The sequence below is a fragment of the Panthera tigris genome, chromosome B2 (assembly GCF_018350195.1).
Source record: "Panthera tigris isolate Pti1 chromosome B2, P.tigris_Pti1_mat1.1, whole genome shotgun sequence".
NCBI classification, from domain to species: domain Eukaryota; kingdom Metazoa; phylum Chordata; class Mammalia; order Carnivora; family Felidae; genus Panthera; species Panthera tigris.
Window position 1 is genome coordinate 111,939,898 of NC_056664.1, and position 288,358 is coordinate 112,228,255.

Consider the following 288,358-nt stretch of genomic DNA (forward strand, 5'->3'; position numbering starts at 1 on the left):
TTATTAAACGCATAATAATTATAGCTATTACCCTGGAATCTCTCTTTGGTTCTCTCTCTCTCTCTCTCTCTCTCTCTCTCTTTATTTTTTTAATAGAGCACTCAATTTCTTGGTCCTGATACACAGATATTTAATCCTTGCATTTCTAGAATAACCCAGAGCCATGCAGGCAACAATAGCTTTAGGTCTGAATTTTTTCTAACCTCGTAACTAGTCACTTCATTTTATCATGAAATAAATATCTACTGGACAATGATGAATTTGCTTAAGTCTAGTGGCTCATTCTCTTGCTTCTCCCTTTTTTTTCTGATAAATACACTTATGTATGGAAATTTTTTTCTCACCAGCTATAAGCACATGAATGATAAAAGGAAGAAATTGTGATAAACTTCCAATACTTGTATCAGCATCATTATGGCTGATGTGGATGATTGCTTTTACCACACTACTATACACCATATATAATTAATGTTAAATGTTACATATTCAGTGCATATGAAGAAAAGAAGGAAGAGGTGAAAGGAAAGAATTTATTCTGAGATCTTTGAGAAGTTGTTTGACTTAGTAAAATTGGAGGCTGTGGTTTCAGACAGACTTATCTCTAGCAGTAACTGCCTTACTATGCAATCTTGGGCAAAATTAATCTCTCTAAGCCTCAGTTTCTTCATTTGCAAACAAGGAATGCAATATAACCTAATTCACGGGGTTATTGAAAATCATAACCGAGATGATCTATACCAAAGCCTTAGCATAGCACATGAAACAATGTTAAATTCCAAAGATCCGATCAAAACAAAAAAATAAAACATTGTCATCCAAATTAATCTTATCCATAAAATGGAGATAATAATAGCTCATTTTAAGGGATGTCGTGAGGAATACATGACTTTATGTATGTAAATTGCCTAGCAAAATGCTTAAAACAAACTAGATAATCAAAAAATGATAGCTATTATCCCCACTGGATTTACCATTGAGATGAGGTCATCTTTTACTTGCTTGGGTTTTAAAGTGCTTATGATTTGGAGCCCTCTGGTGCTCATATTGCACACTGCAATTTTGGATCAGTAGGTAAGCAGATTTTGATCAGTATTTCCTCAAAGTATGGCCATTTACATGCTATTTTTCCATATCCAAAAAGCAGTTATTTAGTTAATATTTTTACGTAAAGAAAAATTCATTTCCCAAACCAGTTTTCTAGTAGTCATAAATGGAAAATCAGTAGGTTTTTAACATATATAACTATGTTAAACTTATAATAATTACATAGAAAATTCAATTTCAGGGGGCGCCTGGGTGGCTCAGTGGGTTAAGTGTCTGACTTTGGCTCAGGTCATGATCTCACAGTTCTTGGGTTTGAGCCCCACATCGGGCTCTGCACTGACAGCTCAGAGCCTGCTTCAGATCCTCTCTCTCTCTCTCTGCCCGTCCCCTGCTCACCTGCTTGCTCTCTCTCTCAAAAATAAGTTAACATTTTATAACAAAAAGAAAAGAAAGAAAGAAAGAAAGAAAGGAAGAAAAAAAAAAAGAAAATTTCAATTTCAGTACCAATCAGAATCATATCTCATACAACATTTTGGGGAATTTCATTTTATATCAATAAATTTCATGATATGAAGAGTTAAGGAAAGCTTCACAAAAGGAACAATTTAAAAAAAAAACAGAATCCTAAAGAATTATGAGACATTAGTTTGGTAGGCAACAGGACAAAGGACTTTCCCAGCACAGATTAAAGTACAACTAAAGATACAAAATTGTGGAAATGCTGAGTCATTGGGGAAGCTGCAAGAAGTTACAAATGCACCCAGATGGCAAGTGAGTAATTGGCTGGTGGCGGGTCATACATGAAGAGAGGTGGGTCTGGCCATAGCAGGGAGGGCCTTCTGTGTCCTGCAGAAGTCATCATGGAAGAATAGAGTTCCATGATATTTTACTAAATGTTTTCCCTCATCACCCCCCAAAATATGTATGTGTAAGGGGTGGAGGAGCTTGTGGTGTCAAGTTTGGGAAATGCTGAGCTAAACCAAATTAATCAGTTAAAACTGCAGGAATGGGGACACCTGGGTGGCTCCGTCTGTTAAGCGTCCGACTTCGGCTCAGGTCATGATCTCATGGTCTGGTCTGTGAGTTCCAGCCCCGCATCGGGCTCTGTGCTGACAGCTCAGAGTCTGGAGCCTGCTTCAGATTCTGTGGCTCCCTCTCTCTGCACCTCCCCTGTTAGCACTCTCTCTCTCTCTCTCAAAAATAAATAAAAATTTTTAAAAAAAACCTGCAGGAATCATCACAGCACTATAAAACTCTAAGAGAGAATTATAATATGAAGATTTCCCAGCAATATGCTTAATTTTGGAGTCATTTCTTTAATGTTGACTTATTTGTTTATATTTATTTAGGAACAATGTATACAGTATCAAGCAGAATAAATTTTGAGAAATGCCCCTAAGTTATGGAGGGTTTTTGTTTTGTTTTGTTTTTTTCACAAAGACAGTAATAACATGATTAGATCTGTGCTTTAGAAAGATCACTGGTTACAGTACTCTGGCTGACTTAAAGGGAAAAAAAGAAAAAACTAGAGGCTGGTAAATGAGTGAGATTATGGCTGAATCACCAGTCATCCACATGTAGAAAACATAACACGATCACTACATGTCATGAATTTTAAACTATGAGAGTCAAAAAGAGCTTCAGAGCATCACAAATTTGAAGGCCGTAACTTATGCCATTAAAAAAAAAAAAAAGAACACTCATTAAATAAAGTAGTGGATCTTATTGGAAGAAATGACATAACCTAGGAGACGTAACCAGGCGAGAATTCTCAGAATGATATAGAAAGCAGAAATCAGCACAACAGTCAGTAAATCTAAGTAACAGCAGATAGGGAATCGTGATGATAGAATAAGAGGTATAATAAATACTCAAAGGCAACACACAAATATTAGACAAAATTATTTTCTTTGTATCTGAGTAACTATCTTGTGTACTTCAAACTTCTCTTGCTGGTTTTATTGAAAATGACAGATCGAGGCAGAATAGTTTAGCTTATGAAATAGAGGAAATCAATTGAGAATCTTATTGTGAGTTATCAGAACTAGAATGTGTGTGTGCGTATGTGTGTATGTTAGTGTGGGATCGTGTTTTGGCAAAAGTGGGTTAGAGATAGGGGAGGTAGAACGAAAAAGAATAATAAGTCAGAAAACAAAACTCCTTGAATAGATGAGGAGTAAAAAAGAAAAGGAAATCTTTTTTCTACAGGACATTGAATTATTCAAGCAGTCCAATGAATCCCATTTGCTCTCAAATTAACTTTATGCCCCAGCATTTAGAGTGGCTGCTATATTCATTTGACAGTTATTGGGAATAATTCCACATTTTCCTTACTAAACTTGTTTGAAATGTCACATTGCTTGAGAACTCCTGCAGCCTTGTCAGATTGTGTTAATTTTCCTCATTTTTCTTTCTTGTTTTTTTAAGTTTTTATTTATTTAAGTAATCTTTACACCCAAGTGGGGCTCGAACTCATGATCCCAAGATCAAGAGTCGTATGTTCCAACTACTGAGCCAGGCGGTGCCCCAATCTTCCTCATTGTTCTAGTGAATACTTTAAACTGTTGACCCAGCTCATGAATACAGCACCCCTTTACTTCCTTCTCTGAAAAGTGATTGGTTAAAAGATACCAATCTCTTAGCTACACAGGAAGTGAAGAAGCTTCATGCAGATGTAAAATCAATGTATTTTTTTCTTTTTTTTTAATTCTTCTTATTGACATTATGCAACACTTATTTCAGGTGAAGTTAATCCATTAACTTGGTTTTAATTTATATTGCCACTGAATATTCCCTAATATTATTTACAGAATACACTTTGATAGTAATGTTTTAACTGTCCCAGGAACAGAGAGCCAGAAAATGAGAAATTAAAGGCAGTTTGGTATGTGTGTTAAAATACAGGAATACAGGCTAAGGAATTTAATCTGGATTCATATCCCAGCTCCATTGTTATTAGCTATCTGACCTCAGCCAGTTAAATAATCCAAGACTCGGTTTCTCTGTCTGTAAGTGAGGATAATAATACCAGAAAGAATAGAGGAGAATTTTTTAAGTTTATTTATTTTGAGAGAGAGAGGGAGAGAGAGAATCCCAAGCAGGCTCCACACTGACAGCGGGAGCTCAATCTCACAAACTGTGAGATCATGACCTGAGCCAAAACCAAGAGTAGAATGTTTAACTGACTGAGCTACCCAGGTGCTCTGAATAGAGGAGAATTAATATTCAAAATGATTAATGACTGAGTGTTGTCTGGACTTGATTAAAGAATAGCATAACAAATCCAAGCATAAAAATATAATTAAATCCAAATGTAGACAAATATTGAGAAACTGCAGACCAAAACACCAAAGACACAGAGATCATTTTAAAAGCAGCAGAATGGAAATAGAGGAGACTTACCAAGAAATAAAATTAGTGTGACAGCTAACTTTTCAATTGCAACAATAGAAGGTATAAGACAGTGAAATAATATTTTAACATGTTGAAAGATATCAATTTTCAACCTGGGATTGAAAAAGAAACTTTCTTTCAGAAACCACTGAGTAAGGGATTTCTGAACATTGTACAGGATTGCAGAGGTGAGATCTGAGACGCAAAACAAAACAATAATAATAATAATAATGGAAAAACACAACAAATAAATAAGGATATAGAAAAATAATGTTTAATCATAATAATAATCATAATAATAATGGAAAAACACAACAAATAAATAAGGATATAGAACAATAATAATGTTTAATCTATGAGTTAAAAATAGGGGCGCCTGGGTGGCTCTGTCGGTTAAGCATCCGACTTCGGCTCAGGTCATCATGGTCTTGTGGTTTGTCAGTTTGAGCCCTGCATCGGGCTCTGTGCTGACAGCTCAGAGGCTGGAGCCTGTTTCAGATTCTGTGTCTCCCTCTCTCTGCCCCTCCCCCCACTCACACTCTGTCTCTGTCTCTCTCAAAAATAAATAAACTTAAAAAAAAATTTTTTTTAATAATATGACAGAGGGGAGCCTGGGTGGCTCAGTTGGTTAAGTGTCCAGCTCTTGGTTTTGGCTCAGGTCATGATCTCATGGATTGTGGGTTCAAGCCCTGCCTCAGGCTCTGTGCTGTCAGTGCAGAGCCTGCTTGGATTCTCTCTCTCCCTCTCTCTCTGGCCCTCCCCTGCTTGTACTCTCTCTTGCTCTTTTTCAAAATAAATAAATAAATAAACTAAAAACAAATAATATGGCAGGGGTCCCTTGGTGGCTCAGTGGGTTAAGTGGCCAACTTCAGCTCAGGTCATGATCTCACAGTTTGTGAGTTCGAGCCCCACTTCAGGCTATGTGCTGACAGCTCAGAGCCTGGAGCCTACTTCGGATTCTATGTCTCCCTCCCTCTCTGACCCTCCCCACTCACACTCTGTCTCTTTCTCTCTCTCAAAAACAAATAAACATTAAAAATTTTTTTTTAATTAAAAAAATAATATGACAGAGCTGAAATAATGGAGCCCAATTGTATATAAAGTAGAAAGGTGATCAGTTAAAGCTTTCTAAATTCTCTGTATTATGCAGGAGGATGAATGTATTACCTAATTAGACTTTCTTAAATATACATGTGAAAATATGAAGGATAATCATTAAGAGTCTAGAAGTATTGTGCCTATAGTGAAACAATTACAAGGAAGTAAATGGAATAGAAAGAAACACACAATTCAGAACAAAAATTAGAAAGAATAAAATGTATATAATAAGATGGCAGAAATAAATTAAAACAACATAAATTGTCTCCTGGCTGGCGACAAGAGCATGTGACTCTTGATCTCAGGGTTGTGAGTTCAGGCTCCATGTTGGGTGTAGAGATTACTTTAAAAATAAAAAGTAGGAAAAAAAAAAGAAAGAAAGAAATTAAAACATATGAGTAATTGCAGTCAATATTAAGGGAATAAGTTCTCAGACTATAAAAAAGAAACCATCTTGCAATATATTTTTTCACAAGAGACAACAGAAAAAGGTTGAACTCAGAGTTGGAAAAAGTTATATTGAGTAAATAGAAACCCAAAGAAATGTAGTATAGCTATACTAATATTTATGAAAACAGATTTTTGAGGCAAAATAAAGGACACCATTATATCAAGATAAAAGATTAAATTCACTAGAAGGATGTAACAACTCTAAATAGGAGACATTAACAACTACATCATGATAGTGAAAATATTTAATACACAATTCAGTAATAAATTGTGCAAAAATAATAAGAATATAAGAGATTTTCACTACATATTGAACAAGTTTGATCTAAAGAACATGTAGATATTTATGAATGAGAGTATACACATTCCTTTAAACATATATGGAAAATTTACAAATATTGACTCTACGTTTTTTAGGTGATACGGCACACTACAACAGATTTCAAAGGAGTAATGTCATAAAGACTACATTTGTTAAACATAATATAATTGAATTGGAAAGAGAAAACAAAAAGATAATTTAATAAGACCCAATATATTTAAAAGTTAAAAACATAATTCTGAAAGAATTCCTATGTCAAAAGAGAAATAAAAATTAAAACTTACATTACTTAGAACTGAATCATAATAAAAGTACTGCATGGCAAATTTTGAGCTATCAGTATAGTGAAGTTTAGAAGGAAATACATGGGGAGCCTGGGTGGTTCAGCCGGTTAAGCATCTGACTTCAGCTCAGGTTACGAACTCAAAGTTTGTGGTTCAAGCCCCATGTGGGGCTCTGTGCAGACAGCTTGCAACCTGTTTCCAATTCTGTGTCTCCCTCTCTCTCTGCCCCTCCCCCACTCATACTCTGTCTCTCTCTGCCTCTCAAAAATAAATAAAAATGTTTAGAAACAAAATTTTTAAATAAAAATAAAAAAGGAAAATAGAAAAGCAAACATGAAAGAGCTAATCATCCAAGAAGTCAGAAATATAACAAAGACTAAACCAATGGTGTCGAAGAAAGGTATTAATAACAGTAGTAAGGATTAATGAAAGAGAACACCAAAGAATCACTCTATTTGAATAAAATCCAGTCATGAAAACAAGCATATTGATGAAGTTTGTGCAGATAATTATAAAAACCAATATTGATCATATTCACTCATTCTATTACCTAGGCTTTAGAATCTATAGAGCATTTTTACATGTTGGCAAAGATATGGAGCAAGAATTCTTATACACTGCTAGAGAGTATGCATGGAAGTGGAAACAATTTTTAAAATAATTTGGAGTTGTATCATCAAACTGAATATTTGATATCCTTCTACTCCTAAGTATACACTAACAACAATGTTCCATAATTACGCCAAAATGAGTTTACAAAAATGTGAATAGTCCCCTGGTTTATGATAAGCAAAAAAGAGAAACAGCTCAAATGACATTTGAGTGGAAAATGGATACATAAATTATATTATGTATTTAATTCAACCAGCATGACACCTGTTTCTTTCCTTAATGTAACTTTAAAAATTACATGTTTACTTTATTCATTGAAAAACTAATATGTATTCATTAAAGCATAGCTGGAAAAACACAGAAACCAGATCACTCATAGTCGCATAACACAAACAATCATTGCTAACATGGATTCCTTCAGTTGTTTAACAACATAGGTTCCCTGGCTTTAAACATGGTTGAATTACATTGTTGTTTCTAATTTTTACGTCGGTTTTTTATTTTGAGAACCTCATATCGTATTTTTTCCATGCTACTATACAGTTTTTGTTTTCTTATCTATTCTTTGGAATTATACTTTCAAAGGACAGTTATTGTTCTCTAAGTAAATCTATCAATTTATTTAATAATTATCCCACAATTGGGACTGTCGGGTTTTTGCAAATTTTTGATAATTTTTCATAAATATATTTTTAGGCATATATTTGTTTCTTTTTTTTTTTTTAATTTAGATTCAAGTTAGTTAACATATAGTGTCGTATTGGTTTCGAGAGTAGAATTTATGATTCATCAGTCACATATAACATCCAGTGCTCATTCCAACAAGTGTCCTTGTAATGACCATCACCCATTTAGCCCATGCCCCCACCCAGCACCCTGACAGCAGCCCTCAGTTTGTTCTCCGTATTTAAGAGTCTTTTATGATTTGCCTCCCTCTCGGTTTTTACCTTATTTTATTTTTTCTTCCCTTCCCCTATGTTCATCTATTTTGTTCCTTAAATTCCACAAAAGAGTAAAATCATAGGATGTTTGTCTTTCTCTGACTGACTTATTTTGCTTAGCACAATACACTCTGGTTCCATCCACTGCATAAATTTGTTTCTGGGCTTAGAAGGAATGTTTGGGTAGATTTTCATAAGTGGGTCCTGGGTCAATGTTACTTATTGAAAGGATTATACCAATTTATCTTCTACATTACCCATTTCACTAATGTTGGCATTGGGTTGGCAAGTGGGACCATTCTGTTATAAAACATAAAATTACAGTTTTGATGTTACTTCTAGTCTGTGTGAATGATACCACCCTCCCTCCAGTTGTGCAAGTCTGGAATCCCGCTCATCCCCTGTGCATAACCCAATGACACATCTTACTCCTTTCACCTTCTACATATTTCTCAAATCTCTCTGCTTCTTTCTGCTTCTTTTATTTTTTTCCACAAACAACCCCCTTGTCTCTTCTGATCCATGTTCAATTGCACAATCATCTTTTAAAAACTTTTATTTTATTATGAGATATAAAAATAATAGTGAAAAGCAAAGTATAATATAAACTCTGTGTGCTTACCGACCAGTTCTATCAAATTCTTTCATTTTTACCAGTGTTGTGTCAGATGTTTTTAATGACACATTACAGAAATGACGGAAGCCCTATGCACCTCTACCTGCCCCCATTCCCTCCTCGTCTTCCACGTTATCCTGAATTTTCTACATTTCATTCCTGGGCTTCTTGTAAACCTTTTAAATATGGCTTTATCCATCAATTTTTACAGAGCATCGTTTTGCATATTTCCAAACTAAAGAGAAAAGAGATTACTAGATGTGTGGGCCATCTGGCTGTGACATCTGTCACTCCATTGATCCCCAGGGTTGATTGGATTGATCTGGCTGGTTAGGCGTGATTCCCCTTCCTCCCTCACTGCTCCAAGTCTGTCCCTGACAAAGCTGAGCAAAGACGAGGATGACCTTCCCTGGTAGAGGAGGACCATTCGTCTGTCAAGGATAAACAGGTAGCTATGCACCCCTACTAGAACCGTCAAACAAGCTCTCAAGATCCATTTGTAGGAGATCCTGAGTGGTCAGGTTTCCAAGACTCTAGACACATACAAATGAGGCGCTGCATGGGGCAGTTTGCCTTTTTTTTTTTTTTTTTTTTTTTTTTTAGTCTTCCTTTCTTAAAAAAAAAAAAGAGAGCGAGAGAAGAGATTACGGTACTTACTTGGCAAGTAGCTTTTTTGCTCAGCATTATATTTTTGAGATTTAACCATATTTGTAGTTCCAAATGTTTATATGTATACATAAATATATATATTTGTATGAAACTATATATATATAATATATATTTCTTTGATTACTAGTGAATTTGAATATTTTTATTGGTTTATTGAGCTTTTTATTTCCTCTTCTTGAATTGCCTTTTCATTACCTTTGCTTATTTTTATTTTTCTTAATGTTTATTTATATTTGAGAGAGACAGAGTGCAAGTGGGGGAGGGGCAGAGAGAGAGGGAGACACAGACTCTGAAACAGGCTCCAGGCTCGAAGCTGTCAGCACAGAGCCCAACATGGGACTCGTATTCCAGATGGCGAGATCATGACCAAAGCCGAAGTCAGACGCTTAACCAACTGAGCCACCCAGGTGCCCCAACTCTGTCTATTTTTATTGGGTTAATATCAATTTGTCTGGATTTGTAGGTAGCTAAGTCATTCATCCTTGACGTTTAAAATTCTAATGTTAAATGGTGATTTTCTTCTCTTCCCAGACAACGTAAGAAACTTAGAACATTTAAACTCCTGATATACATGCAGTTGTGCAGTGTTTTAAAATTTCATATGGGGCATCTGGGTGGCTCAGTTGGTTAAGCATCCTACTCTTGATTTTGGCTCAGGTCATGATCTCACAGTTTGTGAGTTTGAGCCCCGCATTGGGCTCTACGTTGACAGTGTGGAGCCTGCTTGGGATTCTCTTTCTGCCCCTACCCCACTTGCTCTCTTTTTCAAAATAAGTAAAAAAAATTTTTTTAATTAAAAAAATTTCATATATATGTTAAACCCTGCAGAACATTGTTTTTATTATATTATACAGTCAATATTTATTGTGCTTTACCACTCTTACTCATCATTTGCTTTTCATTCCATTCTACATTTCTGACCTGCCGTCTTGATTCATTTTCTTTTTTCCTGAATCACATCCTTTCCTATTTCCTGAAAATTTGACAGTCAGCACTCACAAGCCAGTACAAGCTAGCTCCAGTACTCCACTGGTTTCATTATTATATTTTCTGAAGTTCCATGATCTATGGATCCCTGGGATCAATATTGATTGATAAAGTATTATACACACACTTACTACATCATTGAATTTTATTTGTCTTCCTTTTGCTTAGAACTTTTGCACTGATAGTAACAATTTTGCATGATTTTCTTTCCTAAGAGTATGCGGTTGGGTTTTCATATCAAGGTTATAGCTATACAGGTCTTTTAGGGTCTAGAGATTTCATCCCTTTTCCTATTGTCTTTATTGCTAATTTCCAATTTGCTAATTTTTGTTATTTTTGATGGATAGAAGTTTTAATTTTTGAAGCCAAATATATTCATCTTTTTCCTTACAATTAATTTCTTTCACATCTAAATTTTTAAAATTGCAAAAGTTAATGGAATAGTCATTTAAATTTGTTTCTAGTTTTTCTTGGCTTAAAAATATTTGGTATAAAAAGTTTGGTATTTTAATTTCCATGGAATTAATTTTGATGTATGAGGTGAAAAAAAAAATGTATAATTTGAAATTTTCAAGTTCCTAATCAGAACCTTTAAAAAAAGTGATAAAAATTCTTGGATTTTTTTTTTTTTTAATTTTAAGGATGAACTTTTAAAAATGCACTAAAAACTGGGGCTGCTGGATGGCTCAGTCATTTGAGCTTCTGACCTTTTTCTTTTTAATTTTTTTTATGTTTATTTTTGAGAGACGGAAAGATAGAGTGTGAGTGGGGGAGGGTCAGAGAGAGAGGAAGACACAGAATCCGAAGCAGGCTCCAGGCTCTGAGCTGTCAGCACAGAGCCTGAAGTGGGGCTTGAACTCCTAAAGCATGAGATCATGACCTGAGCCAAAGTCGGACACTTAACCAACTGAGTCACCCATGTGCCCCTGAGCTTCTGCCTCTTGATTTAGACTCAGGTCATGATCCCAGGGTAGTGGGATCAAGCCTTTATGTGGGGCTCAGCAGCGTTGAGCCCTGAGCCTGCTTGAGATTCTCTCTCTCCCTCTGCTCTCTCCCTAGCTTGTGTACTCTCACGCTCTCAAGAAAAAAAAAAAAAAGAAATACTAAAAGCTATTTTACAAACTTTCACAATAAAAATAATTATTTTTATACTTAAATATTCTTTAAGGTTTGAAATTTACTGATTATAACATTTTATAGATGAGCAATAAAATAAAATTTACAGGGTTTTAAACATAGAATATGTATTTGACTGGAATTAGTAAATGTAAAATGTAGATAATTCCTGGGTTAGTTATGACAATACTACATAGGATGTGTTTGACTTACTAATTTTTCCCATATGATTTACTTCATCAACTTATTCCAGGACAGTTCTCTAGAGAAATAGATTTCCCCTGACTTGTGTGGAGGACTGACTACCAAAAAACAAGAACTTCTAAGAAAGATCTCATGAAAATCTTTTTCTCTGCACAATTCTATAAGTGCATTTTCCCTGCTAGCTTTCATTTAAAAGTTTAAATATTAGGTGGGATGTCTGGGTGGCTCAGTCGGTTAAGTGTCACACTTTGGCTCAGGCCATGATCTCATGGTTCGTGGGTTTGAGCCCCACAGGGTGTTGTGCACTGACAACTGGAAACCCTGAGACTGCTTTGGATCCCTCTTTCTCTGCCCCTCCCCCATTTGTGCTCTCTTTCTCTCAAAAATAAATAAACATTAAAAAAAAAGAAAGCTTAAATACTAGAATACTAAATATTAAAACATTAGAATATTTGAATAATTGAAGTTTATAGTAATTTTAAGAATTTTTCAGGGGTGCTTGGGTGGCTCAGTCAGTTAAGCGTCTGACTTCAGCTCAGGTCATGATCTCATGGTTCATGAGTTCGAGCCCCGCATCAAGTTCTGTGTTGACAGCTCAGAGCCTGGAGCCTGTTTCAGATTCTGTGTCTCCCTCTTTCTCTGCTCCCCCCCACCCCCACTCACGCTCTGTCTGTGTTTCTCTCTCTCAAAAATAAACACCAAAAAAAAAATAATTTTTCAATTTCAAAATGATCCTTTTTTTGAGAGAGAGAGAGAGAAAGAGCTAAAAAGCATGAGTGGGGGAGAGGCAAAAAGAGAGGGGGACAGAGGATCTGAATTGGGCTCTGCAGTGACAGTGACTGTAGCAAGCCCCATGCAGGGCTTGAACTCACCAACCGTGTATCATGACCTGAGCTGAACCGAAGTCGCTCAACCGACTGAGCCACCCAGGTGCTCCCAAAATAATCCTTTTTTAATAGTTATTAATGATGGGTTTATTTTTCTTCCACAAGTTTGTGGGAATGTTGAGTAATATACCTTTTTTCACATTCAAAATTAAATTTTTTCTTTAATTTTTATAGGTTGCAAAACCAAATGTTAATTTTGTTGATTTATTCACATCCGTAGCAAAGCTTTCTGATTGGGTCTTAACTGAAATAAGCATACTTACCAGGCCAGGTCCTTAAATTTGACATAAGCTGGTGTAACGCAGCTTACGTCAGTAGGCTTTTATTGCCTTACAACACAGTTTTTGTGATCAATTCAGATTGTCTATCATATTTATTTAAGACCCAGTTAAGATTACCTCAGAATGTGAAAGTCACTTTGAAATTTTGGAAAATAGCTGTTATGGCCACCAGTCTTTTGCTTTTTGTAGCATTGCTTGTGATCTATCCCAGGACCATGGACAATAGATATGTGTGCTATCAAATATCACCTAGACTCTGCTCCTGCTCCTTTCACTATCCCTAAGGACCTTACCGATGACCTTTGTGATGTTTCACGTAACCTTTTTCTAATTGTTCGATGTCACCTGTAAACAATGAAGCCAAAAGTGTCTAAAACAGAATTGGGTAACACCTGGCTTTCTGTTTCTGTTTTATGAGAATGGTGTGGTAATATCCATTTATCTAGAGGTCAAACTGACAAGGGCAGCCATTGGAAACACAGACGCTAATCACAAGAGCTCTCTATTCAGCAAGAAGCTGTAAAGAAATTGAACCATTGACTAAATGGTCAAAATTCCTCCAAAGAATGAGAAAACCGAGTAGTGAGGGAATTGACTTCGTGGTAGAGGACTTTGTCCTTTCTTTCTCTCCCTTTGTGCCTCTCTCTTGGAGTTCTCTTGTTTCCATCACCCCTGCCATGACCTGTACTCGTCTAGCCCTACTGACAACACATTCCTTTTTTTTCTTTCCTTAGTGCTACTGAAAAAGTTGAGCATTTTTGAGAGGAAACATAATAAACACTAAACAGAAAAAAAATACCAAAAGATAAACAAAAGAAACGCAAGCAGCCTGAAAAAGCCAATCTTGCAAACTGTAGGTTTTGGAACCTAAGGAAACCAAATGCTAACCATGAAATGACTGGTGCAGGCCTAGGCTTTTTTCCACCATCTCTGATTCCTTGTGTCTGATTGTCTCATTCCAACCTGAAGGCCCATATAAGCAATGTCTTCCCAATCCTCTCTGTTTTCTCTCAGGAAAAGAGTTTGGGCTAAGAACACTGTCACTCTAAGGTCGAGCGTTTCCTTGGGCAGAACTGGTATGGATTGGTTTCACCTCAAAAACAGAAAAAACTTCCAGTACTTTCCTTATGCAGAGTTACAGAGCAAGAGCCACATCATTCATTCTGCCTTTTCTTCCTCTTGCCCTTTCTCTTTAGGAATAAGCTAAGACCCCTCTTAGTCTTTCCTTGGACACTGCATCTGTTTACACAGCATATTAAGAATGACTGATGGATGACATCGAAGGACAATGGAAAAAGACAAGACATTTCTATGTAAAGACATTTTTATGTAGAAATGATGGGCAAAAATCTCATCCCTGGTGAAACTCAGAGGGCATACTGATACTGTGGGCTCGCTCTATTACACAGGGTGATAATTTTTATTCATAATGACTGCATCTCCAAGAGATAGTTAAAACCATGGTTCTCATCTGGAGGTGACTTTGCCCTCCGGAGAAACTTGGCATTGTCTGGAGATGGTTTTGATGGTCACCACTGACAAGTTGCCACTGACATCCAGTGTGGAAAGGGCAAGGGTTCTCCTGTACATCCTACGACACAACAAGGCATTACCAAGTAAAACATGTCAACAGGGCCGAAGTTGAGAAGCCCTGCATTAAGACCTTAAAAAACTAATACATTTTTAATGTATTTTAGAGATTGCTGTTTAAAAATGATTATATATTTCAAGGTTTTAAAGCCTAAAGGAGTAACCTTTAGTATTCATATGTGTAGGAAGTGGAGGGTACAACTAAATAATATGTCCCTTTATAGTAAAACAGAAGTAGCTTTATCTTCTAAGTCCTCTGAACATCCATGAATATTTTATGGATCCTGGGACTATGTCTAGAAATTTTGAAGGAACTTAGGAAAAGCAAAATGTGTCCAATAGGTTTTTTGTGAAGACTTTTATATAGTATAACCAATTTATTGAGGGGTATCAGGTTTTTGAGGGATAAACATGAAATATTTGTACTTTTTTTTAATGTTTATTTTTGAGAGAGAGAGAGAGAGAGACAGACAGACAGACAGACTTGGGGAGGAGCAGAGAGAGAAGGAGACAGAGAATCTCAAGCAGGCTCCACTCTGTCATTGTAAAGCCTGATTCACATCTCAAACCCATGAACCACCCATGAACTGTGAGATCATGACCTGAGCTGAAGTTAGACGTTCAACCTACTGAGTCACCCAGGCTCCCCATGAAATTTTGTACTTTTCTTTTTTTTTAATTAAAAAAAATTTATTTAGCATTTATTCATTTTTGAGAGACAGTGTGAGCCGGGTAAGGGCAGAAAGAGGGAGACACAGAATCCGAAGCAGTCTCAGGCTCTGAGCTGTCAGCACAGAGCCCAACATGAGGCTTGAACTCATAGACCACGAGATCATGACCTGAGCCAAAATCGGATGCTTAACCGACTGAGCCACCCAGCTGCCCCTGTACTTCTCTAATTACTTTTCCCTCAACTAGATTAGAAATGACCCCTTTACAAGCAGTGGTTCTGATTCATTAAGCTCAGTTAGTTGTGGTTGGTTGAACAGTCTTAAGTTGGTATATTATTTAGCCTTCTTCTCAGTCTCAAAGTAAACCTCTTCCCCCTTCTCTTAGCACTGCTTGGAAAACCTATCTCTCCTTCTCTCTCCTCTCTCTCTCTCTTTCTCTCTCCCTCTCTCTCTCTCTTTGTGTGTGTGTGTGTGTGAGAGAGAGAGAGACAGAGACAGAGACAGAGACAGAAAGAGTTGCAGAGAAAAAGCTAGTCTGATTTATTTGCCCTCCTCTCCTTCAGGTACTAGCTCCTCATTGTGGAGTGTGGGGTGGGGATTGAGAAGGACAAGATAAAACCAAATGACTCCATACTTAACTGGATGAGGCTAACAGACATTCAGACTCCCCTAGGCCCTGGTGGCCCCTAGCTGATGGCCTCAGGCTGCACTCCTCTGATTTCACTTCTTGGCTTTCTACTTCAGTGGTCCTGGCAAGACCACAGCCCACTAATCTCCAATGGCTTCCATAGCCAACTCTCTGTCTAGTGGACTTGTATAAGAGCCACATTCCAGTCCTCCTGCAGACTGGGGAGTTTGTGCAGATGGGGAGAAGGCAGTCCTGGTCCCCTCTGTGAGCAATACCTCGCCAAACTCTCTCCATTGCCTCTCCTCTGCTTGGCAGCATGATGTGGGTGATGTTAGCAGTCCTCTGGTAGGGAGAGCTCATACCTAGGCCCCTACTCTTCCTTAGAGCAGTCCTCCTAATTTCCTAAGGGACTTTGCTGCACCACTTCCTTCCTTTGTGAAGTCTCTCTATCTCCAGCCTCCTGGAAATGATGGCTCACTAGCTGGTTCTCTCTCCCCTAAGGTCCGCACCCCACATAGGACTCAAGGGAACTCCTAGATGATTTCCTACACCACCTGAAAGGGTGGGAAATTCAAAGTCACACCCACTCGGTCCCTAACATTTCTCAAAACTATCTGGGCATCGAGTTCCCCATGGGACTGTCAAGGGCAGTCTTGTATGCTGATGAGGGTAGGGAAGGGAAAGGTAAGACAGACCCATACAGACATACCCACATCCATCAAACTTCTCTTCCCTCCCCAATCCCCCTGGAATCAGGGAAAGAAAAAAAAAAAGTCCTTGCTCTGTCCGCTCACATTTCTTTTACCATTTTCTGTTGAACTGGGTGGCAATTTTTTTTAATTTAAAAACTAAGAATTTAGTACCTTTCATCTTTGCTGTGGACATTTTCTAAAACACTCATTCTTAATCTTGGAAGTATATTGATATTATCGAGAAAGTTTTGAAAAAAAATAAGTACCATCAGAATATCTGGGGAGCAAGCAAGGCCCAGGTATCAGAAATGTTTAGGAGCCCCTTGTGTGGCGCTGATGCATAAGAAGGCTGGGAGCCATGCTCTAGAAACACAGGTGGCCACTAGGGTAGGAGGGAAAGAAGATATCAATTAAACCTCATATAGCATCCTGCCACAAAATGCAGAAGCCCAGGCACAGAGAGGCTAAGAAACTTGTAATAGCCAGTAATTTTCAGTGTAAAGATGGAGAGGAGCCCCAAAGCCCATGTTCTTCAATGTATTAGTAAGGTTCAGGAACAAGAGTGACATACTTTATCTGTCTTTTGTTACTCCTTCTTCTTCCACTGCCCAAGGGCACGCTCAGTACCTTACATAACAAGTGATCTGGAACTGGTTTAGACAAGGACTGTTGAATACAGCTTCCCTTTGGACATTTAAGATTTCCACTGCCTCAGCAGAAAGATCAATTCTGGAGGAACAAACTAGGATTCCATCCATTTAATCAAACACCCACCCGTTGTATTCCATGTGGAATAGCCAGGAGAGATGAAGAATAAGAGGGTCTAGGTGGCTGTTTTACTAAGCTTTAAGGAAATTAAGGAAATTCACCATCATAAGTGACCAGGAAAAAGAAAGAAAAATGAAAGTTTCCCTTGGCTAAAACATTATTTAGGGTCTAACACAGCATACCCCGTTAATTCTTTCATCCTTCAAGACTCAGCTGAGGCCAATATCCTCACAGAAACCTTCCTTTATCACCTCAGGGGACTGTTAAGAGAGCTTCCTCTTTGCTTTCATGCTCAACACTTATCACACTACCTCTGGCACAGCACTTACCACACTACATTGCTTTAAAAAGTACCTGTTTATCTTTCCTTCTCACCAGACCATGAACTCCCTGGGTAAGAAGGATCATGTCCTTTACTTGTATCCTTAGCCTCTATCTAGCACAGTCCCTGACACAGAGAATATGTTCAACAAATATTTCTGAATGAATATCAATATTTTATTATTATAAACAATGAAAAAAAGACATTATGGGGGGAGTAGCTTAAAATTTTATAAATCAGAAAAATGAGTCACAACTTAGCTGAAGGTTAGATGACTCAAGCTGGAAAGTCATTAACTATTTTTAGTTCCTTTCAACAGCTAGAAGTCAACCCTAACCTGGTGTTTAATTTCCAGGGTAAAGAGGACCAGAACAACTGAATAGACTCTAAAAGTGATTTAATCAGGGATGCTGAGTAAATTCATTTAATCATTACTTTGTGCATCCATGGTAGCAATCACCAAAAGCTATGTAAAAGCCCTGTGCTTGGTGTTCTGTAGAGTAATTTTTATATTGATGATTATGATCCAGGGACATTTTAACATAACAAAAAACACTAATTAGGCTTATACATGTGTCATGAAATCATGAGTGTACCTTTTTTCAAGCAAAAATGTAAGACCTCATTAATGTTTGTTAGTTTATACTTTGACAGTAACTTGAGTGTGGATAAAACGGAGCCTACTGGTTAGCTGCTTATTCAATAAATCTTTTTTGAGCTATGAATTTGTACAAGGCTTTTTGGTGGGAAATGGGGGGGGGGGGCGGATGTTGATATAGGACACATACTTGACTCTGACAGACTTTAACATCTATTTTAAGGAAAAAAAAAAAACTGAAAAAAAAAAATAATGGCAAACCATTCAAGACCAGATGTAAATAAACACTCTTTCATTTTACAGTCGGAGATTGTGTGGATGTAAAGCGAAAGAGATTTGTAAGGGCTAAAGACCTGAAAAGGTGAACCATGAGCTGCTATTTCTTCCCTGCTGTGCTTTCTAGTCACATTGCCAGGCCAAGCTTGGAACAAAACTGTCAGTTTCTAGTCTTTTCTCTGAAAATGTGACTGCTTCATCAACCTACAGGAATGGTCTATAGGTTTCAAATTACAGAATATGTACACAGTCGATGCATATTATTTGCAGACTCTATATCTGTGAGTTTGCCTTGTTACTAAAATTTGTGACACGAAAATCAATGCAAGGCTTTCATGGTCATTCCAGACATGGGCAGAGCCCCCAAAAACTTGGGCCCAGCAAGCGTGCATACCTTTCCAGTTGAGGTCAAACAAGGCTAAGCTCTACCTTGTTTCAGCTCTCAGACTGTGAACAAGTGCCCTTTCACAGACTACAAATACACCATTTTTGTGCTTTCGGTGTGTGTGGGGAGGTGATTTCGCTATTTAAAATGGCCCCCATGAGGTGTTGTTTAGTTAAATAAGCTTAATAAATTTCACTCAGATATCAGTTATAGTGATGATGGCCCTGAGCTCAAAATTAATGAGTCAACAATACATAAATAAGGTATCTTTAACAGAAACACACATAAAACAAGGTTATATATTGATCGTTTGCCAAAAATGTTGAGTGCAGAGCGTCACAGGATCCAAACTCCCTATTTCCACCAGGAGCTATGGTTCAGTATTGTAAATCCACCCTCCCTCCCCTCTCCCTGGGGATTGGCCCTGGGACAAGGGGCTCCAGGACCCACTCCCGCTGGGTCAGGCATTTATTTGTAGGGCCCGAGCACGCGCCCTGAGCCAGGAGTGGGCGCCGTCGGCGCGATGCGCAGAGCGGCCGGCAGGTGGCGCCCAGCGGTGGGCTCCTTCTCCTCGTGGTCCCGGCCAGGTGGACCGGACGCGGCGGAGCTAACCAGAGCGGCAGTGCGGGCGGCCCCCGGGCCCCCACCCCTTCCACGCAGCGCTCGCTACGGGCGCGCAAGGGGAAGGCGCGGGCGGCGGGGCCAGCTGCGTCCCGGGCTCGGTCACCGCTGTCTGCGTGTCTGGAAGCACCGGGAGCGTCGCGGTGCGCAGTCCGAGGTCGGCCACCATGGAGGCGCAGGCACAAGGTGAGTGGTCGCCCATCGCCCTGAGGGTCGGGTCCTGGCGCGCAGAAAGGCGCTTTCACGGTACCAGGTAACTTTGCTCTCGGACAGATCGGTTGGGTGCCATCTGCACAGGTCCGCGACTCCGCTCCTACCCGCGCCTGCGGGATCATTCCTGCTCCCCAAACTCTGGATTTACTGTGAGGCTGGGGCCAGTGAAAGAGATGCTAAATGGAGAGGTCCCTCCGCTGAAAATGCGCCCACAGAGTGATCGATTTATTTTTCCTAGCCAGTCGCCCCCCACTCCCCCAATTCTCGCGGGTGCCCGAAGGACCTGTTGTGCTGGGTCCGGAATCCGAGAGGCGTTCCCGTAGCCCTCGGGGGAGCAGGGAGGGAGCGCGCCTCCTCTCGCTTGGAGCGGTGGGCTTGCGTCCTGCCCCAACTTCGGGCTGAGGGGCGCGCGCCGGGGTGGTGGCTCCTCTGAGACCCGGGTCTCCCGGCTGCGCCAGGAGCTTGCCGCGCGGGGACTTGCCTTGTGAGGCAGGAGAGCGTTACCCCGCCCGCTGATCTCGATCCGATAGATCCGCGTGTCCGAGTTGCCCGGGTCGGGGAGCGACTTCTGCCTCCCTGGGCGCGCGGGGTGCCTGGCCGCGGTCTGGCGGTCGCTCTCCCTGCCACCGGGGTCACCCGCTGAGAGGAGCCGGGGGCTGCGTCACCTAGGGCAGCCTGGTGCCTTGGGGTCACACTCGGACCAGGGGTAGAGAGCCCGTTTGGAACTGCGCGGGAATGGGAGTTCCTGGAGAAAAGAGCAAAGGAGCAGAGGTGGGCGGACTTGGAGCTCGAGGCGGGCAGGATGGACACTGACTGTGGAGTCTAATTGGGAACGACGCCAAGAAGGGATGGGATGCAGAGTTTAGGTCTCTTCAAGAGCTTTGAAAACAATCATTGCTACCTTTCTTCCACACTGCAGGAAAGTCTGTGCTGCTCATTAAAAAAAGGGGTGGGGGTAAGGAGAAGGAAAGGTTCAGGACCCTAAGCGCTTGCCCTAGTATGGGCAGAAGCGTTCTGGAAGAGAGCCACTTGGTGGGTGCAGGGGCCTGGAGCCACCCAACAGATTTGCTGCCAGCATTACAATTGTCTGAACAGTACGAACCATCCTGGTTTGTTCCATCGGCCAAGAGCCTGCCCATAAAGCTGCTGCTTCCAGTATTTTTCCCCCCATTATCTAAATTGGACAGGAGAATTCAACCAAGGGTGGGAGTTGTTTGTCAAATTCAAAAGCTGCGGTTGGGTTGGAGGCCTTGCTCCTGAAGTGAAGCAGGTGGGAACAACACTGGAGCTTTCCAGCGGGCCTTGCACATTAGAATTATTAGCAGTCTTAAATTCTGGCCGAGTCCAACTCTGTCAAATTGGAATCTTTGGGGCCTGGGTATGGGTGTATTTGAAAGCTTCCCATGTAATTCTGTTATTCACTGGGATTTGGAGAAAAACTACAGCAGGTAGGAAACATTCATCTGAATTCTGAAAGCTAGCTAATCTACAGGTTGGAAGCCCTGGTGTCATTGGTTTGCTTTACCTGTGAGATTTGCTGAAATATTCCAGTGCTTTCCTTTGCCAAGTACTGTGCTTGGGGAGCAAACACACACTTGATTTTTGCTTCATGAAATTAATAGTAGAGGAAGTGACCGACACTGTTTTGATAATTATTTGATAAATGAAATATAAAATTGCTGCCATGTTGATGATATAAAAGAGGGCCACAGAGCGCCAACCGAGAGCCTGAAAGTCTTTAGGCCTAGTAGGTGATCATCAAAATAGGAGAGATCTCTTATTGTGTCCCTGTTTCTTTTCTTTGTGCTTTACAGTTGCTGACTCACTTCCTTGCCACAGTCCCATGAGGTAGTTCTCATTCCCGTTCTCCAGAGAGGAGACCAACAGGGCCTGTAGATTCCTCGTAGCATCAAGCAGGCTGCGAGCAGCAGTGTGTGCAGTGAGTGCCCCATTCCCACTCCAAGCCTGCTGCTTGTAGAGGAAAAATAAAACTGAAGTCCCCATTTGTCTCTCTCCCCTACCCTCTTTGCCACTCTTTCCTTCCCCTCAGGGGTGGGTAGGAAGCCCAAGTTAAAGGGCAGGGGAAGTTGCCCTGGGGAGATTTGGAAGTAGGGTGACTGTCAGCTAGGAGAAGAAAAGTGAACAGATTTAAGAAATGCTCAGGAAGAAAAAAAAAAAAAAAAGCAAGTGACTTGGAATGGATATGTAGGATGGTGGCATCCAGGATGACTCTAACTTCATACTTGTACAACCAGATGGATGACATTTGCCTCTTAAGTCCTCATTTCCCTAGTCCTTCCCGTTCAGGTCATTTAAGCAGCCCACGTATTAAGTTCTTTAAGGATACTTTTCACAAAATGTTTACAGTTTATGTTAATGGGAAAATCTTCTTTCCACTTGACACACGTTTCTAGCCAAATGAATTGCCTCTCAGATTTTAAGAGACTCCTATGGCTTCCTAAGTGCAAGTTTCTCATCAGCACAGTTTGTTTTAGAATTATCTAGAGTGGGGATGGCTTATCTTTTTGCCTCTTGATCTAGAAAGGAGCAAAACTCAGTGAGAGTAAGTAGACCCTGCCGGTGAGATCTTCCCTTGTGCTTTCCAGGAGACCACCAGGTGCTATCAGCATTTGTACACACAACTTAATAAATGCAGCGGCACGTTCTGGAAACTTTTACATAGGTGAAATTCTGCAAATATGTTCTTTGACTTTGTGAAACAATAGATTACTTCCAGGAAAACAAGAAGCCATTGTGAGAAATTGACAGAACCTGAAACATAGAGGTGGGATTATGCACAGAGTGATTCAGTGAGAAGAAACTGGAGAGCAGTGCGAAATGATAAGCCCCAAGGAGGCCAACACCCCAGTTACTTTCCTGGTACTAGAGAATTTTGCATTAAGAACATTGACATATTAGAGACAGGCTTTGGTTAGGAATGTAACGTTTTTGTGAAACATATGGCAGTCCTTTGAAATAAAAATTCCTGATCTTTTTAAACTACAGTTCAATATTTCATTAATCTAAGAAGTAACTTTGTTTTTGTCTTTCCTAGTGTCTGTAAGGTTAAAAAGAGAATTTTCTTTCCACTTAACATTTGTATATATTTAGGTAGATGACTGTATTCGCTTCTGATGACTGCTGTAGCAAATCTCCCCGTTCTGAAGGCTGAAAGTCCAAAATCACTCTCACTGGACCACAATTAAAATGTCAGCAGGGCTTTACTCCCCTGGAGCCTCTAAAAATTGATTACTTGCCTCTTCCAGCTTCTGGTGGCTGCTGGCATTCTTTGGCCACATCACTGCAATCTGCCTTGGGGGGTCACATCGCCTTCTCTCCTGTTGTCGGATCTCCCTCTGTCTTTTATGGGAATGCTTGTGATTTCATTTAGAGCTCACCTGCATAGTCCAGGATACTGTCCACACCCCAGGATCCTTAGGTAGCCACATCTGCAAAGACTCCTTTCCCATATAAAGTAACATTTACAGGTGCCCAGGATCAGGACCTGACACTTTGGGGGGTCATTATTCAGCCTACTACAGTAACTATTTTTTATATTCAGACAGTCGACTCAGTAGGATTCTCAGAAATCTGTGAATGACATAAAGTTATAAACGTCAGACTAATTTTACCTGTTTTCTAATTCCATTAAAGCGAAAATGTCATATATAACTTACATTATCATTATACTTGGCTCACAGGACATTTATTTATACTCCTCTTGCAGTTTATACATGTATAAAAAACACAGCAAGATTATGTAAATTAGCAAGAGATGAAAGAAAAAAGGATAAGAACAGAAAATGAAGCAAGGAATGAAGCTGTAAAAAAAGGAATACAATTATATCCTCTTTCTTAATACTGCATGGAAAACAAAGTCTTGCTTTGTAAACAAAGTATGTTATTTTGTTAGAAAAGAATAAAATAATCCCTCATCTCCATGCCAAATAGCAACAGGTTAAGTCTTTTATATTGTAGGGATCAGATTACTCAAGGAAAAAAATTGTTTTATATATTTCAGAAAATATAAACCTCTAACATGGGAGGTAGGTGTTATATATTTTGATTTATGATTTTTAAAAATATTGAGTGTTCTTACTGCCTTCAAAGCTACCTCCTATAGTTTTATTTTCCCTCTAAATAAAAGTTTTAATTTTTTTTTAACATGTATTCATTGTTGAGAGACAGAGTGCGAGCACGGGAGGGTCAGAGAGAGAGGGAGACACAGAAGCTGAAGCAGACTCCAGGCTCTGAGTTGTCAGCACAGAGCCTGACACTGGGCTAGAACCCACGAACTATGAGATCATGACCTGAGCTGAAGTCAGACGTTCAACCAATTGAGCTACCCAGGAGCCCCTAAAAGTTTTAAAATAGGTAGTGTTGTATTCATTATTAAAGTCAGTCATTTGCAGCAAATCTTATACTTATTTTAATTAAAATTCTTATAAAATTTAATCATACAAATGATAGATATTATGGTATTAGATATTGTTTTGAATTGTCTGCCCTACTATACCTCGTTTTCTTAATTTTTTGGGTAGGCAGAATCTGAGAAGTTGCTTCAAAAAGCTCAAAAGCAAGAGCGTCCATTTCTGTGGCCTGTGACAAGATCTGGTACTTAGTGAGATACAGTAAATAATAAATAAGTGCTTTGGAAAATATTGATTTATTAAATAAATATTTCAACAAGTATTTATAGATTGCTTTAGTAATAGCAAATACTCGACCAGCACTTACTACTGAGAGGCAACAGGGAATAGTGGTTAAGATTCCTTGATTTAAGAATCAAAGTGCCTGAATTTTAATTCTGTCATTGTCACTTACCATTAATATGACCCTGAACAAATTATTTGGTCTCTTTGGGCCTTGATGTTCCCATACATAAAGTTCCCATACATAAAGAATAATAATAGTACCTATATTGTAGAATTGTATTGACGATTTAAGGAGTTAATACTTGCAAAATACTTAAAACAGTTCCTGGCCCATGATAAATACTATATAAATGTTTGCTGTTGCTTTTAGTAGCATATGCTAAGTACTTTGCATGCGTTATCTTCTTGAATTCTTAACAATAACACTATGAGATAGACACCATTACTTTTAAGTCACCTTATAGACAGAAACTAAAGATCAGAAAAATTAGGTGTGGAAGGAGGAACTTAACTCCAGGTCTGTCTGACTCCGGATGAGCTTTGTACACACTGTCCCCACAGTATGTGCTGGTCAACATATGCCAGCGGAAGACAGAGATGAAATCGACATGAGACATCTTTCCAGGGAGGGTAGCAAAGGAGAGTCATCCCCTTGGGTAATGCACTGAGAACTGATGAAATTACATATTTCCACCCCAATGGGATTTTTTGAATACTAGACTGCCCATTAGAACTAATTCACAGTGAGGATGACAATAACAATAATATTTTAGTGTTTTTTTTAATGTCAGTTGCCATGTTATACACTAAAAACATTATGCTATTTAATAAATAAAGCAAAGTCATGATGAAGGTGATGTTATTTTCGTTTTACAAATGAGGATACTGAATGACAGAATAGTTACTCAACTTTCTCTCCAACTCCCACAGCTTGGATATATTGGAGCCTGGATTTGAAATCCGGAAGTTTGACTTTATGCATTGGGATTTTTAATTACGGTTCTGTACCGTCTCCTTAAATTGATATGCATACGCAATCAGTGTGCAGAGTTACATATAATAGACTTTGCTTTGTAGTCATTCAGTCAAGGCATTTTAGATGGGCAGGGATCTCACTGCCCATCCCACATCTGGGCAGGGTCTAGGTCTGAAAGAATATGATCAGAATTCCTGAGGTCTGTAAGAATAAGCTCCATAATATGACAAGCTGGGGTGGCGGGTGGGGGGGGGGGTGGTGTGCTCAAGTATCAATAGCTTGCCGTTTTAGTTCTGTTTTCGAGATGAAGAATTCTGTCAGTTACAAGACATGTGATTCTTAGAACCAGTATAGAATTTTATTACTAGCTGCAAGGAAAAGCCAGTTCAAATGTGGAATGGTTCAAATATGTAATTGCACTTGCTGTTCATTCGTATCAGTAATCTCAGGATGTTAGAATAAATAAAAGACATTAGAATCTGCATGCTCATTTCCAGAAAGTAAGACCTGTACTCTTTAGATGCTGGCTAAAAGGACTAATCTCAACGAGTGCCCAAAAAGGAAAGATTTTCATAGTCTCATGAATATTATAATTACTTGTTAACATGAATACCTTTTATTTATTTAGCTATCTCCCAAGCATATTAGCACAATACCTACTTTAAGAAAAGATGGATAGTGAGAGGATTTGTCCTTAAGCTCTGTAGCAATTTCTGTGTTAAAGTTTTGTGCTCTAAAACAGCAAAGAAAAGAGGGCATCCATCCACCTCCACCATCGCCCTGGCTTGCTCTCCACGTATGCAGACATTTGCTACGACTGTAGGTCTGGATTATACTCAACACTTTGAAGCCACCTCTTAAATTTCCTGAGGCAGGACGCAGTAAAGAACATAGAAGGGATGGTGGCAAACTGTGGATTTTCAAGCCTGTCATTTTACCTTTTGTTGGATGTTTAAGAAAGGCAGTGTAATTTATTTAAAATATATGTATTAAAATTAAGAATCATCCTTAATGCACCAGGGAAGGCAGCAGAACATTTTAAATGAATTTGAGTTGGCAAAAAGAAAGCTTTGGGGTCCTCAAGGAAAGGTAAATTTTAAATAGTTTCTCACAGCATGAGTCCTTTATAAGGGTTACATTTTGATACAGAGGAAGTGAAATTCCCAAAATACAGCCACAAATCTTCAAGAATACCCCTTCATCACCAACACATTGCTTCCTTCTCAAAAGACAAAAATCTGGCACTTTGCTGTTTGTGCTACAGCCAAATAATGTACCACGCACTGAAAATATATGTGTATGTTACACCTCATTTCCAAACTTCCCTATGGTTATTTGTACCTTACACATTGCATCTTCCCTGATGTGTCTGTAAAAGATAAAATCCTCCAACCCCCTTGCAAATTGCAAAATGCGTTTTTCTTATAATTAGACATTTCTTTCATCAATCACTAACAAGCACCTTGTGAAAGATCCTGGAAGTGGAATGGATTCATTCAAAAGAAAAAGACAGCTTGGGTGGTGGGAAGGGATCTCTTCAGATCTCTTGATTTCAGAGTCTCTAGCTGTCAGGTATTTGTTTTTTATCTGATTCCCCCCCCCCCCCGCACACAAATGAGCTGAGAGTAGCAAATAATGAAGCTGAAAAGAAAATTGTCTATATTTGCCAACATTTTAACTTCCAAGATGGGTTCCCTTACTTAAGAGAGTTAGGGCAGGCCAGCAAGAAAGTGCAGTACTTGGCCCCTGGTAGTTCACTCTTGATACCCCAGGGCCTGACTTGAACATTTCAAGGTATCCATGCTTCCTGCAAAAGATTGGAAGGCTCTTACACGTACTCGATTTCTCGTATTTTCCCCAGTCCAGGAAGCGCGTTTCTGGCAAGGAAAATATCTGTCTACTGTGGGCCTACTGTGTATCAGGCAGGGTGCCAGCCATTTCTGACACGCTCCATCAGCTTCCCGTGGCCCACTCTCAACCACACTGTCCCTAAGAGAAAGAAACATATTCTGAGGATTCGGACTTGCATTTTTTCCACTGTGACGGTTTAGCAAATGTGTGGAAATAACACACATTCAGAAATTTCTCGAAATGTGATCTTACTATTTTGAAAAATGTGAGTGCAGAAGACGTGAGGGGAGTTCCAGAAGGTAGGTGGTTACTTCCTGGCAGTACTATACACATACACTTTACAGACTCTCCTGCACCCTGGAGAGAGCTGAGCCCCTCTTGCCAGAAATTGCATTGATATCCACAAGAGAGGAAGGCCTTGTACTTACAAATAAACGATCTAATACATTTGAAAAGCAAGTATTGCATAGGAAAAAAAGGGGGGGGGGAGATGGATTAGGTAACAGTAAACAGATGCAAAACAGACATCTGGAAGAGATTCAAATATACATTTGAAAAGTATTGGAGGGGTGCCTCGGTGGCTCAGTGGGTTAAGCAGCTGACTTCAGCTCAGGTGATGATCTCATGGCTGGTGGGTTCCAGCCCTTTTTTGGGGTCTGTGCTGACAGCTCAGAGTCTAGAACCTGCTTCAGGTTCTGTGTTCTCTCTCTGCCCATCCCCTGCTTGCACTCTCTCTCTCTCTCTCTCTCTCTCTCTCTCTCTCTCTCAAAAATAAATAAACATTAAAAGAAAAAAAAAGTATCGGAGTATACTTTTAAAAGCATTGCCTGACTCTCCCCTACTTAGATTCTTTGAGTTATGGATGCAGGGTCGTTGAGCACAACTGTCAAGAAAGAATTCTTGAGTTTTATGAATTTTATGATGCAAAAGGTGCTTTTATTATAGCACAGAGACAGGACGTGGGCAGAAAGAGCTGCACTGTGATTATGAGGAGTGACTGATTATAGACTTTAAAGTTTGGTGGGGGCTAGAGATAACATAAATCTCTAAAGGGATTTCTACATATTAAGGAAGAGTTATAAGACCCTGGAGGTCTGGCTTTTGTCAAGATAAGGTTGTTTTTAGTCCCTAGCAAAACATCTACATTAAGGCTGCCATGAATTCCTTGACAAATGTCACCCTCTGCATGTCTCAGGTATTTATCAATGGGCTGCAAGTTGTAAGGAAATTTAACTTTGGCTACATTTCTCTTGTCTTTGTTCTCCTCATCAATTATGTTCTGGGGTCGCTGCCTTCCTTCATTAAGAGTTCTGAGCACATAGATCAGTGGTATCCAGCTCGACCATTTTATATCGTAATGGCTCAAATCTTACAATTGGGTACAGATATAACTTTTTTTTTTTTTTTTGAGAGAGAGAGAGAGAGAGGGCACAAGTGAGACAGAGGGCAGAGACAGGGAGGGAGTGAAAGGGAGAGAATCCCTTGAGGGACAGAGAGAGAGAAGTGGGGCTCACCTGATGGTGGAGCTCGAGCTCACCCGAAGTGGGACCTGAACTCACGAACCATGAGATCATGACCTGAGCCCTGAGCTGAAGTCAGATGCTTAACAACTGAGCCACCCAGGCACCCACAGTTACAGATAAAACATTTGATGGCCTTTACTAGTGAAGGGTATTATAAACCAAATTCAACTGAGTAAATTTAAAGCTCTAATTGTCTATTTTCACCAATTTATGAATTGGGCAGTGATGGGGTTTGGGGGTGATGGTGGTTCGGAGCTAACAGCCAAGAAAGAATTCTTGAGGACGTCTTTGGTGCAAAAAGGTGATTTTATTAAAGCATGGGGACAGGACCGGTGGGCAGAAAGAGTTGCACTGGGGTTGTGAAGAGTGACTGGCTATATACCTTGGACATGGGGGAGGTAAAGTCAAAAGGGAAATTTCCAAAGAGATTTTCATATGCTAAAATTCTCACAGATTACTAGAGACCTAGCTATTGTCAAGCTAAGGTTGTTTTTCCCTCTAGCAAAGCATTAACATTAAGACACTGGAGAGTTTCTGGACCTTAGGCTATTGATAAAAGTGCCTTTTTTTTATAATTGTACTAAGATATTTGTAAACTGGTAGAGACTCTTGACAGTTTATCTGTTTTTTGTCCTTTCCTCTGTTCTGGAGCAGCCAGGAGTGTCTGAGGAATGTCACACCCCCCCCACCTTTGGGGTGTGCTAGCTTGTGCTTTGCCCTCGGCTTGCCTTATGCTCCCTCATCAGGCAGCATCCCATATAGCAAGTAGAGAGAGGCTCTGAGGAGCTGTATAAAATGGAAGGCTTTTAGAGACAGAAGGGGATGGGAGGTAAAAAGGAAATTTCTGGGGAAAAAAAGTGAATTGTTCCAGCTGAAGTCACCTTCTCCATCTATGGGGGATGGAAGAGGTCCATCAGGAAGATTCCCTCACTAGTGCTGACCTGCAATTCCAGACTAACTGGTTGAGAGTTACATTGCAGGAAGAGGCTGAAACTATAGCTAGGTTAGGTATTAAATCTTGATTTGCTTATGTGAAGCTTAGCAAAAGGGACTTCATCTGGGCATGTTGTCTCTTTCTCTCTCTCTTTTTTAACAAAAGTAAAAACCCCATGTGTATTTAGCTTCATCTCACATTTCGTGAACTTAGAGTGAAATATGTTTGTTTGCAGTCACCAGGAAATTTACCACATATACAGGTACAAAGACTACCTCCCTGTGGACATTTGACCTCAGGAAAAGAAAGAACTTGGTACCAGTGTTTTGTTTGATTCATGAGGGGCTCAGTGCCCTCTCCTCTCCAATGATGTCCTGTGCCTGTGCCATAGGCAGAGTTGGCCTATGTCCTTCTCAGAATTTTTTTTGATGTTTGTTTATTTATTTTGAGAGAGAGAGAAAGAGAGAGAAAGAGAGAGGGAGGGAGGGAGGGAGGGAGAGAGAGAGGCAGAGAGAGAATCCCAAGCAGGCTACATACTGTAAGTGCAGAGCCCTATGCAGGGCTCAATCTCACCGTTCATGAGTTCATGACCCCAAATCAGGAATTGGGTGCTCAACCAACTGAACCACCCAGGAGCCCCTGTCCTTCTCGGATTTTTTTTCTTGTTCTACTTATCCCTTTTCCAAGGCTAAGCAAAAAGAAACATTTTAGATTAACGTAACAGGACCTGTTATATATGGTGGAGGCATAATGGGCCATCCCATACTAGCTTTGAATTTGGTTCCAGTTGATTTGAGGAAAGAGAAAAATAGCGCTCTCTCTTAAAAACAAAAATTAGTTATCAGTTCTCAGTCCACATCTTAGTTGACCTGCACTCCTTAGCATAGTTGCTCACTACTTCTCCTTGAAGCACTTTGTTCTCTTGATTTCCAGGGCATTGACCTCTTCCCCCCTCCCCTCCTTCTTCACAAGCCTTGTCTCAATCTGCTTTCTATCTGCACTCCCTTTCTTGGGGAGCTCCTCAGGACTCATGCTTTTAAATTCCATCCAGATACTAATTCCCAAATTTCAGATTCCCCTCAATTTGAGACTACCCATTTGATACATGTGCATGAATATGTAGTAAGTATCTTGATTTAACATTGCTAACATTGAACTTCTGATCTCTTTCCTCTAAAATATTCCTAGTTCTCTCAGAGTTATCTATCCCCTTGTCAGTTAACAACAACCCTATTTCAAATGCTGAAGCCCAAACCCTGAGAGGTTTTTCTTTTGGGGGGCTTCCCTTAAATACCCCCATCTCCAGTCAGTCATGCCAGCTCCACTTCCAAAAGATACCTACAGTCGAACAACTTCCCATGCGTCTGTTGACAGTGCCTTGGTCCAGGCCACCATCAGCTCTTACCTGGTTTATGCAAGGGTTTCCTAGCTGGTTCCCCTGCTTTGGTGCTGGCTTATCTTCAGTCTGTTCCCAACATGGTAACCAGAGTGATCCTCTCAAAACATGTAGTACCATGCCACTTCTCCCTTCAAAACCCTGAAGCAACTCCTCATTTCACCCAGAATAAAGGGCAGAGTCCTTACATTGACTGGAAGGATGCTGTGGGATCTATGTTCCCCTTCTCCCCTGTTATGTCCCTGACTGAACGTCTCATTGCCCTCTTGTTATTTCCCTTTGCTTCATCTTCAGCACCTTTTAATTGACTAATCCCTCTGCCTCAAAAACTCTTTCTCAGGTACTTTCCTGGCTTGTGTCCTCATCCTCTTGCCAGCCAGTGTTACCCGGAAGCCTGGCAACCAGACCCCTATGGTCAAGAGACGATTCTCCATAGATCTCTCAAGTTTCTGCACAACTGGTCCTCTGAGCCAAGGCCTTCACAGCTAATTTTCTCTGCCCTATCTTTTCAGCGATGTTTTGCATAGCAGGCAGCCTTGGGAAGTAGAGACTGTCTCCCTCTGGGGCAGATTGATTTACTGTCCAGGATGATAAAGACCAAGTGTCCCTCTGGACCAGGTGTCGGCAGATTTGCTGGCAGCCACCATGTAAAATTGGGGCTTCCTAATCTCAGTGTTACTTTCCTGAAACACACCCCACTGTTTCAACAGGCAACACCTGACCCTCATCATATCCCCCTGTTGGAATTAGGGCTCAAGGGACTGATGCAATGATGTTACTATGGCTACTGCCATTGCTGTGAGTATTTGTCTTTTTTTCTGTAATCCAGGCGTCTTGTGTCTTCTGCCAACATCTGTGAAACTGGCAGGCTAATTTGCTTGCTTGCAAGTAGGGTAAAATCTGAACCCTTCCCAATTCTTGACCCTTCCTGAGCCATTGATTTTAGAGGGCCCCGTTTTAGCCTTCATCTGTCCGAGCCATGTTGAGAATGTCTACAGACCCACCTAGAAACTGTGCCTCCTCTTCTAGACCATGCTCTGGATACCAGAATTCTCTGCCCCCAAAGCCCTCACTGTGTCATCAGACTTGGACGTGCCTTCTATGGGCAGACCATGCTGCCATTATGTATGTCCCTCATCCTGAGGGATGGAGAACTGGCTGTTGTGGGAGGAAGCAGGTGAGTAGCTTGGACATGCAGGCTAGGCTACAGGTTCTTGAAGTGTGATCCCTTGACCAGCACCAGCAGTTTTACCTGGGAATTTGTAAGAAATGCGAATTCCCACCCTAGACCTACTAAATTAGAAACTTGGTGGGTAGGGCATCTGTGTTTTCTTATACCCTTCAGATGATTCTGTTGCACACTACTTTTTAACTCACTGCTGTTGTTAACTCACTGGAAGAGGTTGTCCACATGCGTGTGCATAAAGCCCCTGTTGGTGCTTGTGATGGACAGACGCTCATGTGACCCTGGGGATTTCTGACTTCTGGTATTCACACCCTTGTATAATCCCTCCCCCTTGGTTTTGGACAGGATCTGTGACTTCCTTCTTTTTTTTTTTTTAAGTTTATTTACTTAGAGAGCATGTGAGTATGGGCACGAGCTGGGGAGGGGCAGAGAGAGAGGGACAGAGAGAATCCCAAACAGGCTCCTATGCAGTCAGCACAGAGTCCAATGCAGGGCTCGAACCCACAAACCATGAGGTCATGACCTGAGCCAAAATCAAAAGTTGGACGCTTAACCGGCTGAGCCACTCAGGCACCCCAACTTGCTCCTGCCCAATAGAATATGACAGCCATGATGGGATGTTACTCCCTTGATTATGTTCTCTTAGCCGACTGGAGGCAAGACTCTTCTTGCAGGTGGATGAAACAAGTAGCCGTGTATTAAGCTGCTGTTCCTTGAACCATGTTTGCTCCGATTTCAATGTGGAAAGTTTCCAGTCAAGTTAGGTATTTTTATTTTCAAATGTAAATTCCTAAAATTTTACTCTGGATGCCGGTACTTCGCATTTAGTCAGTGACTAATATACTCATAAGCTATTTCTCTAGGCTGAAGAGAAGACTGTGGTCATGTAGGGGAAGCCAGAAGGAGTACACTAGATGAAAGGAAATGAGAGTTCTGCCGCCTAATGGGGACTCTAGGCGGGTGGTAGGGAGCTTGGACGTAGTCACAAAGTTCAGTCACTAAGAAGTTCAGTCACTTCTTCGGTATGTGGACTTCACCTTACTCACATCTCAGTTAGCTAGCTCATCTACAAAGCAAGGGAAAGTGGTGGTTGCCCGGTGGGTTTTGTGACGACTGAGTGAGACAATGCATGTGAAGTGCTTATAACCACATTTGGGTACTGTTATGACAAGGTGAGATTCATTTATTAATTTCTCCTGAAATCTGCATCGAGCACCCTGCGTGCTGGCTGAGGTGGTAGGGAAACAGGTGAATGAGCCAAAGTCCTTCCTCTGTGAGCTTACCGCCGTGTTTTTGTATAGCAGTTAGGTGTCGGGCTACTATTTTTCTTTTGTGTTTATTTTTTTATTTTTGAGAGAGAGAGAGAAAGAGAGAGAGAGAGGACGTATGCACGCGCACACATGTGTGAGCTGGGGAGGAATAAAAAGAGAGGGGGACAGGGGATCCCAAGCAGGCTCTATGCTGACAGCAGAGAGCCAGATGCCAAACTCACAAACCCTGAGATCCAGCCCTGAGCTGAAGTCAGATGTTTAACCTATGGAACCACCCAGGCACTCCCAAGCTACTCTCTTTAATGCTTTCTTTTATCAGAAAATTCTTTGGATTTCGTATACCACCTACCGCAGAGTTAATAATAGCTTGCTGGAGCTAAGGAAAGATGAGTAGGTTGAAGATAGAAATAAATATATAAGTTAATATAATTTGGACGTCTAGCCCACATGCAAATTTGTTTTCTGAAGCATAAATTTTACCTACTAGAGAGCACTGAAAGAGGGTAAATACTTTAAATGGTTGCTCTTTTGGTCTATCTTTATTTACTTGGACGAAAGCTTAAAGATGTGAATAGCAGACATGCAAAGCAACGTTCGTTGTTTGGACACATTCTGAAGATGCACAGGTTAAATTTTTTGTTTACGTTTCCATTGATTCTCTGATCATAATTTAATATTTATCTTAATAAATAGGATAGCAGATCTTATTTCTGGTCTCTTGGAACTTGGAGGCTGAATATTACAGTGCAGCTGTGCTGAAGGACTGCAAAGCCAAGGGAGCTAGGTGTGCGTTCTTGATGGCCGGACTTTGAAAACCCTCGTGTCTGTTGCTTAGCAGCATGTTTGAGATTTCTCCGTATTCTGAACAGCTTCTAGTGACAACTGTAGATTCTGTTTTTGCCGTTTTAAATGTCAAAAAAGGGCGCCTGGGTGGCTCAGTTGGTTAAGCGACTGACTTCGGCTCAGTTCATGATCTCAGGCTCATGAGTTTGAGCCCCTCGTCAGGCTCTGTGCTGACGGCTCAGAGCCTGGAGCCTGCTTCGGATTCTGTGTCTCTCCCTCTCTCTGTCCCTCCCCTGCTCGTGCTCTGTCTCTCCCTCCTTCAAAAATAAATAAACATTAAAAAAATTAAATGTTAAAAAAAACAAGGCACAAATGAAAACTTTTAGTATGTATGAGTATACACACACACATAACACATGCACATTACACTTATACATGTGACCATCATTAACTGTTCCCTTTATTCTGGCTTATTTTTCTTCATAGTACTGTGGCATTTTATATTATGCATAATTATTTGCTTTCTTTTTGCTAGTGAGCATTAAGCTCCTTGAGGTCAGGGACTTTGGCTGTTGTCTTTATAGCTGTATTACCACTGTCTGGAAAGTGACTGATTAGCACTATGTACATACTTAAGGGGAAATGATGAATGAATAGTATTGGCTAAATGCCATCATATGTGACCCTCGAAGGGTGTAATGGGGGGGAGGGGTAAACATTTCACCTTTTATAAGAAATTAATGTGTTTTTAAAAGTTGTATTATAACTTCTCATGAAAGCTCCCCCAATTAAAGAAGTACTATAATGCTAGTAAGAGCTCTCTGTACTGCTCCACTGTTATTTAGTGTCATTACTGATGTTGAAATCTTAGAGATGATATCAAGGTTAGGAGCTGGGCTTTGTCAGCGTAAATATAGAGGCTGGGATACAACTAAGTTGCTGTTCTTAAGAAAAGGGGAGTGAGGGGGGTCTGGAGAGGGTTGGGGGAACAATGGGAAGTGGGGAGGAAAGGGCCCACAGACACTGAGTCCTGGAGGGACAAAAAAAGAGAATGTGAGAGAGAATGAGATGCTTAGGAGCTGAGGGGGAGAAACTTAGGACAAGAGATGTTTCTAATGATATTTTCCCAGGAAAAGTTCTAAATCACCTCCTAGCTTCCCCCTGTGATATCTTTAGTAAATTCTGTATTGCTCATTCAAATTTTCAGTGGGAATAGAGTTTTGTTGTGGGACAGCTCAAAAGAAAAGACACCTGAAGTATATTTTACAAAGAAATAGGTATTCTCTTTCTCCCAGCCTCTATTGAACAAATATGGAGCCAACACTGAGATTCTCAGCGTGAGGTGTGCAGATGAACGGTGTGCTTTGGGTGCCCACGTTTTCCTGGCTGTCCTGGTGTGCCTGTTCCAACAGGGTGGAGGAGGGATGACAAGAGCTTCAGCCCAATCCTCTGGGGCATGGTTGGCCTAAGCAACCAATTTTCAGTGCAGCTGAAAATCTTGGGTCAGCAGTACCTGTTCAAATTATTTTAACTGGACAGATGAAAGTCTCCTTTGCCGAAATAGCAGCAACAATAGTTTGGTGACATTTTCTTCTATAATGTACATGTGACCTGCACTACTTAGCTAATTTATAAAGATTTATGAGAAAATATGTCTGCATTCTTGTGTTGCTCAAAAGCATTATTCTGCAGGCTGTAAGTAGTTATTGAATGAAACTTGAAAAATGCTTATTTCCTTCCCTGAATGTGCTATTTCCCCCGAAGACCTCATTGATAGCCTGCGAGGGTTTGAAATATTGATGACTGTGAATCCATTCATCTCCAAATTTCACTGGCCTTTCAGTAGAGTATATTTTTAGCTTTGTTGAGAATTTAGGGCAGAGGAAATCTATAGAAATATCGGGTTATGTGGGTATTCTGTCAGTTTCATAGAACTAAAGATGGATTCTGTTAGATGAATATTTGAGTCATCATTAGCCTTACACTAATAAAGTGGGGTAGCTCACTTTCAAGTAAGGTGCCAGGAAATTACTGAGTAATTTAAAAACTTATCCTTCTTGTAAAATCTGATCTGAATACAAATGGATATGATACTTCTGATAACTAATCATTTGTTTAGGTCTTATGTAAATACTGTCAATGTGCTATTGAAATATTTCTGACATCCCAGCAGGCAGGGTAAGGGTTGCTACAAATACATTAGCTTTCTGAGCCATGAGACATATTCATCAGTGTATTGGTGGAGTGCTGTCTTGACCAGACGATGGCTAGCTCAACATTAGACATTTTCCACGGACTTCCCGCTCTCCACTTTCCCACGTGAGAGTGTCCGCTCCTCCAGTGCTCTTTCCCTCCTTTTGAACTGTCAGATCCTCTCCACTGATGAACTCCTGGTTTTCCCTGTGCAAATAGTCCCCTTCTTCTCCACCTCCACAGCATTTTGAGTAAGACACAGTCTTATGTCCTTAAGGAGCAGCATCATAATTGAGGGTTCCAGGAACTTTCGTGCAATCTCATTTTGTAGATGAAAGCGCTCTGAGAGATTAGGGGTGCTTAATCTAAGCGCCCTTAAACTAGCCTAGGCTAGTTTCTTATAAGTGGGAGAACCAGAACAAGAACGTGGATTTTCTGTGACTCCCTCTCTGCACCACACAGCCTTCCACCATCTGTAGCGCACTGTGGTGATTTGTTCCTCTGTCTCCCTCTCTCTGTGCTCCTCCCCTGCTCACACTCTGTCTCTCCCTCTCTCAAAAATAAGTAAACATTTAAGAAATAAATAAATAAAATATCTTTTTGGGGCATTGTTCTAGGCTCCAGGAAAACCTGAGCAAAAAAAAATGAAAATTTCTGCCCTCAGGAAGTCCATATTCCTGGGAAGGGGCAAATAATAAACAACACAAATTAATAGAAGATGTAGTGTCCTGGAGGTTGGTAAATGCTAAGGAAAACAATAAATTGATGAAGGGGGGCTGTGAAGTGTGAGGGTGAGTGGGGCGGTGGTTGTAGGTCATTCTCTGGGATAGATACTCTGCACAAAGATGCTAGGGTTAACTGAACTTACTTTCCAGCAGAGAGAGCTGGCTTTCTGAGTACCTTGAGGAGGCACAAAGGCCAGCGTTTTGTGTTGGGGCATCGCCAGGACTCCCACTGGTGACCCTGGCAGATAATTGCTGAACTTGTAATTGCTGTGTCCAGAACTCCATGACTCCTGAAGGGAAACCTGCAGCCCCCACATTACTTGATCGGGTTTTGTGTTTCTTTGGCTCTCACAAAAACAGAAAGGTTACTTTCCACCTACCTGTAGAGACCTTTGATGTTACCCCCAATTCCTTCATATTCTTGAGACCACTCCATCTTAAGAGACATGTCTGACGGAATTCCAGGCATCCCTCATGGTTTTGTCCCACAGTTTGGACACAACTTCCACAGTCACCTTCCGGATCGATTTGAGCTCCCCAGGAGACAGTGCAATTCCAGCGGAAGAACACTGTGTGCCAGCTCTCTCTTGTTTGTCATCATCATCGCCTGCTGTAGAGCCACCCAAGCAGAAGCTCACCGCGTATTATCCAAGGCGGTGCAGCACAGCCAGAGACACAGGGTTTTCCCCCTCTGCCGCTTGGTCTCCTGCTCAGAGACTGGACTCCTTCAGTGTGAACAGAAATTACAGTCACCCCCGCGGGCCTCCAAGCGTTTGGTCAACTAACACTATACGAATGCAAGTTTTCCTTCAGAGTAGTAGGTGAATACTTATTTGAAAAATCATTTAAGGCATTTTACAAGCATATCGTCCTTTTTCCCTTTCTGTTTCTATTCTTAGCTATTTCCCTTCGTATTTCTTTTTCTATTTCATTATTTACAATAGTGGGAATTTACTACTGTTTTGTTTTTATAGTGCTGATAATGTCACTGGTATGTATTTAAGGCACAAGTGCTTTTTCACAAGATAGCTTCAAGTTAGCAGAATGATCTGTCATTCCTTTCTTTTCACTCTGTGGCACTAACTTCTTTTTTTTCTATTCTTCCAATTTACCCGCTCTGAATACCAGTGATATTTTTATGGACAGAAATGCTGAGAAGGCAGCTCTTATTTGAAGTGAGTCTTTTCTGCTCTCATACACAACACTGTTATTTAAGCATTCTGAGAAAAATTTGGGAATGGTTTTAAAAGGGCTGTGGGGGCGCCTGGGTGGCGCAGTCGGTTAAGCGTCTGACTTCAGCCAGGTCACGATCTCGCGGTCCGTGAGTTCGAGCCCCGCGTCAGGCTCTGGGCTGATGGCTCGGAGCCTGGAGCCTGTTTCCGATTCTGTGTCTCCCTCTCTCTCTGCCCCTCCCCCGTTCATGCTCTGTCTCTCTCTGTCCCAAAAATAAATAAAAAACGTTGAAAAAAAAATAAAAATAAAAGGGCTGTGTTGCTCTGGGGAGCGGTGTCTTCTGGGTGGTTAAGGGAGGATATTTGAAAGCCATTTCAGTAAGGAAAGTCATGTTCTACTCGCTTTGAGTCCACCACTGGACAGAACTCTGATATCATCCTGACCACTACCTTTTTCTTCACCTTGAAGCCATCGCTCTGGCTATGACTCTCCTCAGTTTATGCTCCATCATGTGGGTCACTTACACTCAGAGTCTTTGTGAGTCATCAAATGGCTCAACTTCCTCTGTACAACTCCTACTTTATTTTTATGTAATTATTCATCATATATGATGTCGTAAGCCAATTTGACTCTCTTAGGGAAGGAAGGAGGAAGGGAGGGAAGGAAGGAAAAGGAAGGCAGGCTTGAACTATTACATTTTCAAGGACAGATTTATTTGAAAGTGAGTCTTTTTCCAGAATTACCTACCACCTGCTATGGTTAATTAGATACAGTTAGTGCCAAGCATGGTTTAGAACTTTTTTTAATTGAGCAAAATTTTACTTCAACTTTGAAGGTCCTAAAATTACTGACGCATTAGAATTTGCAAATTAAATGTGGAACATAACTTTTCAGTAAATAAACAACATATATATGGTTATAACCATTCAGTTGTTTCTTGATCAGAGAACAGAAAGGAGAGTGTTCATTACCCACATTCTAGATAATTCCACTTGCAGTTGAAAACACACAGTGAGACTGTTTAACATCTACATAACATACTGTTTCCTGGTCCTCCTAATGATGTAGTCACGTATCAAGAATGTTTTGTATTTCCTTACTCAGAGATTTTTTTTAATAAAGAAACAGAATCCTACCACCTTCCTACTCTGGGGGCTCACAGAATCACAGCCAAATGACTTGCTGTTAGCATAGCCCTTTGTATTAGCTGAATGCTTTTCAGTACATTTACTGGTGAGTTTCACAGTACTTTCTGGTGGTGTGAAGGAGGCTAATGTTGCTCTTGTGCAAATTACAAAGCTAGAACCATAAAAGGGGGAAATGATGGTTTGGAATAATCTGAGAAGTTGGGTTCAAGTCTACAGTTAATTTTTCTCTTGAAGATCTAAAAAGGTGAGGGGGCCCTGGCTGGCTCAGTATGTGGAGCATGAGGCTCTTAATCTCGGGGTTGTAAATACAAGCTGGATGTTGAGATTACTTAAAAATAAAAAAAAAAAATTAATTAAAAATAAAAGATATGAAAAGGTGAGGAATCTGATGGCAGTGAACCAAGTAATGAATATGATGCAATTTTTAATTTATACCCTATAGTAATTAATTGACAAACCTGATAATATTTGACCTAAATGATTAGCAGACATAATTAGGCCAAGATCAAAATTCAAGAAGACTAAGAGATCAGAATACAAGTACCTCTTCTGGAAGACTTAGGAGTAATCAAGAGAACTACATAACACACCTGTCTAAGAGACTCAAGAAACATTTCAGTCAGGATACAACAAAGAACTAAGGCAGTTGGGGAGTTCAGTGATTATGTCGAGGCCAACGAGGCATTCTATCTTATTATGCACATGCTGTCTAATTTCTAGACAAAAAGAGGGAGAGGAAAGCAAACCAAGACTTAATCAGCATCATGGGATTTCAATATTAGACTATAGGCTATAGAATTTGGGTATTTTATACTAGCACTGAGGACAGACCTATGTTATTTTATGAGAATATTTATTTACTGATAAACATTTGGTGATCATCTTCTGTGTGCCACACAACGTATAGATTCTGGGGATACAACGGAGAACTAGAACTGATGCTAAAATGTGTCCACGCAGATAACTATGAGCATCCATCCAGGCCTTATCAATTTACTTTGGCATGATGTGAGACTTAGGTCTTTCCACAGATTCTTTCTTCTCCTAAGTTGTCAAGGTGCAGTATTTTCCAGGAGAACTGGTTGAGTCAGTATTGGATAGTCTACTGATTCCAGGATTGAAGAAGTCTGGGACTTTAAAAAGATTCTGGGGCAGTTGGGCTTCATTTGGAGAGTTGACTTTGGACTGCCCTTCTCCTGGTGACTATTGTCTACATCACCCATTTGGGGCAGTTCTTATGGACAAGGCTGCCTCTACGACACTATTGGCTTTAAGGAGGTACCATTCTGCGCCTCTGTAGCTGTATATTCTAGAAACCAGTTAAGCATAATGACCAGCATCCCTAGGAAGGCAGGTAGGCATAGATGCTGAGTCACTGCCAGGGACCTTTACTTAGCCAGTATTTGCAAATGTGTGTTACTTGGCAGGGCATCGGGCAAACCAATTTAAACAGTAACTGTGCCTTCTCTCAGGCAGATGTGCAAATATCAAAAGCACATAGAGGCATGGGGGAAGTATGTAAGCCCTGACCAAGTGCACAGTGCTGTGTCACTTTTGACCATGTATCAGTCTGCCTTTTTTGGAAGTCGTGAGCTGAAGTCGTGAGCGAAGTGTTGTAGGAGTTGCATTTTTAGAGAGTGAGGTGGAAAGAAGTGGCTGCCTCTGTACTAGTCGGGAGAGGATTGTTGAGGGGGTGGTTTTGGAGAGTTGGTTGAAGGTAGAAAGGGAGGGAACCTGCCATCTGGATGTGTGATGACATTCAGGTGTTGGTATGGCTTCTTAAAGTATCCTTTGCTTTTGAAGTACATTGAAAAGACATTAAATTAATTTGGCTGAGAACAGCTGAGGGACTGAGGATGTTAGGAGCACTGGGTTGGTTGTCAGATATCATCATCCCTACAGTTTCCTCACCTCGGGACCCTGGACAATGGCTAAGTAAGCACTGTCATATAGGATCCCGTTTAATCTTCTCCATACCAAAGCTGTGCAGTTGCTAGCAGTGTCTCTACTTCACAGATGAAGAAATGGGGGCCCCAGAGAGTTTAAGTAACTTGCGCACCAAGGGCTCAGAAATCACCGTATATGCACATGTGTTTATATGGCATATATGAATACACACACATATATATTGTGGGGATTAAGCATACAAGGGATGTTGTTTTTGAATGCTTCATGCCAATCGTTGTGTTAAAAACTATGAGGACAGCCAAAGAGGAAAATTCCCATTTTTTGAGGAATTTCCAGTAGAACTAGCCCTTATACAATGAATAGGAATGGAAAGAAAATAGGAATAAAAAATAGGAGTGAAAAGAATATTTAGGAAGCAGCATTAAAGGTATATGTAGAACATTGGAGCATCCAGAATGTTCAGGATGGCCAGCCTGGGTCAGAACTGTGCAGGAGAACCTCTTGGAGGGGTGAGCTTAGCACCAGGTTTTTGTAGTTAGAAATGATAGGATATAAATATGTGAAAGAAGCAGAGGTGAAGGGTGTCTAGTGAAGGGCCTTGAATGGAGAAGCACATCTTGCTGTTGATATTTCTCTGTATGTCTCCACTGGAAGACCTTTAGGGAAATATCTTTGACAAATACAGTGAAGAAAGCATCACTGAATTTTATGAATAAAATTGGAAAATATTTATAAAATCTGTGACTATAGAACAGCAAGACAGGATTAAGTTTTAGTAGTCTTCTTTTCTGCAAAGCTCACATTCCCTGACAACGTGGTTGACACTCAAATGTTGGTTTAATGTAAACAAATAATTATAGTGATTGGGAATGTTTAATATAAGAGCTAACTAAAGATTATTGATATAGAAGAGAAAAGGGAAACTTCGTATAAAACCAAAAGTACTAAATTATTACCATCTCAGCAAAATTTAGAAGTTCTATTGGGAGAAAGATCCGGGAAGTTTATCACTCAATGTCCAAATGCAGAGGATAGAACATACTCATTTATTTTCAACAGGAAGGAATTTGTTACAGAGCCATGTTAAATGACCACAGAATCATTCTGTGGCTGAAGTAATAAACTCTAGACTGAGCTTTCAGGAACAACTCTCAAAGCTACTTCCCAGAACTGGGGTCCAGTGTTGTTGCTGCCACAGCTCCTATTAAGAAGCAGTTGGGATCAAGAAACCACAGACATCAGGACGTACCTTGTCACCAAGCTGCTGCTCCTGCCTATATATATATACTCCAGAACTATACTACACCTGTCCCCGTCTGTACCAGTAAAATGAATGAGTCACACCTTGAAGTTAGTGGGGAACCCTGGGACCTCAGCCACAGAAAGCCAATAAATGCCTCCAAGACTTTGTTTGCCTTCAGGAACAGCAGGAGTAGCTGAAGAGTGGCCTCTACCTTGCTGTTCTCACAAGTCTCCTGGGAAATTTCCTGACTGACCAAACCAAAGATACATGTGACCCTCTGGCTCTGAGATCATCAGCATTCGGGACATTGCAGTAGAGGCAGGCATAGCCATGCACAGAGGGAGTCAAAGCTGTCGTCTTGCAGGAGCAAAGGGGAAACAATATAGGAATAATATGTGTGGAAGGGAGAAATCATTGGCATTTTGTTTGTGTAAGATAGCAAACATTAGATTTTATCTGATTACTAGTATTAGGCATTTTGTTTTCAGATGATTTTAATACAGGTATCTGTGAAGAGAAGGCAACAACTTACAGAACTAAAAAGTGTAGTAGAACTTTTAAATTAACAAGAGAAAAAAGGAATGAATGGAAACTCTACCAAGCCAGCAAAATAATAAAAAAGTAAAAAAAATAAATAAATGGAAAAATAAACTAAATTGTAAATATAAAATAAGAAAAAAACCCAGGCACACCATTGTTACATTAAAATGTAAAAGGTCTACATACTCTATGTAAAGAGAGGGACTGTTGGGGTAACAATAAAAGCACGGATGAGAGGATAAGAGTTACCATGAGAAACATACTTAAGCAATAACTTTCAAGAGTTGAGGGGGAAAAAAAGGATAAATACATGAGGCAAAATACACAAGGCAAAAAAACAAATAAAAGCATGAGGAACAGTTAATTATATTGGAAAGAAAGCACAAAACAGTAAAAAACAGGCACAATTTATAAAGTCATAAATCATGCCCAAATAGCAGAGCACCTAGAAATACATAATCAAAACTACCACAACTGCAGAGAGAACAGTTTAATAGTTCACTTTTATAGTGGTGCATTTTAATGAGTAGATAGTAGATAATAGGCAAAGACAGAAAGGCCTTGAGCGATCCAATTAAAGTGACTTAACAGGATATATTCTAGGACTGTAGGTTCTTTCCCTAACTCCCTCGGTGCCATGAAACACTTAGAAAATATTAGGAAAGTACTTGGCTCAACGAATAGCTTAAAAAATTAAGAGCTTTAACAGACCACATTTTTTAATTATTGAAATTAGAAATTAGAAATAAAAGTAGAAATAAATAGTAAAACATAATGCCAATTTTTAACAACTTGGAAATTGAGAAACACACTTGGGCCAAAGGTAAAATCAAAATAAAATTCTGATCTAGAAATAGTAAAAAGGAGAACACTCCAAATCTATGAGACACAGAGTAACTAAAATCTATGAGACAAAGAGTAACTACAAATAATGAAAGTTAATAGTTAAAAAGCTAGAGGGGTGCCTGGGTGGCTCAGTCGGTTGAGCATCTGACACTTGATTTCTGCTCAGGTCATGACCTCAGGTTCCTGAGATCAAGCCCCAAACTGGGCTCTGCATTGACAGAGTAGAGCCTGGTTGGGATTCTCTCTCTCTGCCTCTCCCTCTCCCTTTCTCTGCCCCTCCCCTGCTCATGCTTGTATGTGGTTTCTCTCTCTCAAAAAAAAAAAAAAAAAAAAAAACATTTAAAAAAGTAGTTAAGAAGCTAGAAAAAATACATGAAAAGAGAGAATTTTAAAAGATGGAAGCAGAAATTAATGAATTTGAAATGGCAACACCAAAGATAGTAGAAAGGTTAAATAAATCCCAAAGTTAATTTTTAGAAAGATAAAACCTTTTGAGAACCTGTTTGCAGAAAAAGGAGAGCAAAGTTAGAAATGAAAAACAAAACATAATTAAAATATTGAAGATATTTTAGGAGTTGGGAGAATGCCATGTAAAAATTTTTGGAAACTAAATTTTAAGCCCAGAGCAGGATGTGCAGACTTTTTCTATAAAGGGACATATAGCAAATATTTTGGGTTTCTGTCACAACTACTCTAATCACTGTAGCAGAAAAGGAGCCATAGACATCATAAAAACAAGTGGGTATGGCTGTAAACCAATAAAACTTTATTTAAAAAAAGAAGAGTGGGCCAGAAATGGCCTGTGAGCCATAGTTTGCTGTTACCTGAACCAGAGGAAGTATAGCAATATATAAATTACCAAAACCAATCCAAGGAGAATTTAAAGCTTTCAATAGATAAATTAATAGCTGTATTTAACGTAAATCCATTAAAAGTCCCAACAAAGATATTTTGGAATTAGATAAAATGCTCTTATAGTGCCTATAAAGAATAAATGTGAGATTAGACGAGGCATTGTGATAAAGACAATTGGGTGAAGGAGGGAGTTGCCTTATAGACAATTAATATATACCATGAACTCACTCTCATCAAAGCAGCATGATATTTTTTATTTTTTTTTTTAATTTTTTTTGGTGAGAAAGAACATGCGAGTAGGGGAGAGGGGCAAAGGGAGAGAGAGAGAATCTTAGGCAGGCTCCAAGCTCAGTGCTGAGCCTGATGCAGGGCTCAGTCCCATGACTGTGGGATCATGACCTGAGCTAAAATCAAGAGTCAGATGCCTAACTGACTGAGCCACGCAGGCGGCCCAAAGCAGCATGTATTGACACCATAGAGTAGTATCACAAAAGGGAGTCCAGAATGGATCTTACAATATTCTGGAATTTAATATATGCAGTTTCAGTGAGAAATATGCTTTATTTAACAACAAGTACTAGTAATTGACTATTTCAAAACAAAATAAAGCTTCATGCTTATTGTGTGCTTTAAAAAATTAATTTTTTGTAGATGAGAATTTTTTTAATATTTATTTTTGAGAGAGAGAGAGAGAGAGAGAGAGAGAGAGAGAGAGAAACAGGGCACAAGTAGGGGAGGGACAGAGAAAAAAGGAGACACAGAATACTAAGCTGGCTCCAGGCTCCAAGCTGTCAGCACAGAGCCTGACATGGGGCTCCAACTCACAAACCATAAGATCATGACCTGAGCCAAAGTCAGACACTTAACTGACTGAGCCACCCAGGTGCCCCTAGATGAGAATTTTAGTATAAAAATAATATAATGCAAATATTAAAAGAAAAATGAGATGACTGTGCACAATGTAATAACTGGCGAGACTATTTCAACCAAGAGAGAAACCAAAAATGTCAAAAAGAAAAATAACAGACATTTTATCCCATATAAAATTTAAAAATATTTGCATAGGAAAAGATATTATCAAATTCAATAGGCAAACAACAAGTGGGGGAAGAATTTCATCACATATAGCAGTTAATGGATTAATATCAATAAAATATTTAAAAATCTAATAACTTGATATGCCAATAGAAGAAAAAGATAGGGGTGCAGGATGGCTCAGTTAAGCGACTGACTCTTGATTTGGTTCAGGTCATGATCTCATGATTGGTGATATCAAGCCCTGCGTCCCCACTGACCATGTGGAACCTGCTTGGGATTCTGTCTCCCTCTCTCTCTGCCCCTCTCCCGCTTGTGCTATCTCTAAATAAATAAATAAATAAATAGCATTTTTAAAAAAAGAAAAACAGGATAAAATGTAATTTGGATGGGCAACTTATGGAAAAGCAAATCCAATTGGCCAACAGCATGTAACAAGGTGCTGAAATTAATTATGCTAGGGAAATGCAGATGTAAGTAACAGTAGGATGCTGTGTTACATACCTTTGACAGGCAAAAAGTTAAAAGTACAGTAACTGGAATTGCTGAGAAGGATAGCAAAAATGAACACTTTCATGTGTTGCTAGTGGAAATGTGAAATGTTCCAGACTTTTTAGAAAGCAATCAGGCAACAGCTACTAAAATTTAAATTCTTCTCTTGGAATTTTTGGAATTAAAGCTGCATTGCAGCACTGATGATAGTAGACACCTCCCCATCCAGGAAAAAAGTGAAATAAATAAATATCCCTTAAATGGGCAGTGTTTGAATACACACAGTATTTGCTTATAAAATATTCAGCTGTCACTTAAAAGAATGAATTATAACTCTACCATTTGGCACATATATTCATTATGAATTGTTAATTAAGAATATCAAAATGCAGAGGAGTATATAAATACGATGCCATTTTTGTCAAACATTGGCCAAAAAGTTCATGTGTATGTATAATTATATATATGCTTATGTACGCACCTACATAACACAATGCCAAAGAATAACAGAGTCTTGTATTATCTTAAATCCAGAAACTTTTATGTGAACTTTTATTTTATTTTTTTTTTATTTTTTTTTTAAGAGAGAGAGCTTGCAAGTGGAGGAGAGGGGCAGAGGGAGAAAGAGAGAGAATCTTAGGCTCCATGCTCCTCGTGAAGCCGGATGTTGGGGTCAGGGGCTCGATCCCACAATCCTGGGATCATGACCTGAGCCGAAATCAAGAGTCTGAGGCTCTACTGACTGAGCCACCCCAGGCGCCCCAGGTGCACTTTTATTTTTATACCTCCTCATATACCAAGATTTTTTATGGTGTTGAGAAACAGAGGGTTTTAGCTGGGGGTTGGTGGGAAGATTAAAAGGAGCATTTCACATTTAAGAATAATTAATAGATATCTTGTTTGGGAAATTTCTTTTGGGAAAGTGGCCAGGATTCATGGCATCACCTATTGAATAAGGTGTCTCCGAATTATCCAACCATATTGTGCCTTCTGCCTAAGCCCTCACAGCTGGTTAGGTTCTGAAACAAGTTACTACAGCTGACCAAACCAGTGACTCCAGTGGAAACTTTATAGTGCCTCTCTCTGTCAACATATTCATATCATCAATTTGTTATCTAAATGGAAAGGCCCATTTTTATCCTTCAGTGGATCTGTCTTCTCCATGTGGTAAGTGCTGATTTTTCCTTTCACTGCTGTGTTCTGAGTACAGCTATAAGTGGCCTCATTCATCCTGTTTATTCTCACCCTTAACCTTGATGGAAAGAGGGAATTATATTGGTAGCGTGTGAAAATGTGGCTATTATATTAAACAATAGAATTAAATACCCTTAGAAGTGTTTTTCAAACTTTTCAAACCTCGATACAGAGTAACAAATACACTTTATATTGTGTTCAGTTATGTTGGGGTGTGTGTGTGCATATGTATGTGTGTGTGCGTGTGTGTGTGTGTGTGTATAAAATAATGACTATAACTGAAACAAAATTTCATGAAGTATTACTTGCCCTTTTTATATGCATTCCTAATAATTTCCACTCTGTTCTAGTCTATTTTGTTTCTTTTAAAAAATGCTGGCCACAGCCCATTAAGTTGAGTTAGTGACCCACTAAATGGGGTAGGGACCTACAGCTTGAAAAAAAAACTTAAGGGATTCCTACCAAAACTGCATGCATTGCATTCCAGGGTCAGAAGATTTTCACTGGGCTGGTAAGGCAGTTACTCAGTGAAGTCCAATCCATGCCTAGGCAAGTTTTGCTTCATTTTGTATATGCCAATAAGGCCAACTTATGTAGAAGACACTCTGATAGATTCCATAAGGTAGTTTTAAGTCTTAGGTAGAACACTGTGACATGTTCAGAGAATTAGCTTCAAATGCGGACACATACTTTTTTATTACTGTGACAGATGCCTTAGGTAACTGATTTTCTCCCAACAGTTGGGACTGTCATGAGAAGGCTGGTCATCTTATTATAAATAGAAGTCATCTCAGTTGATTTCACCTCTGCTGTAAGCATTCTTGGACTGTCTCTCCCACTTAGAATTTAAAATTATATTCTTAAGCTAGAAAAAGAAGTATTTCCATACCAAACAAAACCAACAATTCATTATATTCTTTAAAGTAATTACCCTCGTCAGACAAACTGCTAAATTAATTCTTCTTAGGACAGTAGAGATCAGAGATCTGCTCTCCGTTCCAGACACAGGATTTATGCGATCATGAACACAGAGGTGGCTTATATGCAAGCATTTTAAAGTGAAAGTATTAAAGTAAAACCCGACTCCTACTGTGACTCCAAAGGAAAATGTTGTGTGTTATATCTATTTGGGTTTGATAACAAAGAATTTCAAAAAGAAGGCAGAAAATGGACTCTGTCTCTGGCATCCTTTACAGTTTACCTAATTTAAGGTGTATATAAAAAGTGTTATTAGATGTTCATTAAGAAAGAAAGGCTGTTATCCATGAAGAGTGCAAGTTTGACTTCTTTGCTGATTTGGATGGCTTTCATTTCTTATTGTTGTCTGATTGCTGAGGCTAGGACTTCCAATACCAAGATGAACAACAGTAGTGAGAGTGGATATCGTGTCGCATTCCTGATCTTAGGGGGAAAGCTCTCAGTTTTTCCCTATTGAGGATAATATTAGCTGTGGGTCTTTCATATATGGTTTTTATGATGTTAAGATATATTCCTTCTGTCCCTACTTTATTGAGGGTTTTTATCAAGAAAGGATGCTATATTTTGTCAAATGCTTTTTCTGCATCTATTGAAAGGATCATATGATTCTTATCTTTTCTTTTATTAATGTGGCTAATAATGCTGATTGATTTGCGAATATTGAACCAACCCTGCAGCCCAGGAATAAATCCCACTGGGTCATGTGGATAATTCTTTTAATGTACTGTTGGGTTCGATTTGCTAGTATCGTGTTGAGAATTTTTGTGTCCAGGTTCATCAGGGATATTGGCCTATAATTCTCCTTTTTAGTGCAGTCTTTGTCTGGTTTTGGTTGCAACAATGTGGATGGAACTAGAGGGTATGCTAAGCAAAGTAAGTCAGTCAGAGAAAGACAGATATCATATAATTTTACTCATGTGGAATTTGAGAAAAATAGCAGTGAACATAGGGAAAGGAAGGAAAAATAATATAAAAGCAGAGAGGGAGGCAAACCATAAGAGACTCTTAAATACAGAGAACAAACTGAGGGTTGGTGGAGGGAAAGTGGGTGGGGGGATGGGTTAAATGAGTGATGGGCATTAAGGAGGGGACTCTTCAGGATGAGCACTGGGTGTCATATGTAAGAGATGAATCACTGGGTTCCTGAAGCCAAGACTACACTGTATATTAACTAACTTGAATTTAAATTAAAAAAAGAAAGAAAGAAAAGAAAGGCTGTTATATCCTGTCTTTAACTTTATTTTTCAGTCTAACTTATTTTTTTCCCTTAGTGATTACCATTGATGCCTTTGATTTTGTGGGTGTTGTCAAAAGATGTTCATCACATGGGGAATGAGCAGAGATGAGGATTGGGAACTTTCCTCTTCTTGGTACTTTTCCATAAGACTCCGTTCACCAATGTCACTGTTATTTCCTTTTTACTCTGAAGTCGTTCCAAATCTGATATTACAGGAACTTGATTTTATTTCCTTACTACATGAGCATTTCAAATGAATTGAGTCAGTTTTGTTCTTAAGTTATTTTAGCATCACAGAAAGAAGAATGTAAAGCAAATGGCGACAATAATTTACGATTGACAAAATACATAACAAAAAGAGTTTGCTGAGATATAGAAAATCTCCCTTCCATTTTCCTTCCCTTGCTAGAACTCTCTACCAACATTGAAATATTGGGGGCTAGGAAGATAGAACTTTCTTCTCCTAAGACACATGTCACTTCTCTCTATAGCTGAAGATAACGTCAAAGTAACTGAAAGTGCCAGACTGGAAATCGTTTCCGTGAACTATGGTGGTCATAATTTCAACTATTTCTACCAGCTGTGATTTTGTAATTGGCAATAATTAATATGCCTTTCTTGGTTTGTCAGGCTGTCAGAAAACAAGTCACCAAACCTCGGAGCAGTTCCAAGTGAGGCAGACTCTTACTGCTTCATCTTCAGAATAAGTCCTAGGCCATTCACTCCAACAACAGCACGGAAGTAGGTGGCATGTGGGGGTCACTGTGACAACCAGATTAATGACAGGAAACCAGTGAGACCAAGAGCCATCAACATTACATCAGCACGCTTTAGGATTTTTATGAGGTACTCAATATATTCTCTTTTGCTGTACCAAGGGAATCATATGGAACCATCCGTTATTGCTGTCTCCATTCTACTTATTGATTACAGGGATTTGTATTATGTTATATGATGTTATATGGAATCTTGATATGATTTTAAATTCAGTTGTCTTCCAAACTGTAATTAACATTTTCTTGAAAATTGAATATTCCTCATTGAGCTTGACATTTTGTTTTGTCCTTGATGTGTGTGTGTGTGTGTGTGTGTGTGTGTGTGTGTGTGTGTTTGGTTATTTTCTCCAAATTATATTTCCTCCATTTCTCCACTAACATTCCTAGTGGATGATTTTGCAGAAGAACAAATTGTCCTTTGACACTTGCATCTCAGCTATTGTCCACTTGCTTTATGTGTTTCCAAGGGCACAGGAGGCAGCTTTTCTAATACTTCTTTTCTAAATGAAGAAGAGAGAAAACAAATGCATGTTTCTAGGTTCCATCAAAATATGGCTTTAATTCTTCTTTAATTAAAAATGGTGAGAAGATAATGATGTATTCCAAATTCGGTGAACCATAGTATTTCTTCTAACCGAAACAGTGTGGAGGATCCTACCTACTATCAAGTTTCACTGGTGAAGGTTCATAGATGCCCATGACAGCAGTGTGTTCCATGTGGCTAGCTATTTTCACATGTTGTTTACCAAAATAGAGAAACAGTGCGCAGACATTCTGTGAGACCAGATGTGCTCTGAGCATGTTTCTCTCCCTGTCATCTGAGGAAAGAGAAAGTCCCAACTGTGGGACATCTCAGTCCTTTGTCGTCTTGAAATATTAGCCACCTGATTTTTCTCCCTCCTTTGGTTCATCAGACACCAACAAGGCTTGTCCTGCTGAACTATTACTATTTTTTTTTTAACAAGGTAAGTTCAAAGGAAAAAAGAACCAACATTCACATAGTATAACACATGGAACTTGCAACTCAAAGGCAGAGTTGAAGTAGAATCATAAAAGATTTAAACCAAATTATGAATGAAGTACTGACATGGCTACTATGTAGGCACAAGCTTTTCCAATGACTTTCGTAGCATGCTGTTGGAAGAGAGAACTATCCTTCATTGTTGTAGGAAAATAGTGTGTATATGTGTGGAGGGGGGAGGTAAGGATGGCTTTGACTCCAAGTGGACATTTTTGTTTTCCTGATGAACTTGGCTAGCCCTGAGGACACCAGACATTTAGCTCCAGGCATGTGACATAGTTATGTTGACATCTGCCCTTAATGCCAAGGGTTTCAGAACCCAGCCGATCCTAGCAGCATGAAGTTCTTTTGGGTTCATCCATAGCAATAATAATTTGGAAAAAAAAAAAGAAAATCCTACTTTCCCTTATCTGGCAGTACCTCAGCAGGATCCCAAGACGTACCGGCTGTTAACAAGAAATATTATCTACTAAGGGGAGGAGAAATGGGCATGCAAATGTGATGTGGCTCATTTGGACTTTGTCCTGGAAATGGAAAAAAAAAAAAAAAAAAACAAACCCTGCTGGCCAGTAGGAGACACGCCACTAGCATTCACGGGGAAGAAGAAAGGGTTGGTGTTTGTGCAGCATCGCCTTACTGTGGGTCTCCCTGCTGCCCATCTTCATTTCTTTTATTTGTAAATTTTTTTAATGTTTATTTATTATTTTTGAGAGAGAAAGACAGAGCATGAGTGGGGGAGAGGCAGAGAGAGAGGGAGACACAGAAACCGAAGCAGGCTCCAGGCTCCGAGCTGTCAGCACAGAGCCCGACGCAGAACCCACGGTCCGCGAGATCATGACCTGAGCTGAAGTCGGATGCTTAACCTCCTGAGCCACCCATGCGCCCCTGCCCATCTTCATTTCTAAGGAAAGAAGTATTAATTTTAACCTCCTTTGTTAACTTGTCAGCTAAGACTGAGTCCACTTTTCTGAGCTTTAATAAGAACCCAGAGAGAAAAGAGACTATTGGTTGTGGTTCCGAACACCAACCAAGCACTTTGCCATGGCCTAATCTGCATTGAGCCCCATGGGACATGCCTCCCTCATGGTCTGCACTCGACACACACATACATGCTTACTGATACAGCTAGGCCCATGTGTGGCCACTCCAGTGAGAGCTGGGTCTGTCACTTCTTGAAAGATTTTAACTAGTATCCACGTTGTCCATGGCAAACATTTAATTACATGGGCACTGACTGTGCAGTTCAGCTCTGCCTGGCTGGTTGTTTACAATAATCATTGCTAACATCTGTTCATTATCCTTAGGTGTTAGACATTGTACCCAACAGTTTACATACTTTAATCTCATTTAATCCTCCAGCCAATTCTTTGCGATAGTTTCTATTATTTTCTGTATTTTACAGATGAGGAAAGTGAAGCTTAGGGCAGCTAAATGAGGTATCCAGGCTTGTTCAGCTAATAATTGTGTTGCTAGGACTAGACTCAGGCTCCTCATACTCCAGAGGCTGTATCCTTAAATTATCCTGGGTGGGGATTGGGGCAAAGGCCTGTCCCCAGTGGTGTATGGGAGAAGGACTTCAGGAGTTTTCTCTAGTTGCTTATGTTTATATTCCCCTTTTCCATCGCCATTTTCCTCCTTCCTCCTCCCCTCCTTTTCCTTATTCTGATAGGCTTTCCTGGGCAGGCAGGGTGCTGGGGAGTGTCTCTTCTCACCACTGAAGGTCACTGCCACACTGAGTCACTGTTACTGAAGGGTGCCATAGCCTTCAGGAGTACTGTGATGGCAAAGTAGCTGAGAACCAGCGGGCTGAGGGAAAAAGTAACTGAGAACCAGTGGCTGGAAGAGGGCTGACAAATCTCCAGACCATTTTTCTGTGACTTCCTGTGTGAGTCGTTCTCTCTGTGATGCCATAACTTCAGGTGGCACGTGTGGCTCCGAAGTGATGTAGAAGGATGGAAGACAGCTCCCCTGGATGTGAAAGGCGTATGTCTATGAAAAATATGAAACATGTATATAAAATGCATATATATGAGGGATGCCTGGGTGGCTCAGTCGGTTAAGCGTCTGACTTCGGCTCAGGTCATGATCTTGGGTTCGTGAGTTTGAGCCCTCCATCGGGCTCTGTGCTTTCAGTGCAAAGCCCGCTTCAGACCCTCTGTCCCCTCTCTCTCTGCCCCTCCCCCCCTTGCACATGCTGTCCCTCTCTCAAAAATAAATAAACATTTAAAAAATTAAAATGCGCATATATGGAAACATACATATACAAAACACATATATGAAAAAATACATATGTGAGAAAATATGTATTAAAAATATATTTATATTAGACTCTAGATATGTATTTCCTCCTCTCCTAGCTCCAGCATCAATGTGAGTAAGGGTGCAAAGCGATTTTACATTCATTATGCAGCAACTCTCCCTAGAGCCTTACAGCGGGATGAAAGCCATGTCCTAGCCTTCAAGGAGCGCACGACCCAAAGGGCTTTTGTTTCTTGAGGATAACATGATTCAGACAGACAGAATTCTGTGGGACAAAAAGCTAACACGAGACTTCATGCTTTTCAGTCCTTAAGAGCTGACTGGAACCACTTTTGGAGTTCAAGGTTATTTACTCAATTATGGGATTAATATTAAGTGTGACTATTTCATTTACCTTGGCAATTTCTAGTTTACCATCAGTTAGAAATGACAGTTAATAGCAGGGAGAGATTTGGAAGAAATACTAACTTTACGTTCTTGGTATTTTGGGGCTTTTTATTTGTTTAAGGGTTCAGAGCCTTATAACTCAGTCTCTGACGTCATCTGTAACTAAATCACTGCACCAGGAAAGTAGTGTTTTGTTTTGTTTTGTTTTTTTCCGTAAGCACGCCTCTTATCCTGTCATTCCCCTGCTCAGAAACCTTCATTGCTTCTCCATTGCTTTCACTCAACTTTACACAGATTTCAAGGTTCTCTTTTATCTGGACCAAACATCCTTTTTGGTGCATCTCCTACCACCTCACCTAGAGCCTTAGCCCCAGCTGGTCAAGCAAGTCTTCATTCTTTTACCATACCTGAGCCTTTTTGGTTCCAATACTGATACTTTGCCCATGTTCTTCTACGGGCTCTCCCTTCTCATCTCTACTTGTCAAATCCTTTTGTTGTGAGAAACTCAATTCAAATAACATTATCTCTGTGAAGACCTTCAGGGGTGGCTATTGGAATTAAACACTTCTTATTTGTGCCAACGGTACATTGTTTAGACCTTGGCTAAAGTGTTTAATACACTCTTTCTTGATTTATAGTTAGCTGGGTACATTGAAGATCTACTCTGTTCTTTGAGGGTAAGAAGCACGTCACACATTTTTTTTTGCCTCATCCTTCAGTGAGAGAAAGATTTTGTATTAAATGAGTCATTTTTAAATAGTTTAACATTAAGTAAACTTTGGATCTGATGAAAAGGCACTTATGGTTGATATTCCCTGATAATCCTAGATTAATCAGCATTGTCGCCTTGAGTTTCTTCTGATCAACACCTGCATTTTTTTTATCCTTTGGTGCAACAAGCATGTTTTAACCTTAGAGCTTTTGAACTGGCCACTCCCTCTCTCAGAAAACTTCTTTTTTTTTTTGGAGTTTTACATGGCAGCTCTTTCTTGGGGCCAGCACAACAGACCCATCTTAGAGAGGCTCTCTCTCACTTCTCAAACCATTGCTGGCCATGTGTTGAGACAGAAACCTTGTTTCTATCACCACACCCCTGTTGTACCCTAGGCACTACCATAACCAGGGAGGTTGCTTATCTGCCATCATGTGTCTCTTAAACTTCATGAGAGTGGAGGATGTGTCCCCTCTGAGAATCATTGGTTTCCAGGACTTACAATGGTGCCAGACTCACAGTGGTACCATTCAGGTCATATTATATTATTTAAAATGAGTGGTTTTCAACATTGGCTGCCCATCAGTGTCACCTGTGGGACTTAAAAACAAAACAAAACAAAACAAAACAAAAAACAAAACACACAGATGTGCAACAACACAGTTGACCTCAAAGATTCTAACTCACTTGGCCTGGAATGATGCCCTTAAATGTGGCTCTAAATGTATGAATCATCAAAGGCCCAGGAAAACAGGGAAAGATAAGCTCTCCATAGCTTCCAAAGCTGTGGTTGTTTTTAAGACTTTCTGCATTTTGTTTTAAATCCTCATCTCCTATCCTTAATCCTTGTGACTGTCACGGAGAGATAATTAGTAGATCAAACATGAACTTACATTAGCCACAGAAACATCTGGGGGCAGTTCCGAAGTTTTAATTATGGTTTCAGTAATGTAAGAGCTTAATTATAGTTTCAGTGTTGAAGCAAGTTTGGGTATGTTGCCCTACAAATAAAGGAAATGTGAATAATTATCACCTGGGCTTTGGTCTCATTGCCTAGACCAACAGTTGCCAGATTATTTTAAAGAAGTATACTACATGTTAAATGGTTATTTTTCTGTTAGCTTATATGAAGTACATTGAATAACTTGAAATAATGCTTACTTTACCTGTAATACGTACTTAGGTGTTTTTCAGGGTCCGTTAAAACTGTACCACTGATTTCCCTGAAAATAGAGTTTTTCTGTTTTTCCTCATATTTGTGTTTTTGATAACAGATTTTATTCTTAGACTCTCCACCTCCCTCATCACCAGAGTATGTAAACAGATTTTAGGACCTGCCGTCCCTCTGATTTTACACACGAGACATGGAGGTGAGCATGAGGAAAACTCGAACTCGGAGCCACAGCCTCAAGTTGGTGGCAGATTCCAGCATTGGAATTCCTCCCTCTTAGTATCAAGGCAGGAACATAAAAACAACAGCCTTAAAACTATTTCTCAGAGAGATCTGGTCAGTCCTGCACTTTTAATCAGAGTAGTCATATGGTGACTCTCCCACCGGGGATCTCCCGAAAAGATTTTCCCAGCGTTTTCCAGACCATGAACAGATAATACATTTGATTTGTAACTTTAAGATAATTTCCTAAAACAAATTCACAGTCCTGCTTGTTGACATTTTAACTCCCTTTTCTTATTGTTTGCTGAGAAAAAAGCTGTTTCTCTTTTCTTTTCAACATGCCTCCTGATGTTGAACAACCTCTAGAAGTGTCCCTTTTCCAGAGTAAAATATGTTTTTATGTGTTGTCACTTTGGACTTCCAAACCCTTGAATCATTTGACTTTTCCGTCTTGGTAGGTCTGTTCTCTTTATAATCTCTAATTACATAGTTATAAACAGCTCATACATTTGCCACTGGATCCATTTCAGTGTAGAACAGTATTAATCAAGTTCACAAGTTCAGAAATACAAGAAATGGACCTTTTCTTATTTTTCTGCATCTCATTTTCCTGTCTCTTTTGAGTTCTTTTTCTACCAGTGAGAGTTTTAGAAAAATGTTTGTCCCCCAAATTGGGAGACACTCACTCCCTCTCTCCCTGCCTGACCTGAAAGTAAAGGGTTTTTTGAGTGTAAGTGTAAGGCTCAAAGCTCTAAGAGGCAGAACAGTGGGAAGGATGTTTTTAAGCAAAGTCTATTTTCTACTCAAAGTAGAAAATCATATAAAGTTCTCATCAGGAATGCACACTTGCTATTTCTAAAATAACAGGTGATTTAATATTTTGTTAAAGTTAGACCATACTTCAGAAGCAAGAGTGCCTTTCAGTGATTACTTCGAACTGAGCTGTACCCCAGAAAATTATAACCACTTGCCACATGGCTTTTCCTTTCATTTTAGTGCTAAGGGTTCTGATGCGTGGCGGGGACTAGGTAAGTGAAAGTGGGTATGATTGGTGAAGTGGAAAAATCCAAAGGGGAGTGAAGCCTCTAAACTTTACGGGCAAGAGTTGTGCCATCCAATTACCAAAGAGTCTAAAAAACACATTTGCTTGAAACAGTACAGTTGTTAGTGTCTCCAGAAAAAAGGAAATAAAAGGGAAAGATAAGGAACGTCACAGCAGGTTATGGTTAACAGGCTGACTGCTGGTGCCCACACTGCTGAGCCTGGCAAGTGCCTGTGCTGCTCTAGGTCACTGTGCGGTGAGCCAAGGGACCAGTTAGCCCAGGGACCTCCGAGTGAGCTCATGGCTCCAGTTCAAGAACTAAGGGTGAGGATCTGGGAAGGTCAACACTGTCAAAGCCCTACCAGGAACTAGGATTATACCCAGGGCTTCAAGCCCAGGCGCTGGCTCTCTGCCTGCTCTGAGTGTGGTCTTGAATTCTGCCTTGCTTCCTGAAGCAAGGAGCCCAAGGTCTGTCTGCCTTCAGGGGCCGAAGATCTGCAGTTAGTTGCCAATGGATCCTGATTACAACAGGGGAAGGGCTTTCAGCCTCTAGGAGGCTCTTTCAGTGCTTTTAATCATTTAAGGCAGTTTGAGGCTTCTGTGTCTACTGTCTTCACAAGCATGTGGTAGAGCATTTGAAACCTGGTGGTGGGTTGGTAAGTGATGTTTCAGCTAGTGATGGGAACATTGCAAAGTTCCCCTCCTTGATGATTATCCATCTCTACTCACTTGCAGTGGCTGCCCCAGTTCTCTCCCTGCACCCACATGCTCGATGCATGGGAGAAGGGAAATCTGTTTACAAACATATGACCAGCTTCCAAACTTGGGAAGTTCAGGGACACACTAAGATGATAGGTTGCCTGAATATGGAAAAAGCAGGGGAACTCAGCTCACAGCTTTCCGTGAACATCAATTTTCTTACCTGTAAATTAGGAACAGTGATGCCTAACCATATGCATCAGCGTACATCAAACCCCTGGCCTAGTGCCTGACACATCATGACCACAAACTCCAGCTCCCTCCCAGCAGCTGTAATTGCAGAGGTTGTCTCTGTGCTCAAACAGATCTTCCTCGGTGGTTCTCAACTGGATGTGGCTTTGCCCTGCAGGGGACATTGGGCAATGTCTGGAGACAGTTTTGATGATCACACCTTGTGGGGAGGGATCCTTACTAGTATGTAGCTGGAAGAGGTTGTATCTACTACTAAACATCGGACAATGCACAGGACAGTCTCCCACAACAAACAATCCTCTGGCCCAAAATGTCAAGTAGTGTCAGGGTTGAGAACCCATCTAGCTGCAAGTCTTAGCAAAAAGGGACGAGGTTGGCTTTATCCTTAGGAAAAAGAATATGTTGACCTACTAACATTACTGACCTCTTCTGGCATCTAGACACAAAGAGCCTGTAGAATCTAGACACTGCTGTGAAACTAAATCTGTTTCTGATGAAGGGAGACTGCTCCTTAATTCTAAGCAGAAAGTAAAGTTTTTGTTTGTTTTTTGTGTTTTTCTTATTTAAAGCAATTTAAGCAATTCTATATCAATAAGCAACTGGTTGATTGAAAGATCTAAGGGTGGGTTTTGTTGATTTTAATTTTTACCAATAATACAACCTACAAAATGTTTTGCTAGATTTGCATGCTTTACTAAATAATTACTGATGTCTGCATGACACCTAGGACCAAAAGTCAAGTGTTAAATTCTATGTTTTAGAGACTTATTTCAACTTTACGGGGAAAAGGTATTAAGTGTATATTGCCTTAAATATGTAAGTAAAATGTGTTGGAATTGAGCATTTATGTCACAAAATATTGGAAACTGGATGTTGGTAAAAATGTTCACCAACATGCATAAAATGACAATGCATAAAAATGCATTGGAGTCATAGGGCAATCTTAAAGCTCAACTTTCATTGTGTTTTTATGTTGTTCTGTTGTTAGGTGAAGCCTGCTTGGTGGGGGGACTGCCACCTAACTGCCTGGTTGGGCTGCCAGGGACACAGGAGAGCCGACAGTCATTGCCATGTGTAACAGCTGCTAGTCTGTGTACCCTTCTGAGGTCACACCTTTCTAGGGGAACATACATTTCAAAGCCACTGATTAATAGTAAAACCCTTTTTCTTTTCAGACTTTGGTTTTTTAGTTTTGCTTGCCAACTGGGATGGATTTTAAAAGGGGACTCGGGGTCCTTCCTGCTTCTATGTTTAGTATGCCATAAATTCCATTAATAAATTCTTAAGAGAGTTTGAGCTTTTGTTTTTTACAAAATAGTCCTAGATTTAGTCATCTGTTAAAAATACGTTGAAAATGGATTACATGTGTACAAAATTATACTTACCACAGGTTTAAATACATATTTTCTTTGAAAACATTCGCATTCAAAATATCAGAAATATTTTCAGAAAATAGAGACGAAAGGTATGTACAGTTTCTCGACATGACATGAGCAATTCAACATGACCTCATTTTTAAATGTTCCTCAGTAATCCTTTTATCTCCAGAGTGAACAAAGGCTGTATGTCTGTGAGGGTAGGACAGTCAAGTTTCAGGTGAATTCTGATTGCAGTGGGGATGTGACCACTGCCTGAGAGACATGGAGGGCAGGAAACTTTAGGACTATGTGTCCCTGCCCAGCTGGTCCCCAAACACACTGTCCCCTGAGCCACTTTCTAAAATCTGGACCCACTTTGCCTGGGTCTGCTCTGCTTGGTTTGCATATGTTAAGATGTCTTTGTTCACGTTCCTTCACCCACTCTGTATCTGAAACAAAATCCTCATTCGTGATCTAGAAGAGTGTACGTTTGTCTCCCATTCATGCCAAAACTGTTTGAAATGAAATGAATTAATGGATGGTTTATACATATATTGTATACATGTTGTCCTTTGGTGGTAACACTGTTAAAAAGACTTCTCTATTCTTTCTACTCTTGTTTATATATAAATCTATCTTTTCTGAGTATGGATTTTTTTTTTAATGGCCTTTGATTTCAATTTTTAGTTGCCATCTATAAGACCGTTTCTCTTCCAAAACTGTGATACTCTTGCTCAGAAAAAACTCACTGATCCAGCAATCCTTCTTGGTTTTGTTGTTGTTGTTGCTGTTGTTGTTGTTTGTTTGTTTGTTTTCTGTATTTGGCTGGGGGGTCCAGTAATTCTCCATGATTCACAGGGCATGGAATTGTACTTCATTTTTATTCAACTGTATATGCCCTTCTTCATCAGATAGGTTTGAGAACGTATTATATGTCACAACTGTGTTAAGTGCTGGAGATTCCAACACAATTAAGATAGTGTCTCTACTCTTGAAGAGTTAGTTCATAGGTGAGGACTAATCAGCACTGAACCCCATTTGGTATGTGCCAGAACCAGCGAGAATAGGTAAGAGACATGAGGAAGCAGTTAATTGAGAGAAGAGCTTCACAATGTAGGAACTATTTGATCTGGGCTTGGAGGATGAAGCCACGTAGGATACATGAAGATACTAGGAAAAGCCATGAATTGCCAAACAGTAGCATGAGGAGAGGAATGGTAGCAGAAAGCTCCCAGTGCTTTGAGAATGGTGAACTGGTGTGGCTGATGAGGAGGCTGCTTGATGGAAAAAGGCTGAAGGGTCCTGTGCAGAGGGGCTGTACCTGATATGGAGGCCCTGCTGAGAGGGCCTGTACCAAGTGAAAATCCCTTTACGGATTTTATAGATTTTATAGATTTTATAGGCTTTACGGATGTTATAGATTAGCTCATGTTTCAGTGGTATAGGTGTGATGTAGGGGCCCCAAGGAACCCAATCTTGAAGGATCTACATTGTTTTTTCTTAGCATATGTTTCCTTTAGAAAATTTGAAGAATACAAGACAGCAGTTAGAAGTTAATGAAAAAAAAAATCACCTATAAATTAATCTGCCAGTTATGTTCATTTTAAAGATTTTTGTGGATTTTCTCCTTGTAGTCTTTTTCTATGCAAAGAAAAATACGCATTTTATGGGCGCCTGGGTGGCTCAGTCAGTGAAGCTTTCGATTCTTGTTTTCAACTCAGGTCCTATCTCATGGTTCATGAGTTCAAGCCCTGCTTCGGGCTCTGCGCTGACAGCATAGAGCCTGCTTGGGATTCTCTCTCTTCCTTTCTCTATCCCTCCTCCCTTGTGTTCTCTCTTTCTCTCTCTCTCTCTCTCTCTCTCTCTCTCTCAAAATAAATGAATAAACACTTTTTTAAAAAAGAAAAATTTGCATTTTATATAATATTTAATACAAAATTTAAAATTACATATTTGTATATTTTTAAATTAACATGATATTTTGAGCTGTTAATGGTTTCATTAACTGTTTTGCTGGAAAATGATTTTTTATGATGCATAATGTTCACTCGTATGGGCTTAGAAAGTATATAAATAATCCTCCCTTTTGGGAAATACCTTTTTTGTTATTGTTTGTCTTCAGTATTTGTCTTCAATGTAGTTTGCTAACTTTCCCAGTTAATATCATTAAAGCATAATAATATGATATTAGTGACATAGTGCATTTGTTTACTAATTAAGCTGGAAAAAAAAGATAGTAATAATTAAATGCTGTTGACCTGAATCAAACAGAGGCATTTGCTTTGATAGTAGTGAGAGTAATTTGAGTTAGATGTTAGGAAGGATTCCCTTACTAGAACAATTGTGAGACAGTATTTGTGACCATGGGACTCTTGAATCTATAGTCTCATGTTCTGGATATTTTTAAAATAAACAGGATTTAAGTACTGTCTTCCTTACCATAATTGACTATGATAGACAGTATATTATGGCTGTCCTTAAGTTTGTAATCCTTTACATTTTTATCTATATTTAAAATTTAATTTAAAATAGAGATTTTGAAAAATTTTAACTGTTACATGCTATCTTAGTTCTTTCAGGCTGCTATAACAAAAATACCATAGGCTGAGTGGCTTAAACAATAGAAATTTATTTCTCACAGTTCTGGAGGCTGGGAAGTCCAAGATCAAGGCACTGGCAGATTCCATGTCTGGTGGGAACACAGTTCTTGTTCGCAGATGGCCTTTTCTCCGTGTCCCTACCTGGCAGAAGGGGCTAGGGAGCTCTGTGGGTTTTCTTGTATAAGAGCATTAATCTCATTCGTGAGGACTCCACCCTCACGACTTAATCACCCCCAAAGGCCCCACCTCCAGATACCATTACATTGGCGTTTTGATTTCAACACATGAATTTTGAGGATACACAAACATTTGGTCCATTGCACACGCACATTGTAACCAATTAAGCACTCTTGGGGTATATAAAACATTTAATTTCCTTTTCTCTATCCAATATCACTCTTTTGCAGCATTAACAATTCAGTATGTATCTTTTCTCACCTTTGTCAGTGCTCATACAACATGTGGACATTCATGGGTATATTGAGCACAGCACTGTGTACTAGTTATTAATCCCAAGGGAGCAGAATACTGTATACTAGTATCAGGGGAAGACTCCAAACACTTCTGCTCTTTGCACCTTGGTATTGGAGTTGCAAGGAAAACAACAAACACAGTCAAGCACCGAGTGGAACACTTTACTTCTATAGAGAAGAGACAGAGTGGGATCTGTTTCAATACGTGCATTGCTCCCTCAAGGCTAGTAGCCCCCGACACTGCCCACTGCAGCTGACTCAGGGTGTTTGGCTTCTGGGCAAGCCTCTGGTTTGTTTCTACCACTATCAACAATAAAGTGAAAAACTCCAACCTCTCTGTGTGGAGTCTATACTGAAAGCTAGGGTGCGCCTGAGGACCATTGACATGCACTCAGGGAGTTTCAGATAGAGAAAGATAATTGCCCACAAGGTGATAAGCCCTGCACAGGCTATGTGGGCTCCTTATCTTTTATTAAGAAAGTGTCCCAAGCTCAAGGCCCATTCTTATGTGGCCAAATGGGGGTCCAAAGACTGCATGCTTGAGACAGCCTTTCCCAGTAGTTTTTCTTGCTCTCCCCAAGTGTAGGATGTGTAAACAAACGTGACTCAGCAACTTGCTTCACACATTTAACAATATACAGTGAACCATTTCTCCTGGTCAATGCATGTCATCCGGTTCATTATTTTTAAGGACTGAAAAATTGTATGCAGTTTGGGTCTCCTGTACTTGTTTCGGTTGTTCCCCTTCTCATGGGCGCCTGCATTTTTTGTAGTTTTCTACCGCTACCAACAAAGCTGCAGTAAGTTTTAAAACCAATCTAGGGGCGCCTGGGTGGCTCAGTCAGTTAAGTGTCTGACTCTTGGTATCGGCTCGGGTCATGATCTCACGGTCTGTGAGTTTGAGCCCCGCATCAGGCTCTGTGCCGACAGCTCAGAGCCCAGAGCCTGTTTCGGATTCTGTGTCTCCCTCTCTCTCTCTCTGCCTCTCCCCCACTTGTATGCTCTCAAAAATGAATAAACGTTTAAAAAAAAAAGAACAACAATCTAATTAGGTGTGCTTTTTTGTCCCTGTAAGATGAGTTCTCAAGAGTGGGATGGTAGGGTCAGAGGCCCTCCCAACCCACTGCACATTCCAGAATTCAACGATGTTTTCGAGGACCTATTTTTTCACAACCTTGCCAACACAGGCTGTTCGGCAACTTCTGCATTTTTGCCGGTCTCTTAGATGACAAATGGTATATCTAAGATTTTAATTTGCATTTTCCTTATTCTCCTTGTTACTAGTAGGTTGTCTTTTCGTATTTTATTTGCCTTACATTTTTCCTAATTCTTGCATATTTTATTTTTGCCGAACATTTCATGATTCAGAAACACATACTTCTGTCTACTTTAGCATTTATTTTTCTACCCAGATTTCAGGAGAAAAGATATTTCCTTGTGGGCATTGTCAGTCACAGCTACTTGAAATGTTAAACATTTGAAAAGTGAAACTGGAGAAATGTGGATGGTACTGAACTGACTGCTTAAAGTAAAGAGGAGACGACCCATACCTCTGACTAGTGCTTTTTAAATGACCAGGCTTGTGAAAAGAATGTACAGTGGGGGGCACCTGGGTGGCCCAGTCGGTTGGGTATCCAACTTTGGCTCAGGTCCTGATCTCGCGGTTCCCAAGTTCGAGTCCCTTATCCAGCTCTCTGCTGTCAGTGTAGAGCCTGCTTCGGATCCTCTGTCTCCCTCTCTCTCTGCTCCTCCCCTGGTTGATTATACACTCTCTCTCTCAAAAATAAATAAACATTTTTTTTAAAAGAATGTACAGTAGGAAACAACAGTCTCTTCAATAAATACTGGGAAAGCTGGACAGCTCCATGCAAAAGAATGAAATCAGACCACTTTCTTACCATATACAATACACAGAAAATAAGCCCAAAATGGTGAAAGACCTAAATGTGAGACCTGAAACCATAAATCTCCCTAAAGAAAACATAGGCAATAATCTCTTAGCAAACTTTTTCTAGATATGTCACCTCAGGCAAAGGAAACAAAAGCAAAAATAAAGTACTTGGATTACACCAAAATCAAAAACTTTTGCACAGCGAAGGAAACCATCAACAAAAGAAAAAGGCAACCTACTGAATGGAAGAAGATATTTGCAAATACTATATCTGGTAAGGGGTTAATATTCAAAATATATGAAGAACTCACTCAACTCAATGCCAAAAAGAACTCTCCAAAAATCTGATTAGAAAATGATCACGGGACCTGAATAGATATTTTTCCAAAGACATATAGATGGCAAACAGACACATGAATAAATGCACATCGTTAAATCATCAGGGAAATGCAAATCAAAACCATGGTGAGATATCACCTTACACCTGTCTGAATAGCTAATATCAAAAAAACAGATAACAAGTATCAGCAAGAATGTGGAAAATAACAAGCCCTTGTGCCCTGTTGGTGGAAATGAAATTGGTACCGCCACTGTGGAAAACAGTATGGAGTTTCCTCAAACAATTAAAAATAGAAATACCATATGATCTAATAATTCTGCTACTGGGTATTAAGCCAAAGGAAATGAAAACACTAATTTGAAAAGATATGTACACACCCATATTTATTGCAATATTGTTTACAATAACCAAGAAACAGAAACATCCCAAGTGTCTACTGATAGATGAATAGGTAAAGAAGATATGGTATATGTGTGTATGTAGGTTTGAACACACACACACACACACACACACACACACACACACACACTGGAATACTACTTGGTCATGAAAAATAATGAGATTTTGCCATTTGTGAGAACAGGAAGAGAGTATTATGCTCAGTGAAATAAGTCAGACAAAGAAAGACAAATACTGTATGATTTCATTTACATGGAATCTAAAAACAAAACAAATGAACAAACAGAATCATAAATACAGAGAACAAACTGGTGGTTGTCAGAGAGGAGGGGGGTAGGTGAAATTGGTGAAGGCGATTAAGAGGTACAGATTAAGAGATTAAGAGGTACAGACTTACAGTTACAAAGTAAATAAGTCACGGGAATGAAAAGTACAGCATGGGGAACATAGTCAATAATACTGTAACAATGTTGTATGGTGACAGATGTAACTTCATTTAGAGTAGTGAGCATAAGCGTCCGACTTCGGCTCAGGTCATGATCTCACGGTCTGTGAGTTCAAGCCCCGCGTCAGGCTCTGTGCTGACTGCTCAGAGCCTGGAGCCTGTTTCAGATTCTGTGTCTTCCTCTCTCTCTGACCCTCCCCCATTCATGCTCTGTCTCTCTCTGTCTCAAAAATAAATAGACGTTAAAAAAAAAAAATCTTTAAAAAAAAAAGGGGCGCCTGGGTGGCTCAGTCGGTTAAGCGTCCGACTTCGGCTCAGGTCATGATCTCACGGTCTGTGAGTTCAAGCCCCGCGTCAGGCTCTGTGCTGACTGCTCAGAGCCTGGAGCCTGTTTCAGATTCTGTGTCTTCCTCTCTCTCTGACCCTCCCCCATTCATGCTCTGTCTCTCTCTGTCTCAAAAATAAATAAACGTTAAAAAAAAAAAAAAAAAAATCTTTAGAGTAGTGAGCATAACTTAATGTATGCAATTGTTAAATCACTAGGTTGTACACCAGAAACCAATATAACATTGTATGTCAACTGTACTTCAATTAAAAAATAATAAATTAAAAATAGATAAGAATAAAAAATAAATGACCAGGCCTCCGAGAATAGCTGAGGTACCAACAGGCAGGGGTCCAGGCTACAGTCTGTCCTCATTCTCTTAACCCTCACCATGACCTTGATGTTGTATAGGGACTAGAGAACTTTAAAAAGCCAAGGCGTGTCTGAGGAAGACTTTCTTACTATCTACTCCTTTCTTTAAATATGCCTTGGGGAGAAAAGTTATATTTTGTCTGCTTCGTGTTCATAGTGGATGTCTTCCATTGCAAAGTAATGGTTTTATTATTTTTCCTGAACTCATCCTAAAAGATGACCCAGTACTTAGCAAAGACCAACAGGCATTCAAGGAATGACTGAAGATGGGACTAGTCTACTCAGCAAAGCAGACCATATGTACAGCTTATGTCTGTCCGTCTCACTCCTTCAAGAGTTGGAAGGGATGAGAAAGTGGTCCCAGAGCTCTGACTGTATCTTAAGTATCTCAGGACAACTCACCAAGTAAGGGAGTCTATTTCTGATGGTGTTAAGAACACAGAGGGAGGAGGAGGGAGAAAAGGAGAAGAGATTTCTTCCTACTTTTTTTTTTTTAACATGAGTGTTACTTTTTGTTAATGAGTTTGAATTCAGAATAATTTATTACCCTGGCGTTTTCTTGTAATATAAATGAGATTGTCTCCCTTGCTCGAGGCAAAAATCTAAGGCTAGCTGTTAAATGTGTAGGTTTATCTTCTGTCCAGCATGGCTTTTCTTTTCCAGGTTCCCTGAGGGGTAAATTGAATATGTGTAAATGGGGTTGCAGGGGGTAAAATGAGGTGGGGATACAGAGAAAAGGGTAATTTAAAGGTTAAGATGGTCTACCAATTTTTGGTTTGTCTGTACACATTCCTGCAGTAGTGTTATTTTTCCTCATGCAATGGAGGAGTGTATTCAAAGAAGGAAGTTCCTAGAGTCTATCCATCAGAAACATTAGCTGTGTTTTGTTTTTTCATGACTATTTGTTTCCTTTTTTTTATTCACAAATATGTGGCTGCTGTGACTTTATTTTTGGGTTGTTTTGGTCTGAGTTCCAGATTTATCCAGTGTGCATCTATTTTGCGTGTGTCAAACTGTGCCTTTCAAGAGTAGCAAATAAAGGTTTGAAATTGGAAGACTATCTCAAATGCCTTAATCTTATACTTGAAATGCAGGTGGCTGGAGAAGCTGAGATTCGTGATAAATATTTTACATCTTTTAATTGAAAATTGGCTTAGTGTTTTTCTCCATAGTTTGTGGAGTGTGGTCATCGAAATGCTCATAGCCAGCAGAAGCCATTGGTGGGGATAAGGCCATGTGACCTCATGTGAGGAATAAAAGCTCAGGTCTGAGTGGCTTCCTCTTTGATTGTGCTTCATGTTGGCTCCACTTGGAGTGAAGTTCAGAAGTAGCCCCTGGAGGGACACATCTGTAAGGAATTTATGCTTCTTTATTTCTGGCTTTTATTTCAGAAAACCTGATGTCTTGTATACTTGTCTTCTTGACCTATTTATAAAACAATTTAAATTTTTTTTTCTACAGTAGTCTCAGTTAACTAAAGTTTTCTTTTACTGATACATTCTAAACAACATAAGTGAACGTGGTGATCGGAAAGTATAACACAACAATGTCCTGGTGACATGAGGAGACACCTTTCTACCACAAATAGTCCCAGGTATATACCAGTTTTCAACTTGTCAGGATGTTGCATAAGATTCTACTGTAAGTGTCTATTACCAAATGCAAGCTACATTCTGGCATCACCCATCATGTATTGAAGATTCTAATTCATCTTTATCTTTTTCATTTAACTCTGCTTTTACAAAGAAGTAGACTTAGAAGCAGATTTCCAAGGCCTTAGGGTTTGTTTCATTTGGGAACATAAAGGTATAAACTCAGGCAGAACATTGATGAAATGAAGGGCAGGCTTTGGCTTAATGTAGTCCTTGAAGGGACTAGATGCAGTAACAAAGTGGAACGATAGTACCAGTACAGTGGATGTGTGCTGATGTCACTTCTCTGCCATATGTTATTTGCTACTCTGTCAAAGGCCATTGCATTGGTAGTAAGTCTTGGTCATTTTATCTTCAACAGTACAAAAAGAGAGATACTCACTTGGCTGAGTATCAGATGTAATTTGCTGGCACTAGAATAGTACATATGTAAGGTCATGATAGCTAGTTAAATTATTCCACAAATATTTGTTGAGCATCTAGTATTAACAGTGCATAAGGTACCTCATGATCTAGAGGAAGAGAAAGACCATGAATCATGCAACTAAAATATATCAAAAATACTGCAATATCTTGAAGTCATCTCTTTTTATTCTTCCCAGTGCTTACCAAGTAATCTGCTATTCATTTGGTTTCTCAAGTAGATTTTGTTCTGAGGAAGTAGAGAGCACCAAATGTGCCATAAAATGTTTGGTCTAGTTGAGCCAATCAATCTCCTAGGAGATTTGTTAGTAGAAGCTCATCCAAGAGGCTGATCACCACAGTGTGAACTGGCGAAATAAAATTTCTGGGCCCAACAAACCACAGATGACAGCTTAGAATACGACATCTCCCAAATGAATGGCTAGCTGATCTTACACAGTAATTGAAGCCCTGTAGCTTAATGCAATGACATTTTCTGTAGTTAGCCCAGTAAAATGATGCCACGAAGCAAGCCACTCCCAGGGCCCTGGATGGTGCCACCATAGCCACAGGACAAGCAGATTCTATCCATTGCCCCAAATTCCTACAGTTCTCAATGCCTTCAGGAGCACCCGAAAGGCATGGGTGGGGCATGAGACCTGGAAAGTCTTGGGTAAATGCGGCCAATTCAGACTCTCTGAGATAAGTAGGCGTCCTTGTCAGACCTTAGCCAATAATTTAGATTTATGTGCATCCCTAAGTGCTTTGAGTTTCTTAAAGATAGTCTGCCCTTCAGGGCCATGCAGTACTTATACTTTCTGCCATCTTTAGTATTCTGTTGAATTTTGGCGACCTCATCAATACACAATAAACCTGAAAATTTTATATCAATAGTGTATTTCCTCTTACTGTCAGAAGATATTCACCTTGTACATATGGATGAATTAAAGATGGAAGGAAATGTTGCCATGTATTCGTTGATCTCTATCTGTAATGGCATGTCACTTCCATCTTTAGCCAAAGTTAGGTTTTGATCAGTCACAAATTTTTCTTTAGTGATTAGAGTAAATTTTAATTAGTATCTAACTATGTGGATTATTAACTAAATAGCATATTAAAAATAAGTGGGAAGATGAAGTATAAGAATTTAAGCTACTACAACCGCAGAAGCATCTTCAGATAAAATACTTAATAAAATGCATAAAGTTTTTCTTTATATTAGTACACTTTCAGGCTGAGCATTACAGATACAACTTCTTTTTTTAGCTGCATTATTAAATGAAACTAAAGCTTTAGAAAACAATGCTATTAATAGTGGTGACTCATATGTTCTTCATATTTTAAGAAGGACAATGAACATTTACAGGACAGTGTCTGAAGGATTTTCTTCACAAAATTGTTTAACTATAATTATGGTAATATATAGTATTATGTGTTTTAATGCCACTTATAATGCAAGTTGTAATGCAGCTTATCTCTATAAAATATTCAGTAGTAATTTATATACAGTAGTGTATATAATGATATATATATAGAAGGCAAAAAACTCAACATTTTAGATCAATTTCAGGCACACAACATGCTATTTGTTCTAGTGTTGCTGGCAACGTGGTAGGATTCTTAGGGGAAACTGAGGAGGAAGGGGCGAGAGGCTTTTGAGGGTGAAGGAATATAGGAATAGGACTGAGTAGAGCATAACTGAGGGACACTGCATATGACAACCTGGCTGGCTTCATGGCCTTAGTGGGAAAATCTTAGCCAGGCTAGTTGGAATCACCACTTGCAGCCAGCCGTGGGTGGTTTTGGATGCTAGCATAAGAATTTTCAAATTTAGGTTGGAAGCAATTCTATCCATTGGATATTTTTTGAACTGAGTTTTGACAAGTTTAAAGTACTGTGTTCAAAATATTAATCTGAGTGTTGTGTAGATTGGGTTGTGTTTAAAGAGCGAAGCAAGGTGATAAAATTTAGCTCGGATTGCAGTAGTCTGAGCATAGAGTGATAAAACCTGAATCACTGTCATAGCAATGAAAGTTAAAAAAGGATAGACAAATATGACATAATGAAAAGGTATGGCAAGGGCATCAAGAGGACTTGATAGTTTGACTTTTCTAGCCCAGGGGATTGATTCAACAAACACTAGTTGAGTAACTCCTGTGTGAGAGGGTTTAGGAGATGAAAACCCACCTTACACTCTTCCCAATGCTCAATAGGGGGGAGGCTGCATATTTTAAAGCTACAGACCTTGGCCTTCAGTAAACCTCAGTCTTGCTGAACAGAGGTTTTATGGAGGATTTTCTGGGATGGGATAGAGAGACATTTTAGTTCCTGTCTGACTTGTGCATGAGGCATTGTGGTCGAGTTGAAAAAGCATGAACTCTGTAACCTGATAGATTTGCATTCAAGTCTTAAGCCCCTAACTCATCAACCATGTGAGACTGGGTAAGTTATTTAACGTTCCAAACCATCATTTCCTACTTTGAAAAATGATGAAATACCACCTGTGAAAGATGCTTCTCCGTAGATCTTGCAAGCAAAGATGCCGATGGCCTTTTTCCTGGACAATCTTTTCAAGGATATTTATGGTGAACAGGCTTGGAAGGTAGACATAGCATCTCTCTCTAGGGCAGAAGTCAGGTTTGCATACTGTCCAGTAGAATAAAGTTAATGTTTCCCTCCACGGCAAAGGTTTGGCAGGTTTGCTAACTGCCTATTATGAATGATTTGGATTCCCTGAGCCCAAAGTTCTGTAGCTGTGATGCAGTCCCACAGTGTGAGCATTTTCCATCCAGACCCTTCCATGTCACCACCCCCTGCCCCCCGTGGGACTTGGGTATAAGTGGCACAAATCTGAACATGATGTTCATGCTGTTCGCTGTGCTGTGCGCTTCTGATCAGGAATCTTGGGTCCTCTGCCAGCATCTAGAAAACTAGCAGGCTAACTTGTTAGATTATGATTTGGATTAAATCTGAGACCTTTTATTTTGCCAGTGTGTTTCTGGAGACAAGATACTGTATGTAACACACCTGGGACATACCATGTGGTTGAAAAGAAAACATTTATTCTACTTCTTCCCTTAATAGAGTAATTGAGCTACTGAGAGAAAGTTCTCACAGTGAAAGCAGCATTTATTCCCTTTTTGATATGGTTTCAGTGTCAGGGCACATCCTTTGTCTGGTCTCGGGATATATTTTGATGAGATTTTGAGAGAGGGATCCCAAAATGTTTGAGAACAGAAGGTTATTCTTCTGCCTGCTTGCACTGGAGAGTCTGGTGTTCTTCACTAACTTCTCAAGGCCAGGAGGTATCACAACGAGAGCAGCTTGATAGCAATTCTGTAGATATTTGGTTAGGATTGAGCTGTGATAAGGAGAGGTAACTGGTTCATCTAAGATGGTTATCTGTGGGAGGAAAAGGGTTGGGGCCTGGGGAAGAGGAGAGAAACTGCTGTCTCTCGAAGAATCTGAAGGAGAAGATGGAAGAAACTGTCCCGTTAAGAAGAACTGTAGTTCCCAAGAGGTATCAGCAGAGGGGAGAGGACTGTCACCCTTGCAGTCCTTTGAGCTTCTGTAGTCACTTTTGCACACGTGACTGTGGCATTCAGGTGATTGATCCTAAGTCACTCTTGAGAGACGTTTTCTCATCAGTGGCTCTAGGCACAGCTAGCACATTTTGGTTTTAGCTGTGGTCCACCCTCACACCATCATGCTAGGAGTGCAGGACTGCCAAGGTGAACGAAGCTGGCTTTCTGCCATTCACTAGTTTACATTCTGGTACAGGAGGTAAGGCATGTCGTGCAATAGACGCAGCACAAGGGGGAAAACAGACACTGATACAGTGCAGTGTGAAGAAGAGGCCAGTGCTGACAGCATTGCTGAGGGAAAGCGTGGGCCCAGAGCCCTCATGGTCTTCAGAGTCCACTCCAGCCTCTCGCTCCAGGCCCTTTAGACTGACCAAAGATGGCACTATGCAGTGCAGAGAGCCTTTATGTCCAGAGGGCAGGAAGGAGTGGGCAGGCCCTTGGCCGTAGCTTAAAGCCAGTAGGAAACTCCTGAGCACTTCTTTAGGCTCTCAGAATCTCCTCTCTACCATGTGTCTTGTCTCTGACACAGCTATTTCCCAAACACAACCTTGAACTTTGAGACTGGACTTTACCTGTGGCAGGCATCTTGGAAAACAACCTAACTTATTTTAGATACTTGGCTTTAGGCTTTTCCTCTGGTAACTCCAACACCCCTCGTGGCCACATAATGCAAAGGAACAGTGGTTCTGACTTGGCCAATGCTGTCAGGAGGCCCTAGTTGTGAAGAGGCAGGCTTGGTGAGTTCAGCCCCAAACACTGGAGTAGAGAACACTCATCTGTCATTTCTCAGGGCAGGTAAAGAGAACACACTCCTAAAGACAAACCCACAGTTGGGGGGTGGATGACTCAGGAACTCTAGGAATCCAGTCTTTTACCCTCACCTCCAGGAAATTACTGGTTGGTCCCTCCAGACACATTCAGTGCAGTCCCAGAAATATCTCTGGCTCTTCTGGTTTAGCCTGGATCCCTGTGCTTTTGTCTATGCATGCACAAGGATGTTTCCAGATAAACTGTGGAAAAGCCAAACTTTAAGGGCCAGATCTGCCTTCAGAATCCAAATAGAGACCCTAGCCCAACAGTTGCCAGTTACAGTTGCACCTGTCTCAGGGAATCCTACTACTTGAGAAGATGCTGCTGGCCTGGTGTGGCTGGGCGACTGCTGTCTCCTCCTTGCCCTCTGAGAGTGATGGGGGCTGGGCTGTGGATTAGCAGAGGTTAGCCTCCCAAACCATTTATATCAGAGAACATCTCAAAGACAGTACAAATGACAAAGTGAATGACTTTAGGTTTAGAGAAAGTTTGGGGCAAAAATGATTTATCAGACTTTTAATTAATTGATTTTGATGTCGTGGCAAATCATTGAAGTCATGGAGTTAAAAATTTGGTAGAGAGTGCATAATCTCTCTTTCCCCTGAATTTGATAATATTATTGTCTCTGTTTAACTCAGAGTTTCTGTGCGTGAAAAAGAGAAAGAGACATTTGGGCTAGCTCAAATGAAAAACGAGGTTTATTTTAAGGATAAAGAGAAATCTCCTGGAAATTCAGAGTCAGAGGAGTTACCTCAGGACAGGCAGGTTTCTATGATCCATGAAAGCAAAGAGCTGCACAGCACTTTATTTCAGTATTTGTTCAGTATTTGTTGAATGAATGATGAATGAATAAACACGTGACCAAAGGCAGCGCTGAGGAAGATTTAGGCCTACTCTCTACTAATTCTGCCGGTACCTGATTTAATCTGATTCTACCAATCCATCCTTTGTCTATTAGTTTAAAGTCTCGAGAGAGAGGAATCCAGAGGCTACTTCTGAGGCAGATGTTCATCCTAGTCCATTAAGCAATGGCCAGAAAGGGTAACGCCACATGAACATAGGCTCCTTCTAGGAAGTGGGCAGGATGAGCAGAGTATGGCGTGAAGATTTAGGTTTCCCTAGGGCATTGGCTTTGTGTGTGATCGTGTACTACCATGTACTGGTGGTGTTACTTAAGGTATATATGTGAGGGGCTTGTCTCTGGAGTGAAATTTTTTTTAACATGTTGAGGACAGAGTAATAACATATATTCTTTCTCTCATAGTGCTTGAATTTTATAACTAATTCTGATCAAGGGAGAATTTCACTCAAGTATGCACCCAACTGGGTGCTAACGTGTGCTGACTGATTATTATTTACCAGACACTGTGCTAGTTATTTTTGCAAAACTCTAACTCCTGACAACCTACTTTTGTGGGCAGACATTATTATCCCCATTTTACATATGAAAAGACCAAGTTTCAAACTATCACAGTCCAGAGTTGAAAGGGGGTGGAGCTGGAATTTTTCCTAAGATTGGTTTGTCCCCAGAAGGGGATTCTTCCCAATATAATATATGTTTGCAATCACCTGATGAATCGTTAATCAGAATACTGGGATGAATTTGCCAAGACGAAGCCTAGTCTCTTCCATAAGCCATGAATTAGTCAGCTAGAGAAAAAGAGGCTAACGGAGCATAAAAACCAGGTAAGTTTGTAGTTGTGGGTTGCATATAGGTTTGGGCAGACCAGCTCTAGATGCATTATGGGATCAGTTGGGGACCTTTGATAGGGTCTGCTTTCAGATGAGATGAAAAAAAGATGAGAAGAGAAAGTTGTCTGAAAACAAAAGTCAAGTTGCAAAATGGTGTGATCTCATTTTTAAATACATAGATATATCTAAATATACACATATATAAGATATATTCAATTTTATATGTATATACCTTTGTATCAGATTTTTCCATAAGATGTTAAAAGTTTTAAGATACCTATTGTTTTATATACTACTAAGAAAAAAAAAAAGACCACTAATTAATTGTAAGACACCATTGATTGTCAGAAGCATCCCAATTTCAGGGATGTTAAGAAATGGGGGGGGTGTATTGCAATATAAGAAGTGATCTAGAAAGATGTGCATGAAGGTTTTATGGTGGTGATCTCTGGAGAAGAGAGCATTATTTGTCTTTAATCATTGCTTGTCTGTATATGCAGATTTCTTATAAACCAGCCCCTCCCTGCTCACTTCACCCTCACTCAAAGGGTGGAGGTGATCCCACCCCAGCAGAACCAGTTTTAAAATCTATTGGCATGTCAGGCACTAGGGTCAAGCCTTGGCTTTAGGATGTGGGGGTGTAAAGTCCCATTTTTCTTCTTAGCATGTGAGGCCACTGCCAGAACTCCAGGACAACAGGGAAAAAATGTGATTCAATAATAGGCTACATACAGGTTGCTGGTAAATAAATGAAAAGGAGTTCCATGATGGAGGTGGATATACTACTTAGGTTTTTGTGGTCGGTTTAGTAAATGTGCAGAAAGGATTCTAATGAAGAAACTTGTTGTATTATGTCTTTAATTTCTACCTTCCTTGAATTAACATGTATTAGTTTTTGTGCACTTAGAGGTAGCCATAAATCCAACAGTGAGATTAACTCAGTAGTTTTTCCCAGAGAGAATAAATGGAGATATTTTAAAGTTTTATGTTAAAAGAATGCCTAAAGTGATTTTTACCAAACATCATGATGAAAGTATAAGTAAGTAATAGACATTACAGGCTTAAATGTATTATTTAGACCAGTGTGGATTTTTATTTATTTTATTGCATTCTTTCTTTTTATTAAGTCCTGGAATAATTTTATGTTCTTTTTGAAAATATGCACTTTTCTTCCTTTGCTTGGTTACATAGCCATATTTATTTGTTAATTCCTTAATACAGGTGCACACACAAATAACATGCAAGATTATTTTACTATTTAAAAGAAATTCTGTAACTTTTATATATTTGCCAACAGTGCAGGATATGGTCACTGATCTGAAATCATGGTTGATAGTCATTTTAACTCCTAGCTGTCTGTGCTGTTGTAATCATGTGCATGAAGCCATGAGCTGATGCACTGGAGTGCTCAACAGGATGCATTAAAAGTATGTTGATGCCAGTGGGTGATTTCATGTCAAGGTTGCAGGAGGCATTTTAATCCAAAGCTCATTTCTTGATTTATACTTGTCATCATTTGTTTACTTTTCTTAATATGGTTGTAGGACAGGGAAGGGCATAGGCCCTGGAGCAGACTAGCCTAACTTAGAAACCAGCAACGTGCAACTGATTCACACCCTGAACTCAGGTTTCATAAATGAGGATCCCCATCAGCAAGGCTGGGACCAGCTCACAGTCACCACTCCATTGGATCTGGTTGGGCATGTTATGTCACTCAACCCTACGTGTAGGACTTACTGAGTCATCATGGCCAGTTGTAGGTATAAAGAAAGCAGGCATATGGTAGCATTTGACGAGTACCTTAAGACCTACCTGCTTCCCAAAGATGGATCTGGCCAATGGAGACACACAATTCCTGCATTATAGTCAGACCTGTGGATATTTGTTACCCTTATTAAAGTGTCGGTATATTGTATTGCATATAAATGAAAGTAAAATGCCATCTTTTGCGCAAAATACTCCTGTAGCAGGATCACAAAGTGTATTCACACTCTGTGTTGTACATATGTATGCTGGCTTATTTATTTACTTGTTTGTTTATTTATTTATTTATGTATTTATTTACCCACATCTACCCAATCTGGGTAGGAGTCCTTGGGCACTGGGTAGTAGAGAGGAAAAATAGGTTTAGTCTATTCCAATGGAATAATTCTTAAAACCCCTTTAAATAATGTTCAGTTCTTCAGTTAAATTGCCCTCTAGCTCAGATTTCTCTTTTTTTTAATCCCCCCCTTTTCTTTTTCCCTGACTTAAGGAGGTATCTGGTATGTGGAAACAGGATAGATCCATGTAGTGTTTTGTATTCTCTGCTGGCCCTTCCACTGGGACTGTGACGTCCTCTTGTGCTGACGTTTTCCGCAGATATTACCCATGAGCTTGTTTGCCTCAGTTGGGTTTTAGCCCAGTAGCCCTTCCAAGCTGATTCAGCCTCACTTTGGTTCTCATTGGTGGCAGGTTTTCTCCTCTTCCTCTATCCAGGCCTCTCTCCAGAGCCAGTAACCCCAGCCCCAGCTGCAGGGGCACCAACCCCTTATCAAGGTGACAAGTTTCTCCCTAAGTACTCTGGGGGGTTCTGGCCCCCATGCATAGTTAACTGACTGCATAAGGTGATTTGAAGAACTAAACCCCAAGGGCTGGTGCCTGGCCTCCAAGCAGATTAAGGTCCGTTTACAAGGATGTGGCTGTGCTCCAGGTTGGTGTGGGATAACCAGAAAAATATATTTTTTAGAGCCCATAAAGGAGATTGGAGCAGGCTTCCTGTAGCAGTCAGGGACCACGAAAGAAGCAGATGGAGGGCATGCTTGAAAGGGGTGCCTCATTCAAGGGGTTTGAGTGAAAGGACTATTCAAAGAATAGGGGAACCAAGAGGGGGGTGTTGAAGCACCTCAGAACAACAGCAGTGGAAAGTCCATACAATCTGTAGGCTGGAGGAGAGCATCCGATTCTAGGAACTTGACAGGCGCTGAACTGTAGAAGAGGACTCCCTATCAGAAATCATAGTCTCTGATAGTGAAAAAGCTGAGGCTGCACAGTGCAGCCTGGCAGGGTGGGAGGCAGTTCCTACCCCTGTCTTCTGCTCTGCAGTGTCCTGCTGGGGCTCCCCACTGGCCAACGTGGAAGGGTTAGGGAATCGTATTGGTGTATTCCTTAGGTCAGTCTTTCAGGGCACAGAACAGAGTGGAGAGGAGGGGATCTGGAGGTGCAAACAGAATCTCCATCATTCTGGGCCAAAGCCCAAAGAGAAAGATTGAACATACACATTTCACTTTCTTCTTCCTTCCTTTTTCCCACCGTCTCCAAGGAATGGAACAGGAGACATGTATGCCCTTAGTAAATTCTAATGCACTCTGTACCTAAGGGAACTCCCTTGCCTGGGTGTCCTGGGCTTGGCTTCTGATGATATATGAAGAGGGAAATAAAAACATGAAGAACATCCTCTCCTTAGGAAATCGCCCATTTTGCCAAGCTTTTGTCTTTCTGGAAAACCCAATTTCAGATGCCAAGAATTTAAATGTGAATCTTTTCCCCATGTTTCTTTTTGCTCCTCTGCCCCACTTCAGACAGGTGGAAGCCTTAGACCAGCTAGGAAAATACTATATTCTTGGGGAAGCAAAAGAGAATATAGCACATTAATATTTTTTTTAAACTATCACCCCCAATTTCACCAATATGCAGCTGTGGTTCATATGGAAATTAAAAACTTCTATAACATTTTCACATGTCTTCTCTTATTTAATATAATTTATTCTTAACAATGATCCCATAAGGTTGTCAGTTTTACAGATGAGAACACTGAGGTCAAGTGTACTCTGTCGTTAGTGGCAAACCCACAGATGGTAGAATTCCAGATCTCCTGACTCCCTGGCAAAGGGGGCCTATGCCAGCCAAGGGGGGCATAGTTTGCACATTTGGAAAGAGAGCCAAATTCATGAAGTTGTCTATATTCATAACGTACTGGTGTCTGCTAAAAATTATGTTTCTTGAGTGATTTTGTCCACTGATAACTGCTTTTATTAAAACTATGCTTTTAATCTCCTCTAAAACCTGCTTCCATAGTAACTAGGTCATTTTATACTCATGCTGCCCTGTCACATTCTCATCTGTCACTTGGTGTCTCTTATCATTTGCTTTTATTTTTCCTCCCCATTCTGACTCACTTCCACTGGTGAATCACTTCTTTATTCAACTCCTCTTTCATCTACTCCTAGATTCTGGAATTATCCTCTGACCTCATAATTTGATTACTGACTTCCTAACCCGGTGAGTTGAGCATATTCTACTGGAAATAGCCGGCCCTGTGCTTCTTTGGTTTGGGTTTGCATGGCTCCCTGTACTGAGCTGTGTGACTCAAGAACACCCATGGGAAGAGGATGCAGCAGGGAAATAGGAGCAGAAGTAGGAAAAGAAGATGGGGACTTGGCATTTAATTTCAAACAAGAGTGAAGAAGGTAACTGGCCTAATTAGACCCGAACCAACAAGGAACGTGGTTGTGAGTTGTCTTGAATGGCTTCGTTCTGGGAGTGAGACTTTGAAGGATCCGTGATGTTGCCGTGGACTGGCACATGTGACAGATCAGAGCTGAAGGCTGGCGCACAGAATCTCACTGCATAAGGTCTATGTTATTTTCCCCTGAAAAGAAGAAGCTACCCCCTGGAAAGCAAATTCCCTCTTTCCCTAAATCCACTGGAAGTTTCCCAGTTCACATATTGTCAATTAAAATGGATTTTGAATTGTGGTTTCTTTCTAGACTGTAAGAAGATACTAAAGATGTTTGATGTCTTGAAAAATCTAAGTACCTGGCAGTACTGTGTGTAACCTGACATGTGTCCTCTCACACTGTCAAGAGAGGGGTAGATTGAGAATTTGTGTACCAGCTAAGTTTAAACAGTAGCTGTTTAGTTCCTGGACCCAGCTGAGTTAGGGAGACAAGAGTGTCTTAGAGGTTCCTACAAGGGCTCTTCTTTAACCCTAACCCCCTGGGCAGGGGGCTGCTTACCTTCTGGGCCCATCTCTTAACTCTGTGCTTGGAATTGCTGCTAGTTCTTGATAAAGGCAGTTCTACAACATTGACTGAAAATACATCGGCCACATCATAAGCATAAGTATTTACTAGTGGGGAGGGAGGCACCTGGTGGCACAGTAGGTTGGATTTCAGCTCAGGTAGTGATCTCACTGTTGGTGAGTTCAAGCCCCACATCCAGCTCCCTGCTGTCAGCACAGAGCCTGCTTCAGATCCTCTGTTCCTATGTCTCTCTGCCTCTCCCCAACTCTCTCTCTCTCTCTCTCTCTTGCCCACGCACACACCCTCTTCTCTCTCTCAAAAATAAATAAATATCTAAAAACTATTTACTAGCAGAAGTGACCATTTCCCCCCTTTCAATGACCTACTTAACATTGCTGTACTAAGAATCTACAGATATTCTCATAGGTTGCTGATGTTTGCATAGAACTGACACAGTCTTTCTGAGAGATAATTAGGCAGTGGTTTTCAAAATCGTCATGCTCTTTGCTTGGGTGGCTTGGTCGGTTAAGCATCCAACCCTTGGTTCTGCTCAGATCATCATCATCTTGCAGTTTCATGAGTTTGAAACCTACGTGGGGTCCTGTGCTGGCAGTGTGAGGCCTACTTGGGGTTTTCTCTCTCCCGCTCTCTTTCTACCCCTCTCCTACTCTCTCTCTCTCTCTCTCCTTCTCTCTCCCCCCTCCCCCACTTGCACTTATCTTTGTCTCTTTCAAAATGAATTAATAAACTTAAAAAAAATGTTCCTGTCCTTTGACTCTGTAATCCAATGTACAGTAAACCATCAAGATTTTGCCCAATGATTGACTAGGAAGATGTTCACTGTAGCTTTCCAGTAAACAGGATGAGTTATCAATCATACATGAGACAAAGTACTAGATAACCGTCAAAAATATATAAGTGTGGGGCTGTGTGTCTTTAGACAGAAAGGATATTCATGATTGCCTATTGAATAAATCAAGTTCACAACAGTAAATGCATATAAATATATACAAGAAAATGTAGACATATGCATAGAAGAAATACCTAGTAAGGATGGACCAAAATGATATTTATTTCTAGGTAACGTGATTAACAGTAATTTTAATTAGTAATGGATAATTTTATTTTTCTATCTTCTACAATGAACACATATTACTAATGAAAAAGAAAATGATTTAACATTGAACCTGGCCTCTAGAGTAGGTAGATGGGACAAGAATCTGATGAACTTGGATCAGCAGTATGCCACCTTCACTGATGTGCGTCGCTGTATCAGCAGTGACACAAGGTGCTGATGGTACCCCGTTGATTCAGACCAAAGGATGTGGGTACAGGAGACTCAAGAGTGGGGTCAGCTTGAGAACTTTGCAGATCGTTTCATATTTTTACTCTCTAACAATTGTTCTAATATTGTAGGATAATTATTTATCTTTCTTTTTTGACTTGAGATCAAATTTTTTTTTTGAGTTTTTATTTTAGAGAGAGAAACAGACAGAACATTAGTGGGGGAGGGGCAGAGAGAGAGAGGGAGACACAGAATCCGAAGAGGCTCAAGGCTCTCAGCTGTCTGCACAGAGCCCGATGCGGGGCTCGAACCCACGAACCGTGAGATCATGACCTGAGCTGAAGTCAGAGGCTCAACTGACTGAGCCACTCAGGTGCCCCCAGATCAAATTTATTTTTAATTGTCTTATCAAGTAATTATTTATTTACAAAATAAATTTAAAGTGTAGAAAATCTTCACACACAGAAACTCAGTGTCCCAGAAATGGAGCATTACCATTAACCCTGTACAGACCCCGTATAAGTTCCCTGCTCCCATTTACACCTACCCTCTCTCAGAGAAAACCCTTTTCCTGAATTATTTTTATCATAATCTTGCTTTTCTTTTCTAAAGAACATTTTATTTAGGTTTGCATGTTTTTGGCCTTCATATGGATGGGAGTATACTTTATTATTCTTTTCCAATTGGTGTTTTTCTCTCAGTATCTTGTTTCTGAGTTTCATCCATGTAGTGTGTAGCTGTAGCTCAGTCATTTTACTGTTGTCATTCGTGCTGGTGTAAATGCACCAGGATATACTTGCGCCTTCTCCTGTTTGTGGACTTTTGCGCGACTCACGGTTCTTGCTACCATTAAAGTTCTTAGTAATGACCTCTGGTGCTCCTATATGAGTGTCTCAGGTATATACATACACAGGTGTAGAACTGATGGATGGTAGGGTATGTGAACTTACCAGATCATGTTAAATTATTTTTCAAGTCTTTTATCTCTCTTTATATTCTTGCCAGCAATGTGTGCGAGTTTCCATCCTTCACATAGTCGTCAACATTCGATAATGTCAGACTTTGAACTTTTACTAAACCAGTGGGTGTGCAGTGATTTCATTTGTATTTCCCTGAACATCAGTGAGGTTGAGCATATTTTCTTGAGTTTGTTAACCATTTGTGATTTCTCCCCATAGCAAATCTCTTTTGGATGTTTTGGCCCTGTTTTTATTGGGTTATTTACATTTTTGAAACTGGTTTGTAGGAATTCTGCTTATTCTGGAAATGCATCTTTTACTAGTTAAACATGCAGGAGAGATCTTCCAACTAGTGGCTTGTCTTTTAATTTTCCATATAGTGTGCTCGATGAAGAGACATTTGTAATTTTATTCATCCTTTTATTCTTTATGTGCCCTTTTTTGTGTCTTAAGAAGACCCTCCTACCTAGAGGTTCATAAATCCTATTGTCTTCTAAACTGTTTATAATTTGATCTCTGTGAATGATGTAAAGGTATCCAATTTTATTTCTTCTACATGGATAACTATCTGCTTCAGGACAGTTTACTAAAAGGCCTTCCTTTCCCCACAGATGTATGTATAAATGTCCTAATGAAACTTCTGTATCCGTGAGGGCCTATTTCCTAGGTCCTCCACAGAACATACGCGTTTAAGTTATCCAGATGCCAAGGGCCTCAACTCGGGAATGCCTTTATTTATTTATTTATTTATTTATTTATTTATTTATTGACGATAAGGCATTTTTCTCACCTAAAAAGTTAGAAGTTGTGCTGTCCTGGGGGTCATTCTGTGGCACGACCATGTCATCAAGAACCCAGACACTTCCTTTTTTCCCTCTGCCAGAATCAGTTTGTCTGTGATGTTTCCTCCCAGCTGCTGCTGCTCCTGGTTTTGTATCCACATATTTCCACATCCAAAGTGGGAAAAAGTTAACAATACTCTCTATTCGAACTTCATTTGGACCACCCACATAGTGTGCATTCAAGCACCCAGCTCACACACAGTCCCACTCGTGGTTATGGATGTCAGGGAGGCATTTATGCCGTCCATTTAATGCTGAGTGTCGAGGCAGGCTACTTGCCTTGCCAGATCCCTGTGGGGAGCAATGGTATTTATTTCCAGTTCACCTTACTCTCAGGGTGCAGCTCTGAGGGGATGCGGACTTATGGACAAGTCTCACCTTAAACCCCTCTCCCTGGGTGGCCCTAGGCTTTGTCCTCTGCCCCCTGCACCCCAGGGGAGAGTGAAAGCCAAAGCTGGAATTCATCTGGGTGGCAAATGTGGAACTAATGAAAACTTCTTTTGTTTACACCTGTGGCTTCCCACTTTCCCTTAGTTCTTTGGCTTCGTATTATTCTTTACTTTCTTGGAAGTTCATCACACATTTAGAAAGATTTTTTTTCTTGGAATATTTAGTTGTTTTTCAGCAGGAGGGTCAGTCAGGGCATCTAGTTCTCCAGACTGAAAACAGAAGTTGGCTAAATTTATATTTTAATTGCATTCTGTTTTTATCAATCTTGCCTAAAGGGTTGTTGGAGACGGAACCATTGCAAGGGCGAGATGAAGACGCAGTAGCCAGTGCGGACTTCTCTAGCATGCTGTCTGAGGAGGAAAAAGAAGAGTTAAAGGCAGAATTAGTTCAGGTATGTTCAGTAATCTTTTTGTTGTTCTATCTCAGTATCTTAAGAGCTATTGTTAGTTTTGTATACATCCCATATTACAATTATGTTGTCTTTCATTTAACAAGATTTTTAAAAAATTAAGTTTATTTATTTTGAGAGAGAGAGAGAGAGAGAGAATGAGAGCGGGAGAAGGGCAGAGAGAGAGAGACAAGAGAGAGAATCCCAAGCAGGCTCCACGCTGTCCGCACGGAGCCCAACCTGGGGCTCAATCTCACAAACTGTGAGATCATGACCTGAGCCAAAATCAAGAGTTGGGCGCTCAACCGACTGAGCCACCCAGGTGCCCCTCATTTAATAACATTTAATAAATGATATATTACAAGGTGATTACTTTTTTCTAAGGTGTTTTTGTAATACCAGTTGTCCATTACACTTTGGTTATAGTAGAAAAAGGAATGATTAAGCAACAATGATGAATAGTTGTAAATATGCACCTCTTATTCTTTTAAACTTCACAATATTATGGGAACAATAATCACTTACTGATGGGTACAGGTGCAAGCTCCTTTTTAAGAGCAGTTCTTGCTTTAGGTCAGCAGCTTAGCTCAACAGATACTTTGAAGTGACTTATTTTTGTAATGCAAAAGCCAGTCATAGAAGCGACTGAATTTGTTGTGTACTCTTTTGCAGAAGAATAAAGCTCTGGGGGCAGAAAGGAAAACTATGATGAATCCAGGTTTCCTTAGCTCCTGCGTAGTTGCTGTGGGCCTCTGGACGTAGAGGTGGGGAGAGTGCCTGGCTCATTGGGGATACAAGTTTTGTTCAAGCCATTTGTTTGCAGCACCCACTAACCCTTCAACGCTTTGCTAAGGAGCATTTACATTGGAGGAGGAAAGCACTGGAGAAAGGGAGCTTCTCAGGTAGAATAAACAACAGGGCAAGAGGGAAGAAGCCCATATTCCTCCCCATTTTGTGTCCCTGCATCATAGGGGAGAAAGCTCCTAGCCTAGCTGGAAGCAGGACTGTGGGCTCTATGCAGGCTGAGGACACAGCTTTGAACTCCACCTTACCCTCACCCAGCTGGGTCTGCTCCAGACTCTTTACGCTCTAATGTTCTGGTGGTGTCTGTTTATGACAGGTTATAATAATATTAAAGACTTTTTAGGTGCTTTCCCAAAACACACTTGACAATGACGTCGTTATAACATGAAAGAGCAGCTTGTTCTTGGTACAGCAGAAATTATTTCCGTAAGCACAGTGCCTCAAATCAAACAGCCTGTTTCTTTAGCTAGGTCTGTCTGTGGCCACTGATCCAGAACAACGCAGTTGACTTCAGATTGGCCACACATGCCAGCATGCACAGACCGAAGTCAGCTGTCACGGAAAATGGACTAGCACCATGTTTTCTTAAAGCCTGGAATTCTGGTTCATGACCTGTTGGCTCATGTCGACTGTGGTGTCCAAAAGTTGTATTTTGCAAACTGGTGTAAGATGACTGATTCTAAACTAAAATAATTCCTGTTATAGTCCATATTTAAGTTTAGACAAAACCACTGTAGCAGACCAACTTTTATAAAAGTTCTGGGACTATGGGGTTATACATACACATCACATATGTCAGTGTATTTTTGTGTGCATTCTTTATTTTCTAAATGTTCAACAGTGAGCATGCATTCTTTTTATAATCAAGAAAAAGCAAGCCTTGGTTCTAAGTGGATGCCCCCGTAATGAAAAAAGCCAACAGTGTTTTCAGAAATTCCTGTCTTATTTGGCCACATTAATAAGCTTGCAGCACATCTCATTCCTAAGACTCTTTGAGCCTGACTTCTGGTAATAACACCAGACTCCTTGTTACTGTGTTCAAGTTACCAGGAGCCATGTTTTCATCCTTTAGAATGCTTCCTGCTTCTTATTTCTGGATTCCTCAGAAATGAAGAAGAACTCCATATTGCCAAAGAGGCATCGTGACTTCCAGAGGCAGGTGGGCACAGCCGTATGCCCCAGGCCCAGTGACAAGCAAAGGAAATGTGTCTTTGCTATTTTTCTTTTCACATCTCCATTTCTTCTGCCTCCACCTCAGACCACCTCTGCTTAATGCTCATCCTTTTAAGTCTTCTTTCCTTGCCCTTCCACAAATGCAATCTGGTGTGTATGTGCGTGTGCCCACTCTTGCTCACGCACATGTGCATGCACACTCACACACCCACCCCAGACCAGGTTCTTTCAGATCACATTCAGATTAGCTCAGAGGCTAGGGGTTAATTACAACAAGAACACGCAAAGAACAATCTCGGCCGTCCCACAACTGGCCCTCCAAAGACCTGAGACCTCTTTCAGACAGCCCAGCTTCCCGGCCTCAGCTCTCCACAGATGTTCTTCCTGGGCCCCTGGTTGAAAGCAATCCCTTTCTGTGTGAGGGACGATCCTACTGGATCCGTTCTCTACTTGGTTAACAGAACATCTTGCAGGGCAGCCTGTTAGATTGCCTTTGAGTAAGGCAGTCATTTGTGGCCAAGACCCAGAGCAAGAGCTTTGTGTAAAAGGACTTCTTATCTCTGACTCTGTTGCTTAAGAGGGGTCTTGGGGATGCCAGGGATTCAGTCTCCTCTTCAATGTGCTCCTCTCCCTAGTGTCCTCAGATTCTGCCACTGTCTTGTGACTGAGCTGGATCCCTCCCCACTGCTTTATCTAGACTGTTTGGTTGTTTATATTCCTATGAGGATGCCTTTATACTTCGGGCAAACTCATAACTCCACTCATCCACACAGCCAGCATATGGTTGTGTGCTTACCAAGTGTAGACAACAGGAAGATCCGTCCTTATGTCGGGAGACATAAAATAAGCCAATATTGTCCAAAAGGCTACATCTTAGATGGAGTCTGCGTTTTGAAAGAGGAATCTGTTGTTAACACAATATAGTCTTTAGTTTATTATTGTCATCATGCAGTACATATGTGTGTTTTTAAAAGTTTCTTCGCTGTGAGGCCAGTATCGCCTCTGATCTTGTGCAGTGGTCTGTGTGTAGAAGACATGCAATTAAGATTTGGAATTAACTTGAATTATTTTGTAGGTTAAAGAAATACTTACATCTTTTAAAGCTTATTATTATTTTTTTAGCAACCTCTACACCAGACATGGGGCTTGAACCCATGACCCCAAGATCAAGATCGCATGCTGTACTGACTAAGCCAGCCAGGCACCCCAAAATATTTACACTTTTTGTTTGTTTATTTTTGAGAGCAAGATAGAGAGAGCCTGCAAGAGTCGGGGGCGGGCAGAGAGAGAGGGGGACAGAGGATCCCAAGCGGGTTCTGCGCTTGAAAGCAGCGCGCGTGACGCAGGGCTTGAACTCACAAACCGTTGAGACCATGACCTGAGCGGAAGTCGGACACTTAACCAACTGAGCCTCCCCGGCACCCCAATATTCACATTTTTAAATGCCAGAAGTTGAATATGCTTTTATACAAACCTAATCAACATATAAGGAAATACTATTTTGTTTCAGCTATTCGTTCTCATAAGCTGCTCCTGGCATCTTTTCTGAGGTCTTTACATATCTATTCTGTGGGGTTTTTTACCTTCCTCTCCCTTTTCGAATAAACGTGCTCAGTATTTCTGTGCCGCTTCCATCCTGCTCTGCCTTCCTATCACCAAGCTGCGTGTTAGGCTTTGTATTCCACAGTGTGACTTGGCTTTTGAAAGGGATGGAGTGTTGGCATTAATAGTGTAAATTTATGACTATATAGCCAGCAAGTACTGCCAGTGTCCTCTAGATAAAATGACTCAAGAAAAATAGGCAGTAATAAGAGTAGGAAAAACACCACACAACATTATCAACTAGGCAAAGCCTATTTTCAAGGCAAAGCCTGTTCGGGCTCCCTTCATCGCGTTAGGCTCTTCTCCCTTCCTTTGGTGTGTGGTTCCTCAAGAAGAACACACGGCACCCTCACACCATCTGGCTTGTAGACTTACAAAGAAGTGCGTTAAGCTCTTGGCCTTTCTCTCTTGGTTCCTTCCTTCAAGACCTTCGTTCTTTCTTTCTGGACTGAGTAGTGAACAACTAAAGTGTTCATCATCGGTAATGTCTTATTGTAATACCTTTCTGTATTAGTCAGAGTCCTCCAGAGAAACAGAGCCAATAGGATGTATATATGTATATGGAAAAAGATTTGTTACAAGGAATTTGCTGATGAGATTATGGAATCTGACAAGTCATAGGATCTACAGTCAACAAGCTAGAGACCTAGGGGAGCAGATGGTGTAGTTCAGTCTCAAGGCTTGAGGCCTAACAAGAGCTGATAAGCCAATATTACAGTTTAAATCTGAAGGAAGAAAAAAAAAAGTCCCATCTTAAATGCAGCCAGGCAAAGAGAATCCCTGTTAACTGAGGGAGGGTCAGCCTTTTTGTTTTATTTAGGCCTTCCACTGATTTGATGAGGCCCACCCACTCTGAGAAGGCAGTCTCCTCTACTCAGTCTACCAGTTCAGTAATTAATCTTATGCAGCAACACCCTCACAGGCACACTCAGCATAATGTTTGACCAAATGTCTGGGCACCCCATGGCCAGTCAAGTTGACATATAAAAATAACCTTTGCACTCTCTCAAGTAGTATCTGGATTTTAATCTTAATTCTTTAAGACCATTAGCCAAAGGCAGGACTGGCCAGGAGAGGAGAGGAGGCTGGCCTTCAAACAGTATATACAAGAGTTCAGAAACTCTTATTCCTAAACATCATACTGATGATTCAGTAGTTTATGAAAATATTTCTTTGTCTCGATGTAAGTTAGATATTTTATGTAATCTAGCAAATAAAATAGGAAGGTAAATTTTCAGTCTTCTAACATAAATTTCATATTGAAGTAATTCATTAGCTAATTCAGATTAATTTATATTTTTTTGCAAATTTTATCGAGGTATAAAATTCACTATTTTAATATAAAATTAACTGTTTTAAAGTGAACAGTTCAATGCATTTAGTATACTTATGATGTTGTGTAACTACCACCTCTGTCTAGTTCCAGGACATTTTTAACACTGCAAAAAAGAAACCCCATGCTCATTAAGCAGTTAATTCCCATTTCCCCATCTGCATTCTATATCTGTGGATTTAATATTCTGTATATTTCATATACCTACTTTGGGTCTGGCTTCTTTCACTTAGCCTAATGTTTCTGAGGTTCACCCATGTTGTAGCATGTGTCAATACTTCATTCCTTTTTATGGCAGAATAATATTCCATTTTTTGTGTGTACTGCAATTTATCTATTCATCCTTTGATGGGTATCTCGGCTGTTTTCATATCTGGCTATTGTGAATGGTGCTATTATGAACAGGTGTATACATGTATTTGTTTATATTATGTTTAACTTTTTAAGATACTACCAGACTGTTTTCCACAGTGGCTGAGCCATTTTACATCCCCACCAGCAACGTAAAGTGTTCCAATTTTGCTACATTCTCACCAACACTTGTTGTGTGCCTGTTAATTCTTAAAGAATCAAGTTTAAATATCTAAGCACAAATATTTGTCCTACAAGGAGATCTTCTAGGAAGTGAAGAAACCAACGAACCAGACTATTAGTTTCTAATAAAAATGATTAATTTAAAATTAAAATTAAAATTAAAATTAATAAGTACTTTAATTAATGATTTACCTGCACTCCACCTCATTCCAAAAGGAATTTGACATGGCTTACAGAGGTACCTATAGGGTTTCCATACTACCTCATCAGAGTATCTGGGAGTGCTTATTAAATAATGCATGTGGGTGTAGCCTGGCCCTACCAAACTGAAGATATCAGGATCTTAGGACATTAAAAGGGGCATACATCTAGAATCTGCATTTTAAATATTCCCTATGAGTGACTTTTATGTAAACTGAAATTGAGAACCATTGGTGTAACTAGACCAAAAAATCTCATTAGTCAAAGGAAGGGTAGAATCTCACCCTGAGCATCATTTAAAATATTTGTGATTAAAGGCTTTGCCGTGGGGCAGAACTCTGCTCTGTGGAAAGAGATGTGGTTCTCATTTTTCATTCTTGCAAGCTAATACAATTTAAGATTATGTATTTTTTTCAATTTCTGGATTTGCTTATAGAGTTTTTGGCATACATTGAATCACTGATAAATATACTGTAAGTTTCAAGCAGTGTGAATCTTAGCATTTTATTGAATATACGAGAATTTCATTAAAGAACCTGAGAGTAGACCTGAGTAACCAAGTTCATGTCTCCATCATTAGGAGTCTCTATCTTACAAATGCCTTTTAATGTGTACTTCCATGTTTAAAATATTAGGCATGGGACTTCATTGTTCTTTCTTTAGGTTGGTGCTTGGTAAATTGGTCACTTCAGTATTTCTCCCTATCCCTTTTTTGGGATCCAGGATTTCAATAGAAAACTATGAATCCCTTACTTCCCTCTCCCAAATAACTAATGAGTCTCCTACTGCCCCCCCCCAATTTTGAATAAATTTCTAGGGTCCCATAGATAGGAGGTTTCTCTACATCTGTCATTTTATTCTGCCGGTTAAAAATTGTCCCATTATTTTTATCACATAGGAAACTATGGTAATACCCAGTGCATCAAAAAAAGCACAAGACTCCCAATAATTTCAGTCATTCAAGACATTATTTATGCAAAAGAAAGCAGGTCTTTTAACAGAATAAAAGACTGACATGAAACCCAGGCATTTTCTATGTAAAGAGAGCTAGAGATACAGCCTTGGGAAATATTAGGCCACAGATTAAATGCAGGAGGATACACTGACAAAAATGACAAAGTAAAATATGACATGATAGCGGAAAAATAGAGGGTTTAATTTTAAAATAACCATATGTTCTCATTTAACGGGAAGACTAAAAGCATGACCCCCTTTTCTGGTCCCTGAGTAGATTCCTTTTGCCGTAATGAGTATATATCTGCATTACTGAAGACCTGCTCATCAAGAAAAGACAGGGTGCTACTGATTATAACATGTTTACAGAATATGTAATTCATTTCAGGAAGATTTCCATGAGCATTAGAAAACTGTTCCGTAAACATAAAAAAACGAATAGTACTGGGTTACTAGGGCATTTGCTAATATTAAAAACTCCAAGAGATTGTTCTTTTCTACTATTGTATTTAAGATGCTTCTTAGAACTTTGCCTATTTTGCTTAAGTGATTACTAGTGTCTAAGAAGCGTCACAACGCTATTCCAGTCTGTCCACTATTGGGGTAAAATCTTCCTTTGCGCACTAGAAAAAAGACTAATATTTGCGAAACTACTTTTCTTTCTTGAGATTCTTTTCTAGCAGCTATGTCTTTGGTAACCCAAGGAACACATTTGCAAGATGACTGATCGTGTCAGTGATGTGGTTTGTGGTCAGAAGCGGAACTATACTTTGAATGTAAATGGGGCACAGCTGCCACATTTTTTCAAAATAAGAAATCTAGTAAAAATGTCAGGCTTTTTAGGACCTATGTACATGTGGGACACTAAGGAAGTACTAATAGTTCTCTTCTGGTTTCACAAAGAAAGTCATAATTATTTATACTTTTCAGAAAACAATGATGTAAATTGAAGCAATATTACCAAGGCAATACATTATAAAATATGACACTGGAATAAAATACGACAATTGGAATCAAAGACTATATGGGGTTTCAAGTTGATTTTCACAGGTTATAGCAACACTGTCTAAAACCTGGGCATTTTAAAAAACTGCTCTGTTAGAAATTACATTTGCAGGAGCAGTTTTTTGTATGTGACTTACGCATTTTATAACTAAGTTTGTACCTTTTGACCTTCTTCACTCATTTCACCCCCCACCCCCTTCACCTATGGCAACTACCAATCTCTTCTCTGTATCAATGAGCTTATTTTTGTTTATTTTTTTAGATTCCTCATATAAATGAGATCATATGGAATTTATCTTTTTCTGTCTGATACATTTCACTTAGCATAATGCCCTCAAGGTCCATCCGTGACACAAATGGCAACATTTCCTTCTTTTTTTTTTTTTTTTTTTTAAAGTTTATTTGTTTATTTTGAGAGAGCAGAGCATGTGCAGAGCCAGGGCAAAGAGAGAGGGAGAGAGAAAATCCCAAATAGGCTTTGTGCTGACAGAGCAGACTCAAACTTCATACCATGAGATCAGAACCTGAGCCAAAATCGAGAGTAGGATGCTTACCCGACTGCACACCGGTATCCCTTTCCTTCTTTTTTATAGCTGAATAATATTCGTGTGTGTGTGTGTGTGTGTGTGTGTGTGTGTGACAATAACATTTTCTTTATCCACTCATCTAGCAGTGGACACTTAGCCTGTTTCCATATCTTGGCTATTGTAAATAATGCTGCAATGAGTGCGTATCTTTTTAAGTTAATGTTTTCATTTTCTTTGGATGAATACCCAGATGTAAAATTGCTGGATCATATGGTAGTTCTATTTTTAATTTTTTGAAGGGTCTCCATATGTTTTACATAGTATACAAGAGCAATTTTATGATGCTGAACAGATTTGCTCTTCTGCTAACACAGGGGAGAGAGGGAATATGTCCATACATAACCTTGTACGTGAATGTTCATAGCAGCTTTATTTGCATTGGCCAAACCCAAATGTCCTTCACCAGGTGAATAAGTAACAAACTGTGGTATATCCATACAATTGAATAGTACTCTTCAATAAAAAGAGAACCATTGATAATGCAGCAACATGGATAAATCTCAAAAATCTCAAGTAATAGATTGAGTGAGTGAACAAAGCCAAAATGAGTATATACTGTGGAGTAAAAGGAAGACTGGTGGCTTCCTGGAGGAGCAGGAAAAAGGGGGAGGGAGAAATTACAAAGAGGACCTAGAAAACTTTTGGCGGTGATGGATATGTTCACAAGAGTAGCACACATGTCAAAACTTACAGACGGGTGCTTTATTATACGTCAATTATATGTCAGTAGATTGTGAAAAAGGAAAAGCAACACAAACATTGTTAAAATGTCTATACTACCCAAAGCAATCTATACATTTAATGCAATCTCTAACAAAATACCACCAAAATTTTTCACAAAGCTAGAGCAAACAGTTCTAAAATATGTATGGAACCACCAAAGACCCAAAATAGCCAAAGCAGTGCTGAAAAACAAGAGCAAAGCTGGAGGCATCACGATTCCAGACTTTAAGCTGTATTACAAAGCTGTAGTTATCAAGACAGCATGGTACTGGCACAAAAAAAAAGACACGTAGATTGATGGAACAGAATAGAAAACCCACAAATGGACCCACAGTTATATGTTCAACAAATCTTCGACAAAACAGGAAAGAATATCCAATGGAAGAAAACTGTCTCCTCAACAAATGGTGCTGGGAAAATTGGACACCGACATTCAGAAGAATGAAACTGGATCACTTTCTTACACCATACAGAAAAATAAATTCAAAACAGATGAAAGACAGGAAACCATCAAAATCCTAGAGGAGAATGCAGGCAGCAACCTCTTTGACCTCAGCCGCAGCAACTTCTTATTAGACATGTCGCTGGAGGCAAGGGAAACAAAAGCAAAAATGAACTATTGGGACTTCATCAAGATAAAACCTTCTGCACAATGTAGGAAACAATTAACAAAGCTAAAAGGCAGCCTAAAGAATGGGAGGACATTTTGCACATGACATATCTGATAAAGGGTTAGTAACCAAAATCTCTAAAGAACTTATCAAACTCAGCACCCAAAAAACAAATAATCCAGTTAAGAAATGGGCAGAAGACATGAATACACACTTTTCCAAAGACATCTAGATGGCTAAGAGACACATGAAAAGATGCTCAACATCACTCATCATCAGGGAAATACAAATCAAAACCGTGATGAGACACCACCTCACACCTGTCAGAATGGCTAAAATTAACAACATAAGAAACAACAGGTATTGGTGAGGATGTGGTTAAAGGGGAACCCTTTTGCACTGCTGGTGGGAACGCAGCCACTCTGGAAAACATTATGGAGTTTCCTCAAAAAGTTAAAAATAGAACTACCTTACAATCCAACAATTGCACTGCTAGGTGTTTACCCAAACGATACAAAAATACAGATTCAAAGGGGTACATGTACCCCGATGTTTATAGCAGCACTATCAACAATAGCCAAAATATGGAAAGAGCCCAAATGTCTATAGACTGATGAATGGATAAAGAAGATGTGATAGGTACGTGTGTGTGTGTGTGTGTGTGTGTGTGTGTGTGTGTGTGTGTGTGATAAAATGGAATATTACTTGGCAATCAAAAAGAATGAAATCTTACCATTTGCAACAACATGAGCAGAACTAGAGTGTATTATACTGAGCGAAATACTCCGTCAGAGAAAGACAAATATATGATTTCACTCATGTGAAATTTAACAAAACAAATGAACATATGGGAAGGGGGAAAAAAGAAAGAGGGAAACAAACCATAAAAGACTTGTAATGATAGAGAACAAACTGAGAGTTGATGGAGGGATGTTGGTGGGGGATGGACTAGATGGGTGATGGGTATTAAAGAGGGCACTTGTTATGAGCACTGGGTGTTGTATATAAGTGATGAATCACTGAATTCTACTCCTGAAGCCAATACTGCACTGTATGTTAACTAACTAGAATTTAAATAAAAATAAAAAATAAATAAAGGGCTGAGATTATCTGAAAAAAATAAAAGACAAATCACTCTCTTACCTACATCCTGTCCTCCCTCGTTCCTCTCTTTCTGAGGCACTAGTTTGGCCAGACCACAATGCCTGTCCAATCTGTGCCTGCACCAATGCAGCTATGTGTAGTTGGCAAAAAATAAACAGAATACTGACTAGTGACAGTTGAAAAGAAGTTGCTTATAAGAAAAAGGCATACAGTACAAAGCCAGTTTTTTGTTCAAAAATTATATCTATGTACAATATTAAAAAAAAAAAAAACATTTGGAAGATGAGAAGCCAATCTACTAAGTGTCAGTTATTTCTTAGTGGATGACAGGTAATTTTTATTTTCTTGTTTATATTTTGCCATACAAATGACTTTTTTACAACTTTTATAATCATTAAAACGAAAAAAATCTATTTCTATTTTAAGATATCTGTCATCTCTACGAGATGTGTTTGGTTCAGACAACATGGGCCTGGTAACAAGAGGGTGCAGAGGGTTGATCTGGAGCATCAAGAGCTTTTGCATGTATATGTTTCAGCTGGTCTCATGTCTTTCCATACCATTTCCCCTGTTACGTATAGCTAGAAGACGAAATTACAACATTACGGCAAGTTTTATCAGCAAAAGAAAGGCATCTGGTTGAAATAAAACAAAAGCTGGGCATGAACCTGATGAATGAATTAAAACAGAACTTCAGCAAAAGCTGGCATGACGTGCAGACCTCTACTGCGTAAGTGTATCAACAGAATTTTTAAGAAATCACTTAGCTTGCTGTTTCTTATCTCTTCTGTTGTTGTTTTTTTTTTCTATGCAGCTGATTTGGTACTTATGACTAGGAAAAATATTTTCTCTAGAAGTAAAATAGATATGAATAATCATTAAATATATTGCATGATGCAGACTCTATAGTTAGCTTCATGAAATTAAACTGTTCACCTAACTCCATTTTTACTCAGATGACTTTTATGGGTTTGTATTTTTCTCTTTATTTTATATATTTTAAGCATTTGTTAAATATATTTTTTTCTTTATGTTTTCTCAAAAAATTCTAAGCGGACAGGTGACTTTTCCCCAGAATATTTGGCATTCACTACAGGTTTTGAGTTTCTGTGACAAATGGTTGGCAGTTTTAGTACAGACTTGTTGCCCATTAATTTAAAAAGAAAAGCTTGTACTTTTCATATTTTAGGGATGTGCTATTCATCTCTACTAACTCTAGGGAAAATTTAGAGGGCTAAGGCCATGTAGAATAATAGAAAAAATATATATATATGCATGTATATAAATATGCATATATATGTATATATATATTTTTATGCATGTATATATATATGCATATATATATGCATATATATACATACATATATATACACACATATATATACATATATATGTATGTATATATATGTATGTATATATATATATGTATGTGTGTGTGTATATATATATATATATATATATATACACATACATATACATACTGCTCTCTGTCCCTGGTTCCTGACACAGGGTCCCCAAATCCCTTGGAATTTCCATGGTGGTAGCAGTATCCTTTGTTCTAATGAGATGACCCCTGGTGGCTCTGGGATAGGGAGCTGGTCACTACAAAGATCAAGCCATGATTAGAGGTTTGGACTTGCAGTGCTATCCGCTATCCACTATCCTCCAGAGAAGGAAGAAGGGGGTGGAAATGGAGTTAATGACTGTATGATGGCGCCTCCATAAAAATCCCCAAAACATAGCATCCAGAGAGCTTCTGGGTTGGTGAACACATGGAGGTTCTGGGAGAGGTGCACCAGGAGAGAGCATGGAAGCCACACATCCCTCCCCATGTACCTTGCCCTGTGTATATCCTTTATCATATCCTCTTATTTTTTTAAGTTTATTTATTTATTTTGAGAGAGAGAGAGCGAGCACGAGTGGGGGAGGGGCAGAGAGAGGGAGAGAGAGAATCCCAAGCAGGTTCCAACTCAGAGCCCGATCTCACCATGAGATCATGACCTGAGCTGAAATCAAGAGTCAGATGCTTAACTGACTGAGCCACCCCGGCCTTCCCCATATCCTTCTATAATAAACCAATAATCTAGTAGGTAAACCATTTTCCTGAATTCTGTAAACCACTCTAGCAAATTAATTCAACTTGAGGTCATGGGAACCTCCGATTTATAGCCCGTCAGTCACAAGCACACAGGTGATATCATGGACTTAGATTCGCATCTCATGGGGGAGTGAGAAGGCAGTGTTGTGACACTGAGCCCTTAACCTGTGGGATCTGACACCATCTTCGGGTAGGTAGTGTCTTAAACTTTAGGACACCCAGCTCTTGTCACAGAATTGCTTGGTGAGGGAAAAACCATGCATCTGGTGTCAGATGTGTTGTGAGTGTGGTGGTCATTGAGAGCAAAGGAGACACACAGGAGAAGTGGGTTTCTCCTGCTGCTAGACCACCAGAAATGTTTTTGGCTTTCCCGTTATCTTTTTGTCTGATATTAGGCAAGATACAGAATAATTTAGGTATTCTACAGCCATGCTTTTTATTGGATTACTTTTAAAATTACATGAAATATCCAACTACTGGGTGCTTTTCTAATGATTTAAAATATTTTGTTTGCCAGGTGTTCTTGAATCAAAGGGAAGTAAGTGCCCACCTCATGATGTAATTTTTCTTCTTTTTGTGAGTTGGGGGTAGAGGCTGGTGGAGACAGTTCTTACCCCTATCCCTAATGTTAGCCCCAAATTTGTGCCTGCATGTAATGCATTTTCTTCCATAGCATTATCCATTGCATGGTAAAGATATTACATTCCTAGTATTTTAGTGGGAATCAATTTTTTTTCTTTGCAGGTACTTTTCTCCTGGACAGAGATAGGCCCTACAGTAGGAAAAGGTACCAGTGATGGACAACAGATACTTCAGTTTTGCTGGGGGCAGCTTTGTCTGCTGGTTACTGAAAACTAAGACCTAAGACCTTAATGCAAGTGCCTTTGTATAAAGAGTTCCATCTAAAAGGAACTTGATGATTCTCCACTTTGCTTCCCCTAGTTTCCATGTAAAGGCAAATGTTTTTTTCCCCTATCACAGCCTAGTATCTACTCCTATGCTCGTGCACCCCAAGGGCTCATCCAGACAGCATCAGGGCACAGCCCAGAGTAGGGCAGGATGGAGCCAGGGAGCCCATCAGGTTATCTCCAGGGGCAAATTAACCTTCCCCAACCCGATGGTGACAATTATGGAAGAAGATAAGAGACCACATATTGGTGCTTATCAATTTAAAATATATATTGCAACACTATATGAACAGTCTCCTGTAAAGGATAGATGGATTTTAGGCACTAAATTAAATGAGCTTCTCTGTCAGTAGTTTTGACTTCCATCTTTGCCCCTCAGTAGCACTATACCAGTTAATGGCCCTGACAGAGTGAGCCTGAACAATCTCCATTTTCCTGATTGTGGGCCCTCTTGTCACACTGATCTGAACTTCCCTCTGGGGTTTAAGACCCAGATAGGATCTTTCTGCTTGGCCTCCCTAACCACGCTGTAGGGTGGGCTAACCTCACGGGGGATGGGACAACTCTGGCCATTCTGTTGCCGAAGGGAGGAATGGAGCCGTGGATATCTGGCCAGAGGGTACATCAAGTCTGCCCTAGTTCTGATGGGGGCAGGGTGGGAATAAATAGTCCGGAGGCATGGAATTAGAGTGAGCAAGTTCAAGGAGGGTGGGTAGCCTCTTCCCACATTGGAGAATATATAGTCTCTAATTTTCTCACGTTTGAAAAACAAATTAGTTTTATACTCAGGCGGTACACTTAGTATCGAGCTTTTTGTTGCATGAATAGATTTATTCCCAAGGATTCTGGAGTTGAAAGACTATCAGGGAAACACAGTTTGGTTTTTGTGTTTGTTTACTTTACAAGTGATTCCAGATAACCAGTTAAACAGTAAGTATGAGAAGCGACATGAAGGAAAAGAGTGTTATGGGGATGTATGGAGCAGGAGTTTGAGCCTTGCCTGGGGACTCAGGAAGGTTTTTCAAGGCAAGAGGTGGATGCTTCAGCAGAGCTCTGAAGGATGAGTGGGAAATTAATCAGGCCGGGAGAGGCAGGAAGAGCTCCTGGGGGAGGCACAGCCTGGTGATGGCCAGAAGGAGAGAAGGCTCCCTCTCCCCTGGGAAAGCAGTCTGGTTAATTAGTGTTGTTGACACAGCAGGGAGAAGTGGCAGAGGGGTGCACAGGGCCTTGTGGTGTCTGTTAATAGAGCTATTCTTATTCCACTGCCACTAGAAAGCCATTAAAGGGGTTGTGACAGTTCATTTACCCAACATGTCTTAACGTGTGCCTGCTATTAGTCATTATTACCCAGGAGCTAATCTAAGCTCTCGGGATGCAGGATTCAACAAGATGGACAAAGTTCCAACCTTCTTAGAGTGTTGAAATGGAAAAGAGCATGAAACCAGCACCAAAGCAAACACAGGAAATGCTGTCAGGAAGTACTATGATGAAAACAGCACAGGGTGATGGGCCAGAGGAGAGGGCAGAAGCACTGTGATTGAGTCCCGGTCAGGGATGTCCTGTCCTGAGAGGTTACTCTGAGCTAATACCTGAATGACTAGAAGAATCTAGTCTTGTGATGATGTAGGGGAGAGCTTTGGGGTTGAGACAAAATTTGCTGCAAAGACCTTGGGGCAAGAAGCGGTTTTGTACATGTCAGGAGCCCAAAGAAAGTGTGGTAGTGAGAGGGGCTGAGGTGGGAATCTCGGGGGCCTCGCAGCCCATGTGGAGAAGGGGGGGATCTTATTGCAAGGTTTTGGATGCCACTGGAGGATTTGAAGCAGCAAGTGATCTGTTCGAATTCACCTTTAAAAAAAAAATCACTCTGGTAACTTTGTGTTATACAGATTGTGGAGACTGGAAAATCATTTCAGAGACTGTTGTAGTAATCCAGGTCAGTGAAGCTAGTGAGCAACAGAAAGGGGACAGAATTGGAGGCCAGGCCAATGGGACTTCTCAGTGGTTTGGGGCTGAGACATGCGGGAGGTAGAGGGATCAAATATGACTGTCAGGTCTTTGACACGGGCAGCTGGTTGAGCATAGGGACTGTTTGCAGCAATGGGCATGTAGCATTGTGGCCAAGCCCGTGGGCTATGGACTCCAATTGCTTGCATTGCAGTCTAGGTCCCCTGCATCCATGAAATGAGATCATATTAGTACCTATCTCATAGGTACTAAGAATTCAAGGAGTTAATATTTGTAAACAGGCAGGACAGTTTCTGATACTTTGTAGGCCTATATGCTGTTCTAGAAAACAAGTCTGAGGGAGGGGGAGACCCAAGAATTTTGTTTTGGTGTGTGCTGACTGAAATACCCAATAGACAAACAAGTGCATACATCTAGAAGGCAACTCAGAGGAAGAGTCAAGGATGGAAATGGACATGCAGAGTCATCTGCATGTTGATGTCATTGAAAGCTGCAGGACTAGATGACAGTTATTTAGAGATTATTTAATAAATCTGGGTGATCATGGATTCCTCACTCTTAGGAATGATATGAACCTTACTTTGTACGGAAGAATCAATCCTTAAGTGGAAGGCATGAGTATATCAGTAACACGATTCCAGGAAAGCACCTTTCTCCTGCCCTCTTTTCTTGGCTGCTGATAGAGGGGGAAAAGTCTTAATCACATGGTGGGGGGGGTGGGGGAGCGGGGGGCGGGGCTTGGTAACAGAATCTATTTTCCCCTTGAATTAATTAAATCCCTGCTGTTAGTGCCATGTTACCCATTCTGGGACAAGATCTACACCTCATAGGATGAAAATTTTGATGTGAGAGAATGAGAAGCTGGGGTAAGGTGAGGTTGAGTAAAATTAAATTTCAAAGCACTAAAGAGAATTTTAGCTGTCAGAGGATTGAAGGTGATTCCCAGAGGCAATACTTTGCATACTGATTAAGCAATCATGACCTATTTAGTTTGATTTATACTGAAAAGAAAATCTATGATATGTTAATGAAGGATCTTGGCATATTTTAGCCTGTGGTAGGATTCAAAGAGGAATAGGACTGAATGATAGAAATAATTATATAGCAGACTGAAATGATCTCCTTTATAGAAAGATAACCATACAGCAGCAAGTAAAAAGATCATCTGTAAACTGGGGTTTGTTGTTGCTGTTGTTTTTGTCATAGTTTGTATGGCTTTGATTTGGAATCTAAGAACATACACCAAAAATTCCCACCACCTCCTTTTGTTGTTGTTGTTGTTGCTGCTGCTGGGGTTTTTGTTGTTGTTTGTTCTCTGCTGCTTTTTTGTGTTGTCTTTAGACTTTAAAGAGGCATGGATGGGAGAGGTGGGTGGCTTTGGAGTGTTAGAGGTAGGGAGGCCACCAGAGGAAAAATTGAATCTCTTCTTAGGTAGAAGGAGTAGGGATTCAGAAATGCGATGTTCTGGTGAGCTATTCAAGCTGATAAGCTTCATGCCAGTGAGTGTTCAGCCTTTGCTAACCCCTGACATTTCCCCACTAATAAACCCTTCTGAGTTGTACCACAGACCAAATGGTGGGGCTGCCAAGAGGAGAAGGTTTGGGGAAGGAAATCCTTTTGGAACAATTAATAACTCCATCCTACATAAAGAGGAGTAAAATTCAGCATTAAGAAAACTTGAATTGAGCATGTGATTTACTTGCTCTTTGATTTTTGTGCTTCTAAGACTTCCAAACCATTATAGTCAATAATGATCATTCCCTCTTTTTTATGAGAAGCTGTTGTAGCACCGTGGAGTTTGGAAGTGCCAGAGAAGATTAAAGACCTCATTTCAAAAGATACACATAGTCAATGTCTTAGACAGCTGTTTATTCTGCTTACCTTTCGGCTTTTATCTTATCACAGAAGGCAGGAAGTAGACTCTTTCAGGTTTAAGTGATAACTATATTTTGGTAGTGTTTAGGGAAACTTCCAAAGAAAATAAGCCTCAAAACTTTGGTGTCTTTGGGGAGACGTGCATGGGCCACTGTTAAAATAATAATCTTTTTAAAATCCCATAACAGAAAGTATACCTGTGCTATAAAATATCTTCTTGTAAAAAGACTGTTGAATTAAAAAAAAAATAATGTTTATTTTTGAGAGAGAGAGAAAGAGAGACAGACAGAGCAGGAGCACGGGAGGGGCAGAGAAAGAGGGAGACACAGAATCTGAAGCTGGCTCCAAGCCCTGAGCTGTCAGCACAGAGCCCAAAGAGGGGCTCGAACTCACGAACTGCGAGATCATGACCTGAGCCAAAGTCGGATGCTTAACCGACTGAGCCACCCAAGCACCCCAAAAGACTGTTGAATTTTTAAAATTTACTTCTATTTGTGTGTAAAAAAATACTTTAAATCAAAACATTGTAGAACACCTGCTTTCTTCTTTTGATTAACACTACTTTCAAATCAGTAAGACATGACAAGATGAACTGTGTGGAAAGTCAGCAGAATCCCTTTTGGCTGGCTTGCAGAGAACCTTACCCCTCACTACTGATAACCTCCTGGTCAGTGCACCAGCCAAACAGTTAAGCTGTCCTGGCATTAACTGCTATCCATTCCTTAAAGAAAATGTGGCATATATACATATACAAAGGAATATCATTCAGCCATGACCAGGAAGGAAATCCTGCCTTGAGACACTACAGACAAACCTTGAGGGCATTATGCTAAGTGAAATAAGTCAGACAGAGAAGGACAGATACTGCATGGTATCAGTTGTACATGGAATCTAAAAAAACATTTTTTTTTTTAAGTCAAATTCTTGGAAGCAGAGAGTGGAAGGGTGGTGGCTAGGCACAATGGTGTGGGGAAAATAGAGAACGTTTGGTAAAAGAACACAGACTTCCAGTTATAAGATGACTAAAATTCTGAGGATCTGATGTATAAAAGAGTGACTCTACTTGATAACTGTATGGTACGACTGAAATTTGCAAAGAGAGTAGGACTTCAATATTCTCACCAAAATATATATATAAACATGTGAGGTGATGGATGTGTTAATTAACTAAGTGGGAGGAATTCTTTCACAATGTGTATGTATATCAAATCATCACGGTGTACGCTTTAAATATCTTACAATTTTATTTGTCAGTTATACCTTAGTAAAGCTGAAAAAAAAAAAAAAAAAAACCTACCCATTCCAGCCAGTCTCTGAAAAGTAAAGCCTGTGTTCCTGTTGACTTTCACTGAGAAATAGAAATTTTACTTGTACACTAAATAAAAAATCTCCCAGTAAGAAGTCTTCGGTGAATTAAAGTGTGAGCTGCTCTGTGCTATCTACACTTTTGTCAAAGAAAGGCTCAGCACTGGACCAGATTCCAGCCTTGTTGGGAACTGCAGGTTCCTATAAGGCTGATGTTTGTCAGAATGGCTTTAGAGCACAGGAGGACACATTTCCCTTCCCGCATCTTAAGGCTTCCAAGTGCCCTCCCCCAGAGTCAAGAGCTTCACAGTGGGAAGTACTGACTCTGCATCTGTAGCTGAAGTCTGGGAATCAGCCTGGACTCTATTTCCTTCCGTTGGCCCCGTGTGGTTCTTGCTCTAGTGTATTCAGGCACTGGGGACACAGCAGTGATGGACAAGATGTGGTCCCTGCCCTCAGGAAGTTCAAGCAAGTCACAGAGACAGATTTCAAAACCAGAATCGCAACATGGTAGAAAAAATGTTCGGAAAGAGCTGTGCGAAGGGGTCGTAGGAACACAGAGGAAGGGCACATAACACAGACTTCTTGGAGCATGTATTCCCAATTTTTCTGCCTCCTGGCACACCATTGACAGCAAGCTGAGGGTACCTTAATATTTTGACTTTTTTTTTAAGTTTATTTATTTTTGAGAGAGAGAGTGCGCACACACACGAGAATATGGGGAAGGGGCAGAGAGAGGGAGAGAGAGAATCCCAAGCAGGTTCCACATTATCAGCCCAATACGGGGTCTATCCCACGAACCATGAGATCATGACCTGAGCCGAAATCAAGAGGAGGACACATAACCAACTGAGCTACTCAGGCGCCCCATTTTGACTTTTATTTAAGGAAAATATATTAGTCTCCTATTTCATCAGTTATGTAACTCAGCAATGTGTAACTTCTATTTAGCTTAAAATAAGAGACATAATCTAAAATGCTAAATACCATTTCCATTTAAATTACAAGGTTGTCAAGTCAATTATAAGGTTGGTGTTTAAGTTGTTTTTCATTATTTGCATATTAGTGAATGTAATTTTATGTGATAGGGTTGAAAATCAGTTTTAAGTATTAGTAGTACAAACTGTGTGCCAAATTCCATGCCACAATAAAGGGAGTAAATTGTAAGTATAACGACATCCTTGGGAGTTTTTAGTGGCCTGACAGGAGGGTCTTTTTTCAAGACGTGGGTGCCTCGCATCTAGATAGGGATGTATATTACTTCATTCAATCTTAAGATGGAGCCCAATCAGGATGCAGTGTAAGGTTACAGGATCTGTGCAGTGCGGAGTTCCGGAGGGACCTTTCTCTTACACTGTGAGTGGTACTTCTTAGAGCTTTTAAGTGCTCTGAGCCCAATGGCCTATTTCTCATGGGGTCCCTGGTTCCTTTGTTCTGGGAAACCACTTCTTCACATAGAACCCTCTGACATTGCCCACCCCCTCTACATTTCTTTCCCTCAATTATTGGTCTCTATGTAATGTATGTGGGATGGCTAGTAATTGTTTTCAAGAAATGTGGTAGTTAGTCTGGGGAGGAGAGGTATAAAAATGTGGGAAAAGAGGCGCATCTTAGAATTCTTGAAATGCATTACCATTTATCTCCACAAATACTGGAGCTGATATAACTCACCTTCGAATGTGTGACGTGTCCAAAGCAAGAAGACATTCTGAAGGAAGGAAGGCGCCCTGGTCCTAGCCTTATCTCTGTCTTTAAAAAGTCACGCAGTTGTTCTGGGCCCTGATCCCATCATCTGTAGTCTGAAGAAATTGGGCTCCAATGCCTTTCAGATTTAACATTATATAATTCTCAGGAATAAAGAGTTAACAGTCTTAAAAATCTCTCTTCAACACTCCTTTGAGCTCTCCATATGTTTGAATTTAAACTGAAATTGCACATAGGTATAGAGTTGCATTTTTTCATGATGAAGACTTAAATGCCACTTGTATTTCACTGAAGTACTCAGATTCCTGTATATACCCACCATATATTTTGCTAGAGAAGTGTTTAAAGCATAAAGTAGCTAGCACTTACTGCTTACTATATGCACTTCTGTCTGACTAGGTCTTTTATGTTTAAAATAAGCCCTCAAATTCACAATATGATACACAAGTGTTCAAAAGTCACCTCATCTCTAAATTCAAAGCATTCTCAAATATATCAAGTTAAACTTCATGGAACAGTTTACAAGAAAATTAAATATTTGCTCTAACTGCAAGAAATTCCTGTGGAAATGCAGAAGCAATGCAAGAAGGAATTCTCTAACTAATACCCAGTCCCAGCCTCATGCAAAGGTCACAGGTCATGCAGGGTATTTCTTTACTTTTCCCTTGTGTCACCTTTCAGGCCTTACAGACTCACAGTCTTCCTAAAGATGCAGGTTTTGGTCCTTTTAATTCTTCAAAGTGGGGCATGTACAATACAACAAAATCCTTTTTCTTGGCAAATTTGATGGGCTCACACGGCAGAGTGGCTGGAGCAGAGGTTTTAAGGCAAGATTTGGCCTGGTAAGTTCAAGGACTGGCGAGGAAGTCAGTGATGGAGCAGAATGAGCAGATAGAAAGAGGACCAGCTTGGGTGCGATCATCGTGAGGCCTGTTGCATGGACTTTGATTTTGACTCTGAGTGCTCGAGGTATCAGTCAAGTGGGAACATAGGCTTATCAGTCAAGTGGGAACATAGGCTTATTATGAACAGATAATTGCAGTATTATATTTCTAAAACTGTTTAGAAAAAGTCACTACAGTATCCTAAGATCATGTGTCCTCCTTATTCCCAGCTATGAGTATTAGAAAAATAAGCTAAATACTAGTTGTATTTTGCCCTTTTCTGATTAATTTTACCCACTTGAACAATAAAAGCTAAGTCTTCACGTTGAAATATACATTTTCTAATTTCTGTGTTATTTTTGGTGGCTAACTGTTTACTTGCAAGGGTCTCTTTTTGCAGAGTTAAAACACACACTTCTTTAAGAATAACTCTGTACTCTCGGAGCACATCTACTGCTTGTGATCACATATCTGATCTGCATATTCAGATCTGTACTTGAATATGAATATTTTTCCTGAATTCAGATTTAATGGTCTGACTTTTCCATTGATAAGTAGCAGCCAACCCATCATCCCCAAACAATGAATAGAATCAGTAACTGCTGTGGATCATCTTCCTAAATCTGTTTAGAAAAGGAGAGTTTCTTCTTCTTTTTTTAAATGTTTATTTATTTATTTTGAGAGAGAGAGAGAGAGAGAGAGTGAGAGCGCGTGCAAATGGCAGGGGGGTGGGAGTGTTGGGGGAGAGAATCCCAGGCAGGCTCAGAGCTGTCAGTGCAAAGCCTGACATGGGGCTCGAACTCACAAACCCTGAAATCATGATCTGAGCCAAGACCAAGAGTCGAATGCCTAACTAACTGAGCCACTCAGGTGCCCCTAGAAAAGGAAAATTTCAAAGTAAGGAAGGAGAAGGATGGTGAATGTTCTGTAGGCGGTCATGACATATAAATTGTATTTCTATTGTTCTGTTTTACTTCTAGCTACAAGAAAACACACGAAACCCTGAGTCACGCAGGGCAGAAGGCAACTGCAGCTTTCAGCAATGTTGGGACGGCCATCAGCAAGAAGTTTGGAGACATGAGGTACCATGGGAAAGAACCTTGGGAATGACGCTAAGCCTTTGGCCTTCTGAGGGAAGGGAAACTTTCTCATTGGCCGATCTTCCTAATGCATTCTTTTTTAACTGGATTAAAATTTTTATGTGGCTGATAGTGATAGTGACTAAGATAAAATTTTTAATGGAAAGTCTTCTGCCCCAAAGTCGGGTTAGTGAGCCTGGTCCCAAAGATGCCCTCTCCATTAGGACATGACCTAGTAAAAATGGAAGATACAGGGTTCCTTTAATGATTAGTAATTAGTAATAATTAGCAATTAGGGAGGATTTCAGAAGAATGCAGCACACACAGAATTTTATTCATTAAAATTTAAACAGTAAGTTAAATATGTATTCAATGGAGTATGCTTTGATAAACTATTCTAGGTTTCATTTTTGTATACATTCATTCATCTAGTATATTTTTTCTGTGCTAAATATTACATATTTATTCTGTTTTTCCCAAAAGGTACCATGGTAGATAGTCCTTGCATAATTTGGTTATTCTCAGTATTTCATTATCATATAAAGTTAGGGTGAACATCAAGATTTTGAACTAAGAAATAAATGTCCTCACTATAGGCACCAGAAAAACAATGTAGTATTGACCATTCTTATTTTTTATTATGTTTTAGTAAGTTATCTCATATAGTGTTGTTACTTTCATTTTTTTTTTTTTTTTGCTTGTTTAAATACCTATCAGTTTATTTTGAATTTGGCAATATGCTTAAGAAATTTTTCTTTATAAATCAATTTTATTTTTCTCCCTAGAAATCAAATTCATTTTTAAAAAACTTTTGAAGTATACATTTTAAATTTCTTTTAAAAAAACTATGCATATTATTTCACTGGATTCTTTAAACTATTACTTTTTTATTACTCTGCAACTTTGCTACTTGCAGACAAATATTTATATCTTTGTGTTTATTTTGTTCAGAAATAAACTTTACTAGATTGTGCCAAGTATTCATGTGCTGTCTTAACAAGTTAGCATTCATGAGGCTAGAGTTAAGTACATAGCATGAATCTCAGTACATTGTTTTATATTCATATTTATTAATAATGCAGTAATGAAAAGCAACTGAAATTTTTCAGAGGCTGCATGTGATGAATGGATAAACCTTCTGGATTATTAATTAACCCCATTATTACAAATAAAATTTTTTGTCTTGTTAATGGCATTAAAACATTTATCTAAACTGATTAAATAATTTTTCTAAACAGAAAATACCCTATTACCTGTTATAGCCAGGAAAATACATTGTGCCATGTTTATAAAATTTGTTCTCCACATACTTAGTTGAAACCTTTCACTGGAACACTAGGACCGCTGGAGTGTTATTTTCTCCAACTTGAGAGGACTTTATGAACACCTCTGATGCCTGTTTAAAGTGCATATTTCCATATTCCACCTCTTGGAGATTATGCCTCAGTAGGTCTTAGGTGGACTTTAGGGATCTGCATTCGTAACAAGCTCGTAGGTGGTCAGGTTATGAGGAAGCCACATTCACTTAGCTCACCTGTACCCAGGTGTTCTTGTTATGGAAGGGGGTAAGAGTGACAATATCATCAGGTCATTATAAAAGTTGTAGAAGAGAGTCTGCCGTGTATTAAGCACTCAATAAATGTTAGGGGTTTTTTTTGTTTGTTTTTTGTTTTAGTTTATTTACTTTGAGAGAGACAGCCAGGGTGAGTGGAGGAGGGGCAGAGAGAAGGTGAGAGAGAAAATCTCAAGCAAGCTCCATGCTGCTAGAGCAGAGCCTGATGCAGGGCTTGAACCCATGACCTGAACCGAAATCAAGAGTCAGGTGCTTAACCGACTGAGCCACCCCTGCTAGTTTTTATCCTTACTAAGTGACTGTCTCAGTTACAAGTGACCCCCACAAGATGGCAGTTAGGAAGTGTACATTAACAGGAGTGCACTGTATTTTGTAAAGGTTTTGGTAGTTTTCCTAAGTAGAAAAGAATGAAGACTGTTTCACATACGTAATCTGTTAACCTATTCATGTTCATACGCTAATTGGGTATGACATCAAGGTTGTGTTAACTTCTTTTTCTTCTGTTTCAGTGTAGATTTGTTTTAGGGTAATGGATAGTCTATTTCCCAGAAGTTCCCAAACTTTTCATTAATTGTTTCTCTATATAGAGGATACAACACTTTCATTCTAAACTGTGGCTAAAAATGTTAGTTAATGTAGCCTATGTTAGTGGAGACTCAAATGTGGTCCTGTAATATGTTGTAGACTTTGCAAACTTAGGACCTATATTTTTCTCAAACTATAACTCTAACATTAAATATAATTGCAGATAAGTCCCTGTGAAATCAACAAGTTTTATGAAAAATTTTTAGTCTTAAATTATGCTAGAACAAATAATATATGTGAAAGTCATATTTGAAAAATACTTAAATTTAGTGTAATAAAGATTCTTAAATGAGAAATTAGTAAGATTTTATTTTTCGTTTAAATTAATTTGCTAATTTATAAAATAGTAGTAGAGAAATTTAAAAAAATTATCACATTTTACTTTGAATACCTTTTTAATTTAAAACATCGTATTATCTGGGGCTCCTGGGTGGCTCAGTCAGTTAAGTGTCTGACTTTGGCTCAGGTCATGATCTCAAGGTTTGGGAGTTCAAGCCCCGTGTTGGGCTCTGTAATGACAGCTCAGAGCCTGGAGCCTGCTTTGGATTCTGTGTCTCCCTCTCTCTGCTCCTTCCCCACTCACACTCACTCTCTCTCTCTCTCAGAAATAAATAAAACATTAAAAAAATTTTAAATATCATATTATCCTACATTCTTGTTAGTTACACCGTAAAATTTTCTTGTGTGTTCTGGGAAAAAGTTTCTGAACTTGTTCAAAAAGATTGCCAGCAATATTCAGATCCTGGAAAGAAAAAGAGTACCTCTCAATTTGTTTTTGTTTTTTTTTTTTTTTAGTTTATTTATTTATTTTGAGAGGGAGAGGGAGAGAGTGTGAGTGCGGTAGAGGTGGCAGGGGAGGGGGTGGTGGGGGAGAGAATCTCAAGTGCTAAAAGTACAGCATCCAATGTGGGGCTCCATCTGAGGAAGTGTGAGATCATGACCTGAGCCAAAATCAAGAGTTGGACGCTTAACCAACCTAAGCTCCCCTTAAATTGATATGTTTTCTAAAAACAAGTCATATTTTCAAGCTAAGATTCTCCTTTTATCGTGATTGACATTGCCTGAAGTCCCCATAGCCCCATCAATGGAACTGCCCCCCCTTCTCCACCTGTAAAATAACATTGTTAATAGATGGCTACCTAACTAAAATGCTTTCTGCAAAGTGAAAACGAGGACACATTTATGAAAGTACTCTGAAGAAATGCAAGCTCTTGGAATCATTTTGATAATAACACTGGCATCTTCTTGGAACTTCACAGTTGTTTATTCAAATGGTGTGTGAACTAGTGGAGGTGAAATCTCTGGAGGAGGTATATACCTTAATAGAGTCCAACCATCTCTATAGATAGCTATGAGAACAACAGAAGCACAACTTATAACAGGTTGGTAAAGTAATTGTGAAGACACATTAAAAAGTATACTCCAAAAGAGTAATATATGGAGTCGCATAGTCTTTGCTTTGGGGCTGAGAAAGGGGACAAAGGGCACTGTGGTCCTGTCTTTGCATCCTGATATGCTAACTGTGCTCCTGCTCTCTCCTGTGCTGCCTGGGCTGCAGGTCTCACTCCATCGGGTAAGCGCCGCCTCTGGGTCCCTGCCAGCTCCTTGGCTGTTCCCTTCCTTCCCAGAGCCCACTGCTTCCCTCACACCGTGGGTGTGCTTCAGCCAAAACACTAGATCTCTTTTCCTGAGAGTGTTCATGACCAGGAAATTACAGAGTACAGGGCATCTAATGGGTTTGAATTTATTTAAGCACATATTTGTATCATTTCTGAGTCATTTACACCAGTTTCGCTTGCTGAGCAATCTCTTAGGAATCCCTTCCTACATTCCCAATCGTTCCTGCGTTGGCAGGGGTCCTTAGAATTGAAAGAATTAAAAAAAAAAAAAAAAGCATAAATTGAGCGGTGTGTGTGTGTGTGTGTGTGTGTGTGTGTGTGTGTGTGTTTTAAATGTTTATTTATTTATTTAGAGGGAAATAGAGTGAGAGCAGGGGAGGGTCAGAGAGAGAGGGAGAGAGAATCCCAAACAGCCTCCATGCTGTCATCAAGGAGCCCGACTCAGGGCTCGATCTCATGAACCATGAGATTATGACCTGAGTTGAGAGATCAAGAGTCAGACAACTAACCCACTGAGCCACCCAGTCACCAAGAGTTGTGTGGTTTTATGAGACTTTAAAAAGTAAAATTGAGAAACAAAATTATTTTCTCTAGATTGTTGTTTTTCTGAAATTCTTATAACTATTTCTTATGTGGATGGTTTACCTTCAACTTTCTATTCCTTCTGAAGAGGGGAAAGGTTACCAGAAGACCACTTATGATAGGAAATGTGCAGTTGTCCAGTTAAGCCTTCTGTTAGGTGGAATCTTATTATATACTTTTGAGGTAGGATATACTTTTGAGGGGGGGATTTTTTTTCCTAAGTAAACTGCCTGTATTTAAAGAGATGAATTAGATTAATAATGCTGATGAATTTCTTTTAGTAATTCTTTTTTAAACATAACTTCTGAGGAAATGTTTTGCCCATGGTTTCTAAGTGGAGCGTGTAAGTAAGATCATAAGTACCCCCTGAATTTCTTTGTCTTTTTCTTTCTGAGTTCGAGTAAAGTGCTGCCCATACTAATGACCTCAGTGGATATTGTTGGGGAAGGGTGAGGAGTTTGATTGCTTACTCTTATCTTCTTGGGAGGAGAGAAGCAGGGATAGTGTTGGAAAGTGTGAAGGGGGAGCGCCATCCCAGGTAGTGTGACCCTGTAGTGCTCCCTCTCTCTGCCCAGCCTGATTTCTGAGTGGAACTCACAAAGGAATTACAGGCGATCAGAGAAAAGATGACTCAGCTACCATAGGATTAATAGAGAAGGCCGAAACCCTTAGAATTCTCAGAAATATTGGTATTTGTACCAGATGTCCTGGAATGGATACTGAAGTCCTTGCTCCCATGTTGAACTGCGCTGATGGTGTTTGCCTGCCATGTGTTTCCTTGAATGTCTTATGTTAACTACGTGTATTCCTCTGGAGAGTTTCTCTACAATGGAACGATTAGCTTTTACCTGCTGGGCTCTACTTCCTCAGTACAGCCCTTCCTCTCTTCCTGAACAGAAGGGAGGGGAGAGGGAGCTGGACCTAGAGAGGGTGTCCACGGGCTCCTGGGCGCACCTGAGGAAACCAGACATTCTCCTCATCCTCAAAGTTCCCAGCCCACAGAGAACCCACAGGAAGTAAAATAACGTGCAACTTGAACAGTGTACTCTTCTTTATGCCCTTGAAAGCTGACCGTGGTCCTTCCTACCCAACGAAAACAAATGTCATCTTGGTGGAGTGGGCAAGGAATACTTCAGACAGTTGAAATTGCTGTTTTAAGAACTGTGAGGAGGGAGTTTCTCATGTACTTATGTTGTGCTATCTTTTCTCTCTTTTTTTTTCTTTTAATCTGCTTTTGCCCTGAAGCTACTCCATTCGCCATTCCATAAGTATGCCTGCTATGAGGTAATGTGTGTCAATGACTTTATATAATATCAATGCAAAATGTATGAAGTGTGACTTTATTGATATTTACTTTGTGGAGTTTTTCCCCCCTCTCAATATGAAAGGAAATCCCATGACCTCCTGTATTCTCTTTTCTGATGGCCTTCAGGAGAAAAGGCTGAGGGTTCTACAGAAGGAGGGTATAATGGTCTTCTGCTTTTGACCACACTGGCTTAAATCCAGCCTCTTCTCATTTGTGTAACCTGAGACAAGTCACTTAACCTTCTCAACTTCCATTCTCTTATCTGTTCATTGGGAGAAATAAGACCCACTGCACATGTTGTTGTGTGACACAAACCAAGTAACCTGTGTAAAGCACATTCTTAGCACTGGCCTGGACGAACACACGTGCAAAGGCGGAAGGACATTCTTTATTTCAGCAGAATTAAATGCAAGCCTGGGAGACAGTTTAAATGAAAGGAATAGGAGACCAGAGGGCTATGGTTGTAGAGAGGATATTAACAGGATTTTTTAAGGTAGATACTAAGGTGAGGTGTCTGTTGAATAATAAAATAATAAGTGATTAAAATTACTAACTGGATGGAAACCTCCGAGAAAGACATTCCCCACTTTGAGTTTGCATGGCTTAATTAGATAAAAGCACACTAATAGTAATAGGGCATGGAAGAATGAATGTCAGACTGGGAGTCAGAAGATGCAGACTGTAGCCCACTTCTGCCATAAATGAACTTGGCAGCCCTGGGAAAGTCACCTCAGTGATAGCAGTTTCTTCATATCTAAAGGAAGAGGCTAAAACCAGATTACTGCTTCCCCCACGGTGCTTGCCGTGGGAGGGCTGCCGTGGGCTAGGCTGGCACGGTGGGGGGGTGGGTTGTGGGAGATCAGGCCTCCAGGACCCTCCCCCACTACAGTCTGAACTATCCCCATGCTCCCTGCTTTATAGTGTATATTCATACCAAATCTGCATAGTTTGAGACCACCGAAGCCAAATTCTTTTGGGGTCATTTATAGCTGTATATGACCTGATTAAATCTGAGGAAATAGCTTCTCCCTGTTCTCTAGCACACATCCTAGTGTAATTTAATTACAGGAATGTCTGTTTTATTATCCTGATGATGTTTCTTCCACACTGGGGTTGTATAGTTACTTGAGAAATTCAGCCGCAGTATTTGATTTCCCTAATTTGGTGGTAAATAGAAAGCATAGATTCAAGATTGCCTAGTCTATCTTTGAATGACTTGCTCCCTGTGGCATAAAAACACTCAAATTGAGTAGCACATCCTGCAGCCCTGAGCTCCTTTACATGTCCAATTCTAAGTGTAGGTGTCCAAAGAAGGGCTTGCCAAAAATTAACATGGTTTTGCTCTATGAACCCATCTAGTGGCTTATGTAGTCCTCATGCAGATGTAGTCTTATTGGCTTATGCAGATGTAGTTCTCATGATCTTGCCTGAAATTAACTTAAAAAAATTTTTTACTCATCTAACATGTACCCATGAGGCATTAGGCTGAATTGTCTGACCACCGCGGGCCTGTTAACTGATCAGTGATAGGCAGGCATGTAAGCAGGCTTGCCCAAATAAAACCCACAGTGGAAGTAAAGTGCCAGTGAATGTATACTCTTGAGTCATTCAGATATAAATTTGTTAATATTTCATAGTGAAACAGCAATATTATGGAGGATTACCCAAGAATTTGACTTATACTTGCATTATAGATAAGATGTGAGATCATAAGACCCTGTAAACTCACTGTTCTTAATTCATACAGTATGAATGCAGATGCATTTCTGACCATCTGGAGTGTCACAGTTTCCGGAGATAATCTCTAACAAAGCCAAATGCACTCCAAAAACATATTATGTACATTAGTTTCCTCTTGATAGTATTAGAGCCATGCTTCACTCCACACCATACAAAGAAGCCCATATATTATAGCCATTCTCCCTTATAAAATTCCTCTGGGCCATTCCTTTTATTTCAGTTCTTTTGCACTCAAGACAGAATAACGTGCAGCTTATTAAAATTAGTATCATTCAGTTGAATTATTTGACTTGAAAATGATGACAGTCCTTGTGGCTGAGTGCTTACATGGATACAAGAATTCAGATACATTTTTAGTTCCTTCTTAGTTCCTGTTTCTTTAGTTAGGGATATCATTTTCAATGGTCATGGTGTCATTAAATCATGATGTCATGTGGCCAAATCCAATATAGGAAACCAAAAAGCACCAAATGAAGTATCTAACGCTTAAAGCAACAAGATGGTGTATATAGATTATTTAACACAATGAATGAGTGACAAATAAAATGTCAATAACTGAAAAGATTCTGTTTGTTAAGAGAACAAAAAGTATATCCTCTTTACGAGGAAAAACAATGAAAGCATTGACGTTCAGAAACACCACTTCATGAAAATTGACGAAGTGATTACCTTTTGAGGCATGGAAAAGAAAAATTTATGAACCTTTTTTTTTTCCTGGAGCTATTTCTGTCTTCTCTCACATTTACTGAAATAAATAACTTTAAAATTCCAGGGGAGACAACTCTAACACAACATTCTTCAGATAGACTTTCCATTGCTTACCAAAAAAAAAAAAAAAAAAAAAAAAAGCTGGAAAAAGGAGTACTGTGCTAGAAACAATTAATTAGTAAATGACAAATTAAGCTATCACTCCTTTGACTCATTGGAAATGATTTCCGGTGCCCCTTGAAATTATTACAGTTGTGTCATTAACAAAATGCTGTACTATTTATTCTACAGTTGATTATCTGAATATTTTATTTAGAAAATGTCCATGTCAGGACATGGCTGTGGTGCAGAGATGATGTTTACCAATAAGAACAGAAAGCCACGGTTTCTGCAACCAGCACAGTTGCTAAGACAGTGAGTCTTTGGGGCTGACCTCTCTTCTTTTTTTGTTATTTTAGGAATTCTCCTACTTTCAAATCATTTGAGGAGAGGGTTGAGACAACTGTCACAAGCCTTAAGGTACAGATGAAGTGAATTTTGTGTCGTTGGGTCCGTGAATCAGGACAGCATTAGTCACTGCTATGGTTAGTTCCGAAGGCAGGGCCGCCAGCATTTGGTGCAGCCAGGAAGGCAAACTTGCACAGAGTCCATCTTTTTCTTTCCATATGAATCTATCAATAAAACCAGTACTGAACGGTGTTGCTGTGCCCTCACAGAGTTGTTCATGTAAGCCCTTCAGGGGTGATTACTTGTTGGAAGTGAACTGGGATTTGTGTTCACGTCTTGAACTAAGATTAGAACTAAGATTACTAAATTAGAACTTAGTGGTACCCCTCGAAAACAGGTATGTGCGAGAGGATTGTGGATAGGATAAAGGATATGTGAATTCTGGATTTAGAATGCAAGTGGAAGGTCAGTAACAACTCAGAGCCCCTCCAGTTTGCACACGGGCTAGCAATAGTGAACTTGACTCCACACGTTATGCTGCCTTCCACCTCCTGTCAGACACCTAGACTTGTTTCCTCCATTCACACACTGAGCACAGCACAGCAGGATTATCATGGAGGGAAAATAAAGCTGAGTCACAAAATGCATAACTTTGTAATAATGCATTTGATTTCCAGGTTTAGACTGAAAATATGTCTGTTTCATGGGAGGGGCTAAAAAATTTCATTTGAAAATATTGTCTGAGCATAGGTAGGTTAGTCTACAGAGGAAGAAAGCACAAATAAAATCAATCTAGGCTTAAAAGATAGAGAACTTTCAAAACAGGAAAAATCATTGAAACTACTAAGATTGTTTATTTAAACAATGACTTAAATACATCTTGACGTTATTATCACTATTTTGTAGACCATCCATTTCTGTATTTCCCTAGCTGGGAAAATGAAGGATGCAGATGATCTTTAACCAGATCAAAAGCAGGTATATGCACATGCTGATTATCCAGCTGCCTCTGAATTCTCTGCCACCATGTGCTGCCTGATAAGCCTGTGAGGCTGGAAAGTCTTCCTCCTACAGGATCTCGAAGAGTCTTTCCTCTTAGGGAAGGATCTTCCACACAGTCTTCTACTTCTACTTTATTTAGCCTGTGATTATATGTTTATGACCCAAGAATGAGATTATTACTCAGCATTTACCAGCAGTTTGTAGTTGTGTAATTTCACTACCCCTCTTGTCAACATCATGGCTTATTGAGTGTTATAGGGACCCATAGGAGCCATTACAATTGCCCCCATGGGTAGGGAAAACTTTTGATAAGGAGGGTCAGTATGGTTCCTTGAACATTTCTCTTGCTAAGATATCAAGTTTCAGAACAAAAGGTTCAGAAAATCCTAGGAGTTAATTTCTCTGCATTTGGTTCTCAGCCTCAGACAATCGAAGGGAGATGGATTCTGTTACTTGTTAGATAAGTTCTGACACAGGAGAAGTTGTACTTTTTAGGTTTTCTTTAGAAGAAGGAGATATGAAGAAGCAAAAGAAGAATAAAGAACAACCTATTTCCATTTGCTTTTAGGAAACTCTGGTAAGCTCGCAGCTCACATATCATTTGTTTGGTCCACACTCCGAGCTTCTCCCTTTTCTCACTTCATGGGGATGGAAAGTGGAGAGCCTGCCTCCTCCTTCAGACAAGCACAGAACTAACTCAGCCGACTAGATACTAGCCTGTGTCAAGACTTTTCTTAAAGTGGCTTCTGTGTCTGCATGATTGTCCCTGGGTTTAACAAGACTCACATGCCACCCACTTCCTATGTCACAGTCAATGCCTACTTCCTCTTTTTCTGCCCACCCAGGCAATGGAGAATAAGCAGCTAATAATTGTGCTTTGTGTAAAACTTCCCACTCATATTCAGTAATTGCAAACTGCTCATTCTTTTTTTCCTCCAGACTAAATAATACAGGTTTAACCCTTCTTTATCTAGTTTCTTTGCTGCATAGTTTACTTTTGTGTTCTAGATTTTCTTCAAAACTTCTGTAACTTTCTTTAGTTATGGATCGTGAGGCTGTTTCAGCTGACTCACAAATCAGTAAGGATGAATCAGTAAGGGCATTCTTTGCAGGTTTATAGTCTGCAGTTCTATTCACACACACTGCTTTAGGCTTGGTTTGTAAAACACCACACGAAAGGAGTCATGTTCATGTTTGTGTTCTGTTAGAAATAATGTTCTGCTGTGAAGAGAGGTCCGTTCTTGCATCTTCCAGCACAATCTGTCACACACCAGGTGGCATTTATATCCAATTGATTGTTCTTCCCTTTTTTTTTTTTTTACCAAGTTCCGTAGTTTGATTGTCCATGAACATTTTCCCAATGCATCATAATGATGTAAAATTTAGTCCTTTTTGCCTACATCATTGATGGCATTACTTGATGACATATCAGCTGATTTCACCAAACACTTTGTATTTCATCTAAAACAAACAAGCAAGCAGACCAAAACCCAGCTCCTGTGAAATCATATTTGTTATATTCTGCCATGTTCCAGTGAATAAGCAAGCACATCCCTTCCAACCATTCTAATCACGTAGCCTTCCAATCATTCTTCGAACCATGTCAACCACACCATATTTTTAGCACGCCTCTTTTTGATGAATACATTGCATGGCCTGATTTAAAACCTTAAAAAAAAAAAAAAGACAACATATACTTATTACTTCTTGGTGTCCTCTCAACCAGCCATTTTATTATTAGAGATTAGGAGGCCCAACACCATAATTCAAATAGAATTGTATGCAAACAGCAATCATAGTTTTGGGGACAAAGTGACAAATGCTTGGATTAAGAGTCCAGAAGATGTCTATTGTTCACATCTTTGCTGAAGCAACTCCTCACCTAAAGTATTGCTGTGTGCACTCAATCAACCCACATGGTTAGGACACCGCTTTATTCCACTCAACCCACATGGTTAGAAAACCCCTTTATTTCATTCCCCTTTTTGCCATATTTGCTTTATTGCAAAATGATTCCCTCCTTTATTTTTCTATTTTGATTTGAGAATATCAAGAAGAGAGGAGAGGAGAGGAGAATCCAACAAAACCCAACAGAAAATATCAGTACTTGGTATTCACTTGATTCAAAACTGTGTGTGACTTCTGTTGCAAAATTGAATACAAATACAATAAAGAGGAGAATGGGAACTATTAAGAGAGTAGATTACTCTTGTTTCTCTCTGGAAAGAAATAAACATAGTGAAAAATTACCAAGTTGAAAGAACGCCTGCTTCTTCCCAGTGCTGAGATGACCCAGAGTGGGGGAGGAATCCATGCTCAGTGCCAGAGGTCTGCAAATGAGGGCCTGTGGGCCAAATCCAGCTGGTTGCCTATTTTTGAATGGCCTGTAAGCTAAGAATGGTTTTTATCTTTTTTAATGGTTGAAAAAAATCAAAGGAAGAATGCTATTTTGTGATGTGTTAAAATTACATGAAATTCACATTTCAGTGTCCATACATACAGTTTTCTGGGAAAGCAGCCATGCTCATTCATTTATGTGTTGTTTTTGGCTGCTTTGTACAATGGTTGATTTGAGTATTTGTGACAGAGACGATGTGATTCCTAAGCTTAAAATATTTATTATCTGTCACTTTCTGGAATGAGTTTTCTGACCCCGAGCGTGGTGGTAAATTCAACTTAGGAACTGAATTTAAAGAGGCAGAGAGGGATTTTAGTGACAATTGGAGAAAAGTGTGTGCTTGTTCTGCAATGATTAAACAGCTTTTAAAACCTGGTTAAGTTTTTTAAAGGGCAGACCAGGCAGGAAGCAGATACATCCCCTAGTGTGGCTTATGTTCGTGAGTGAGTGATCACTTTGGTGGCAGTGAGGAGTAGTCAGCATTTTGGGAAAAGCAACATTTTCTATTCTGTACCTTTCTTTTCTTAACGTGTTTTTCCATATTGTTAATAGTTAAAGGAAACCAATGTGACCATCAATAAGGCTTGCATTAAGCATTAAATATTCTTTCAAAGGACTTTTTATGAGGAATTTTTCAAAATACTTTAACCATATTTCTTATAAATTGATTTCTTCCTGATTCTATTCTTATTACCAGTAACAAGTACATGAAAAGGGAGCCTCCTAAAGCATCATAACTTTGCATTTCAAGGGATATTCCTCCTATAAGAGCAACTGCCTAGAAAGATATGAAGGGGCCAGAACTTAAGATTTGAGTCCTGTCTACCTCTCACAGCAGAGACCAGAAAGCATGCTCAATGCAGCCGCTTTTCAAAACACATTTGTCAGGAATCCAGATCGCCTTGCTAAATCCCAGTAGAAAGCCTAAACTGAAGTCACTTAAAGATGTTCATACATTTTTTAAATTGAGGGAATTTATCTAAAATCCGGTAACATTTTGATTACATCTGTTCTCAGGGTGAATGTGTAGACAGTGTAAATCCACAGATCTGGATATGCTCCTGAAGGGATTGAGATTCTTAGATGTAGACGGGATAAAGAGGGCACTGCTAAAATTGTACAAAATTGTGGAGTTTTGGATCCTATCCCAGAACCCAAGTATAAATGGCATTCTAGCACTCTTAAAGGAAATTACTCTACACCCTTTACGTCCCTTCGCAAGAAAAAAATATATTTCTGAGTTTGAGAGTAATCCGTCTTACAGGAACATTGCAGACCCGATGAACTAACGGCACGCTTGCGTCTCTGCCCATTTCAGACGAAAGTAGGCGGGGCGAACCACGGCGGAGGCAGCTTTGAAGAGGTGCTCAGCTCCACGGCGCACGCCAGCGCGCAGAGCTCGGGGGGCGGGCCCCGGCGGGCCGAGGAGGAGGAGCTGCAGTGCTAGGGCCGCCCCCTGCAGCCGCCGCCGAGCCCCGCCCCCGCCCAGCGCGCCCTCGGATGCGGCGACCAAACACCCACTGCGAAAAACCCAGGCCTTGACCTGTTCTTCGAATGGCCCCACCGCGGAGTTTCGTAAAATGATTTCCATTTTGTATGTGTGCTAATGATGAACCACTTGACCATCACACTTAAGTATTCGTAAATTGTCATAATTTAAAATATCCCCACTTCAGCAGGTACACAATTGGCCATACCTTTGTCTTTGTGTAATTCAACGTGTATTTCCCGTAGCTATTAATGACCTGCTTTGATTTGTGCTTGGACTTATGATGTGCATGTTTTTGAAGGCTGAGGGTGAGCACCCACTTTCAGTTCAGTCACATGGGCGGGATGGAGCTCTTTCTGAGAAGTCTGCAGCAACGGGATGGACTCACTGCAAGTTTCATCAAACTGCTTGTGATCGCCCTCACTTGCATCAATTATGTATGTTTATTTAAGCAATTAAAATCGATTTTAATGATGACTTTGAATTCTTAATTTCTTTAAGTTTTCAGGGCTAGTACAGACTTTAAAAGGTGGTAGCTATGAATCTGCAGATGCTATTTTAAATCAACTTCTGCTAATTTGGTGTACATAAGAGGGTGTGTAGGTAATTACCCAGCGACCCTGTCAATTCTAAAATTCTCTCTAATCTACATAGAGTAGGTTTTTTTGTTTTGTTTTGTTTTTTGTTTGTTTTTTTTACATAGAGTAGTATTTAACTCAGGTAAAGGAGATCTGAAAAGGGAGTGGCTAGAAACTGGGAGAAATAGTTCTTCAACCCCTTCCATTTTGCAAATTGCGCACATGAATGAAAAAAAGCATTGTATTAATACAATCGGATTTCTGCAGGAGTTTTTACCTTCCACATCATATGCTTCTCTTTCCTTCTAAATGGGAACATACATTTGTTACTAAGTAGACACACATGCTACAGATGCAATTTTTAAGTGAACACAGAATTGACCTACTAAGAAAATTCACAATTTAATATATATATATATTATCCATGCAATATATATATATAATATTTTTTAGTGTTTATTCATTTTTAAATTTACTATTAGAGAGAAGTGGATATATGTGACATAGGGAAATAAAGCCAGTCTGAAAAATCCTATTCAAATGAATGGGGCAAGACAATGCATACAGCCAACTGAAAATCAAGCTAGTTCAAAGCCATATAATCTCTGAGGCTTGGAATATTAGCAGAGGTAGGTATGGGGCTATAAATTTGAACCAGAGTGGACAAATGTGGACAAAGAAGCCCTGCCGATAGGATCATTGGCATTTTCCCTAATTTTAAGCTTCCAGCATGTTGGTTGAAACTAAACCCTGTCCAGCTGGCTTGTGACTTGCTCACCCACTGCTGCATGTGGGTATCAATCTTCCTGTGCTCAATCTGCAGTTGCCTGGTGTGTTTGAAATGGTCACCTTTTATAAACTCACTTCTCGACCATACTCCCTTTGACCGCATTCAGCACACTGCACTGCATTAGAAAAAACAAGAGTTGTGGTGCATAAACAAATATCTTCATTCACCAACTAATTTCTGCACACACAGGTCTCAGCCTTTAAGGCTGAAAACCGTATTAAAAGTGGATAGAAAAGCAATCAAGAAAATTAGTGTTAATGTCGTGAAGCTTCAAATATATTTTAGCTGCTTCTTTTAAACCATTCTTCAAAACTTTGGATTTCACCCATTTTATAAAAACTATATTCATGTCACGTCTACTAATTGAAAGGTTTTCTTTGATTATTATTCACTCTGATCTGGGAGTGATGTAAGAGACAATGACACGAGTATCATTTTGTGATGTGTGAATAAGTCACATCACTCCAACTGAAATAATCAAACCAGTTGTTGGTAGGTGGGTAGTCTTAGCGTAGAGGTTTCATTTCCTAATCACTCAAGGGCTGCCTGTTTCTGCCTCACTTTGCACGTGCAAGGTCATCCCGACTTGACTGGCCCTGGAGTTTCCCTATTATGTTCACATGCGGTAAAGTGTTTCCACAAGTGTTAAAAGGTATTCACACACGATGGACATCATCTTTTACTAAAAAATCAAAATGACTTCAGGTCAACACCATGTATACAAAATTATAGTACAACAAAAAAAATTCTCAATAACCTGGAATTCCAATATGAGTTGTGGTTACAAAATAAACTGGCTGTTCAAAAAAGTATGCAGTTCTGTAAACTAACCATTTGCCACTTTTTAAAATGCTGTTGCTTGATGGAAAATATTCATGAATTTACTGTGCAAATTTATCTTATAACTCACATCTCATAAAGACTATGACCATTGGTAGGTAATGTCAGCAAAGCAATCTGCATCTTACTCTAAATTATACATTTTCTTATAATGCTGTTCTCAAACTATAGAAAGCAGAGCTGCATGCTTTATCATGGAACGTCTTAATAGGCCACACCATTCATGGTGGTCAATGTGAAGAAAACACTGGAAGCCTAGACTGCTGCTCTGTCACTGTTCATTGTTCCAAAAGTATCTGACAGCTTGAAATCTGTAGAACTTCACCACAAAACAGTGCATAAGCTTGTGCACTTATTATCAAGTTGGACTGTGGATGGGTGTGGGAAAGGAAGATGGTGGGAAGATGAAAAAGTGATTTAAACATGAGATGTAATAAGACTGCTTCAAACCTGGTGTTCAGAGAACTTCAGACTATCATATGTGGCAAAATCGTGTGTGTGTGTGTGTGTGTGTGTGTGTTTTAAGTTTATTTTTTGAGAGAGAAAGCACAAGCAGGGGAGGGGCAGAGAGAGGGAGAGAGAGGATGACAAGCAGGCTCCACACTGTCAGCACGGAGCCCAACGCAGGGCTCAAACCCATGAACTGTGAGATCAAGACCTGAGCCGAAATCAAGAGCCAGTTGCTTGACCAACTGAGCCACCCAGGTGCCCCTCTTATGGTTACTTTTAATAATATCTAAGAATGGTAAAAATGCTTTACATGTCTTTTAGCTCATACCATAAAGAGTAGGTATCAAGGCAATGCAAAAATAACATGATCAATCATAAATCTCCCCCCCAGAAATCATCCCAATCTCACTTTGAGTATGAAGACTGGCAAATTACTCAGGCAGAAATGCTGGGTACAGAGGATGCTCTTCCACAAGGCACTTTATCAGCCATTCATCTCCAAGCACACATCACCACGAGACTGAGATGAACAGGTTGGACATTCTGGTAGAACTGACATTTTTCAAATAGAATTATGTAACAGCTGGTGAAATTCCAGTCCACAAGGGAAAAACAAAGGAACTATTTTTGAAAAAGGGCCCCCTCACCCACGCCTCCATGCCCCCAGGATCTAGGTAGGGAGAGCCAGGCTGAGAAGAGCCCCGTCTGTCTTCCCCTGCCGCCCTGCCTTTCCACCCTGTCCTCCTTTTGAGTGGGGTAGTCTCTCTTCCTAATTACAAGGAGGTAACAAATTCTCTTTTGTTGAATTCAACTCAACAATTTTTTGGTACCACATTTTAATTATAGGTTCTGTTATTCAGAAGATCGATTCCAGGCAAGTAGCAGGTATCTTCTAAGAGAAAAAAAAAAAAAAATTAAGCAACGATGCCCAAATATTTGCAGAGTTGGCTGATGAATTCAATAGCTATCTCTTCCTACTGATCTTCGTTGTGTTCTTTATTAAATGATATTTATAGCTCTCTTTTTAAGCCTGTTACTCCAGCGAGTAAGGTTTAGGACAAGTGTGAACTTGGTAGGTAGATGGGAAACTGAAATAATGATTAGGTGACTAGTATTTTTTTTTTTTTTTTTTTTTTAGGTGACTAGTATTAAGTCTGACCCAATACAGGCTGGATTTATGAAAATTGCAGCAGGCAAAAAACATCACAAGTAAAACTTCACGACCACAGAAAATCTTCTGGTTATAAATATTTGAACTTTTATCTGTGATTATTTTATGTGCATATTTTCATGCCAGGAGAAAAAACTCCAAAATACTGATAGATGGAGTTCTGTTTTCCTACTAACCATATCTCTAGTAACGAGCAGACTTGGAATTTTCAACCATTTACCATTTTTTAAATACCGTTGCTATGATGCATCAGTATTTTGAAGCAAACTGCATTGCTCTTTTCAACGCGGAGCAGTTGTATGTACACGTGTGTTGCTTCTGAAGAGATCATGCACTTTGCTTCCTGCAGATTGGGTATCCATGGATACTGCCAAGAGTTTCCAAAGAAACGCTTCCTAGAATATTCTCATCATGCCAGAGTAACAGGCCTTCTTCAAATGGAAACTGACGTTTGAATTAAAGGGGCAGGCATCATTGCTTCACGCCAAAATACTGGGCAAGTTTGCACAGATGGACTTCTTTTCCTGACCATTCCATGGTTGTGCCTCATTCAGAGGCAAGCAGGGTAGGTTACTTGTCCAATGAAAGGAAATGGGGGAAGAAACCTGGTCTGATGTGTTCCCAACATAAGGTGCAGTGCCCTCAGTAACATTCCTCTGATTACAGATTTCTTACCTGGTGATAAATGTTCTCATAATCAAGGTCTGAATATTTATAAATCAGACAGGGAAAAATACACAGAGGAAGACAAGATGGCATTTGAAACCGTATGCCTGAATTTATATCCCCAAATGACAAAAAGGATTAGGGGGAGAGGCAGAACCTGTTAGCCGGTTTACAAGTCTATGATCAGGGGCCTAAGGCAGGTCACAGTGAAATGAACAATGTGGCTCCACGGAGTGATCATCTGAACAAAGCAGCATTTCATAAATGCATTATAATACATTCCTTTTCTTGGATCCTCACCACTAAGTCAGCTGAAGAATCTGTTCTTAAAAGCAATCGTAACTTAATTTTCCATCATTGCATGAATCTGGCCTTCAGGGCTGTAGGTTATTAATTTAGAATAAAATGATTCAAAATCTCCAATAAATAGTCCAAAGTTTAAGGTTTTAAAAATTTATTTAGTTAGTTCATTAAAAAACTCCCCCCACTACCCTCAGGCTTCATCCATGGCATTTTCAGGACCACATCCTGTTCTGTAGCTCCTTTTATTATCCAGATTGTATCAGGTTTCTTACTGGAGTCCAGGCAACGGAAAATAAACAGACTTGCATCTGGGGAATCAACAAAGCAACAGTGGCCAAACAACACCATGAAAGGGAAAAACACAATGTCTGTCACAGGAGTGCAGCAACCCAGAGAGCACATCAGGAGCGGGGCTCACTGGTGGCGGCAGCTATGTTAGCGTTTCTTTCTGCCTCAAGTTCAGAGACAAGTGGGACTATCTCCGGGTGACTGAATTTTCCTGCAAGGCAAGAAGACAGGGAAAGAGGTTGACAAGAGAATACATCAGTTTCTCCAGCTTGATCCTAGGCTTGTCAGGGCCCGGGTTCTGTGATCGACTCCAAGACAGAATACAACTCCAGGTCCCGGTCAGAGGACCACTTGGAGCTTATCCTCCATCACCCTGGATGCCACCAAGCATTGGGGATGACAGTCGGGCAAAGAACTGTTCATCAGGCAGAGCTAGGGAAAACTTCACCAGGTAGAGAGCTGGACACAATCTCTGCCCATTCTGAAACCAGAAATCACGGGCACAAAGCACATACATATTAAAAAGACTAATAGGAAGAGCAGAAGGTCTAGGCAGTCCCAGGATGCAAATGTGTCTCTTGTACACAACTACACTAAAACCCACTGATCTGTCTTCCCTGCTCCTCAACCCTCCCAGACTTCTGCCCTGGGCAGCAACCTACCTATAAGCTCTCTTAGTTGAAGGTGGTTGGCGTGCAGGATTATCAAACCCACCACTTCTTCCCTGTTTTTTTCTTGCCAGTGCCTTTGTTGTTTACTGTTCAGTCCAAATTTGATTCCATTTATTCCCTATCCTCAACCTCTTCTCTGAACGTTCCCTTCACTTTCTGGCCCTGATGTCTGGCTTGTCCTGAGGATATGGCTTTCCCTGCAGCTTGTCACATGGTGGATGTTTTCTCTCTCACATGGCTCTTTTCACTGGGCCTGGGTCTGCCCTCTATGCTCCCCGTTGCCTCCAGGCCACCGTCTGCCCCACTGTGTAAAGGTCACGCTGTCAAACTATTACTGCGATTCCACCAAAATGGCTCTTACTTAGGACACACCAATTAACAACACATTGCTGAATCTGATGACTACCCTTCTTGAAACATTTTCTTCCCATGGCTTCTGGGACTCCTGACTTTCTCCTTTGAAACCTATCTTTTCCCCACCTTCCCCATCTAGTGGCAACTCCATTCTTCTATAGTTGCCAGACCAAAGTCCTTGGATTTCTCTCATAAACACCCCTACACAAATTCTGTTGGCCTTTATATTCAGAATATATCCAGAATCTGGCCGTTCCTTTCTTTTTCTATTGCTACCAACCTGGCTCAAACCACTATCATTTCTCACTCAGATACTGCGATAGCCACCAGCTGGTCTCCCTGCTTCCAGCCCAAGTGCCCCTTTCAAAACCCAAGTCAGATCCCACTCGCCCCACGATCCACCTCCGCCAAGGGGTCCCCATCTTGCTCAGAGCACAAGCCAACCTCTTAGGCTGCTCGGTGGGCCTCACCTGCCACCCTCTCCTCTCATCCACCCCCACGAGCCACAATGGCCTTCATGCTGCTCCTCAACACACAAAGTTTCAAAAAGAAAAGAGAAAAAGAGAGCCCTAAGTATTGACTGAATTAGAGAAATAAAATTGTAAATGTTATCAAACTAAAGCCTTTAAGTCCCCTTCAAAATCCTAACAGAGGGGGGAGTGGCACCCGGCTGGCTCAGTTGGTAAGCATGAGACCCTTGATCTTGGGGTCATGAATTCAAGCCCCACATTCGGGGTACAGTTTACTTAAAATCCTCATGAGGTTTGCCATGTACAACTTCACTGCTCCCGAACTAAGCCTGTTGTTTTCTTTAAGCATTTTTGAGAAAAGAAACCACTCCTTACATCACTTATATTACTTAAAATTCTTAACTTTTTTAAGCGTAGTGCACCAGAGTGGAAAGTGAAGTGAATTTTGATCTCAACTCAGCTGCGGGCACATCACCCTCTTTCTCATTTCATTTCTTCCTCAATAAAATCTGGAGTTTAAACTAGATGACCCTTCCAGTTCCCACATTTTTTGATTCTACTAGTAGTCTGATGTTTCATTTTCTACTTTTCATTGTGAGTGTATCAAAATAGAAGATGATAGTGTGAAAATGCAAAGCACCACATAAACATGACTTGTATTTTAGTTACGTTATTGGTGACGCAGGCTATCTTGGAGACCGATCATTGCTCACAACGGGTTGGCAAACCTTTTCCGTAAAGAGTAAGACAGTACATACTTCAGGCTTTGTGAACTATGTGGCTTCTTGCCGACTACTCAATTCTGCCACTGTGGTGTAAAAGCAGTATAGACAATACATAGAGAATGAGCGTGGCTGTTTCAATAAAATTTATTTATACAAACCAGCACCAGTCCAGCTTGGCCGATGAGCCAGAGTTTGCTGATCCCTAGTTTACAATGCTACTCTATTTAGCTGAAGTCAAACATTTCCGAGCATCGTCTATATCAAAGATAGATGAGACAAACCTGGTCTTAGCCCTCACACAGCTTAGTACGGGATAGGCTGAGCAACTGGGGGTTTTGGGAAGAGACCCAGTAAGAAACATCCTTAAGGAAAACACAAATCACACGGTCACAACATTATGGCAAATGCAGACTGAGCAAAAAGAAGGGAATACCTCATGTTGACAGGGAGGATTCAGAAAGGAGACTAGGGATGTAAGTGGCCTCAGACTGCAGAGCTCTTTAGGCCACTCCAAAGTGTTAAGATCTTACTTTTGAGGAAGAGGAAAGCCACAAAAGTTTCAAAAAGGAAGATGCGATAATATCTAGGTCTACGAAGGAGGAAAACGTTGAGACCTGTAGGATGAACTAGTGAGCCTGGCTGGCCGAGTGAGGAGGCTATGATACAGAAATAACAAGCAGAGAGAGGCAGAGAGAGTGGGGCTGGAAAAGAGGAAAGGAAAACGGAACCAACCTCATGAACACCAGCCAGCACCTCCATAGCGTATGCAGCTTCACTAAACACTGTTATCAAAATGAAGATAGTGAAGGCTTCTTGCCAGGTATCATTCTAAGCACTTCACGTGAACTAACCCGCCATGTCTTCAAGTAGCCCTATAAAGTTGATTTTAAAGATTTAAGTAATCTCTATACCCAACGTGGGGCTCAAACTCACAACTCTGAGATCAAGAGCTGCACACTCTACTGAGTCAGCCAGGGGCTTCTATAATTATCCTTATTTTAAAAATACAGAAACTAAGGCCCAGAGCTATGTTGAGTAATTTGCTGGAGGTTACATGGACTGTAGGTGGCAGAACCAGAACAAATCAAGCTCCCGGCCTGTGCAATGGAGCACTATAATGACACTGGTGACTTCAACTGTCTGGGGTTTCCTATTTTTACATCTCTTTTTCTACCTTCATCTCATATGACTTTACTCCTATAAAGACCTTCAGATTACAATGTACTTTCACATATATTCTCTCTCTTGAATCTCAAAACCCACCTGTGACTCAAGCAGGGTCAGTTCTGTGCTTTCCATTTTTCTGGGAGGACACAGAAAAGCCAGGAGACTGCCCGGGGCGGGGGCACACAGGCAGGTGTGGACGTGAACCTGGCTTGGTGCTCAGATCCAAGGCGCCAATGCTCTCCCACAATAGACCACCTCTCACCATGAATCCCACCCTTTCCTATTTACGTGCCCCAGGTGCAAGTGTCAGAAGAAGGTAACAACAGCAGATTTCGCTAACGTGATGTCAGTCACTACGCGAGGGTAAAAGCCACACTAAAATGGTGTTTACTGAAAAGAGCACCGAGTACCTGCTGTGGAATCATAGAAGTCCTGCAGCCTCCCCGGTGTGTTCTCAAGGTCTTCATACTCGGATGCCTGAAGAATCATCTCACACTGGTCCAGCTGCTTCACAAATTTGGCTTCTGCACTAGACTGGGTCTCATACTCCTAAGTGAACGGACAATTAAAGCAGCATGATGAGAGCCGCAGGACGGGGTCCTCCAGGAAAATTCAGACTCTGGTACTGACATCAGAGCCACATGTAAAAGCACACTGTGAACTGGCCGCCCTTCTCGACCACGCACAAACCCTTCCCAGAGAGGCTTCGGCTGTAATTTCACGGCTCACCATCAGCACTCCTTTCGAGAAGGGTGTGTGTGCCAGTCCATGCATTGCACCGGAGGCCTCAGGAGGCCCATTCGTTCACATCGACGCTCCAAGCATTTCTCTTCCTGTCTGGTACCCTGTCTTCATCTCAAGATCGTTACTCTTTAACCCACCCGAGTGCTGGAGGTCTTTTTAACTTCAAGCTAATATTTCGTCTCACGTTTCTCAAAGGATTTCCCTGTCCATTTAAAAAACAGTCAGCTTCCGTTTCCTTTTTTTTTTTTTTAATTTTTTTTTTTTAACGTTTATTTTTGAGACAGACAGAGACAGAGCATGAACAGGGGAGGAGCAGAGAGAGAGGGAGACACAGAATCTGAAACAGGCTCCAGGCTCTGAGCTGTCAGCACAGAGCCTGATGCGGGGCTCAAACTCACGGACCGTGAGATCATGACCTGAGCCGAAGTCGGACGCTTAACTGACCAAGCCACCCAGGCGCCCCTTCCTTTTCCTTTTTAAGTGAATTTCTGGCTTTCTCGTTTAATTTTCGCTGTCCCTTTCCAGTGGAAATCTCTGTCCTTGCTATCCATACAGGGAGGATTCAATCGAGTCCCCTTGGGTTATAACTCCTGAGGATACAGTCAGGGTCTGGGAGTTCTTCATGCAATGGTGTGTGTGTGGTATTGGTGATAAGGAGGTGGTGAAGGCAGCGGATGGGGAACAGGGTTTTTTTTTTTTTTTTCTATCTTCCTCCCTTGGGTCTGTCTCCCTCCTTACTGCAAAACTGAACCAAAAATCTACAGGAGGGTTGCCTCTTATAGCATGACACATGCCACACAAGTCCTAATTAATACTGTATAGAATCGTTCTTCTATTAAGACCAAAGTGTTCCCAACTGATTTCCCTGCAAAGTTCTCATTTGTAACTCCACCCCAGATGTGTCTGGATAATGAACCTGTCATGCCTTCTTGGCAGGGTGATGTGATGTGAATCACTTAAGGTTTCTCAGTTTCTATCAGATGCCTTATTCTTATAAAGGCAGCTATTTGGATTTTGATAGAGCTGAAAATTGTACACGGAAAAACCATTTTAATACGAGACCAAATACATTTTGTTTTAATTCAAAAGCACTTAAAAATAACTCCTTTTACTTAATGCTGATTCACATTTACAATTATATATAAATATAATTATAAATAATTATAAAATATTATAAAATATAATATATATATTTAACAAATTCAAGTTCATTATTTAATGAAAAAGAAATGGAATATACTCAAAGTATAGCAGTCCAGGATTTTTCTCTATTGAAAGTGAGAAGAAAAAGATTTCAAGACCACTAGGAAATACCACATACTGTATAACAAATTCTGGTGAAATTCCATTTCTCTTAAAAATGTAAATTGTTGAGTTTTTTTGGTCAAAAAATAATGGTACAGACATTCTTTAATTTCACTTTCCAACAAGGAGGCAGGGTAAGAACAGTGTGGCCACAAAGCTCTAGAAGTAAGACAAGGCATCTTTGGGAACGTACTGCAAGTAGTTTCTCACGACAGAATGCAGAATTAATTGCAGGAGAAAGGGAGAGAAGACGCTGAAGGAGGAGGAGGGCCAACTCCCAAAAGGCTTTGTGGTTGTGAGAAGTGGTTTCGGCTTACCCTGCAGCTACTGGACATCACCGAGAGATTTCAGGCCAGAAGGGTCAGGATCAGATTTGCGTTTTAGAAAGATCATTCTCCCTTCGGTGTGGAAAATGGCTAGATGGGAAGCAGAGAAATCAGGCTCTGAGACTGTAGCACCAGCAGAGAAGTTTGGAGAATCTGGTCTGGCTTAATCTCACGGCAACGAAGATGGGACAAGAGTGCAAATTTGAGAAATGCTAAGGATGAAGAAGGACACCAAAATATGAATGTGAACAAAAGACAGAGCTGAGAATGACTTCCTAGTTCCTGGCATGCGTAACTCAAGAGGGAGCAAAAGAGAAGAAACAGACCCAAAAGACTGACAGAACAAAGAAACAGCAAAACCGAAACCTAATGAGCAACATTTATAAAAAAACTAAGGTACATAGCATTACCATGTATCACAAAATATACATAAGTGGGGACAAACTGCCCCCAGCCATAAGCCCCACTTTCTTTTTACATTTTTTAACATTTATTTATTTTTGAGACAGAGAGAGACAGAGCATGAACGGGGGGGAGGGTCAGAGACAGAGGGAGACACAGAATCTGAAACAGGCTCCGGGCTCTGAGCTGTCAGCACAGAGCCCGACGCGGGGCTCGAACTCATAGACCGCGAGATCATGACCTGAGCCGAAGTCGGACGCTTAACCGACAGCCACCCAGGAGTGCCATAAGCCCCACTTTCAATCAGCAGGAGCAACAGGGGATCTGATGCACCTGAGAGATGGAGAAGCTCAGGACAGCCAACAGGTGTGCTCCAACAGCACCTGACACAATCCCAGCCAAGGTGGATTCAGCAGTCTGACCTCCCGGGGCTCCTCCAGGACAGGACCCCACATAAAGAGAAGCTGCTGGGGTGGAATTAAAACCGAGTGAGGTAAAATGGGGCGCCTGGGTGGCTCAGTCAGTTAAGCCTCTGACTCATGATTTTGGCTCAGGTCATAATCTCACGGTTCCTGGGTTCGAGCCCCACACCGGGCTCTGTGTGGACAGTGCAGAGCCTGTTTGGGATTCTCTCTGCGCCCCACCCCCCTTAAAATAAATAAACTTAAAAAAAATAATACAATTGAGTTGGGTAAGATAACAAGATGAAGCAAAGAAAAAGTCCAGATAAAAGTGGGGAAAGAGCACAAAGCCAGGGAATATCTGAACATAAGCCACCGAACATTTTAACATCCCATTAAAACACAAACCAAAACAGAAGAGTAAGTTCTGTGAAGTCAAAAAAAAAGCTATCTGGACCAAGTTTCCTTCCAAAAGTTAAGGAAAATGAAGTGCATATCAAAATGAGCAATGTAAAAAACACAGAGATCAAATCCCCTACAAGGCTACCAGAAGATACAGAGAGCAAGGAGCGAAATGACATCTCTACAGAAAAGTCACCTCAGAAAGACATTCTTCGTTTTTTTAAAGGATCAAATCTGTAAGAAACTACTTCAAAAAGAATTAAAAGATGCTAAGAAAATGGTAAGACATGAAAGAACCACATTAAAAAAATTAGAGATAGAGATGAAAGAAAAAGTCATTTTCTCAGCGAAGGCTAAGCAGCAAACAGGAACACTGGGATGGATATTTTAACACGATAAATAACGCCTTAAGAGAAACAGAAATTGAAAAGGAAGTTAGGCTTAAAAGTCAAAAAGAAATGAACATGATGTAAAGGATCTGAGAGAGAAGGTGACAAATACTGAGTTGAAGAAGAATCAACAGACAGACACGTAGGAGTCTTGGGGGGGAAAAAGGAAACTAAAGTAAAAGAAAAACTATATTCAAAAAAACTTTCTTGAAATTAAAAGCCCATACTAAATAGCTGAGGATATTGACCCAGAAGGACCAATACCAAAGCACATTCTAATGAAATTACTATATATTTAAAAAAGTCATTTGTACACCTATGCAAAAGGAGCATCTGACACATAAGGAAAATAAAATTATGATCCAACAACAATGCTTTACGACCAAAGAGAATGGAGGAATGTATTTAAGATATTCAAGGAAAGAAACTGGGAACCATGGGATTTTTATATCAAGCAAAACGGACCTTCCAGAGTAAAGAACACAGAGGAACAATTAAAAACAGGCAAGATTTAGAGAATATTGCTCCTGTGAGTCCTTGTTGGAGAACTTACAAGAGAACAAGTTTCAGACACACAAAATGACCAGGAGAAATTGACATAAGGACTGGTGGTGAGCATCAACAGGGACTCATAGAACTTTTTTTTTTTTTAAGTAGGTTCCATACTGCTCGTGGAGCCTAACATGGGGCTCAGACTCAGGACCCTGAGATCAAGACCTGAGCTGAGATCAAGAGTCAGACACTTAACGGACTGAGCCACCCAGGCGTCCCAGAACTAAGATTAAATGAGGTGTGAGAGACAGCATGTAATGGTTAAATGATTTGACAGTCTAGATGGAGTTCAACTATAAAAAAATAAAGGGAAAATAAAAACAGCATAGGCAAAACAATTTTTTAAACTGTTTTTAATAATCAGAATTGACGATGGTGGGACATACAATTGTTATTCTGAGACATGTACATGTGTAGAGAAGGATAAAGCCTGTATAATCAGGGTTCCTTGTATGGAAGAAAGTATAATATAGAAGAGGTTAAGACATAACATAAGAGGTTACGTGAAAACCGTACAGTACTGTATCTGAATTGAAAACATCACCATGAACTCAGGAGGCACACACACATATATATCCTAGCCCTGTCCATTAAAAACATGAAAACCATAACCAACTCAGTAGCAGGAAGCACCCTAGTGCGCATATTGTGGTCTTGAAGCAACATAACCCATTTAAACAAAACCAACCAAACAAACAAAAAACAGGAAGAGGTCTAGCTGAAGCGTGTTCGAGATAAGTGAGGCTACAATATCCTGCCATTCCTGCTATCAAGGAAACAACCAAAGTCAAGTGTTAACCCACCTTTCCTTTGTGAACTGCAACCAAAGAGCAGATGAGGAAGAAGCCTCTGCTAATATAATTATTTCAACTACTAAATGAAAATAAAATAAAAACAATAGTGTCTTACGATTCTGCAACCCAAAGGGATTAAGGGATAGAAGCATCAAGAAAAAGGATGGAAGAAGGGCTAGATGGGTGACTTAAGGGGGGCACTTGTGATGATAAGCACTGGGTGTTATAGGTAAGCAATGAATCACTAAATTCTACTCCTGAAACCATTATTACACTATCTGTTAACTGACTAGAATTTAAATAGAATTTTGAAGAAGAAGAAAAAGAAAAAGAAAACCCAGACATCATGTGCCTCATGATGAAAGAATCCAACACCACCTACAGTTTTGCCAAAAAGATCCAATGTAAGTCTGATCCAGCCTCTGGATCCAGCTGCCACTCTGCAGAAAACAGGAGAACAGAGGAACATGAACTGCATCATGAGTGTGCAACTGGCAAAACCCATGGCAAAACTATGGAAAACTCTGTAAGCCACATGGTCTGAATTCTTCAACAGATAACTTGCAAGAAAAAGAAAGAGACGGGGTGGGGGTCAGGGACAAACTATAGATTAAAGGAGATTAAAAAGACATATTAAGCCTTAAAAAAATGCACAAGATTAAGCTAAAATGTCTAAGGATGAGCACTTTGGTGAAAAAACCATAAAGAAATTCGGGTGATCACTGAAAATCAGGACAGTGGGTTCTTTTGGGGGAAGGGAGGGGCTGGCTTTGGTCAGGGCCTAGGAAGGGGCTTCTTGCGGTGAAATGGTCAAGTTCCAAATCTTGATGTAGGTGGTAGTTACAAGGATGTCATCCCTCTAGGAACTCATGCTATACAAAGGTTTTTGAATTTTTTTCTGTGTTTTGTTTTTCAATACAATAGTTTTTAAAGTAACAAAAAGGGCTGAAGAAAAGGAGGATGCTGTGAACCTGCTGAACAGGATACTTAAGTGGAGCTCCATTAGGCTGTTGGATTTGTATGTTTGGAGCTTCGAAGGAAGATTTTCAGAACATATGGGATAATCAGAATGTGACCACTGAAGCCTTGGAGGAGTGTGCAGAAAGGACAGGCCAAGGACACAGCCCTGGGAAGACAATATCGGTTCTGACAAAGTCAGCTGAAGAAGAGAAACACTTGAAGAAACTCAGAAAAAGCCAGAAAGGTACAACGAAAATCAGGAGGGAGCCATGTCACAGACCTGAGGGATGAGAGGCAACATCTTCTATGCAGCCAAGGTGTCAGGTGGCACCTGGGCAGAGCAGGACTTGCCAGGCAGAGTCACACAGAGGCAGTCTGAGGTCGCTACAAGAGCAGCGCATGGTGGGGCTGAGTTACACTGGTGGGCTGTGGGGAGGCAGAGGCAGGGAGTGGGGATCATGTCCGACCTATTTGGTGGTGAAGGGAAGTAGAGAGATGTAGTATCTAGGAAGTTTATTTCAAAAATATGATGTGTAAACATTATATACAACGCTTACAAAAACGTGAAAAAGTTCCCATCTGGAAACTTCTATGTTCTCGGTGAAGGAGGCAAGATTATTTGCTGTAAAGTTGGAAGAGAAGTGCAAAGCAGGTGAGCAAAGAGAGGGATGGACAGCTGATGTGGGGCCAGAGACAGAGAGACTGTCTGTTGCCAACGAGGAGTCCTGCAGCCCTGAGGCTCAGCAGAGCCTGGAGACCTAGATGGGTCATGAGTGATTCCGGTCCCCAAGGCAGGGGGGTGGGAAGGTCCCTGCATCAGCACTCTGCAGCCTCCAGGTGGGACTCGGGAAGACAAGTTGACTGAAATGACTCAGACTGGGGTTCTGTGGAGCAACAGAAGAAGTTCAAGAAGGAGTTCAAGCTGCAAAGAGATACAAATCTGGGTCGTGAAAGGGAAGAGAAGGGGACGAAAGGGGACAAGGCCACAAGTCTCCTCCCTCTTCCTTGGGGAGGGGTCGGCCCCGACTGAAGAGTTACATGAAGTCTCTCTCTTGCACCTCTCACTCCCTACCTTCTGTGACTCTCCCTCTGGGACCCAGTACTCTCATGTTGCTCTGCATCAAACTCCCCAATAAAATACTGCACCTGAACTACAAAGTATCCTTTGTAGGGAGACTTTTTAAAGGGTACCCATTAACCCACTGTGTCTCCCAACTGATTGGACTTCCGGCAATGGCAACTGCACGAGGGGCAGCTCCTGCTATGCCTTGGGATTCATGGGGATATTTCTTTAAAGTGAAAGGCAGGTGGTGGGGTGAACATCTTTCGGTGATGCTTTGAGAAAAATGAAAATGTTTGCTCTTGACTTACTGATATTTGATTTCACACTTCTATGGCAAAGATAAATTATAATCAAGGATGTTGAACTGCATTAAATAGATGTGACCCTCTGGGTTCATAGCTATTTATAGTGGTGAGCAGCTATGATTAACATTTCAGAAATCAATCAACTGGCATTTTCTTTTTTTAATTAAAAAAAAAAAATTTTAATGTTTAATTTATTTTTGAGAGAAAGAGAGAGGCAGAGACAGAGGGAGACACAGAATCCGAAGCAGGATCCAGGCTCTGAGCTGTCAGCACAGAACCCGATGAGGGGCTCAAACCCATGAATCATGAGATCATGACCTGAGCTGAAGTCTGACACTTAATAGACTGGGCCACCCAGGTGCCCCTCAACTGGCATTTTCTATGTAACTGTACTATTCTAAGTTCCCTGGGTACAGAATGACCGTATCTTCTTAAACCAAAATCAGAACATATGGAATGGAGACAGAAGAAAGATAGAGCTTACCGTGTGCCAGGCAATATTCCAAGCACTTTACATATAGTAATTAGTCTGATTGCCATACAACACTATAAGATAGGCATTCTACTGCTATTGCCATTTTATAAATAAGGATATTGAAGCACACAGAGGTTCAATAAGTTGCCCAAGATCACAATGCTAGTAAACAGGGCATCTGAACCCTGGAAATTGGATATCGAAATCCATGTACTAACATAGGACATGAATTATAAAAATGCTTAAGTTAATATGAGAGTGTATATGGGTTGCATAGTGTTTTCCAAAAATTCAAGTCTACCTGGAACCTGTGTGGATATGGCCTTATTTCCAAATAATGGAATATCTGGAAGATTGCAGATGTAATCAAATTGAGATAAAGTCACACTGGATTGGGATGGACCCTAGTCCAATGGCTGGTGTCCTTACAAGAAGAGGGAAATTTGGGCACAGATACAGACCCAGGGAGAACAGCATCTGACTACCGAGGCCTACATTGGAGTGATGTGTCTATAAGGCAAGGGATGCCAAAAGCTAGAAGCAGCATCTATCAGAAGCCAGGCAGAGGTAAGAAAGGATCCTCTCCTGGAGCCTTCAGAGCACAGCCCTGCCAACACCTTGATTTTGGACTTCCAGACTCCAGAACCGTGAAACAATACATTTCTGTTGTTTAAAGCCATCCAAATTTCCGGCAATTTGTTACAGCAGCCCTAGGACAGTAAAAGAGTATCTTACTACTAGTAAGTAACTGACATGGTGTCCTAAATACAACAGAACTATAAATGCTTGTTCAATCAACCCCTGTGCTGCATCATAACCTAAAGACAATGCTGAACTAGGAGGCAGGCTTTGTCACCCACTAGCTAAGAGACCCTGGGCAACATACTGCTCCTCAGCCCCGTTTTCTTATGCGTAAAATAAAGGAGTTGGGCATGGATTTTCTTCCAGTTTTAAATTTACAAAATTCTAACATGTAAAGAGTCATAGAGATGGGATCCAGAAATAATTTTAAAATACATAAGAATATGGTAAAGTAGCCACTACATAGTACCAAAGGTCTCAGAAAGAGGAAAACACAGAGAGATACAGAGAAAGAGAGAAAAAGAAAGAGAGAAGGAATGAATTAGTTTTCTAGGGTTGCTATAAAAAGAACCATAAACTGGGGCTTAGGTAACAGAAATTTATGGTCTCATAACTCTGGAGCTAGAAGTTGGAAAGCTAGCTGTTGGCAGGACTGGTTCCTTCGGAGGGCTGTGAGGAAGAATCCACTCCAGGCCCTTCTCCTGGGCTTATAGATGGCCTCTCTCATGTTCACATAGCACTTCCCCAATATGCATCTTTGTGTCCAAGTTCCCCTTTGTATAGGGTAACAGTCATATTGCATGAGGACCCACCTGAATAACCCCATATTAATTTGATTACATCTATAAAAATCCCATCTCCCAAAACACTTTTTAAATCCTATCTCAAGGAGGGGCGCCTGGGTGGCTTGTCGGTTAAGCATCCGACTTCAGCTCAGGTCATGATCTCACGGTCCGTGAGTTCGAGCCCCGCGTCGGGCTCTGTGCTAACAGCTCAGAGCCTGGAGCCTGTTTCAGATTCTGTGTCTCCCTCTCTCTCTGACCCTCCCCTGTTCATGCTCTGTCTCTCTCTGTCTCAAAAATAAATAAAAACGTTAAAAAAAAATTAAAAAAAATATTAAAAAAAAAAATCCTATCTCAAGGAAAAAAAAAAAAAATCCTCCAGTAATCACTTCCTCTTTGAAGAACACCTGAAATGATATAATTACATTTTGACATGAACAATAAAAATCTGAAATACAATTATAAAAAAAAAAGACGTCCTTCACACTAACAATAAAAAGTCCTATCAATTCATTCAACAAATATTCAAATATTCATTGCCCACCATCTATTTTATATTTTACTAGGCACTGAGAATAAACTACTGAATGGAGGAGAAAGAAAATCGTATCTCCAAATAACGTCTTATTTGGAGATACCTCTGAATTTTAGTGGGACACAATTCAATCCGTATCAGAAAGAGAAGAGGGGAGAGGAATATCTTCTTCTGACGTACCACCTAGAGCTAGGTTCTTTTGTCATAAGATCCTGTGAGCTGTGAAGAAACATGTGTTGTGTACAGAAGGACAGTGATACTCTAGTTCCTGAAATACAGGCTTTAATAGACACAGGATGGGGAGAAATAGTCAAAGAAATTAGGAACAATTCTAATGTCTAAAACTCTTTAAAGAATACTAGATTCTAGAGAGGTACATTTTCCTGCTTTGTTTTCACGATATTTAAATAAACTTAAATGTATCTGTGCCCCCCAGCATCAGCACATACATACACACTCGCCCCCTTGCACAGAGAATAAACACTGAGACTTAAACATGTATGCCCAGCCTGTACCTCAGGGGCCTCTCTTGACCTGAAGCAGCTACTTCATTCATAGGGGTGTATGAATTGGCTAAGGAAAGTTTAAGAGCCATGAATAATATTCTCTATAAATACATTTCTACAATTCTGTCTGAAAAATTTGTTGCTGCCTATTTATATGGTCCTCATTTTTTCCCCCTCGGGCTCTTAACAGAAAAACGAGCCCAATCCTTTCATAGCATGCAAAGATGGGGTTCATGTCAGAAAGTAAGAAAGTGCAAATGTTCCTCCTCCACATCCATCAATATCCCACAGTGTCACCAACAAAGTAACCGAATCCCATGTTCTCTTCTTTTAAGCTGTCTGCCGGCACAGCTCCAACAATTCTAAAGAAGGACTGTCACATTCCAAGGCCACTGTGTACCTGTCCTGGGACCTTCTTTAACAAGCTTAATTGATTCAACCACTGACTTTCATGACATCATAAAACTGTCACCTATTTAGGGGTTATCGAGTCCTTTATGCTCTGTATTTTATATTTTTCCAAACCCAAAGTCTTTATTGTGATGTTTTCATTTGGAACCTACTTAAATAAAAGGAAATTTTCCAGTAAATGTAAAGTAATTTTTGTAAGTAAATTTTGCTGTAAGCTTTTTTTAGCCAGTAGCTGATGGCTAACTGAGAAAATAATTTAACAGATACTGCCACTGTGTTTATAATAACTAGGAGACAGAAGGGTACCAATTCTTATGAAAAGTTTTTTGGGGTTTTTTGTTGTTGTTTGTTTTTTGTTTTTGTTTTTTAATTTACATCCAAATTAGTTAGCATATAGTGCAACAACGATTTTAGAAGTAGAAAAGTTTTAAATTAAACGAGTCTTTCCTTTGTAAAAACAATACTTGAGATTAGTTTCATAAGCTCAGGGGCTACTTTTTTTCTCTTTCTATGTATGAAATCTCTTTCTATAATGAACTCTATTCCATTATTCCTCAACTCACAGTGTTCCAGAAGTTCACTTGAAAGGACCTACTTTGGCACAAGGGACTCTTTTTCCTAAAGAAACCCCGTTACACCTAGTGACAGATACCACCCGAGCCAGGCTCCGGCTACATACCATGCATATTTTGCCAGATTGAATTTTCACAATTATTTGGCAAGGTAGGCATTAACAGCCACAATCTTTCACCTTCAGTCCTGAGGACAAAACTGTTTCAGTTTTCAGCATATTTTTAACTTAGAAAACAATATGGTATATATAGTACACATTACAGAAAACCTCTAGTGGGGTCAAGGGCAGACTCAGCTGCTAAACAGATGAATGAATATTCCTACATCAAAGCATATTAATTTTCACACCAAGGGGAATGAGTGGGGACTCTAAACAGCCTCATGTTGATTCAGGTAAATTTTGCCGTATGAGTGAAGTTAGGTCAGGTTTTTTAAAAATGGGCTCTCTGAACTTTGTAGATTTCCTAACTGAGGATTTAGGGCCTGTGGAGCTGTATTACTCTCATGTTCTAGGAGAAATAGGCCAACTAGAACCAAGTAACTCACCCAAGGGAGGTGGGACTCAAATCCAGGTCTCTGGAGGCAAGCCTTGCTCTCTGCATCATAGTGTACTGCCTCACAAGGGAAGGATGCTCACTTCATCCCATAATCCAGCTAAACCACAGAAATGACATCATACTACAGAATCTGACCACTGAGGAAAATGGCATTTATAGGAGAAACATCTAGTCAGGGTTCAACCTGGTCACTTCCCAACCTGACCCCTAGTCTTCCCAAGTCAAGGAAAGACCTGACCCAGCACGCTAGGCAGTGGGCAGTGGGAAGGGAAGTCTGCCAGCTCTGAGGCTCCTGGGAGAGCCGGGGGGGGAGGGGGGGGGCTGTGGTTGTGAAAGGGGGAAGATCGTCCTCTGACAGTGGGAGAGGGGAGGGGGGCTGTGGAGGGGGGCGTCTCAGGGCTCACGCAAGGAAGGGCCAGTACGGACTGCAGGGAAGTGAGAAACTGCAGTAGGCAAGGATTTGTCTGCTGTTGTTTTCTCTTCACAAATGAAAACCAGCACTAGGAGGGGGGAGCAACAGGAGCACGTGGGCTTTCTTTGCTCTTTCCACTCTTCCTGCCCTATACCACCAGCCATTCTGCCTCCCACCTTGCCATCAAGCACCAGGAAGGCAGTGAGCACCTACAGGGCCCCCGTTCTGTGCCGGGCATCATGGCACCACTTCACTTTGACCTCACTCAGCTCTTAACAGCCCTTCAAGGTTTCACAGGTGGGCAACAGGCTCAGGGAGGGGAAGAAGCCCAAGGTCAGAGGCAGGAGGTGGTGAGGGCCCACATTCTTTTCAAGGACCAGAAGGCTGGGCGAGTGCAGGCTGGCAGGGTGGGGGTGAGAGCAGCGCAAGAGGAAATCCAGGGGCTGAGTCAAGATCTGCACCAGGCATCATGGTGTCAAGGGAAATGGGGAGACTGGAGGGAAGAAAAATTTCTATTAGCCATGAGAAATCCCTGCAGCAACCAGGAGGTGAGAAACAGACACAAACGAGAAAATAATAAGTTAGAGACAGCTTGTTAAGATAATCTGAGGCAACTACAACATTGAAGATCCATATAAACTCAATCACAGTAAATAAAAAGCAACTCATCACATATACTTACTTCCCAAAGTCCATAAAGTTCCTTCCTGAGATCTTCTGGGAGGAGCTGTGTTAGCTGCTTCATAGCTTCCTGAAATATCAAACTGTTACTTTACTCATGATCACATTTATCTAATTAACAATTCAACTACAAAAGCCAAATAGTGGGCTCAAACTCTTACAAACAACTCCCCAAAGGACAGCCAAATGTTGGACAATATTTATAGATTACAAGGAGGGCAGTTGTATACTTTAAAGAAACATGCGTACTTATTCATATGGGGTTCAGCAAGCACTTATTTTGTGGCCTGAAGCACACCAGACACCAAAAAAAAAAAAAAAAAAAAAAAAAAAAGACAATAAGGAAGGTGTGAGATGAATCACATCTTGTGATTTCAATCATAAGCATCCTGGAGTTCAAAACTAACCTGAGAACAAGAACAGGAAAGTAACGCTGAATAACAAAGCTCAAAGAAATTTCCTGTGTATTATTATATTCATTTCCCACTGTTAATATTTTTATTGCATAACATAAAGCACTACACACATGGGCAGTTATTGTCATTAACATAAAGGAAACTACAGGATAGTATTTTGTGGGGTCATACGCACAGGATGAAAGAAAGGGATATTAAAGCATAATCAGCCATACCACCCGTGTAGTATCTGAGCCATTCGACAGCATCACCAATCACTTCTTGCCCTCCCTTCATAAACATGTCCAGGGCTGGGACTCTAGCTCCTCCAGAGGCTGCCCAAATGGGCTTTAGGCAGCACTGACAGAAAATACCTTCTTGTACCAAGTTGGAAGCTATCCCTGCAGGTCCTCCACCAGGCCTCACCTCACCCCTCGCAAACACAGCATCGAATGTGTGGGCAGTGACCCAGCTGGGCCAGAATCACTGCGGCCACAGTGACCGGTCCAAGGGAAGGCCATGTAACCCAAACCAGCCACTTGAGGGACATCTGCATGGTCTGTCCAGCAGAGGGTAGGAGAGAGAAGGCACTACTCTCTGAAGTCCCCGGAGCCACCCTCGTTCCTTCCTCCTCCATTCCTGTGTTGCTCCAGCTTAGTTGTCTTTCTAAAACATCATGTCTTGGGACACCTGGGTGGCTCAGTCAGTTGGGCAGCCGACTCTTGATCTGGGCTCAGGTCATGATCCCAGGATCGTGGGATCAAGTCCTCTGTTGGGCTCCAGGCTGAGCATGACACCCACTTTAAGATGATCTCTCTTGCTCTCTCCCTTTGCCCCTCTCCCCCACTCACGCTCTCTCTCTCTAAAAAATAAAAAAAAAATTAAAAAAAAATCACATCTTGGGGGGCATGAGGTCTGCAACTTACTCTCAAATGGCTTCAGATCCCTTCACCCTCCTCATCCTACACCTCTTAATTTGCTTCAGTTCTTCTAACCGGAGGTGAGGGTCCTTGGCCAAGTGGCAAAGGCCCCATATAAAATCGAATAGTGAGCTGGGAAAAAACATTGAAAATAAAAATGGGAGGAAAATGTTACAGAACACAACCACTGGCAGAGCGAACGGCATGTGCCAGTGTCAACAGTGTGCTCTCATAAGTAACATCACCATCTTGAACGGCCCGTAGCATCATACCACCCTCAGTGGTATCAAATTTAGGGTATTGTGTATCTGCATCCTCACTTGTTTCTTTTTCATAAACTGCAGAAAATGCTTCAAAACTCTTTGCATTTTCAAAAATTAAAGGCGTCTTTACAAATAGATCGCCTTTCTCTACACTATTCCAAAAACACACGTTTGTCCACTGCCTTTGTTTGAAAAGAATGAACTGAGTAATATGTATTTACAGGTATATAAATATCTAAACTCTTGGATTAATATATTCCCTTTATGGTGACGTACCCAGCACCGAACATAGTGAATGAGGTGTGGTCTGACCAAGGTGGGAGAGAATGGGGCCATTGCCTCCATCATGCTGGACGCTGTATTTCTATAAAGGTAGCCTGAGACTGAATCAGCTTTTTGGAGATCACATCCAATAAACTTCCAGTTGATTAAAACCGCCCTGTCCTTTAAAAAACAAAACAGATAACAAATATGTTGTTGCTCTCTTCTTGAAATTGAACAAAGATTTTCTGGATCTAAAACTCATTGATATCATGTTATTACACAATCAAAATCTGCATTTTGAGACCTTTTAGGTGGTCAATATTCCTTGTTCGGCAACATATGCCAAAGAATCGTGCCTAACTTTTTAAATGAACCCTCCAAAACCAACTTTGCTAAACTCAAAGGGTACATGGCTCCAAAGGCCAGACTTACCCTCCCGGTGGTGAGCTTGTTCACACACAGATTTAGAGTGATAATTTTCCTCTTTTTTTTTTTTAATGTTTATTTATTTTTGAGAGAGAGAGACAGAGCATGAGCAGAGAAGGGGCAGAGAGAGACGGAGTCAGAAAATCTGAAGCAGGCTCCAGGCTCTGAGCTGTCAGCACAGAGCCCGATGCAGGGCTCGAACTCACAAGCTGTGAGATCATGACCTGAGCCAGTCAGACACTTAACTGACTGAGCCACCCAGGCGCCCCTAGAGTGATATTTGTCCTAACTTGACATGCTTCTTCCTGTGAGTAAAGCATGTCAAAAGAATTTGCCTAAAGTCCTGAGCCGAATAAGCTTCTAGCAAATGTCTTAGGTCAGTTTTGTAACCGTACCTAGAAAGCATTACACATCTTCACACATCACTGGTAAGGCTGAACAGTACAAAAGTTCACTGGGGTTTGAACAGGGTTTGACACTTAACTCGCCCATCACTGACTGTGGAACCCTGAGGTTAAAGGTTATTAACCTCTTTGTCCTTCAGGTTTCTCATCTGTAAAATGGGGGTTAATAACGGCATCCACCTTAATCGTTGTGACGATTAAGTAGGTAATATACGTAAAGCTTCAAGTATCTGGCACATAATGAGCACTCTATAAAACGTTCACTATTTTTCAGTTTCACTATTTTGCCATGTTCATTTCCATCATAAAGTTTGGTTCTTCCCCTTTGAACGTCCTCATTCGCAAGCAACTTTTAGCAACTTTAACCCTGGAAGATACATACATACCATGATTCTGCCTTCTAACTTAATGTTTTCTCTTTGCAAAAGAATATAACCTGCTATTGCTGTATTCCAGCCTCAATTTCCATCCCACCAGTTCCTGATGATCCTTACTAGGCATCATTCACCAACTGGAGTTATGAAATAAAGTCTGTTTTATCTTGTTTAGGAAGGGGATCAGACAACACATATTGCTTTTGGCCCTAAATTTTCTCTTCCATGCCCTCATTTTCCTTTTCATCTTAATACCTACTCTCCCTCAAAGCAATCAGCTTTCCAAGTTTATCAAATATGTTCTCTCCCTCCTACTTCAGTTTAAGCCTTCCTGATGCAGTTGGCTAGCCTCTGGGCGAATAACGCTGCCTGCTTCTCATTATGTGCATTCCACCTTGAGCCAAGAAACCCTCATTTAATTATCTTAATGCATGGTTCAGACATCTAAATCTTGTTCATAAACACCATCTGCATAAAGAATTATTCACCTTCCAGATCTTTCTCTCTGTTCCCAAATCCTAACCAGCAGCAGGAAGAGGTAATGGAATATCAGCACTCTTCCAAGCCTTTGGTTTCTTGTCCAAGAACTCGTGGTTCTTCAAGATGCTTCCCCTGTCCCTTCTGATTATGGCACTGAGTCCCCTGGAGAACACTGGAGTGGCAGCAGCCAAGAAGTACAAGGAAACCAGAAAAATTCTCATCATTGCCAGGACAGGACGCCCAGAAAGGCAGCGGCACTGATGGTTCACATCTCCACCAGGCCCCTCCACAAGGTGTCACCAGCCAGGCCTCACTCGTGTCAAAACAGTAGCATGTTTTCTCTCATCTTCAGTGGCTAGAGAGCCTCTGATGGGTTCTTTTTTTCTTACAAAAGGCTCTGGTTTGCTCCTCTATGGAGGAACCCTCAAATTCATTACGTACCTTCATGGGGACAGTTTGTCTTTTCTCCTTGTTCTGTGTCACTTTATAGTCTCTGATGACCCTCTGGTACTTCAATATACCATTTCTCCTCCACAAAGTCCAAATTTATCATCCTGAAATGAGCTGCATAATTAGGGAGATTTTTCCCTATCCCCTCTCCTTTATGTCATTACTCAACATGATCTGGTTCAGGGTTCATTCCTCTCTGCGACTCTGTCTCTTGAACTAATTGGTTTCTTTTTCTATAAATTCTGCCAATCAATCTAGGAATTCTTTATTCCCAACAGTCTAGACTCCTACAGAGAGACATCTCCTCAGTTCCCTCCCTTTTTCACAAGCTGTTATGATGCTGAGCCTGTATTCTGGATCTGTATTTTGGCAGGAAGAAAACATTGCTTATGTGATTTTCCTTGTTCCCATAATGTTAGAACTCTTAAACTAGGATTCCTTGTGGATCTTCTTGTTTCTGGAGGGATAAAAATACTGTTGGCTACTGAACTCCAGTCTCCCTCAGCTCTGAGAACAGATATTCAGGCCCACCTACTCTGTTAAACCATGTTGATGAGGATCCATCCACTTAGGAATTTATGACCAAACTCCTGTAATAAAAGTAGCTTGCAATAATCCCTGAATGGAGAAACAGCTGTTCAATAAAAAAAAAAAAAAAAAAAATCCTGGATTTTCCAACCTCTGCCTCAACTATGTGTCCTTCTTTGGTCCTGGACTTTGGATTTAGAGTCCAAATTAACACAGATTTAATATTTTATTGCTGTTCATGTCTTACTATTGCCAAGTATTTTTCTTCACTTCTGACCAATAAATTAAAATACTAATGGAAAATTCACAAATTACTATAATATTGATTATATTTGTGATTTATAGAACTTTTCTCCAAAGAGCTTAACCAGCATGGAGAATTCCTTCAAGATCTAGCTACTTCCATTGTTCTAATGAAAGCCATACCATCTATGTCCACATACTAATGAGAACAGAAACCAACAGTTTCCTGTCCCTGTGTTAAACAAGGCTGGGAATAGGCATACTTTTCTGATCTTGTGTTAAACAAGGTTGAGAACAACCAAAAACCAATGCACTGCTTATTCCACGGAATCCTTGCTTCTGGAAGAGAAGACTGTAAACCACCCAAAACAGAGTAAACACTAACAGCCTACTCCTCAAGAATTTAAGACTTTGCCACACCAGTCCTACCAATCCAAGGCTGTTTTGCCCTAAACCTTGTGCAATCTAACTAGCTGCCCATCTCGTTAAGATCCATCTAAGCATCCTCCAGCCCCGGCCCTAAAACTCGATAAATATTCTCTCCTGACTTCCCTTTCCTGAGACACTACTAAAACTCTGCCCAGGTACTCTCCCTTACTGCAACAGGTCTAATAAACTTAGCTTTGCTTCAGCAACAGGTTTCTCTGGTAGTCTCTTGTGGAGTCAACAGTCAACACTGACCTCTTCTCGCCTATGTTTTTCTTCTTTGGGGATGTTATCTGCTGGTGCTATGTCCCCAACGATGCATTCTGCCATATCGTGAACCAGGGCTAGACGAATACATCTGACCAGGCAAAAAATGGTGAATAATTACACAAAATTAGATTCACTACAAGTTCCTTCTCTATACTATTTTGAAGTTGCATATTTTTTTTCTCCACCATCACAGGGCATTTTCATGCAGTATTTTCTAAGGTAATTATATTCTACCAGCCCACAACAGTTCTGATTCAAAACTGCTAGCTAATATTCAACATAATAATACATGATTGCAGAGGAAACGGTTAACATGGATTTTTTTTTTTAAATGGCTGGTTTTTCAAATTTCACTTTAAAAGGTTGATAACTTCAGAATACAATGCCAAGAGGAGATGATCTGGTTATAGTATTTACTTACTGATACAAAATTCAGAAACAATCATCCCCTACTATACTAGTTAGATGTCAAAATGAGTTGCTTTATAAAGAAATGGTGGAGTTGGACAGATATAGGTTCAAATCCAGCAATCATTTATTAGCTGTGTGACCTCTGCCAAATTACTTAATTTCTTTAAATGGTCAATTCTGTCAGCCTTCATTTTATCATCTGTACAAAAGGATAATAATACATCATAAGGTTGGTCTAAAAACTAAATTTGATAATTTATGTTCCTGATAATGATTAGTGATGAAGATAATCACTGTCAAAATAATGAAGGCAGGTCATAATATAAACGCCCCAGAGGGCCATCTGTTTCATGTACCCACTATCTCCAAGGTGGCACAAGGCCTGACAACCTCCTCAGGGGTGTCCCATCCACAGTCTCTCTCTGTCATCCAGTTAAATCTCAGACTACACTTAGGTTTATCTCTATTTGACACCGTGTTCATTTTGTACTTTTTGCCAAAAAATCCCACTTCCACACCATCTACAGCATAACAGGGCTAATGAACGCTTTCTAATGGACCTTTGCTACACATTGATTTACTTTTTGTTTCCAAAATACACCTTTACGTTCCTATCATCAGGGCCTCAGTTGCTAAGCTGTTCTCTCTGCACACTGTGCCATCTACTCCTCTACCTCATCAACTCTTCAGAGCTCACCTCACATTCCACTTCTTCTACTTCCCCAAGAACACATGATCTCGTCTGTTAGAATAACTTGCTAGTTTTTTCTTAAACTTTGTATTTATTTATTTTTAAAGTAATCCCTACACCCGACGTGGGGCTCAAACTCATCACCCCAAGATCAAGAGTCACATGCTCTGCCAACTGAGCCAGCCAGGAGCCCCAACCTTGCTAATTTTTTAACATAACTTATTTTGTTCCTTTTATAGAAGCCAGTTGGGACCCGTGTAACTCATGGGAGACTTATTTTACTGTCTTAGCTACGAAACTTTGTTCTGTGTTCAAAGTGCATTTTAAAACACTTGCTGACTGATTGAAGGACAAGATATCCCTTTCTTAGTTACATCCTGCACATTACCTCTCTAAAAAGTCACCTCACAAACAGGTGCTAGTATTTATGAAAGGGGCTAAATTAAAGCACATGGTGTACTAATACAATAATAGAATTTTAGACATGCCACACGCACTCTCCAGCCCTGGAAATCCTAATATCACACTTGTTTTCTAGAGACCAAGGCAGGCTCTATCACTTGCCAGAGAAAACCCAGAATGCAGTTTACAATTGAAGCAATCAACACCCATAATTCCCCTTCCTACATCCTGAATCTGTATGGTTTATCTCTTGACAGATAAACTAACCTGCAAGAATTAGACACAGGCCTCAGTCAAGGGAAGTGGTGCATATGCACAGACCAGAGATCTTAACAAGCATCAATGTTCACATCAGCTTACCGGTCTTTGTTAAGATGCTCATCCTTGGTCACCAGAGCCATAATTGCCATTCTGTACATGTGATCTGATACGCTCTCTGGACTCTGAACATTTCTGTATACCCAGCCAGTCCTTGGGACTCTCTAATGAAAATGAAGAAAAGAGAGAGGTTTATAAAAATAAATATTTAAACTATCTGTTATGCTCTTCGAGACAAGTCCAGGGAATAGGGTATAGAAGCAGGGTCATGGTTTCAGAAAGTAGTAAAAAATTCTCAACTAACCTCAAATAAACCAGGGAGGTCAGAGAATGAGAAAGAGAGAGGGGGGGGAGAAATAATTCACAAGCATACCATGCAAAATTCCAATAGTCAAATTACTCTGTTACTAATGTGTAAATTAAGGAACTTATACTAGTCCTTTGGACAGAAAAATAAAGCTGTAAATTACTGTGTTTTTCCTAACTACAAGAGTTGGGACTTTCTGCCTTCAGACAATACCATTCCACACGCTAGAAACTCTTGTGGTGAAAGCTTTCAACTTGAACAAGTGACAGACTTCCAAATTCTGGAGCAGAAAGGAGTAAGGCACTTCTAATAGTTCCTGCTACCACCTGTCATAATTCTTCCTTTTGTTCAGATCAGGATGTGATCTTGTGAGACTCCATTTTCTCCCCAAAAGTCCACATTTTAAAAGGACTTTATATAAACAGTAGCAATGGTGGCAGGAAACATAATCTGCCTTTAACTTGTAGAAATTCTGCATAAATTATGGAGTGGGGAGGACGCACAGGATACAACTCCAGTATGTACTACAGAAAATATTCTGTTAAAAAAAAAGTATTTTTATCTCTAGAAGGAGCTAAGAGATTGAAGGCACCCCGCTTCAAATCTGCCGGACTGAGGGGCAGTTCCGCTCTTCCCACCTGCTGCTCGGAGGGCCACGCTTAACCGCGCAGCTGAGCGGTCGTGAGCCCCGCCTGTACTCTGGGCGGCCTCGGGCCAGCGGGGAGGGTCCCGAACATCCGCGCGCCGGAGGTTCGCCGGGAACCGCTCGAGGGGCTGCTAGCACCAGGCCTCGAGGGGCCGAGCACCAGGCCTGCCTCCCCACACGGGACTTTCGCGGTTCAGACTCCGCCGGGCCTGGGCTGGGCCTGGCAGCCCGGCCGCGCCTCCTCCGCCCGCCGTCCGGTCGCGCCCCCGCTCCCAGGGGAGTTTCTGGGCCCAACCCTGCGAGGCGGGAGGGCGGAGGGAGGGTGAAGGCCCCGGCTCGCGGCGAGCAGGAGCTCCAGGGCCCCCGCGGCCACCCCGGCCTCTCCCCGCGCGCCGCCCGCCCGGCCCCAAACGGCCCTGCCCGGCCCGGAGCCCGTTCACCTTGAGCTGCCCTACCAGCCGCAGGAACTGCAGCAGGTTCTGGGCCCCCCGGCCCGATAGCGCCGCAGCGGAGGCCGAAGCCATGCGGCCACTGGTCTGGCAGGTCCGAGCAGGCCGAGAGGCCGCCTCCTGAAGCTCCTCCCCCTCCTCCGCCTCCGCCTTCCTCCTCCTCTTCCCCCCTCCTCCTCCCTCCCCATCCTCCTCTTTCTCTCCAGACTCCTTCACCTCCCTCGCCCTCCTCTTCCTCCTCACCCAGGTTTTCCCAGACCCTTATGGAAAAGAAGTGTTCCACCTTCCTGGCCTTGATGGCTGTGCCTCAGGCACTGAACCATCCGTGGCAGGCATAGTGTTTGGTGCATGCTAGTCACTCACTACTTGTTTGCTAATCTCCACTCAACTGAACTCTGTCAAATTTTTAAATGGATTGCAGTTGGGTAGGGGAGAGGGAGAGGGTAGTGTGCCTTTGGAGCAGGAGGGCTAGGCAGTATTGCAGGAAAATCTTACCCAAATTAGCAACTCAGTGTCCGATTGGGGGAAGAAATAAGAGCTCTACTAAAAGGTGGGCAGTCTATGAACATTTTAACAGAGGCACAAGGAAAGTAGTCTGGAAGGCAGAAGTAAACTAGGAGACACAAAAAAAAAACACTGGGAGAATTTGGGACTAGCCATAAAAGGCTAGGGAGTGAAAGCAATCCCATGATGCAATTACAGCCTCCCTAACGACTGAAGAATCCCCTACTCCAAAAAGTTGTCTGTCTGTCCCAACTGTCTTAATTTCATCAACAACCAATGATACTAGTTTTTAAAGACATTTAATGGACATGCATACAGAAGGACTCAGGGAGAGGCTAATGTGGAGAATAGACTATATGGGGTAGGGAGGAGGTAGGGAGATCATTTAGGAGACTATTGAAATAATTCTTTGAGGAGATAATTTTGGTTTCGTCCAGAGTGGTAATGCAGGTGATGAGAGGGTTGTTAATTTTGTATACAAGGTGAAGGTAGGAGTAACTAATAAGATTTGTGACAGACTGGACGTGGAGTATGAGAGAAAGAGAAGGATGACTCCACAAAATTTGGCCTGACCAACTGGAAGGATGGAGTTGATATTTAGGGAGCTGGAGAAAACTGCAAGAAGAGTATGTTGTGGGGAAGGGTAGGAATCAGAGGTTTGGTACCTGGGGTACCCAACATTTAGAGTTTGGGAGACGGAGAAGAAGCAATCAGTGAGGTAGAAAGAGAACTAAGAGATGTGTTCTAGAGCTGAATGAAGAAAATATTTCAAGAAGGAAGGAATGTGGTTGTTGTGTATTGGTTTGTTGTGATTTCCAAATCTCCGCATTTATGACAAAAATGAGATTGTTTTTAAGAGTAAAGTTTTGATTAAGAATGAAGTAAGCTGCGATGGGCTAAGGACATCACGTCCGTTGTTGTTTATAAGCACTTAGGAGCTCAGGTGCTGGGGGCTTAGCAGTAAAAACGTATGAAGGAAGAAACAGCTATGGCAAGGGGGACATTAAGACTCTAAATACGAAGAGTTTGTAAGGACTATCAGAGAGTGTTTGCTCTGTGCGAGGTAACTGTCTCCGCTGACCACAGTTCACGGAAGACCTTGGGGCAATTAACGCCTGCTGCTGTAAAGACAATTCTTACCCTCAGTGCAAAACCCAAGCAATGGCAGACCAAGGAGACTTTGCTGATCAGCAGTAACATGCGACTAGCAACGGGGGATTTTTAGTTTTGCGCTGCCAGCGGTTGATTGGCTAAGCCGGCTCTCCTGAGTATCAACTGGTATAAAGGAACACTTCAACTAAATATGGTCTTTCTTTCATCTTCCCTTGCCTGGAACAATAGTGTGATTAATCTGTCATTGGTTTGGAGTATGTTATTCTTTACTGGGTTATTAACAGACATTATCCTGTATGCCATTGGTTTATAAAATTCCTACAGCGAACCTGTGAAAAATAAATTCCTGGGACAGACAAACTCAGTCTCTGAGGATTAATTTGCCTCCCCCCAAAAAACCGTGGTCAGCCAAGTCAATGTTATGTCGGATAAGGATTGAGATTTGATTACCAGACTTAATAGATTCAGTGTCATTCGTGATGATAGTAAGAGCAGTTTCACTGTAGAGAGGCAAACAGAACCCTAACTGGAGATCGTTCCAGAGAAAACAGGAGTGAGTATTTCAACTCATTTCAAATAGAGTGGGGCTACTGGAGGATTTTTTTTTAAGACTAGAGATATTATAGTATGTTTACTGATAGAGGCAATCTAGTAACTAGCAAGGGAAAAAAAATCATGATATAAGAGACAAAGGAGAGAAATGCTGTAATGATGGCCTTGAGTAGGTAAAAGAGGATGTAATCTAGTGTATAAGTTGAAAGATTAACTTTAGGAATATGGAGAATTCATCCATAATACAAGAAGAAGGAAAGTGTACGGTAACTAATTTATGGCAGATGTGGGCATCGGAGATTGTAGAGTTCTCTTCTGATTGCTTCTGTTTTCTCACTGAAATAAAAAGCAAGATCTAGACTAGGTTATGTTGTAGTAACAAACAGCCTCCCTCTGTATTGCAGCAGTTCAACACATCAAAGGCGTGTTTCTCTCTTGCTAAATGTCTATTGTTGATCAGCCTGGGAATGCTGCTCTGACTCATCCATGGGGCTAGAGGCTCTCTGTGCTCCTCTATGGCTGACACTGAAAAGAGAAGAGTGGCATACTGCCACTTAGAGCCTCTGTCTGGAAGTGTTATATCACCCTTCTACGTGTCATTGGCCAAAATAAGCAACACTGCCATATCTAATTCAAAGTGGGGCTATGGGTACAGTCTTACTATGCTTCTGGAAGGAAAGGAAACCAGAACATTTGTGAGTGGAAGAGGAGGTTTGGATGATTATGGAGAGTGAAGGCATAAAATAATGTTTTGGAGAGTGGGATAACAGGTGTAAATATGACTAAGGACTGAATGAATGCCAAGGATGGGGGGGGGGCATATGTTAAAACCGGTTAGGGTGATGGGCTAGGTGGTGCCAGATGAAGGAAGGATCAGAGATAAAGTGGTCAGGTCCCGTGGAGGAAAACAAAACTAAATAAACAAAAGATCCAGTAGAATAAAAAAGAGGAGGATGTTTGATTTGCAGAAGTACATAATGAGGAACATTCTAGAGATGGGTGCTGTGAAGCAATGGGACTGCAAGCCAGATGGTGGATGTGCAGTGCAACCTGTAAGTTCTCTTTTTGAGCGGCCCTGCCCGCTTCTTTTGCCAACAGTGCCTTGATTTCCTTTTGATTTCCTTACTCACACAGGGTTCATTTAGTCTTCATGGGTATCTCTACATGTATTTGCAACTTGCTTTGCAAAATACATGTGAGCTCTCTTTACTTTGTGTAGCAAGCTATAAAGACTTTCTCCAGTTGCCTAAATTATCAGGAGTCAGAAGACATTAAGTTGACAAGAAATTGGGCATATATTATTTTTGAGAGGCCCTATTTTAAAGATGATAATGGATCTGAGGGGATTTTATTATCCAAAAATAAATTGTTATGACAATTCAAAAAGTACTGTCACCTTATTACTTTTCTAAACTGTAAAGATTGGTCAGGGCTTGTAACAGGGCTTTATTGCTTCCTTGTCATGAAAAATACCAACAAGAAGCGACTATGGTACATAGAGTAATGGCCTCCCAAGGACGTCTGTCTGCTAATCTCCAGAGCCTGTGCATATGTTATAGTTCATGGCCAAGGGGAATGGGAGCACATGAAATTTAGTTTGCTAATCAGCTGGATTTAAAATAGGGAGATTATGTTGAATTATCTAGACGGGCCTTGAAGGTTGAAGAAGGGGACACAAGAGTAAGTATCATAGTGATGCCATGTGAAAAAGATTCAACTGGCCATTGCTGGCTTTGAAGATGGAAGGTGGTCATGAGCCAGGGAAAATGGCAATCTCTAAAAGGTATAAAAGGCCAAGAAAATTAGATTTTCCTCTCAAACCTCCAGAAAGGAATGCAGCCTGGCCAACATCTTTCTGTTGGCCCAGTGAGACCTGTTTTGGACTTCTGACTCCCAGGACTGTTAGATAATAAATTTTTGCTGGATGAAGTGTGTTCTAAGTTTGTGGTAATGTGGTAAAGCAGCAATAGGAAGCTAATAGAGTGACTCCTCATATTGGACGACCGGCCTTGACCCTTTTTTCTTCCCCCAAAGAAGGGAAATTGGCAATCCCAAACCTTGGTCCCTACCAAATCACTACCAAACCAGTGACTTATTTCAAGGTCAATCAGTAGTGTTGGAGGAAATCTGAATCAACTTGTCTCTCCAGAAGGATCGTCTGTGTTAAGCAATGGGCAAGGAAAACTATTTGGCACCACTTACTTGAGTCAGTTGGAAGAAAAGATGAAATTCGTAGGCTCTCTCTAGACGGCTTCTTCCCTTGGGCTCACTATACATTTCAGGTGAATCCGTGAATATCCTGAAATGGTCTACAAGTTGAGTTGCTTCTGAGGACTTTTCTGGTGAACAGATCCTTCCAGAGATCTGTGACCAGAAAGAGAAAGTTGCTAGCTATGCAGCTGTGGTGTCGCACACAATGCTGTGGTCTTGGTGTTACAGTTAAAAAAAAAAGCTACAACTGATGGAGCCTCTGCTATGATGTGTGTTGTCACACAGCTCACCGCGCTTTAACCCTCCCAGCCTCCCTCCTAGCTATTAATAATCCCCCGTTTCACATGAGAAAATTGTGTTGCACAGAAGCTGACGAACTGGCCTCAGTTTTGTAGCCAGGGAATGGTGGTGCCATCTTCCTCCACCTCTTTCTTTACATGACATCCTGCTGCTCCCCAGCCAGCTGTCTGTCCGTACCTGTTTCTTATTATTGTAAGTATTAAATGAGACTCTATGCATGAAATAGATTTTGTAACTACTTAGGTAAAGAATTGGGGTAGAGAATAGAGAGCAGTAGATCAATTGAGACAATCTGCCTTGAAAACAATCATAAGTATGCTTTAGCAACTGACTGAACAGAGTAGAGACCAAGTCTGACCAAGATCCAAATTCTTTTTTTCCCCCTTAAGATATTCGAGGAAGAAATATTCCTTCTGCCTGCTGTATCTTCATAGATTATAAAAGAAGTTAATAGTTGACCTACATCAGTGGTTCTCAACCTCAAGGTGATTTTGCCCCAAGGGAACACTTGCAATGTTTGGAGACATTTTGGGTTGTCATAAAGTGGGGGTTGCACCTAGTGGGCGGAGGCCAGGGCTGCTGCTAAAATTCCTACGGGCATACGACAACCTCCCACAACAAAGAATTACCTGGCACAAAATGTCACCAGTGCCACAGTCTGTGGGGCCAAGGAGAAAATGCTTACAATTAAATTCCTTATATTGTTGATGAATTATAAGAGGCAGAAAACTGATGTTATGTTTATATTAAAATGAATAAGGAAATAGAGATGCCTGGGTGGCTCAATTAAGCATCCAACTCTTGATTTCAGCTTAGGTCATGATCTGGCTCGTGGTTTGTGAATTCTAGCCCTGCATTGGGCTCTGCGCTGACAGCATGGAGCCTGCTTGGGATTCTCTGTCTCCTTCTCCCTCTCTCTCTCTGCCCCCCCCCCACAAATATAAATAAACTTTGAAAAAAATAAAATGGGTAAGGAAATAAAACAAACAAGTTTCACATGTAACCCCTCTTTCTTCAGAGGCACAGAAAAGCTCCTGATGGACGCCGTGCAGAGATCAGGGAAATTAGAGGAAGGTTTTGATCATTTCTGTAACTAGGTAAAAGCAGAACAACTCCTCTCACAGACCGTCAATGTGGGATAGTAAGTGTGGGAGCGAAGGAACAGTACAAGAGGAATGCTTATTCGCGAGAAGGAGATGGGGCTCTGTTCTCTTTTGCCACTTCTCTTGCCTGCAGCGTAGGACTGCAGTGCAGGAGAGAAGTCAGAGCATGTGCCTCCCCTGTAAAACCAGACTGTAACTAAAGAGCTCGGGAAGACTTCCTGCCGAGATGGGCAGCAGCTGAGCTCTCCAAGCCTGTGTTGGCTGAGGGTGATGGCAAACACATTGCCAGGGACGAGGTGCCTTCTTCCAGCTAACCTTAAGCAGAGCAAGGACGGTTTGGCTCCAGGCCAACCATCAAAAGGTTGTCTGCCATCAAAAGGTGAGATAGTCACCTTTGCACGTATCTGGATTACAGGGTGAAGGATTCCTACGTGTACAAAGGCAACATTACTGTTTTGTTTTATTTTAAATTATCTGAGTAAATAATTCCTTTGCATCAGTTTTCTGGTAAGCCCTCACATCTTCTCTGTAGGTGTCCATCTTCAGAGACTAAAATATAGTCATAGTTGTACAGGTACCTTTAGCTGCTCTATCACCCCATCTTTATCATAAGGAACAGTCTCCGACTTTAAGAATTCTTTAACTTAAGAAGTCCATATCTGAGCTCATGGAATATTTCTTCGTTTTATCATGACGGCTGACACTAGACAGAAAGATTCTTGTAGGTAGACACTGTCCAAACCATCTTTTATCCACAGAACCTAAAGCCTAGCCTGACATTCCCCTAGATACGGTGACAAGAAAATGGCAAGTGGGAGGGGAACGTAGAAGGGAGACCCATTTGGGGACAGAATCATCTTGCCCAAAGGTGTTCGTAGAGTGGCACAAATCAGGAGCTTAAAATGTTAATCTGAGGAACAAAACCAGTCTCTGGGAGACGGTTGCCAACTTCTACCAGAGGAGATGCCATTGATCTAAAGACTCCAGATTTTGTGTGAAGCAAGAGTATCCTGGATTGGGAGACACATGTGCCCCTCTTCTCCTGTGCCCGGGTGAGGCTGGGGTGGCAAGGAGCTGGGGAGGAAGCTATCAGACTTCCAGGAGATCCTTCCTGTCTCCAAGCCCATGCACGGTCCACCTACCACCGCAACCACGGCAGCAGCCACATCTGTTCTGCTCCTTCTGCTGCTTCCTATTCTCTCTTTTGAGCTTGTAAACTGCCTTCAAATGGGAGCAGCTATGAGCCTGTATGTGCCTTCAGCTGTTTCTAATTCTCTCCCAGGCCCACTCTCTCCCAGTAAATGACACATTGTAGAAGGTGTTTTATAGCTCTACTTGTTAATAGAGCCAGACAGTTCTGTAACAAAACCTAGCACAGCAATCAAGGTTAAAACACAAAATCATACAATAGGAGTAAGATAAATAGAATTTCATCTATAAAAGAAGGAGCTGGACCATCTAATTTTTAAAGTGCCTTCCAATTCTAAAATTCTAACCTATAAAACAACATTTCCTCAAAGTCGAGGTATATGTTGTTTTGTGCTTGGGCTGTTGGAACACTCCCCTGTTAGCGGAGTTAGCTTGTCTTCACAGATTCTACTATAAACAAGTGAATGAATGATAAAGGGATAATTGAATCTGCTCCTTTTCTCTGTGCCAGAGATTCAGGACTGAATGTCTATATAGGACTCCACATTGCGTTTAAATATACATTTTTTTTTTATGTGATAGAGAGTGTGAGCCGGGGAGAGGGGCAGAGGGAAGAGAGATCTTAAGCAGGCTCCACACTCAGTGCGGACCCTGACGCAGGGCTCAATCCCACAACCCTGGGATCATGACCTGAGCCAAAATCAAGAGCTGACTGCCCAACTCACTGAGCCACCTAGGCGCCCCATTAGTTATTTTTTTTTCTTTTACTTATCATTGTGTTTAAAAAATAATAATTGTCAGTAAATAATTGCAGGCTGCACTATCAGATAAAATATTTTTCTTTAAACTTTCCCTATTAATGAGCATTTTCTTCCTTCTTTTGAGATGAGAAAAAAATTCTGAATAGGTATCAAGGCCTCAGTTTAACTCAGTTAATGAAAAATTAACCCATCATCCTTTGTTACTTTGTGATTAATGTTGGTCCACTGCCAACTAGTTGCTACTGAATTGATCTATAAGCTCAGAGAGGATCTATTAATGAAGAAGTAACAAGCAAAATAGTAAAGTGCTGTTGAACAGGTATGTGTATACTGTCCACATCCCTGTTCAGGATGGGTGAGAGAGGAGGGTGTGAGAATAAGCAGTGCGTTCTCGCCTTCTCAGTAAAGACAAGAAGAAATACAAACTTCTTGGAGTTTGGCTCCTTTGGCAATTATTTCCCCGCCGTTTACAGACACCGCCTGTAGTATTAGAAGATTCCCACTAGGTGGCACCATGTAATCAGGGTTCCTTTTCATCAGCAGACGGAAGCCTGCTGGGCCTTTCTGAATCATGAAATAATTTATTGTTCTGGGTTAATTTGGACTTACAGAAAGCTTTCACCTCTCTCTACACTTCTGTGACTTTTTCTATCTTTCTACTTTCCTGTATTTTATTTTGGTTCTTGGGAATCTGGGTCAAAACCTAGGGATAGGCATAGAGTTGATGGCCACCATGGTAGTGATAATCATGACAGATGACTTAGAGACACTGATAGTGACCTTTTATTGAAGACTTATGATGTATTTCTAGGTATTACTTCCAAGACTTACAGAAACTCTGCAAGATTGCCTTCGCTTTATGAACAAAGAAACTAAGGTTCAGAGAACTGAAGCAACTTTCCCAAGGATACCCAACAAGGAGGTAAAGAGGCACAGCATGAATCCAAGTTTATGTAATTGCCAAGGTATTAATGATCCTTGGGTCATTCACAGAAGTTGAATATTGGTTGCAATGAGAAAAAACAGGAGTCTAGCCTTTGTGAAGTTCATAATCTAAAAGAGGATATAAAGTAAAAATAAGGAAAATAGAGCAAATTATTTGTAATACAAATGAAAGAAATATGTGTATGTATATATATATATATGACATTTATAAGACCATAAATTTATAAGGAGTGTGAGATTGTTGGTAACACTTACCAGGTGTAGAGTCAAGAAGACGTCCTGAAGTCGATTCTTCTCTTGGAGTAGAATTTTTCTGTGGGGACAGTTCTGAAGACAGGAGTGATAAAGGCAGAAAAAAGAGCAGATATTCTTGGGTTTAGCTCTCAAACTCAGGAATCTCTATTGTTCATGGTGGGTTTCTTTTTTTCATGACACTCAGATTTGCTCTATGCCCTTGGAGGTGATATCTCAGCTAGAGCTGTATACGTAGATGAAGAGACCTGAGGAAAACGTTTTGAGGGTTAAGAAACCCTTCCAGATTCTTTATCCTGTAGAACCATAAGAACAGCAAGAGCCAGGAATATCATAATACTAAAATAAATGAATGTTTATTTGCTGGAGGCTGGGCATCCCACCTGGTACCTTGCATGCATCACTGAACATAATCTTAACCCAACTCCATAAAATGTTTATTAAATTAGTATTCCCTCAGAATGTCGAGCTTAGGCAGGTTGTGTAACTCACCAAAGAGCGCACAGCTAGTAAGTGATGAGGCCGAGATTTCATCCAAATTGGCAGATCAAAGAACCCAGCTTTTAACCTTTAAATACAGTGCTTCCATTTAACATGCATGCTACATGGCAGTGAGCAAACGCTCTGGCCATCGTAATACTAACTTGATTTTGATTTATAAGATTCAAAGAGCTTTCAAGGATGTTATTGGATTTGAGGCTAGCAGAAATCCAGTGAGAAAGACAGTTTAGATTTTCTTACCTCTCCCTTCCCTTCCACTGTCCTTCCTGCCCCTGCTGATGGATACACGTGCCTCCAACAAAGAGTTTACTAACTTAGGTTAAGTCACAGAGCTACTAAGTGGCAGACACTTGAACCCAAAATTCTCATCCTTAGCCCGTTGCCTTTCTCCTCCAATAGCAGCACCCCTTTATAGTAAATAATGTATTATTAGGTAAAATTTCTGCCATTGGCACTGAGAATACATTATCTCCAAGAGTTTCTGTTAAAAGTCAAACAAGCTATATAGGAAGAACTGCATGGATATCAAATAATACATAATGGTATATATTTTAAATTACTTAAAACTCCCTGCAAAGGAAGAAGAATCGGAAATGCTTTTCCAAATATTTTACATGAATGATTTTGGAGACATATGCAGTGATTTGTAAAACTATTTGCAATCAACATCTGTGTTTTTTATGTGTTATAAATAGAGAGGTCTGCACTTTATTAATACAAACAGAACATAGTAGAGTTTAAAGGTAAGAAAGCTGTTCAGTTACAGCCCGAGATATTACAGTAAGCTTTTATACAGTCCCAATATTTCCAATACCCTCTAAGCTGCAAAATTCTGTGAACTCAAGTGAGGGAAGAGTGGTCCAAAGGAAAGGACCCTAGGGTAGTCATCAGTTGGGTGAGGAGTCAACAAAGGAAGTGTATGATGTAGTCACTACACCACTCTGGACCCCAGGCTCCTCGTCTGTAACAGGAGAACCCCAGAAGACCTCTAAGATCCCTATACTTCTAAAGAATAGTTCTTAATCTGAATCATATTTTGAGATTTGTGTTATTCAGCAGAAGATCCAGAACTTTTAAGAATGGTCCAGGCTGAGAAGTAGATTGTGAACTTTCCATTATTCTTTTAAAATTATTTTTTATTATTTATTCATTTTTATGGAGACTTTTTTTTCTTTGTTGAAAAACCTAAGACTTGGGCACATCAAATAAAACCAATTTCTGGGGGAGAAAAATCAAAACCCACAACGGAAAAAAAAAAAAGTTAACACTGTCTGGGCCACAGCAGAACCCAGAGGATATATTCGTTTAGTTGAAAAATTCTAGGTACTTCCTAAAAATATGGAATGCTTCATGAACTTGCATGTCTTCCTTGTGCAGAGGTGATGCTCATCTTCTTTGTGTTGTTCCAATGTTAATATATGTGCTGCCAAAGCGAGCACCCGTTACTCTTTTTTACGTGAATTCACGGGTGGTGAAAAAACATTTTGACGTGGGAAGCTCAGGTTTTATTTTCAAAGCACCCACCTGGCTGCTTCCACTGCAACAGGCAGGATGGATATATAGTCTCAGGTCCTTTGCCATTGTTGGTAGAAAAAGTGGTCAAATGCTGTGCAAAGAGGAAATGCTAATGAACACAGATTCACTCCTCTGGTTGAGAGTTCCTTTGACTCTGGCCCACAGAGAGGCCATACTGGTTTCTGATGACAGATGGCGCACTTCACCAAAAGATCATCACAACCTGACGGTTGGGCGGGAGCCTTACCACTTTATTCTTTCCTTTTAATGGGCTGCAGATGTTCAGTATATATGAATGTGGCATGCATGAATATCCAAAAAGTGATTATCAAGGCATCGCATTCCTTTGGATGATAAACTTCGTTCAGCACTGAAAGAAGAAAAAGGGTAAAAAGAGAAGGGTGAGAGTGGGGGAGGGGAGAGAAATCTTTAAAAAACTTCCAATGTTTCAAGAAATGTTTGTATTCTCTTGTGGGCCACCTGTAAACTAATTTAAAAATTTGCGTTGCAAATTAGTGTGCCAACGAGGTAGCCTTAGGTTTGATTCTGCAGGTAGAAGGAATTGGGTTTTTAGGATCCCTAAGCCACAGCATTGAGCTTGTATGTACCAGACCAAATTCTTGCAAACTTTCAAAGGTACAAATGCTATTCTTAGTTAGAAAGAAAAACCTGAAGGATTGTAAATAGAAATTAAAAACTTAGGATTTAATAAACTATGGTTCAAATGTAACACACAACTCCCAGAAAGCAAGGCACAAGTATTTGGTCCCCTGGTTTAAACTGATGGTATCACAGGATGCATCTTTTTATACCTTTCAAGTAATGAATATCTTTGTGTTCATGAAATAGAAGGCGTTGGAATTTTCCTTGGCCTCCTAGCCAAGTTGGCTGCCCCTGTGTTAACCTCCCAGGTATGGTCAACTGTCTAGCTTATGTACCAGTGTCCCTGTTTTATGCTTGAATTCCTCCAAAGATGGAAAACTCACTGTCTCTCATGATGACCCACCTTGGACAGTACTTCTTATTAAATCATTCTACTTATGTTAAAATGAAATTTGTTTACCCGAAGTTCTTTTTTTTTTTAATCCATCAATGAAACAATAGTTCAAGAAGCATTTCATAGTATCTGCTACATGTCAGGCCCTGTTAGTCCTTAGGAATAAAAAGATGAGAAAATTATATATAGTTTAGCTGATCTTGTGGGATTTATAATCCAATTGGATGGATCTCTCCATTTTTTCCATCCTAATTCTTCTAGAAAATAGGTCATACTCCTGTGGACAACAGTGGTACTCTACTGTAGGTACATCAGCATCTCAGTAGAGAAAGGGGCTATAACCTGAAGGGATCCCTAAGTGACTCTATTTACCACCACAGCCCTGTTTAAGAGTCATTGCTCTAATGCTTTTCTATTCCTCCAGAAGTCCAATCTTACTCCAGCAGGATGTCAGATCAAATATCTGAAGAAAACTGTCATATTTCTTTCTTCCCTCCATAATCATTTCTTCCAGTTAAACATGCCACATAATTCAAACTATGATTATTTTATTCTGAAGAAAAGATGGCCTCAAAAAAAGCTGTTGAGAGCAGTTCTAAAGGCAGAAGAAATCTGTGAGAAGTGAACCTGAATCCATCAGGCCAAAGCAACAGCCGAGGAAGAAGAGAGGTGACCAGCAGAGAGAAGCCTGAGCTTTGTGTGATGCCCTGTAGATGTCGTCTTTCCAGAAGAACATCGTCCACAGTGACCAACCAAAAGTGTGGGGAGCACAGAGAAGAAAAGGCAAGTGGATGCACTTAGTTCCCCATCTTCTTGTCTTCTTTCGTTCTGAGGCACAACAGATTGTTCCTTGATGGGGGTTAGAAACCAGGTAGAAGAAAGCAAATTCTGTACTGTGAGCAAGTTAAGATTTAGAGACAGCTACAGAGAAGCAGGGAAAGACAGAGAGAGAGGGGGGAAAGAGGAAGAAGAAGAAGAAGAAAAGACAAGCTAAGATAAAAATCATTCCCACTTATACAGCTGGAATGTTTATAATGTAAAGAGACAGCTGCATTAAAGGATTAGGCCCCACTGCCTGATTAACATCATTTGATCTTTTGCTATTGAAAAGACCCTGTGTATTTTCAAAGGCAGTGGGTTTCTTAAATAAAACCAGGAGTCTGGGTTAGCAGAAAGCTGTTAAAAAACAACGCACTTTTAGTTTAGTAATCTTTTTGTCCTACCTGCTTCATAGTCTTCAGTTTCCTTCTTTGTGTTCTTGGGGGAGGGGGCTGCACCTAAATCTGAAAATTGGGGCTCCAGGAAATACGATATGACAAAAATAAGCATGAAAAGTCATGATGACCTAAATCGGTCAAATCAGATTTTTCCCATGAATATCATCCTGGGGAGCTTCTTTTTCTGTTTTGTTCTGAGTTTATTTTTTTTATCCTTTACTCTCCATTGCCAACCATCACCACACAATTTCAGTGAGAGAGATTAGCACATCATACCATACGATTTTCATGTTTTACTTTCTATATTATTAATCTGCTTTTCTTTCTTCCTCCCTCCCTCCCTCCCTTCCTCCCTCCCTCCCTCCCTCCCTCCTTCCCTTCCTTCCTTCTTTCCTTCCTTCCTTCCTTCCTTCCTTCCTTCCTTCCTTCCTTCCTTTTTGTAAGTTAAAAGTGAGATCGGAACTCTTAACTGAATTAGATAGAAATTGATTGTGAGGAAGTCAAAATTTTCCATTAGCCAACTTGTGGGAGGAATCAGAGCATCTCCACATCCATACTGTCATCCCAGGGTGGCCGGGCAAAGAGGTGGGAGGGCCTCTGGTCATTTGAGAGGACCAAGCAGTCGTCATAACTAGTTCAGTCTCTGTGGCCCATTCAGCTCTTGGCATAGTTGCCAAGCCAGCCAACAAAGGAGCATTGTAATCCTGACAGTTTCCCAGCATTGACTGGACAGGCACAGACCACCAACCAGCTCCCTTCACTCCTACTGTTCACAAGTGAGACCATGAATGGAAAAAAAAAGTCAGTGGCAAAAATCCCACATCCTGCTAAGTTGCTGTGCAGATGCTTTTCTAGCGAGTGAGTCTCCCTCCAGGCTGGTGATGCTCATACCTGTTTCCTTTTTCTTTTTTGTTTGTTTGTGTTTAAGTATATTTAGCTGAAATGGTGATAACATAATTCTCACTGATGCCTACCAAAAAAATTAGGTTTGACTTTTGATAAATGAGCATATGGCACACAGTAATATGGAAAATGGGAAGTGTAACAAAAATAAAATGTCATAAATGTAAAGAAGATAAATTGAGGGAGGCTGCTGCTGAGTTAAGAAACTAGTGGTACAAGCCACTGTGAATCTTAAGCAGTTGAATTTGGAGACATAAGAATATGGTTTTCAGGTATAAAGTGGAATCATTTTAACTCAATTTTGAATTTTGAATATGTGCCCCAAAGTCTGCCCTTTCTGTAGACCAAGCCAAGGATGTCTCCAACTCTGGTTTTAAAAATAGCAATAAGTGAAATAAAATTTTTTAGAACCGTGTAAATTCAAGAGATATATATCATGTATTTATTACTGATTAAAGGTCAGGAAGTATTTTTAACAATTAGATAAAATGATCTTTTAATATGTTTCAATGGTCAATGTGGCATAGTTTTATCTATTTAAATTGCCTTTTTAAAAATAAGTACAGATTCCAGCAATGGGATGCCATCTTTACGTATCAATTTTCAAATATTCAAACAAATGACAGTGTGCTCCATGCTGATGGTGGAGGTAGAATGAGAATATGGTGTGTAAACTGGATCCACAGATTTAGACAGCAATTTAGCAGAATCTTAGTAGTACTCTGTCCCTTTGACTCAGTTATCCTACTTCTTAAAATATATTTATGTGTTTATATATTACCTATGTATGTGAAAAATATTATACTGAAGGCAAAATAAGGCAAATACAGTATTATTCATCAAGGGGAAAATAAAAGCAAAAACAGAAAGAAACAAAGCCCCCAAACAAAATGAAAATAGAGTTACCTTGTTAACCCTAAATAAATCTACATGATAGGATACTATGTAGCTATTAAAAATTGATGTATCCAGGGGCACCTGGGTGGTTCCCTCGGTTCAGCCATTAAGTGTCCAACTCTTGATTTTAGGTCAGGTCATGAACTCATGGTTCGTGGAATAGAGCCCTGCATGAGGGTCCATGTTGACAGCAAGGAGCCTACTTGGGTTTCTGTCTTCTTTCTCTGCCTCTCCCCTGCTTGGGCATGCTCTTTCTTTCTCTTTCTCACACTCAAAAATAAATAAATAAACTTAAAAAAAAAAAATTGATGTACCCAAAGATTCTTAATAGTATGGGAGAATGCTTATAAACGTTAGGAGAAAAGAGAAGCTGTCATTGAGTGACTGGTTATGGTTTTAGCATAGAAAAGTGCAATAAACACTAATGATCGTTGTCTTGTTGGTGGGGTTATGGTTGATTTTTCAATGTACATTTCCACATTTTCAAAATTATTGACAAAGAGCATATGCCATATTTCGGAATCATTAAAAAGTTTATTTTTAAAAAAATTTCTTCTGTTGTAAAAAAACTAATAAAAACCTCTAAATATCCATCTAAGGGTTATTTTACTTAAAAACAATATAAATGAATCAATACCTCAACGTGTTACCAGGAAGTCCTGCTGAGACTATTTTTGGTGCTGATTAGATTGACTTTCACTTCCTTTATTTTCTTCTTGAAACCCCCCCCCACCCCGTAAAAATATACAGCAGGTTAAGCAACATAACCTGGGGTTATTTTTCTCCTATTACCCCAGTATTGCCTCTGGGCTTGTTTGAGATGGCTTATCCTGGGGAGAATGTGGAGTCCTGAACTCTGATCAAAAATCCAGCATGCTGGAACCTGTGCGCTAGGAAATAACTGCCTTCATGGACAGCTAAGCTGCAAGATACCCCTCACGGAAAGTCTAACCGAATGTCACAGGTTTGAAAACTGGTGATGATCAGAGTTCTTTTGCTTTTATGGCCCAGCATTTTTTCAATTTTGTTTCATAGGTAATATTCAAGTCTTACTCATTAAACTCCAGGTACTGGGTCTCTCGATACAATCACTCATTCAACTAGCAAATTTCAAACACCTTTTGTGTTCTATGAAGTTATGTAGCCTCGTGGTTAAGAGCATAAGCTTTGGAGTCAGACCCAGTTTGGTAGCACTAGCCTCAGGCCCAGGCAGGAGGTGGAATAGTACGTGGGGGGTCCGTACCAGGCTCCACGTCCCTGTTCTGGCTGCTGGGGTTGGGATTGAGGAGTATGCACGGTCAAGGGGCACATTCCTGTAGAACCTGTGCTCTTTGTGGCCACCCCACCTTTTAGGCCATCATCCAGGTTCCAGGGACCCTAGAATTTTCTGCCTCAGGGCCCAAGCCTAATTCCAGTCTGCTCAGGCCTCTTCCCAGGTCCTTTTCTCTGAAAGTGCATTATATCACTAGGGGATCACTCTCAGGCTCAGAGAGGGGCAAAGGACAGACATTTGGGGGGGATGTGGAAGGAGTTTGGCTGTACAGACTGGCACAGAGTCATTGTGAAAATGGAAACTATTTAACACAGTGCTTACCATGCAGTGGATGCTTGACAAATGTTATTTTTGACAAATCCCTTAGTATCTTATTACGTGATATTTTCTGCTTTGAGAGAGAGAGAGAGAGAGAAAGAAAATAACCATGAGAATAAAGCTTCTATAGGGGGACACTATTTATTTTATTATTATTTTTTAATGTTTATTTTTGAAAGAGAGAGAGAGCAAGCAGGGGAGGGAAAGAGAGAGAGAGACACACACACACAGAATCTGAAGCAGGCTTCAGGCTCTGGGCTGTCAGCACAGACCCCGACTTGGGGCTTGAACCCATGAACCATGAGATCATGTCCTGAGCCAAAGTTGGATGCTTAACCGACTGAGCCACCTAGGCGTCCCTAGGGGGACACTATTTTAATTTTTGGTATCCAAAATGGAATCTTTTTTTCAGTAACTTGGCTATTGTGCTGGCCCAATTCCAATACTCTATATTCAAGCTAATTACATTCCTCCCCCACTGGATAAATTATCCTTTACTTCCCCCATAAAAACCATCATGTTATACTTGTGAAACAAGATAGCTTCTGTGTCCTACCACACAGGCAAAAAATGGTTGCATTTCAATACATACTGTATTTCTCTGTGTGACTAATCTGAGGGCTGCATTGGGATATATTACAGTGATATGTGAGTTTAATTTAGTGATGCGTCTGAATAATGATAAATTCCCATTTAAGTGGAGCATTGTAGGGGCGCCTGGGTGGCTCAGTCGGTTAAGCGTCCAACTTCGGCTCAGGTCATGATCTCATGGTTTGTGAGTTTGAGCCCCGCGTCAGGCTCTGTGCTGACAGCTCAGAGCCTGGAGCCTGCTTTGGATTCTGTCTCCTTCTCTCTCTGCCCCTCCCCAACTTGTGCTTTGCCTCTCTATGTCTCTCAAAACATAAATAAATAAATGTAAAAAAAATTTTAAAAATAATAAATAAATGGAGCATTGTCACAAGATACCTTCTCTTAGTGACTTAATATGAAACACTTTTTTAAAGCATTATTTGGGTTGAGACTAAGCAGATGTAAGCTATTGAGTTCACCTCTAAGTCACTGAATTTGTAAGCAAGTCATTTATTCATCTATTTGACTTTTTTAATGCCAGAGGCCTCAGCAGTCATGAAATGGCTTACCAGGTGTTCTACTTTTATCCTGAATAATTCAGAGAGGTGATTTAAAAAAAAAAATTAATGTTTATTTATTTTTGAGATGGAGACAGACAGAGTGCGAGTGGGAGAGGGGCAGAGAGAGAGGGAGACACAGAATCTGAAGCAGGCTCCAAGCTCTGAGCTGTCAGCACCGAGCCCGATGGGGGCTTGAACCCACAGACTGCAAGATCATGACCTGAGCTGAAGTTGGATGCTTAACTGACTGAGCCACCCAGGCACCCCATCAGAGAGGTGATTTTAAGAGAAAACTGGAGAGAAAACTGGTAAAACTGGAGAGAAAAATACTGGAGATCGTTAAGAATCACTGTCCTCTTTCTCTCCTTTCCCCTGAGTTTAGTACCACCTAGGTTTACAATCCTCTCTTAGTGTTTGATTTAGGAAGGAGAGCTTCATCTCCTGAGACCACAGAGCATGAAGCAGGTGGGGGTGGCTATGCCACACTGGCCAGTGTTCATGAGGAACTAGCAGTGTAGGACTCACGGCTGAGAACACAATGGGCTCTTCTTTGAGAAAGGTCCCAAGAAAGGTCGTCCCTCAATCTAAACTATTCTAAATACAGGTGTCCCCCACGATCCAGAAGGCTGCAGTATGCCACTTTGCTTTAGCAAAAGACCTACTTTAGTACCTGCTTTCAATAACCAGAAGAAGTCTGAAGAGGGTTTCAGTGTTTAGGGAAAAAAGTGAAAAGCAAAAATAGCCTTCAGCATTTGTTTTGTATCAGGTTGTTACAAAGCAGCACACAGCTCAGCATCGAGAGGGGCACGCTCCTCCCATCCCCAGGAACTCTACTCAACAGGCCAGGCCTGTGAATCATGTCTATGAGCGTCTGTGCTTTATCTTGATTCGTTCTGTGCATCTATTAGCAAGATATATATTAAGGTACCAGAAAAGCCTAAGAGAGATTCTTTCTTGGGCCTGGGAACACTTAAAATCTTCTCCCTAGAAGTTAGTGGTAATTACTTTTCAACTTTATGTCATTTCAACTTACAAGAGTTTCAATGGGGATGCTCTCCTTACACAGAGTCGGGGAGGGGGGCACTGAACTTGGTTTTGAGACTTCACACAAGAGACAACTCTCACTAAGAGAGTTACCCTTTCCTGCATTGCGCCTGTTGGGAAGGGATCTTGTTATGAAGCAGGAGTTCATGCCTCAGGACTTATTTACAAGGCTGCGGTGCTCCAGGCACTGTGCTGTCGCCATGCTGTGCTCAGTGCAAGGAGACAACAGTGGTCATCAATCTCTCCTGTACTTGTGGACTTGTTATTATTGCCCCTGCTTCAGGCAGAGGTCACTCAGTTCTGTGATGTTTCCCTTCTGGCCTTATCTTCTAAACCTTCAGCCTGAAGTGTTTTTCTCATTCTAAGTCTCCGCTGCTAAAGCAAAACAGATCATTGAAGCAATTTACAAATCGTTCAGGCCCAGGTAACATTTTGGAAAAGGAAGTATCTGAATGATTCAGTGAAAGATAGCTGTTTCATCTGATTCTGAAAAATGATCTCAATTATTTGTATTTCAGTTTGTATCTATCAAGGTATAGTTTTTTTTTTTAAGTTTTTCAAGTTATTTATTGCCTTAGTCACTTTGCAAGCACTGGCAATGGAAATAATTTACGTTAGATTATTATACCAATTATTGCTGTTATTTGCCTACTAGGTATAGACTTTTCTCCAAACCGGACTCAAATTGGTGACTCCAGAATAGAATTCTTTATTATCGTGCCAGTCTAATTGGGACTCTGAGTAACGTTGCCCTGAATAGTTTTAGAACGCTATACCTTATTTCTCAGGGTATGTCTCTCCACATATGATAAACTTCAGACAGAGAAGGAAAGTCTCTGTGTTCACTTTGTGCGGCAGACTGATGTGCTGGGCACATGGGAGAGTTCAGTCAACTTCATGCTTTAACAAATAAAGAAGGAACTAGAGATGCTGAGTAAACTGACTAGCAATTCAGTTAAACAACCAATGATTAGGGTCTAGTTAAAAAAAACACCTGTTAATTTTGTAGAACCCCCACATGAGCAAAACTTTTGATAGGAGAATGCTAGACGCTAGGAAAAGAAATCAGAGCCAGTATGAACACCATTTGTAACCACGGATAAAACAAGTTGAAGTTAGAACCCGGTTTGAAGTATGGGTTGACTATTTACTAGCCACGTACTTTGCAATAAGTTTCTTAGCTTTCTAAACTCCTCAGTGCTTAAATTTCCTAATCAGCAAAATGAGGACAGTAACAGTCTTCATAGCACTATTGTGAGGGTTTATTACTGCAATGTGTATAAAATGCTTAGCATAATGCTTGGAACAAAATAAGTACTCAAGAAATAGAAACTTATTCTTATTAAGAAACCCATAATATTTTCTGTTAGCTTAATAAAAAGGAATATGAATAGATTGTATGTACATTACCCTAAAAAAAAGTCTCTCTCTAAATTAAAAAAACATGAACCTGAGGAGAACTTACTATTGAATTTTTAGCCTTCACTCAAGCAGTGAAGGTAGTGTAGCAGGAATTTGAAATTTCATTTAAGTTTTGTGTTTCACTACACTGTGATGCTTCAGAAAGAGGGAGAACAATTGTCTACTCTGAGCAACCATCTCTAGAAAGAGATGTGGTTCCCACAGCTCTCTGAGTACCACTATTGTCATTGTTTTGGCTCAAAAGTCTCATTTTTAATGACTCCACCCCTTCATTTCATAACCAACCAGTCATCGTGATCTCATGGCAAATCGCTTCTTTCTGCTCCCATATCCACCACCGTTAGTGGTGCTTAGATCACTTATGCTTGACTATTGCAGGAGTGCTTTCTGCCTGCAGGTGCAGCGGGAAACCCTTCTCTCTCCAGTCCCTGTCCATGAGAGTGTGAGGAGCGCCAGTAGCAGGGGTGGGATTGTCGAACGTGGGCATGTGTTAATCCCGTCCCAGGAGATGCTCTGGGCCCTCTTGCTCTCACAGCTGCTTGCTCTCACCTGTCTGAGCTGCCCTTCTCAGACTACTCTTGTTTCACCATGAGAACGGTAGGCTGCTTAGGGTGAAGAATTATGTGACTTCTTGACACTTTTTGGTCTAAGCTCTTGTCCTGCCCCTAGTCAGGCATACAGAGTTCTCTACACAATTCATTTGTCAGGCTTCAAGCAGGAGACATGCTTTGCTGGGAGTCAGGACTCCAAAGTATTAAAGGACATGCTTTTGCTGGCTTGGTCCCCTGCACACAATTTCACTTGGGAACTGCTCAGTACTGTGGTCAAAAATAGTATTTGAGGATTCTGGTTCCTGGCTCAAAGTCATCCCCTTTAAATTCATCCATCCCTCCCACCCCCTGAATCTCCAAACAGATCTTCTATCTTCATTTGGTTCTTTCCTCCACTTTCCAGTCTAGCTTACTATCATTTCTTAAACATGACTTCCACTTATTACTACTTGCTTAAGAATGTTTAAGACCTACCACTGATTAAAGAATAAAGACTAGATATCAGATATATGATTTGCATGGCGTTAAGGGTATTTCTGGAGCTGACCCCGCTTTAGCCTTCTGACTAATCTCAGAAGCTGCCTGCCCTTCCCTCTCTTGTCCTCGTGAATAGCTGGCATGACTCCCAATATCTTAAACCACTACCACTTCTGCCTAAGCAAACCCACAGAGAGTGGAGCATTGTAAATGAAGGCTATGGCCCCTCAAGCCAGGCTTCCTGGGTTCAGATTCCAGCTCTGCCACCAACTCACTGGGCAAACTTTAAACAAGTTACTGAACTTTGTACCTTAGGTTCCTCATCTGTCAAATGGGGAAAGAATAGTGCCTGCCTCTTAGGGCAGTTCACAAGATCAAATTAACTAATGAATATAAAGTGTTTTATGCCTGTTGTATATAAGAGCTCTACAGATGTTATCACCATGTGACTCGATTTAAAAGCTCACACACTCATTGCAGGATAATTCTGCCCTTATGAGGCACTTATTAGATCCTGCCTTGTGACACTAGTCAATTTGATTGCTCTTACTAAATATCGAACACACAATAGCATATTTGAGAGGTATAAAGACGAGCGACAACACAAATATCTGTATCTCCACGACCAAGCTTTGGAGACAGAATATTACTAAATTTCAGGGTGGCCCTTGATTGTTCCTTTCAGATCTCACCCATTTTCGTCTCCATCCCCATAGGTAATCTCCATTCAGACATTCTTTAAATCAGTAGTAATTATCAATGCTGATGATTCAATATATAGTTTCAAGTTTCTTTTTATTGGGAAATCTTTCTTGAATTATAGAATTTAGCATTTGTCCTATCCCATGACTTGATTTTTTTTCCCCCTTCTAGGTATAATAGAACTATTATATTTTCATCAGTTTTTTTATCCCATCATTTACTTTTAAATTTTAAAATACTTCTTAAAATCTAATACTCTTAAAATATATTTTGTAATGGTTTTATTGGCATATAATTCATATACCACACAATTCACCTGTTTAAAGTGTACAATGGTTTTTAAAATATATCTACAGAGTTGTGCTATTAACATCACAATCAATTTTGGAACATTCCATCACCCCGAAAAGAAACCCAATGCCTATTTGCAGTCACCTCCCAATTTCCTTAATCCCCCCAACCCACCTAACCCCTGGGCAACCATTAATCTACTCTCCATTTCTACAGATTTGCTTATTATGGACATATCATGTAAATGGAATAATAAAATATGTGCTGTTTTGACACTGGCTTCTTTCACTTAGCATAATGTTGTAATGGGTATCAGTTCAATTGGTTTTATTGCTGAATAATCCATTGTATGGATATACCACATTTTGCTGATCCATTCATTCATCAGTTGATGAACATTTGGGTTTACTCCATTTTTCCCATTATGTATAATGTTGCTATGAATATTTGTGTACTAGTTTTTGTATAAATATATAGTTTTGTTATTCTAGGGTGTATACCTAGGACTAGAATTTCTGGGTCGTATGGTAAATTTGTAAAACCTTTTGCGAAGTTGTTATTCCAAAGTAGCTGCAACATTTTACATTCCAACCAGCAGTGTATGAGGATTCCAATTTCCCCACATCCTCATTTAATTTACACTTTTATTATCTTTCTGACTATAGCAATATCAGTAGGTACAAAATGATATGTCATTGTGGTTTTGATTTTCATTTCCCTGATGGTTAATGATGCTGAGCATCTTTTCATGTGTCTGCTTTTTTTTTTTTTTTGCCATTTGTATATTTTCTGAAAAATGCATATTCAGATCCTTTGCTATTTTTAAATTGAGTTGTTTGTCTTTTCGTGTTGAGTTGGAAAAGTTCTTTATATATTCTAGATACAAATTCCTTATCAGATCTATGATTTGCAAATTATCTTTTATTCTGTGGTTATCTTTTCACTTTCTTGCTAGTGTCCTTTGAAACACAATGGGTTTTAATTTTGATGAAATTTAATTTATCTGTTTTTCTTTTGATGTTTTTGCTTTTGGCATCATATCTAAGAAACCATTGCCTAATCCAGGGTCTTCAAGATTTATACCTATGTTTTCTCCTAAGGGTTTTATAATATTAGCTCTTACATATAAATCTTTGATCAATTTTGAGTTAATTTTTGTATATTGGGTTAGGGAAGGTCCAACTTTATTCTTTTGCAGTGCAGACATCTAGTTGTCCCAACATCACTTTTTGAAAAATCTATTCTTTCTGCCATTGAATTCTTTTAGTACCTGATTGAAAGTCAATGGACTGAATGGGAGGATCTATTTCTGGACTCTATTCTATTTGATTGCTCTTTATTATGATTCTATATATATGTTTTTATGATTCTATGTTTTTATGATTATTGTAGCTTCCTGGAATGTTTTGAATCAGAAAGTATGAGTCTTCCATACTCTTCCTTTTCAAGGTTTTTTATTTTTGTTTTTTAATTTTTTCCATCCTGGGCTCCTTGAATTTCCATAAAGATTTTAGAATCAGCTTGTCAATTTCTCTAAAGAAGCCATCTGGGATTTTAATGTCTGTATTCCTTGATTTTTTCATCAGTGTTTTGTAGTTTTCAAAGTATATAATTTGGACTTTTGTTGAATTTATTCCCAAGTATTTATTTCTTTTAATGCTATTGTAAATGGAATCGTTTTCTTAATTTCATTTTCAGATTGTCCCTCGCAAATGTACAGAGATACTATTGACTTTTGCATATTGATTTATATCATGAAACCTTGGTGAACTTGTTTATTAGTTCTGACGGTTTTTAAGTGGATTGCTTAGGATTTTCTCTATACAAGATCATGTCGGCGCACCTGGGTGGCTCAGTCAGTTAAGTGTCCAGCTCTTGATTTCGGCTCAAGTCATGATCTCATGGTTGGTGAGACTGAGTCCTGTGTCGGGCTCTGTGCTGACAGCTTGGAGCCTGCTTGGGATTCTCTCTCTTCCTCTGTCTGTGCTCCTGCCCAGCTTGTGCTCATGTGCATGCACATGTGTGCTCTTTCTCTCTCTCTCTCTCTCTCTCTCTCTCTCAAAATAAATAAATATGCATTAAAAAGAAAAAGATCATGTCATCAGCAAATAGAGATAGTGTTTCTGCATTTCCAGTCTGGAGGGCTTTTAGTTAATTTTCTTGCCTACTTGCCATGGCTAGACCCTGTGCACAATCTTGAACAGAAATGGTGAGAACAGGTATCCTTACCTTGTTTTTCACTTTAGAGGAAAACCAGTCAGTCTTTCCCATTAAGTATGATCTTAGCTGTGAGTTTTCATAGATGCCCTTCATCAGGTTGAGGAAGTTTTCTAGTTTTTTGAGTCATCTGATTCATCAAGGATCTTATGTGTTGTGTTTACTTGCTCTTCCATTCATCCTGGTTTAGTCTTAAATTATATCATTTTTATTTTACTTCTTATCATTTAACAACTTTTGTCACCTTTCTTTTCAAACTTTACTTGTCTCCAATCACTTCATTGTTGAGTTTTTCCTTGTTCTCACTTGTTATTCTTTTATCTTCTATCATTTTGTTCATATCACTTATATCACTTCTAAATATTAGGTTACATTTTTCATCTTTTGGTGGGCATCTCTTTTCAATTATTTTTATTGTTTGTAAGGACCTTATTTTGCTCCCCCCTCTTCCTCTCTCTCTCTCTCTCTCTCTCTCTCTCTCTCTCTCATTTCACAACTTTGCTTGGGATCAAACCCTGATATTTTTCTGATGCTAATTTCTAAGGTAAATGAATTTTCTGTATTTTTAGAGTGGTGGTAGCAGTTTGGGATATCTTTTCTAGTTTCATGAATCTTATGCTCCCCCTTGTTTTTTTTCATGACACTTATCAGGACCTTCTCTTTCTTTCCTTTCTGTGCCCCTGCCTGCTCAAATTAGATTTTATCCTAGCAATTTCTTCTCATTGTGAGGCTTTGTCCTGAAGGAGTGCTTTGGTGAGACCTCCAGCCTAAGCCCCTCTCTCAGATGACTGTGGGGCCTTCATTGAGAGCCTGTTGGCGTTCTCCCATTCTCAGGGTGGCCAGATGTCTTGCTGACTTTCTTTTGCTTCCTTCCGCACTAAATATGGTCCCACATGGGTCTCATAACTATGGGAGCTCTGGCACCTCGTATTTCGTGGAGATATCTTGGCACCTAGGTTGCTGCACATGTTGCCCGTCGGTTTTTGGGTTTTGTTGTTATAGTTGCTCTGCCAGTTCTTGATGAGAGGATTCAGGAATATTTAAATACCATGCCTCTGCAACTGCCATCTTCACAGAGTCATTGCCAGCCGCTTAACAATCCTTTCGGATGTGAAGCAGGTTATAAAAGAAGCAAATAAACAAAACACAAAGTTCTTCATATACTTTATAAACTCCTATGTTACATGTAAGTAATTTATACATACAGATATACTGTAGTCAAAAGAGAAATATAATTCTGCTGTTGCAATTTCTGAGAAGCTGCTTGCGTATTAGCTCTCGAAAGACAGTATTTTGGTTTTTTGCTCCTCCATATTTCTAGGGAGGACAACACTGCCAATATTTCCAGAAGATGAGACTTTGGTCTGATCTCAAACCATTTCTTGCCCATTTCCCTCACTCATCTGCTTTTCCTCACCCATGTGTACTTGAATCCATCCTCAGTGGAAGTGGAAGATGGTGCTTTGGAGTCATGCTGTGAATATACTCGGGGGCCTCTTGTCAGTCATTTCTAAGAGACTTAATAATCTTAATATCACAAAATACAGACATATATGTCAATGTTGCTATCAGCGTCAATGTTTCTTTCAGTGGGTGTACCCCAACTGAATGGTATGCTTTGGTAATACTATGTGAGTGTCAAGCAAGAATTAACCTTCGGCTTTCTAGAGCCTATTATGCATACTTCGAGAAATGACATTTCTGCACTGCTATAACAGCCATTTTCTATTCACTCCGAGTTCCAGACTGGGTGATATTTTTCTGTCATTCTTTCACATAAGAAATCATTCTCAATAATTTTATTTGCACAATGCATTTTTTCTACTTCTAAATTAGCATGCAATTTTTCTCCGTGATTTTAATCAGTTTCTATCTGACCGCATTCCTAAGTTACCATGATCACTTGGAATTCAGAGCGCATCCTCAAAGGCAGTAAAAAATGGTTTGGGGCCCTATGGATTGATACGCAGGCTTATATTCAAATATTCAATCATCCTACTGATGAAGTTATTAAACAATGCTGAATCAGAAGTGTTCAATTTTCTAAACTTAACCATATATATTTGCAATTTAATACTACACTGTTTTATGAAACCCTTTAATGGAATAGTTGCGATATAATTGTAAAGTTGATTTTGGAATCTGTGTAGATAATGCCATGATAAGCATGTAATTGTTGCTGGTCAATACTTTTGAAGGAAGAGAGACCAAGGAAGGAAGGAAGGAAGAGAGGGAGGAAGGAGTTGTTTTTTACTGGTATATAGATGAGTGCTAAGTGATGATGTACTGGAGTCCTTGCAAAATGGCCTTAAGGAAAAAAAATAATAACCTATTTTTTTATTCCCTTGCAGGAAAACACTAAATGAAGGTAGCAATATTTTATTTAAGCAAACGACTTAAGAACTCTCATGGTATACAAACAAATGCAAAATCAGCAAATAACCCTCTGCTGTGGAGGAAAAACTGAGAAAACCAGCTTTTTCAGAAGAAAAGCTAAAGGGTTAAAATTGTGCTTTTATAGACTACCGTGTTTTTAGATTAAAAGTAAACATTGATGGAAATATTTTATGAAGTTTACTATTTCCTTTTAAGTGGATTATGCAGATGTTTCTAAAGCTAACACATCTTCAATTTAAAAACCTTTCCTGGGATTCCTTTATTTTATAGATTCCCTGGGATTCCTTTATTTTATAGCTCATCTTTGAAAGCTGATTTAAGCTGTAATGGCTGTGTCACACAGAACTCTGTTCCTGTCAACAAACACTAAATCAAAAGATAAGATTTTTATTTTCAATGACTTTTGTTTATTAAGATTGTATAAATATAGTCAAATCTCATTGTGTAATGGCTTATCCTTACATGGATTTGGATACCTTGGTGGCCAAAGAATCATTTTATTTGATAAATTGATTTCATAAGTTAGAAAGTTTGTTTCTTCCTAATCCCAATGAACATTATCCTAAGGTTCCACTATAAATATATGTGTCTGTGCTTTAGTTTTTCAAAGTGAAGAGCTTAGATATAAACCTTGTAGATGGTCAGTTATTGTATGATTTATTGCCCAGACAGACTCACGCTCTCTCTCTCTGTCTCTCAAAAATAAATAAACATTAAAAAAAATTATTGAGCTTTCAGTACTATTTAGCGAACTGAATATTCAGCTTGCCACATGTGGTGGTTCTCCGGGTATTTTAGACAATCTTAAGTACGATAGGTGACTGACATCTGGGTTCCTAGTGCAACTTACATACATCTACGTCATAGTTCCTCGCACACTGTGCAAATGTGGTTATTGGTTTGTCTCTCGCCTCCTTGAGGCCAGTGACCAGTGTGTCCATTTCTAAGTCCCCTATGCCTAGGACTATATCTGGTAGAAAGGAGGCACTCAATAAATATTTGTCAAGTGAAATAAAAATTTAAACTTTATAGAACACACTAGAACTTTTCTACAGTCATGACCTTGATTTTTATTATTTTATACATTACAAAGAGTATGTATTTCCTCTCTCCTGAACACTAGAATATCATGAACATTGAAGACACTAAAGTATAATAAACATATACAGATAAAAGAAGGTATTTCATGACCGTTGGTGGACACATTATTTCACAGTCTTTGTAGAAGGTACTCTTTGTAGACTGGCACGCAGCATTTTTTATCAGTGTGCACGTTATGTGCTGACAAGTCACTGTGATGACATTATGAAGGTGATAAGGCTAGGAGAATGACTCAGCAGTGAAACATAGACGTTGCTATGGTAGGTATCATGTGACTCTAAAGAATGTCACAAATGGATGAAATTATTGCTTTTTTCAGGCAGAGTTTACAATGGTTTAATAATATGTTAGGCTTGGATTATTGTATCCACTGTGGTCGTAAAATAGGATGACCAAATCCACATCTTATTTCCTGGATATTTTTTTGTTTTAGGTTACATATAATATTATAACTATGGTATTTTTTTAATGCCTGTATCACCATCATTTCATCTTGAAACTTGGCTTTAGATCCTTGGAGAATGAGAAATAACTCAAGTATGACAGCTTGAACAAACATAGCTGCCTACCACTGTGATGGATTTGTTGCACAATATAACTATGTTCTGACCAAATATCAAAACAATCATCTGGCTAGTTTTATGTGGCCATTGGCACAGGGAAACAGATAGGACTTTGAATTTTTCTATGAACTGGTTTTCAATGATACCTTACCAATTCTATGGATTTTTTCCTCTTTCCAGGAGTAATGAGAAATATGATACATACATTTTGACACAGAAATTCTAGCTTAAGGTAATTTCTTCTACAGATATAAAGGTGCCTCTCTACAAAGCCTCATGGTTAAGGAAATTTCCCAGAACATTGCTTGTATTCACCGCAAACCGTCCATCTGCAGAGCAGCGTTTATACAAAATATGGTCCATCCACACTACAGATGTGTACATTTATAGACAACATTAAAAACAGAGTTATATGATACATATCCTTCTTTTTCTTTTTTAATTAAAATATACCTTGGGCATCCCTTCAGGTTAATACACACAGCTGTTTATCATTCTTTTCTTTTATATATCTTTGACTTGTTATAATGAGCATTATCACTTTTGTTGTTAAGAATATAGAGTTTAAAATGTGATGGTAAATGTTCATTCAAGGAGGCTGGTTTAAAGACAAAGAGTTTTAGAACTAAGTCTCTGAATACGATGAATATTCAAAGATGATGAAACAGTTTGATGACAATTTTAGGGTGTGACCTTTGCTTTTGCAGTCAGATCCAAAAAAAAAAAAAAATCCCCAAGACAGATATCATGGAGCTACCTATGTTTTCTTGTATGAGTTTTATGGTTTCGGGTTTTATATTCAAGTCATTAATCCATTTTGAGTTAGTTTTTGTGTATGGTATAAGATAGTGGTCTAGTTTCATTCTTTTTCCAGTGGCTTTCCAGTTTCCCCAACACCATTTATTGAATATATTGTCCTTTAGTCATTGTATATTCTTGGCTCCTTTGTCATAAATTAATTGACCATACATGAGTGGGTTTATTTCTGGGTTCTCTAGTCTGTTCCATTGGCATATCTGTCTGTTTTTAAGCCAATACTATACTGTTTTGATTACTATAGCTTTGTAATATAGTTTGAAATCAGGAAGCATGATGCCTCCAGCTTTGTTCTTTCTGAAGATTGCTTTGGCTTTTCAGGGTCTTTTGTGGTTACATACAAATTTTAGGATTGTTTGTTCTATTTCTGTGAAAAATGCCGTTGGAATTTTCTTATGGATTGCATTGAATCTGTAAATTTTTTTGGATAATATGACATTTGAACAATATAATTCTTCTAATCCATGAGCATGGAGAATCTTCCCATTTTTTTTGTATCTTCAATTTCTTTCATCAATGTGTTATGTTTTTCAGTGTACTGGTCTCTCACCTCCTTGGTTAAATTTATTCCTGGTATTTTATTATTTTTTTATGCAATTATAAGTGGGATTGTTTTGTTAATTTCTCTTTCTGATCGTTTGTTATTAGTTTATAGAAATGCAACAAGTGTTTTTATGTTCCTTTTGTACTCCACAACTTTACTGAATTTATTCATTAGTTCAAACAGGTTTTTGGTAGAGTCTTTAGGGTTTATCTCTATATAAAATCATGTTGCCTGCAAGCAGTAACAATTTTACTTCTGCCTTTCCAGTTTGGATAACTTTTATTTCTTTTTCTTGCCTAATTGCACAAGCTAGGATTTTCATTGCACAAGCTAAGATTTTCAATACTATGTTGAATAAAAGTGGTAAGAGTGAGTATCCTTCTTACTATGGAAAACAGTATGGAGATTTTTCAAAAAAATAAAAATAGAACTACAATATGATCTAGCAATTCTACTTCTTGGTATTTATCCGTGAAAACAAAAACACTAATTTGAAAAGATAGGTGCACCCCTGTGTTCATTGCAGCATTATTTATAATAACCAAGATATGGAGATAACCTAAGTGTTCACTGATAGATGGATGGATAAAGAAGATGCGATATATAATGGCATTCTACTCAGCCATAAAAAAGAATGGAATCTTGCCATTTGCAACAACATGGATGGACTTTGAAGGTATTATGCTAAAATGAAATAATTCAGACAGAGAAAGTTGATATGATCTCACTTATATATGGAATCTAAAAAGCAAACAAACAAACCAAAAGAAAACTCATGGATATGATGACAGAGTAGTGGTTGCCAGCAGGGAGGAGGTCGTGTGGTGGGTGAAATGGGTAAAAAAGATACAGACTTCCAGTTGTGAAATGAATAGGTTATGGGGATGTGGTGTGTAGAGTGGTTACCATAGTCAATGGTATAGTAGTAGTACATATTTGAAGGTTGTGAGAGAGTGATCTTAAAAATTCTCATCATGAGGAAAAAAACCATATTTCTTGTAACTTTTTATGGTGATGGATGGTGACTAGACTTATTGTGGTGATCATTTCATAGTGAATACAAGTGTTGAGTCATTGTGATGTACACCTGAAACTAATATAATGTATGTCAGTTATATCTCAATCAAAAATTAAGATGTAACGGGGCGCTTGGGTGGCTCAATCGGTTGAACGTCCGACTTCGGCTCAGGTCATGATCTCGCAGTCCGTGAGTTCGAGCCCCATGTCAGGCTCTGTGCTGACAGCTCAGAGCCTGGAGCCTGTTTCAGATTCTGTGTCTCCCTCTCTCTGACCCTCCTCCGTTCATGCTCTGTCTCTCCCTGTCTCAAAAATAAATAAATGTTAAAATTTTTTTTTTTTAATTAAGATGTAACTATAAAATAATGCATGTGATTTTTGTTTTTAGTTTTCAGAAATTAAATTCAATGGTATTTCTAAAAAAAACAAAAACAAAAACAAAGCCTAGTTCCATAAGACTGTTCCAGTGCTACTGGAACAGACACCTGCTTCCAGGATTAAGAAAAATAATAATTTGGAATATAAGTTCTGGACATTTTTTTTAAAAGTCAGTCTCAACACTCTATGGTCACATTTACTATGTATTTGTATATATAGATGTATGTAGAGAGCGGTCTTTCTATATGTGAATTGAGCAGCAGAAAAAGAATGAATGCAAATGTGGCGTATTGACCAATAACACCCACCATAGGACAGCTAAAATTCATCCTAATTTACATCATTCTCTTCCATTCTTTATTCATCATATTAATTTTAGTCCTATTAATGCATCTCTTTCACTGTCATTTATTACTTTGGCTAGACAGTCTTATGATTTTTCGCTATTCAGATGTCACTTAAAAAAAACTATATTGGCATAGTTTCCCTTATCATGCTGCCCTGGTGAGACAAGCATTTTAAGTGTTACAAGGAGGTGCTGTTACTATTACAAAGGTTATTATAGGAAGGATAAAAGTACTTCGTTGGGAACAGTAGCCCCATACATGAGAGAAAAATGTAACACAGTTCCAGAAGCATTGTAACAAGAGTGGAGGGTACATAAATGATCTCAGGTTACCAGATTAGTGCAGATAATAGAAGGAAGCATGTGAACCGAAGTTCCCCTCTATGGATATAAACTGGGAAATACAGAGGAATCTGCAGCATGGTGTAGTAGGAGCAGAACAGGGTGCAAATGTACCCTGTGACCTGGTTATCTGCAGAACTCTGGGAATGGGTCCAGCTACTTTGATCCTCTAGAGAAGCAAGGTGGCTTCCTCATGTAAAGCTAATTTGGTGGAGTTCATGGGGAGCACAGAGTTGGGGCCTAAAGTAGGCTGTCCAGGTGACCTCCCTGCAGGGCACACAAGGGCTTGGGTGTCTGCCATTCTCCTAATCAGAAATCCTTGATATTGCTTGTATGGTGTTGTTTCTTTCTGCGATGGCATTTTGTCACTCACTCCCAGAACAATTCTAAAGCTAACAATACTAATAATAGCAAAATATACTGTGTTCTGATAATTTCGGGGGTTCTGTTGCTGATCCTGATATCCTGATATAAGCAGCAATCCTTGTTCAAACAGTAGTCCTCTGTCCCTCCCAGCAGATGGTACTGTGGTTGGAAATCGTTACAGCATTCCAGTGGAGCCATTATGCCTTTGATGCGTCACTATACCAAGGCCCAGAGCTATGGAACATATTACCTTACCGAGAAAGGCCTGCCTTATACTGCTTTGGCACTTGCCAAAACGGTCTTCACACTGAGAGTCCCAGAGTGTGCCTTACAGAGTAATAAATTACATTACCAACAGCCGTTATGACCTCAGTGAGAAATGCGTGCAGCCAAGAGCAGCTACATGTTACTGTCAGTTAATTAGTGTTGGTATTCATTAAAAGTGGGAGTGAGAGCCCGGAAACAATCCATTACTCATTGTGAATGGAGTCATGGGACAGCATAAAAGCTATCCAAGGAACCAGTGAAAGCAAGGACCAGGAAGCAGAATAGAGATCAACGAATTGGTTACTTGGTCATAGTTCTTTACTATGTGCATGCACACTTACACACACACACACACACACACACACACACACTGAGCCCTCTCTTGCACATTTGTGCATGCATTTTCACTACCTCCCATAGTTCACTCTGTCCTTTGAATTGTGTGCCCCCTCAAAGATATGTTGAAGTCTTAACTCCCAATGCGTATGAACATGAACTTATTTGGAAATAGGCTGTCTGCGAATGTAATAAGTTAAGATGAGGTCATACTCAATTTGAGTGGACCCTAATCCAATATGGCTGGGGTCATTATAAGAAGAAAAAAAAAAGAGACTCAGAGAGGAAAATGCCACGCAGACCTACAGGGAAGATGGCCAGGTGTTGAGAAGGGCAGAAATTACAGTTATCCTGCCACAAGCCAAGGAATGCACAGCAGGAGGCAAGGGAGAAGCCTTGGGTGGGGGTGGGGCGGTGGTTGGAGGGAACATGGCCCTGCCAACACCTGGATTTCAGACTCCTGGCCTCCAGAAGTGTGAGACAATACATTTCTGTTGTTTTAAGATACCAGTTTGTGTATTTCATTATGACAACCCTAGGAAACTAATAGTGACTTCTAGAAAACGGACACCTTCACACTCACAGTACTTCACGTGTGCATCTTCAGACACACTTCCACACTCATGTCTATGTCTCATGTAAGGCAATTTAAAGTAAAATGCAATAAGCTTATGCACTCCTAGTCCAATCAATTCTTGTCAGTCTGTCCAGTTGTGAGTAAGATGAAAGGTGAGGTTAGAATTGCAGGGAGGGCACCTTCTGAACTTTGTGAACTACTCCGGAAGTAAGGAAAAGGTACCTTTTTCATTATGATTCTTCGACTCAGAAAACAGTGGTGTTAGAATTATATTACAAATGTTCATTTAAAAATATTTGTCCCAGGGATGCCTGGCTGGCTCGGTTGGTAGAGCATGCAACTCTTAATTTCAGGGTCATGAGTTCAAGCCCCACATTGAGTGAGGAGCCTGTTGAAAAAATACTAACAAAGTAATGTCCTTAGAATGTATTTGTCTCATTACTAACCTAGATTTGGAACCCCAATAAACTTGCCAGTAAAGAAAGTAGCCATTTGGGGAGTTTCTAATGTGGCAAATTGTAACCAGTTTAAAATGCTAGTAGAAAAATGTGAATATTCAGAGCAAAATTAGAATATCTGATTTCCCTGTCATTCACTGTTTCTTTGCTATATCTTAAAAACTTTTCCAAGTGAACATTTACTTTGCTTCTTTAAGATAACCCGTACAGCACCTTTATACATATTTACTAATTGCAATGAATACAGGAGCTCATACGTACGTGTTAGACTCTATGGTAAGTATATATAATACAAAGTGGTCCTTGTCATCAGAGTGTTCCTAGGCTGTAGTCAGTGCTCCCCACAGTGTACTCCTGACCATCATACTTTCCCTTTGAGCTTCCTGCTCCTGAGTCTAGCTGTCTACTTCCACATCTCCACATGGCTATCTTAAAGGAATTCAGATTCAACACACAGGAAACTAAGCTTTTGATATTTCTTGTCACACTAATTTTCTTTCATCTTCCCTTTGGTGCCACCACCCGAACAAGTATGCATTGCAAGTCAAAAACCTACACTTCAGGCTTAGTATGTCCATCTCTCCCCAACCACCATCACTCTGGCTTTATCTAATTAAACAGCACTATTTATTTTACCTCCTAAATATCTCTGGAGTCTGTTCCAATCTTGCTACATCCTCCACCGGCAGTTTCGTCTGGGTACCGTGATCGTTCCTGTAGCTTACTGAGGCAGCCTCCTACTGGCAGGAAGGACAGTAGCCACGTCACCTACACCCAGCCTTTTCTTTACACTGCAGCCCATATGATCTTTTTAGAAAGCCAATCTTAAGACGTTATCTGCCGGCTTGAGTGTACCATGGTTTCACAGAGCCCTCGAGTAAAGGCTGGAATTCCTAACTTGGTCTAGAAGTTTTTAAGTCTCAGTTGACAGTCCCCTTCTCATTCCTTGTAGTGCAAACACTGTCCCTTCTCACAGTGTAACAAATGTGCTGTGTCCCTCCCATGTTGGGTTTCTACACCTACAGTTTCTCTTGTCTGCAGTGTTTTTCTCCCCTCTTCCCTTCCTCGAATACTTCCAGTTAATTACCACTCATCATTCAGGATTCTACTCAAACAACACTTCTTCAGGAAAATCTTTCCTGATGTCCCACCACAGATCAGGGCCCCTGAGAGTATATTTATTGATTCTCTGATTCATTAAACAGATGTCAATATCACTACATGCCAGGCACTCTACTAGGCCCTTATGCTCATCACTGGGCATGAAGATAAGGTCTCTACTCACATAAGTTTATGATTTAGTTGGAGGAAGAGATAATATACAAGTAAATGAACACGAAAACACCAGGTAATGATCAGCTCAATGGTAGAAATAAAACTGAGTGAGGCATCAGGCTTCTCTGAGAAGGTGACATCTAAACTTAGACGTGAGTGTCAAGAAGAAGCCAAGAGTATGAAATTCCAGAGACTTCTGGAGAAGAGAAAGATGACTAGGGTATGGGAATAAAGAGGATTAGGTTATGTCAAAGAGATAATCTGGGAGAGGATTATACAGGTCAAATTATAGTGTTTGCATTTAATTTCTAATGTAATGGAAAGATAGTTATGGGCTTTAAGCAATCACACTATTTCCTCCCATTTATATTTCCAGAAGAGCACCATAGCTGCTGTGTGTAGAAGGATTTCAGGTGTGTAGACATCTAAGTAGAGTCATCAGATGGGGGCTTACTGTGATGGTCCAGGTGAAAGATGGTGGTGGCTCAGACTAGGAGAGTAGCTACAGGGTTAGAGAAAGATAAACAGAGGATGTTCTTGGAAGTGGAGGTAAGAGGAATTGCTGGTGGATTGGACATGGAAGATAAAGGGGAAAGAAAACTCAGGTATGATTTTTTGATGGAGCAACTACCCGAATGGTGGTAGCAAATATTGAGATAGGGGATGCTGACAAGGAACAGGTTTGGAGATGGAGAATACAACAGTTCTGTTTCAGACATGTGAAATTTGAGATATATATTAGATGGCCAAGTGATGTGTCAAGTTGGCTGGGTTTCTAAGAGTTTGTAATCTAGCTGAAAGGTCTCGGGAGTCACAAATTGGGAAACCATCAGACTATAGATTTTATGAAAGCCACATGTCTAGATAAAACATGAAGGACTAGAAATGAGCTCTGGGACATAATGCTATTTGGAGGTGAAGCCAAGGGCAAAGGACTGGTAAAGAATGCTAAAAGGAGCTGCTCACGAAAAGAGGAAGACCGAAAGTTGTGGGGTCAAGAAAGCCAAGAGTAAAAATGATCCCCATTAACTGAATTCTGCTGTGGGTGTTTTATTACTGTTGCAAGTTCAGCAAAGAAATCTAACCAGGCCCTTCTTAATGAATTTGACAAAAATATGAATCCTACTTTGACTATCAAACTTAAATTTATTTCTACTACCAATAGGAGATTATCACTCCCTTTGAGTAACAGATCTCATTCTCATTAATTAGTGGACACAGGAGTAGAATTTCCTCCAGCTCTTAATCCATAGTCTTGGTTGGTTCCTTCTTCCTTTCTTTTAGATTTCAAACACTGATTAGGTAAAAGATTAATTCCAAACATTTAAAAATAACAAATGTGATTTTGTTATTTTTTGTCATATTTGTCATGGTCAAATATATTCCCAAGAACATGTGGACTCATCCAATGTGGAAGGTAGAACGCAGCATGCCCAGTATGTAGTTGGTAGTTTTACAGCTTTTCATCAAATATGTGTGTAGCTAGATACAGTTTAAAAGGCTCGGGAATCTCAAAAAAAAAAAAAAAAAAAAAAAGAATTTGGGGAGAGCAGGGACCAGGGGAGAGAGTTAAAAGATAGCATAAATAATTTGTGTTATCATGCATTTTCAACCTTGGGGTGTGCGTTTGCATAAACTAGTGTGTGTGTGCTTAAGGGTCAAGCTCCAGCATGCTCATTTGGGGTAGCAGAAGCTTGCATCAAAACATTCATCAAAACACAGGCTGCATTCCATTTCCACAGCCCAATATCAAGATTGCCCAGAATTACATCTTTATGCCATTAGACATCTAATGCAAAGCCATCTAGGCTTTCAGCTTTCCCCGGGGACCCCTCGAGAGGAATTTCTGCAGAGAGCCGGCAACTCAGACCTGATGCTTGTCAGGAATGAACCGTGGTACAAGCTTCAGGGAGGGCTTCCGTTGTCAAAACAATAATAGCTGTAATTTTCTCTCCCTCTATTTACAGGAAACAAACTCTTCCTTCCTGTCCTGTGCCTGTAGCAGAAAATAGACAAGCCAAGCAGATGTCCAGGGATGGCGGAGGAGTACTTGGGGCTGTAGCTTCCTTGGACAGAAAACAAGCACTCAAGAGAGCCTTGGGGTGAGGGGATGGGGTGGGGAGAAAGAAGGTGATCCGGTATTATGTCCCGATTCTTAATGCGGGCAACACTACTTGCCTTCTTTCTCTTCCTCCAACTCCCTTTGTCTCTTTCTAGCTCTTTCCTACCACTGTGAGACATGTGAACTAAATATGGCCAGGGAAGTCTCCAGCAGTCACAGTATTTTTAAACTGTTGTGCCTCCTGTTTGCAGACTCATGTGAAGTAGATGAACCAGATCCGGAGAGTTTCTCATGGGAATCCAGGATGCTTCACCATAACCGCTGGCTTGGGCTGTGCATGCTTTTGGCCTTTGTTAATGCAGCCCTTGGGGTTTCATTTCACATCTTTGAGACTCGGGAAGCAGCCAACGCTGTGAGTGCAGCAGGAACGTGCCAGGGAAGCTATCTTTGTGGTTCCCTGAAAGAATGGCCACCTTGGGCCTGTGAAAACTTGCTGGCTGTGTAACTGGAGCCCAGCTTGGGTTGGGGGGTAACCCAGGCATCTTGATGCAGACGTGGGCACTAGCAAAAGAGATTAATTCTCACAACATCATAAGAGCCCTTCATGGCCAAATCCTCACAGTTGTTTTGTTTTGTTTTGTTTTGCTGTCCTTGCACATTAGCCAGCTTTAGTTATGGTATTCTATACATGCCCTTTCCTTCAGCATTACTGTTTCCGGTGACTGTTTATTTCTCTTTCCGATGCTCCTGTTGAGATCCTTCTCTCCACAGCAAATATGTTTCAAAATGTCCTGGAATAGAAAATATTTTGGTTTGTTTAAGAAATATCTTTGTTTTCAAGCAATTTCTTCATCAGCATTCAAGTATATTTGGGGATAAAATGCAGATAAGGAAACCACTCCTATACTTACTGAGTGAGAAGAATCACCTTTAAAACAATGACAGAATAATGAAATTGTCATTGTAGGTGTGGTTTCTTATCAGAACACCAAGTGTAGTTAGTTCTCTAAGTTATACGTTGCAAAATTCTATGTGTCACCATCCACACTATAGATTTAATTTAATTGAGGATTCCTGAAAAGTGTCAGTCAAGTGTCTTAAAGGAAGGGTGCCTGTTTCTGTTTTGTGCAAAAGGACCATATGAACTAGCAGTAACTACTTTCTTAGTGCACTTTACCTACTATAATCACTGCTATTTCACTGGGTTCTGACTTTGTATCAGATATTAGTATAAGCAGTGTTGTGCTTATAATACGGCTCTCAAAAAAAGAAGCCCCGGATTGCAGTGTTTGCCAATTTCCATGGTGTAAATATCCCCCCCAAGGTCAAGTTCAAGCTACCAAAGTTCTTGAAAGTAAATGTGGAATAAAGAAGAGATGACTACAGTTGGCTTTCCTGAGCCAGTATGGTCAGTTCCAGCATCCTGCTGGCCAAAAGTATTAACTGGTATTAACTGCCTTAAGTATTAACAAGGGTTAGTTACTCTATCAAGTGATATGTTGTTATTCACTCTAATACAGATAAGGAAACCGAGGCATTGAGAAGTTATGTTGCTTTGCCAAGGGTGAAAGAAACAGTAAGCTGTGGAGCCGGGTTTTGAGCCTGGCAGCTCAACACCAGAGCCCACACACTTAACCCCTACACTGTATTGTGAGTGGTAATGCAGTCCTGAATTAGGAAATTAGTCCTGAATAAGGAAATGTTGATTTCAAGAAGTGACTGCTCCTGTAAGTATTGTATCAGTCAGGGTTCCAACAGAGAAAGAACTAGCAACATACATATACATATTAATTATATTAATAATATAAAATATGTAAAAAATATATATATTAAGAGATTTATTGCAAGGAATTGGCTTAGGTGATGTGGGGGCTGGCTGGGCAAAGCAGAACTGTGGAGGACAAGCTATTAGGAAGGGCAGGCCAGAAATTCTGGAGCAGAAGCTGACACTGCGGTCTACAGGTAGAACTTCTTCCTTAGGGAAGCATCAATTCTGTTCTCTGGGCCCTTCAATTGATCGGGTCAGGCTCGCTCAGATTATCTAGGCTAGTCCTCATTACATAAAGTCAACTGATTACAGACTTTAGTCCTGACCTACAAAAATACCCTCACAACAACATCTATACTAGTGCTTGACTGAATACCTGGGGACGATAGCCTAGCTAAATTGACACATAAAACTTTATGATTTGGATTGCGTTCCTCAAAAAGTAATATTGAAGTCTTAACCCCTGGTGAATGTGACCTGATTTAGAAACAGGGTTTTTGAAGATGTAATCAAATAAAGATGAGGTCATATTGGAGTAGGGTGGGTCCTTAAGTGAATAAGACTGGTGCCTTGTAAGACAATAAAAAGTTGGACACAGAAATATAGCGAGGCCATGTTATAATGGAAGCAAACATTGAAGCGATGTACCTATAAGACAAGGAATACCAAGAATTGGTGGAAAAACACCAGAAGGTAGGAAGAGGCAAGGAAGAATCCTTCCTTAGAGTTTTCAGAAGGAGCATGGACTTGCCAACACCTTGATTATAGACTTCCCCCAGAAGCAGAAACATTACATTTCTGTTATTCTAAGCCACCTGGTTCACGGCTTTTTTTTTTTTTTTATGACAGACAGTCCTAGGAAACTAACCCAACAGGGATCTTAAAAATAACACTAAATGATAATAAATTCAAATAATGTCCACTTCAATAACACCTAAAACTTCACTGCTACTAAAAAAAGTCGTATGCTTACCAGGATGTAGCATTCTCAGCTGTAACGTCTTTGTGGATTATTTCAAGTTTGGTGTGTATCTACAAACTAATTTGAGTAGCTTTTTAATAACAATATTATATTAGTTTCAGCTGTACAACATAGGGATTCAACATTTATATACATTACAAAATGATCACCACAATAAGCTTTTATTTCATGAAATACATGGTGGAATTTATACACATTTCTCTCAGAAAAATCATTTGAGGAAATATTTCACTTAAGCCAATGAGCGTGATATTGTAAAAGCATCTTTAGTAGTGCATTGAAATAAATGTTTATGGATGAATGAGGAATGAGTTCATTCATTGTTTTCAGGACCAGATATTCATTCTTTGGACTTCTATTAGTGTCAAGAATTTCTTTTAAAGCTAAATATGATTTGGGGGAATAGTCCCAATCAGTGTCAGATGTGATGGGAAACTAAAATGGACTCAATTAATTTTTTCCAATAGCCTCTAAATTGAGAGCCTTTCCCAATCAGAAGAACCAAGAACATTCTCAGCAATCATAGTAACATTAGAATAAATGTATAGAAATATCTCACAAGGGGATAGCATTGAAGGTCACCAGTCCTTGGCATAGCAAGGTTTGGTTTCTTTTGTTTGTTTGTTGTTTGTTTTTGTTTTTTGGGGTTTTGTTTTTGGTTTTTGATTGATCCTACAATTTTATACTCACATTGTAATGTCATTGCAGCAGGCCAAATGAATGATCACACTATTTGATACAATCCAGTTAAAGACATTTTACCTAGTTCTATATGGTTGTGCAAGACGGAATTAGACTTATTCCAAAGTCTAAGCCTCATTCACATGCAGAGATTAATTATAACATTGGAATTCTTTCCACAGGTACAGCAACGGAGTTTCCATTCTACACATTTGATGCCTTCTGCTATATATAATCAAGTTTATTGACAACTTGCTATCTATCAATAGATACTATTCTTTTCATCCCCATTTGTTACACATGAGGAAATAAATACAACTAGGTGAAGTAACTTTTCCTGATCATACAACTCGTAAATGGCAGATCTGGGATTCAATCCTAGGCTTTCTGACTATAGAACCTATCCTTTTAAACTTCTTGGTATGTGAATAGCATGGAAATCATATCCAACAAAACTTGATGCACTTCATATGTTTATTTAAAAATAGTTTTCAGTCATTAGCATCAAAATATTAACAGTTATGGAGACTTTCATTGGTGAGTATATGGGTCTAAAGGCAAAGTGAAAAATAAAAAGGATTTTATCCACTTAAACTACTAAAAAGTATACATTAAAAACTAATTAAAATTAAACTTCACATATCCTTTAATGTTCCATCTTAACTGAGTGCCTGCTATGTGCTCTCCCCAACTATGGCAGTACATTGGATGAGGGCCAAAGCAACAACAAATGACTAGGCCAGGTTCTGAGGAAGTGCTGCCTCTCACTGAGTTTTGTGGATGGGATGATTTTGGAGGCTTTATAAATTCTAGTGGAGGACCCTGTAGGCTTAGAGTGAATGGGTGGAGAACACAGTCCCCTTTCTCCAGCTAAGACTCCTTTGCCTCATGACTCATTTGCTGTGTCTGGAAGGAAGTTAAGCAGTAGGACTACTGAAAAAAATGGTGATTAAGAAATTGAGCTAGGTGGAGGTTACAGACATGACTGATAACCGTTTCTGTTTGTGTGTTTCTTTGATTCAGAAGACTGGGTTATCAAACATTTTATTTCAGAAATGAAGGGAGAAAAGAAAGCCATGACGAGCTCTGTAAGTGGACATTTTTAAGATAGTAAACAGCTGACTTTCTCCGTATTTTATTCTATCTTATTTGCTTCAGCAACATGCCACAGCACAGGGATGATACCAGAAACACTTGGACATATTTCAAATTGAATTATCTTCATTCCTTTTTATTTGAATACACCATGAGAAAATTGAGCTCTAAAATGCTCCTCCTGGGTATGCCTTGACAAAGAGCATTCTTGTTTCCCTGCAGCCAAGAGGACTGTGAGAAAGGGCAGGAAGCGCCTGCTCTATTTTCAGGACGAGCGTTTCGCTGCGAGAGTGGGTTTTCTCATGGCTGTCAGTTGACAAGGGAATTCCATGGGTCAAGCCTATAGTTAAATCAATTGCATGCCTATATGGGAAAAGCTCTGCTTATCAAATTTTCCAGAGTGAATACATGAGTCTGGACTCTTTCACATACATTCAGGTATTCCAATTATTTCAAAATATATCTTAAGATTATGGCCACTAAATATTTTGAACCCTTCTAAGGATAAAATCAATTGCACACTTTTCTAAGACACTAAGAAATTAGTTACCACCCAGACTGCGTCTCTACCTGTCATGGTTCATGCCTTTGAGACCTGTGATGCTTCTTTCACGCATTACTTTATGCTGCTATACTTAGAACTAATATACCCCCTGGACCCTAGTGTCATACTCCTATGGTGTTGAAATGTTCTGTTTTGTGACTGAATTTCCCTTTGGTCTTAGAATTATCAACCTGTAAAAGAAACAATTTGAAATTTTTTTAAAATAAGGTAACTGTTTGTGAAGCGTCTGGGTGGCTCAGTCGGTCAAGCGTCGGACTCTAGATCCGGGGTCAGGTCACGATCTCACAGTTGGTGAATGTGAGCCCCGTGTTGGCTTTACATTGCCAGTGTGAGCCTGCTTGGAATTCTCTGTCTCCCTCTCTCTCTGTCCCTCTACTGCTCACACTCTCTTTCTTTCAAAATAAATAAATAAACATTTAAAAAGAAAAAAAATAAGGTAACTGCTTCTAAATTAACCGTCTCATTCAATCCAATCACTCTTTTGAATAATCTAGTAGTAGATAAAATCCAGCCATTTACCCCCTCAAAAGTAGGCTATTGAATAAAAATCACATGTGTTAGTCTGCTAAGCTCCCAGTTTTCCTTTTTTTCTATTGCTCCAGAAAAACCCATTAAGCCATGGACATCATACATGTTACTGATCATCTGTTCTTTGCTTTATCCAAAGGTAGACTGCTGTACCTCATATCCCTTCTGGAGTAAGTGAACTAGAGAAACAAAGGCTTAGGTGTGCCAACCTATGCAAAGTATTTTTATTTTAGAGTGTATGTTAAGTTAGGATTAAGTTCAGCTGATAATAAAGGAAATTCCTAGAGTGAATTAGTTTAAGAATCTTTTGCTTTGCATTTTATTATTTTTTTTAAACGTTTATTTATTTAATTTGAGAGAGACAGAGACAGTGCAAGTGGTGGAGGGGCAGAGAGAGAAAAGGAGACAGAGAATCCCAAGCAGGCTCCACACTGTCAGTGCAGAGCCCAACATGGACTCAAACCCACAAAACCATGAGATCATGACCTGAGCTAAAACCAAAAGTTGGACGTTTAACTGACTGAACCACCCAGGCACCCTGACTTGCATTTTGAAAGTACAGAGATATTTGGTAGAAGGTGGTGTGGATCCTATAAAGAGATCAGGGACCCAGGCTCCTTCACACCTGCTGTTCTGTCATCTGTTCTCAAGGTTATGAGAGGGTTGATGGAGCTGTTGCCATTCACTTCACATGAGAGAAACATTAAGGAGACTAGGGGTGCCCTTCCCTTCCAAAAAGCTACTCAAGTATTGCCACCCCCCATCTCATTACCCTGAACATTGTAACATGGCCATGCCACGCAGGCTAGGAAAGGCAGTGTTTCAGCTGAACACACTTATAAGTAAAAAGTGAACACACTTTTTACTTATAAAAAGGAAAATGGATATTAGAGGCGATGAGCAAGTTCCTGCCACAGCTGGTATTAAAACAAAGATCTAGAAGAACATTTTGGCGTTCATTCAAGATTCAATAAACCAATATTCATTGATTAAGACACTGACCTGCGCACTGAAGACACAAAGACAAAAATGACACAGTTCTTGTTCTCAAGGAAACTATATGGTCTAATGAAGAAGATATTCAGGTTCATGATCACAAGATAGAGGTATGCAGAGATTTCTATGGGAACAACTAGGATAAGCTTCCTACTCAGACAAGGGTGAGGGAAAGGAAGAAGTCTTCATGAAAGCCATGAAAGAAAATTTCTGGAAAGGAAAAAGTAATCCTCAGGGATAATATGTTGTGCAGAGGTCAAAGAAGACAAAGATAGAAAAGATGTCAATCAGGCTTGTTAACGAAGGAAATCTTTAGTGAGCTTAGAAAAGATCATCTAGTGGGGTGGGGAATGAATGGTTAATAATGAAATAGAGAAAATATGGAAAACTCTTTAAGGAACTAAAGCTAAAAAGGGAGAAAAAGGGATAAAGCTAAAGATGTGCTAAAGAGGTCTAAGGTAGGGAGAGGTTTTTGGATAGAAAAATAAGAGTATTTTAATGCTACTAAGAAAATGCAAATGGGGGAAGTGAGAAGTGGCCTTATTTTCTGAAATGGTAGAAATAAAACTGAAATCTAATGCCAAAGCACAGTCATAAAACTGAGGAACATGTCTGGAGATGATTTCATATTTTCTGTGAAGTAGAATTTATAGTTCCGAGATACAGGATGAGAGTCATGGAGAAGAGTGATACCTTTTAAAATAGCTATTACTGGCAGTGAGAACAGCAGGAATGGATGAGGGAAGAGAAATAGGAAGAGTGGGAAGTTCCAAAAGTCATATAGTGAAGTCCCTTCTCTCACCCTGTCCCCAGCCACCCAGAGTCCCACCACCAGAGGCAGTTACTGCCATTAGTTTCTTGTGTATGTTTTCAGAGTATCTTTATCAATATAAGTAAATGCTTATATTTATCTCTTCTCCTTTTTTACACAATGGTGCATACTATACACAATATTCCTCTTGCTTTAGATGACTTGCACGTACATAGGAATCCTACTACTCTCCAAATCTCTGAGGTAGTATCATTAACTCCTCTTCATTCACTTACAACCAAGGTGACCACATTGAAGAGATGTTGTCATGCTCAAGATCCATAGCTGATAAGCACCAAAACAGGAAAAAATGGATTCCAGAATCCAGTACTGATCTGGTATTAAATTTGCAACTATTCTTCTGACCAGAAATTAAGTCCAATAGAAAAATGTACTTGGAATTTCTGAGTGATATAAATTCTCCAACTATGCTAAAAACACCAATGAATGTCCTAGTGCTGTGTCCTATTTCTTTTGAAATGGTACCAAAGACCAATTGATAGATAGCACAATTAGAAGATTCCAGTTATATGTGGCTTTCAAAAGCCACTTAGCTCTGTTCTTTGGGAAAATCGCTTTCTTGTGCTTCTTTCAGAATTTCCTTCTTCAATTTAGTCTGTGGCAGAATGGCCCTGCCTGATCATTTTAGGTTACTCTCCCCCCTCCTATTTACATGTCAACCTTACTTAATTATCTCCCTTAATAGACCAATGACCTTCCTCAATCAGCTATAAGCTGTACCTTCTGAATCTTTACGCTTAGAACTGCCCCATCACAGTCCCACTTAAATAACTTCTTTATCTTTCAAAACTCAGGTCTAAAACTCAGATCAATTCATTGGTTTATTCAACAAGTACATATCAAGTGTCTGTGATGACCCAGAATGTGTCAGCCCAGAAGATAAGACGGAACACAAGATGGGCAAGGGATCTGCCTTCAGGAACTTACAGTCTAGTGTGGAAAATAGGTAATAAACAAGTAAATATATTAACTAGAGATTGTTTTGGTTGATTTGGTAGTGGGGTGAGAGTGGAGAGAAGGAATAACAAGTTCCATTTTGGGGGACTGCTGGTAGACCTTTCAACTCATGATCTTGGAGTAATGAGTTTAAGCCCCATGTTGGGTGGAAAGATTACTTTAAAAAAAAAGTTTCATTTTGGCTATATAAAGTTGGAGTTGCCAATGGATAACAAATAGGTGATGTGAAACAAGAATCTAGGCATACCAGTTGAGATTAGAGAAGAGCAGAGGATTATGGTGAATCCATGTTTGAGTTGTTAATAAGCAGGTGACATTAAAAGTCATAAAAATAGATGAATGAGATCACCTAAGAGGAAAAGAAAACGCCCAAGGTAGTGATATGAGGAACTCTTAAATGTAGAGTTCAGGTGCAAGAGAAACATCAAGAGTGGAGACTGAGAAGGAAGAAAGAGTCTGTGGGGCAAAAGGAAAACTAGTGCAGTGGAACAGCCCTGAATCCTATGGAGGAGTGTTTCAAGAAGAGGACAAGGGTCACCTGTGTCAAATGCTGTTGAAAAGATGAGTCAGATGAGGCCCAAATAGCATCCAAGGGTTTGGTACCATGGAGGTCACCAGTGACTTTTGCCAGAGTGGATTGCTTAGGACAAAAGGCAGATAGAAGAAAATAGAAAAGTAAATAGATGAGGAAAGGAGACTCCATGAACTGAACACTCTAGAAATTTTGCTCTGCAAAAGAGGAGAGAAATGGGCAGTCAGTGAAAGAGTTTGTGGAGCCATAAGAGTGCACCTTCTAACAAATGGAGTTACCTGAGTACATCTCAAAGTGATGGACTTACCCCACTCCTTCCTCCAGGAAGACTGATGTGACCTCAGTGGCTGGCTGAGGCCCACATCCCATGTCCTCCCAATACGACTCAGGCAAATCTCCCTCCAGGATGAGCCACACGATGCTGTGATTGTTTTGAGTGTACCAGCATTCCCAGGCTTCTGACTGTCACTCAGGAGCCTTCCCCCTGCCCCCGGGAGTGGTAGCATGTTGAGGGTCCACTTACTACTGAGCTCACCACATTCACAGAGCGTCAGTGTGCATATTTTTAGAGAAATCTCTATATTTGGTTCAAAATACAAGAAGGCAAAACAGCCATTGACTTAGAAATAGACTGACACCCTCTTCACTCACCGCCCCCCTCCCCCAGCACACTCTGTCTGATATTTCACGTGCTATAAAAAAGAAAAACATTCTCTTGGAAACTGTTCTTCAAAACAGAAAATGCTGCTTTGGCTGAAAGGAGCCTTTTGGGGCACAGACATTGTGCATCACATCCCCCTGGAGGTTTTCAGTGTGCACAGGATGTGCTTACAAAGAGAAGCTCATCCCTGGATAGACCTGAAAAAGTGTGTGTGTGTGTTTCACTCCAAGGACACCCAGAATTTGACGAGTCCACATCCTGACCTTTCACAGGCTCCGTGCGTTTTCTTTTCTCTTTCTCGCAGGGACGCAGAAGTGGAATCTTGGCAAGGCTCTGCGAGACTCTCTCTGCCAGGAAGAGATGCACCTGTGCAACCCTTGGTTTGTTTCTCGGACAACACGTCATAAGTACGTAGGTCAAGTCTGGCATCCTCCCAGCTGTGTACACTTGATGTCAGAGTGTGTTGGAGGCCTGGGAGTGATTTCAGAAGGAAGGGCTGCCTGTCAGGTCTGAGGAAATGGAATCAAACAAATAAACTGCTCGCAGGCCCCCGTGTCAGCCCACCGTGTCCAGTCAGCACTCCAACGATGAATTCTTCTGTCTGCATTTGCCATTGGCTGGCAAGATAATTCCAGGAGCAGGTTAGAGAAGCGGCCATGGAGGGGGTTGCGTGCTGACAAGGAGACTGTGAGAGAGCTACAAGTACCTGTCCATCATCATGGCTTCACTTAAATGACTTCCTTCTCTGGGGCTAAAGACAGGTCATGAGGGATAAAATTATCAACCCAGGAAAGAGACAATGTTTATAGCTTCTGCTACTTTTACAAAAATAGATGAAAGGGAAGATTGTTTTTTCCACTGTTTGTAGCCTGTGAACTTCCTTAGCACTGTGCGCAACTGGCTACTTCTTCCAGAATGGGGAGGGTGTCCAGAATGCATCGTGTGTTGCAGTTTTTGGGTGTGTTGTGCATGAGCCTTATGAGGCAAAGCTCTCCGGCTTAGAGAACTGCTTCCCTGTGCCATCCCTCCTTTTCTCCCTCCCTTTCTTCCGTCCTTTCTTCTTTCCTTCCTTCCTTTTGGTTCTTTCTTTTTTAAAGCTTATTTTTATTTATTTTGAGAGAGAGATAGAAAGCAAGTGGGGGAGGGGCAGAGACAGAAGGAGACAGAATCCCAAGCAGGATCCACACTGTCAGTGCAGAGCCCGATATGGGGCTTGAGTCACAAAACATGAGATCATGACCCCAGCTGAAGTCAAGAGTCAGACGCTCAACTGACCGAGCCACCCAGGAGCCCCTCTTCTTTTCTTCTTTCCACCTTTTCTTTTTCTTTCTTTCAGCTTTATGATTTATAATTTGCGTACCATGAATTCACTTGTTTTAAATATGACTTACAGAGTTGTGCAGCCATCACCACAATCCAATTTTAGAACGTGGGTATCACTCCTCAAACAGCTCCTTCTGTCCATTGGCAGCCAACTCCAAGCAACCACTAACCTACTTTCTGTCTTTACCTTTACTAAACATTTCATATAAATGGAACCTTACGCACACACGTGTGTGTGTGTGTGTGTGTGTGTGTGTGTTTGTGTGTGAGTGTGTGAGTGTCTGGATCCTTTCACTTAACACGACCTTTGTGGTTTTATCCATGCTGCTTTGTAGTATGTGCTGAGTACTTTGTTTCTTTGTATTGCCGAATAGTATTCCATTGTATAGACATACCACATTTTGTTTATACATTCATCATTTAACTGACATTTGAATTGATCCCACTTTTTGACTAGTATGAACAGTGTTGCTATGAACTTTTATGTACAAGTGCTCATGTTGATGTATTTGTTCATTTTTCTTGAGTCAATATCTAGGAGTGGCATGGCTGGGTCGTATGGTAAATTTGCATTTAATATTTTGGAAACTGCCAAACTGTTTTCTAAAGTGCCTGCAAAATTTTTGTTTTCATCAGCAATGGATGGGAATTACAGTTTTTCCACAGGTCACCAACATTTTTGTAGCATGGCCATCCTGGTAGGGGTAAAGCGGTAAGGCAGCCTTTCTCGCGAGAGTTGGGTTTAGAGAACTGAGTTTTTCTGATTGTCAGGATATTATCTAGTTCTGCTAGCCTGCCAGGACACATTCTGAGATAGAGAAGTCATGCAAAATGAGGAAAAACTGAGGACCAAAAATGACGCCAATGCTACAGTTTTAAAAGGGAGAGGTTGCAAAAGGAATGATTCTTTTTACAGATCAATGGTAATGAGCAAGTCATTATATACTCTAATTCTCCCTAGAGGTGAAGAATAATCAGCTTATCATGTCCACCTTCTTGCTTTTGTACAGTGAGCATTCCCCATTCAAGCAACACATAACGTACATTTATATTCTTCAGGACACCTGTCTGTATTGCTGAGGTATAGACTATGCCCACCAGCTGGTTGGTTACTCCACAACATTGGTAAGTGAAACATACAAGTTTTCCCTGTACCAGTTTTTGGGGCACTTGGCAACTACACTGAGATGTTCTAATTTGAGGAGTCACTTCAAAGCCCTTCCTGTTCTCCTCCCAAATAGGCGGGAGATGAGGCTCTGAAAAATGCATCAAACGCAAACTGGTTTTCTTTAAAAAGCTAGATTAAAAGGTCTAATAAGCTAGTCAAATTTAATAATTCTCATTTACATTTGTCCACATATAATTTCCTGCAATGAACATCAGTAATACAAAACTTTAGGTTGTTTGGATCATTTTCGTGGCTCCTAGGGAAGTTCTTAATCTTCCATTCCTATTTTCAGAAGTGTTTGTTTGTGTTTTGACTACTCATAGCAGCTTTATTTATAGTAGCCAAAACCTGGGAAAAACACAAATGTTCTTTAATGGGTAAATGATTATATACCTACCATGGAATACCATTCACCAATGAAAAGGAACAAACTATTGAAATATGCAACAACTTGGATGGATATCAAGGAAATCATACTGTGTGAAAAAAATCCAATGCTGTATACCATGATTATATAGTTTCCAGGAGTCAGGAAAGAAAATAGAGAAGGACTGTCTGAGATTATAAGATGATAGCACAAAAGATTTTTTTTACAAGCTTTATTAGCAAAGCACTATTAATTTTCAGCCAGCTATATCTGCTTTGTTTATGCATTTAGGTTTTCATGACATTCTTTAAAACTTTATCTGTGGCTCCAGGTAATTGTTTGAAAATTCACTGGTGAAAACAAATATTTCTCAGCATTAGTTCATATATTTTTAATGTTTGTCCTGGGGTGATTTTACCACTTTTAAATCAACTTTCCCTAAGCTAATTAGTTTTAGAAAATTAATAAATTTATTTACAGCTACTAATGTTTACTTTAGACATACTCTCAACATCTTTCAAATGCAAGATTTGTTTTATTTTTTTATTTTTTATTCACAAAAAGCAAAAGAAAAATTTTAATGGGAATGAAGACCTGATCATTTTTGTTGTGGTTCTTGATGGATATCGCTGAAAAGAGCATACATATTGTAATTGTTTTCCTAATTTTCGAAAGAATGGAAAACCTGGAAAAAGCACTGCCTTAATATGCAGTTAGATAAATTATGCCACATTCATTCAAAATAATGCCATTCTATCATTTTTTTATGAGATCAAAACTGTTATGTACGAGCATACAAAGTTGTCTCCAGTGATTTATTTTTTTTAAGATTTTATATTTTGGGGCGCCTGGGTGGCTTAGTCAGCTGGGCATCCGACTTCAGCTCAGGTCATGATCTCACCGTTTGTGAGTTCAAGCCCTGCATCAGGCTATGTGCTGACAGCTCAGAGCCTGGAGCCTGCTTTAGATTCTGAGTTTCCTTCTCTTTCTGCCCTTCCCCTGCTCATGCTCTATCTCTCTCAAAAGTAAATAAACATTAAAAATTTTTTTAAAAGATTTTATTTTTTAAGTAATCCCTATACCCAATATGGGGCTAGAACCCGCAACCCTAAAATCAAGGGTCACATGCTCCACCAACTGACCAGCCAGGCATCCCTGTCTCCACTATTTTATTTTATTTTTTTAGTGTTTATTTATTTTTGAAAGAGAGATAGAGACAGCATGAGTGGGGGAGGAGCAGAGAGAGGGGAGACACAGAACCCGAAGCAGTCTCCAGGCTCCGAGCCATCAGCCCAGAGCGAGGCGTGGGGCTCGAACTCACAAAGAGTGAGATCATGACCTGAGCCGAAGTCGGACGCTTAACCGACTGAGCCGCCCAGGTGCCCCTCCACTATTTTAAAAGTATGAAAGTTGAAGAACAATATGTGTAGTATGATTCTATTGGCTTACAAAAGGTGTATGCATATATGTATTTGCTTACGCAGTGGAACTGTCTGGAAGTAAACCCACCTGTTAACAGCTGCAACTCTTGGGCACAGAATAAGGTATTTCATATAAATCTCCTGTTTGAGTTTACAAAAATGCAAATGCTATATTATGGTCAAAGCTTCAAATGAAATCCCATGTTTCTAAAGAACAGGGATACCTGCTTAAATTTCAACATATCTGTTTAGTTCATGTATCTCTCCATATACTTTTGTTAATGATCATCAGTGAAAGGGGACTATGCTGGGTTAAATGTGATTGTGTTTGTTTTGAGGTTTATTACTGCTTGTTGCTCAATGCAACTAAAGTAATCAAGTGTCCATTCTAATGCTTTCCTTTGACTTGACTACCTAATTTCTCTCATCTCTTCCTACATCCTAGACTGTGCCCTCTTCTGCAGCAATGTGAGCCTACCTAAGGTGACCTCTGAGCATATTTCTCTATTTCTTTAGGTCAAAACTAGTCCTTCCTCTCTTTGACTGCCTTGTTTATAGCTCACCATCCCCAAGGAACATGCACACAGCTCTGAGAACATCATCTTCTCTGTGGCCACCAGTCTACCTTGGTTCTTTCTCCTTCACTTATCACTTTGACCACCCACCCCACATGGCCTAAAAGGTACCCAGACAGCCTAAACTCAGCAAGTGTCCTGTTTGGGGCCACTTGGGTTTGCAACATCTTCTGCAACATTTTGAAAAAAGAAATCTAGATTTTGTCTTATATACGGCTTCAGGTAAGCAAATTAAGCATTTAGCAAAGAGCATTTCTAGGAGCACTTCATACTTGGGACATGATGCTGAGCTAATTCATATCGAAGCATGTGTGTTTTTACTTTGCTTGTATTAAATAAAATCTAAGAGCTGAAGAGATTTTTATATGTCCCTAAATTGTTCTACTTTGGGATTTAAGTAGGTGTTTTTGTTTATTGACCATATTAGAAACCCTTGTTACTTAGGCTTGGTTAGTTCATTTGGCTTCTACACAGCACTTTTCAGCCCAATATTCCAATATTAGCTGATCTCCTCAGTCCTTCCATGGCTACAGACTACACAAATGCATGCCCTTGGTCAGACGGAGGTGTAGTAGGATGCATGCCAGGGTCCGCGCTGGAAAGAGCTTGGGAAACAGATGTAGCTGTTCCTTGGACACTTTAAAATGTCCTTTACTTTACTTTACTTTACTTTAAGTAGGTCATTCATAAATGAATAGTGTCAAAATACCACTGGACACTTCATGGGTATTTTCAAGGTCACATCAATTAAGTGAGCAACTAATCATTTTGCTTGTCTATCCCAGGGTGTGTCAGAGGAGGTGAAAAGAGACAAGATACATGGACAAATTGCTAGCACTGTATAATAGTTACCTAAGACTGATACCAACAAGTGGGAGGTGTCTTAAGGAGAGAAACACAATTTTTTCTCTGAGAAGTTGGAAAAGTATTCATGGTAAAAGGGATACTTGCCCTGGACTTTGAAGGATGGGCAGAGTGTCAACAGAGATGTAAAAGGTATTTGAATAGGAAACATGGTACAGAAGCAGAAAAGGCGTGAGGCATTTTCAGGGAGTTTTTTTTAAGTTTATTTACTTATTTTAAGAGACACAGAGACAGTCCAAGTGGGGGAGGGGCAGAGAGCGAGGGAGAGAGATTATCCCAAGCGGCCTCCACACTAACAGTGCAGAGACTGACATGGGGCTTGAACTCAGGAACCTGAGATCTTGACCTGAGCTGAAACCAAGAGTCGGACACTCAACCGACTGAGCCACTCAGGTGCCCCATTAATGGGTTATTTTGACTGAAACAAGAAGTTTGAATAGACAAGAGGCAAATAATGTTGGTGCATCAGTCTTGCAAAGTCTTGAATGTCCCACCACAGTGATAGACAGCAGACCATGACTACGGCCCAGGAGGGAAAGAGACATCGCTGCCTGAACTAGAATCTTGTTCGGAAAACACCAAGGAAAAGAGGCTGGTGAAAGCTGGTGCAGAGAAAGAAGGGATTTCATAACTTGTAGGACGTCCGGAGCATGGTAGAGGGCAAAGTCAAGAGGACCTCAGGCCTACAAATCTGGATGACTACGGATGGTAATGCTGTTAATATAGTAAATAACTTGAGCAGAGAGACCAAGGACAGGAGAGAAAACCCCAAGTTCAATTTTTGACATGTCTTATTTTAAGTGACCGGAGGAAGAAATTTCAGCAGGCATTTGGAAATGCCTAATGCATTTGCCTAATACAAACTAAGCCTCCGTTTTTAAAAATTCATTAAGTTTCATTCACTCAGGGTCCTTCCCTTCCCACCCGGAGAAAGTGAGCGTGAGTCCGTCTCTGAAAAGCTCCTCTCTGGCTGAAACTGCAGATTCCACTTTGGTGGGGCCAGCGGTTTCCTTGCAGTAGGACACACGAGGTAACTGGAAACTTCCGAAGACAATCCAGGGGTGTCTGTCTTTACCCGCCAAGTAGGAGGAAGAGAGCTAGTCCCGCAGGCCGGAGAAGCACTGCAGGAGCCCTGGCTTGAGCCGGATCCGGGGCCACACCCGCTCGCTCACTAGCTCCCGCCGCTCTCGCCGCTCCCGCCGACTTTCCTGCTGCTTTTCCGGTCCCACGGGACGGCTCCAAGACTTCCCCCTCATGGCAATAAATATAAAGCCTTCCCGCACCGACAGCCAGCTTCATTCATGCCACCAACAGCCACTGTTCTGGCAGGTGTTGTTCAAAGTTCAGGGAGCGCCAACGACCAAGCCGGGCCTCCCGGCTGTGCAAGGCAGCCGGCTGGGATGCGCGGCCCCGCGGGCTGCAGGAAGGGGGCGGGCGAGGGGGGCGTCCAGCTGCCGGCCTCCCGGGAGAACAATGCATCTGTCACCCAGTGAGTAATAGAGCAGCCAGGGCTGAAAGGGAGGCGCACGTCTGCCCCGTCTTCCCACCAGGCTGGCCGGTGCACCTCCCACTGCTCTTGGGCACAGGGCCAGCAACAGGAGCCTCGGAAGGTTCTGGACAAGGGCATACATACCCAGTCAAGGAGAGCCAACGTTGAGAGGAGCAGCCAGGGCTGATTTCTGCCCTGAGGAGGTCCAGGGGATGAGAACACACAGGCGTTAAGTGCAGTCAGTGCCTCCACGCTTCCCGGCCTGGGGTTCCTAGCCTTCCTCCAGCTGCCCACAGCACCTCCTTCAGGAGAGGGTGGAGGCCAGGAGGACTGATAAGCCCTGCAGCCGTTATACAGAAGTTTGCCTGGGGTCACGCTGGCTGATTATCGCTCAGGAATCCTGTTGTGGGGCTATGCCTAGCCCTGGCCCTAACCTGGTCTCCAACCTCAGACAGTGGTTGAGTGGTTGTGGTCCCCTTCTCATCAATACTCAGATGACTTCCAGGCATAAACCAGATGTGAGGTAACAAAATCTCCCACCGCCTGGGAGAAAGCTAGTGCTCTGAATAATCAATTTTAAAGAACAAAGACCTGCTCATTACTTTTAAATGTAGAAATAAGTATACATACAATAACACATTCATATATGTTCTAATATGGTTATTTCACATGTACATATATTTATAATAAACTATAGACAGTCCTTCAGGATCTGATTTAAATGAATAAACAAGACACTTAAAATTAATCAGGAGCGATTTAGTGAGTCTTAAGATTATTTATGCTTTTAAATATGGTCCCACTAATCTTATTTCCACTTTTATTTTGTTGAACAATTCCCAGGTGCACTTCAATTCTTTTGAACCCAGGTCAGACTCACAAATCCTCTATTACTGGGATGGTGAGTAGGTTATACAGAAGAAGCAAATCTTCATCAAGGCCTCAAAATTAACTTAGGGACACAACTGGAATGGTCCCCAAGGTCTGTATTTCCAATTCATTATTCTACTTAGTGCATCACGAGGCTTGTTATACCACAACTAGATTCTAATTTTCCAGAAGGCAAGACTATGCCTTACATCTTTGTTTCTTCTCCACACTGAGAACCGTGCCTTGCATACAATAGGTGCTGAATAAATGCTACTGCTGTCTAGGTTGATTTCTCTGAAGCCTCAGAAAGAAAGGAGATGAACAAAGGGAAATAAGGAGTCATTTAGTGTCACAAAGGGGGAAAGAAATTCCACTCTGTGAAATACAGGTAAGGCTGAAAAAAAAGAGGCATGCAACACCTATATGAGGAAGAACGCAGCAACTTTGGTTGTACCGGAACCTGGTGTAATTCCGAAAGACATTTCCATGGCTGGATAAAGGTCATGAGTGAGCACATATGAGGCAAGTTTTAAAGGAAGGGTAAGAGATGATGATTTTGGAAAACATTTCTGGAAAAGAAAGAGAACTTTTGGCTTGATTTTGCAGTCCTATTATAAGTAGGTCACAGATAAAAATGTCCTGTGTCCAGAATATTCAGAAATAAAATGGTTGTCAGAAGCACCTAAAGAAATGCTGTGAAATTGTAAATCAGAAGAGTGAGACTCTTGACAGTTTTAGTCAGGAAAATGTAACTGGGAAGGAGAGAGATGTGTATTAAAAGAGGCCAGAAAGAACACTTTGCTGAAGAGAGTTTGGGAGCAGAGAGAACAAACCTATCAAATTTATGTGGACACTAAAGGAGCACATGTTTTGGTATGAGAGGAATAGCCACTAAAAAATACATCCCAGTATGGTGAGGAATGGCAGAATCAGTATGGAGAACCAGAGAATAAAGAAGGGGATAACGGGACAGCTCCATTAAAGTTCTCCAGGAATGACTGCTGTAGATACAAAGCGGAAAGACCCAAAGGTAAAAACAGTGAAGAGGGAGGGGGGTAGACACTGAATGGCAGAAACTCAGAGAAACAAGGTGCAACCACTGCATTCTGCTTAGATGTTTCTTCTGAAGGTTCTTTTGAACAGGAGTCTCCTTGTACAAACGTCTATTCAGAAAAAAAGACAGAACTTAGGGATGCAGACCTGCCCCTTTGCTTTTCACTAGAGAAGAGAAGAAATTAGTTGGACACTCTGGGCAGGGCTGAAGAAGGGATTTCTCTTTTGTTATGAGCATGAATCAGGATGATGTTGCTGTAATTCCCCATTTGTGTACCTGCCCAAACCAGGGAAAGGTGAAGCTTTATAGTCTTTCAGTGAGTCTGGATTTCTTAATTCACCCAGCTGGGTTTAAGGCAGTGTTATCTGTGGTGGTGGGATGCTGAGGGGTTCCGTGCAAAACTACAGAATATGCAGAGGTGACCTTTATGTCCTCTTCACCTCCGTTCTGAATGTGTGTCCTATCTCTTGTTCCTTCTCTCATCTTCCAGATACTCAGCATCCCATGCTGCTCTTAGAAATGAATAGCTTTAGCTTACCTCACAAAGCCTCACAAAACCTGGGCCGCCTGGGTGATTCAGTCAGTTAAGTGTTGGACTCTTGATCTCGACTCAGGTCATGATCTCATGATTCCTGAGATCGAGCCCTGAGTCAGGATCTGTGCTGACAGGATGGAGCCTGCTTGGGATTCTCTTTCTCCTCTCTCTGCCCCTCCCCCACTTGCTCCTATGTGAACACACTCTCCCTCTCAGAATAAATAAACATTTTTTTAAAAAAGCCTCACAAAACTTGAACATGAACTAAAGGGCCAGCCTCTTACACTAGCTCCAGAGTGAAGGAAGCTGTGGCTTCATTGGTAGCAGACCACATTCGACCTCTGTCTCTGTTACCTTCTTTGTGACACTGGACAGTCACATAGGGTTTGAGTTTCTTGTGTTATCTACAACATTAGGAGGACAATAATAACTACCTCTACTCCATCACAAAATTGTGAAAACCTGTGAGATAGTATGTCAAATTATTGTATCAAATAATACACAAGCAAAGGTAAATTATTTTCAATGTCTTTTAGTATCTGGGCAAAAAAGTCTCATTTATATAGTGTAACTCTCCTTTATTGTCATACATCATCTGTTTCAGAACAAGGAGACTTTTTAAGCATGTATGATGTTAAGTCACAAGTGATAAAGAAAAGACATGTGGTCTACATACATTCATGCTTAAAAAAAACCTCATGGAAGAAATATTCTGCCTGCCAACCACATGGCAAGTCTTATTTAGATGGAATTTTAAATTTTCTTTATTTTTCCATTTAGCTTACTTCACATTTATCTATACGCATATCGTTATACATACAAATTTATCTTTAGTTTCAAGTAAATAGGTGTGTAGCGTCTTAAGAAGTTTTAGTGCCTTCTGGAATGACAGAGTAAATAGATTTTAAAGATTTCTAGTGATTTTTCATCCCAGGGAAGCAAAATGTGCATAATGAGTTCATAGCTTTCCTTTATATGACTTTTCATTCTTGTTGCTTCCATTTGAATAAGGAGAGGGAAAGGGCATGGTGGAAAGAGGTGTTTCAACATTCCCCTACTCAAAATTATGAGCAGGGAATTGACTCTTTTCAAAGAATAGGAAGCAGAGAGGGACAAGATAGCAAAATAACATTGGTGGGGTGGCAAATAGATGGCAATTGCATTCAGAAAATGGAAAATAACTCATGGGTCTGCTTTGAAGGAAACTTTTGCAAATAAGCTTGAATTCAAAAGAGAACAATGCAAATAGATGTTGAGAAATCCTAAGAAGTTAGAAATATAGAAGGAAATGCATATATAATTGGAAATGACTGGATAAGAGCTAAGGAAGGGGGGAAAAGTGTTAGTTGTTGATTTGTTCTATTTGAAGGGAAGGAATACCTAACGATTATAAAGCACAGAGCCCCTGAGAACGGTAGGGCAATGTTAAGAGCAAAATATATGAGGACAACAGAAATGTGTAAGTGGAATGAGCAGGGTATAAGTTGTGTGGAAATGTACTGGAAAGCTGCTGGTACTAACGTGTCAAAGAATGGTGATTTATCCTCAGAAGGTAATGGCGTAGAAAGACAACAGACACTACCAACATTCTTAGGACAAAATAAATAATGGAATGAGAGCAATGTGATTAAGAGAAAAGCAAAGACAGCTGATAACTAAGGGAAGTCATACAAATGAGAGAATGGGAAGTGATATAAAGAAAACCACACTTCATAGATTATGGTTTGGTTCGGCGGCATGCTCATAGGTTTGACGGTTCATATATTTAAAAAAAGTAGGTAGCTGACTACAGTGGAGATAAGAGAAAAAGACAATAGTACAACCAGATATAAAGATTTAAAGTGATTTTTTAAAAACGGATTTAAATCATATCTAAGAAGTTTCTGCAGGACCTAAGAGAAGACCCACCTTGTAACTCTATACACTTCTTGAAAAAAGAAGAGGGGGACCACTTTGTATGACGTGGAGGCCTTTCCTAGTTTAAACCTGTAAGGAGATGCGGATGATTCTTTAAATTTTTTAAATGGCCAAGGGGCATCTGGGTGGCTCAGGTGGTTAAGTGTCCGACTCGATTTCAGCTCAGGTCATGATCTCACAGTTCTTGAGTTCAAGCCCCACGTTGGGCTCCTTGCTGAGTGTGGAACCTGCTTGGGATTCTTTCTCTCTTTCCCTCCCTCTCTCTCTGCCTCTCTCTCTCTCTCTCTCTCACTCAAAATAAATAAAGAAACATTTAAAAACATGGCCAAGATATAAAAGGAATGGCACCAAAGCAATTTGTGAGTTTCAATATCTAATACTTACCACATGTTAAGTGCATCTCTGTTCCAAGGAGTTTAAAAAATATTCTAATATTTCATATCCTAAAAAAATTGTTGTGCGATCTGTGTTTCTATTTTAAATACTTGTGTCTCTGTCAATATTGATTTTTAAGCTATCAGATATTGACTTTTTAGATCATGTCACAGGAAACTCAGAAAGTGATTTTATGAAACTTTCTAAATGTTTGTTAAGCTATCAGGGGAAATAATGATACATTTTTAAAAAGTTTTGTGCCTGGTTTTCATTTGTAGCTAAAATCCCAGACTAAAGTTTCAGTTGATGCATTCATGTTAAATTATTTACTTCACAGACCAATGATTAAATTTATTTGAGTCCTGTTTTCTTAGAGTAACATGGATTTTTTTTTTTTCCTTAAATCTAAGTATTAAGCTTACAGGTATCTCTTTCCTGGTGCTCTGAAAACGTGACCAATCTCTGTATGACAGGATCACACCACAGCTCGTAGCCACTCTGTGCAATAATCTGCGAACGATAATGACTTTACAGGGCAGACCCACAAATGTACTTGCAGAAAGGTCTCTGTCAGACACAGCGAGTGCCTGTGACATCTGAGAGGGGGCCCACAGAACTGACACGTTCAGCGGCTCAGAAAGCCAGTTTACGAACCCAGAAGCAGGGCCCTCTGTGTGCAACTCTGATAAGGAGGGTGGTCCGTGAGGTTTCACCAAAGCAAATGGCACTGGATCAAAGAGAACACCATTTACCCATGAAACTGTTAAATGCTTTAAGAAGAGAAATGCCAAGCGTGGACTGGAACCCCAAGATGACAGCAATTCTGGGCAAAAGGAAGCCATTTCAAAAATACCAGGGTAAAAATTTTGAGACCACTGAGCAACATTTCAATTTGGAATAAACAAAAGAGTAAATTTGGCAAGTAAGTGGGGGTGGGGGTGTGGAGTGTTCATTTCTCTTCTTGAGCTGCGGTTCTTAAAGCCTCAGGCACGTGTGATACCTGCACGAACACTGAGCAAATGGGGGAAGAGGCTCTCTTAGCTGGAATAAAGAGCACCCACCCACAAAGTGAAGCTTTAAAACCTAAGACCTTATTTGGACAAAAACATTAAATAAATTCTATGTAAACCTGGCCACGGGCCACCTATGTGGATAAACAATATTTTCTCACTTTACACCTGTTTGAATTTTAAAGTTGGATATAGAGACCTTTAGGGCCAAACCTCAGAAAGGCTAAAAAACATAATTAAGAGACAGAACCTGAATCCAAGTACTGCAATTTCCAGGAAACTTGAAATTTCATAGATGGATTTTCTTAATATTGTTATATATAAAAACAGAGGTAATATATAACATTATGTTTGATTAAAATGTAATAAATACCATAAATTTGTCTTTGTCCTATATATATTATATATATATATATATATATATATATATATATATATATATGTATTCTATGTATATAAACATTCACTATATTTACATGTATTCAACTCTGAATCTAGGGAGTTTTTTCTTTTTAATACAAAGTATGAGCTATTAAAAAAATTAGCTCCACGGGTGCCTGGGTGGCTCAGTCGGTTAAGCGTCTGACTTCGGCTCAGGTCATGATCTCGCGGTCCGTGAGTTCGAGCCCCGCATTGGGCTCTGGGCTGATGGCTCAGAGCCTGGAGCCTGTTTCGGATTCTGTGTCTCCCTCTCTCTCTGACCCTCCCCCATTCATGCTCTGTCTCTCTCTGTCTCAAAAATAAATAAACGTTAAAAAAAATTTTAAAAAAATTAGCTGCATTAATTGGGAGATTTCTCTTATTTTAATCAAGCACAAAGCTGAGGGCTGGGGAGGGGGTATGGGGTTTGTTATTGTTTTCTGTTATAACCACTTGGTTATTTTTATAATGCTAGATTAATTCCAGTCTTCTATTCATTACTTTTGTTTTTGAATAACTTGGGGCCTATGTAAAAATCACAATAACATTTTTAAAATTTGATTATCTGTCACCATGAAAGATATTTAAATTGAAGGCTTTAGGAAATGACAAGTGGAAAGGAAAAAAAAAAGTGTGCAGCAAAAATATTAGCATTGATAGAAACTTGACATAAGAATTACTTTATAGTTAAACCTTGTGAGTATTCCCATAGTCATAAGTGAGTGGATGCATGTATGGCTGCAAAAGAGCTTAGACTCAAGAGAAATGAAATCAGTCCCCATTCTATGTGGCCTACATTTCAATCTTCGGTCCTTCTGCCTCTTTGCCAGTGAGTCAGATTGGTTTCAGTCCAGCTGGAGGCTATCCCAAAGATAAGTCATTACTCAAATTAAGGATACTATGAGTGATATCAATAGCTAATATTTACTGGGCACAACACATTCCAAGCTGTGCCAACCATTTACATGCATTTGCTCATTAAATCCTTGCAATTCTAGAAGGTACCTATCTTGACTACATTTCTAGGATTTGAATATACACTCTCCCTACCTCTATCAATGGTCTAACATTTCTGAAATTAGTATGTATCAATGACAAGTCATTGAACTGTGCTTTCTTAGTCATGTGTAAATTAATGGTGCATCTTAACAATTGATGATATCTTATAATTGAAGACACATAGCACTTTCTTCATTTTATGGAGTTTCAAATTAAGGTTATGGAGCTTGTGAAACTTGTCCAGGATCACATGATCAAAGGAATCCAGGCAACTCACACAGAGCACAGCCTGGAGGTCATGCTTGCTTTCTAAACCCTTAGTCTCCATCAGTCTCCATGGCCCCTTTTGGGGATTTTCACAGAATCATAGTTCTCCCTCAGGAATAAGGAAGTTCATATATTCTGCATTTAAACTCATCTCGGAGTTATATGAAAATCATTAACTCTAAAAATACAGGATTAAGAAAGGCCAATCAAAACTATTTTGTTTAAAACAAAGAAGAGGTATACCTGGCTGGCTTAGTCAGTAGAGCATGTGTCTCTTGATCTCTGGGTTGTGAGTTCAAGCCCCGTGTTGGGTGTAGAGATTACTTTAAAAAAAAGAAGAAGAAGGAGAAGAAGAAGGAGAAGAAGAAGAAGAGGAGGAAGAAGAAGAAAAAGAAAGAAAGAAAGAAAGAAAGCAAAAGATTGGGTGGGGGGTGGACCCAGAGTCAGACAATCACTCCTGACCTTATTCCATTCTAATCCTAGACTACCAAAGGTTTGCTAACCAGGAAAAAGATATTCATTTATTTAATCAAGCTCCAAATGTTAATTTGTGTTTGAGATTGTACTGAATAACCAAAAACAACAATTGTCTTTTGTTTTGTTTTACATTTCTTGCTCCTTTTAACTATAAATTAAGTTGATCAGAAAGACTTTCCGAGGTTTTGATTTACATTTAAAATAAAAAACACTGAGAACATGGTCACTCTATTGTGGAAAGAGTGTGACTACTGGCATTATCTCTGATAGCTCTCCTTATGTTTTTATTATTGTTAAGTCTCTTCATTAAGTGTCCTGAATCTTTTGTAAACATATTCACATTGAAATTTAAAGCAAAGAACTCGCCAAGTTTACATTTTTGCTGTTGTTGGTTCACGCTAAAACCATTTACAGGGCAAATATTTGTATTCTATAATAAACCTGTTACAAGTGCATAAATAAACTTTGCTACAGTTTTAAACAATGTTTACTTCTAAGAAGTGCTTGCATTGCTTTGGTAAAAGGAATTTAGAGGAGAAATACTATAGACACTTACTTACTCTGGCATTTTTTATGTTAGAAAGCATTAGATCCCTGAATGATAATAAACTTAGAATATTGTTTTGAGGCTAACAATTATTCAGACAATAATCATTTTTTAATCTCCTGCCCTTTTTCAGGAGATGAGCTGGGCACTGATGTCCACACGTGACTGAAACAGAGATCACGTTCTCCCTGAGCTCACAGTGCAGGAAACGTGTAAACAGATGAAACTGTCATAGTGCTTCATGGCATCATAGACATAAAAAAAAAGTACCATAAAAGAAGTTGATTGCATTTATCCTCAATTGCACATAGATGTAGATATTGTGCCTTATTTTCAGACTGCCCGCCCTTCAATAGCTTCATGTTATACCTCTTAGGAAAATCTGTAAACCACCAATTTCTTTGTACTTCTTTGAAGCATTGTTACTGCTTTAGTTTATTAATATCCTTGTTGATTGATTGCCCTCATTACTTACCACCCAGCCAGAGCTGCAAGGGAAGAACATTTGAAATTTTGTCTTTTTAAATATAACATGTTCAAATCCCAATAAAAATGACCGTGTAATCAATATGATGAAAGAAAAATGGCCACTCCTACATTCCTACATTCAGACTTTACAATGCATTAACCTAAATGTCACTGGCCATTCCCAGTTTCTCCATAGGAAACAGGGAAGTATGGCAACTTTCTCACATTTATATTAGAACATGCAAGATACGCATTTGTTTTTAAATTTTCAAAAGGTATAAAACATACATACCCCAGTTGCCAATTGCTATCCTAGGAGAGGAGGCTTCCAGAGATATTTTAAGCATATGCAAGTAAATATTCTCCTTTTGTTCTCTCCTTCTTTCTCTTCTTTTCTTCTCTTTGCTTCTTTCCTTTGCTTTCCTTTTTCCTTCCCTCCTCCCTCCTCCCGTCTCTCTCCTCCCTGTTTACCTCTTCTCTTCCTAACTTATTTTAAACACATTTAGCAAAATAAAACTATACTCATTGTTCTTTTCATTGAATTTTTTTTCATTCAACAATATATTTTGGAGATCTTTCCACAAGACTATATGATTAATTTTGCCATTTCTTTTTACAGCTGTATGCTATTTTCTTGAATGCTTGTATAGAGTACATTTAGAATAGAATATATTTAAAGTCTTCACAAGTACCCTTGAACATATGTCATTTCACTAATGCACAAATATATTTATGGGGCAAGTTCTTAAAGCTGGAAATGCTGAGTTGAATGACCAACATAGTTGGAACTGTAAGAGATATAGCCAAACAATGAAAGGTCGCATATTTGGTTTGATCATTAAAGAGTGCCTTGGGACCCTAGTTAAAATATCCAACAATGACAGTATCGGAACGATTTCTACAGTAACAGGAGTATCTAGTTTTTAGTTTATTCGTCATTTTCAAGTTATTCATATTTTGGTCTCTTTCCTTTGCAGAGGTGATCAAAGGTTATCTTCCAAATACAAAAGCAGAATGCGATCCGGGGAGTATGGAAAGATCTCACAACAGTGGTTTAGTTTAAAGACATATAATTTGTAAATAGAAATGCCTATTTTCCTCCACCTATGTCTTCTTTCATCTTCTTGATCATTTTGGCCACTGATGTTCAAAGCAAATCTGTCTTCAATAGAGTTACTAAATTCTGTAGGACTTGGATAATCTTTTTGCATGCTTTTATAAGCTGGAATTAGAGACAGCAACACAATTCAGCCTCTTGCTGTGGAAACCACAAGCTTCTAAAGGGCATCCTGCCTGGACATCACTTCATAGAGAATAAGCTCTATCCCTTGGGATAGAGCAACATGACTTGTTGCATCATGTGACCTTTGGCAGTAAACTTAAATTTAAACCAGAGACCAAACAGGGTTTTTTGCCTTTTACCAATTGAAATCCCTCTAATTTCTGTGACTGTACTCTTCCCATTGTTACCACCACTTCCCAACCAGGTTTATCATCTATACATTCCTGATTTGAACCCCAGACAACTGTTCAACATGGGCCAAGTGGCCCAAAGAGTAACTGATTTTGCCTTAAGGAAGTAGATGGAAAGAAAGAATATTGGTTGGCTCTTTGTCTTCAAAAATCCTACCTATTGTGCAAAGGATCATGGGAATCTGTTTACCTTATGGTGAACATTAGGCAAAGAATCTCCCAGTGAAGATACTTCTGTGGTATTACGTGGTGTGGTGAAATATGCTGTGTGGTGAAAATGTTGCCCCGGGATCTTAATGAGTTGCCTTGAGGGAGTGGGGGGAGCAAATGAGTTTATGAAGTAACGTATCATTATTCTTAGCTCTAACATGGCAGTGCATTCAATGACTGAACAGTGAAATTAGCAATTTTCACCTCCTTGTATAGCACACTGCTTCCTTTCTTGATCGGGAAGACCACTAATCCGGAAGTGATAAGAGAGCAAAGTAGCTGGAAAAGTCAAATTGTTTTAAATAAAAGGATGATGCTGTATGATGGCACGCTGCTTACCCAACATTTTATTAGCCAGATCTTGCAGCAACGTTGGGTTGGCGCTCATGAGAGTGAGGGTCAGCCTAGGCCTCAAGTCTCACGTGTGATACAGGAACCAAGGCACTTTTGAGGGGTCAATGACTGGCAGGGCCGTAATGAAGTCTGAAGACCATCTTCTGTAATTAGTGCTGCTCTGTGCAAAGAAAGAGGTATAGTGAGCAATGAATATGATCATGGAACCATTATAAATGAAAGAGAAGCAAAAGGTCACTCCAAAAAACAAAGAAGAAAGGAAGATGAATCTAAAGCACTTTAACAGGAGAAGGAAAAGGAAGCAGCTATGATTTGACCAAGTGAGGAGACTAATGACCAGTGGCCCATTGTGAATACTTAAAAGTATAAAGGGACCTGGTGTAATGAGCCTGAGACAGGAGGTGGGGTTCTTTTTGTTTTTTGTTTTGTTTTATTTTGTTTGTTTTTTTTTAAAGTTTTTTTAAAACCAAGAAGTGAGTGAAATGCTTTGATGTGAGGTTCGTAAAGAGTGAGGGAATAAATGGAAGTATACTGGGTCTTACTGTGACCCAGACCTCAGTATCTTATGGTCAGGTTCACTGCAGTGAACCCTCCACAGCATCCCAGGAGGCTCCTGCTGTTTACAGAGCCTTATGGCTGACCAGGTCAAAGGACAGCAACAAGAGCAAATGATGCCACTGGCCCAGAGAAGAAGGACACAATAGTTACCCTGGAGGAGGCATGTCTTGCCCCCCACACACAATGTGGCTCACTTGCTCTCTTCTTCTCTTGTCTCTTGTCTCTTTGGACAAGGCCGAGGGATGACTGAGTTATCTCTTCTTCTTATCCTCATGGGGGGAGGCATGGGCCCATGCTGGTCAAGCTAACTTCTCATGTAAGTGGGGCTGACTCTGAGTGACTAGAATCACATATGGTTTCATTTCTAATGACATCTGGAAAGCAAGGAGTCAAGTATTGTCTTGTAGAGATGTCCTGGTGAACACAGGGAATGAGCTGACTCTGTTCTCTCTGAGAGATGAGTAGGGAGTGAAGTAGGCAGGCCTTGCTCAGGATGGAATTTTAGTAAGGAATTAGAATAATGTTTCTTTTCCTTTACTCCCTTTCTCAAATTACCGCTAAAAGGAGGTGTAAGGATGTAGAAAAAATAGGAAAGGAGGCAGAAGGAACTACCAGAGCAAACACAAGAATTTAAACAAAATTACAACCCTCCAAAAAGAACTGAAAAATTTTTGGACCTCATTTGACCACTTGCCTCATGTCTCAACACTGAGTGGATTCTAATTAATATTATACATTTAGAAATAGCTTTTGTACATTTATAGCATTTTGTCTCTTAAGGCATCATAATTTTCGTTTAATTTTACGTGATCTAATAACATAAGCCTTGTTACATTCACACAAGTGAACATCAAACTAGGAATAAAGAAAGCATGTTCTTGTTAAAATAGAAGAAATTTATGTCCAATTCCTCCATCCCCGGAATTGGCACTGAGCAATGTGATAGCATGACAGGAAGATGAAGCCAAATGCGTCTTCTCCTCTCCTGGACGTGTAACAAGTTCCCTCAAGTCTAATCCCCCCAGCAAGGGACCCCACAGTTTTCATTAATATAATGCAAAAACATATGGTTATGAAAAGAAAAAGAACATAAAGAAATGAGCAAAAGAGCTACAGAATTCAAAGAAAACACATTCCCTAGTACATACCCACATCTAACTGCCTAAGAAATTTCAATGAAAATCAGATGTGATTTTCAGCATATATTCTGCTTAAATAAAATATGAGTGAAATACAGGATTTCTCTATGTGGTGGTAAGAATTTTCCTTTTATGGAGTTATAATTGTATAGAGTTAGGTGAGGTTTAAAATTAGATAACGTTTGTAAACTTCTAAAGAACTATATAAGCTTATATCCCCAAGGTATGAAAATTAATTCTTAGTGTTCAGGAGATGCAGATATGATTATAGAAGAGGGGAAAAAAAGATGATTTTTAACCTATATGTGTACCAACCTCAAGACATAAATTAGAAGTTGTTTTTAAGAGACAAAAAAAATCCTAGCAGTTTTTTTTTTTTTTTGGTGTTTGGGGGGAGTTTTAAAAAATGTGTTGTTGTTTTTGTTTTTTTCCTAAGAGTAAATTCCAGAGAAAAGTAACCCAGTGCTCATTTCATGTGTCTGTCTGGTAGAATACAAGAGTGCAGAAATCCAGTGAAAAGAAAGCCTCTGCCCATCAGGTTCCAAATTTCTTAGAAGACCCTGGGATCACCATAAAAGAATAAAATGGGGAAGGGAAGGAGGAAAGAGGAAAGAAATAAAAGTGGGGAGAGAGGAAGAACACAGGAGATCGATCCAACGAGGAAATGAGTCTTGGTGTATTCCTAGTAACTTGATGTTTCCCCACTGTATACATTCCAGCCCAGCGTCACTATTTGGGACTTAGCTTGTTTTTTAATCTGAGGCTTTGACTTCCTTTCGTCTTTCTGAATTTGATATAGTTCATCTTTACAAGGTGTTTAGGGACTGAGGACCGTGAAGACTCACTCTAAAATGATTAGGATAAGTAACAGGTTGAGGAAGGTTTTTTTTTTCTTTTTTCTTTCTTTCTTTCTTTCTTCTTCTTCTTCTTCTTCTTCTTCTTCTTCTTCTTTTTTTTTTTACTTCAGACCTTTGGGAGTATTTTTATATTTATTCCTCTTTAAAGCAAAGTATAATTCCTTTACAGGAGTTGAAATTCAGCATCATAACAGAAGGACGGAATATCTATTATGCACTCATCTGTATGTGACTGAAAGACACATGAGGGTAAGAATGTCAACAAAATCCTAACCTAGTTCTTCCAAATGCTGTCGTTCCTTCCACCAACACACATTTACTGACCACCTCCTGTGTGCCGTGCATTCACTCTCCCAGGCCTGGGGATATGGCAGTTAACAAAACAGATAAAAATCCCTGCTCAAGGAACTGACATTCTTGGGGGTAGGAAATCTGGCAGCAAATTGGAGATGTCAAAGAGATTATTTACTTTAAATATTGTCACATATACTTATATAGAGTAAATCTAAGAGTAAAATGTAAGATATTTTAAAATTCTAGAATCACAAAATAAATATTTTAAAAATTCTTGAACACTTGGGGTGCCTGGGTGGCTCAGTCTGTTGGGTATCTGACTTTGGCTCAGGTTATGATCTTGTGGTCCACAGGTTCCAGCCCCACATCAGGTTGTGTGCTGACATGACAGCTCAGAGCCTGGAGCCTGCTTCAGATTCTGTGTTTCCCTCTCTCTCTGCTCCTCCCCTGCTCGCTCTCTCTCTCTCTCTCTCAAAAATAAACATTAAAGAAATCATAAAAAAGTTCTTGAATATTTGAGAAAATTGGCATACTACAAAACATGAGTTTTAGTAGTTTTGAAACAAATCTGAAGTTATTTTGTGGGTTTAAAGAACAAAAATATGTTACATATAATCTGTTTTTTTTTCAAAAAATGTTAATTTCATATTCAGTGATAGAAGTCTCAAGTGAAAGATGGATAAGGAAGAAAAAATATTTTTCTAATCTATTTCACAAGCGAGTGGGGAATTGGAGGGAGACTTCTTAAAAATATTTCCCCCCCAACTTATCTAGTTTTATTTTTGTTATGTTTCTATAAAGCCTATCCCAGTGTCTTGCCTTTCATAGTTTTTCAGTGAATATATGTCGCACAATTATTTTGTAAGTATAACACAAATTCTCGATTAAGAGAGCACCTTCAATTAATTTTGGAAAAAAACTTTTTATTGGTTTGAAGAGGAATAATAACCATAATTTACAATGAACTCTAATCTTTGAATCCTCAAGAACCCAAATTTTCCTTTACGAAATGGGTAGTGGTTATGGCTTATTGTTCAAAATTTATTGGAAATGATGACATTGTTTTATTTTATAACCCACTAAAAAGATAGTTATTACCAAACTGCTTCATTATCCTATAATTCCAGAAACTCCACATTATTAAATTACTTAAAATATGAATTGGTCTTTTCTTTTTTGATGGTTTATCATTGTTTAATTGGCAGCATTTTTTTCTTTCTTTGTGGCACGTAGAAATAGAGATACATCTTATACTTGATGGCACCTTAGATTTGATGAAATGCCCTAGAGTATAAGCTGAATTTCAGTAACAAAATAATCCAACAATTCAGTGGCCCAAACTAAGCAGAAATTTTTCTTCTCTCCTTAGGAATCTGGAAATGAATGTTCTGGGTTTTCTGGAGACTGCGTTGCTCCATATGAACATTCAGGGTTGCAGGGCCCTCCCACCTTATTGCTCTGCCACTGTCTTTGCACAGTCAAAGCTGGGTCATCAGCATGTCTAAATTCTAGTTCATGAGAAGGGAGAAAGAAAGGAAGTGGAAAGCAAACAATGTCTTTGTGGGCAAGTGAGACAGAGGGGGCAGGTCATACATCCCATCGGTGAGAACACTGTCACACAGCCAGGGCTGCCATGTTGGTTGCTCATAGTCACATCCATGCAGTGAGGTGAATGATGTAGGTGTTGTGACATAGCATTGGGCTGCTATTGACCTGATGTGATGACAGAAGGAGCATCATTTGCCTCTGGACACAGTTGACTGTAGGTAACTAAGACTATAGAAAGCAAAAATGTGAATGAGGGGAAGAACTTTTGTAGACATTTTTCCAATGTCTTTTCCAAACAATTGCCAAGGGATTCAATGAGATCAGTGACGAGACTGGTATTAGCTATCTGTTGTTGTGTGACAAAGTAACCCAAACTTGCAGCTTAAAACAATTTACTGTCTCATGGTTCCCGTGGGTAAGGAGTCCAGAAGTAGCTTGGCTGAATGTCTCTGGCTCAGAGCCTTTGGCAAGGCTGCAATTAAGGTGTCAGCTGGGGCGATAGGTATCTCCATTTCCAAGATCATGCTCCTGGCTGTTGGCAGGCTTCATGTCCTTGCTGGCTGTTGGCTGAATTTATCAGCTCCTTGCCACATGGACTTTTCAATGGGGCAGCTCACAATATGGCAGCCAGGCTTCCCTCAGAGGAAGTGAGATAAAGATTGAAAGAGAGCAAGGCAAGGAGTGAGTTAGATAGAAGTCACAGTATTTCTGACTGAATATCAGAAGGGACATGGCATCACTTTGGCTCTATTCTGTGTCAGAGGTAACTTACTATGTCTAACCCATACTCAAGCAGAAGGTGTTATACAAGGGCATGAATATTAAGAGGTGAGGATTGTTTAGAGCCTTCTTGAAGGCTGCCTACCATAGTAGTCCACAAAGAAATCTATATCATTAGATATTTTTACAACAGAATAGACAACAATTGGTCATGAAAGGAACAGGCATTCACCTGTCTGGAGGCAGAAACTGATATCATCTCAAAAGTTCCTTTACCTCTCTGATTATATTCTCTGTAATGAAATGGGTTCTTTCTATATTCTTGGTAAATTCTGTCAGACACACTACTGTAGTTCAACCATTATTTCCTCTATTGTCACACAGGGGGAAAAGTCTGACTAAACTCTCTCAAAGCAGTGTAAAATAGTAGTTTAGAGACAGACTCCTGGGTGTGAATCCCACCTCTTAACTTACTAGCTTCTGGATGTTTTGTCTCCATTTTCTCATCTGAAAAATGGAGATAATATTTTTACTTACATCATAGGGTTGTTACAAGGACTAAATGAGTTAAGGGCTTAATAAAAACTAAAGTACATATTATATGATCAATACATGTGAGCTAACTAAAGAAATTTAATCTGTTCGTTAACTATGGAGAACTTTTTTGGGAAAAGGCAGTTAATCTTTCTTTATATGATTTCCTACACGTCAACCACATTGACATTTTCTCTTCCCTGATGTCTTAAAATGAGTCTATATATCTAACGCAATGATTCAAACACCTAAACTCAGTGGCAAGATAAATGTGAGTATAGAATTGGCCAAGGAGATGGGGACTTCTATCTTCTATTGTCATATTCTAAGTCTATATTAAGCCTTTCATCCATTTATAATATATTTATTTTTTGGAGACTATTTCTTGGGTAGTGATCTTTTCAAATCTCCATAAAACAGTTAGAATTCAAATTAGAAACGTTCCTTTGATGTCCTCTTAGTTGATTCTTTGTAGCCTTTGATATTTTTATTTTATTTTATTTTATTTCATTTTATTTTAAAGTTTATTTATTTATCATGAGAGAAAGAGAGAGCCGGGGAGAGGCAGAAAGAGAGGGAGAGAGAATCGCAAGCAACCTCCATGCTGTCAGTGCAGAGCCTGATGTGGGGCTCGAATTCATGGACCATGAGATCATGACCCGAGCAGAAACCATGAGTCAGATCCTTAACCGGCTGAGTCACCCAGGCACCTTTGATATTCATATTTTTAAAAAATCATGTTTATTCTAGAAAAATTAGTGAAAATAAGTAAAAAAAAAAAGAGGAAAAGTTAAAACAAATACACTGATAATCCCAATATTCATGAGCTCTTCTTAGTTCATTTTTATAGCTTTATATTTTTAATTTAAGAAACCATGCTTATCCTGGAAAAAGCAAATTAGGTAAAAAAAAAAAAGTAAATAAGTAAGAAAAAGTTTTTAAAAGGAAAAGAAAAGAAAATACACTGATAATCCCTTATCCATAGAGAACTGTGACTAGCATATTTGAGTCTATCCTGGGCATTTTTCTATGTATACGTGTCCGTGTGTATATATATATATATATATATATAAACATTAGTGTGTCTGACAGAATTTACGAAGAATATAGAAAGAACCCATTTCATTACAGAGAATATAATCATAGAGGTAAAGGAACTTTGGAGATAATATCAGTTTCTGCCTTCAGACAGGTGAATGTCATATTAGCCGATAATACAGATTTCAATTTAATAGGTGATACTTTTAGAAGAAAAAGGTTTTTTTTAATAGGTATTGGCCCTTTCATTTTGTAATCTGTATTTTTTTTTTCACTCAAAAGAACACTCTGAGCAAGTTGGTTTACTCTAAACAGAGGTACACCAACAGATGGAAAGAAACCTGTGTACGACATAACAGGGAAGAAAGGGAATCAACTAAGAACAGGGAGACGTGGGGAATAGTAAGACTGGAAAGGGACTGGAGAGCAAAGGGAGGGAGCTCCTTTGGTTATCTGGGAAATGCTGGATTGGCTCTTCTTTCCCCTGAAACACAGAGAGGCCTGGAACAGTTTGCTCTTTATGCCAGGGCTGAAAAGATCCAGCCGGCATGCAAGCCAGTGGCAGACTTTCTTCCCGCTTACATTTTATGCATTTGATGACTACCCTGAGTGTATGGAAGGGGTTCTCAAGGGTACATTCTGAACACCTAATATATATGCTTATGTAAGTATATATACATTCATCTTCCTAAAGGACCCCATTGATGTCTCATTTGGGGACCAAAATGAAAGAGCCAATACCTATTTAAAAAATACCTTTTTCTTCTAAAAATAACACCTATTAGATTGAAATCCATATTATCAGCTAATATGACATTTTCCCAACCTGAATGAAGATACTGGTCTATTAAACTGGAACATAATAGTATATTTTTTCATATTTTCAATTATTTTTCATTGAAAATATGAAAAATACAACGTTTACATTTGACAATTTAATTTAACTTAATTTAGTTGACCAAGGAGAGAAAAAATAGAAAAAAAATATCTGCACAGATCACTAATTTCTTTCAATTTTTTTTAATGTTTTATTTATTTTTAAGAGAGACAGAGTGCAAGCAGGGGATGGGCAGAGAGAGAGGGAGACACAAGCTTAACCGGCTGAGCCACCCAGGCGCCTCACAGGTCACTAATTTCAAGAATGAAAAAAGATATTATTCTATGGACATAAAGCAATAATGAGAAAATGTCATAAACAATTCTATGCTGATAAATTCAATAACTAGAGAAGCTGAACGATACAGACTCTAATTAAAAACGATAAATGTACAGAAAGGACATTTATGTATTTTAGACCAGAAGAAACTGAAAAGGAGAGGAAGACTAAAAGGCCAGGAACAATTTAAGGATTTCATTTTGAAATACTTCCCAGTAAATTAAACAATGGGTCATTGGCTAGAATGAAGTAGGAAGAGGGCTGGGTATAAAAGGAAAATAGGAATTTTTCTAACAAGTAAGACTAGATTGCCTTCTTTAATGGAGAGGCAACTGATAATTGAGATGAAAAAAAAAATGGGGCACCTGGGTGACTCAGTCGGTTGGGCCTCCCACTTCGGCTCAGGTCATGATCTCAGGGTCCGTGAGCTCGAGCCCCACATCTGGCTCTGTGCTGATGGCTCGGAGCCTGGACCCTGCTTGAGATTCTGTGTCTCCCTCTCTCTCTGACCCTCCCCCATTCATATTTTGTCTCTCTCTGTCCCCAAAATAAATAAACATTAAAAAAAAAAAAAAAAAAGCAAGGGTGCCTGGCTGACTGAGTCGGTGGGGCAGGTGACTCTTGATCTCAGGGGTGTAGGTTTGGGTCCCATGTTGGGTATAAAGATTACTTAAAAAAAATCTTAAAAAAAAAAAAGCAGAAGAGGCACCTTTACATAATCCTGATAGGATTGATGGCACAGAAAATCTCATAAAAACTGACTGGGGTCAGATATAACCAGTGATATTTGCGAAATCTTTCATGACTTCTGGCATCTAAGCAACGCAGTATCATATTGCAGCCTGCTTTTTTTTTTTATTTTAACCGCTGAAACATTGCAGTTAGAAGTTTGGATTTTACAATTCTATTCTGTTTCTGAAAGGATTTCTGAAGGATTTTTACAAACAAGGCAGTTTGTTAAAGAAGTCCGGATGCTAAAAAGAAAGCTAAAAAGTTGTGTTTTCTGCACATCTAGCCAGCAGGTATATTTCTATTACCTGGTTGCAGTGTTCCTAAATTTCTAGTGGCAAGTGTATTTTCATTAACAGAATCTAAAGCTGGGACCCACATTATGCATTTTATTAAAGCCCCTTATTTTACAGGCGAGACAGCCACACAGCTTCTCTTGGCTCACAGATGTTAAGTGATTCGCACAAGGTCACGTAACTAGTTAGTGACAAACCCATATTTTAAAGTAACATCATACATATCTGCCTATTATGAAGCGTTCTGTGCTAAGTGCTTCAATGTCACAAGAAACTCTGGTGGAAAACATTGTAAAAAAAAAAAAAAAGTCTTTTTAAATCCCGTTTCCCATTTCTGTTGGTAAAAATGAAAGCCTGAACTGATAGTCCTATCAAAACTTGACTGGTAGATTTGTAGAAAAACAAGTGTGCAAGATCATTAAACAGCCCACACTGTTGCACATCAGCTTCTGACTCTGAGAAATCCAACACTGGTTTTAAAAAATGTAGGTTTTTCTCCTTGGTGGCCCTGCAACCCTATACTTCCTTTTTCTCAGGCTGCTCTGCCTTAAAAAATTACACATCTGGAGTACTCACAGGCTCAGTGCACCCAATCTATATCTTTTCCCACTCATAAATGGGCTCCCATAAGACCAGTGTTTTTCCAACTGAGGATCATGACCCATTAGTGCACCATGAAATCAATTCAGTGGGTCATAACTGACGTGCTTTTTTAATTAAATAAAATAGAGTGCATTCTCTTCTTTACCATTCGACCCCCACTAATATTTTAGGCTTGAAGGGGATTTTCTTTGATTTATATCAGGGAGCCTTGAGGAGAGGTAGTTTCTTTTCATTTTGATTTTGCTTGAGTTAACATTCATTCTAGAGTTAGTTTACTAGAATCCCCGTAAATCCTGACCAAGAAAAGTCCCTTGCAGAGGGTCCTTAAAAGAAGAGACCCTGCTTCCCTATGAACACTTTATGTACTAATTAACTCAGGGTGCTGTAGTCTCCTTTCCAGCTTGCTCCTTGCCGGGGGGGCCTAGAAGCTATAGACTTTGAGGTTAATTGCACCCAATTGAATTCCTGCCTCTTCAGTGCAAGTCAGACTCTCAGAGCCTTAAGGGCTCTTTGAAGCTTTGGCTGCCAGAAAACACGGGACTGAGAGGATGAGAATCAGCTGGAGTTCAAGACTTAGTCCCACTCCCTCCCCAAATGGAAAACCACATCGAAATATTTGTCCTCTGTGCTTTGTTCCCAAAGCAAACACTATTTAGCTAAGTATGGTGTAAAGGGTTGCCATTTGCCACAACTGATAAATAAACTGGTAACCACAATGATGAGGGAGAAGTGGGGGTATTTTGTGGTCTTGGGGGGAACTGAAAGCTCTCTTTCATTGGAGACAGGCTACAAAAGACAAAAATCATCAAAACAAAGAAATAAATTGTTTTCTTAGAATAAAAGCTTTGTTGGCTGCAGTAGGGGAGCACATTTTTAGTTTTAAATGATTGCTTATTAGCAGGTAGAAGAATGTGTCTTGATAAAGGGAGGAAGTACAACTCAAATTTCGTTTTTTATTTTTTTGTTTAAAAAGTTTTATTTAAAAATTTGTATTTTGGAGCCTAAAAAGTATGGCAAAAATAGTCAGATGACTGGATTTTCCTGGTCAAAGCAAATTTAAAAGGGACAAAATTTAAAAACCATATAATAAGTAAATGATGCTATAGGTTCAGATAAATTTAAAAGTTTAGCTGTGTATAATAGTCACACTTAATCCAGGAGAACCCATTTTTTATTTTTTTCTTTACTGTTTATTTATTTTTGAGAGACAGAGAGCAGGGGAGGGGCAGAGAGAAAGGGAGATACCGAATCCAAAGCAGGCTCCAGGCTCTGAGCTGTCAGCACAAAGCCTGATGTGGGGCTTGAACTCACAAACCATGAGATCATGACCTGAGCTGAAGTCAGATGCTTAACCCACTGACCGACCCAGGCACCCCTGGAAGAATCCATTTTTCTATCCTTATATTGCAAGTCTTTTCCATTCATGTAAGCTTTTGGTTTTATGGGGATTTGATGAAATGTGCTTTATATGTACCTACAGACATACAGATTAGTGCTAAAGAATTACACCAAATAATTTTCACAGTATCTATGAATCAGGGGCATATCTAAATTTACCATTAGCTGTCTAAAACACAAAAATACGATCTTGGCAGTATTCGTATATTTTATCCATGTGTGCCAGATTGTTTGAAAAGAAAAACAAACTAGGAAGAAAAATTCTTAAAGTTCCATTTATATTAAAAACTTTTTGAATCATCTATAATTGAAACATGTTTGTAAACTCCTTGGGATTGTGGTAGTGTAGAGTAGCATGAGTATTGAAAACAACCAGAAGTCATCTATGATTACATCTATAATGTCCATAATTTTTTTTATTTTTTTATTTTTTTTTTATTTTTTAATATATGAAATTTACTGTCAAATTGGTTTCCATACAACACCCAGTGCTCATCCCAAAAGGTGCCCTCCTCAATACCCATCACCCACCCTGCCCTCCCTCCCACCCCCCATCAACCCTCAGTTTGTTCTCAGTTTTAACAGTCTCTTATGCTTTGGCTCTCTCCCACTCTAACCTCTTTTTTTTTTTTTTTCTTTCCTTCCTTCCCCTCCCCCATGGGTTTCTGTTATGTTTCTCAGGATCCACATAAGAGTGAAACCATATGGTATCTGTCTTTCTCTGTATGGCTTATTTCACTTAGCATCACACTCTCCAGTTCCATCCATGTTGCTACAAAAGGCCATATTTCATTTTTTCTCATTGCCACGTAGTATTCCATTGTGTATATAAACCACAATTTCTTTATCCATTCATCAGTTGATGGACATTTAGGCTCTTTCCATAATTTGGCTATTGTTGAGAGTGCCGCTATAAACATTGGGGTACAGGTGCCCCTATGCATCAGTACTCCTGTATCCCTTGGATAAATTCCTAGCAGTGCTATTGCTGGGTCATAGGGTAGGTCTATTTTTAATTTTCTGAGGAACCTCCACACTGCTTTCCAGAGCGGCTGCACCAATTTGCATTCCCACCAACAGTGCAAGAGGGTTCCCGTTTCTCCACATCCTCTCCAGCATCTATAGTCTCCTGATTTCTTCATTTTGGCCACTCTGACTGGCGTGAGGTGGTATCTGAGTGTGGTTTTGATTTGTATTTCCCTGATAAGGAGCGACGTTGAGCATCTTTTCATGTGCCTGTTGGCCATCCGGATGTCTTCTTTAGAGAAGTGTCTGTTCATGTTTTCTGCCCATTTCTTCACTGGGTTATTTGTTTTTCGGGTGTGGAGTTTGATGAGCTCTTTATAGATTTTGGATACTAGCCCTTTGTCCGATGTGTCATTTGCAAATATCTTTTCCCATTCCGTTGGCTGCCTTTTAGTTTTGTTGGTTGTTTCCTTTGCTGTGCAGAAGCTTTTTATCTTCATAAGGTCCCAGTAATTCACTTTTGCTTTTAATTCCCTTGCCTTTGGGGATGTGCCGAGTAAGAGATTGCTACGGCTGAGGTCAGAGAGGTCTTTTCCTGCTTTCTCCTCTAAGGTTTTGATGGTTTCCTGTCTCACATTCAGGTCCTTTATCCATTTTGAGTTTATTTTTGTGAATGGTGTGAGAAAGTGGTCTAGTTTCAGCCTTCTGCATGTTGCTGTCCAGTTCTCCCAGCACCATTTGTTAAAGAGACTGTCTTTTTTCCATTGGATGTTCTTTCCTGCTTTGTCAAAGATGAGTTGGCCATACGTTTGTGGGTCTAGTTCTGGGGTTTCTATTCTATTCCATTGGTCTATGTGTCTGTTTTTATGCCAATACCATGCTGTCTTGATGATGACAGCTTTGTAGTAGAGGCTAAATTCTGGGATTGTGATGCCTCCTGCTTTGGTCTTCTTCTTCAAAATTACTTTGGCTATTCGGGGCCTTTTGTGGTTCCATATGAATTTTAGGATTGCTTGTTCTAGTTTCGAGAAGAATGCTGGTGCAATTTTGATTGGGATTGCATTGAATGTGTAGATAGCTTTGGGTAGTATTGACATTTTGACAATATTTATTCTTCCAATCCATGAGCAGGGAATGTCTTTCCATTTCTTTATATCTTCTTCAATTACCTGCATAAGCTTTCTATAGTTTTCAGCATACAGATCTTTTACATCTTTGGTTAGATTTATTCCTAGGTATTTTATGCTTCTTGGTGCAATTGTGAATGGGATCAGTTTCTTCATTTGTCTTTCTGTTGCTTCATTGTTAGTGTATAAGAATGCAACTGATTTCTGCACATTGATTTTGTATCCTGCAACTTTGCTGAATTCATGTATCAGTTCTAGCAGACTTTTGGTGGAGTCTATCGGATTTTCCATGTATAATATCATGTCATCTGCAAAAAGCGAAAGCTTGACTTCATCTTTGCCAATTTTGATGCCTTTGATTTCCTTTTGTTGTCTGATTGCTGATGCTAGAACTTCCAGCACTATATTGAACAACAGGGGTGAGAGTGGGCATCCCTGTCGTGTTCCTGATCTCAGGGAAAAAGCTCTCAGTTTTTCCCCGTTGAGGATGATGTTAGCTGTGGGCTTTTCATAAATGGCCTTTATGATCTTTAAGTATGTTCCTTCTATCCCGACTTTCTCAAGGGTTTTTATTAAGAAAGGGTGCTGGATTTTGTCAAAGGCCTTTTCTGCATCGATTGACAGGATCATATGGTTCTTCTCTTTTTTTTTGTTAATGTGATGTATCACGTTGATCGATTTGCGAATGTTGAACCAGCCCTGCATCCCAGGAATGAATCCCACTCGATCATGGTGAATAATTCTTTTTATATGCTGTTGAATTCGATTTGCTAGTATCTTATTAAGAATTTTTGCATCCATATTCATCAGGGATATTGGCCTGTAGTTCTCTTTTTTTACTGGGTCTCTGTCTGGTTTAGGAATCAAAGTAATACTGGCTTCATAGAATGAGTCTGGAAGTTTTCCTTCCCTTTCTATTTCTTGGAATAGCTTGAGAAGGATAGGTATTATCTCTGCTTTAAATGTCTGGTAGAACTCCCCTGGGAAGCCATCTGGTCCTGGACTCTTATTTGTTGGGAGATTTTTGATAACCGATTCAATTTCTTCGCTGGTTATGGGTCTGTTCAAGCTTTCTATTTCCTCCTGATTGAGTTTTGGAAGAGTGTGGGTGTTTAGAAATTTGTCCATTTCTTCCAGGTTGTCCAATTTGCTGGCATATAATTTTTCATAGTATTCCCTGATAATTGTTTGTATTTCTGAGGGATTGGTTGTAATCATTCCATTTTCATTCATGATTTTATCTATTTGGGTCATCTCCCTTTTCTTTTTGAGAAGCCTGGCTAGAGGTTTGTCAGTTTTGTTTATTTTTTCAAAAAACCAACTCTTGGTTTCGTTGATCTGCTCTACAGTTTTTTTAGATTCTATATTGTTTATTTCTGCTCTGATCTTTATTATTTCTCTTCTTCTGCTGGGTTTAGGCTGCCTTTGCTGTTCTGCTTCTATTTCCTTTAGGTGTGCTGTTAGGTTTTGTATTTGGGATTTTTCTTGTTTCTTGAGATAGGCCTGGATTGCAATGTATTTTCCTCTCAGGACTGCCTTCGCTGCATCCCAAAGCGTTTGGATTGTTGTATTTTCATTTTCGTTTGTTTCCATATATATTTTAATTTCTTCTCTAATTGCCTGGTTGACCCACTCATTCGTTAGTAGGGTGTTCTTTAACCTCCATGCTTTTGGAGGTTTTCCAGACTTTTTCCTGTGGTTGATTTCAAGCTTCATAGCATTGTGGTCTGAAAGTATGCATGGTATAATTTCAATTCTTGTAAACTTATGAAGGGCTGTTTTGTGACCCAGTATATGATCTATCTTGGAGAATGTTCCATGTGCACTCGAGAAGAAAGTATATTCTGTTGCTTTGGGATGCAGAGTTCTAAATATATCTGTCAAGTCCATCTGATCCAATGTATCATTCAGGGCCCTTGTTTCTTTATTGACTGTGTGTCTAGATGATCTATCCATTTCTGTAAGTGGGGTGTTAAAGTCCCCTGCAATGACCACATTCTTATCAATAAGGTTGCTTATGTTTATGAGTAATTGTTTTATATATCTGGGGGCTCGGGTATTTGGCGCATAGACATTTATAATAGTTAGCTCTTCCTGGTGGATAGACCCTGTGATTATTATATAATGCCCTTCTTCATCTCTTGTTACAGCCTTTAATGTAAAGTCTAGTTTGTCTGATAGAAGTATGGCTACTCCAGCTTTCTTTTGGCTTCCAGGAGCATGATAAATAGTTCTCCATCCCCTCACTCTCAATCTAAAGGTGTCCTCAGATCTAAAATGAGTCTCTTGTAGACAGCAAATAGATGGGTCTTGTTTTTTTATCCATTCTGATACCCTATGTCTTTTAGTTGGCGCATTTAATCCATTTACATTCAGTGTTATTATAGAAAGATATGGGTTTAGAGTCATTGTGATGTCTGTATGTTTTATGTTTGTAGTGATGTCTCTGGTACTTTGTCTCACAGGATCCCCCTTAGGATCTCTTGTAGGGCTGGTTTCGTGGTGACAAATTCCTTCAGTTTTTGTTTGTTTGGGAAGACCTTTATCTCTCCTTCTATTCTAAATGACAGACTTGCTGGATAAAGGATTCTCGGCTGCATATTTTTTCTGTTTAGCACACTGTAGATATCGTGCCAAGCCTTTCTGGCCTGCCAAGTTTCAAAGGAGAGATCAGTCACGAGTCTTATAGGTCTCCCTTTATATGTGAGGGCACGTTTATCCCTTGCTGCTTTCAGAATTTTCTCTTTATCCTTGTATTTTGCCAGTTTCACTATGATATGTCGTGCAGAAGATCGATTCAAGTTACGTCTGAAGGGAGTTCTCTGTGCCTCTTGGATTTCAATGCCTTTTTCCTTCCCCAGTTCAGGGAAGTTCTCAGCTATAATTTGTTCAAGTACCCCTTCAGCACCTTTCCCTCTCTCTTCCTCCTCTGGGATACCAATTATGCGTATATTATTTTTTTTTAGTGTATCACTTAGTTCTCTAATTTTCCCCTCATACTCCTGGATTTTTTTATCTCTCTTTCTTTCAGCTTCGTCTTTCTCCATAACTTTATCTTCTAGTTCACCTATTCTCTCCTCTGCCTCTTCAAGCCGAGCCATCGTGGTTTCCATTTTGTTTTGCATTTCGTTTAAAGCGTTTTTCAACTCCTCGTGACTGTTCCTTAGTCCCTCGATCTTTATGGCAAGAGATTCTCTGCTGTCCTGTATACTGTTTTCAAGCCCAGCGATTAATTTTATGACTATTATTCTAAATTCACTTTCTGTTATATTATTTAAATCCTTTTTGATCAGTTCATTAGCTGTTGTTATTTCCTGGAGATTCTTCTGAGGGGAATTCTTCCGTTTGGTCATTTTGGAGAGTCTCTGGCGTGGTGAGGACCTGCAGTGCACTTCCCCTGTGCTGTGGTGTATAACTGGAGTTAGTGGGCGGGGCCGCAGTCCGACCCGATGTCTGCCCCCAGCCCACTGCTGGGGCCACAGTCAGACTGGTGTGTGCCTTCTCTTCCCCTCTCCTAGGGGCGGGATTCACTGTGGGGTGGCGTGTCCCGTCTGGGCTACTTGCACACCGCCAGGCTTGTGTTGCTGGGGATCTGGCGTATTAGCTGGGGCAGGTAGGCAAGGTGCACGGGGGCGGGAGGGGCAGGCTTAGCTCGCTTCTCCTTAGGTGATCCACTTCAGGAGGGGCCCTGTGGCAGTGGGAGGGAGTCAGATCCGCTGCCGGAGGTTTGGCTCCGCAGAAGCACAGAGTTGGGTGTTTGCGCGGAGCGAGCAAGTTCCCTGGCAGGAACTGGTTCCCTTTGGGATTTTGGCTGGGGGATGGGCGGGGGAGATGGCGCTGGCGCCTTTGTTCCCCGCCAAGCTGAGCTCTGCAGTCCGGGGCTCAGCAGCTCTCCCTCCCTTTGTCCTCCAGCCTTCCCGCTTTCCGAGCAGAGCTGTTAACTTATGACCTCCCAGATGCTAAGTCGCGCTTGCTGTCGGAACACAGTCTGCCCGGCCCCTCCGCTTTTGCCAGCCAGACTTGGGGGCTCTGCTTGGCCGGCGAGCCGCCCCTCCGCCCCGGCTCCCTCCCGCCAGTCCGTGGAGCGCGCACCGCCTCGCCGCCCTTCCTACCCTCTTCCGTGGGCCTCTAGTCTGCGCTTGACTCCTGAGACTCCGTTCTGCTAATCCTCTGGCGGTTTTCTGGGTTCTTTAGGCAGGTGTAGGTGGAATCTAAGTGATCGGCCGGACGCGCTGTGAGCCCTGCGTCCTCCTACGCCGCCATCTTCCGGAACCTCCCTATAATGTCCATAATTTAAAGCAGTCTTAAATTTTTTCTAGATATAAAATGCTCAAGGTTCAAAAAGGAAAAGCCAGTGTTAACTTTGTCTCTATATACCCTTAATAATTTTATAGATTTATGTAATTACCCCCTTTAGTTCCTTTTATTTTCTTAATATGAAATTTTTTGTCAAATTGGTTTCCATGCTCATGGATTGGAAGAATAAATATTGTTAAAATGTCAATATTATCCAAAGCAATCTACACATTCAATGCAATCACAATAAAAATTGCACCAGCATGCTTCTCGAAGCTAGAACAAGCAATCCTAAAATTTGCATGGAACCACAAAAGACCCCGAATAGCTAAAGTAATATTGAAGAAGAAGACCAAAGCAGGAGGCATCAAAATCCCAGACTTCAGCCTCTACTACAAAGCTGTAATCATCAAGACAGCATGGTATTGGCACAAAAACAGACACATACACCAATGGAATAGAATAGAGACTCCAGAATTGGACCCACAAAAGTATGGCCAACTAATCTTTGACAAAGCAGGAAAGAATATCCAATGGAAAAAAGACAGTTCTTTTTAGTTGGTAGATTCAAGTATCTCATATTTTTGTCTATAAAAATACATATATAACATTTTGGTGTATATTCTTTCACTTTTTGTACATACAATATTTATAATCATGATGGATTTATAGTTTCATGAAAATACATAATAATTATTTTCCCATAGCAGTGAAAATTTTCAAAAATGTAATTTTAAGGGCTATCTTTCATCATGTGGCTCTGCTCTAGTTCATTTAATCATTCTGCTATGTTACAGGGTAGTTAGTTGTTTCCAACATTTTGTTTTAAATAATGTGTGATAAATGTGTTTGTTTAGGAATTCTTGACTTTTTCCCCCTATTAACTACTTAGAAAGAATTCCATACAGTGAGAATATTGGGACAAAGCTATTTTCCCCATTGATTTAAGACAATTTATTTATCATATACTAGATTCTTAGAGATTACAGTCAGCACCAAAGCCTATACATTCTGTTACATTGATCTATCTATCCATTGATTTTACCACTAAATTAAAATTTTAAAATATTTATTTATTTATTTTGACAGGGGAGAGGGGCAGGGAGAGAGGGAGAGAGATTAATCCCAAGCAGGCTCTGCTGTCAGTGCAAAGCCCAACACAAAACCACACAATTTTTTAAGGAGGTGATATTTTTATTGGAATTGGATAAACATGTAAATTAATTTGGGAAGAATTAATATTTTCTGTATTCCTTGAAATGTGATATATATTTTCCAACAGCAAAACTTCCTTTTGCATCTCAAGAAATATTTATAGTTTTTTAAAATATTTTTTAATGTTTATTTTTGAGAAAGAGACAGAGCATGAGTGAGGGAGGGGCAGAGAGAGAGATGGAGCCACAGATCTGAAGCAGGGTTCAGGTTCTGAGCTGCCAGCACAGAGCCTGATGTGGGGCTTGAACCCACAAACTGTGAAGTCGTGACCAAAGATCATGAGCGAAGTCAGATGCTTAACTGACAGCTGCCCAGGTACCCCTATGGTGTTTTTAAACATAGGTCTCACAAGTTTTTGATAAACTATTACTAGGTTGCTTTACTATTGGATTGTCAGATTTGTATTATGCTTAATATGTTATTATAATTATTTTATAACCACTTTAATTGCATATAGATTTATTAATTATTAGATTGATTATCTTGGATTTTCTCAAAAGTTAATACTATATACATATTATGATTTATTTATTCAATGACAAATACTTATTAAACATCTACTATATGTCAGCCAAAAATTCTAAGCGCCGGCACACAATACTTGGGGGAAAATATAGATTATGGGGGTTATGTTTCCAGCAGGAAAGAACAATATTCCAAGTTTTACTAGAATAACCTATAAATTAGTATAGAGTGTGCTTACAGCAATTGAGCAAAGAAGAGGTATATAAAATAACCAGGATTGGTACTGAAATTTTAGATAGAGCAAAAAGCCTGACGAAAAGTATCCACTGAGTAAAGAGGTTGGAGTAAACTGGAAAGAGTAGTAGTCAAAGATATTTAAAAAAAAAATACATAATGAGATCTTGCCATTTCCAACAAGGTGGATGGAACTAGAGTGTATTATGCTAAGTGAAAAAAGTCCATCAGAGAAAAACAAATATCATATGATTTCACTCATATGTGGAATTTAAGATTCAAAACAGATTAACATGGGGGAAAGGAAGGAAAAAGAAGGTAAAAACATATAGGGACAAACCATAAGAGACTCTTAAATACAGAGAACAAACAGAGTTGATGGAGGGAGGAGGGTGGGGGGTGGGCTAAATGGGTGATGGGTATTAAGGAGGGAAGTTGTTGGGGTGAGCACTGAGTGTTACATGCAAATGATGAATTACTGAATTCTGCTCCTGAAACCAATACTACATTGTAATTTAACTAACTTGAATTTAAATAAATAAATTATATATATATGCAGACAGGCCAAATAACAGGTCATTATGAGTCATAGTAACACTCTGGAGTTTTTATCTGGAGTGACTTGGAGAGATATTAGAAGATTTTGAGAAAAAGAAAGTGACTGATATGAAATACTTTAAATAGCTATGGCTTTGGCTGCTGTGGTGAGAACAGATTTAAGAGGATGGAAGCAAGGAGGCCAGTTGGGAAGTAGAGCAGAAGCTGTAGGTTTCTTGCCCATGGAGTCTTGGTCCACTTCAAAATGCACCTATAGGTAGCTCTCATGTATACTGACTGCTTCCTGTTTCTGTGCCTGAGAAGAGCAGCAGAGACATACCAGGGAGCCATGCTTAGAATTGACCCACTAAGAATGAGAAAGGGAGTTGGTGAATAAAGACTTTCGTGTCTCTCAGTGGGACAAGTCTGAGGTGTGTTCTGCCCAGTCTCTTAGAAGGTCCCCAGCAGAACTGATCTCCCAAGTTCTCTTTAATGCAGCTCCATCCACTTTCCCTGTTCCACTCTTCATCCAATCACCATGATTCCTGGGAGTACCCTCTTAGAGATGGCTTTTGGAGGAATCCAAGCTGAGATAGGGGACTATTGTAGTAATCCAGGCAAGACAGGATAATAACTTGGACCACAGTGTATCCTTAAAGTAGGGATAATTGATTTAATGCTGATTATACTTTCAGGAAGAGCTGAAAGGATTTGCTGATGCATTTAATGTGAAATGTAAAAGAGAAACAGGAATCAAGATGATGTTTTTTTGTATGAGCACTTGGAAGGATAAGGTATCCATTAACTAAAATGAGAAAGAGTGTAATACATCTGGAAGAGACCTAGTATATAGTGTGTGGTAGGGGTCATTTTTTAAAAAATATAAATATCCAGTTGATCCAGCACCATTTACTGAAAAGAACTTCTATGTACACAGTACTGCAGTATCACTTCTGTCAAAAATCAAGAGACCATCAATGTGTGGGTATTTGTCCATACTTGCTATTCTGTTCCATTAGTCTATTTGTCTGTTCTTAAACAAATACCCCACCTTCTTATTTTCTGTAAATTATAAACCATAATATTCATCAATGTAATCCTTCTAGCACTGTTCTTGAAGATCACTTTTTATAACTTTATAATGTCTACAAAGTTCATAATAACTCTTAATATCCAGCACATAATTCCTTCAAATCTGTTCTTCTTGAAGATTGCTCCTATAACATTATAATAATTTTAATAATTAGTGGTATAATTCCTCCTTTTCTGTACTTCTTGAGATTACCCTTAGACTTGTTCAACTTTGTAAAAATTTAAAACCAGCTTATTACTTCATGCACACACACACACAGTGAATATTACTAGAATTAGGTTGAATCTTTCAATCGATTTGGAAAGAATTCACATTTTTACAGTATCAAGCTTTCTTTTTTTGCCTTTATTTTTATGTTTTTTAAATTTACATCCAAGTTAGTTAGCGTATAGTGCAATAGTGATTTCAGGAGTAGAATCCAGTGACTCTTCCATACATATAACACCCAGTGCTCATCCCAACAAGTGTCCTTTTTAATGCCCTTTGCCCATTTAGACCATCCCTCCACCAACAATCCCTCCAGCAACCCTCAGTTTGTTCTCTGTTTTTAAGAGTTTCTTATGTTTTCTCCCCCTCTCTGTTTTTGTATTATTTTTGCTTCCCTTCCCTTCTGTTCTTCTGTTTTGTATCTTAAATTCCACATATGAGTGAAATCATATGTTATTTGTCTTTCTCTAACTAATTTCACTTAGCATAATACACTCTAGTTCCACCCATGTTGTTGCAAATGGCAAGATTTCATTCCTTTTGATTGTCGAGTAATACTCCATTGTTACAATACTGAGCTTTCTAACCAAAAGAATATTTTTAATGGAGAAAATAAAGCATATTTCTATAGTTATTAGAATAATTAAGTAAACAAGAAAAATCATGATGCAAGGTGGGTAGAATTGTTGGAACCAATATTCTGGAGTGGGCAACAGTAGATGGGATCTAGTACTCAAGTGGCAGCATTGACCTTAGGTAGGGACATGGCTGGTTCAGCAATTCCAATAGGAAAGAAGAAAGTAAATGGTAACATGTGCCAGTAGATCAGTAAACTCATGATGATGAGACTTTATGGACATTCTCTTTTGATTGCTTCACTTCACAAAAAGTAGCTGCCTAATAGCATGGTTAGAGTAAATATCCTTGTGTTCTGATTTTTAATGAGAATGCCTCTGGTGAGGCATCGTCTAGTATAAAGATAGCTGCTGGCTTAAGATAGTTATTTTGTCATCTTTTAAACGTGTATTTTCTGAAAGTTATCAGGAAAAGTGCCTTCTTTGCCTGTATCTTTTGAGATCAATGTCCATTTAGTTTAAATATTTGTACTTCTCTTATTATGAACATCCCCTTCTAGAAGTCAAATTTTGTAACTTCCTCAGGGCCTTGTCTAGGTCTGTTACGTTTCTGCTGATGTTTATCCATCAAGGCAACATACCCTAGTGTGAATTCACCAGGTTTTCTGCAAGGCAATGGTAGTATCCAGGAGGGAGGTGGTGTTGTGATTCTGCACCTCATTTATACCAGACAATGTTGTTTAACTTTTATGGTCATGGCAGGATGTTGGAATAGTCCGCAATGATTGTGCTAGCTGGAAGCACAGTTTCTTTGGTAGCTCAGAGACAAGGATCATAAGTAACTTTTGATTCTTTCCACTCTAAAGTGCATTACCTTATGATTGCTCGCACTGAAATGTATTTGCTGCATTTCTACTAATGACACACTTTCATGAAATTTGTCTCATGACTTTTGTCCACAGACATAGACTTTGATTTCCAATAAAAAGTTAATTTAATTTATCAACTTGTTTTGCTGGACTCCTCATTCTACACATTTAATAAAGGTCAGAGAAGAGTCTAAGCATCCATTCCTAATACCAGACATAAATATGTTTCAAAATTTGAAAAGTTTAGTCCAGGATTTCAGAGTTTTTATCGGTGGCTGTAACAAGTGATACTTCTTGATAGGAAGGTCAGAGCAAAGCACTGCTGGAGTGGCAGGCTCTCATGCACCTGGGAGGCAGATGAACTATTGTGTCAATTGTTAGACAAAGATGCAATGGCTGGGATGGGAGCTACAGGTGTGGATGAAGGTGGAGGGATTGAGCATGAGAGTGGATGCCAAGAAAACTGGGGATGGAAATGAGCAATCGATATGAACTCAGAAACTAATGGGAAAAGAATGGGAAGCTCTGATGAAGCCAGGAACCAGAGAACAGATGAGGGAACACAGAGAACTAAATTGATTTGTCTAATGAAAAACAGGGCCAGTCAGCTACAGAGCCCATGACAAATATAGGGGCCGAATTTGTCAGAAGAAGCAGAGATGGGGATCCTTCTCATGAATTGTGTCTAATTTTCAGTCCACAGCACAGGGGCCTTTTGCAGTGTATGTCTGACCTGAAATTGTAGCCAGTGTTCCCATGGTTTACAAATGTATTGGAGTGAACCAGGACTTTATTCATTCCACTGATCAGTCATGAATGTAAGCATAGATGCTCTCCTGCTTCTAACAGGCCACCTAAGTACTGCTCAGTTTTCAATGACTATAAAGTTTTTTCCATGAAATAAGCAATTATTTTTTTAAGTTTATTTATTTCTTTTGAGGGAGAGAGAGAGAGAAAGAGAGAGAGAGAGAGAGAGAGAGAGAGAGAGAATCCTAACCAGACTCCACACCATCAGCACAGAGCCCAACGTGGAGCTCAGTCTCATGAACTGTGAGATTGTGACCTCAGCCAAAACCAGGAGTTGGATGCTTACCTGACTAATCCACACAGGTGCCCCCAAACAAGTAATTCTTTTTCTCTTTAAAATGGTCTTTTCTCCAATTGTAAGCTCTCCAATTGAACACGTTATCAGTTTCCTTTTCCCCCCATATTATCCTCTGCAATATGAGGGGAAAATCTTGAGGGAATTGAGACACATAAAGCTCTGCCCTGTACTCCATTTTCAGCATGTATGATTTTTATAAACAATGGAAGATTTCCCACTCTAACTACAAGTATTTCAATAAGCAAATGTTTTTCCCTTTCATTTTTCAAAGTCTTTATGGTACAGGCTGTGGTGTGCCGGAGACCAGAGGCGTTTCTGTGCCAGACGTCAGTTTGGCACACACAGTCTTCAGCTGTCAGCTTGTCTGCAAGGAGATCTAGGCACTCCATGCTCCCATTTCAGTCTCGGTGTCACACCAGCCGCCTCCCCTTATTGGCGAGCAAGCTGGGATAAAGCATCTGTCCTAAACTCAATCATGTGAGACACAGAATGAGTGGCAAGATTTGACAGTCATTATAGCTTTCTCTCACTCAGCTCAAGACCTGCAGAATCCAGACAGTAAATCCCATTTTAGCATGGGCACATGTTGCGCATAAGTCAACACAGTCATGGACTCTCAAGTACACGTGACATTTCACGTTCTTCAACTTAATAAAGTACTTGTAAAATAATTCTAAAACCTCATTTTTAAAACCTTATAAAAATAATCAGGCACCACCAGTCTTCCTAAAGCTGCTGAAATCTCAGGAAATAGATCACTGTTGTATCACTATTCCCCAAAATAATCGATACGTTAAAAAAAAAAAAAAAACTCTTACATTATGGTTTCACTATTTCAATTACACCAATGAGAGAGTCTCATGGAAAACAAATGTAATCCGGTGTTGATAGTAAAATTAATAGGTCATGCGTTTGCCAGAAAAACTTTCATATATTTTGGGGACAATATAATGTGAGAGGAATTTTGGATGATTCAACCAATTATTGCCTGGATACAAATATAGTTCAGATTACGTCATATTTCCCAAACAGAAAATCCTTGTTCAATAAAACTTTGAAATAATGCAATTTCCATGGGAAATGGCTGTATTCCTGCCCCCATCCACAGTGTACTGAAGACCTTCCACTGCACCAGAACTGGCCATGACAGAGCCTGAACAGATGGTTTTCCATGAAATTTGCCCCAGTAGTCTCTTCAAAATCCAACCTACTCTTGCTCACCTCTTTACCATACTACCAGGTATTGGAATGCTCATAGTTAGAATACCTTGTCTGCACTGAGGCATTATCTACAAACTCTTAAAAATTGCAGAATCATGATATCAGAAGTTACTGTCAAGAATAGTGAAGAGTTTTAGATTTTATCTTACTTGCATGCTAACAAGTTAGCCAGTCATGGTTTCTTGGATGCTGACAGAAGATAGGAGACTCTTGGGTCATAGACAAAGGACAGTTTGTTGCTCACAGACATAGCAGTGGCTGAGCCCCAGTTCTCATAAGTCAATGCAAAGAGGGCCAAGTGACACCTGCACATGCAATGGATATGTCAGAGGAGATGAACCCCAAGCTTAGGGAAGAACCATATTTCTTAATGGGCAATAATCTTCCTTCCCATTGCTATGAAAGCAGACACTATCTTTATTATGCTAGGCAGTAAATAAACCTACCTTGTTCTGAAAGGAGGCAGTATATCTAATTTCCAAGGCTGTTTTCTATTTGCACAAACTTGAAAAGATAGTTTTGAACAAAAGCATCTGTATTAACTATGTTTTGTAGTTCCTGTAACTTGACATTTTAACATTTTCAAGATGGATGTCAACTACTTTAGGTAAATAATTAGGGATTTGAGTTAACTACTGGGACTGCCCACACTCTGAACCTCACATGAGTTTGCAAAGGTGTCATTTTTATTTATTTTATTTTATTTTATTTTATTTTGTTATTTTTTGAGAGACAGACAGAGACAGAGCGTGAGCAGGGGAGGGGCAGAGAGAGAGGGAGATACAGAATCCAAAGCAGGCTCCGAGCTCTGAGCTGTCAGTACAGAGCCCAACGTGGGGCTCGAACCCATGAACACGAACCTGAGCTGAAGTCGGATGCTCAACCGACTGAGCCACCCAGGAGCCCCAAGGTGTCACTTTTAAATGCAGTTTACCAGTCCCAGAGCATCCGACCTTACTTTGCTTCCTCCTTCAGGTGGAAATCACAATAGAAGTGTTTGCCTGCTATTCCACCCTCTCTCTTTCTCTGCCTCATGAATGACCTTGGTGTTCCTCCCTGTGGCCCTGCATGGCATGCTGCATTTCTGCATTTTCCCTGGGGCAATAGTATCATAAAATTTTATGACTCCAAGGCAGCTCTCTCTTTGATCTATGTATGGCCTCACTATACCTAAATTAAGACTAAGTTATGATTGAAACACAGTCAGTAACTGCAGCTCACAAAACATGCAAACACATTAGAAGTCCATGGAGAGTTGTCTTCCAACAGATACTACCTTAAAGACCGTTGATTTCAATACCCATTAATGCCCAAATCCTTTATAAGAGAACTCCATACTCCTATGCAATTCAGTATATCTTTTAGACACTTTTCTTCAAACACTCTTACATTATCTATAATTTTTTATTTACCTGGCCTTCTTTTACACCTTCAGATCTAAAAAGAACATGTATATTTGAAGACAACTGTGATGTGCATTGCACAGGCCTCTTCTCTACTACATTTCTCACTCCTGGAAACTTCCTTTGCATAATATGATTATCTCTAGTTTCCTCAACCATCCTGGTGACATCCTGTTAAATGTAGTCTGCTTTGTCTATTTTTTAAATATATACTGCTTCAAAAATATTTTAGATGCAGTATGAATAAAAAGCCCTGATCAAGTAGAATAGAATAGAATAAACTTGCAACTCCTTTTTTGCATCCTATATAGGCATGTTAGTACAGCACACCTCTGATGATTAAGAATCAACTATCAGGGCGCCTGGGTGGCTCAGTTGGTTGAGCATCCCACTTCAGCTCAGGTCACAATCTCGAGGTCTGTGGGTTCGAGCCTAGCGTCGAGCCCCGCGTCGGGCTCTGGGCTGATGGCTTGGAGCCTGGAGCCTGCTTCCGGTTCTGTGTCTCCCTCTCTCTCTGCCCCTCCCCCGTTCATGCTCTGTCTCTCTCTGTCTCAAAAATAAATAAATGGTAAAAAAAAAAAAAAAAAAAAAAAAGAACTATCAACTAAAGTCTTTAATCCTGTCACTCCATAACTGATTCAACCTGCTTTAAAATATAGGCTTTAGGGGCACCTAGTTGGCTCAGTTGGGTGAGCCTCTAATTCTTGATTTCAGCTCAGGTCATGATCTTACAGTTCATGAGATGGAGCCTCATCGTTGGGCTCTGCACTGACAGCATGGAGCTTGCTTGGGATTCTCTCTCTCTCCCTCTCTCTCTGCCCCTCTCCCACTCACATGTGCATGTTCTTGCTCTCAAAACAAATAAGTAAACTTTAAAAATATGTATAAGCTTTATATTTATTCCTGTAAAATTCAACCTTAGATTTATTTTTTTCTTTTGAGTCTCTGATAAATCTCCCAGATTCTGAAAACAAAATTAGTTATCATTCCTAGTCTCAAAGCATCAAAACATTTAATAAGAAAATTTTATATAACTTTATCCAAGTCCTTAATTAAAATGTGGAGGAGGATAGAACTGAGCATAGGGTCCTGTATACTCAGTTGGAACCTTCCATCGGGTTTACCTTGATGAATGCTCAATAGCATAGTTGTTCAACACAAGAACTCATTTAATTAAACCTTCTTCCAGAACTTACTTGTTTAAAAAAATTCTATATGGATACCTTCGGACCACTGCATTTTTTTATTTTGTCCTTCTGTCAATTTTGCTAACTAAAGAAGTTAGTATACTATGACTTACTCTTATTGAATCCATAATGGCTTCATTTTCTCCATCATCTAGAAGTTTATTAATATATATATTTTAACATAACATAATATATTCTATGTATAGAATATATATACATGTATATTATATGTACATATATATATATAATACATATATTATACACATGTAATTGTCTATATGTATATGAATGTGCATATACATATGTGCATGTATGTACATATGTATATTATATATGTATACATATACTTATACACTGTATTATGTGTATATAATAATTATATATAATATATTATAATTGGATGTAATTACACATTATATCTAAACATATTTTGTAATATATTATTAATTATATTACTATATAATTAATAATATATAATAACATTCAGAACAAATCAGATTAGTCTACTAAATTATTAAACTGCTATCTTGGGAAGTGAGTTTTTACCTCCATTATCAGCAAAAATTTAATAAATGCATGTTATATGTAGCTCTGTTCTACAATTTGTCTTAAATGACATAAAGAAAAAAAATCTCATTAGAAAAAGAAATTCCTGGAAGCTTTCAAAAAATGGAGAGGATTCGGCAAATTAGTCAGTGGAAGAAAGGGCACTGGTAAGGGAAACATGCCAAAGAAAAATGAGAAAAATGAAAAAAAAAAAAAAGAAAAAGAAGGTGAGGAAGAATACATTGCATTTAAGCCTTTTAATTCAAATTGAACTTATCCTTTCAGAATTACATTGTTGCTACTATCTTTCTGTCCATTACTCTCTGCAATTGCTCTCCCAACTATCATTTGTGTTCTCAATTTCCATCTTTATTCCATTATTTCTCATGTGTATATCCTGTCTGGCATATAATCCTTGGAAGCAGTGACTACATCTAATTCTTCAGTATTTTGACCCCCTACAGCTCCAGGACATAATTGCCTCACCTTATATACTCAGTGATAATTTTGGAATTGGAAATTTCAATTTTGGGGGATTACACATGTCAGGCTGTTAAAGCTGTAAGGAATTTTGGACACAGAGAGCTAGAAAGATTGAATGATTTGCCTAGAATCGTGTAAGTTTCTATGCATTCATTCACAAAACCCTTCTCCTTAGCCTTGTCTTTCTTGGGTATCTAAGATTGGCCTAAAATCTCTGTATGGGCTGCTTACAAGGCATCAAAGCCTATTATGATGGTTTGGCTTGTTGGAACTGGTTTACATATTAAGAAAGGTACACTTTGATCCCAGCATCTGAATAATTCCTTCTAAGACCATGTGTTGCCTCTTACATAGACACAGACATAAACAAATTCATCCCAGAGAGTCAATGGAAGTTTTCCTCAGATGTTGATATATATTTAGGGGCCGATGGTATATATTTAGAAGGATATCTTTCTTAACTCTTTTTACTAGCGATTGGGATAGTGCCAAAAGTCACAAACTGAAAGTTAGCATTTCATTAAAATGACCCGAAGAGCAAATTGAATTTTTCTATACCTCTGGGAAGGACTAGCTCTGATATATTTATAAGCAGAGTTAACCAGAAGGCACAGCTTCTTTGATGATGGCACTGGTCTAAGCTCTCTACTATGACTCATGGAAACAAGCAGCAGTTGTGGCCATGGCTTCACCAGCTGGGCTTAAAAATCCCAAGGATCTTATGTGTCAACCAGACCACAGTCCTTCCCTGCCTTTCCACTTAATGATCACCAAGATCCAGTGTGTTCTAAATGCACATCTCAACCTGATTTATTTTTAAAATAATTCTTTATAAATTACTAGAACATTTTATTAGTTTGTATATTTTTAGAAATTTTAGGGGTGAGTGTGGGAGGAGGAACACTATAACATCCACCCTTTGCCCATATCTCATTAAAAATCCTGGAAGTACAGGGTTAAGAAGCCTATAATATCTTCCTTCCTTATGTTCAGTACCCCAATTTTTAATTTGGGAGAGGTATCCTGGGTGATTTTGAGGTACAGTAGCACAAAGATAATGTTTTGCAGTAATGTGGTTTTATAGTGGTATAAAACATTCACTCATCTCAGTCTAGCTATGTAAATTTTCCCTCACAAAAATCCCTGGATAGTCTTTTTTCCTGGAGCTTTTCCTATTTGCAAATTTAATATTTGTCATCTATCTTCCCAATAGCTATGCAAATAAGTAATATTTAAAAATATGTTTTCAGTTTTTGGAGTAAATTATGCTGAACAAATATGTCATTTTGGAATTGACTTTTTTCCTCTCAGAAAGAAGGAAGAAGCCTGGCAGTCCTTAATACTTGAAAAACTGATGGGGCAAGGGGAGTGGCTGAAATAGAAAAAAAAAAAAAAAAAGACTATGTACTTATTTTATGGACAGAAGTCCCTCTTACCTGGGGCCACAGAGGCCCTAGAACACCTGGGTTTAAGGCAATTTAGAAGTGGGGAAGGTGTCTCCTTGAGCTAGTGCTGCTCACTGCCTAATGTTACCCTGAGGCCAGCATCCCCTTGGAGAGGTCCCAAAGGCTGCTTTTGGCTGCGTCATTTGGAAGTCCAACTGTTGCAGTGACCAAACCATTTTCTAGGACAGCCCAGATGGAAAGGAAAAAATTAAACCCAATTTTATTTTTATTACCATAGAACTTCTGTTTGCTCCTCAAGTTTTGATAAATAGCCAACTAGATCTTACTGAAAATATAAGAAAACACCCAGTACCATGAGATGAGCTTTCATATTCCAAGCTGTAGCCTGGAACCCATCTTTTAAACCATGTCATAAAACCCAGAAATTCTGGTTTGTAATGACAATGAGAGTGTGGGGGAGCTGGTAAGCATCTCAAAAATAATACAATAATAAGTGTTCATGTGTTGGTTTAATGGATTAAAATAGAAAAACATCAGGAAGATATATCAGCTGAACTTAGTTAATTTTTTTTTAATTTTGGAAAATTGTCTTTCATCTATTCTTACGAGTTTTCTCAATTTTTATTTATGTCATTTACTGATCTTTGAAGTGTTGCATTGGAAGCAAAACCATTAAGCTTTTGATGATTATTTCCATAATTTGGAGTTTGATCACTTGGGTCATTTGTCCCATGTTGACATGAAATGTTGTACTCCAGTGGCCTGTAAGAGGACAGAGCATGAATGTTTCTCCACTCATCATCCTGAAACCAGGCAGGTTTTTTTGCACAATTTGTAGGATCAGTAACAACAGCAAAAGGCATTCTCCACTAGTTAACAAATCCTTTCAAACTCCTACATGAAGCCTGTTCCTACCCTGTTAACATGCCCTTGGCAAATTTTAATCCAAATATTAAATTCAAGTTTACATAATTATTAATTACCATTATCTATTAAATATTACTCATAGTTAGCTATCGTATGATTTGTTGTTGTTCACAAACTTCTTTCATTTGCGAATTTAATTTGAACCTTACAAAATCCCTCTGAAATATATGATTCACATGTATTAGCTCGGGCTGCCATAACAAAATACCACAGACTGGGTGGCTTAAGCAACAGAAATTCATTTTGTCACAGTTCCAGAGACTAGAAGTCCAAGATCAGGGTGCCAAAAGGTTGGTTCTTAGTGAGAACGCTTTCTGGCTTGCAGATGGCTTCCTTCTTGCTATGCTGTCTCATGGTCTTTGCTCAGTATGCATGTGGAGAGGGACGTGCTCTCATGTCCCTTCCTCTTCTTATATCAGTCCTATCAGATCAGGGGTCCAAATTCTTGGCCTTAATTAAGCTTAATTACCTCCTAAAAGATCTTTAATTACCTCCTAAAAAATCCTATCTCCAAATAGAGTCATATTGGGGATTAGGGCTTCAATGTATGGATTGGGAGGCTGGGCACCACTCAGCCTACGACATCACATTTTGCAGATAAAACAACAGACTGAAGGCTAGAACTAGAAGTAATGTCAGAGCCAGTGCTTGCTTCCGAATTTTTAACTCTCTATTACTTGTTTTGTTGTAATTCCCTTGTGATGAGAAAGGATAATTTTATAGGTTTTTGTAAAGTGCCCATGGTTTTCCAGATACTGCAAATACTTAACTGTAAACCTCTAAAACCATAAAAGCATAAAGGCATTAGATTTTTAAAAATAATTATGAAATGGAGAAAGATTCTCTAAAGAACCATAAAACCAAGAATCCAAATGGAAAAAAAAAAGATAAATTTGATTGGATAAAACATTAAAGGCCTGTAAGACATAAAGAGAATGAGAAATACAAATTTGAAGCATAAGAAAGAGTGGAAAATATTTAAGATGCATATGACAGGCAGGGAGCTAATTTTCTTAACATACACAGACCTTTTATAAGTCAGCAGCAAAAAGACAACACTCCAAAAACTGAGCAAAGGACATGAATAGGCAGTTCACAGAAAAATAAATAAATAAATAAACAAGAAACACATACAAATAAACTTAACTTCTCTTGTAAATAAAGAGATGCATGTTAAAATAGAAACAAGACACTATTTTCTACCTACCAGACTGGAAAAGATGAAAATTGCATGGAGAGGGGGTGCAGAAAAATTATCCTTTTGCTACACAAATGGGAAAAATAAAAATTAGTGCAATCGTATGGAAGATAATTTGGCAGTATTTGTCAAAATAAAATAAGCATATATCCTTTAATCCAGCATTTCCACATCTGAGAATAATTAAAACTTCATAAACCATCACACACACATAAGGAAAGTTGTATATAAAAAATTATTCAATGTAATATTGTTTGTATATTGCTAGGGCTGCCATAACAAAACCTACACACTGGGTGGCTTAAGCAACAGAAATTTATTTCTCATGGTTCTGGAGGCTAGAAATCCAAGGTCAAGGTGATAGTAGGTTTGATTTCTTCTGAGGTCTCTCTTCTTGGTTTGCAGATGATTTCCTTCTTGCTGTGTCTTTTCTCTCTGCCCATCCTTGATGTGTCTCTGTGTGTCCTAATCTTTTCTTCTAAGGGCACCAGTCAGATTGGATTAGGGCCCACCATAATGGACTCCTTTTAACTTAATTATCTCTTAAAAGTCCTTTCTCCAAATATAGTCACATTCTGAGGTATTGGGAGTTCAGACCCCAGCATATGAATTTGAGAGGAGTATAAATCAATCCATAATAGTTAAGAAGAAGGGGGAAAAAGCAAATATATATATACACACACACATATATATATGTATGTGTATATATATATTTATATAGTAAATACATTATTCCAATTCTACACCCCAGCATTGTAAATATACTTTCAACAATAATTACCATGCTGAACTGTATGCTACTTTTGATCTGTTCTCTTAGATTTTCTTCTAGTTTATATTCACATCTCTGTTAAAGAAATGAAAAGAGAGGAAAAACATTAACAGGTGGCAATGTCTTCTAGTATCTAATAGATTAATTTTTGAACTGAAATTCCACTGCAGTGAAATTGCTTCTGATTCACCAATTTGAGTTTTTAATTTTTGGCTTTATAGCATTAAAAATTTCAAAATATTGAAATTACTCAGTATATAATGACAAAGACTACTGCTACTATGTAAATGGCCACTAGCCTTTGAATTCAAAAGCTCTAGGAAATTTTTTCAAAAACATGTTGTGATTGTGGCAGTTGGGTGGCTCAGTCTGTTGAGCATCTGACTCAGGTTCAGCTCTGGTCATGATCTTATGGTTCATGGGTTCACACCCTGTGTCAAGACTCACACTCACAGCACTAGACCTGCTTGAGATTCTCTGGCCCTCCCCTGTTTGCTCGCTCTCTCTCTCTCTCTCTCCTCTCTCTCCTCTCTCAAAATAAATAAACTTTAAAAAAAAATGCTGTGACTAATTGAAAATTTCAGTTGGATTTGAAAATGTAACTTGAAACTTTGGAACTTGTTGTCCAATCAGTATTTGCTACCTTTTTATTTTATTTTTTTTTAACGTTTATTTATTTTTGAGACAGAGAGAGACAGAGCATGAATGGGGGAGGGTCAGAGAGAGAGGAAGACACAGAATCCGAAACAGGCTCCAGGCTCTGAGCTGTCAGCACAGAGCCCGACGTGGGGCCCGAACCCATGGACTGCGAGATCATGACCTGAGCCGAAGTCGGCCGCTTAACCGACTGAGCCACCCAGGCGCCCCTATTTGCTACCTTTTTAGATCTCTGAGTCAGATTTGTCAGTGAGCACCCAAGAACTGATTTAACAATTATAACACACGAGGTGGACCTTGTAGTGACATCAAAAGAGAACTGGACCGTGAGTCAGGAAACCTACCTTGAAATTTAGCATTGGTGCCCCTGTGACCTTGGAGAACTTACCACTTTGAAATTCATTCTGTCCTGTTAAATGGAGTCATAACCATTACCCGAAAATTGTAGCGGAAATTCAAAGACATAACAGAAATGAAAACAACTGGCACAGAGTATTTGCTCATCCAATACTTTACTTTTACTCTTCGTCAAGGCATTGGGTCAACTGTGGAAGGATCAGAAGATGAAATTCCATCCCTCAAGCCATTTATAATCCAATCAGAAAGACTGTATGTGAACTTCAAGTGATATTTTACAAGAGTTTAGAAAGAGGATTATCAGGAATAAGAATAACTGGGGAAGAGTTCAGGTAGAATATAGACTGAGGAAGTACTTAAGGATGGAAGATTTGCATCGTTGGAGTAGGGGAGGGAGCATCCTATCAGGCAGAGTGACTTAAAGGAAAGCAGAGGTGCAGAGTTTAACAGCGTGTCCTTCCAGCATTAGAGCATGATCCTCTCCCCAGAATCTTTAGCAAACAATGAAAATACAATAAAAATAACCTTTTATTTCCTGGCACACATCCTGACTTCACCAAGGCACAATTTCAGGAGGAATAAACTCATTTTTTTTTAAAGCTGTGCTTTCCTTCCATTATTTAGCAGAAGTGGGTTATCAGAGAAAGAACTGAGTATATATTTCCTCCATAAGCATAATGTGGGGAAATTTCAGCATATGTCCTGAGCTCATGGCCGTAGACAGAGGTTTTATGAAGGATCTTCGAAATAAGGGGATCCAGAGATACTTGAAACATAGGAATCATCTAGTCCAAGCTTGCTGGTTTACAGCTTGAGAAAAATGGTACCAAAACACACTGAGTGACTTCTCAAAAGCCACAAGTAAGATACTGAAAGACCTGAGATAAAAACCCAGGTCCTCTTGGCTCCTGAATTTCCTCTTCAGGAAGATCTAACTATAATCTAGCAATGAACTGATGTGTAATCATTCATTCATTTATTCAATCATTCAATTAATCTTTCCTGAGTGCCTGCTATGTGCTAGACACTATCCCCAGTACAAGGGACAATAAGGTGTAAAAATAAACAAAGATGATCCAAATGAGAACAAAGGCCATTTGCTTCAAATTTACTATAGCATTTAACACTTAGCACCAGAGACTCCAAGGCAAGCAGGGAAGTAGGAAACGGTCACAGTGGAAAACGAGGAAGGCTTCAGGTATGTTCTGATTAGAGGCTATTGGTATGGGGAGCTGGAGATGTGCTAACTAGGAGTGGGCTGTCCAGTGTGATAGGTTTGGGCAGCATGTTTTACTTTCTCTGGTTAGTTCTGAGTTGGAAGTGGGGACATAATTAGAGAAGCTGGCAGTCGTTGACCTAGCCCTGACCGTTCTACTGCCCATTTAGATCAAAAGGCTGTAGTTTGTCTTCCTGAACTGGTTGCTACAGGGATGGAGGGTCAGAGTGCTACTGTCATATGTGGTGTGGCCATTGTCCATGTTTATATTCAGGCCCTTTGGGAGGGAACCAGAGAAGCTGAGCCTCCTCTCATCGAGTTTATAGTCTAGTAGACAAGGCAGATGATGAATAAGGGTTTAATCAGGCCTTAGAAAATGCTAGAAAGGAAACATTCCTGGGTGCAGAAGGAGATTCCCAGTAGTGGACCTGCTATAGCTGGGGTCAGGGAGTCTCCCTGAGTAACTGACTTCCAGCAGGGTCCCAGATGTTAAGTGGAAGTAATTCAGAAGTAAAGAGTCAAAATGTTATTCTGTTACTATTTGTGAGGTTTATCAAAATGTATCTGTCAATAGTAGACTATAGTCTCACAAAAGGGGTATTAGTTCCCTTCTCCATCTCTGATCAGAATGGAACAACCAGACACTTTTGGTTTCTCACACCATAGCAACAAAATGAGGAGGGCTCTCATTGTGAGGGCCTATTGTGTCTTAAAACAAAACAAAACAGAACCAGAAAGAACAGCATTTAACATGAAAATAGAATCCTGACCCTCCTTGGACTAAATGTTGTTAATCAAGTTTAAATTTAGCTCCCACACAGTCTCAAAAGAAAAGGAGACAGCCAGGCCCAGAGAGGAAAAACTTCCGAGGCAAGGAAAACAAGCGTTAAGTCTACAAGGGCGCCTGTAACAACAAATGTCGCTGAGGAGAAGGCGCCTCCAGAAAGCTCATTAGCAACCAGACGCAGCCACAGGGGCCGTCTCCTGCTGGGGGGCGGGGAGGGGGGGTGGTGCCACCACAGAGCTTGGGACTCAGCGGCCCACCTGCTCCACTCCTGAAATGTGCCCTTTACTGGGGCGACACCCTTGAGGGGGCTAGGACAGAGAAGGGGAAGGGTCTGGAAGCCAGGAAACACCACAGGCAAGTGAAGAAAAGCAAAGCTATCGTCTTTAACACCCACTGATAACCAATAATGAGGCAGGACAAGAGGCAGCTAGAAGTCTACAGGATTAAAGTGAGGGCCAGAGCATTGCCACAGCCCTATTCTTCCAGCCTTGTGAGTCCCGAAGCTGTTCCCACTCTTTGGAAGTCAAAGGACCTCTTAATATCAACCTATTGTATGTCCATTTACATGAGTGGAGATGAATTTTATTTTTTAAATAAATCCTTTTTCTTCTTTTTTAAAAAGGCTACCTTGAATTTTGTGAATTTTGTAAAGACTTGAAATGAATTTGTATTTCTTTTGCTCAACAGCAGGGGCATGCATGGGAAATAAGTGGGTAAATGTAGTTTACAAATAGCGGCACAGCCCTCCCCTGTCTCTCTCCCATCCTGTCAGGCTCCTAGAAGGGCAGTGCTGTGCTACACGATAGCAAAGAGTGAAAAGGAGGAACTGACATTTACTGAGTACACACTGCATACCATTCTTGGGTAAGAAAGGTACTATTTTATCAGGGTACATGGGTGGCTCAGTGGGTTAGACCTCCAACTCTTGGTTTCGGGCTCAGGTCAGGATCTCACTGTTCGTGGGTTCCAGCCCCACGTCAAGCCCCATGTCAGGCTCCATGCTGACAGCGTAGGGCCTGCTTGAGATTCTTTCTCTCCCTCTCTCTCTGCCTCTCCCCTGCTCACCGTCTTTCTCTTTCAAAATAAACACACATTAAAAAAAAATAAAGAAAGGTACTATTTTACCAATCCTCTTTTATGGAATGGGAAACAGCTAACATGGAGAAATTAAGTTACCTGCATCAGGTCCTAAGTGCGAGAGCAAGGACTTTTTCACATCACAGCAATCTCCATCTCTCCATACTGCTACTTTTTAAATTAATTACACAAGGAGGCCTTTAGAGTGAAGTGGTTCTAATTCTTTAACAGCCTATGTAAGCAAACCAAAACCCAAGCCCAAGGTTAGGAAATCGAAACATAAGGACAACCACTCACAAATGGCCACCTGGGCTTTTTCAAGAAAGGTGAACACTTAACCTATAGCCAGTCAAATCATTTCCTTGCTTTCCTTTATCTTCTTTATAAAAGTATCTCCCCTAGCTCCTGTTGTTGGAGTGCTTCTAAATACTTCCAGTTTGGTACTACCTGATCCGAAATTATTTTTTTTAAGTTTTTTTTAATGTTTATTTATTTCTGAGACAGAGAGAGAGAGAGAGAGAGAGAGAGAGAGAGAGAGAGAATGAGTGGGGGAGGGGCAGAGAGAGAGGGAGACACAGAATCAGAAGCAGGCTCCAGGCTCTGAGCTGTCAGCACAGAGCCCGATGCAGGGCTCGAAATCAAGAGCTGTGAGATCATGACCTGAGCAAAGTCGGATGCTCAACCGGCTGAGCCACCCAGGTGCCCCTTGAAATTATTTTTGCTTAAATAAATTCTTAAAATGTTTAATATGCCTCAGTCTATCTTTTAATGTGCTTAAGTCAGTCCAACCTCAAACCCTTTAACTTTGGAGGTAGGACAGGGGCTGGTTGACTACTTCTCATGCATGTTTGTGAAGGAGCCTTGCACTTTGTACCTTGTGGGACTTTTGGTCCTTTATGTTCTAGATGTTATTGGTGGGATGCACCAGGGATGACTAATTGACAGGGGATGGGGCTTTTTGCAGGTAGAAGGTTCTGTACAGCTGTGTGAGCGGAAGATTGTAGGAACTTTGATTAAGAAGGCACAGTAAGTGTTAAAACTAGAAAAGGTTTGAAATGTGATTCATAATCCCCAAAGTGTATTTTGTAGACAAAAGAGTGAGGAATTAATAATTAGGCCATTATCCCCAAATATTTTTCTTTCTTTTTAAATCTATTTTGTATTGGTGTCTGAGGACTATTGAATCTTTTCACCTAGGGTACAGTTTGCAAATGTTCTCAAATTTCTCCAGTACTTTAGGGATCCCCTTGCAAAATAATGGCCAATCTGAGAGGTTCATCTCAGGCCTAGAACCCATCATTGCTTTCACCAAAGGGGCTCCATTTTGGTCCTTCAGTCCATGTTGGATTGCCTTGATGGATTTTGTTTGAAAAATGTTGTCTCTGCCTTAAACAAAATTTTTTTTTTAACTTTAAAACCACTGTACTGAATAAATGTAATGCCTGGCTGGTGGTAGTCCCTCAAAAAATATTTGTTGGCCAAGGATAGACTACTTGAACCAGAAATGATTCCTCTGGACTAAATCATATTTGAAATAACAACATAATATTAGAAGCAGTCATGTGTTTTCATAGAAGATAAAACCATGACATTATTAATTTGGTTCAGGGTGGGAGATTAGGGAAATCATGCTGCTGTTGCCTAACCCATTTGTGGGATTAATTAGATCTCTTGAGGGTCAGGAGGAGCATATGAGCTGTCACCTTACCCAAGATATTTACTCAACTCACATTTTCCTCTTTGGAGTTGTTTTGACCCTTAAACTTTTTTTTTTTTTTCCTGTTGAAAACTAATGATTCTTGTAGTCCCTTCCACTCTGAGAACAGGGACATTGTGAATCCTCTGGGAAGCTATTTTTACCACGCACACATTCACCAGGAGCTTCCTATCCCACATATAGCTGTAGAAGTAGCTTTCTCAGACTCTTTGGTTAACCCTGACATTCAGGACAGGTAAAATGCCCTGTGTGGGGAATATGGCTCTGATGAGCAAAGAATGATGGAGTGGACAGCATTTTTCTCATCCAGGAAAAGAAATAGTGACCTGCCATTTATTGAACCCTTACTAAGAACCAAGCACTCTGAATTCACCCCTCTGAAATAGTTACCCTACCCACTTCACAAAGGGAGACTGTGTTTTGCTTAAAATGTTCAAATAGCTCTCCATCCTAACCGGAAAAAAATCTAAGCACTTTACCCTGGTTCCAAGGCCCTGGGTAATCTGGTTCATCCTCCTCTCTGACCTGACTTTTCTCTTTCCACCCTCCCCTTTGCCAGTCCTTTTCCTGTCTGCCTGTCTCTTGGCTGTCCAAGCTTATTTTGGGGCTTGCTGTCCTGTTGTCCTTCCCCCACATCTTTGCATGGCTGGCTTCTCCACATCACTTGGTCTCTACTCAACCCCACCTAAGTGGACTCATTTGTCCATCCAGTAAAGTAGCCTGCCCCTCCCTGCCCCCTGGCTCATTCTTCATCTGATGATCCTGTTTTATTTTTCCTTGAAGTCTTGCTCACTAATCTCTGAAATTTACTTATTATTTGTTTCATTGTTTATATGTTTGTTTGGCTCCTCCACTTATGGCAAACTGTATAAGGGTTTGTTCAAAATTTTATGCCCAGGACCTTCATTCATATTTGTTGGGTCAATAAATGGACAGGTGAATGTTAAGTAGTTTAAGGTGCATCACACAGCTGGTGCAAGCTGAGTCAGGCCATAAACACAGGTTTGTCCATCTCTATTCTTAGGACACTAAACTCATAGATAGGGGTACCAAGAGCATTGGAATTCAGAGAGGATAATGCCAAGTGGCACAGCATTTCCTATTCCAGAATTCAGCTGGGGCTAGAGCTACCCCATCTAAAGTAGTGTTTCTCAAAGAAAGAGACCCAACTCACTGGTATCAGAATCACCTGAGAAACTATTAAAAGTGTGGTGTTATGGGCCTCACCTTAGACCTGAATCAGACTCTGGAGGTGCTAACACACGGGTCAGCATTTTTAACTAGGCTTTCAGAGGTTTCTTATGGACTGTAAATTTTGAATGCCACAGACTTAACAGAAATGTGCTCCTGGCTACACTATTTTATTTCTTTTCTTTTAAAAAAATTTTTTTTAACTTTTATTTATTTTTTTTAGAGACAGAGACAGAGCATGAGCGGGGAGGGGACAGAGAGAGAGGGAGTCACAGATTCTGAACAGGCCCCAGGCTCTGAGCTGTCAGCACAGAGCCCAACACGGGGCTCAAACTCATAAACTGTGATACAATGACCTGAGCCAAAGTTGGACTCTTAACCGACTGAGCTACCCAGGCGCCCCACTATTTTATTTCTTTAGACAGTTGCCGTGTATGTAGATGTACATCACTCATATATGTTGGCTATTTGACCTGGGAAAGTGCCTGTTTCCCGGGACAACTCACTCTTTTGGAGCAGGAGTGACTCTCTCCCGGGTTAGGAACCTGAGCCCCTCACTGTGATGCAGTCTCCCTTAGAACCTCCGCTCAGCACCTTCTGCAGACAGATCAATGTGTTCACCTGTCTTTTCTGCAGATCAGCATGGAACTGGGTCCTGTATGACTGTGAATGTGATTGATGAAAGAGTAATTTCGACTCGAGGGCTCTAAAGACCTAGGTGAACTCTTGGTAAAATTATTATTTGAGAATCCCTTATTACCCTTGAGAGCAGGAAGGAACCAATAAGCCAAATAAGAGATTTGGCCATTTTTACTTCTTAATAGCCCAAAGAAGAAGTCTACAAACCCCATAAATAGTGACTGTGTTTATACCACCTGAAAAGAGCACCTTAAAGGCTGCTTTGATAATTTGATCTCGAGATCCTTTTGCTCTAAACTTTCTTAGTTTTGGATGAGTTACCTGTTTTAATTTGTTACTTTCACATTTAACTTACAAACACAAACTAAGCAAAGCCCTTTTGTCTGTGGAGGATCATGGCTACTCACTGGAATGATCTGAATAACAGAACTTTTTCTGTGTAGCCTGGTGCTTATTATGGAGCTGGAAAATCTTATATCTGAATTCCTGTCAGTTGACCTTAATAACTTTTACTTTTAATGGACTTGGAACTTTGATTTTTGCCCAGCTTGAAATCATGGGGAAAAAAGAAGTTTCACCTGAAACCTGGCCCAGAATTCTTTGTGGTTTGTAAATTATGAACACACACCCAGGTTGGATTAGTGTTTAGAACAAAAATCAGACAGGAAAGGCTTCACTTATTTCATGTTTCAGAAAACAGTTTATAAGTCCGACCAACGCTCTATATATTATAGATGTCAGAATGCATTCCCGGGCATTTGAACGAATAAGAATATTTTAGAGCAAAAAATCAAGGCGAAATCTTAGATATCTCATCTGAATATAGTAGATTTATTTCAGGGGTTTTGCTAGCAACTTTTTTTTTTTTCTTTCTTTCTTTCTTTCTTTCTTTCTTTCTTTCTTTCTTTTTTCTTTCTTTCTTTCTTTCTTTTTTTTTGTAAGTGAGACAGAGAGAGAGTGCATGAGTCCGGGAGAGGGGAAGAGGGAGAGAGGGAGTTCATGAGTGGGGGAGGGGGCAGAGGGAGAGAAAGAGAATCTTAAGCAGGCTCTACACTCAGCACAGAACCTGACCTGTGCCTCAGTGAGGGGCTCAATCTCATGATAGTGAGATCATGACCTGAGCTGAAATCAAGAGTCAGACACCTAGCCAACTGAGTCTCCCAGGAGCCCCATTGCTAGCAATTTTTTAAAGGAGTTTTAGAAAATGCAGTTCTCTAAAGTGTGGTCTCCTATCAATGATATAGTTTTAATATCTCTCATTGACTTGTCACTTCTTGGAAGAGGTGATCTCTGTCTGCCGCATCCCAGTCCTGTTTCCTTCCTATGATCTTCTGGTGATGTAGAGCCAGTCCGTTCAATGATGCATCCATTAGGCTATTTAGGGTTGTAAATACAGAAAACCCAAACCTAGCTGATTTAAAAAATAAAGTAGCTCCATTTCTTTGACATTATCTCAGTTCTGCCCTTGTATTAGCTTAGATCTCTCACCAGGTTTCCTCATGACAACAAAATGTTTTCTAATGGTACCTGGGACTATTATGCCCCCTTATTTATGTCCAGAGTCAATGGTGTATCAGTAAATGAATTGTTTTTTTTTTTCCTTGCTTTTTAAACCTAATATCATGTCTTGGAGATTACTACTAATGTTACATCTAAAGTGCCTCACTTTTTTTTTTTTTTATGACTGCATGGTACTCTGATGTATGGAGATGCCTTAATTTATATAAGGAGTTCCTTAATGATAGACATCTAGACGCTCTAGTTTTTTGATATTGCAGCACTGCTACAATGAATATCCACAAATACATGTTGTTTAGCACAAATGCAACTGTATCTCCAGGATAAATTCCTTGAAGGACAATTGATAAGTGAAAGAGGACATACATTTTACATTTTCTTAATATTTCGCTGTGGAAAATTTCAAGCACATACTAAATTGGAAGATTACAAAATGCAGACAGTGACACCCTTGAACCCACCCTCCACCATCAACAATTATCAGCACATGTTCAACCTTGTTCCAGTCTACTCTTTCACTTTAAAAAATATAACCAAATCCATAATTTTTAATATCATCAAAAGTATTCACACTTCTCTGATTATCTTATAATATTTTGTAAAGCTGGTTAGTTCAAATCAGGAATCAAAAATGTCCATAGACTCATTTGGTTGATATGTCTCATAAATTTCTCTTAGTTTATAAGTTCCCCCACTCTCCTTTTCTAATTCTTTAAAGTTTTGATTAAAGAAACCAGGTTGTAGAATTGTGCCTCTGTCATGTCATTTGACATATTCCTTTGTCTCCAGCATATTAGCAAACTGACAGTTAGATCTAGAGGCTTTATTAGGTTTCACTGTTTTGTTTTCATTTTTGTATTTTGGCAAAGACATTCTACAGGTGGTCCTCAGGTGTATACTTTTTTGGTTGCTTCTCTCTTGGCTATAAAGTTATAATTGATCAATTGATCAATAATTGATATTATTAGCCTAATCCATCTATAATAAATTGCTCATCAACTTTCTTCTTAATAATTTTAGCAGCAATAGATTATAATTGTCTAGGTCCATTATTTCATTAAGGGTTGCAAAATGGTAGTATTCTAGTTCTACCATTCTTTCTGCATTTATTAGTTGAAAGTCTATAAAAAAGAATGTTCCTTTAGTTGGTTACTCTGAGGTACAACTTGTTTATGGAAAGCAATATAAATGTTTGATTCTTTCCCATTTGTTCCCAGTTATTATAATAATGGATTGGTTCTCCAATACTGTTATTTGGAATATGTGCTCCCTTGGCACATAGATTATGTCATCTACATATTATTTCCCTCTTAAGAAACTAGGGCTCATTCCAGGTGTGGGGCAGGCTGTATCAGATGAAACTGGAACATGTCATATCAAAAAGCATGAAAGCTTTCTAAGACTACTGGAATTGTATCAAAGGAACTTAAGAGCCAATTTAAAGGAAATCCTACCAGCCAAAGATGGAAACATTTGAATACTAAAAAAGAAGAAGAAGAAGAAGAAGAAGAAGAAGAAGAATTGCAATGAATAGATATACAAAAGTGTAATAAAATCAATGTGTTTATAAATATACACTTTTTTAAAAAAACCTCATTTGTTACCTTTGGAGCATACATTTTTTTAAATTTCCATAAGTACATTACAGGCTTCCTAAATAGGACAATTATCAGTATTGTGATCATAAAAATCTCAGCAAAAGTCAAGCAATTAAGTAGAATTTTATAGACAAAGCACTATGAAGATTAGCAGAATTCAAAGCTTTCTCAGCAGCCGAGGTCAAAATCTTTGACATGCGTTTGTGTTATATCTGTATGTGTCATGATTATATCCTTTTTATAATTTATCTTTTAACGAGAAGGTTGGACTCCATTCTTAAATGACAGCTCCTAAAGTTACTGAAAAGAGGAGAACATTTTTAGACCTTTTTTCTCCAATTCATTGGGGTCACTTTCATTGGTTGAGAAAACTTGCCTGCCTTTTTTTCTATAGCATATGGATCAATTATGAATTAAAAAGCAGCTGGATAAAAACATTGAGATGTAGAAGTCCTTAGGACTAGACCCACGTGCACTCTTGAAGTTATACAACTTGGTAAAGTCACTCAACCTCTTAGCTTCAATTCCTTTGTGAATATAATGAAGGAATTGAGGTAAATGTTCTCTAATGTCCCTTCTGAATTTTAGAATGTGGTGGTTTCATGATTTGTGCCTGTACAGGGAGAGAGACCTTAGAGATAAAACTTTGCCAGTTGTCTAGAAGAAAAATATTTGAATCAAATATCCACCTGTCAGTGCTCTCTGCCTTCTCCATGCTCTGCCAGGTAAGACTGGGTTTCCGAAGATTTTCTTTCTCTTGTCTACCCCCATTCCTTTACACAGCTGCTTCCTGCCCCCCTCGAGAAGTCACTAACTCCCTTTGTGTTCAAGTTTCTCCATCTGTGAAATGCAAGGCTGAGTACCCATCAGCCTCCCAGGGGTATTCTGTGTCTGACTCCATTACAGAGCATTCACTATGCTAAGCATTATCTACAAGCTAAGTTTGGCATTTCCTTCCTTTCCTTTCTTGATCATAATTTGATCCTAACTTCCTTGGGAGCCTCTTGTCTTTACAATCTGTCAGTGGCTCTAATCCTGTTTTAACATAATTTTGAGCTATGGTGATGCTAATCATGTCATTGATAATGAGCCGGGGGATTGCCAAGAGCCTTTTAAAAAGTGTGTTCCAATAGTGAAGAAAAGAGTCCAAAAGCAAAAACAAGACAAAACAGAAAAACCCACAGCAATAACACAGGAAAAAGGGCCCACGTAAATAAAATAATTTACACGAGACAGGGTTGCCAGATAAAATACAGGACACTCAGTTAAATTTACATTTCAGATAAACATAGAATAAATTTTTATTCTAAGTGTGTCTCAGTCCCACGTCCATACTAAAAGGTCTTTTGTTGTTTATCTGAAATGCAAATTTAACGGGGTGTCCTGTATTTATACTTGTTAAATCTGGCAACGCTAACAAGCTTTCTGTTCAGGAGATAAGCTGAGTTTCCAGTGTGCAGCTGTGCTTTTTTTAGATCTTCCGATGCTAAACAGAGAAATACTCCAAAGTTGACCAGGGGAAGAGGTTGAAACTTCCCCATAGTTTTACCGTTAAAAAATAAGTGGGAACACAGTAGATACCATCATGCTGAACTTTTAGTGTCCATGGATATTTGGCCCTAGGAAAAAACAATAATAACAACAACAACAACAAAAACAGTTGGCATTCTGTGAGAAGTTGCAGTTCATGGACTTCAGTAGAAACTGCAAAAATTTTCTTAAGGCTGTCAAAATTGTAGTCCTTGACGAATTCTGGAGACAGTACTGATAAACAATGAAAGGATGCAGTATTTTCAGAAAGACTGGGTTTCAAGCACATAGTGCCAGGAGAAAGCTGTTAGTGAGCACAGATTCTGTGATCCCGCTATTGAAGACCATGTAATAGTCTCCGAGCAAAAGGCCCCGGCAAGTCTCTGTTTGGGCGCGTGCTCACTGATACTCCCCGTGCCACCTCAGAACACCATCTGTGACATCTGTACCCCTCAGGGATGAGCTATGAGAAAGCTCAATTCATTAACGACTGTGACAATTAGAGAATCAGCTCCTTTCTTGCTTTGCATCAATAAAAAGGAGTTTTCTCTAACGTTCTTGGGCAAATAAAATGGCCAGAGAAAAATGCAAAAAAAATAGAGAAGTATGATTGTCATCGGGTCCAGTGTCATTCAAAGTATGTTCTGTTGTCTGGTGCTGGTCTATGAACTATTTGTCACCATTCAGCGCCAGGAAAATTATAGAAACGTAGAGTAAGCACTTAGAAAACTTTATAGTATCCCACAGAGTAATATCAAGTCTGTGGAATGTAGTAATGAAAAATTGGGACTCACATTTTGTATGTCTTTTTTGTTATTGCTGGCTTCACTTTTCTAGTAATTTGTTTTTCTTGTTTTCCCCAAAGTATTTGTCATCAAAGGACTATCACATTGCAAGAGATGAAAGGCACACTACTTTTTGTGCCCTTTTAGACAAATAAGAACTACAATAGCTTAAATTAATTTTTTAATGTTTATTTATTTTTGAGAGCGAGAGACAGAAAAAGAGTGTGAGTGGGGGAGGGACAGAGAGAGAGGGAGACACAGAGGGAGACACAGACACAGAGTCTGAAGCAGGCTCTAGGCTCTGAGCTGTCAGCACAGAGCTCAATTCAGGGCTTGAACTCATAAACTATGAGGTCATGACCTGAGCCAAAGTCAGACACTTAACCAACTGAGCCACCCAGGCGCCCCATATTAAAATCGTTATATTTATCAATTCAGACTTCCAATAAATAGTAAATACAAACCAGTTTGCTGGACATTGCAAATACAATGATGAATAAGACAGATACACTTCTGTGATTCCTGCCCTCACAGAGTACATTCCGGGACAAGACAGATAATAAAATCACAACAAAGTAGATAGAAAAATACATGATATGGGAACACACTGTAAAGGACTAACCTGGTCAAAGATTCTGAGAAATGTTCCCAGGGAAATTGTACAAGTTCTGTTAGGTATGTCTAGTCTGAAATTCAGAGAAGAGATTTGAGCCAGGGTACAAAGTGGAACATTCATCTGGAGATGCCACTTTAAGGCTTAGGGATGGAAGAAATTGCCAAGGTGGACAATATTAAGTAAAAAAAGAGGGGAGAACTGAATCTTACTGGTCTAATAGCTGAAGAGGAAACTGCAAAGGAAATAGAAATAAAAGTAGCCAAAGAGGTGAGGAAGCAAGGAGACTGTGGAGTGTCTGGAGCAAACAAAGAGGATTTGGAAAAACAAAAACTGACACGGAACATTAAATGCTGCCAAGAGAACAAACAAGAACTAAAAAGTATGCATTGGGTTCACCGATGTGAAAGTCATTGCTTTTGGTGAGAGAGGCTCCTGGGATCTGGTGGTTAGAGGTAAGGAAGTGTTTCAGAAGCCAAAGTGCAGGGGGAAGTAAGGAGAAAAATATAGTGATGATAAACAACTTTTTCTAGAAATTTTACTGTGGAATAGAGGACAATGTAGGACTGTATTTGGAGGGAAATATGGGAAAAAGGAAATTTCATCTTACTTTTAAGATGAGATAGCAAATATAAAGGGTGACTCTAGGGATGGTGTAGCAAACGAAAGCTTGGAGACATAAGGAAGACAGTAGGGGTTAATCAGTGGCAGTTTCCAAGAAGGCTGGAGGAGAGAATTCCTGTGTGACTTAATACTCATCTATTTGTGATTACAAATGCCTGCTCTCTGCTAGATTCTCACTTCTTTGAGGATAAGAATCGCATTTGTATGGTTCATAATTCTCTACTTAGTGCCTGGCCCAGTGCTGGAACAGTCAGATGCTCAGGAAATAATTGAAGAGAACCAGACACCAGAAGAGGCTATTTGTCTGACACTTGGGGAGGCACCTCCTCCTCCTTGATGAGAAGGCATGAAAGAGGACTGTGAGGAGGAAGGGAGAAATGTGAGGAATTTTCCAACTGATATCTTTTATCTTCTCTCTGAAATGAAGAATAAAAAAAAAATAAGGAGTTAATAATGTAGAAGGCTTGAAGAGAATAATGTTTTGACACTGCTAATGTGAAACAAGATTTATAGGTAGAGAACCATCAAGGAGTAGCAAATGACAATCTGTGATGAAGACACAACTAAGTTGTGTTAGATGTTCATATATAGAACATACTTCTTCAAGTCAGAACTATCAAGGAAGTCATGAAGGAGAAAAAAAACCTGGTTGACTCTGAAAATTGTGTGTAGGAGAAGGAACAAGGCTATGGGATTGGGGGAGGAGCAGGCACAGAAGCTCAATGATAGAATTTGGCCTTTTGGAACCTATAGGAATCGTGGCTATATTGAGCTGAAGTTCCCTTTGGGCACTAAAATGAAAGAATTTGGGGCAAGGGGCAGGGGTGGGGAAAGGCAGGGGAGGTTCATGAGCATCCTCAGCCATTTCATAAAATGCCTATTTTGCCTTAATTAAAGTTCCCCAACTTCATGCTAAATTCTTCTTTTTTGTTTGAGAACCACTGGCTTGACAATGGTGATTTCATCCCTTGGCTGTTAAGTAAGCCCCAACAATGTCTTTCATAATATCTCCTTGCTCTTTATTTTGGGCTTTCCTGTCAAATTTCACAGCTTCCTTTACATCCACCTATTTCACTCTCATACTGCTGGTATACCAGATGCTCCCTTAATTTACTGGAACTTCAGTTCCCATGACATTTTTTTTTTTTCCTCACTTGGTCCCTACTGTTCAATGTCTACCTAGGCAAAACTGCATTGTAATCACTTCAACTACTTTCACCAGTACCCCAATTTCTAGACTTTTTACCACCCTCTACCTACATATTCTAAATCTTGCCTCAATCCAGCAATTTGACTCTTCTGTGACTACAGAAAACTGATGAAGAAAATTGCTCAACTATAAAGGATGAGAGTATTCACATTCACATTAACATCCAAATGCTGCTTGGAAATACTCTCATCTTACTCTAATTTCCCTTGGTATTTCTATTCCTCATTACTTTCCTCTTAATTCTTGCCATGCTGCTATTTTCTGTCAGAAAGTAGTCTTATTATAATTTCATTAAAAAAAAGAGAGGCCATACTACATCATTCCACTTTCCTTCAAGAAACTCATTTTCCCTACCTCCATCCCTGCCCTGCTCTATGTACAATACATACATGTGCATATGCACCATGTACCTGCAAACGTATCCTCACCCCATCCTATCTTTACTTTCTCTCCTTCTTTCTCTGTAAAAGATATTTCTTCTCTTGCCTTCCTAGGGCCAATCCTTACATTTGCTTTTTGATTCAGCTATTACTGCCTGCATTCATTTTCTATTGCTGCTGTAAGAAATCACCATAAATTCAGGGCCCTAAAACCACACAAATTTGTTCTCTTACATTTCTGGAAGTAAAGGTCTGAAATCAATTTCACAGGCTAAAGTCAGATTTCGGCAGGGTTGGTTCCTTCAGGAGGCTCTGGGAGGAGAATCCTTTTCCTTGTCTATTTCAACATCTAGAGACCAACTGCACCCCCTCGGTTTATGGCTCCTCTCTCACAGCATCAACCTCTTGTTTCCATCATCAAATCTCCCACTATTCACACTGAGTCTCTTGCCTCTGTCTTATAGGGATGCTTGTGATTACAGCATGCCAATCTAGATAATTAAAGATAATTTCCTTACTCTCAAGACTCTTAATCACATCTGCAAAGTCCCTTTTTCTATGTAAGGTAACTTGTTCACAAGTTCCAGAAATTAGGACAGGACATCTTCATATTATTCTGTCCACCCCACTATCTCTTCTAGAATTTTGCTTCATGGAGTCCCCTCTGTTCTCCTGCATCCTCACTATTTCCCTGCTGGATCTATCTTCCCAGCTAGTAAACCTGCTTAAGTGTCTCTTATCTTATTTAGGTACAGTCATTGACTCCCTTTTCTTTTTACTATGATGATCTGTTTGCATGATCTTTTTTCACTCCCTAATTCTATCTACTGCTTATGAAAAAATGACCTCCAAATTTGTAATTTTCCAGTCTATCCAACTGCCCACTGAGAATCTCCACCTGCATGGCCTAAAGGTATCTTAAACTCAGCATGTCCAAAACTGACTGTGAAAGCTGCTTTTCTCATTCCTCTAATTTCTGGCTCAGTTATCGGTGTCTCAGTTAGCTAAACTGAGCAAAAGAATCACTTTTAAACTGTACTCTTCCCCTCTGCATTTAATTGTCCTCTGTGGTGAATATAATTGTGGATCTTTGCTTGCTCAATATCTATTCCAATCTCCTTTTACTGTTTCTTCCCATACTAAAAAGGCTTAAAAACTAAACAATGACATTTCCCAGAAGCCCTTGAAGCTAGATCTGATGGTGATTCAGATGCACTTGTGTGAGGCTTGATTCAAAATTGAGTTTAGAAGGAAGAGAAGCAGTCCACTAGGCATACATTTTGCTGGTGTACATTAAACAGATAACATGGTTGTTCTAGCAAATTCCAAAATCATCACATGATATTTATAATCAGAGCAAGAGAAACAATTCCCTTGGCAGCCTAATTCTGCTGTGACAATGAGAATTATTTCTGGAAGTTCAAGCTAGAATCTAAATCTTTAACCCTTCCAAACATTCCACAAACCATTTATATTCTGTTTAAAATATAAAACAAAAAAACCTTTCTGCTTTAACTGGCCATAGTGGATTTGTTCTCTGCAACTGAACCCTGACAAAAATAGTTACAAAATTATATGCGTGTTTATTCCTAAGTATATGTTATATTGTTTTATGTGTATTCATTGCCTTAGTTTGGGCCCTTACAGTTTCTTGTTTGGGCTGTTACCACGACTTCCTAATTGGTTGAGCTAATCCTATATCTCCACAGGCCTTAACTGCTTCAAAGGTACTTCATTAGTTGGGGTTACACCCCAAGGTCTTTATGATGGTAGGCAAATTCTTCATTTACCAGCTCCTGCACATCTGTCCAACCTCACTTCCTACCAAGCTTCCATGCTTATTTTATGCTTTAACCATCAGGTTCCAAACACAACTCACTAGGTTGTGGTTGTGTGATTCCCTCTCTGTGTCCATCTCACAGACACCTAAGTTGCCTTCAAGGTCCAGTTCCAATATATCCTTTTTTTTTTTTTTTGGTAAAACCTTCCTTGACTCATTTTGACAGAGGTAGAGACCTCTTCTTCTGTGCATTGCCTTATTATGTATCTGCTACTGTTTGTCCTCTTAAGGCCTCATTTAATTCAGGAAGCATGCACATTCATCTTTTTATTCCTGTACTCATCAAGGACCTAAATCCACATGGAAAATACACCCTCAACAAATGTTTGAGCAATGAAAATATCAGTTACAGAAAATAGAATAAAATAGGAGAGTAGCAGTCCATTCCCCACTATCAATAAATATTTATCAAATACCACCTAAGTTAGAGTCTAGAAATATGATGGTAAAAAGGCATTCTTTCTTAGAGCTTATAGTCTGGGTGGGAGATAGTTAAAAAACAAATAAAACATTAAAAAAAAACTGGTAATAAGTAATAAATACCCTAGAAGAAACAAGGGGATGAAGAAGATCTGAAACTCTGAGATTACTAAAGAGAATTTCAGTTTAGGAGGGACAAAATTAAATTTGCATGTATCCATGGTTTAAAAGGAAAGCTTTAAACCTTTTGTAAAGTTCCTTATATCCTCCCTGGAGCTGAATTCTCCAAATGGTTGCCTTGTTCCCCCAACCCTAGGCTCACTGTCCTCACAGAGTCTGTACTTCCTCCAGTATTCCCTCTCTTTTTGGTAACCCCCTATCCTTGCTTCAGAATGAAGTTTCCTTCTTGGTTCTCCAAGGTTGAATTAGTCCAGAATGATGTCTCTGGGTTTCTGTAGGACAGACCAGCATGGGGCAAAGTCAAGTCCTGACTCTCTTGAGATTTCCATCTCTAAGTAGATTATGTGAATGCCTCTCAACTTTCTAATTACTTAGTGGATGTTGGTTAGATGGCTTTCTCTCCTCCTCCCTACCCACCCCCCTCTTTCACACACACACACATATACACACACATACCTACCAAGGATAAATATTAATTCTTAGAATTTAAGCCATAATAAAATAAAGAAAATTTTTGTTCAAAGGCATATAAGTTACCAGATTGCCTCTCTCAAAGTAAAGCTAGGATTTCCCATTGTTACTGAGCATCTTCTATGTCCCAGGTATGTGCTTCATGCTGGGGATACAAAAACAAAACAATAGTCCCTTCTTTCAAATACTGACAGTCTCATCTACCTTGGAAAGATTTTTGAATCTCCAACCTTTTCTCTCCATCTCTACTCCCTTTTCTGTCTTCATTGCTTACCTGGAACAGCTTCAACAGCTTCCCCTGGCTTCCCTAAACTTAAGGTTCTATTTCATTTTCTTTTCTAGTACTTGTTAAAGTAGACCTTATTTTATTTTTCAAGTCTGTTTCCCCATCCAGACTGTAAGTTCTTTGAGAGAAAGGGTCCAGTTTTGCTCACCTTTTCTACTTCTAACACAATACTCAGCAGATAATGATGCTCAGTAGATGTTTTCTAAGTTTATTTATTTATTTTGAGAGACAGAGTGTGTGCACTCAGGGGAGGTAGGAGGGGCAGAGACAGAGATTCCCAAGCAGGCTCCGTACCTTCACTGCAGAGCCTGACTCCGGAACCCATGAACCCTGAGATCAAGACATAAGCCAAAATAAGAGTCTGACACTCAACAGCTCAACCGACTGAGCCACCCAAGCGCCCCAGTAGATGTTTTTCTGAATCAGCATCTCTTTAGTTCAGAAAAGACCATCCAAGTGACAATCAGTAAATTTCTAAACTCCTGTTAAATATTTGAGACAAATATGAACTATCTTTTTTGCTGTTGGGAAAATGGAGTTTCTAGGAAAAGCAAAGCAATCACTTGCAATTGTAGTCTTCCTTTCAGAGCTCTTTCCTGTGTAAAAGAATTTTGTAAACAGTAAAGAATGATCTCTATGTAAATGAATATCCTTATTATATTAATCCTGAGACATAGCTGTGGAATATGTATTTTAAGTATTCTTGTGTTTTAAGTATCCTCATTTCACAAATGCAGGTACTGAGAAATACATTAGTGAACGACGTTAGCCAACCAGCCACTCAGACCAGGGCTCAGTTCTTCTGATGCAAGCAAACACTGTGAGATCTCTCAGTAAATTGTTTTTTGTGGGTTTTTTTGTTGTTGTTGCTGTTGTTTTTATTTGAGTTGCCGATGATTTTCTTTAGACTTCCTATCAATGGGTAAAAGAGCCCAAGAGGAGGGAGGAGTCATATGACTGAGGCTTGACTTGGTTCTGACTGGCTCTGGGTTTGCTCCAAGTCCCAAAGTCACAGTACTTTCTATGTTAGTCGTGGATCACATGAAATAATACATGCCTAAGTTCTGCAGTCTATGAGGACTCTGTGCAGCACCTTTTCTGTTTTCTCCCCAGACCTTGTAGATCACTTGTGATAGTTGCTGTGTTTTCTCCTGGCTTTATGACACCAAATTGGAAACGATGAATTTAATGCAAGACACTATGAATGCTAAATGCTAATGCTAATGCATGCTAAATGCATGCTAAATATATATAATACATATTATATATATTTACAGATTTATATGCTATAACAATATAATATATATATATGATGAGACTATAATAAAAAATAAAATAAAGTAGAATACAAATACCCCAAAGGGACGAGTGATTCTTTTATTCCAAGTCTTCTTTTTCTTTTTTAAGATTATTTATGTACCTTGAGAGAAAGAGAGAGAGAGAGAGAGAATGGGGGAGGGGTAGAGAGAGAGAGAGAGAGAGGGAAAATCCCAAGCAGATTCCACACTGTCAGCACAGAGCCTGACTCAGGGTTTGAACCCACGAACTGTGAAATCGTGACCTGAGCGGAAACCAAGAGTTAGCCGTTCAACCAACTGAACCACCCAAGCAGCAAGTCTCTCAATAACACAAAGAAAAAACACTTGCCTTTTTGTAGTTTCCCTCCTTTTTATCACTCCAAACATAAAATAAATGTAGAGTTCTAAATACATGGCTAATAAAGGCTATTTAAACTTGAATCAAATGCATTTGTACCAAAAATAACTGAATATTTGCCTTTCAGTTATATGGATCCTGCTCTGTTCGTCTTTTCCTAAGAAGATCTGTACATTAAGTTGCGGACATTTGAGTGGTAGCTGAAGCCAGTTTTGAACTGCATTTCAGTTCATGTTATAATGATTAATTGTGGCTTAATAAATTAATAACATCAAGTTAATACTTTCTTAGAGATTTGAAAAATCGCAGACATCAGTCTTTAGGAAAAATCCCTTTAACTTAGTCCATCATTTCATATCTAACCAGTGATGTTCAAAGTCCTGACCTAACTCAGAATCTCTTCACAACTATCCACACAAGTACTTGAGGGGGTAAGTTTTTAAGCCAAATGCATCATGTATGTCTGGATAAAAACCCAAGGAACTTTTCCCAAAGTGTAGTTACACATCCGGCTCTCCTGTTCGCCAATGTGATCGCCTAAAACCTAGTGAGTAGCTGTAGGACCGGCCACAACTTCTTTGTGAGGCCAAGAGTCCCACTGCCCTGCCGCACCACCCCAATTCAAGGGCATGTCCCGAGGCAATGCCTGTGTCCTTTCAGGCTGAAAGCTTTATTTGTCTGCAGTTCAGCTGAGACCCCAGAGACAGAGCTGCATTGACAACCCACCCACTCTTCAAGGGGGTCACCTGTTGCCTCACCCAGGTCAGGGGAGGTCAGCTTCTCAACAGGAATTTTTAAAAAAGAGGCAGGCACGGGTCTGTCCATAAAAGGATCTCTTTGAGGTTGGTGAAAAAAAAAAAAAAAAAAAAAAAGAAAGAAAAAGAAAAAGAAGAAGAAAGGCAGGGCATTTTGTGTTCCCAGTTAGACCCTCTGGAACAAGGCCGCCTGAGAACAGGCCTGTGAGCACTTCTTATTGGAGGCCAGCCAGCGGAGGCAGCCCAGACGATTTTCACAGGACCTCTTGCTGCCACCGCTCACCCACGACAGCCTAAATTGGAGTCAGGGCGGCCACCTCCTGGCCCCGCCCCCCACCCCCACCCTGGGCGTCTGCTGAGCAGCACAGGGCTTTACTGGAGCAGCTGCCTCCTGACAGGATCAAGTAATTTAGGGTCAAGGACAGGAAACCAGATTCACACAGACAAGCAAGATGAAAAACTGACATTTGCTGATGACCATATGGAGCCTTCACTCTTCTTTGCCTCCTTCCCTCCTACTGAAAAGGTCAAGAAATCCACTCCCGAAACCCTTTCTCACACAATACCCCTCTAACTCAATATACCTGCTGAATAAGAATTCAGGCACATTCTGACACAAGTGGCAGGCCTTGTGCAGTTCCCGGGACTGTGGTTTATGTCCCTTTGCCTCCTTCTCTTCCCTCCAGAGACCTCGGGCACATTTAAGTGAACAGCCCAGTGTGCTGGGCTTGCACAGCGTGGGAAATCAGGGGCGAGGGCTGATGTGGGCAGCGCTCAGCCTGCTGTGGGAAGGAACCACCACAGTTGCTGCAGGCTCATTGCTAGAGAAGAGAAAAGAGGCTGCCTGCTCCTGCCTCCCTCCCCCAGCATCAGAGAATCTTTCAAAGGAGAGGTGCCTTACAGCTCAGTGGAACCCCAGGGCTTGCTCTCTCCTATGTCCTCCTTCCTGCCCCCACTCCACTATGACAACCATGCATTTAGAAAGCTAGAATTAGGGGCATCTGGGTGGCTCAGTTCATTAAGTATCCGACTCTGACTCTTTGATTTTGATCAGGTCCTGATCTCCCGGTTTGTGAGATCAGATCGAGCCCCACGTGTTGGGCTCTGCGTTGACAGCACAGAACCTGCCTGGGATTCTCTCACTCCCTCTCTCTCTGCCCCTCCCCTGCTCTCGCTGTCACTCTCTCCCTCTCTCAAAATAAATAAATTAACTTAAAAAAAAAAAAAAGATAGTATTTGAGAGTATCTGAGAGTTCAGAAACCAAAAAGTAAACATGTGAAATTGGAAAGAGCTTGGCCAGACTTTCAGGGCTAACCCACCCTTCTTATTCCCAAATAGCTAAACCTCCCCTTGCCTCCAAAAACTGTCTGAAACAGAACAATTTTCTTTACTGCATTGCTTGAGATTTGTTGTTTCCACTTTTATATTTTATTTATTTAAAAACATTTTTTTTAATATTTATTTTTGACAGAGAGACAGACAGAGTGCAAGCAGGGGAGGGGCAGAGAGAGAGAGAGGGGGACACAGAATCTGAAGTAGGTTCCAGGTTCTGAGCTGTCATCCCAGAGCCTGAGGCAGGGCTCGAACTCATGAACCATGAGATAATGACCTGAGCCGAAGTCAGACACTTAACTGACTGAGCCACCCAGGTGCCCTTCCACTTTTATATTAAAAAGAAAAAAAAAATGTGAATACCTCTAGAAAAACTTGAATGTGCCGCAGTATTTCATGCCTCAGTCTTTGGCCTCATGCTCTGTTTTCTGTCTCCACAGGGCAAGGATGCTATCTTGCCTTTCTCCAGGCCCAGCTCAAATATCCCCTTCTCGGTGAAGCCTGTTTCGTGCCCTCAAATTCTCCCTCTTCTCTGCACTCTGTAATGCAGTTATTCTATACTCTGAAGGTACCACTACTACTTAGTTTTAATGAAGTTTTTTAGCTACCACCAGTGAAGCATGGATTTTAAGGCTCTTCTCCAGGCACTGCAGCATGGAAACTTCACCAGAATCCTTACCCCAATGTCCCTGTGGCCAACCCCAGGCATTTGTGGGGTGGCTGGGGGACCCTGCGGCTAACAATGCTGTCGGCTGGAGCTCACAACCTTGGCTTCATTTGATCAATACTTTAAAACAAGCCCCTTAGTGGCTCTAAGCCTCCCAGATCCAAGCACAATTAAAGGCGAGTCTATTCACTATCATGGGGAGTGTAGATTTGGGACCATGGCTCTCAGAAACAAACCTATCCAAGAAGATCCAGGAGGAAAACAAAAGAACCCCAGCATCATCCACAACACAGCCTTTTGTGGCACCAAGTCTTTATTAGATTTGGTGTGTGTTCTTTTGGAATCTGCACATGTTTTATTGTTGTTTGTTCAAGCCTGAAGCAGTCTTGTCTCTCTCAGCCTGCTCGCTCGTCAGAGGCTGATGGATGCCAGTTACTGTTCAGCTGCTGGTAGATTGCTATTTGAACGAACCACATCTGAGGGCACTGGTGCTGGTAAAGCATCTTTTTAGTTGAATAATGCAAGACAGCACATTTGGGGAGGTGGAAGTCGTGCAGTGGTAGTTCAGAAGGAAGACAAAGAGGAAACAGACCACTGACTCTGGTGGGAACCAGGGTGGTATGAGGCGTCCCGCACGTAGAGACAAAGATCCCAGTAAATTACCACGATGCCAAACAGAGGGCCCCGCCAGACACGATGGAACCGCATCCCTCCTTTGTCCAACATTTGAGAGGAAAATCACAGTATGTGCTTTTGTCATGTTCGGCCAAGAGAATTAAAAGACATGCTTAGTTTCTCTTTAAAACCTTTGCCGAAGGGATGGATTACAGCCCTCCCTCTTTGCTGATTCACTTGGTCATACCTAGTCTCATGACACCAAAAGGAAGTGAGCACTTTGTGTGCATGGTTTTGTGCAAATTTCCTTATCAGTTGCTTGTTGTTTTAATTGAGAAACAGGGAAGGAAAGGTGGGGTGCACCTGGACTTTTCTGCGCTGCAAGCTCTCAGGTATTTTACAAAAACACATTGCAGACACCAGGGATCTTTTAGCCTATTGAATAAGTTGTAAGAATCTCCTGAGCTTGTTCTAAGTTCCAATTCCTTCTTCTGCCTGAGATAATCTCATTTATGAACTTGAGATCATGTTGAAGAGACATAAAGAATCTTCAAAGGTTACTTAAACAAAACTCGTACAAGATGCTTAGGGTCTGCTGAAGAAAACAGTCTTCTTTTGAACTTACAAATAATAAAGGTTGTGAAAATGTTTCATGAATGAAAGGATGTTAATGTCTTATAATGATGAGAAATTGCCTTTGGAAAAATTCAAGTCATGGCTTTGACAATAAAGCATGAAATATACTTTAGATTTATAATGCCCCACTGGCTATCTGCAGAAGGTGAAGTATGCATAAAAAGCCAAATTGATGCAAGTCTCCCCTCAAATGCTGGAAGAGAAAAAGTACAGAGAATAGAGCTGTGTTATAAAACCCTGGGGTGGTCTTCCTCAAAGCAGTCCCCAAAAGGCTCAAGATGACTTTGGGACATAGTAAAACTTAAAACAAAGGAAACCAAATAAAATCTGCAGAATCATTGCATGGTAGGAAGCCAAGGCTGGGAATTTAAGAGCTGTGACCTCTGGCCATCCCTGATGCCATCCTCTGCCTTTGTGACCCCCAGTCTTGTCCCATATAACATTCCATCTCTGAGGTGCCTTGGTGACATTCACTCATTGATTTATGTATTCAATTTTTTTCAAGAAATGTTTACTTGAGTGCCCACTATTTCAGCGCCCTGTGCTGGGTGTTGCTGAATTTACATGCATTTCTCGCGTGTTCCTTACAATCCTACCCTATGAAGTAGGTGTGGTTGTTGCTTCAACTTACAGATGAAAAAACAGACTTTGGCCAGTTTTTCCAAGGACACAAATCTATGAAAAGATTTGCCTGGGATACAAATTCAGGAGCCCAGGTTTTAACCACAACACAACCTTAAGTAGAGGTATAACCAGCCCTCAGGAAACCCTCCACGAGGGGAGGAGACAAAGCATAGCTTGTACACGTGCAGATACAACCCAGTGCATTGTCCTGTGAGAGAACAAGAGCTTGAAGTTCAAGGAAGTGGGCTAGAAGGGGGAAATCACCAATGACTGAGGTAACTGTAGGTAGCTTGAGAGGGAGGCAGGATTTGAGCTGTGTGTTGAAGGATACATAAGATTTTAGAACTGTATCATAATCATACATCAAACCTAACTAAAACAGAATAACCTGTGATTGTCCTGCTCTTTCTTTCTTTTTTTGTTTTTTTTTTTAATTTAAAACTTTTAATGTTTACTTATTTTTGAGAGAGAGAGAGAGAGAGTGAGCTGGAGACGGGCAGAAAGAGGGAGACACAGAATCTGAAGCTGTCAGCTCAGAACCTGGTACAAGTCTCCAACCCACGAACTGTGAGATCATGACCTGAGCCAAAGTCAGACACTTAACTGACAGAGACACCCAGACACCCCTGTGTTGCTGTTTCTTATACTTCAGTCCCGGAGTCATTTTTCAGCTGCCCCTCACCAAGTCTTTGACTAAAACATTTGAAAAGACTCATGAATTCATTTCTCCTTCTCTCCCTGCAACTGCTAAATTGATTCAAAGCCTGGTTATCCCTTACCTGGAACACGTCTGCATTAGAATTCTTCCTCCTCTGCTCCAGTGCTCCTCACTGCTAGGGCAGGATGACATGGCCTTCCTACTCACCGCTGGGGTCCAAAACTAGAAGAGCACCTGCCAAGGCCAATAAATAGGAAGTTCATGTGATATGCCAGGCATGTAGATTATGAAGACATACTAGGATCTGTCCCATGATCTTTACCTGGAAAACTAATGGAAATAAGAGCAGCAGGCTGGGTTATTGACCGTTAAGCCATTGTTTTGGGCCTAAGAGGTATTCGGAGCAGAGAAAACCTAATTTCCATCTTCATATGACTGCAGTATTGTTGTGAGCCAAAGCACAGACATGCGATGGAACAGTGCTACGAGGGCTGCAGAAGCTGGATGAGTGACACACATCAGACCCAAGATAGTTGTTCTGAAGAGACAGGTGCCACTCACAGCGGAGATGGCCCATTCCCAGAAATTTGGGTTTGAGCAAGAGGCTCAATTAAATTTAAATTTAAATTTAATCAGGATTTAAATTTAAATTTAATCAGGATTTAAACCAGCAGAAAGAAATATAAAACATATTTCAAGGGAGAGAATACATACTTATTCCAGCATTTCTCAAAATGATGCCATTAAGCTTGTCATTCAAAAAGAGGTAGGAGGTTAAGTGCTCAAGGGATTAAACACAAAAGTGAACCGAAATCTTCCCCACAGGGCCTCTTAGAAATACTAAATGGTAATATGCCTTGTGAGGGAAACATAGTATACATATACACATATATGGTGCATGTACTTATATGATATGTATGTGATAGTATATACTATTATCACATGTAACATGGAGTCCAGAGGAAGATCAGGCTTCAGGGATGGTTGGTTGGGTGACTGACAATAGCAGGTAAGATCCAGCTTCCTTCCATATCCCTGCTCTGGTATCCACAGCATTGAGGCCGGTTTTCCTCAAAATCATGAGTTGACTATCAGTAGCTACTGGAACCAACACCTCCCTGTTTGTACTCAGCAGGAACATTGTTCTCTTTCCCAAAAGGTTCAAGGAAACTTTACCTTGTGTCTCACTCACTGGTCCAAACTGGTTTAGGCTCGCCTATCCTCAGATTGATCACTAGCAAGGGAATGGATAGCCAGGACTGGCTAGACAATGTGCACTACACACACCTTGGAAACACAGGCCTTCATTCATTCATAATTTCAACATTTCATCTCTCCTTCCAAACTCTATTAACTGAGTACCAACAGTGCTTCCAGGTTACCAATCTCTTCCCTTAGGAAGCACACCATCTGGTGAGAGGAAACTAATGCTGCACTGTAATTAGTGCACAGAAAGCATTGGGGGGTCCAGTTGAGGGAGCCTACAGAGGACTTCACAGGATGGGAACTTCTCTGCTGGGAAGAGAGCGACAAATAGAAGAGCCTTCCATGTGGAAGTTTTATCTTGGTGCTCTTGGGGGAAAACATACAATTTGATGAAAGGACATATAAAGAGAAGACATTGAGAAAGAACACTAGAGGAGAAGGAGCAGTAGTGCTGATGAGATTAAAAAGAAAGAATGTCTGAAGGAAGAAGAGCGGTGCAGTAAGGTAAATGAGAAGAAGACCAATGACAATTTATGAAATGTCTGGCACAGTGAATTGTAAACTTCTCAACAGATGAGGAGCCTGAGACTTAGGTAACTTCCCCCCAGGGCAGGTAACTAGTAAGGAAGGGGCTGCTATGGACTGTATGCTCGTGTCCTCCCCAAATTCCTATGTTTAAACCCTAAAAATTCATACGTTGAAGTCACCTCAGGATGCGATGGTATTTGGAAGGGGGATCTCTGGAAGGCAATTCATTCATGAAGGTGGAGCCCTTGTGAGAAGATGAATGCCTTTATAAGAGGGGCCATGAGAGAGCTTGCTTTTTGTCTCTTTCTCTGCTCTCTGCCATGTGAGGACCCAGCAGGATGATTGCCATCTGGAAACCAGGAAGAGGCTTTCCACAGAACTCAGCCACGTTGGCACCCTCGTCTCAGACTTGCCAGTCTCCAGAGCTGTGAGAAATTAGTTTCTATTGTTTCCGCCACCCAGCCTACAGTCTCTTGTTACAGCAGCTGGAACTAGCTAAGATGGGAACTGAGTCAGGATTTGCATCCAGGGAAGGCTAGCTCCAGAACACCCACTCTTTTATATATTACCATATCGTCCAGTGAAAATGGTGAATGGATTTTGAAAATTAGAAATGCAGTGTCAGTAAAGGAGGAGGTGAGAGGCCGAATGGGGATGCAGGGAAGACAGAACCGCGGGCACCTGGGCTGAGGTACTGGAAACGCGATGAAGAAACTCACACCCAGCCCAGCAGCACTGGCTTTATTGCTATTCTGTCTTTTGCCAATGTCTTTAAAATTGTGTCAGCAGCTGTCTCTGGGGCTCTTTTTTCTCTCCTGATGCAAGTTTCACACCTTCTCTGCAACTCTTCAGCTAATCCTAGGCTTACTTATTGGTGCTTATTCCTTCCTTTACTACATCCTCTTCAGAGGGTTTGTCTTGCTCTAATTGTAAGCACCCTCACGTTCACACACCTATGCGTCATGATTTTGTTCCTTATTGTTTCATTCTGTAGACTTTTGGAGACCGAGTCAATAATCTAAGCTGGAGATGTTAGTCACTTAGCTCAGAACTTGTGGCTTCTAGCTCAGTGGGTTATAATTTTGGATGCACACTTTGAATCAACCAAAGCCTTTAAAAAAATGCAGATTCCTGGCTCCCGCCCCAGACCTCCTAAATAGGAATCTCTGAAGATGGAGTCCAAATATTCCTATTTTTAAAAGTTGCCCAGGTAAACCCATGCAACTGACCCGGCCCTGGTCCAGGGCCCACTACTGGGAGCCGTGGCTCTAGCTTCTGAGTCACTCTCCTATTACTTAGTCTCTGCTGTTTTCTGGGCTTTGAGCTCAAAGCAGAATAACCCTTGACCACAGATATTTTGTTACTGTATCTCTTTGCTTACAGAGTCACCTCCCATGGCTTGGGAACATTGTGGAAACGATCTTAGGTTGACCCAGTATTTACTGCAATTTTAAAGTCATATCATAATTATATCTTATCTGTCTCCTACACTTCCTTGTCTGGAGCCCAAATCTCTTCTCACTGTTCATGACAAGACATAAACTGTTCATGTCTTGTCTTAATCCAGAAAGGATCATTATTCTGTATGGGTCTATTCTTGCAGTCATTTAAAACCAAAGTCAGTTATCTCTGCCTTTATTCAGTTAGTCATTACCATCTTTCTCATACTCCCAATGCACATGCTTGATCTGACTGGTTATCATGGCCCACTCTTTGTCTCTAAATCCATCTTTTCTTCATCCGAGCTATATATGGCTCATTCATATAACAGCAAACATTGGGATGGTGGAAATCTAGTGGGTTAGGATGGGAAGCAGAATCACTACATGATCCTGGGGGAGCCTAGGATTTTTAGTTACTTTCTAGTGAGAGTTTTTAGTTCATGGAAATGATGCTTGGAAGGTGAGGGGTTAGGGCCTTCTTTGCAGATCTCTAGGATGGAAGTCAAAGTCTGAGGTCATTTCCTAGGGATGCAGGGGAGCTGAACCAGAGCCTTGGAAGCTTCACTGTGGTCAACATTCCTGGGAAAAGACGCCTGGACAAAGTTTTGTGATTTCTGAGTTTCTAAAAGGGATGAATGAAACAAGAACAAGAACAAGAACAAGAACAAGAACAAGAACAAGAACAAGAACAAGGAGTGCTGAGGAATGAGAACTGGCACTGTGAGGGAGAGGCTCTGTGCTCTGGTAGAGCACCACAATCCAGGAGCACCTTGGTGGCTCAGTTGGTTGAGTGTCCAACTTCAGCTCAGGTCATGATCTCATGGTTTGTGAGTTTGAGCCCCACATTGGGCTCTGTGCTGACAGCTCAGAGCCTGGAGACTGCTTCCAATTCTGTCTTCCTCTCTCTCTCTTTGTCCCTCTCCCCCTCATGCTCTGTCTCCTTCTCTCAAAAGTACATAAACATTAAAAAAAAATTTTGTTAAAGAAAAGAACACCGCAATCCAGGTGAAAGTCTAGAGGCCATGGTACTTGTAGAAAAACCAAATTCCGGGTTACCTGGGTGGCTCAGTCAGTTAAGCGTCCAACTTTGGCTTAAGTCATGATCTTGTGGCTCATGAGTTCAAGCCTGGCATCGGGCTGAGTGCTGACAGCTCAGAGCCTGGAGCCTGCTTCGGATTCTGTGTCTCCCTCTCTCTCTGCCCCTCCTCTACTTGTGCCTCCCCCCCCCAAACTCTCTCAAATATAAACATTAAAAATTAAAAAAAAATAAAAGGAAAAACAAATTCCAAGCCCTTTGCATATGGTACTAAATGAGTTTAATGTTTGTGTAGCTACTGTGTGTTGAGGGAGTATAGTGGGAAGGACCAGGTCTGAGAGAAGCAAGAAAAGGGATGAATCTGCAGAATGTGCAAAAAGAAGGCCCTCAAGGACTTTGAGGGTCTTCAGTTCTTGAAGTCCTGTCTAGTGAGTGCTTAGTACTCATGGAAATAATTTTTGATTAGACTTTGCTCAGTTTTTCTACTACTAATCAACAATCAAGAATTTCCCTTTCAACAGCTATGACGTCTGTATGCCTTTTTTAAGTTATAGGAGAATTCTACATGTGCCTTTTGGGGTATGAAAAGTTTAGAACACTTGCATTTCCATATTTGCATTTTATGCATTATCCGTTTGTGGAAACTCCATGTGACCACGCCATGACAGATGTCATTTTAGCTTCATTTTCACATCTTCTGGAATTGTTTGTTCACTCCCCTTGATTTAATACTAATTTCAATGTACAAGATATGCAGTGTCATCCAACCAAAAGAATATTTAAAAATGATGCCATTGCCCTGGTAATGAAAAAATGATTATCGTGTGCTAGATCGGAATTTATATACAAATAAAGTATCTTTAAACATATATGCAACAATTCCCACCTCCAAACTCATGGGACCAGACTAGAAATGATTCTTGGTTTCAGCACATCAGTGGTCTTAAGATCAAATAAAATGTGGCTGAAAATTGGAAAATTAAGCATCTAAAATGAAAATGTTTCCCTTTTTCCCTTTTAAGAAAGTGCTTTGTTTATTTCATTCAAATGGAACAGGGAATTCCTACACTCAACCACCACAATGCTCCTAATTTGTTAAAGATGTTTCTTCTTATGATGGGGAATCTTCAGATGCAAGAATGTCAAAGCTAACCTAGGGTTTATTACAAAAATATAAATTGCCCAATGACCTCCCCACTTCCTCTCCTTTTGGTTTCTTTATGAATGAACTCTTTGGAGAGGAACATTGCAAAGATGCTCTCAGCTCTCTTGATGATATGGAACCAAACCACGGAATTAAAGTGTTCTCTAGTCCATAATAATTTTCCTCTTGATATCCTTAAACTCTAGATTAAACCAGTGAATCTTTTGCATTCATTTAATAAAGGATGAAAGAGTCTTAACAGTGTACAATTTATTAGCAAGATTTAATTTTTACAAAAGATCTTTATTTTAAAACTATGGCAAAAGTTAGTCATTTTCAATTAAGGAAAAAAATAGATTGAACACAGCTTTAAACACATGCAGCAATTGGGGCAACTCAGTTGTTCAAAAACAATGTAAATCCATGTAGCTGAAGATGAAACGTTTCTGGGCTACTCAATGGTAAAGTCACTTACCATTATCACAGGCACAATTTCAGAAGATAAATATCTAAGAACATAAAATGAATTTCCTGACATTCAGCAGCAACCACCCCACCCCTACCTCCTGTTAACTTCTAGTGGATGTTAGTAACCACGCATGAGTAACAAGGAACTCACTGCAGTGAATAATGATAGTAAATGTCTTGCTCAAACACTTATTCAGTAACTTGAAAATAGGTGTTTAAATTATATAATTAATCATCCAATTAGCTGGTATTATAATCAGTAGATAGTTAGTGGATGGTTCAATTGCTATTCATTCAGTTACATTTAGTGTCTGAGAATATCAGATAAAATTGTTCTGTTTTGTTCGTCCCCATGTGAAAAACAGAACATGAGTGGAGGATGCGATGTATCCACATCATTGGGAATATAAGCATCAATAAGGCAAACCTCCTCATGATGGTTCTTCTGTGCCACCACTGAGCTTTAGGCTGAAAGAATTGGTTCTTGCTAATTATAATCTACTTCATTTTCTTACAGAAGCTCTTCAGTGTTGACAGAGAAGCTTGCCCATTCATTTCTGGGACTACAGTAAGTTGATATATAGGGACATATTTAGCATGTCTTTCCACAGGCATGGTGGTTTTCCCTTTCCCTGGAGCCTTCTTCAACCATCTTACTCTTTTCTTAACTATATTTGCATGAGACCACATCTACCTATGTGACAGGATCTCTCCCCTAGAATGCTGGCAATTGAATTTTTTAAAATGTTTATTTATTTTTGAGACAGAGGGAGACAGAGCATGAGTGGGGGAGGAACAGAGAGAGAGGGAGACACAGAATCCGAAACAGGGTCCAGGCTCTGAGCTATCAGCACAGAGCCCAATGCAGGGCTCAAACCCAGGAACCGTGAGACCATGACCTGAGCCCAAGTCGGACACTTAACTGACTGAGCAACCCAGGCACACCTAGAATGCTGGTAATTGAGAACAATAAAAGATGTTACAAAATAATTTTTTTAAAGCTAACATTCAGTTCCACTAGGTTATTAAGAATGCACTACATGCCCAGCATTAATGTAGATGCTGAGGAAACAAGAATGGATAAGGCAGAGCTCCTGTCCTCAAGTAGTTCACTAAGAAGAAGTGAAGATTCTTATACAATGGTGTGAGATACACTAAAATATTCACAGGCTCCTAGTTTTATGAAAAGTCCATAGAGAATACTATTTATTTCATCTGGTAAGGATAATAAGAATATTCAGATATACAAAAAAGAGGACATCTAGCATCTCAGGATTTAAAGGAAGGTCATCAAATCCAGAGGCTCTCATGGAACTCATCTCATAGAACCAAAAAATTAAAAAAAAAAAAAAAGGCAGGAGACATACGTCAGGTTGTTCATTTTTATATTTCCAAAAGTGGACACCAAAAAATCAGATAATTGGCTAAGATTATTGTCACCATCTGCTTTCATTATCTATTGCTACATAACAAACTACCCCAAAATTAATGACTCACAGCCACAGCAAGTTATTATTTCTCACAACTTTCTAGTTTGGCTGAAAATGCTTTACATGGTGTCAGCTTCGGGGGCTGCAAGTTCCAAAGGAGCCTCACTCACAGGTCAGCTTGGCAATTAGCTGGGGCTACCAGCCCGGGGCACTGCTTCTTTTCCACATGGCTCCTTGGGCTTCCTCACCAGATGGTAGCTGGGGAAAATATTCCGTGAAATGAAAGCGGAAGCTACAGATCCCTTAAATTCCAGCCTTGGAAGTTAAACAGTATCAGTTTTGCTCTGTTCTGTTACTGAATACATATCATGGAACCAGCCCAAATTTAAGGGAAGAAAAAATAGATTGACCTTTTGATGGGACAGTGACAAAGTCACATTGCAAAAGGGATGGGCAATATTGTTGTGACCATGTTCAGAAATACTATCCACCACCCTTCATTTGAAAACAGGGCATTTTAGCACTGATGTATTTAGAAGGACATAATCACAGACTAATGGGTGATCATGTAAATTGAATAAATCTAGCTTAATGAAAAACACTATGTAGTTTATATTTTTTCTAGTCACTAAATACCAGACATAACTTTATCAAGGCTCAGCACTGGCTCAAAGACCAGCCAAGGTTTAGAGACCAATTATTTAAGCCAGCAACTTTAACATCTACTTAATGACTCATGAGAAATACATCTTAACAACCCAATGAGCACTTACACATACATGAAACAAATCAAAAGTATCGTGAATGTTGTACTTCAAACAATTTCTTTTTCAACTTTTCCTATTTTATTAAAAATAATGATGTTAATATTCCACTAGATTAATTTCATGATCTAATAATTGGGGAATACCCATGGCCAGAAAAGAACATTTCTAAACCATTCCCTCCTTATTCTGTCTCTATTGAACACCTTGAGTAATGACAATATGACTGTCAACTAAGACAGTCCTTATTACCTTTAGCAGTTCTTTTTTGTTAGAAAATCATCCTTTTGGGGTGCCTGGGTGGCTCTGTCAGTTGAGCGCTCCACTTTGGCTCAGGTCATGATCTCACGGTTGGTGGGTTCAAGTCCCGCGTTGGGCTCTGTGCTGACAGCTCAGAGCCTGGAGCCTGCTTCGGATTCTGAGTCTCCCTCTCTCTCTACCCCTCCCCCACTTTTGCTCTGTCTCCCTCTGTCTCTCAAAAATAAATAAATAAATAAACGTAAAAAAAAGTAGAAAATCATCCTTTTATTTTTTTAAAGTTTATTCATTTTTTTAGTAATCTCTATACCGAATGTGAGGCTCAAACCCCATGACCTAGCTTGAGTCACTAGATCTTCTGACTGAGCCAGCCAGGTTACCCTATTCTTTTAGTTTAGGTAAGATTTGCTTCTGGCTTTCATATATTTTTCTTTGGGCCCAAGAATAATCTATCCTCCACCTGAGAGATCGATCGTCCAGTATTTGGGGACAGCTGTCATACCCCTGAAGTCAGCTTGTCTTTACTTCTCACTCCCTTTCCTTCATCTGATCTTTAGTGAACAGTCTCCTGAGTTCTATAGGGACATGGATAAGAGAGTGAGCCCTGAGGTCAATCTGCTGAATTTAAATTCTGGCTCCAGCTTTTATTAGTTGTGCAGCTTTGTGGAAGGTACTCAACTTTCCAGAGCCTCCATCTCCTCACGTGTAAACTGGAGGGTGATTATAACATTTAGATCATAAGGGACTATGAAAGTTAAATGAGAGAATATAAGAAAATGTTTTGCATGGTACTTGGCAAGTATTAAATATTTAAAAATTATTATTGTTTTCATACTTATCTCTCTTTAGTCTGTCTATACTCCATTTAAGATGTGGTTCAGAATATTATATTCTGTGCATTTACATTATATATTATTCTGTATTATCTAATGATGATACACAGCATTCTTTTTTTTTTTTTTTTTTTTTTTTTTGAGAGAGAGAGAGAGAGGGCCCAAGTGAGCAAGGGGCAGAGAGAGGAAGAGAATCTCAAGTGCGGAGCCCTAGCAGGGCTCAAAGTGGGGCCCAAACTCACCAATGGTGAGATTATGACCTGAGCTTAAGTCAGATGCTTCACCTGAGCCTAAGTCAGATGCTTAACCAACTGAGCCACCCAGATGCCCCAACATTCAATGTTTCTTATAATCTGTCAAGTGTAGTATGAGAAGAGAGTATCCCTTTCCTGGATAAGCATCCTATGCTTTTCTTTGGGCAGATTGAGGTGGCATAACTTTTATGACAGTTTTTATTTGTACTCAAACTGAACTAGCTGGTGTCTAAAATCTCTTGTTTTTCACACATGTTTCCGTTAAGTCGGGTCTCTGCCCTCCCACATTTGAGCTTTTGTCTTTTAAGACCCTATTCATTATTATCTCATTAGATTCAAACCGCTGTTACAATCTGTTAAATAATGTTATATTTTAATTCTAATCCTGCTATCCAGTGAATAATAAAACGTTCTGTCTCCCTGCATCTCCTCCATCTAGATGCTATCTTCTGAATCTCTTTCTAAGATATCATACATAGATAAACACGTAAGAGGAACAGGATCTAGCTAGAGCCCCCACAACAAGGCACCAGAAACACCCATCAAGACACCAAATGGTCAGTCAGGATTCTCTATCTCCAGTATTTTGACCAATTGCTGCCATCAAAATGGTCTGGTGACCAAACCACTTATTTCTCTTCTCTCATTTTACACGCTCTAATGAAAGATGTCATATGGATTTTTTTAGAGCTCAGTTTTACTGCATCTTCCACATTTCCCTGAAATAACATTATGGCAATAACCCCATCAACCAAAGAAGTGGAAACATCTATGGTATATTCAGAAGATGTGATTCTGTCTCCTGACTGTGAAATCTGGGGCAAAGTCCAGTTCCGTTCCATGGTCCAGTGATCACCTAACATGTATCCAAGTGCCAACCGACACTTCCACTTTTGTACTTAATAGTTATCTCCATATTTATATTCCTGTATTTGTTGGGTTAATTAATTCTAAGAGGAGGAAGAAGAAGGAGAAAAGAGAAGCAAAAAGAAACCCCAAACATCAGCAGCTTAATACAATAGGATATGTCTGGTTCGTGTGTTTAATGCATGTGTTCCTGGATTGTTGGGGAGCTTTCTTCCATGTGGTGATTCAAGAAACCAAGATCACTACTGCTTGTGGCTTACCGTTCACTAGGACCTCAATGTCTCTGCATCCAGCTGAGGAAATAGCAAGCTAGCCTGCAGAAGACACACTGGCCAATAAGAGGTACATATCACTTCTGCTCACATTGTAGTGGGAAGACTGGCCACATGGCTGTACTGAGGTGCAATGGGAATGGTGAAAGGTGGGCTCTGTCTGGGCAGCTGTTTCCCTGATACAACTCTACAAAAGAAGCACAGGCAGGCCCCACACAACTCCTTCACCACCTGTAACTCTATGACCTTATTTCCTAACCTTTCCCCCAAGCTTCCTTGCCTCCTGACACTTTCCTCTGCCACTTCAGGGCTTTGCCTTGGCTTTTCCCTCTTCCCAGAATCTCTATAAGCTTCACTCCCTCACTTGTTTGCCACGTCTGCTCAAATCGCATCTCATCACAGAGGCCTTCTCTGACCACCTCATTTAAATAGCACCACCTGCCATTCCCTATGCCCACGTCCTTTCAAATAGACTTTTCTTAAAAAGAACAGTTTTAGGTTCACAGAAAAATTGAGTGGAAGGTACAGAGAGTTCTCATGTACCCCCTGTAGCCATGGAGACACAGCCTCCCCACAAAGAATGTGTGGTACACAGTGGTACATTTGTTATAATCAATGAACCTATACTAACACATCATTATCACCCAAAGTCCATTATTTCCATTAGTTTTCACTCATGATGGTGTGTATTCTATGGATTTTAGCCAATAGATATAATGAAAATGTGCCTACCATTATAATGCATATGATGTATTCACACAGAGTGGTTTCACTGCCCTAAAATCTTCTCTGTTCCACTTATTCATCCCTTCCCCCATCCTGATCACTTATCTCTTCACTGTCTGCATAGTTTTGCCTTGTCTAGAATATCATTTGTCGGAATTGTACAGCATGTGGCCTTTTCAATTATTGTCTTTCACTTAGTAATATGCATTTAACTTTCCTCTATGTCTTTTCATTTTTTAATAGCTATTTCTTTTTAGGGCTAAATACTGTTTCATTATTTGGATGCACCACAGTTCATTAATCCATTTACCCACTGAAGGACGGTCTTGGCTGTTTCCAAATTTTGGCGATTGTGAATGAAATTTCTATAAACATGTAGGTACAGGTTTTGTGGGAACATAAGTTTTCAACTCCTTTGGGTAAATACCAAGGAACATGATTGCTGGATTGTATGATAAGAGTATGTTTACTTTTGTAAAAACTGCTAAACTGTCTCCCAAAGTGGCTGTCCCATTTTGCATTCCCACCAGCTATGAATGAGGGTTCTCGTTGCTCCACGCCCTCATTTGGATGCCAGCATTTAGTGCTGTCAGTGTTCTGGATTTTGGCCATTAAAACAGGAGTATAGTAGCATCTTTTTGTTTTAATTTGCTTTTCTCTGATGACATATGATGAGAGCATCTTTTCATATCCTTATTTTCTACCTCTAATCCTCTTTGATAGGGTGTCAGTTCAGACCTTTTGCCCATTTTTTAAGTTAAATTATTCACTTTTTTATTGTTGAAGTTCAAGAGTTCTTTGTATATGTTGACTAATAGTTCTTTTTTAGCTGGTCCTTTGCAAATGTTTTCTCCCGGTCTGAGGCTTGTCTTCTCCATCTCTTGACAGTGTCTTTCATGGAACAGAAGTTTTCTTATTTTACTTATGTTTTATTGAGAGAGAGATAGAGAGAGAGAGAGAGTGCACGGGGCAGGAGTAGAAGGTCAGAAGGAAAGACAGAATCTTTTTTTTTTTCTTTTTTTACAGAGAAAAAGAGAGGCAGAGAGCTGGGGAGATGGGCAGAGGAAGAGAGAGGGAGAATCTTAAGCAGGCTCCACGCTCAGTGCAGAGCCCGATACAGGGCTCAATCCTATGACCCTGGGATCATGGCCTGACCAAACATCAAGACTCAGACTCTCAACCAACTGAGTCACCCAGGCACTCCACAGAACATAAATTTTTAATTTCAGTGAAGTCCAGCTTATTGTATTTATTTCATAGATCATGACTTTGGTGTATCTAAAAAGTCATCACTATGCCAAGGTCAACTAGATATTCTCTCACCTTCTAAAAATTTTATAGTTTTGTGTTTTCATTTAGGTCTATGATCTGTTTTGAATTCATTTTTGTGAAAAGTTTAAGATCTGTGTCTAGATTCATTTCTTTCTTCTTCTTTTTCTATTTTTAATTTTATTTTTTATTATTTTTCTTGTGGATGTCCAGTTGTTCCAATATTATTTGTTGAAAAGTCTGTCTTTTCTTCATTGCATTTATTTTGCCCTTTTGTCAATGGTCAGTTGACTATATGTGAGTCTCTTTGCAGCTCTCTTTTATATTCCATTGATCTTTGTGTCTGTTCTTTCTCCAATACCACTCCACCATGATTACTGTAGCTGTGTAGTCAGTCTTAAAGCTGAGTAGTATCAGTCCTCTGACTTTTTCCTTTCCTTCAAATTGTGTTGGATATTTTGAGTATTTCACTTCAATTATACCTTTTTTTTTTTAGTGGTTTCCCCAGAGTTCACAATATACAATATACATTTACAACTAACCCAAATCCACTTCAAATAACACTATATTGTTCATGGGTATAATAAGTACCTTAAAATACATGTATTTTATGTATGTATATATAAAATATATGTATTATATATATATTGTATGATATATAATGTACATATATAGAGAGAGAAGCAAATAATTGTTGCTATTATTATTTTATTTTAGATAGAAATATAGCGGGAGCGGGGAAAGAGGCAGAGGGAGAGAGAAAATCTTAAGGTGGCACCACACTCTGCATGAAGCCCAGTGTAGGTCTCAATCCCACAACCCTGGGATCATGGCCCAAGGTGAAATCAAGAGTCTGACACTCAACTAAGCCACCCAGGTACCCCTGTTGTTATTATTTTAACTAAACTGTTAGTGTTAGATCAAATAAAAGTAAGAAATACCAAGGTTTTTATATACCTTCATTTATTCCTTCTCTAATATTCTTCCTTTTTTTTATGTAGAAAGTTTCTGCCTTATATCAAGGCTGATCTACTAGCAATAAATTCATGTTTGCTTGTTTGTTTGAGAAAGTCTTTCTTTCTCTTTCATTCTTGAAGTACAGTTTTGCAGAATTCTGGGTTGGTGGTCATTTTCTTTGAACACTTTAAAAATGTCACTCCACTCTCCTTGTTTGCATGGTTTCTGAGGAAACGTTGGATGTAATTCTTATCTTTGCTCCTCTATAGGTAAGGTGTTTTTTTCCTCTGGCTTCTTTTAAGATTTTTTTTTATTTATTTTGATTTTTCTCCAGCTTGAAGATTTATATGCCTAGGGACAGTTTTTGCTTATTTGTTTGCATTTGTCCTGCCTGGTGTTCTCTGAACTTCTTGGATCTGTGGTTTGGTGTGTGACATTAATTTGGCAGGAAATTCTCAGTCATTATTGCTTCAGATATTTGTTTTGTTTCTTTCTGTCCTTATTCTCCTTCTGGTATTCCCATTGTACATACATTTTACTTTTTGTAGTTGTCCCACAGTCCTTGGATATTTTGTTCTGTTTTTTTCTCCCCCAATCTTTTTTTTTTTTTTTTTTTGCTTTTCTGATTTAGAAGTTTTTTTCTTAATGTTTATTTATTTATTTGTTTTGTGAGAGTGAGAGAGAGAGAGAGAGAGAGAGAGAGAGACTGTGTGTGTGCAGGTGGAGGGGCAGAGAGAGAGCAGTGAGAGAACCCCAAGCAGGCTCTGCCCTAACAGCATGGAGCTGGATATGGTACTTCATCCTAAGAACTGTGAAATCATTACCTGAGTTGAAATCAGGAGTTGGATGCTTAACCAACTGAGCCACCCAGATGCCCCCAGATTTAGAAGTTTCTATGGACATTTCCTCAAGCTCAGAGATTATTTTCTTAGCTGTGTCCAGTTTACTAATGAGCCCATCAAAGGCATTCTTCTTGTTTGATTCTTCTTAGAATTTCTATCTCTGCTTGCATTATCCATCTGTTCTTGTATGTTGTCTACTTTATCCATTAGATCCCTTAGCATATTAATCATAGTTGTATTTGAATGTCATGGTCTGATAATTCCAATACCTTTGCCATATCTGAGTCTGGTTCTGATATTGCTCTGTCTTCAAACTGTGTTGTTGTTTTTTTTTCTTTTTAGTATGTTCTTGTAATTTTTGTTGAAAGCCAGACATGATGATATACTAAGTGAAAAGAACCCAAGTAAATAGGCCTTTAGTGTTGTGGTGGTAAAGTGTGGGAGGAGGAGAAGCATTCTATGTTCCTATGATTAGATCTCATTGCTTCTCGGCCCTTTGGCTAAGATCAAGTGTATATTCCTATGATTACAGCC

At 39.9% G+C, this 288,358-nt stretch overlaps 2 protein-coding genes, 1 long non-coding RNA gene and 1 other non-coding gene across 8 annotated transcripts; 2 read left to right on the plus strand and 2 right to left on the minus strand.

Annotated features, from left to right (window-relative positions):
- The first annotated feature begins 19,462 nt into the window (after positions 1 to 19,462).
- Positions 19,463 to 119,942, plus strand: TPD52L1 (TPD52 like 1). Of its 3 annotated transcripts, none has more exons than XM_042985348.1 (7): positions 19,463 to 19,641; positions 83,509 to 83,624; positions 94,834 to 94,982; positions 105,972 to 106,073; positions 111,675 to 111,713; positions 114,642 to 114,702; positions 119,349 to 119,942. In XM_042985348.1, the coding sequence occupies exons 1-7, from the start codon at positions 19,623 to 19,625 to the stop codon at positions 119,475 to 119,477; spliced, it is 615 nt and encodes a 204-aa protein (XP_042841282.1). In that variant the 5' UTR covers positions 19,463 to 19,622; the 3' UTR covers positions 119,478 to 119,942. The 3 variants fall into 3 exon arrangements, with proteins under 3 accessions (XP_042841282.1, XP_042841281.1, XP_042841283.1); XM_042985347.1 differs by lacking the exon at positions 19,463 to 19,641 and adding an exon at positions 79,041 to 79,142; XM_042985349.1 differs by lacking the exons at positions 19,463 to 19,641; positions 111,675 to 111,713; positions 114,642 to 114,702 and adding an exon at positions 79,043 to 79,142 and having other exon boundaries at positions 119,349 to 119,431.
- A 4,509-nt stretch (positions 119,943 to 124,451) lies between these two features.
- On the minus strand, positions 124,452 to 149,903 carry HDDC2 (HD domain containing 2). 2 transcript variants are annotated; one of them, XM_042987112.1, is made up of 6 exons: positions 149,823 to 149,903; positions 148,457 to 148,578; positions 146,578 to 146,680; positions 141,151 to 141,219; positions 128,403 to 128,541; positions 124,452 to 124,816 (listed from the first exon to the last, which is right to left on the minus strand). In XM_042987112.1, exons 1-6 carry the CDS (start codon positions 149,889 to 149,891, stop codon positions 124,719 to 124,721), a joined length of 600 nt encoding a protein of 199 aa, XP_042843046.1. In that variant the 5' UTR covers positions 149,892 to 149,903; the 3' UTR covers positions 124,452 to 124,718. The 2 variants fall into 2 exon arrangements, with proteins under 2 accessions (XP_042843046.1, XP_042843045.1); XM_042987111.1 differs by having other exon boundaries at positions 149,808 to 149,891.
- Positions 149,822 to 162,502, plus strand: LOC122238734. 2 transcript variants are annotated; one of them, XR_006217857.1, is made up of 4 exons: positions 149,822 to 149,910; positions 154,886 to 154,981; positions 158,321 to 158,431; positions 162,234 to 162,502. It is a non-coding gene; the product is annotated as an uncharacterized LOC122238734 (long non-coding RNA). The 2 variants fall into 2 exon arrangements; XR_006217858.1 differs by lacking the exon at positions 149,822 to 149,910 and adding an exon at positions 154,591 to 154,688.
- LOC122238884 lies at positions 160,540 to 160,646 on the minus strand. Its single transcript, XR_006218035.1, has one exon. It is a non-coding gene; the product is annotated as a U6 spliceosomal RNA (small nuclear RNA).
- Positions 162,503 to 288,358: the final 125,856 nt, after the last annotated feature.

Coding starts and splice junctions, on each gene's coding strand:
- TPD52L1 (XM_042985347.1), top strand. CDS start 79,103: ATGGGGACTTGGCATTTAATTTCAAACAAGAGTGAAGAAG. Junction 79,143..83,508: donor TTCAAACAAGAGTGAAGAAG/GTAACTGGCCTA, acceptor TCTTGCCTAAAG/GGTTGTTGGAGACGGAACCA. Junction 106,074..111,674: donor AAGAAGTTTGGAGACATGAG/GTACCATGGGAA, acceptor TTTGCCCTGAAG/CTACTCCATTCGCCATTCCA.
- HDDC2 (XM_042987111.1), bottom strand. CDS start 149,891: ATGGCTTCGGCCTCCGCTGCGGCGCTATCGGGCCGGGGGGCCCAGAAC. Junction 128,542..141,150: donor AACTTTATGGACTTTGGGAA/GTAAGTATATGT, acceptor CCGTTCACTTAG/GAGTATGAGACCCAGTCTAG. Junction 124,817..128,402: donor CTTCTATGATTCCACAGCAG/GTACTCGGTGCT, acceptor CTTGCCTTGCAG/GAAAATTCAGTCACCCGGAG.